This window comes from Scaptodrosophila lebanonensis, unplaced genomic scaffold (assembly GCF_003285725.1).
Source record: "Scaptodrosophila lebanonensis strain 11010-0011.00,11010-0021.00 unplaced genomic scaffold, SlebRS2 tig00000001-arrow-pilon, whole genome shotgun sequence".
Taxonomy (NCBI): Eukaryota; Metazoa; Arthropoda; class Insecta; order Diptera; family Drosophilidae; genus Scaptodrosophila; species Scaptodrosophila lebanonensis.
The window spans coordinates 2,181,236-2,405,164 of record NW_022060529.1 but is presented as its reverse complement, the minus strand read 5'-3'; the positions used below and the strand labels follow the sequence as shown (position 1 = coordinate 2,405,164).

Below are 223,929 nucleotides of genomic sequence, written 5' to 3'. Positions count from 1 at the left end.
CTTGGGCGGAAGTTCCTAGGGCGAAGGCGCCTACGTTGCGAAAAAGTTTTGTGAAAACTTTGCACAGGCTGTGCGGCCGATATTTGCATTTGAATCAAGAACAATAACAGCAACAACAACAACAACAGCAACGGTGTGGAAATGGTAAAAACACCGTTACACAATAAGCACACAATTTTTTGTTGCCTACTCTGAGGCTCCTCAGCTATTCCCGGCACGTACCATTCCTGCTGTCATGAATTTCAAATGCCTAAGCGCTCTCGTGCTTACGTTTCGCACGTTGATTGAACAGTTGGCATGAAATATGGCAAGAACAAACAGAAAACAACAACAAACAAAATCGCTTGCTAACAAGGCATTTAATAATTTGCCAGCTCCTATTGCCGCCATTTCCTTATTCAGACGCAATTAGCAATGGGCTAGCTATGAACGGCACTAAAATTGTTGGCCAGCTTCGAAAACTTTATTGCATGTCCATTCAAATGATTTGTCTGCCTCCTTGCTCACTTTATGGCCAGCCATTAATAACTTAACTCTGGCTGCATTCAGCATAACGTACACCAACACCAACGTACTTACGAGTATGTGTATGTTCTTGTGTGTGTATGTGTGTTTATAACTGTTTGTTTGCCGTGTGTTTTGCATGGCTAGCCAAATGGTCTGGCAACAGTTTTAAAAATACATGCGGCCACATGGCGTATGCGCATTATTTTGACAGCAGCTGCCATAAAGTGCAGGCAGCAGCAGCCACAGCAGCAACAACAAAACCTAAGCTCAAAAACGGACACATGGTTTAATGCATACACTCACTCACTCGCTCAACTCACTTATACAGAAACAAATGGCATTTCATATGCTTTTAAATTATTAATATTTTATAAAGGCACAGCAAAAAAAAAATAAAAATTCATACAAGCGTAAAATGTGCATTACTCATATGCTGCATAGGAAATTTTCTTATGCAGATACACACACACACACACATACACATATACACAAATACGCATGAGCTGACCTATGGCACTTTATTATGCCTTTTACCTGCGCGCAATATACATAAATTACGCATTACGCATACGCCATGCTGTACATTCGCATGCTTGAAATTTATGCGCTTTAACAGTAAATGTTTGCCATATAAATTACAAACACAAAATGAGCCCTTTTGTATGCCAACAATGGCACACAGACACACAGCAACACACACAATTGGGTTACCCAGCCCACCTAAGTGACTCGAAAATTGACTCGCGCTCCTGCTCGCCCAACACCGAACAGCAACGCCAGCGGGTCTGCAGATTGATGGCACGCAGGCAACAACTTCAGCTTCAACTTCATACCGCATCTCATTATGTAGTCGCCAAAAACATATTTTCGCATTCATCACAGCCGGAATGCACGAAGGAATGAAACAAAAACCAAAATAGTAGGTAGCTCTCCAGGGGTCGACTGTGGAATGCTCTGGCGCTTTATTTGCGATACAATTCTAATGGGCACTAGAATAACTAAGCAAAAACATAAAATTACATATTCAAACCCTTCTCAAATGTGAGTTAATGACGCATATGGATACAAATGCAAGTGACAAAGGTTTTCGAATCAAAATGAAATATCAATTATCGTGTAGTTTAATAAAAATTGAGATGTGGTTTTTATAAATTATTTTTGTTTAATTTAAGGCGATAAATGAAATGCAAAATGCAGCGTAATTCACGCATGTTCGTTTTTAAATTTTAACACGAAATTCATGCTTTATCGGTAATCTTTTGCTAGTAATTTCTAAGAAAGTTAATTATAACTAATAATGAAAAGCAGCAAATAGGAATCAGTTCTTTGTTTCAAAACCTGACGTGATGATTACCAGTATACTGCTCTGTGAAAAACATTTCCACTTGCGATAAAAAAATAACTAAATACTGAAAAGTTGAAATATTCAAATGCAACATCAAATGTGTTCAAAAAGTAAAATAGTTTTCCAAAATTTTCAGAAACAAACAGAGTTTAACTATAATAATATAAAATAAAAGCAGTATAGTTTTATAGTCACGTATATAGTATATTTTCCATTTATTTACATATAAAGTTAAATATAATGTGCGTCTCTATATTTTTCCCATTTCATACACAAAGGGTATGGAAACTTTTTAGAGCATATGCACAAGCGCTTGGCACCTACTTCGGCACATAATTGAAGCACATCGCAGACGCATTTGTTACTGGCTCACAAATCTGCATAAGTATATTTCTGACAGCTCGCCGGGCAACATTGCCCTGGGAGTCGCCCTGTTTAAGCCACATTTTACAGCTGACTTGGTTTTTATGGCATTCGCATTTCATGTGCGAAATTCTCAGCAAATGTAATTAGTACATGCGCTCAATTTGACTTCCAGACTATGCCAGAAACTTTCAATTGTATGTTTTTGGGCAAAGTGAACTATGCTGCAATTATAACGCATTCAAAATTTCATACTCGTATGAAAGAAGCTTTTCAAAAAATAAATGTGAGTGAGCTACGCAAATCCAACCCCAGAAAATAACCGGCAATCAGCGAACGCCCCCTTTTGGAAACTTCGCATGCCACACGTTGCTGCAACTAATTTAATTACGTATTCCATTCATCTTAGTTGCTCTTAGAAAATTGCCATGCACAGTACTACAAGTAAATCAGAGTCAGCTGCACTCTTGAGCGTCTTGAGTGCAAAGCTTTTTTGAGCGCATAAATTTAATGAAATTAGTTTCAACTTGCTTGAGTCCCTTGCCTGCAGAAAATAATCATATTTTTCTCGCTATTTATGGGGGCTGTTTGGCAAGTGCCCTATATACGTGAAACAGCCTCATCCTTCCTAATGTCGACGATGACGTTGATGATGACGATGCCGATGAAATTGGCGACTGTTTGACTCGACGCGTTTGGGTTGATGCCACTTTACGATTATTAGAAGATTATGTTTACTTAATTTGCAGCGACGCGCGACTGCGCATCCGAGCGCCGGCATCTTGTGCCTCAACAGAGTCTCACAATGGGGTCGTACTCAAAGACAAGCGAAAAAATGGTTGGCTCTACGGATAATTCCCTAACTTAAACTTTGTTCGTTAATATTAAACAATAATCAAAGCTTTTAAATGAACTCAAATTCTTTGGAGTTCCTAATCCCTGATACCTTAAAACCCTTAGATAGTTATGTTTTTATTTAAATGCTAAATTTAGAGTCAGCAAGTTAATTAAGAAAGTCGTGTGATTTTCTAAAAGCAAATTTCATGCAACATCCTTGTCGAACAAGTAAAAATAAATAAACTACATAAATATATTAAAAGAGAATTTCAAGAACAACAATTTAAATAATTGTATGTGCTTCTTATTAAGTTTCTAAATTAATTGTTTAGTATCAAAGTCAGGTTATAGGTATGTATACCTAATAATATATATAATATATATATGTATTTATTTTGGTTAAGCACACTTCAAGTTTACATCCGTCTTGCACAAGGACCGATCAAACATTAATGTTCTCTTTATTTCTTGTGTACCTCTGAGAGCGGATCTGCTCTCAGTGTGTACACTAATGCTTGTCAAACTATGTATAAAAGTGTGTACCCCCCACTTTCTAGGGTGAGTATAGTAACGACTCACTTCAATTTCAATATCTTTCAATAAAAAGCAGTCTTTTAATTAATTTTAATTAACTTCTTGAATGCAAGTTTAAAAAAAAGCAAAGTTGTTTTATTATTATCATATTATTTAATTAATTATCAATTATAACACCTGAATTTGTAATAATACCGTTAGCGACAGTAAATTATTTTTAAAAAAATAGTAACACTTCGATTAACACATTCTTGATTTCTACAGGGAAATTATTCAATTTGAGACCATTGTTTTAATGTGTTGGGACATAATGACAACTCAATGTGAGCTGTGCGCGTTATGGAAAAGGTCAATGAAATTCAAAAACTAATTAGCGTTAAATGAGGGTAAACTTCCAAACTGGCTTGACACTTTCCGCCCTTTGTGTGCGAGAACAGTGGCTCGTGGCTGGCTAAATGGTTGACAGTGGAAATTATGGCTTGTCACTTTGAAATGGGCCCACATGCAGATCCCCAAGCAGGTGTCTTAGTCCTTAAAGTGCTTTAAAGCTGAACCACTTGCGCGAAGATTTAACTGCCAGTTAGTTGGACGAAAACAGAGCGACTTGAGTATATGACAAAGGCGACATTGAAACAAAACATAACCATAGCTGGGAACACAAGAGGAGGTGAGCATGAAAGGGGTGGCTGAGCTATGCATTAACCAAACAGCTGAGCCTTTGTGTTGACTCATTAACGCAGCCCTGTGGAAAAGAGAAAAGTGAGAGGGAGCGAGTGAGAGAGAGAGAGAGAGGGAGAATGGTAACGGGGAGTGTTGAGAGTGCGAGCGAGTGAAATGGCAAAAATGAAACATCAGCTAGTCTAAAACGCCAACAGAGTTGAGTTCGCTTCTAGTGAAATAAAAACCCCCAAAGTCATAAAAAGCAAACAAACAAAAACAACAAAAACAAGAAAAACAACAGCCATGGCATTCTGGCAACATATCAGTGCTACCCTCAATGGGTGCCACGTCTGGCAAGCGACGTTGTCGTCGCCACCACTCGACTTGACTTGAATGGCACTGAGCTGTGTCGTTGTCGCCGTCCTTCCCGTCGTCTTTGTCGTCCTCGTCGCCATCGTTGCCGAGTAACAATTTTCATTTTCAACGCCAAATGCCGGGCGCAAAAAACGCATAAAATTTTACGAGGCGCACATTGCAGACGAGCCAGCTCCGCCGGAGACTAAGAAAATGACTCCCTCGGCCAAAGTTTAGCTTTCGGTTTGCCCGTAAAATGCCTGGCGGGTGAATCCAGGGAGCATGCTAAAACGTATGCAGTTGATTTGGAGTTCGAAAACTCAACGCTTAAATGGAGTTAACGCACGGGTTCATTTGGGGATTTGCGGCCGGAGCAGTGAAGCAATACCAGAAGGGTTAGGGACGACTTGGGCTTACTTAGTTGCCTTCAATATACTGACGACTTTGGGCAGGTGATATTTGCCATTCAGTTTTTATGTCGCTCCCGTTTATGGCATCGCTTGCTTATTTGTTGTTAAACGCGTTTAAGTTTGCCCAAAGCTTTGGGTTTTGTGGCAATAACCGTAAGTGGCATTAGCTGGCTTGTTATCCAAGTAGATGGAACGCGCATTTGGCAAATTAGCGGTAAGTAAATAAATTGAGGGCAACCCAAGTATTGAAATAAGTTTAAAGGTCTAACAAAAAAAATTTGGAAACTTGAAATAAAAATACTATATTATCAACTTTAAAATGTGTTGGAAAAAGAGATAGAAACAATAATAAAGGAGTATGTAGCTACAAAATTTTAAGCAAAGGAAATATTTATTCCCATGTACATATTTCCCACTAATATTAGTTTTCAGAGAAACTTTTCCACGACAATAGCTTGCCAAATTAACGGATGTCCGAAATCTTGATGTATATAGAAAAAAATATGCAGTAAAAGTAAACCTAGAGTAAAGTAAACCTAGTCAGGTGGGTGGGAACTGCAATTTCATATTCTACCTTAACACTTTTAATAATCAAATAATAGATAGTTGATATCACGCATACGTCCCATACTCCGTACGAAAAAAGAATGGAATGAAGAGGGAATTCCTTGGGCAACATGCCAAATTAATTTAAATATTTAAAGACTTTAATTATTTTCAACTACCCAATGCCCAGACCAGCTAGACACATATGAAGCTGCCACGGTCGGAGGCCACACGTCGGCTCCAACATGGCAACATGCGAGAACAGGCAAACAGCCAAGCGTAAACTTAACTGACAAGTGGAGACTTAACTTCCATAACAAATTGCATTCCAATTGCACGAGCAGTCGTCGTTGACATCACCATTGCAGGCAGGCCACGGGGCATAAGCAAACACAGTCAACACACACTCACTTGTAAACACACACAAAAGCACACACACACCCATTGGCAGGTCGCCATTGCTGTTAATTTAAATTGCTTTAAAAAGACACAACAACGGTGGAAAATAAAGAAGAAAATAAAATGGTAACAGGAGCTGCAGCAGCCACGCACTTGAGCTGCACAGCTCGAGTCATGCACGAAATAATCCTAAAGGGTGTGAAAATATGAATGCAACGAAGACTGTGTGTAGAGCGGGGCAGAGATGTGTTGAAGACGCGAAACTGTTGTGCCACATAACGTTGGGAAAAAAGAAAACAAAATTATTATGCAACTTTAGCAGGCACAGTGCAGACGAATAGACATACACACACACACACACACACAAGTCTGTCATTGCAATTTTGTTGCTATGCGTCCCATATGCAAATGGCAATCTTCTTCTTCACAACACTCCAGTTCGTGACGCCATGTCTGACTTGCTCCTGTTAGCTCTGCAGGTTGTTCGTCTGGTTGCTGTTATGGTGTTTGTTGCTGTTGTTGTTGCTGCAGTTGCTTTTGGTTTGTATAAATAACTTTTGAGATTTAGTGCATATCATTAAAACAGATTTAAGTCTCACACCGGATTTCAATTTAATTCAATTCGAGTTCTGGATTCAACTGAAGCATACTTTTAGGCAAAATACAACTCCTAACATTCTAATTCTCACTGAATAGCTGAACGAGCTAACAAGAATCTGTTTAAAAATTCGGTAAAAACTGTAGCCCGTAGCCTAATAATAATAATTTAAAAATAAAAGAAATCCAATCTAAGCCTGCATTATTTCATCTTTGCCTTGAAATGATTTTTAAGATTTTCCCAATCGAAGCAATACGTTGGAGACATGTATATTTGGATTTTACTTGTAGTCAAAATATTGCTTGTGTAAATGTGGACTGTCGCTGCGAAACTTGTATTAAGAATTTTATTATTATTTGCTATTTTGAGGTTTAGCCCTTCTGATCTCATTGCTAAAAAAAAAAGGAAGAAGATGGGAAGAACAGAAAAATACATGTGCCAAGAAGTTGGTGGACAAAGGAAAAATTTAAATTGTCGCTATACATAACACACGAGGACGTTAAGGTCGAGCCCGTCTCTTGAATTCCCTTTTCTCCTAAATTATCAATCTATTTCAGTTAATTTTTTATAACTTCCAGGCAGTATAGTAGAATAGTGCAGTACTGTCTTTTATTAATCAAACCTATTTTAAAAAAGACAAAATACATTCAATTATGTTAAATTGAAGTGTATGGGACAATAATTCTTTTTTTAGACGTAGTATTAGAACTTAGAGAATTGAATACAGTTTCTTAAATATTGTATTTATAATCAATTTTCGCTGCTTCTTAAAGCAAGAACTTTTCTGTCCTTCTAATGTTTATTGATAAAATTTGTTGCGAAAAGTTTTTGACAAAATCCAAAAAGAAGAACCCTTTTGGCAAAAGCCCCGTCCCATCTCCTCTGACGGCACCTAAAAAGCCCCGCAGCAACTTTATTAAAATTCAGCACAACAAGCAGCCGCAGTCAGTAAAAAAATAAGCGAAAAGAGGGAAGGGAAAAAGAAAGCACAAGAAATTGTATTAAAATATTGAGGGGAGTGATAACACGCTCCGCTCGGGGCGTCACTCACACATACACATACACACCCAAGCAAGCACATGTGGCACTGTTACTGTCTCCAACAGGCAAGACGAACAAAAAATCGATTCAGATTGAATTGAGACAAGCCGTATAGAAATCGAGGAGTCGAGGCGTCGAGGGCCGAGGAATCCGACCACAGCGCACTGCGGTTCAATTCAATGATTTGTGGCTTGAGTGGCAGTTTGGTTGCGTCTTAATTTATCAACATTTTGCTGAGCTCACTGCACACTCTCACACAATCAAGGGGAAAGACAAACGCCGCTATTAAACCGAGGCTGCCGAACTAACTGTTGGTGAGGTTCTAGGGGCCTTCAACATGCCCCAAAAGTTTTTAAAATAGTTTTCCAGCTTGGCCAAAAACTTTTACCGAAATAATTTGTATGCTGCAGCGAACTAACACGAAAAGTTGTTCACTCTTTTTTCAACGGCTCCCATTCCCATCCTGCCATCCTGCCTTTTATACCGCACCCTGCCGTGCCCTACATCTAACATTAGCTGCGGGTGCTAAGTTTCTCCTCCACAAGCTACAATTTTCAAAGCAATGCTTGCAACAAACTTGCAACTTTTTAGGAATGAACTGATATTACCTCACAACCCACTGCCGTGTTGCTCTCCAAGCTGTATACCTATATTTAAGCTAAAATGCAGAAGAAACAAATTCTAAAATACAAATTCATCATTAAATTAAAATTCATTAAATAGTAATTGCAATTTTCCGAAAAGATAATGCTCAGACGGATCCAAATCAGCCCAATATGGGGAGTTTTTTTTGGCAACAAATCGATCACAAGCATCAAAATAAAGCAAGAACACACCTTTCGCAGCCTCAGCTATTCATTTAACTTGCGGTGCATCGTTGATTTGGAGATGTTTCATTCCATGCCCTATAAGTTTACTGAGGCCTCAACGAGGGTAAGCTGTGGTTCGAATACCTGGCACCTACCATCATCGCAAAAGCATTTGAAGTATCGAATTAATTTCATGCATTTGCAAATTTTGGCTGGCTAGCATGTTCATCGACAATAAAGTCATCCCAAACATTTTTGAATCACTTACACCATTCGCGGATTCAACCACTTGATAAAGCGTTATCACCATTAACTTGTTTCATCAATTAAAACGTTACGGAAAAGTTTATCAGAGCTTAAGATAGAGCTGCGTTTTCTTTTGTATCGACAGCGCAAATAGCAGACTTTTGTCGAATTTTTACAATTCATGGAAGTAATCATAAAATTAGGTTGGCTAAATCAAATGTTTATTTACTGCTCCAAATGGTAGATAATTTGGTAGTTGAATAGAATCATTAGATTATCATCATAACCCGAATCAAGAAACTATCAAAGGTATATTGGAGTCGGCGAACCAAAGATAGCATTTATTCCTGTTCTGTAATTCCTTTGGCAGCTACTACACATGACCTTTGAAGCGGCTTACAACTGAACACTTTGTTCCTTTGTGACTTTGTGCAATTGTCCGTTATCCCTGCTCGCCTTCCACTCTGGTCAGCTTACCGTTAGTGGCAGGCACACACACACACACACACACACACACACACACACAAAGCCAGACGAATAAGCGTTGCACATTTGTCCGCTCCCGTTTCTTTAGTTCTACTTTTTTGGGAGTCGCCATTGAAAACGTGAACACAAAGAAAATCTGGACATTGTTTAACTCTCCGCCTGTCTGTCTATCGGCTTTCTGTTGGAATGTGTTGACATAGCGCTAAATTTTTCAGTTACTTTTAGTTTGGCTTCATACTTGCAATTGTAGTTAAAGTTTGGGTTTCCTCTGCTTTTCGTTGTAACAGCCGGTGCCGACTTTGCGCATTTGCGATTGATTGTGATTAAATTGAAGGGCTATAGATTTAAAGCTTTCAAATTACACTTTCTTAGAGGACAGCAACAAATTTAAGCCATCCTCAATAACTCAAAAGAGTGTGGCAATATTTTAATTTCAAGTTCTAGGATTTCAAAATGTATTTATTAAATTTAAGATTTACAAATGATTAGCTGTATTTAAAAAAATATATATTATGAATCCCTGAAGATAATATACAATACTAGACCAATTTTTTTTAAATAAATTGAATTAAATGTTGCGTTACAGAAAATATTTATTTAGTTACGGCAAGAAAAAATATTTTTGATACATTTCAACTGCTGTGTTCCTTCAAAAGGGGCATACTTTACATAAAAACTCAAGACCAAATTTATAATGGCTTAGTACCAGTTTTTGAGTTTTTATGTTGCCATCTAATTCCTATATTGTATGGACTATTCAATTCAATGCGCGCTCAATTGCCAAGAAATGTTGCACTTGTAAGTTTCTCCATTAACGATTGTCACCTTAAGATATTTTATTGTTGAGATTATAAATTTCAGTCTTTAATGTTTTAATTGTTAACTATGTACTTAAATATTATTGTTGACAAAAACTTCAATAGATAGCTTTGTTTCTGCCCTGACTTACAAAATAGTGTGCCAATGCATCGGTTGCACACACAACTTAACAAAATCCCATTAAAGCTCACTTATTCCTATTTTAAAAATTGTTTTAATTGCTCTTCTGAAAGTCGATGTGTATTTCTGTAAGTATTAAAGATTATTATAATCACAAACAAAAATATATACAAGGAATATTTTAGCTTGAGAGTCAAGTAAATATGATTGCTATCAGAAATCTATTATTTGACTTTACTTACTTTAAATACTTTTGGCAAACAAAATCCGTAAATAGGTAGACAGAATAATCAAAACTATAGTTTTCTTAAATGGAATATTAATAATTTCTTTACAAGTATAATTCCTTTCAACGATTGTACACCTTTTCAGACATATTACTTTTTATGATAGCATAACATAACATACTATATTTTATAATATATTATAATATAAATCATAGGTTTTGTGTATGTATCGACAGCACCATTTGTTGATTTGTTAAATAAATAAAAAAAACTATGCTATAACATGTCAAATATGAACTCATTGTTGTATTTCTTCTATATATATTTTATAGCTTTTATTGTTTTTCATTTGTATTTGTGATTATGATGTCGACGCCTGTTAAAATCTACATGTATTCGAATTTCAAGATAGAAGACTCCAAATAGAATATAACAAAATTAAGGAAATATTAATTCACAGCCAACAAACAAAATAATATTTTAAAACAAAGAAACTCGACGTCCAAACTCAATTGGAATTTTCAAAACCTTGAATTATTTATAAAATTTTAAAGAAATACAACGCTAGTTTCGAATTGTTTTAAGGTATTTTGAATGTTTGTTTTTTTCTTTTTTTCTGTTTCATTTCAATTACTATAAAGGTTTCATTTGCGACGATATATCTTTTAATATAATTTAAACCACCGTACTAAGCTCAGCTGACTTAGAAATAGAAGCGTCGGCAACTAATTTCCCCTCTCTCCAACTTTTTCTTCTAAACAAACACATCAAAACACGCAGAAAAACAGAGTACATACATACATACACACGTCCTTACATATACATATCCGTATCGTCAAATTTCACGCACGCAACAACAAGTTTCGGTAGCTGGCGCCAATGCCAGCCGCCACGCTTCTCTACCCCCTCTCCAGCACACACCATTTTAGTAAGTTGCTGCTGACGCTTTATAGCCGTTATTTTGACATATCATATATATATCGCGAGCTTAACCAACTGCGCCTAATGGAGCCAACAAACATAAGTAAGTACACGCACAGCTAAGCGGAGCGGAGCGCCTGAAATTATGCTACACACAGAGAATACTATGTATGGCATATACAAGTGTAGTTGGCTTTCGGCAGCGGATTCGGCTCGAAAAGCAGCCGATTTACATGCAGCAAAATGTTGATTAGAAAATTAATTAAGGTTTTTATGGAGCACTCGCTTGCTTTCATTTTACGAGCTCGCTTCGCGCAGAGTTGAGCCGACTTGGGTCGTCCCTTTGCCAACAAGCTTTCTTGCTTGGCCAAACTTTTGCTCAGCGAATTTACGACTTTTTTATGACAGGCTGCCATGCGAAGCGGCAACAAAAACAATTCCATTCCTTTGCTCGGTATGTCGTAAAATAAAAAGTTCGTCAAAATTTGAAGGCAACTGATAAAGCTCTACACTCCATGCTCCACCATCCATATGCAGATGAGTTTGAGCGCCCCAATGTGTGAAGCCTTTCGTTATACTATAGTTGTGGGCGTTTATGCAATAGGCGTTTGCGTACAATTTGCTACCGATTTTATAGCCGGCTTCAATTGAATGCAGAATATACAGAAAGCCATAAAAGCCACAACAAGTTAGCTCGCTAGCGTCGTGGGTGATGGGTGATGGGTGAGGGTGGTTGTTGCACAATAGCAACTTGACGAAATCATTATTTCGCCCCGACATTTATTGATGCCATAAACTTGAAGATTTATGCGTAGTCGCTGGCACACACCACCCTAGTGCGTTGCATATTGCAAGGGGCGGCACGAGAGACAAGCCGCACTCAGAAACCCACCCGAAACGGAGTAAAGGACATCGACACCCAAAGTCTCTGCTCCGTGGCCATGTCAAATTTTCCCCTTTCTTTCGTTTCGTTATTATTTTTTTTTTTTTTTTGTTTTCTTCGCATATTGCAGCACAGTGGGACGCACTTGTGGCCATTCCATTCGTGCCCGATAAGCAGCATTACGAATCCACCTACAGACACCAACACATGCACATTCTATACTCGTACATATTCCCTCACATCAATTCACAAACACAACAGCGTGTTAATTTATTTAAATTGTCTACGTGCAAAGTTGACTTGGCATCTTGGCAACGGCGCCCTCTCCCACACCAAACTGGTCAGCAGGAGCTATGGAGACTCAATGTTTGCACAAATTTCGCATTTTATTGCGCGTTCTCGTCATCTCACCATCATCGTCATCTTTATCGCCGACATCCTCATCATCGTCGTCGCGTTTTTGTCCTCAAATGCAAACCAATTTGTAGACGTCGCAAATATGCCGAGATTTAACAAACGGATATGCACGATATACCTGTACACTACTGGGCAGTAATCAGTCTATTATGAAAGCCAATAAACTAGTTGGATAATGCAGTAGTAAATAATATATTTTTGCAGTTATAGCACTTTAGCACTATAGTATAGTTTCCGATTTTTTCACATTTATCGACATTCGCTTTCCTATATAGTAAGTATGTATATGTATCTGTAGATATTTTATTGAATTTCATGCCATTGTATGAACGATTTTTAACCAGCATTTGTTTGTATTTAAGTAAAACAGGATATATGATTTCTATCTAAATGAATGTTAGACTATTATATCTGGAATAATGCATTCAATGAGGCTCTCTAGCCAGTCCAAAGTAAGATATCAACATTTTTTTTTCATTACTCAATAAAGTAAATATATAAAGAATATGTACAATATTCCCTTATTCTAGAAATCATTTACAAAGCTAAGGTCTGTAATGTATCTATATAGGAGGACGAAAATAGTTTGCGTTTCAGAAAAGCTTAGGAACCTTACACGACGTTTCGCTTCTGCCTGAAAAACATTTTCGCTTGGGTCTTAAACAACCCAGAATACGTTTTTAACGCAAAACAACTTCATTCAGGGTTATGAAGCGCAGCAGTAGCAGAAAAACTCATTTGAAAAAGTGCCATGGCTGGACGTGCCGCAGCGACAGTGGCTATGGCTGTGGCTGCATCATCAAGCCTTAGTGGGTGGAGTTGAGGCGTCAAGTGCTTCTACGAGTATGCATGAGCACAGCTGCTCCGGCTCCGGCTCCCGCTCCTGCACCTACTCCATCCTCACGCCGCTGCAGCTCGTCCGCAATTCGCGTGTCAACAATAAGCGCAATAACTTAAGTTGCATTCAATGGTAGGCAAGCAAACAGCAGTGGGAATGGGATCAACGCTTCCTGCCACGTTGCAGATGCACCAGCTAATTAACTGGCAAATGAATTTCAACAAGCTGCAGTCAAAAAAAAAAAAGAGAAAGCAAGCAAACATGTTGGAGCATCCACTGGCCACTTGTGTGGGTTGAATTCATGCTATAACTGTTGTTGCAGCTCTTGTTGTATCTTGGGGACTTAAATGAAGTGGCGTGCACGCAACGCCCAAAGCAGCAACGGCAGCAACAGCAGCAGCAACAACAAACATTGCAAGTTTGTCATCTTAAGTTATTCATGACGTTGACAAACAAACAAACGCACAACAGCTTAACGGGATCGCATAGCTAACGAGTTGCACTCACAAGCCCCAAACCCTTAGTCCTTGTCAAGCAATCATCAGACGTTTGCAAAAACCCCCCAGCAACATTTTGTGTGCGTATATGCGGGTGTATGTGTAGTGTTTTACAGTTGCTTGGTGTAAAGTCAACAGTTGGAAGTAAAATTTTTAAATATTTTTGTATTTATACATGTAATAAATAGCTCATTTATGTATATATATATATATACATCGGTTAAAAATTAACAACAGGAAGCATGGTGCCACAAGCCTTAATTCCTTGCAATGCCCAATGCTTCAGCTTACTCGAACACCTTTAACAATTGTCTTTCATTTGGAAATCCGTTCCGTAATAGACTAATTCACTTAAATAAAGTAGTTAATAATAAGATGAAAAACTAAGCATATAAAACAATTCGCAATACCATTCACTATGAGTATATAAGTTAGGCATATATATAAATACATACATATATACTAAACAAATCACAAACATTTGATCTACATATAATTGGCTTGAAACGACGGGAAACCCCCAACTGGCCGAAGAAAAATAAAAGAATTACCGGCTTAACTAAACAATTAATTTTGACTGCGGCTCGACCCAACTTTTCATAACATTTGACTAGACGGTTTTTTGTGCAACACTTGAACGGGAACCTAAAGCCTAGGTCAAGGAATTGTTCTTGAGGAAACTGGCGATAAGCAGCAATGCAAATGAAGTGGTTAGAAAAACGCTGCCAGGTATAGAGCGACGTATATTAATATTGGGATCTCGTTCACGCTGTGCAAAAAGCTCCACATCGGCTTCGTACGTCTCATAATTGTTCCATTGTAAACATTTCCTGACAGCGTAGTCCCAGCGACGATACAGCAGTTCCCGACCTGAAAAATTGAGTATTAATTATAATTAATAATTGTGTAACCAATCGATACAAAAATATGTGTAACAATATGTTTTTATCCGTTCATCTATGTAACTATCTTATACTGCATATAACTACTTACGGTTATGTGTTGTTGTCGGACTAAATGCATCCACAGGTGGCGTATACATGCGCACCGCATATGGCAGTGATACCAAGCGCATGGTTACGCCAGCGGCTATCATGGCACCCAAGCCCGCAGGCGAAGTTGTCTGTGGCCGCTCCAGCATGCACCCCAAAATGTCTGCTATGAACTGCACCAAGTTCGTATTCTCCCCATATTCGCCGCCGAATGTCAACGTATCCTTGATACACGATCGGTCCCAATTGGGGGTATCACGTTTGAAGGCATTCAACACTTCGTATATTTGAAAACCGGTCGCCTCATATGCAGCCTGGGTGATGTTCTCTGCCGTGGTTTGGCTCGTTAGGCCGAGCAATATTCCACGCGCATCGTATCGCCAATATGGCGCATACAGTCCATGAAATGCAGGAACAAAGGTGATCTCCGAACGTTTGGCAGCAAGTCCACACTCCGCATTGAGCATGCTTGAGGAACAGGACGAGGAGATCATGGAGCTCTCGCCCAAAAATGTGTTAAGCGATTCAACCACATTATCATTGGAATTGATTTCGGTATTTATGCGTAGACCCTGCCGTAACCAACTGACAGTGGAACCCGCGTTAGAGATGGCACCCTCGAGTGTGAAATGCGTCGCAGCCGTCGGCCCCAGTTTGTGTGCTATTCCCGTAATTAAACCATTTTCCGAAGCTATCATTTGTTGTGCCGTATTGAGCAGCACAAAGCAACTGTCATCTAATGTGCACACATTCTGACCCGCCTTTATAGATAATTGGCCAAGCAGCGCCGCCGGTTGCTCGCCTATAATACCCGCCACAGGCACGCCGATTAACGGACCATCAGCAATGTTACCAAAGATCTCCGAATTGGAACGAATGCCCGGCAGTATGTGCATGGGAAGTTTAAAAAAACTGCACAGTTTGGCATCCCACTGCTGGGTGGCGATGTTCATGAGTGATGTGTAGTGTGCGTTGGTTACGTCCGTTAAATGTGCGCCTACATCAGTGCCACCAGTGAGGTTCTATTGTGTAAAATGTTAGTATCAATTGATCTCCAAGCAATTATCGATCGATGCTTACCCATAACAACCAAGAGTCTAATGTACCAAATAAACACTGCTCCTCTTCCATGGCTTTGGCCACTGCGGGGACATGATCCTGAAGCCACTTCAACTTGAGGGCGCTGAAACAACCGCTTAGTGGCAGGCCGCTCCTGTAGCGCACGTAGTTCACATTATGCTTGACATTGTGCAACAGCGTTTTGAGCACACCAGTGCAGCGACAATCGTTCCATCCAATAGCGTTATGCAGAGCTTGACCCGTCTGTTTGTTCCAAAGTACTGTGGTGCCCCGCTGATTGGCAATGGCTACGGCTATGATGTCATGTGGATTGATTTCCAGTATGACTAAGTTTTTGTATGCATTCTGCAATTATGTACATCGTGATATAACCGGCAGACACACACATACACGGTGGCACACTTTTCATACGCACCTCAATACATTCCTGCATATGTTTCCAGATTTCGGCAGGATCATATTCTAGCCAGCCAGCATTATGGACTATCTGACGCAACTTCAGCTCATGGAATGTCAATACTTCGGCATTTTTTGTAGAATAAATCTTAAAGTATACGCATATAGAATGGAAATAGATTATTAAGTCATTCGGCCAGCACTGTCCGTGTGTGTTGTGTGTGTGTGTGAGTGCGTCGGCAGCGATTGAAATTGCTTACCATAAAGCGGCAATGCGTATTGCTCACGTATGCCACACCAATGAGTGCTCCAAGTGCGCCATAGCGGTTCTCGTTCATAATTTTCTAATAAAACGACCGAAATTAGCACGTGCAATTCGGATTTGAAGCGCGCCAAGCGCAGTGGCGTAACCGAAGTTCTTCCTGTTGTTGTTAAATCTGCGGCCCTGCAGCAGATAGCGTGGCTTATGAAATGCCACCAGATCCACTTCCCTTGTATGTACAATTAAATTTTATGCATATTTCCACGAAATAAAGCCAACTTTTTGAAATTTTCATTGATTGTTATTTAAGCAGCGCCGTTGTGTGTGTACACTGACAGCTGTGTGCATTCTATCCAAAATTTCCAAAAAAAGACCGAAGTGCGTAGTCAGTGATTAATCAATCTGGCAACACCGGCAGTTAGAGTCTGCGCAGCGCGTAAAACAAAACGGAAAAACAGAGTCACAGCAAGGAAGACGGGACGTCGCGCACGCAATAAATAGTCATAAAAAAAGACGTATCAATAAAAATATCTTTCAAGTGTTTGTGGTTTTATGTGCAATCAATGTAAACATCGTTTCACTACACTCTGACAGAGCAATTGTAGTTTCACGAGTCGCCAATTACAAATCTTCAAATTTTGCGATAACAGTTTTAAGTGTTCTCGCTATTGGTAAAGGCAAAAAAAAACATAAAATGCAGCGCTATTACGCAGAAAGAGAAACGACAGGACCCGAGTTCGGTAAGTCTACGGCATATGGGTTGAGAAAAAAGTACACAGCAACCCCTAGTCCTCACACACAGCTGCAGTCTTCCCTTAATAGTGTAGAAGGCGGTCGCCGAGTATGCGGGGACGCTAAGGGTTGCTGTTGCTGCTGGGAAGAAAGCGATGTATGTAGAAAGCAAGCAAGCAAGCAGCATTGAACGTTAACGATTTTTCCCAATCCTTTAGACGATCGTTTGATACAATTAGTACGTGCTAATCCTGCCATTTACGATGTAAGTCATCCGCACTCCGAAATCCTGTAAGAGTGGATATATGGGATCGCATAGCTACCGAATTGGGCGCTTCATGTAAGTCTATATCCATTAAATTAATTCCTTCGTTAAAAAGTTATAATTTCCACTCTGTCCTCTTATCAGCGCGTTTTCTGCAAACGAAATGGAAAAACATACGCTACAACTATCTGCAAGAGATCAAAGCTTTAGAGACGGGACAAGTCAATCCGAATGTGCGGAAGCGACGCTTCACCGAAGATCTATCCTTTCTGCAGAACACAGCCCAAACGTACAATGTGAAAAAGGCACAGGCTTACATTATTAACCAGAACAGTACAGCTGGAAATGGCAGTAGCGACAATGATAATGATAGCAACAGCTTTCTATATCCTGATCCCGAACACTTACGCGTCGATGCCTCTGACAACTACGACATCATAGAGCTAGATAACAGTGAGGATGGCTCACAACGTGGTGGTGGTGGAGGCGATAGCGACAATGAAATTGTGCCCGAACTGCTTGTCATGGAGACCAAACCTGAGTCCCTAAGTGCAACTGTCAATGGCAACAGCAGCAGCAACAGTAACCACAACAATACACATGCCAGCTCACCAGCCTCGTCTCCACTACTCACGCCAATGGTTGTCATGGGCAATGGCGATGAACTGCCGCATTTGCAGCAGGATAGTAAGCTTATCCAACAACATACCAGCAACAATACGTCACTATCGAATGGCGAAGTTACTATAGAGCCGATCTATAAGCCAGCGCCCACACGCCGATTTACCGGAAGCGACATAATGGCCAATGCAGCCAAGCGCAAAGCAATGGCTGCTCCATTGCCCACACTAGCACCTATTAACGATCCTATTGAACTATATTGCCTCTCACTGGTGGATACGTTACGAAGCATGCCGCGGACGGAGCGGGAACGCGTCAAATTTGAATTCGCTAATATACTTAAGGATGCCAAGTATAAGGATGAGGTTTAGTTGGACTCGTAGCTGCCGCATGCACGCACCCGTACAAGTTTGGAATCTTTTTAAATTCGCTCCCTATTAACTTAGAATTTTTACTGAGACGCTGTTAGTTTAAGTTTACTATTAATCAGTCATGTGACGAATTCCGATTGCACTTTTGAACGAACTTTTTATTGATTTCTTTTTGAAACTCATTGGGATAAACTCCAAATTATTTATGGAATTTGTAACATGCCTGAATGTTTATATATAAATAATATATAGTCCATATCTATTCAGTTGTATCAACACTTACATATAATAAAATACAATGCATAGTAGTACATATATGTATTGTTATCATTTTTAAAGCTTTTGTTAACACGCAAAAAATCTCATCAGTTGAAACCCGATGTTTGTGAATCCTCATTTGCGCATGCCCAGTTCTTTCCTACATCTTTTAGCGATAACTTTAAATTTTATGCAAGTGCCAAAGGATATCCTTTCAGAATTAAATCAGAAATTTCATAAAATAAACATAGCGAATTGAAGAATATTTATTATACCATCAGTTGCAAGACTAAAACATCTCAAAACACCATTCCGATCTACAAGTACATATACCCAGTAAAAAATTGTGGAGTATTTTGCGGCCCAAGGCCTGTCAGTTTTTAATAATATTAATTTTTTATCATAGTACTACATTGTTACATCTGTGGGTAACATTTCAGTGATGTTCTGTATATAAAGAATTTAGCTTGTAATTTAATTTTGTTACAATTTTTTTCGAGGTGATCGACAACTTTGTTTTTTAATAACTGGGTTTTCAAGTCTTTGTCTGAATTACGCTAAGAAACGCCTAAATCTACAATCTAAAATCTTTCACACCTTCAAGTTGTCCACAGTCGTTGGCAAGTCTTATTGATATATATATATATATATATATATATATATATATATATATATATATATATATATATATATATATATATATATATATATATATAAAATTTTGCCATTTTCAGAATATGTAAGTTTTATATATATTTGATACATATATAGTATTGCATAAGGCATATTGAATTTAACCGTATTAGCTATGTATTTTTTCTAAAGAACGATAGTTCTTTGTTTTTGTTGATCCTTATACTCGCAAAACACGCGTCAAATCATGATTCACTTAGAAAGTTCAAACAAACATATAAATCAAAACAAAACATTAGTATTAAATTTATGAAATAATTATAGCATTAAACAAAATCGCTTTCCATAAGATTAAAAAAACAATTATTTATAATTATATATTTTGTTCGCCGCCAAGTTAGAACGAAGATGATTTTTTTTACATTTCATGGCGCGGCGTATTCAGCACTGAACTTTGCGTCTGCAGCTGACGAGATGAAGAATCGTTTACGCTCTGATTTTTATTGCTCTCATCTGACGTGTCCAGTATGTCAGACAAGTCATACATGCTTGGCTGATATGTCATTAGCTCTGAGCCGCTGCCTGTGTTTCAAATATTTTAATTTTAATTTACACAGATTATAAACTACTAAGTGCACAACTTACTTTTCTTATCGTTGTTACTCATGTTGTCACTGGGAAACGTTAGACCATAATTATCCAATAGTTCCGCGTCATTAAAGAGCTGTAAAGAGTAAAAAAAATTTCTTAATTGCAATTAGAAATTTCCACTAAAAAGGATTGCCCTAGGCTACAAAATGTTTAAAGTATTGAGCTTAAGACCCATGCGCTGACCTTTAATAACAGCTCGTCTTCGGTCAGCTGTATTACGGGCATCTTGCTAGAAGCTGAACGATCAGCGGCGTTTTGTACTGCCTGCACACCAGCACATAATAAAGATTTATAAAGAATTGAGAAAGATATAGTAAACCGAGACGGACAGACAGACGGACCAACCCATGCCTAGGCACAGATTCATTATCTTCGCATACTTACACCCATAAGCATGTTCTGATCAATTGAGACTCCTTCGCCTCGCAACATATCCTTTAGCGTGTCGAGCTCATCCTGTATATTCTCTATGTGTCCGCTTACTTCATCTCTGCAATAGAAAGGATAAACCGAATTTATGTTATTGATGGCTTCCATTTCGCAACCGAGTTTTTTCTGCTCAGTTACTGACACGGAACTCAACCGTAGAGGGGCGGCGATTCCGTTGTCACCGCCTGTGTATTTGGCCACTGTCATGTCCTGCTGTTCAGTAGAAGTACCATTGCCCTTTGCAGCTGCGGCCGCTTTGGAAGTAGAGGGCAAATTGGCATCGTTCAGTAGTGGGGAACCATCATCAGCAGATGACACTGATGTTGGAGTTATGTCAAAGCCTAGTGGCGTATTTGAAAATCTGCCGCTGTTCACTGTGGAGCGTCCAAATTGTTGCTGCTCGTTCAACTTATAAGCTGCATCGACACTGCCATCGGATAACAAAGGGACATCCTGTAAAAACTATGTGTTAATTGCTTTTAAAAAAATTGGGATCACGTCACACATACCTCAAAGATATCCGTAGGCATATCGTTGCTTATAAAGTTAACATCATATAAATTAGCATTGTTGGGTTCGATCAGGGAAGGCATGTTCACCATCTCATTGACATTCTGCGATTGTTGCTTTGTTTCATTATTGTATTTGCTGTCAGACGCAAAGAGATTGCTAACGTCCGACTCCAGTTTCACCTGCGTGAGCTGCGGATCACTGGCCTTTGATTGAGCACGAGTGCGTATGGACTTGGTTGTTGCGTCAGCTTGATCTGCAGCACGACGACGCTGCTTATTTTTCTCCTTGAGCTGCTGACGCTTACGCTCTTCTTGTTCACGCACCATGGGGGTAGTCAACTCGTTTAGTTCTTCACTACCATAGGGGCTATTGGGTAACTCAGTTGCATGCGAGTCCGGCGCCTCAGTTACTGTATAGAGCACCTGCTGGCTTGGCGACCTATTTGAATTTGAGGCCAACGGGGATTTGGCTCCAGTTAACATATTTCCAACCGTTGCAACCGCTCCGGAATTTCCACCACTGGCCATATTCAACAAATCCTCACCGCTTTGGTTTGAGTAATCATAATTAATCGAACCGATGCTGACATTTGAGCGCGGACGCTCCATGGCCAATGGAGAGACACTCTCGTTGTCATATTGCGAGGGACTGTGCGGATTCATTACTTCATCCAGTAGCTCTTCGCTAAGCTCGTGAATTACTGGACCGCCACCTCCCTCGCTCTCCGTTTCGCTGATCGTACGAGATCGAGCATTATCCGGAGTATCATTGATCATTAGTTGCATGTGACGCTTAACACCAGACATATTTCTTGACGGTTGTACAATCGAGATTAGAAACTGTATTAGCTTATTGACAATTTGCTGCTGCTTGGCATGCTTTTGACGCAAGGAGGCGATTTCACGCCATAACGCCTCGTTTTCCTGTTTCATCACAGAAAACCGCGAATCCAAATTGTCTTGCCGCCCCCGCATAACCTTGACATCACTCAGCACTTTGGAAACCGTCTCCTGTTTCATAACTGCGTTCTTATCTTCAACATTCTTAGTATTCGATATTTTGCGTTTTATTTGATCCAATAAATAGGGATAATTACGCTTGAAGTAGGGATGCGAGAACTCAATCTCGTCCCGATCGAAACGCAAGCCACCATTATCAATAGAAGTAATCTTGTGGAAACCATCTGATATGGAAAGGGGGAAGTTCAATTAAAAATGGCGGGTTTCTCGCAGAACATTCTTGCGTGATACTTACACATATTCAACTGCCGAATGAAGCTGGCCATGTTGTTGTGTTTATAATTGAGCGGCAACAATTCGCGAGCAAATTGTGCCTGATTTTGTATAATGAAACTGCGACCATCCTAAAAAGAAAGAAATAGTAAACATTTGGTATTTTGTTGTAGATAAAAAGTCATTATGATTATTATAAAAACCACAAATGTACTTGATAAAGCAACAATAATAAGCCACGAAAATACTTGTAAACCGCAGAAGCACAAAAACCCAACTAAAGTATTTACCAAATGCATATCTAAATATGCATATAAATTTATAACTTTAAAAAACACAAAGTAGTTAACTATAAAAATTAAAAATTAATTCCTACAAATGCAGGGACACACAGCCAGACGTAAAATTTCTTGTCATGGTGATGTGTAGTAAAGAAAAAAAAGGGGCAACATGATGCTAAATGTGATAAGTTTATTGTTGGTGATGTTCTGAAATTGTTTGCAGCTACGTATAGTGCCACGCACGTACGCAAAAGACAACAACTACATACGTGCAGCGCATCACAGCAGCAGCAACAACTTTAGCAAGCGTAGTTGATGACGTAGAGAAAGTCAACTCATAGGCGTTACAATAAAAGTAAAACACCTGTCCAACGAACGTCATTGTTATATTTGTTGCCATAACAGTAAATAAACAATATGGCTGCCGCTTACCTTGCTCCAACAAATCAAATTGTTCGTATCTGGATCATCAACCAAGCGCCAGAGTTTAGCCAAAAAGGCTGGAACTCCGCTGCTGCTTCCACTGCTCGATTCCCCAAGTGTAGGCATATTGCGACGTCTTGGTTCTTCCCGTCGATCCTCGTCTTCTTCGTCAGAAGCTTCGTGCTTCAATTGCACGGCTTTTACAGTTAGACGCGGCACTTTGCTGGACATATAAGTCACTACTGGCTACGGACGAATATGAATTGAAAGGAAAAGTTTAATCAATGAATTTAAATGGCACCCACCAAAACACATTCACGATGGGCACAGTCCAAGGCACCTATGTATATATGTGTAAGTGTTGCGTCTGTGTGTGTAGTGGGTAGATTTTATACGTGTGTTTGTGTGGGCGCAATGAACATAATATATGTATGTAAATGTGTATAGAAAATGTGTAGCTAGAGCAATGAAAGTTGCACTTTTCTCGCACTATTTTTTAATGAAGCTAGCCAAATTAACTTGAATGCGTCACGTTAACACACACATACACTGGCAGTTATTGCTGCCTAAAAAAATGTAGCTACCTACCACAACACCTGAACTCTCAAGTTATATTTGTGGCGCAGTTAACGTTGTAGGTTTATTAAAATTTGTTGTTCACTTGATATTCACTTTTTACGTAGTTGTATATTCACTTTGAGGTTGTAAATCTCCCTTTTATTATTTTAAAATTTTTTAATGCACGGCGCAGTTGTTAAGATCACAAAATTCACTTCTTTGCTTTCCACTGACTTTTCATGGTACTCTGTTCGTGTCTGAATCGAAAAAAACCTATCGGTAACAACGCTGCGCGTATTTATACACAAATGACTCGTTGCTTGAACGACTGCGAGTAATTACTCGTATTTTCTGGCGCGAAACACTGTTTTTTTGAATTGAGGTCAATGATTTTTAGAGAATTTAGTCCATCGTTGTTTACAAACAATCTAAGAAAATATAATTAATTACCATGATATGTAACTATCGTAAATTAAGTTTTCTATACCAATTTATTTGTGTGTCTTCCAGGTGCCGACTGTCTTCCATCGCTGTTGAACACTGATCGCGAAATGCACCGCTTTGGTTATTTGCCAACACATATGTTGAAAAATGGCCGACTTAACTTAATTGCCGAATCAACTTTGTCTGTTTTTCGTGTGTTTTTGCTTGATATAATGCTGAACAATGCACAAAACTACTTAAAAATTGCAAATGGACGTATTTTAATACTATACTAATTGAGTACATGTGTTGAAACACACTAAAGGTATGTTAAAACTGTTCTGAAAATTGGCCTTTTTCACTGCCAATTCAACGTCGTCGTGCACGACTGCGTGAAAAAAGTGGAATACAAAAGGGCCCGCGACTTCAGACAGTCGGGCCTCTATACATGTGCCGTGCTGCGCATGTATTGAGTGCACCAACAACAAATCTATTGAAAAAAGGCGCCAGATTGTTGCTGCTCTATTAGGTATCTTAATTACACAAGCAAAATTAAGTATATAATTAAAGCAGCCAGCAGACAAAAAATGCCGGCTTACATTGGGCGAAGAATGAATAATATTATTCAATCATTTTACTTGTTTTATTATTACAGAAAAGACTGCGCACAAAATCTGTACACAACATAGAGGAATATATTAACATATACATACTTAGCTAAAAGGCTGCCTTTCAAATAATGAACAACCATTTTCACTTGCAACATGAACACACGACACAAAATGTCGCGCCCCAATTCCTTCAACAATCCGGAGGTGCGACAACATTCAGCTACATGTCCCAGCCAACATCGGCGCCGGCGCCCACACTGCAAATACCAACGCAATTGAATTCACAGCAACCACAATGGATGACCTATCAGATCTTGCCATCCAGCCAGGCAATGACAATATCCAATGGCGGCGGACCGAAGCGTTATTATGCGACATCAACGCCGACAGCATCCACACATCCCAATACCATACAAATAACTAACAACTATACCCAAACACAGCTACCGGCAGCAAAACAACAGCCGCTTCAAACAACGTCCACTCCATTTAAGGCCAACAACATACGCATCATTTCCACAGGGGCCAATAATATCTATAATATAAATAAGACAGCAGAGCAGCTCTTTACGCCAACAACGACCGTAACCCCAACAGCGGATCTCTATGGGCCAGCGAACAGCAGTACGCTTCAATCTTTCTTCTTGCCCAATGCTGAGGCCACAACTGCAGACAACTTAAGCAGACTGATGGCCAACAGCAACCACAACAACAACAATAATAACACTGCCAAAGTATTGCCAACTCAACCACCGCCACTGGTGCCCGTTAGCAGCTCACATAATGTGCCACCCAATGGTGGGGCCGCCCCCACTGTGCTGCTCGATCGCATTAATATTTGCATTAACAACCACTATGCAGAGTCGGCAACGCCGTCCAATCTCTGTAATACGCTCTCCACATCAACGCTGCAGCCACAACAACAACCGTCACCCATCATACCCGCTATACAGCATAAAGCTCTGATGCCACTCATTGACAGCAGCACAGCCGATAGTAGCTGCAGTAGTAGTAGTAGCTCCATGAGTCTAGGGCGGAGCAGCGTCTCCTCAAATGCTGCAGTAATTGTTATTGATGAGCCAGACTCAACTACAGCAACACCACAAACTCCGCCTACCACACCGGAGGCAATGAGCTCACCGCTCAAAACACCCAGCATTGCAGGCACACCGTCGCCACCGCCCTTGTCGACATCAACAATTTTGCCCAAATCCAGCCCACAGGTTAAGCAGAGCTTCACCTGTGTAGCACAGAGCAGCATTGAGAGGTTGGCGGAAGAAATGGTACCTGCACCATTAACTCCACCAACACCCCCGCCAACGCAGCTGCCAGAGGAGACTGATACCCTGCCCAAAACAACCATAAGTTACCGGCTGCAAGAGGATGTGTTCATAAAATGTAACGATGGTCGCTTATATCTGGGCACCATTATCGATCAGGCCGAGCAGCGGTATCTGGTTCGTTTTGATGACAAGTCGGAGCAGTGGTGTGAGCCGGAGAAGCTGCGCAAGCTGGGCGGCAACAGCGCCCAGGAGAGCAGTTCCGCTCCAAATGGTCCCATGTGTGTAGCCTGTAAACGGGCCCAACACAACGATGTGGTCGAGATATGCGAGCGTTGTGGTCGTGGCTATCATCGTGGCTGTACGACTGAGACTACTACTGGCAGTGGCATCTGGTGCTGCAAGCGATGCGCGAAGCCTATGAAGATGCAACAGCCTCTATCAGGCAATGAAGGCAAACTAAAAGGAATTTGTCGCCAGCTTCCATATCATGTAAGTAACATTTATGATTTAGAGCAAATCTAAGAACTTCAAGAACTTTTATAAATACAAAGATACTCTAATATAACAATTCTATTCATTGTCAAATGAAATTGATAAACTTAATGCTGATCACGATGCACGTGGCTAGTCTTGGTGGTTGTAAAGATCTTAAGATAATAATACGTCTTAGGCAGTTTAATATCATAATATGATAGTCTTTGGGCCCATGTGTCATCACTCACTGTTTGTCATTGACTTCGATTAATTACAGGCTGATAAACTTAGCTGGGATGAGAAACATCGAGTGAATGAGGAGCAAATCTATTGCTATTGCGGTAAGGCTGGCAGGTTCGATCACAATATGTTGCAGTGTTGCAAGTGCCGCAACTGGTTCCACACCCAATGCATGCAGAATTTTAACCGTAAGCTGCTGCGCGGCGACACGTAAGCAAATCAAACACAAACTGTTAACTTCCAGGCTGACAAGTGTTCACATATTTTATTCGCAGTTTCTTTGTTTTCTGCTGCACGGTGTGTAATGATGGCATAGAGTTTATACGCCGATTGCAAATTGATTGGGTGGACGTACTTCACATAACACTCTACAATCTTCGGAAGCAACAACATCAGAAATACTATCATCTGCTCAAGGATATTTGGCCGTTTATACTAAAGCAGCGCCATCAGTTGCCCATCTGTGCCGAATGGCGCGCATTGCCGGAGACTCAGCTGATGGAACGCATCAAGCAGACGCTTAAGGATTACTCTGAGCGTTTTGTGTGCGGGCGCGAGTTTAAGCGAGCGCCGTCATGCTATGCCCTGCGTCACAATGGCCCACCACTCACACCTAAAGTGCTCCTGCAGCCGAACGAGGTGCTTTCCGATGAGTTGCTGGTGGACAAGTTCAAGTTATTGCTGTTGCCGTCAACAGACTGCGTTGCCCGGACCACAAAAGATGTCTATGAATTCCAAACGGACGACGAACAGAAGGAGGATCATGGCTTAGTGGCCACGACTGCAGCAGACACCAGTGAGGATGAAATACCCATTAAAGAGATTATGGAGAAGGCGAAGAAGCAAGCAAAGCAACAGCAACTGCAACCTACACTCCAATTGTTGGTCGATGATGACAACGCCAACGATGGTCAGAACAACAACAATGATAAAAAGTTACCGGTGGCACCGCCGCAACCACCTATCCGGGTACTGCAGCAGCAGACCAGTCGCAAACGTAAAGCATTCCGTTTGTCAAAGTCCTACAAGGATGTTGCTGCCAAACGCTACGACAACAGCAGCAGCGCCCGAAACTGTGATCTTTCATCCGATGAGAATTCAAGCAGCAGTCGTGGAACCTCTTCATTAGACCACATCATACCACCACCGGTCAATTTCCTAGGTCGCAATAATCCCTTTCTGATGACCACACCCAAGAAAAATGCCAACATAACTGCAACGCAACTGCGTCAAGGTAACTCGCCAAACGGTATAACTGCGGGCCTAATCAATAGCATTTTCAATTTGAATGGCGCATTATCGGCGACGGGAGCGGGGCTAGGAGCCGCAACCACTGTAGCAGGCTGCAGCATATTTCCCAAGTTGGGGAGCGCAGAGCTGAGCAGACAACAGCCGCGCATGGTTCGCACCATAAAGCGAAGACTGAGTGCCAAAGATATTACAATTGGACCTAATCAAGAAGTGCGTCGTCGACGCACGAGACGCCTAACCACGGCCGTGGAGGTGAGTTAGGATTGCAATCGTATTACACCGCTAGAAAGTTTAACTAACATTTTGTTATATTTTTTCGGACAGATCATCAATACGACAACCATTAACCCTATACCAAGCCACTACTTTCCCGTATATGCCAAAGATTTGCAACAGCCGGTTGTGACTCCACCAATTAACAATGTGGCCAAACTGCTTCCACCGATTGAGAACAAACCATCTCATGGTCGTCTATTGCGCCAACGACCGAGAAAATCAAACAGCTCGGAGGGAAATAGCCGACGCAGCTCAACTTCGTCGACAGCCACAAATGGAAGCAGCAGTGCTGGTGGCACGTCTATCAATGCCAGCAACGGTAACTCAGTCATGCAGGACCTAAAGCAGTCGGTTAACAAATATTTTGGCGGTGCCATCAATCGCATAGATGCCGGTGAGTCCTTTGCCATAAGGGCTAAAAGGCGTGTGAGCAATGGACAGGTGCAGTATCTGGTAGAATGGGGTGGCGATACAGCGACAACCACTGGTCTTGGATGTGGCAATGGCAACAATAGCGGCAATTAATTATGGACATTCATTCCATATTTGCTTACACTTATGACATTTTTGTTTACGCGTTCATTTTTGTGTTTGGTTAAAGATCGCGGAGCTTGCCGACATATGTTCTTTGTTAGACTTTTTTTTATTTAAAAAAATTGCTAAATGACACCACACACATTAACACTGCCAACATATAGAGAAATATTATAAATTCTTTGAGAAGCAAGAAAAAAATCGCAACTGATTACAGGTTTTAATTGTGCAATGGCAGTTTAATTTATTAAGAAAAAAGTAAATTTTAATATAAAGACCAATTGTAGTTGGAAAATTGTCACTTGAAAAGTATTAAAAATTTCGATACAAAATGTCCCCCCATTAAAATCAAATTATATTCATGCTTAATGAACTGCTGAAAATTACAAATTATTATGTTATATAAAGGGTAAACTGAGTTCGTATTCGTCGCTAGATTAAGTTCAGTTCTATTACTATACTCGGTATATGTATTTTCGAAAAATATATGTATGTACTTTTCTGAAGAAAAAATTTATGTTATGCATACAAAAATTGCTTGAGGTATACTACACACGAACACAAATTAGAAAGTAATTAATATTTAAACATTGATTAGGCATAATTGAAAAAATTAAATACGCCATAGTTTTAGGCGGTACAAAAAATCAAAAACGAGTTGATCACACATGCGAAATCTCATCCATTACAAAATACACACAAGCAAATGCTAATATTTAAACTAAATGAATAAAAAATATATTAATAATCTTCAAATAAAATTGGTCTTAAGTCTATAAATTTGAAAAACATAACTTATTTCCAATATATATTCTTGTATATAGTACATTTAGAAAAACAACTTATTTCCATAACTAAACAAGACAGAAACTTTCGGCGCTGAGTTATATGCACCCCCTCCTGTAGTTTGTGGGCGTCGGTACTGGATTGAAATTGTTTCGGCAATAACTTTTATAATTTATCGACTTGGGTGAAATTTAAAACAATAGTAGATTTAAGTTTAGCTTATGTACCTTTGGAAATATGAACATGGCTTTATCGATTCGACTCTTCATGTTGATTAAAAATATATACGTATGTATACTTTATTGGGTCGGAGATGGCTCCTCCGGCTTGTTACTCTGCACATACTTAATGTACCCCTCTTACCACACGGGTATAAAATTAAAAACTGTTTCTAGAGACTGGAAATAAAAATATAGATAATATATTCTAATATTTTTTATACTCGTTTAGAGTTATTAAAATAGAATCTTTAGACTTTAAAGATTTAGACATATAACTGCAATATCTGAATTGTTATAATAACAAACATAAACGCTATATAAAAACGCTGAAAATTCCTAGTAGGCTAAGCAGCACTAGCGGTTATGACATTTCAGTTTGACTTTAATTAATATTGCAGGTATCATTTGGCACACAAACGCCACACGTTTCGGTACCGGTGTATCCGCCTCAAAAAAAAAAAAAAAACAAACTATACAGAAACCCAAAAAACCACCCAGTAAAAAATTAAAAAAAAATACGGCAAATAGTTGAAACTTTTCCAGCATATTTCTTTGAGTTTTTTATTTCGTAAAAAAAAGAAAAATAAACGATAGATCAAACGTGAGTGAAAATAACTTACAAATTTTTAGGAAGTTTGAGCGCGCCATTTTTAAATCACGTTTTTTTTTTATAACAAAAAAAGGGAACCCAGAAATTTGCATCTTATTGGGTAAATATATCCTATCCCAAAAATAAACAATTCCATTGCATTGAGTGAACAATTATTTTCGCGCATTTGTCATTCGCTATAGTTGCATCGATAATTTATATCGATAACACACGAAATTAAAGTGCAGAGCTGTCAACTCTTACCGACCATATTGGCGAGCTAGCCAGGTTGGGCGAATATTTTTGACACAAGTACTCGTTCTCGTTCACTTGCACGCCGAGTCGAGTAGAGTCCGTTTTCGTGAGCGGTCGTGGATTCGCTTATGCACACGGCTTATCACATATTTTTTGTGAAGAAAAAATCATAAAAAAACCAAAAAAAAATTAAAAATATAAAATTAATAAAAAAAAATTGTAAAAAGTAGCAAAAAATTCGAGCAAGTGTTGAAAACGTAAGTACGAGAAAACGTGCAAGTAGAGAACAAAGGAAAGGCGTACGTTTTTCTTGTGAAATGTGGCTCGACTATGACGTCGATGCAAGATGGCGACGAAGCTATCGCTGCTGAAATAAAACGAACATGCTAAAGAGAATTGAACAAAGGCGATACAAAGTGTAATTTGCATTAAAATGGCATATGCTCTGCTAAAGAATTGTGATGAAATTAAAGTTAATTGCGAGCTTCGCCAATCTGTGTACATTTGGTTAGTCTGTGTGTGTTCCGCACATGTGGAAATTTTCCAACGTGTTTTTTAGTGGTGGTGGTTCGCCTATGCTAGTATTCGCGAAATAAGTAAACCTAGAGGAATCAGCAACAACAAAGCACATGCATGCGGCAGTGTTGCCATGTCGACCAACCGTCCGTCGGTCACATGCGTCAGTATGTTTGCACATAAGGGCACACAGATAAACAGAAGACTGAATTGAACACACAAAATTACTAACTGTACAAAAATAAGAAATCAAGATACTCGTAACTGCGGGCTTACCCCCTACTTTCAAATTCATTGAAAGGCTATCGAATACACATACCAATCTACACGTTTTAACTCGCTCGCATAAAAGCAAATAATTTGTAATATTTATCCATATATACGTAGGAGGACCTAATTATCAAATATGGCTTCTCTATACGTGGGTGATCTACACCAGGATATTAACGAAGCGGGACTTTTTGAAAAGTTTTCAACTGCTGGCCCAGTTCTCTCCATTCGTGTCTGCCGTGACGTGGTAACCCGCCGCTCATTGGGCTATGCCTATGTCAACTTTCAGCAGCCAGCCGACGGTGAGTACTGCCATGTGAACTATGTAAATAGTTATACATACATACATACATGTACATAGATGCTTAAAGAGAAAATTGTTAACTTAATTATTGCGGAAAATCAACTTATTTGAAGATCTTTATAATAATCATTGCAATTGTAAGCTAAAAACACGTGTGCAATTTCGATTCACTCACACAGATATTCATACTAAGAAAAAGGCCAGAGCAGCACCATTGTGTTCGTGTGCCTCTCTCGGTCTCTCTTGACATGTGTGAAATTTCCAGTTATTGCAAAAACTAAAAAAAAAATAAAATGAATAAAAACAAGAGAGAATATTTACCTAAGTAAGCTCGATTTTCAAATACACTATATCAGAAAAAGAAAAAAAAGCTTGCGAGTCTGTTTTGCTCACTGTTATAAGCAGCACTGCTCACTGCACATCAGAAGCAGAAAGAAAATCAAAAAGTACCCAAACAGCATTTTTTTTTTTTTTGTAATTAAATTTTAAACTAGAGATAGCGAATATAATTTATAGCTAAATCGATTTTTTCTTGCTGATAAAAATTATATATATTTTGTTGCATCGGAAATACTTTACATAGCATACTCTACTCTACTTCGAGTACAGGGTATAAAAACAGCTGCTTTTACTGCTGCCCACAATTGTACACATATGTATGTACATTTGCTAGTATAGACTAGAAGTTTCTGTCTTTTGCTACGTCGTCACATAAATTACAATTGAAATGGTTTAATGTTTCATTGTCGCGCTTATCGCTCTCGTAGCCGCGCCACGCCCCGCAGTGTTTTGCAGATTTTGTTGTTTCCATGCACACACACACCCACATACACGCCAGAAACATATTTATTAGTGTGAATGTGTGTGACTTGTAAATAAGTCTTTATTGTTTATGTCCTCTCTCTCTCTCTCGTTATAGCGTAATTTTTTTAGGTTAAGTTTAATTTGAAAAAGTCTGCACGTTTCGCCAAATTTTAATACGTTTATTTATGTATTTATTTGCTAGTCTTCCATAAAAAAAACCTTCATTTTTTCTTTATATTGTTTGCTTTCACTTTTTCACCATGCCGGTCATTGATGCGTCCACTCTCTGCTCATTCATTGAATTAACACTTGTAAATTCTTGGCATACCGTAGCCGCCAAATTAATCAATCGGAATGTGTTGATAGTTATAGTAGTCCCCTCTATTTCCAAAGCCTGTTTCGTCCAACGACAAAAACAAACTTTCACCGCACCTACAGATCCAAAATGCTAGCTACTATTTGCCTCTTTACTTTTATGAAAGATTACGAAAAAGGTCGTTTACATGTTGTTGTGTTTTTTATTGAATTAAGCGTACAATACCATCATCCTCTTTGTTGTTATTGTTGCTGTATGGCTTGTGAAAGTGAAGCACGCGCATACCACAAAGTGCAATGAACCTTGATGTATTACTACTACTTGGGCATTGATTAGCAACCCATTCAGGAAATGCATAACCATGTAAATAAGAACCAAACTATGAACTAAAACGCATATGAATATGTGTTTTTTTGGCAATGTTTGTTATTATTATTGATATATTTTTATTTCTACCACCAGTCTTAAGCCGCAACTTCCTACCCATTGGTTGATCAAAAAATAATTCCATTTTGAATCAACTAAGATTCAAAGTTGCTATATAAATGTACGTAACTTACCATGTAAATTGGCTCCGAATTGCTATTTACAGAAGTAGAAGCGTTACAGAAACCCAAGAATGAACAACGATATGAACTTTTTTCGTAAATACCCTATCAATTGAAAGCAATCCTATTAAGTTAATACTGGCTGCTGTTAATTCTCTGAGTCGCAACTTCAACCCATTGGTTGGTCAAAAATGAATCTATTTTGAATCAACTAAGATTCAAAGTTGCTATAGAAATGTACGTAACTTACCATGTAAATTGGCTCCGAATTGCTGTTTACAGAAGTAGAAGCGTTACAGAAACCCAAGAATGAACAACGATATGAACTTTTTTCGTAAATACCCTATCAATTGAAAGCAATCCTATTAAGTTAATACTGGCTGCAGTTAATTCTGAGTCGCAACTTCAACCCATTGGTTGGTCAAAAAAGAAATCCATTTTGAATCAACTAAGATTTAAAGTTGCTACAGAAATGTACGTAACTTACCATGTAAATTGGCTCCGAATTGCTATTTACAGAAGTAGAAGCGTTACAGAAACCCAAGAATGAACAACGATATGAACTTTTTTCTTAAATACCCTATCAATTGAAAGCAATCCTATTAAGTTAATACTGGCTGCTGTTAATTCTCTGAGTCGCAACTTCAACCCATTGGTTGGTCAAAAATGAATCTATTTTGAATCAACTAAGATTCAAAGTTGCTATAGAAATGTACGTAACTTACCATGTAAATTGGCTCCAAATTGCTTTTTACAGAAGTAGAAGCGTTACAGAAACCCAAGAATGAACAACGATATGAACTTTTTTCGTAAATACCCTATCAATTGAAAACAATTCTATTAAGTTAATACTGGCTGCTGTTAATTCTGAGTCGCAACTTCAACCCATTGGTTGGTCAAAAAATAAATCCATTTTGAATCAACTAAGATTCAAAGTTGCTATAGAAATGTACGTAACTTACCATGTAAATTGGCACCGAATTGCTATTTACAGAAGTAGAAGCGTTACAGAATGCCAAGTATGAACAACGATATGAACTTTTTTCGTAAATACCCTATCAATTGAAAACAATCCTATTAAGTTAATACTGGCTGCCTTTAATTCTCTGAGTCGCAACTTCAACCCATTGGTTGGTCAAAAATGAATCTATTTTGAATCAACTAAGATTCAAAGTTGCTACAGAAATGTACGTAACTTACCATGTAAATTGGCTCCGAATTGCTATTTACAGAAGTAGAAGCGTTACAGAAACCCAAGAATGAACAACGATATGAACTTTTTTCGTAAATACCCTATCAATTGAAAGCAATCCCTATTAAGGTTATACTGTATACTGTTAATTCTGAGTCGCAACTTCAACCCATTGGTTGGTCAAAAATGAATCTATTTTGAATCAACTAAGATTCAAAGTTGCTATAGAAATGTACGTAACTTACCATGTAAATTGGCTCCGAATTGCTATTTACAGAAGTAGAAGCGTTACAGAAACCCAAGAATGAACAACGATATGAACTTTTTTCGTAAATACCCTATCAATTGAAAACAATCCTATTAAGTTAATACTGGCTGCTATTAATTCTCTGAGTCGCAACTTCAACCCATTGGTTGGTCAAAAATGAATCTATTTTGAATCAACTAAGATTCAAAGTTGCTACAGAAATGTACGTAACTTACCATGTAAATTGGCCCCGAATTGCTATTTACAGAAGTAGAAGCGTTACAGAAACCCAAGAATGAACAACGATATGAACTTTTTTCGTAAATACCCTATGAATTGAAAACAATCCTATTAAGTTAATACTGGCTGCTGTTAATTCTCTGAGTCGCAACTTCAACCCATTGGTTGGTCAAAAATGAATCTGTTTTGAATCAACTAAGATTCAAAGTTGCTATAGAAATGTACGTAACTTACCATGTAAATTGGCTCCGAATTGCTATTTACAGAAGTAGAAGCGTTACAGAAACCCAAGAATGAACAACGATATGAACTTTTTTCGTAAATACCCTATCAATTAAAAGCAATCCCTATTAAGGTTATACTGTATACTGTTAATTCTGAGTCGCAACTTCAACCCATTGGTTGGTCAAAAATGAATCTATTTTGAATCAACTAAGATTTAAAGTTGCTACAGAAATGTACGTAACTTACCATGTAAATTGGCTCCGAATTGCTGTTTACAGAAGTAGAAGCGTTATAAAAACCCCCGCCAGAAGTAGATCGGACACAAAAACATTTAAAGAAACAGTTAATACTTTATCCCCTTTTTATTATGGGCGCTGAATTAAAACCCCTTTCGCAATGGCCCTATTAAATGTTATTAGATTTTAGAAATTTACTTGTGTAACTTATAGTGAAATTATTGTCAAACAAAACATACAGAAATAAAAGTACAAATTGTAATATTCGAATAACCAAATTTCCGCCATGCCTGGCCAGCAAATTGTACCGTTAGGTTAGTTGAACTATAATTTGTTTTTGGCAGTGTAAGAACTACGAACTCGTAGACAAGTGCATACCAATGCAATTATATCATAGTTATTCTTATTCCCGTTTCCTAATCTCGTTGCAGCTGAGCGCGCCCTTGACACTATGAACTTCGACTTGATTCGCAATAAGCCCATACGCATTATGTGGTCCCAACGCGATCCCTCTCTTCGGCGCTCTGGTGTTGGCAATGTGTTCATTAAGAATCTGGATAAGGCTATCGACAACAAGGCCATTTACGACACCTTTTCTGCCTTTGGCAACATCTTGAGCTGCAAAGTGGCCACTGATGATAAGGGAAATTCCAAGGGATACGGCTTTGTGCACTTTGAGACCGAGGAGGCTGCCAACATGTCCATTGAAAAGGTAAACAGCATGTTGTTGAACGGCAAGAAGGTCTATGTGGGCAAATTTATACCACGCAAGGAGCGCGAGAAGGAGCTTGGTGAGAAGGCCAAGCTTTTCACCAATGTCTATGTGAAGAACTTTACCGAAGACTTTGATGACGAAAAGCTCAAGGAATTTTTTGAGCCATATGGAAAGATTACTAGCTATAAAGTAAGTGACACAATGGCAAATCTTTTTATAAGATAAGGTTCTAATTGATTGTCTGGATTCGTTCTAGGTTATGTCCAAAGACGATGGCAAGAGTAAGGGCTTTGGCTTCGTTGCCTTTGAGACCACTGAGGCTGCAGAGGCTGCTGTTCAGGCGCTTAATGGCAAAGATATGGGCGATGGAAAATCATTATATGTGGCGCGTGCCCAAAAGAAGGCGGAACGTCAGCAGGAGCTGAAGCGCAAGTTCGAGGAACTGAAGAAGAAACGTCATGACTCCGTGTATGGTGTTAATTTGTACGTAAAGAACCTTGATGATTCCATCGATGATGACCGTCTGCGCAAGGAGTTCTCGCTATACGGCACCATCACGTCGGCCAAGGTAATGACCGATGAGGAGGGACGCTCTAAAGGTTTTGGCTTCGTCTGTTTCATTTCGCCTAATGAAGCCACCTGCGCCGTTACCGAGCTAAACGGACGCGTTGTAGGCAGTAAGCCATTGTATGTGGCATTAGCACAACGTAAGGAGGAGCGTAAAGCACATCTGGCCTCGCAGTATATGCGTCACATGACTGGCATGCGCATGCAACAGTTGGGACAAATATTCCAGCCCAATGCCGCTGGCAGTTTCTTTGTTCCCACCATGGCCCCGGGTCAGCGCTTCTTTGGACCACAGATGGCTACTCAGATGCGCAATACTCCACGCTGGGCTCCACAGGTCCGTCCCGCCGGTGCAGTGCAGAGCGTGCAGGCCGGCGCTGCTGCCGCCGCTGCTGGTGGCTTCCAGGGTGCAACTGGTGCGGTGCCGGCTCAGTTCCGCCCAGCTGCAGCCGGTGCACGTGGTGCCCAGCCCCAGCAAGTGCAAGGCACGCATGCCGCCGCTGCTGCTGCCGCAGCCAACAATATGCGCAACACTGGCGCTCGTGCCATCACCGGCCAACAAACTGTTGCTGCACCAAATATGCAAATCGCTGGCGCTCAGATTGCGGCTGGTGCTCAGCAACGTGCTCCAAACTACAAATACACCGCCAACATGCGTAATCCGCCACAGGCGTTGCAGCCGACCGCTCAGCCCATGCCTCAGCAACTGCAGGGCAAGAGTAAGTTTATGGTATTTCCATTCCCAGGTGATCCCATACTAATTAAAGGTTGTTTCACAGATCCGGAGAAGCTTATTGCGTCACTGTTGGCCAATGCTAATCCTCAGGAGCAGAAACAGATTCTTGGCGAGCGTCTCTATCCAATGATTGAGCGCATGCATGCTACTCTGGCTGGCAAGATCACTGGCATGTTGTTAGAAATCGAAAATTCTGAGCTATTGCATATGATTGAGGATAAGGAGGCTCTCAAGGCCAAGGTGGAGGAGGCCGTGGCCGTACTCCAGGTGCATCGCGTTACCGAACCCGCTAACTAAGCTCGCAACAAGCGGATGATGAAATTTAATCAAGACACTCGACACCCAAAAAAGTTGGTTACAATTCTCTCAAGCTCAGTAGTCCGATAACAATTAATAATTTAACCTTTTTTCTTCTAGTTTTTTCCTATTTGCTTTCAATTTACACACAACAACTATTCACATACTGATGCTCAAGAAAAGAAAAAACGCAGCGTTCAAGAATGATGCGCACTGAACAACAACAACAAACAGGATTATAGAAACACTTAAACAATTTACTGAGTATTGTACATCATCATTTAACAACAACAATTTCAATCATTTATTTTCGAACGCATTTACGCATTACACAGAAAAAGAATTGTCAACACATACACCCACCAGCATAGTGAATGCTGGTTTTTTATATATTTTTACATATTTTGATGTCATCGAACTTGATAGATGAACACCTTTTGTCATTGCTTGAATTGAAATATGTTTATATTGTATGCGTATATATAAAAAAAAAATCATAAATGAATGGTCAATGATTATAATTAAAAATAGATGAAAGCGTTCATGAATTGCAAATATAGCCAGCAAGCTTCTTGTTTCTAAAAACCTTTAAAACACTTCACTAATTTTTAACAACAAACTTAATACCACGAACGCTAAATGATTTTTTCTTTTTAAAGCCACATCATTTGTTTCGAGAATTCGAAAAACAACAAAACAAATACACACTTTTAAAAAAAGGAAAAAGAAAATCATAAAAAAAATTGCAAAATGTTAAAACAAAAAACGAAACAAAAATACAACCAAGCAGAGAAACCGCTAAATTGATTAAAACCGTTTTTGCTACTTTGTTAACAACAAGAACAGGAAAAATGAAAAACACATGTTGAAAAAATACAATTTAAAAAAAAAAATAAATGAAAAAGTAAAAAACTAAAAAAAAATTGCAAAAGGAAAAAGTAAAAAAAAGTATATATATATATTAAAAACATATATGAAAAATACATACACGAAAAGCGCTAAAGCGTGAAAACTTATGAGGGGGAAAATTGAAGAAAAAGCAAGCTAACTAAACGCAGAAGCAAGCAAACAATTTTATGTTTATAATGTATATTGAAACCGTTTCTAAATATTACATTGCAAGAACAGAAAACATGTAAGAGAGAACGCCAGGAATTTTTTAAATTGCGTTCGGCCTATCGTTATTAAAAAAGGAATCATAAATATTGCAAATAAATAATGTTTTTACACAATATATATATATGTACATATATATATTTAAAGCGAAAGAAAAATCCGCGCACGGCACATTTAAATCGTGCCGTGGAAACGTTCATATTTTTTTATTAAACAAGAAGGAAAATCACGCAAAAAAATCTTTAAATAATTGCAAAAATGCGAATGAGTAAGGAAAAGAAACCACAAAACATTATCGAAACAAAATAAAAAACCGAATTGGAAGGAATTGGGGGAACTTGCCGAGCAAACTTTAACTTTTGTCAAATATTAATAACAAACACAACATATAGCAGACATATACTGATATAACAAATAATTTGTATGATTCAAATAGAATTGTTAAAATTGATTGCATGAGTGTTGAAAAATTACAAGAAAAGCACCTCGTTGTGTGAGCGTTCTTAAAAATATTTGAGTAAGTTGTAATAATCGCGGCGCAGTCAAGAACAATAAAGCAAAACATTTGTAACCCAAAATATTTAAATGAAATAAAATTCCACTTCGGCGAAAACAAACAGATGGTGTTTTATTTGAGTCTAGCTGATATCGGATGAGGTCCATGTTTTGAAACCTTTTTTTTTTTAATTGCAACATCCCGGTTTTTGTCCGAACAATTAAGAACGGCACATGTATATTGATACATACATATATAACTTACATATACAAGTATATGTCATATGTAATTAATATGTGTGTTTATGTATTTGTACCAGCGCTTTCCCCATAGACAAAATCTCCTAAATTATATAAATAAATTGTCGTCACAAATATTAACAAATCAATAAGCTATATTTGAGAATATTTTATAATATTGTGTAAGCTTACATAATAAATAAGTCCTTTTTATTAGCAAATATAAGTGGGCAGCCAAATAATTCCACGATACTGAAGGATATCGTGATAACGTAAGTCTCCCATCAAAATAATAAATTTAAATACTCTCCCTGCAATACCAAGGAGGTTAAACAAAGAGGCAATGCAAGAGTATTTTAAATAGGAGAGTGTCGTGATTTACAATGCATCAAAATAAATAAGTATCAGAGAGATTTTAAAAGTTTTCCTGACTTAAGGAGTCATAGTCAACAGATTAGGCCCGTCCTCCACATTTAGTCCTCATCATCGTCGTCGTCTGAGGGCACAAACAAATCGTTTTCCTCCAAAAAGTTTGCCACATTTTTGCTGATAGTAGCGCCCACAAAGAGTCCAGGGATAACTGCACAGAAAATGGCCACCAGACCGAAGGGCATCTCTTCAGGCTTGGGTTTGATGGCCCCACTTCGGTAATATTCGCCCGACATGTGGCGACGTACTAATGCTTGATTGTTGCGCACTGCATGACGTGTAAATTGTTGCCTCGCGGCGTTCAAAGAATTTGCCAAACGCGAAACGATCATTTTAAGGTCGATTATAACTAATTTTTGCTTTAAATAATCCCTTTATCTCAAATTGTGCGTAATTTCTGGAAAATGTTCGATTTAAGCCAGCTGATAATCGTAACAGTGCTGTAAAACGCAAAGTTCTTTCAAGATAGCGGCAACAACTAAAGTTGGCGGCTCGGTGTTATAAAATGTATTTTATCGCGGTTAAACAACAGTTTAAAATTAAATGTCAATTGTGTTAGAAATAAATTGCTTTATTTTTATTGGGGAAGTTTGGTATATAACGTCTGAGAAGCATTTTCAAATGCTCCCAAGAACTTTTACATTTTTGCTTAAGTTTCATCGTTACACATATTAACGTACAAATATATATAAATATATGTATGTCTCTTTGTATGTATGTACTATATGCATTGCTTTCATTTCCATAATTAATATGAAAATACTGTATAGGCAAGCAATTTTTATCTTATTTGCTTCAAAAACCGTGCCAAAATAGTTCAATTTTTATTCATATTTAATTACAAATTCTTGTGTTATATGTCCGAAAATGTACTGATTCCAATGCATTTGATTTTCTGGAGGAAATGTTTAATAAATCAATGGAGATGGCACATTAAGTTAGTAGGGAGGAAGTCAATTATAACAACAAAATTTAATTGAGCCTGAAATCTTTAGTACTTTTACTAAAACAAATAATATATATATAAATAAACATATTAATATTGTTATTCAAAAGCTTTTTATTTTTCGAGAATATTAAAAAAAATTCTCTAGCGTGGTTCTTAAAAATTGTCTATAAAACTGTTTACGGACGTTTGTTGTGACATCTGTTTTTTTCATAGTATTTATGTATGAATATTGGCTTAAAGGCAAAAATTAATTGATTCAGTGCGGGTATTTGTATAACTTACAATTACATTGAATTTATGTTTTTTAATAAATAATAAAAACATACAAATAAGTACATGTGTAAATAAATTAATTTGTAAAAACAAATATATGAATTTTCACAGCTAAACAAGACATGCTATGATAATTTAAAAAAATTATTTGTATAACTTTAATGCAACATAAAATTTTCATCTACCTATTTTATTTTATTTTTTTAATTTTTGAGCTGCACAGTCGTAAGTGGGGCAATGGGGGCTTACAAATGAGTTTTAGTGAACAACTTTAGACGCTGCTGATTCAACAAAATTGCAGCGGTTGTTACGAAAGTATTAGGTACGCCAATAATTACCGATAAGGCAAAATCGTTTTGTTTTTGTTTTTCTGCAGCTTTTAATCTGCGTTAACGGAAAATAAAATGATTGCGGGCCTATGCAGAATGTTATAGTACAATATTAACGCAAATATAACGTTGGTACTAGTCATAAAATACACTAAACGAAAAGGCGATAAATAATACGTAGTCGAGGCGCCCCCTTCTATTTGGCTGGCGTGCAGTAAAGACTAATTCTATTAAATGGTCTACACATATATTGTAACAAATTAAATTTGTTTTTCAAAGCCAAAATTGCAATTCTCAGAGCGTAAATTTTTAATTTAACCTTAATAAATTAAATTTAAAAAAAAAGTACAGTAACACTTTTCATAATTTGGTAGCTTAATGATTGTTGTTGTTGTTATTTTTCACCTGCTATAAAAATTGCAATTTTGTTTCCACTTTATATACGCACATGTACACATAGAGCTATAAACATACGAATACACACACTGTCATGCATGCAAATGGGAGGAGGGTGGCGCGTGGTAATGGACTTTTTAATCGAACTCCGCCAGGGGCATTGTGGCGTTGCGATTTAAGTCAATCAACTTGGAGCCTTTTTCAGTACAAGATGACGGCGTCGTCTTGCTATTGGTCATCTCATCGCTTGGTCATAAGTCCTGAAAACGACGCACGTCCTCCCAATAATGGGCTGGAATTTCGAATAGCTTGGCGGGTATATTATCGCGGAACTCGAATTTCTGGAACGTCACTTTGGCCGTCACCGTGTGTAGAACGGGTATTTCAATTTTGACGGGAAATCCAGTGGGCAGCTTGAGCGTGACAAATTGTCGTAACTTATTGATGTGCTTTAAAGGTGCCACCACCTCGAGAACATCAAGCAGCATATCTACACTTAGTGGAAAGTCCTTGCTCATAGCCACAGTGGCTCGCAGCGTCTTATTGGATTGCTTGTGCACAGGTGGGCGCCCCAATATCGGGCACTTACCAATTGGGGCGCCAATGTATTTTTCCCAAGTAACCATTGTTGGTGGCGGCGCTTGCAAGGAACTCCGACGTGGTAACTCTGGCAACGTCAGTCCATTTGTGGATGTTGTGGGTGTGGTGCTCGTGTCGCTATCTGGTGGCGTTGGCTGCTGTTGACTAGCCAAGCTGGCACGCCTTGCATCGGTAATGCCTCCCTTGGTGATTGTCTCGACAATGGCACGATTCTTTTGTAAATCCTCATTTGACAAGTGCTCTCTTCGCTTGCGTTGCTTCAGCACCAAACCCTGTATGGTATAGATCTCGCATTGATACTGCCCGCCAATAAGTTCCTTCCGGTTGGCACGAAATATCCAGCCACGTTGCGCGCGTGCGAATTGTATGGTCTTCGTGGACATCTGAGTGGCCAGTATGTCCGTGGACATTAAAACATCGACTTCGTCCTCCATGTCAGCCTCCTCGTAGCGCAGTCGCTGATAGCAGTGCTGTTCATTGTCCAACAGAACAAGGGACTCACGGGGCGGCGCCTCACCACGAAAGAGGAACGATATGTCACCGCGCTCCCAGCGCATGTCATTGAAGTCAACCAGTGTGGTGTCTAGGCGTATCGAGGCGCCTGACTTGTACAGTCGACATATGTCCGAAGGCAGTATGCGCGAAACGAGCGGTAGCCAGGACTGGAAGTCCCACTTAAACTCCATATAAAAGTCTTGCATCTGACGTAGCGCATTCACTAATTTTTCACGACGGCTCTCCATATGTTCACGCGACTGAAGTTTCAACATCCGTAGTATCTGCGTGATTGTTGACCGATCACCATAACTAATGGCTTCCGAAAGCGGGGACCAGCCGTCATTATTTTTTATCTTGACGGGCGCTCCATGGGCAAGCAGCAAACGTACGCATTGTTTGCGGCCAAGCATAACAGCCAAATGAAGAGGCGTGTTACCGTGCTTGTCCTTGCGTCCTACCTCCTCGGGAGCAGTGTGTAACAATAACAGCCGCTGCAATGCCTTAATGTCGTCCTCGAAAACGCTTTGATGCAATGGATACATGGATGCCTCATTCCCCGCCTCCACCGATAAATCAACTGCCCTACACGCACTTTCAGGTGCCGTTGGTGTGCGGAGTAGTGCTGAAGTCGATGCCCCAGGCGGGCGCAATTCCGTTTCCGAATCCTCACCCTCTCCAGCTGATTGATACTCATCTGAATCATCGCTAGATGTTGATTTAGCATCTGCCTCTTTGTCGTCCTCTTTTTCGTTGGACATGTTTGCACTTTTCGCCCCCCTCGCGCGAATATCGAATTTTCCACAATGTACACATACGCAGCACAACTGCTGACGACTTTGCCTCTCCCACTACCCTGATATGGCTGGGCTGCCAACCTGCTATATCGGCTCAAATCACATACCAACTATTCATGTGAATAAGTTAGCAGAGCCCTTACACAAGAAAGGCGCGCAAAACAGCATTTCAAACTAAGGAGGCTTTAATGAGCTGTGAGTTGTTCATCGTATATAAACAGAGCTCAGCAATCTAAAATAACTTATATTTTGAAGTTAAGACAAAAATGAATACGTATCGCTTATTTTGAGCCAGCTGGATTCTATTTTGATAAGAACAACAAAAGTTGACGTGTTTAATTGTGATTAGTGTATTAAGTGAAAGCGGTAAGTGATAATTTTTTTATGTGTACATATATTTATAAAGTATGCATATTGCCTTAAATTTTAAGAAGATGAGACCCAGCTAAGTAGGTGGCATTAAGTTGGACTTCTGGCGAAGCTGATTTTATTATTTAATTGGGCACTGCAACTACAACACGGGGTGTTTTTCCAGTTTTTTTTTTTTTTTTTTTTTTTTGCGTATCTTGATAAAAATGTGATCACAGTTTCCTTAAGCCTTGACCGCACTCGAGTGCCTAGACGAGGGCTCTTTGTCATATGATGAAGACAAAAGGTCTAGCCGTTTCAAATCTGTGCTCGCCTCAACTCTATTATTATTTTGATGTCGGCTCCAACATTTTCAAAAGCAACGCCGAAAAATCATCCTTATCTTCGATGCGTATTTATTTTCGGTAGTCGCAATTTTTTTTGAACATCGATGTTTTATTCCCTATGTTCGATGTTCCTTACGACTAGTCCCCCACTGAATTTTTTTTTGTATATTATACTTTTTTTGGTTTTTGGTATATTCTTTGAATGTTTTGTATTTAATAAAAAACCGTAGCTTTAAAAATAAGATGACATATCAAAATGAAGTGCCCTATGTATAGACATCAATAAAATCTTATTGTATCAATAAATCCATGTTCTTCCCTCAAAAACATCGAAATATCGATATTCCTACAGATCTCTTAGAAAAATGACACCAAGCGAATCGTTTACAAAATCAGTACCGGACGATTTGAAGCTTTCAGCGTCAGCTTCGTCTTCGCATCCACTATGAACACTTTCGAGTGAATTTGCTTGTGCACAGTTTTGTATCTTCCGCTTTGTCTTAGCGCAAACTATGTATTTTATGCTATTTTTGCACAGGTAGTAGCTAAAATTCAAATCGAAATGGCCTTTTGTCGACCTTGATGGCGTTGATTTCAGAGTCCGCTCAATTTGCAATACAATTTGTGAGGCCTGCCTACGCAGATAACGGTAAAATAAGGCAAACAATAGTTCTTATTGGCCAGATTTCCTTGGGGTAAAGAGCGGTCTGGCAAGGCTCTCATCGCGGTAAGACAGCTGTTGTACAGCTGTGCCTTGACGATAAAATAACATCAGAAGAAGCCACACATATAGCAGGTGCATCGACGGCATTATTTAGTATTTATGTAGTATTTGTTGTTTTTAGTTGAAATGTCAAACTGCTGCAAACTAAAATACCAAATTTTGTTATTTATTATAGTGATATCAAGATAATGTCGGGTGATGAGGAATCAACGCCACCGCCATGCCGCACGGTATTTTCAAGTTCACGGTATCACTATGGCTGCAATGGGCGTGCACCACTTAACGTGACTTCATTGCAGTGGCATCGTCAACAAGTCGATGTGGAAGATATGGTGCGTCGTCGTTTGTTGGCTTCGCCTTGCTATATTGACCGTTTGGAACAGGAGGCGGTGCTCACCGGACACGATGGCTGTGTCAATTGCATGGAGTGGAGCAATGATGGACTACTGCTGGCTTCAGGCTCCGATGACTACAAAGTTATGATATGGGATCCGTTTCGAAAGCGGCGCGTCCATGTTGTGCACACAAAACACTTGGGCAACATGTTCTCCGTTAAGTTTCTGCCACGCCACAACAACAGCATTGTAGCAACTTGTGCTGCTGATAAATTTATTTATGTCTATGACATCAATCACACAAATGAGACGATTTTTTCGTGCAGTTGTCATACGATGCGCGCCAAGCGTTTGGCTACCGCACCAGATTCGCCGCATGTCTTTTGGTCGGCTGGAGAGGATGGCAATATATTGCAGCTGGACATGCGAGAGCCGCATCGCTGTCGGAATGAGGATAGTCGCGTGCGTCTTATCAGTTTGTGCACGCTTGTTGAGTCCATTACTGAGGCGAAGTGCTTAGCCATTAATCCACGACGTACTGAATACCTGGCTGTGGGTGCCAATGATCCCTATGCTCGCGTGTATGATCGACGTATGCTCCATCTGATGCCGGCAGTTGTACCAAACGAATTCACCGGTAAATATTGTGTTTGAAGTTTACTCAATTTAACATCGCCAATTTGTCCTCATCTTTCATTGTAGGACCTGGCGAAACATTGGCGACGGGTTGCGCAACTTACTTTGCACCTGGACAGATTGTGAAAAAAAGCAGCTGGAATGTGGACCATGATGGCCGTGCCATTACCTACTTGACCTTCAACGAGAACGGCACTGAGTTGTTGGTCAACATGGGATGTGAGCATGTTTATCGGTATGATCTCAACAATGCTGTGGAACCTATATTCTACTCGCTTCCTGCCTACACCCCGCCGCCAGCGCCACCATCATCAACCGGTGAGGATTCTTCAGCATCGTGCGAGTGCAAAGCACCAACCAAAAGCCACACTCTGCCGATAGGCATCGAGCATCACAAGAAACTGGGTAACGAATATCTTGAACATGGCAAGCTTTTGACTGCCATTGATGAGTATTCCGCAGCTCTGGCTAAATACCCAAAAGGTGAGGTGCTATATTTGAATCGGGCGACGGCTCTGATGCGTCGAGGTTGGTTTGGCGACATCTATGCAGCCCTACGCGATTGTCACGAGGCACTGCGATTAGATCCGTCATATGTAAAGGCTCATTTTAGACTATCCCGTGCGCTTCTTGAACTGCATCGCCCTCGAGAGGCGGACAAATGTCTACAGGAACTAATACAACGCTTTCCAAACTTTGCTAACAATCATGGCGTTCTCATGCTACACAAGGATATTCGCGAAGGAGTGCGCCATAAGACGCCCGATCAACCAGCAGCAGGGGAGAATGGTTTCGGGATTCAACGCTTCTCTGAGGTCGAGTATGAGCTTCGTTGCGCTTCCAGGGACTATCGACAGAGGTATGTCGGCCATTGCAATGTCACAACAGATATAAAGGAGGCCAACTATTTGGGAGCACACGGCGAATTCATCGTAGCTGGCTCTGACGATGGAAACTTTTTCATCTGGGAAGGCGAGACTGCCAAGATCCGTGCCGTCTATCGTGCCGATAGTGCCATCGTCAATTGTGTACAGCCCCATCCATCCATTTGTATGTTAGCCACCAGTGGCATTGATCATGATATCAAAATCTGGTCGCCATGTGCATCTTCCGATTCAGAGCGCCCAAATCTTGTATCGGATGTAGCACGCTCTGTCGAAGAGAATCAAAAGAAGATGCACACTGATCCGTTTGATTTGAATACGCGTAATACGTATTGTTTTAATAACTAGTGAACGACCACGACTAAATAGCGTAATATGCCACATATATACCATATATAAACACATAGAAATAGAAAAAATATTTAATTTCAAGCGTCTGTGTATTAATAAATTCACAAATAGCGCTGTACTCCTAGGCCACCAACAATTTTAAAATTAAATAATGTATGTAATACGCAGCGCATTCAAAAATTTGTGTGCTTGTTTTATAAAACCATCGAATTGGGCAATATACATATATCGATATTGATTGATACTAGTGTAATTTATTTAAGGCTCAAACATATTTTGTTGAAAATATAAAAATAAATGAATCAAAACAATGAATATAAGATATTGCGACAGAAACCGTATATAAATAAAAACAATATTCATAGAAAATCTGTATTTTTAATTCTTTATCGCTGTGTTTAGGTACCTATATTAAAAGTTTTTTGAATTTGCTGGTTAATACAAGTTCACCCATGACGAAGCAGTTTAGTTTCAAAGTCATTGAGAAATGAAATTTTTAAAGGGTGTACATTACCTAGATGTAATTTATTTCATCATCTTGAATAGCTCTTTAATCTTTGATGATCTTCTGCCAGAATTTCGCAAATTGCCTTGTTGTTCGACAATTTGCATAAATATAAATAAGTTCTTAACTCTTTATAGCTTATTCCATTCAGCATAAGTCTTAGTAAATTTAAAGTTTCTATTGACATTTCAGCTATGTTTATTTGATTTGCGGTAATTTTTTTTTTTGAAATTATGCGTTTCTTTAGGTATTCCAACTAAAGTAAAGGATATTCTTCTACATACCTACTTTCCAAAGCGGTGCGATTGATCGTTTCAAGAGCCAGTTTACAAAATCCACTCTATTAGGACTATTTTTGTATTTACCATCAGCAAGAACGGAAATTTTGTTCTAAATCTAATAAATACGTTTGTGTTGTTTTAAAGCAATGGTACATGGTATGTATGTACTAGTATATTTTTTCGGGAGTCTGACTGAAGAATTCAAAATGTTAGTTTTTTGGAATTATTCTGTTTATTTACCGTAGTTATTTAAATCTATGCTCACATGTATACATACATATAAATATTTTACTTTTATGTAATGTAATAATATTCCAGTATTTTTTTCAATTTTTTTGTTTTTGTTTTGAAAATTTATCATTTTATGTTTATGTATACATAATTATGAACTAAGTAGAATTGATAGCTTCACATTGAAACGTTCAATTATTCAAACGTTGTTTTTGTTTTTCAATATATTGAATAACTGATAGAATTTATAAGTTTGGAGATAAGAGAAAATTAAAGTACAAATTTCATTTTAAGTATACTAGATGATCGTGTTCTTTTTTGCATATTGGTATAACTGTAACTGCAATTGTGTAGGTGAGTGTATGTATAACTGTGTCTACGGGTTGACCGGTTTGCTGATAAACTTATTTAAGTTTTAGTTAGTCGCTTATAAACTAACTGAATGTGTTGTAATTTCGGCGCCCATGTTGCTTTTATATCAGTTTTTTAACGTTCTACTTGCACATTTCATACTACATTTATAATTATCTTTATATTTGTATATTAATATGAATTCTCTTTTAATTACTTTACAAAAATGTGGTTTTTTTTTGTAAGGTTTGTCAATTGTTAAAGTTAATTGCCTTTTATACAGGTTTTTTGTTTTTGTTTATTATTGTTATGGTTAAGAATATTTTACAAACTATTTTATGCAGAAACTAAAAATAGATTTCAAATCGAGTTCAATGCGTGACAGGGTTCATAATATTGCAAATTGCAAAAAGTTTGCTCTTCTAGGCCAATGTGTGTGTTTTTGTAGTTTTTATGACAACTATAAACTCGTTACTGTTACTTTACAGGTGAATCCGCGTAGCCGTTTCCTTGGTTTATGTTTATTTAATATGTTGTTTATTTGCTTGACGATCTGTGCGTTATTGTTTTCATTTTTTGTTCTTGTGAGAAATCTAATTTGCTTTTAAATGTGAATGAATCATTTTCCATATTTTGCATGTTTTCTTTTCTTACTGGTTTTCCTGCGTGTTAAAATGTTGTTTTATTTTGCTTCTTTGTGTTCATGTTTATCTTGTTATTATATTTTTTTTTGTTTGCATATAGTTTGTTTATAGTTCGGTTATAAATTTTTTGTTTGTTGATATTACTTAATACCATCAACCCTCTCGTTTTATTGAACTGGGTGTCTCTGCTAGGCCTTTCACTTTGAGACGATCGGCGGTTTTGAGAAAGGCCGGCAGCTGCTCTTGAGAGACATTCACTTCACCGGCATACATGAACTCTAGGATAGCCTGCAGGTGGATGTAGGACACATCTTTAAGTATGATGATGGGATGTTTCGAAGGATTTTCCTGCAAAAGCATCAAAAGATAAATAGAATAGTAACATAATAAAATACATTTTTGTTAAATTGCTTACCTCCAAAAGCGCCTTAAAGTAGGGACTGCAAGCAGATAGCACCATTTTATGTGCTTTGCAGGTTTGACCCTCACAGGCGAGCGTTACCTATAATGGAAAATCAAACAATGCAGAAACTATAAATTTTCAAACCAATTGTCAAGTAGAATCTGATACAAAAAGGGCCAACATACTATATGGGAACTGAAGTAGACAAATAAATTAGTGGCCGAAAGAAAATTAAGAATAACAGGTAGAGCAGAAGGCAACAGGCCAGGTAGAGAACGCACGTAAGCCATTATTGGTGGCCATGAGCCGCCTTTGTTGCCTTCATATAAATATGAATGTTCGTGTTCGTGCATTTGTTTATTTGCGGATTGCGTTAACCAATTGGACAAATTGCACCTTTATGTTGGTCTAGACTGTATTTAGTACTTACATCTGTGAAGCTCTTCTCATCGCGTAAGTGACGAAACGAGGTCACCATATTTGTTTGAAAGTCGTTCCATTTTAGAAAGAACTGTTGATCCGACGACATCATGAAGAAGCTTTAGTTGTGCGTTGGAAGAACGCGCACACAGTTCAGTCCGGAAAGAGGGAGTTAGATGGGTTAGGTTAAAATTAACAAATACAGCCGTTAAGTAGCGTATTTTCAATAGCAATAGATTTGAGTCGATCGTCAGAAAATTATTTTATTAGCTGCTTCAATTTTTTCGTGTAGCTGTCTCTGTAAAACAAGCAGAAATTACAGCATTAATACATTAGTTAACAACAAACGTGACATGAAAATGCACAAAAGACGAAACCACAAACTTGGCGAAATTTGTTTTTTTCCCCCCTTGCACAAAGCACAACCAACGTGAGAGCGTGAGCGTGTAGAGCCAAAAACTTGCAAATTGCGAAAGAGACGCGCGTGTTGTGATTGCTCAACCAACAACACTAACAACAACAACCAACAGTCACTAACAGCGAAAACGTTCATTCTAAAATAAAAAGAAAAAGCTAGTCTTGCGCGCAGGCGCAAATTTGGCTCATGAGGTATGGAATTTTGCTGTATGGCTGTTTTTTTTTCTTCTGTAAGTTGAAAATGTCAAATGTGCACGTAGAATTTACTGGCGCAGCAACAACAAAACTATCAAAATAAAAACTACAACGAAAAAAAGAAGCAAAGGTTAAGCGAAATATCAAAGACTCGCTCGGCTGTTCGTTTGCTTGCTCACTCCGTTGAAATGCCTTTCACTTTTCAAGGCAATTTCTGCATTTTTGCCATACATATGTACATATTCACAAACATACATACATATGTATAAAAGGCAACCCTGCTCGCAGTTGCTCTTTAGCTTATTTGAATTGAAGTCGCACAGTGAACGAAAGGGTCCCGTAATGAAACTAGTTTCAATGACCATACATACATATATTCAAATGGAACTACTAAAGTTGATCTATTGGTTTAGTTCTTCTCGAAGTTATTCTAATCATTTAAAAATGGACGAAAAAAGACAAAATCGACGGAATTGATATCTTAGTAAAATTTTTAGAAAGAATTGACGATCGGACAAGATGGCATATCCAAAGTTATATTCCTTAATTTGACTTAAAAATAAAAAACATAAATATGAGCCATATACACGACTGAATGTACTAGAAGAGACCGATTATTTCGCGACTCGTAAATGGAAATATATCTTGAAAGTTAACTTGATTTTCCCGACACAAAATGTATGCAAATAAGTTTACACATTTTTTGCCACACTGTGCCTGTGACTCTCTAAAAACATTACATGTGTATTGCATTTCGTTTAAGATCACATCGAATGCCCTGCACTTGCCGCACTATATGTGCATATGCATGTGTGGGCGTACGTACATACGTGTATTAGGCAATAGTAGAGCGTACAATTTTCATCATTGCCTACATTTACAGTCCAAAACACACACATGCATATGTATAGGCGCTCTCAACTTTCAACTGCCGTTATGATTTTGCAATTACATTACAACAATGGCAGACTGCTGGAAATTTCAATTGCATTTGTGTGTGTCTTGGGTTTTTGTATGTAACGGTGCAACTATCTCACTTCCACTTGTGGTGTAAGACATAACACTGCTATTACACAGTTGCGCGAGGCGGCAGCGTATACAATAAGAAAAGTCGTGAAGATGTTGAAATAGACATTTTTGTTTTTGTATTCATATTATGAGTAACTATTGATTATCCATCGACTTTAAGGCACTGTCTGGCGCACTCACCATAATAAACACAAACACCCACAATTGCATACATATGTTTATTTTATACAGAAATACCAGTTTTAAAGTCACAAACGCGCACGACGACGTCTGTAACGAAGATAACACGACAAAAAAAAGTTGCTAGGGCCGCTAGCAAGCCGAGCAAGCGACAACAACAAATTGAAACGAGTTCGAACGAAAGTTGCAACAACACTGATGTTCGAGCCGCCGCAACTCACAGCCTTACTCACATACACATGTATGTACATACATACATAGACAATGGCGGCTGGCCACTCTTCGTGGCATGCAACAACAAAAACAAATTCACTATGTTTTTATTGCTTTGGCAGCTGAATGCGCATTTGTAATTTTATTTTAGTGAGTGCGCTGTATATTTGTATTTGTTTATGCAAATATTATTGTAATGGTTTAAAATTAGGTCGCGCTTCGCATTACTTTGTTTCATACATTTAAACAGACACATATAAAACGCAGCACGCATACAGATGCACGTACATACATATGTACCTACACTTGTGTCGTTTTTTTTCCACACTTTCCTAATCACTTTTGCATGCTTTGTATTTTAGCATGCGTTTTATATTCTTACAAATGCGTCACATGCACGTATAATGCTTTATAGAAATAAAAGCGGTTTGTGCTTGAAATATGGATTCTTGCACTTATTTGTTTGAATTTAATTCACATTTAGCACGCACTCACACTCACCTTCTGTACACGCTCTGCTTTCGCTATGCTTGCTGCTTTCTTTTTTCTCTTTTCGATTAGTTTCTTTGCTTTCCTGTGGAGTTGTCTAACACTTAATGCCAAATCGATAATAACAAACAACTACGATTACAGCAAAAAGTAGCAGCTGTATTGTGTCGGTGTTTATTTTTGCTACGTTTTTCATCACTGTTTAGTTAGCCCTTTCGCCCGCACTTTATCAAGAATTATGCTTAAAACGTTTCGTTTAACCAAAACAATTAAAAAAAGTATATATGTATGTGCTCGACTACAAACTGCAATGGCAAGCGAATCACAAAGCGCGCGCCAAAAAGCCTTTCAGGCCGCAAAGCATCGTTATGCGAATTATGAACACGTGCATCATAGCTCGTTCCTTGAGGTCCAGGTAGGACCATTAAACGACTTTCGACAGCGTAAAATAGCATATCCCTCGTTGGAAGAGCTCTGTCATGTCCAGCATGATGAAACACTTTCTGATTCAACATATCCAGACAACTGGATGGAGGATTACGAGTTTTACGAAGGCGCCAAAGACGAGTTGGGAAATGTGGACTCAAAACATGGAACCCCAGACCGAACAGTACCACCTTCAAAGGTGCCTTGCAATGGCTGTGGTGCGCACTTGCATTGCGCCAACTCTTCTTTGCCCGGTTATATACCAAGCGAAATCTTCAGAGGTAGAAGTCAGACCGAATTGCAGACTATAACCTGCCAACGTTGTCATTTTTTGAAACACTACAACATAGCACTGGATGTGGAGATAGAGCCGTCCTCGTACGTTGAAACTATATCGCAAATTAAGGATAGGTTTGCTTTGGCTATTGTGATAGTTGATGTGCTAGATATGTTTATATGGCCAAACATGCAGGAGCTTTTGGGGAACAAACGTCCAGTTTTTATTATAGGGAACAAGGTGGACTTGTTGCCACGTGATTCCAATAAATATTTGGAGCACGTGAAGAAATGCTTGCTACAGCAGTTTACAGAGCGTTGTGGATTTGACGCCTTAAACATCAAGAATGTCAGTCTGATCTCTGCTAAGACTGGATACGGAATCGAGGAACTTATCACGCAGCTGCACAAAATTTGGCAATACAAGGGTGATGTTTATTTGCTCGGATGCACTAATGTGGGCAAGAGTACCCTCTTCAACATCCTGTTGAATTCTGACTATTGTCGTCCGGAGGCCAGTGAACTGATCCGTAAAGCCACCGCCTGTCCCTGGCCTGGCACAACGCTTCAGTTGCTGAAATTTCCCATCTTGCGACCCTCAGACTTGCGCGTGTATCAGCGTTACCAGAGACTTTTTGCTGAGCGTACTCAGCGTGCGGCGCTGGACAAACTTCGGCGAGATCAGGTGCGCGAAACGGGCGCAGTCACCGCAGCACAATTAATTGGCCAAGTGGGGCGTACTTTTGAGCAACGCCATGATGTAACAGATGCATTTAGCATGGCAGCAGGTACGCAACCTATAACGACATTAAACGAAAAAAAACGGGAATACAGAGAGGCGCGTTGGGTGTACGATACACCTGGAGTTATGCAGCCCGATCAACTGACGCCTCTACTCACAACCGAGGAGCTATTGCTACTGCATCCCACTAAAATGATACGGCCACGGGCTTATCGATTAAGATCGTCCATGACCCTATTCTTGGCTGGGTTAGCGCGTATCGATTTGTTGTCCTGTCAAAGTAAAAACGCCGATTTGGATTGGCTGAAAGTATTTGTGTTTGCATCGCCCAACTTGCCAGTACTTATTGCAGATACAGAGCAAGCGGACTCAGTGTATCATCGTTACCTGGGTACACCATTGTTGGGTATACCGAGAAATGACAATAATGAGATGCGGCTGGAACGCTGGCCAGGCCTGAAACCAAAAAACGAAGATATTTTCCTGAAGAGCAATCTGGAACACGGGAATATTAAAGGAGGTGAAAGAAAACTAAATTGTGATATAACACTGAGCTCTGCCGGCTGGCTAGGATTGTTGCTACCGGAGAGTGCGGAATGTACCGTGCGAGTGTGGACGCCACATGCAAGAGGAATATATGTGCGGGAGCCGGCGTTGATACCATTGGCGGACCGATTAGTTGGCAAGCATATAAGAAACTCGCTTGCCTACAACACATCCAAGCCATTTGTTTTTAGAAAATAAGATAACTTAATATTTAAATATTTACAAAGTTCTACATAAATCGTTAAAAAGTTTAAAAATGATTCTTTTAAATTGGTCCGCTTTTCAACACTGTTCACAGCTGCTGCTCTTTGATATGGCAATGCTCTCTGCACGCATTTTGCAGCAAGTTGGCACTACCCATAAAGTATCCACTTTTTCACGGATTTTTTTTAAAGGAATTTACCTACAATTACAGCTATTAAAATGCTTATAAAGTAGTGCTACTCAGTGCAGACAAGTGCAATAAATCCTGTATCCATCCTGACCATATTATTAGTGGTCAGACAATCAATTAAGAGCTAAAGACCACACATAAACTACGACGCAGCGTCAGAGATAACCAATTTTATGCTGTAAAGGAAAAGAAACAGGATTATGGAGCAAAACTCCAGTAGCAGCAGCGACTCTTTCGCCGAAGAAAATAACAGCGGCGGCGGCACCGCACGCTTTGTAGGCACTGGCGACGTCGCCGCTAGCTATGGAATGGAAAACTGCGCGACTTCTACATCGGCTGCAGCAGCAGCGGGGGTGGTAGTGCTCGCCACCTCTTGCGGCGAGGCAGTTAGCGCTACACATGAGTTCCAGACGATGAAACCAGGCATTGGACAAAAGCAACTAGGTATTAGTGCCGCTAACAGTGGACGAGCCGAGCTCCCACACAGTGAGCTTGTAAAAATGCTTTACTATTTGGAGGGGGAGCTGCAGGCGCGAGACGTGGTTATTGCTGCCTTGCGCAATGAACGTGTAAAACAGCTTATCACACAATTGCGGACGAAACGTGTGCAACCCAATGATCCGCACGCAGCCATATTTCGTGATAAGATCGCTCTCAACGGCAATCTAATCTCGCGAGAGTCTTCGACTCAGGCAGCACAAGCTGAGATGGAGGTTCGACAGATAATTGAACAGCAAATGGAACAGCAATACCAAATGGTTAGCAAACAGCGGGCCACACATGTACGCATGGTGAATATATTAACCGAGTCGTTAGAGAACAATCAACGTATGTTGCAAGAGTTGGAGGAGGAGAAACGTAAGCACGAACATGACACTGCTCAGGGCGATGATATAACCTATGGCCTGGAGGTGGAGCGGACCAAGCTTCGGCAAGAGCTTGAAGAAGAGCGGGCCCAAGTGGCCAAGATGGAGAAAGACCTCAAGAAACTGCAGGAGACGTTCGAATACGAACGTAACAGACAGAAACAAATAGTTCTATTGTTAATAGCCGAACGTAAAAAGATTTTGATGAAGTATATAGAAGAGGGTAAGATGAAGGCCAAACGTATTGAATAAAACAGGACTATATTTTAATAATTAATTTGAATTGCAGGCAAACGCTCTGAGGACTTAGCTCAAATTCTAGCCGAAGAGAAACAACGTTCGGACACAATTGCCGAGGGTCTCGAAGAGGAGAGCAAAAAGTCATTGCGCATGGAGGAAGAGCTGGAGAAGCAAACACAAGCCATGGAGCTGGAGCGCAAGACGCTGCTGGCAAATTTGGCAAAAGAGGAATTGCGGTGAGCTTAAATTGTTCAAATGAAATTGGTTTTTGATTTATGATGGTAATTTGCTTTCAATGCAATTCGTTACAGTGTCAAGGAACTAGAACAGGAGCTCAATGCATTGCGTGGCGAGAATGAGGCACTCAAGAAACAGCAACATCAGCAGCAACATGCGACTAACAGTGCCAGTGGTTCTGTTGCTGCCGCCAAGGCGCGTCAGTTTAGTGGTAAGTCACGCCGGTCGAAATCATTCCGATGACGATGTTTTACTTAATTTTAATTTCCCTGATTATAATTTAATTTAATATCTCTGTATACTTTCTTTTGTATATAAATACATCTCTCGAAGCCGAAATATTTTGTTAGAAAAAAGTTACGCAATTGCAAGGTGATTTATTTTTTGTTGTTATTCATTATTTTCACTTGTACCGTTTCCTGGTCGTGCACGGCACGACTCACTGTGCATTCTCATGCCGCACACACACACACACTCAAGTCCATTGGATTAGAGACAAGTGCACAACGTTATAAGTCATGAACGCACAAAACTCCACTCACGTATTTCTCAAACTGTCTGAAACCCATTATTTTACGTAAGCTTATTATTTGTCGATAATATGACTTGACTTATATATATTTATAGAAAATTATACCAGAAAATGCATATGAAAGAAACTCTTGTTTTTACTTACACATATACCTTTTTATGTTTTTTATTGGCAAGCAGTAGGTAGTATTTCTCAATTCCAATCATCCTGCTTTTTTGCTTTGTTTTTCTCTTATTTCCGGAGCTCATCATTGTATCTTATTACCAAATATAAAAGTTATAGAAAATTTAATGTGTTTTAGCTAAATAATTCGAAAGTTCTCCGATTAAAATGTTTTATTATCGCTTCTTAAAATCTGTTTGTCATATTACCAATTGAAAATTTATAATAAAAAAGGCATTTTGAATATACATATAAAGTGAGCGAGTTGGTGTTTCAGGCCGCTGTCTAGAAACTAAGCCAGAAACTACCTTTAAAGACAGCCATATAGTAGTTAGTAGTATCAGAACGACTTCTAGTAAACCAACTAAACCATCACACATGCCTACATGCCTCAATAAAAATTCACTAGATTTATTATTTTCTAATCGAATGTATCAACGGCATTTTTGCAGACGAAACGTGTGCCACTCCCATTGTGAACATCGCCAAAATTGTGCAGCCAACAGCAACAGTGACAAGCATGCCAGTCTCGGGCCCCCAAACAGGCATAGCGCGTTCCATAGCGCCAGGACAGAATATACGCAGTAGCGCAGGCATAGCCACAGCGCCTAGCGGCACGGCCACGCCACCCACAGCAGTAGCAGCGCCAAATGCTCCACCAGTCAGTAGCAGTATCAATAGCAGTGGTCCCAACATCACAGATGGCATCAGTGCGCCATACACCACTGTAGTAGCTAGTACAGCAACAACCAGCGGAGCTAGCATTGCTCCGTCTGCTGTAGCGCCACCTTCGCCCTCGCCGGCTAAGATGCAACCGACAGCAACTATTCAACGTGCTCCAGGTGGCAAGTATGCAGCTCTGGCTGCTGCAGCGGCGCTAGATCAGACAGTCACGCCACATCCACACCCACATCCTGTGCCCATCGCTGTGCCACCCGTGACTGTACCGCCGGCCGGCGCACGTGGTGCACCACCACCGATACCCACAAAACCGATTGTACCGCCGAAACGTGAGCCGTCGTTGTCCCGGCTCGGCTCTATTACCAGCGGCAGTGCCGCGGCCACTGCCATTGCAGCAGCTGCTGCTGCTACGGCGGCGGTGGCCTCCACTGCATCCTCCACAAGCGCTGCAGCGGCGACTGCAGTAGCCAAGCATAATTAGACATTTTCCTAGACATTACATCCACAAAATGTATGCGCATAATAAAACATACATATGTATGATTGTTCTGTAGGAGTGTGTGTAAATGTGCTCTAGAATGCATTTAGCGTTTGAAAACACTTACAGGTGTACCTAGAGGCATTTTCGCACTAACAAAAATTGTGCATCCTAAATATGGACCGGTCCAACATTTCAAGAAATTCATTGAATTAATTAAAACGAATCTAGTGGCTCCTCAGTTAGTTTGTTCATTCCTGTCATTTGCACATTTAATTATTGTTCTTAGATAAATGAAACCTTTTCATTTTGAGAAAATATTAAAACTTGAACCCAATTTTAAATACTAAACTATCATCAAATATTAATTTTTCAACAATTTTAGTTGTACTTATTTGTCCGTCGTAAGCTTTCATTCTACATACAATTTTTATAACAAAGTGATAATCATGACTATGGAAGCGAATGCTGTATACATAACATTTATATAAGATTTGGTTGGGTTGCTTCCTGTAAAGCCCCACCCATCGTGCCTCTATATATGCCCTCCAATAATTATATTTCAATTACAAAACAGAGCGACATACTTTTACAAAATACGCGAATTGTTAAATGCCTTCTAAAGCACACATGCACACAATATAATCTATAATACTCAAGAGCGATCGTAGCCCTATAATAATTACCCTATGTATTGGCCGTAAGCATCCTACTTGAAACAAAAAGTTTGTTAAGCATATTAATACGAGTTTATATGTTACAAATAGAGAAAACATGCAGAACACACGGAGCATGTTGCATGTCAGGCCAGACAAGCTCTAATTTAAATATGTATTATTTTTTATCATCCGTTATTATGCTTTTTTATAAAGCCAAATTGATATGCAACACGCCCGAAGTAGTTATCTTGTGACTTTAACTTTATATTTTCCGGCCCAAAATATTTGTAACTAGGCCGTGTGATTCTCATGACAAAAATACCGAAACATAAAACTATATATAAATACATAAACCTATATAAATATGTATTATGCCCGCTCCCCTTGTGCTCTGTGCGTTGTTTGTTAGTCCTTAGGTGCGTATATACTATGCCACAAAAAATTCAATTTCTTAATTTAATTTAGGCTTGTCTTTTAAGTTTTGTCTTAAGCAATTCGCAGGTATAGGGGTAACAAACATCACTTGTTAAGTTACCCGATTGTGCATAGACTTTTCTTTAATTAGGTTTCGTTGTCATAGAATTCCAAAACTACAATTTCAAACCGTTACAGTTTGAGTTCAATTGTAATTGTAGCTGTAAGCAGCATCGGCTCAAAATTGTGCGTGTATTCTAGATTTTGTTAGTCAAAGGAAAGGGTGAGATAGAAAGAGCGCAGCCAGTCAAGTAGCGTTGTTGGTACAATAAATAGCAGACAAAGAGGCACAAAACAAGAAAAAATAAATAAATAATATAAAAAAAAACTATTCATATGAAGAAAAATTAAATATAAAAAGGCAATGCAATAAAAGTTTATATGTAATAAAAAATTACGATGTATTGGAAAGTGAAAATACAAAATAAATCACAATTAAAAATTTCATTTATCATGCGGTGTTTTCCTTTAATATCGTGCGTGAATAGTTGCGTGCGCATGCGTATCGCAACACGCTCACCATCTCGTCCACATTCTCTATTCGGTAGTCTTTCAGCTCGACTGTTGAGGAAAGCTGTAAGAACGAAATAAGAGAAATAATTCAAATTTCTATAGACATTGAATTAAGAACGAAATGTTTTGCCGAATACTGCTCATATTTTACGAACCCTAAGCACATGGTTAAAAAAGTTTAACTGTTTTAAGATCGTCGTTATAATCTACAAGTTTTTAAGAACCTTATTGGACTGCAGGAAAAATTTACGTACATTTGGAAATATGGCAGTCTCCAGCATATTTTGTTCGATGAGCGGCAACAGATTTGTTTCCAAATGATGCAGTATGGTCACCGTTTCCTTAGAGGTAAGCATAGGTTCTTTTGACTCGAGCAGGGGAATGGATTCAATGAAGAGTGTCGGCCAAAAGCTAAAGTTAATCAATTAATGAAGTAATAAGTATTAAAAAATACCTTACTTACTAGCTCGGGGTAATTTTTGAGTCTAATAAATTGACCAGCAACTTTGTTGCAGATGAAAAATCGCGTTTTCGATAGAGTTCATTAAATTCAAAATACTTGCAAAGAAAAACCAAACGCGGGGCGATAAACATGCGTGCACCTATGTTGGTGATGACATCCGGGCAAACGAAAATCCCGGTTTTGGAGTAGTTCTATGGAATGAAATGTTAGATATAAAGCCGGGATATTTTTATTTCTAAACATAAACATACCTTTAAAATAAAGTCCGCCATGGCCGTAACAACGGTTGCATCCTTAGAGCGTATTACCCATTCTAAGGCACTGCCATGTCGCTCCTCATCGTAGGAACGCTTGAACAGTACCTTGCAGATCTCTGGCTCCACTTCAAACAAGTTTCGCTGTCTCGCCATGGCTATCAATTTCAAGGCGAGCCGCTCCGTCTTAAAAGGTATGCGCGGCAGTAGAATATTGATGGCTGCGATTCCTTCCTCCCCACAACAGTCTAAATAGTCAATGCCCAATTGCCAGAGCTTATGTGAAGTCATCAAAAAACTACCAAAATTATAGACCGTGGAATTTCGTAAAGATTTCAAATCACTGTTGAATAAAAGAAAATGTAAGTGGTAAGCAATGAAATGCTTTAGAAGAGAGAACATTATATGTTATGGAATATATGATTTTGTTTCCCCCCTTTTGCTTCACGCATTAAGCTTTGAGAACTTTTAAGATACATCTGGTTAATATTTAATTAAAGCATGATTTATATAAAATGGCATGAGTTAATTTAAGTATACAAGATGGCATGCTTTTAATTTTAACTTATTACATACTTACATTTTTCGCTGCTCGCAATATGAGTTCAGTTGACCCGACTGATAGATAAGATCGATCAGATGCGTGGCAAACCAATTGCTCTCGTTAAGTTGTTGCATTTCAAATAAAAATAACTTAATATCGTGCGCCATTAGATGCTTGATCATGCGGCTCATGGTTTTCATTTGCCATTCCGGCCTCAGTCGTGACCAGCGATTGAGCCATGCAGTGGCAGCTATGCGAAGATCAAAGGGCTTGCAGGTCGGATTAGTGTATAGCAAATAGCCGGGCAGATATTCGTACCACTCTTTCGATTTGCAAAGAGCCTCATCCCATTGCTCATTTTTGCCAACTACTAGTTGCATTAGAAGCTCTAACTCCGGTTCGGCGGCGAAAGCATTGGCATCTAGCTTATGCTCTCCGTTTACATGCCAATATTCCCATTGCGAGCGAAACTTTTGAAGTGCATAGCCATCCTCGAAGACAGGCATAGCCTTTAAAATTGATATTGCTTCTTGAAACTCATCACGTCCTGCTTTGCGATTCTGCGTCAAAATGGCGGCCGTGACACTAACCTCGCCGAGCATTATCAATGTTTTCAAAATTTCCCAATAGTCATCGCGGTCACTGGCATCTTCAGCCATTAAAAGTAAATCGGTGGCATGCGCTTCGGTTTGTGGGAAATGAAAGCGCGTCCATTTCAGCAGTTGTGCCAAAATCATTTGGTTGTGTTGCTCCTGCACATAGAGTATCTCGAACAGATGCCAGAGACACTCGACTGCATAAAAAGTGGTAATTGCTTCGGAAGAACAACGCAGCTCCGCCTCGTCGACTTGCAATTTTGGTGTTGTCTTCATTTGCTCCAGTTTTTCAAGGCATGAGCGTACAATGCTGCGATAGGCTTGAGATACATTAATGTATTCAGTCTTGCTAGCATTTTTGCCCAATTTTCGCAATGTGTTAAATGTTGTGTTGGCCTCGGACAGCAAACTGCGGAGTAGTGGCTCTTCATAGATTGTTGTTTCTTGCGCTATATAAATTAGCACTGGATCCTCGACACCATCTTTGGATGGCTGTTCGCAATTAGCGAATGCATTGGTATTCTTGTGGGTATAGGCGATAAGTGCGATTTTTGAATTGGTCAAAAACTTCCCGGTTAACGTGTTGCCGCATCTAGTAGCTAGTATATCTCCTAGTTCCTGTAAAATCTTTGTGACTGTTTCTGACGAATTCGTAGCTGCATAAACTTACAAAAGTAGGCACAGTTTCGATGTCCATTTTAACTAATTTATCAGTTACAACATTTCCTAGTATGCAATGGTAACACAAAAAAACAACCGCTTGCCGGCACCGAGTTTATTATTATTATCGATAAGTTCTAGAAGTGTTGTGAAATATTTAATTTGCGCGCTGAATCAATTAGCGTAGCCACATTATTGCAGTTACATAGCATGCTGCTGGACTGATCGCGTCTTTGAAATAGCGCCGCGGAAGTGTGGTTATAGAAAGATAGCAAAATGGATTTAGACGATCTCTCAGGAGTGATGGAGCTTTGCAGATTAAATATGCACAAGTTACAAGCTAATTTGACTCAATACCAACGTGATATGGATGCTGTTTTTGGTGCTTTGAAAAGCAATTGGGTCAACGAAAGACCTCTAGATCGACGTCTAATGGTCGTGCATGATCGTCTTTTGCAAAGCGTTAATGAAATTAATGAACATGCAATTAGTTTTAATTTGCGCATGAGTTTGAACAAGCCGATCGGTATTCTTAAGAATTATAACAATGACGGCTCCGTTCAAGAGCAGCAGGAATTGGAGAGACACACAAATGAAGATGGTATATTGGTGGGCGATAACGATCCCCCTATAGACCGCACATCACTGCTGATGATTACTCCGTCGTCTTGCGATAGAGCTACCGCCCTGGGGAAAACGATCAAGAGAAATTATCAAAAAAGACAATGTATGTTAACCCCATTACAAGTTCAACCATCACAAGAATCCATACCAAGAGAACTATTAGCTCCACCGTTAGCGGTTGAATCCGCCTATATGAATCAGGCTATATCTCAGACACTATATAAGGACCAAGAACCGAATGAAGTAACTCTCACTCTAAAGTCATCAATTTCAAAGAATGATCCTATACATGAGCAATGTGAACCAATAGAGAACGCTTTGCCAGTATTGTCACCATCCACGTCCGAAGTAAGACTAATCTTAAAAGGTGATGTATCACTTGAGAAATGTGAACGAAGCGTAACAAAATCACCTGTATCGACCTTGCTAAACTCCGAAAATGCATTTATCCAAAATTTAGAAACAACATCTGAAAAGCTTAAAGTAGGAGAACCGACATTATCCACGCTCCCTAAATCGGAAGACCCTTTAATCCAAAATGCATTAAACCAAACATTACAAACATCATCTAAAAAGCCTGAAGTAGGAGAACCGACATTATCTGCGCTTTCTAAATTGGAAGACCCTTTAACCAATTCTTTAAACCAAACAGTAGAAACATCATTTAAAGAGTCTGAAGTAGACGAACCACCATTACCATCACCAAAACAAACCTGCCCCAAATCATCTTCATTCGCACCTACTAAAACGGATTCCAATGAACCATCAAATGTCGAAGATGCAGTTAAGATCGAACTGCCCATCCCAAGTCGCAGCCGTCTCCTATTGCCTCCCAGCGGCGGCGAGCAACTAACTCACAATGAAATCTATTCCAAATTGACCAAAAATCTAAAGTCATTTAATGTGGAGACAGTTATGAATGTTGTAATCATGCGCATCAACGTTTCCGAAAAATGCCTTTATGTGGCTGAATGGGGAAAGGAAACATTGCCGGTGCAATCCTTGATGCGTGCGGACCTGCCACTGCAGGAACTTTTAAGGTTTCCAGATTTTGGTGAGATGTTCGCTATGTACGACTCTCAGGAGAATATTATTCCACGTGCCGTGATTACTGCCTATATCGGTAATTGCTACGATGGATACTTAGTTGATTATGGGGAGCATATTCGATTCGATGGAAAGGAAATTATATTTGCATTGCCCGAATCGACTCAAATGGTGCCACCGCAGGCAGTTAGATGTTATGTTAAGAACAAAGATGTCGGGGATTTGAGACCATACGTATATAAGGAGGTGCAGATACGAGTACTGGCTAACAATGGTCTGGATGTGGTGGCAGAATTTTTAGGGGGCACTGAAGAAATCCAAAATAATGAAACAAAGGAAACCAAAAATCTGGATTCCAAGAATACGGAAGTTGCTGAGACAATTCCGAAAGAAATTGTCGATATCAAAGAGGATCAAGAAATAGAGCAGCAGCCTAGCATGAAACTAACAGACGAACAGTGGGCCATACTTAATGATATTCCAGAAGGTACAAGTGATGCTGTAAAAGCTGTAATGGGTTTTAACCCTAAAGATGATGAACGGCTTTGTCGACACTACGATCCTAAGATCCAAGGCTGCTTTAAAGGTGAAAACACTCGCACTTTAAAATATAACAATTAGATTACTACTATCTCTTTGTACTACTCATAATACATACTCACAATTATGGTCGTAACTAGCTCATTATATATTGCGATGTCTGTCGGCTTGAATGTCTGTATCTAAGCAAATTAGTCTAGTCCTTCAGTACTAAAGATATCCAAAGAGAAGTTTTTAAAAACATTCAATTTTAATCGTTTTACCCCACCTCCGACTATGATTAATTTATTAAATCTACGTCTTAACATTTATTATTTAGGTTCTAAATGCCGACTAGTGCATGAACCTGTTGCTCCATACGGTGCCACCAAAGATGTAGAGCTGATACCACCCTTGCCCGCAGAGGCTGATTTACCCATTGACGATTCCAAGCCAGTGCGCATGCTAGTAACATACGTAAATTCAGCAACACATTTCTATGCTCAGCTTGTTGACGGATCGCCGCCGTTAGTCTGGAGCAAGAAGGAGGTACGCGAGGTGAACGCTCAGTTTAAGCGCAGTCCTGGACTTTTGGATTTGGTGTTAGCACTCTATCAGGACGGCAACTACTATCGGGCACAGATAGTTGAGGTGCTGGATGCCACTAGCGAGTTCAAGATATTTTACGTGGACTATGGTAACACGGAGTTTGTACTGCTCAGATCATTAAAGCCATGTGATGATGTTGTTGCCCTTAAGCCACCCCGTGCCAGGTCCTGCATCATTGGCGGTATTACGCGGAACCTATTGCTAGCACCAAAAAAGGCAAGTGAGTGCCTGCAGTTCTTGAAAATGCGCATACTTAATGAGGAAGTCAATGTTAAGATTTTGGGCCATATAACAGATGGATATGTCATTCAGTTTATGGGTAACTCCAGCCGGCTCGTATCACAAATGATAGAACGCAGATATGTGATCCCTCACAGTGGTGTCGACATGGAAAACCAAAGCAGCAACAGCAGCAATGAGTCATTTAATGAGGTGGTGCAGTAGTCAGTGCTGATGGCATGACCTGCAATGATAGACTGTAGTCAGTTCATAAATTTCAGTTTTACTTGCTTTTTTTGTCAAGAGAAGGGAAAGAAAAAAATGCGTTCGGAAGAGTACTCAAGGACGAGGGAGAGAGGAGAAGCTCGCCGAATGAAGCTATTTCGGGCTGGCATATTTGCAGTAATCATTCTAATGCTGCTGTTGATCGGCATCTTTGTTTTTTTTCAAATGCGTAAAGTAACCTCGGATCCGCCATCGATTTCGGAATCGGAGAGTAATGACACCAAAAAGTTTCAGCCCATGGATAAGAAAATGAATAATTTTTTCTCAAAGTAAAAGAAAATATTAATTGGTTTACGTATTTTTGCATTATTATTTTGATGTTTTAAGAAAGGGCGCCTATGTCTTCTTAAAACCTAAACTATACTATTCTAAAAGTATTACATGTTTGGTAATAATTACGTTAGAAATTACACATAAATTCGATGCCCTAAATTAGTTTCAAAACAATATTGACATTTTGAATACAAATTCATTTTGTAATAACTATACTTACTATATTTTGTATAACATTTAAGTCATATCGAAAGCTGTGGGACAGCAGAATACTACATCGAGTAACAATAGTTGCCATTTAATATTCTTAAAGGTTTATTCTTTAAGTTATAAAATAAAATCATATCTCGCTTGCTCATACAGACAGGGTTATTAGACACATGTCAACGCTTTGATTAATGTTTCTGCCCACCCACAGGGCTCACAATTATTAGCCATTAAAACATAACAAAGAAAGCAAAATGAAGCACTGTCTAGCACAAACTGTTGTCATAAAACTTGAAAACTAAAACAATAATAATAATTGCTACTAATGTGCAAAAGCAGAAAAGAAATAAATACACATATGAGTAAAGCCTGTCTGTCGTCCAATCGCATAGGTGGGCTCCGTGCTGGGGTCAGGTCGCCGCTGGTGCTAATAGATTATGCCGCAACGATTAGAAAGGCAATAAATAACACCTGGCAAGAATCTCATGCGTGGTGCTCCCATACGACGACAGGTTCTTTTTGTAATTTTTGCCTGTGCCGTCTGGTGTTGACAATTCAAAGGCCAATGCGAGCGCGTGGGAAAGGGGTAAGTGGACACTTAAATGGGCTCATCAGGAACACATATTGGCGTTGTGAAATGTTACAACTGATCGATTTTTTACTTAAAACTCCCGACGCTTAATTATGTAAATGGCCAAAGTACATCTATGCATAAATGGGTCTCTTTTAAAGGGAATTTAAATTCATCTCATTAATCATTAATACCTCACACGGGCTTAGATGAGTCGATATTCATCTTAAAGAATAGAAGAGTGCTTTTATAGACGGGTTTTCAGCAAAATTTAATGCTGTGGCAAAGTAATCAGTATATTTCAGAGTTTATAAATACAAGTATGTCCCCAACTTAGGGAGCTTACAATTGAAAGTGATTTCTAAATTTTCTTTTCCATTTTCTTTTATTTCTCCCCCCCAAGTATTCTTCCTCGCTATTAATTGGAATAAAGCTTTTCTTTTTAGGTAACTCTTTTTAGTTTGTTTGGTCGACTAACGTTCCTGTCTACATTAAGCTGAAATCCCTTTTGATGTATCAGAGGCCTTAATAGACATTATACTTTTGTTAGTTTATTGTTGAGTTTTTCTTATATTTTACGTTGAAGGTCTTTTATGGGTTAAATAGAGTATATATTTCGCTTAGATTTGTTGACTGTTGTTTTTTTTGGACAGTATTTGGCAACTAAAAATATTTTCCTGCAAAGATGTCCAAAAATTGTAAATTACGTTGATGTCTACTAGCTGGACCATCATAAGTGGTGCTTCTAAGTGGTGCTTCAAAGCCAAATGGTCCCTAAGTTTTAGAAATATTTTACTTAATATACCATCAATGAAATGAAATTTTTCTTCCCGCGAAAGCCGACTTTCAGACCCAAAGAAAGGAATGTACTCTCATAGTTATCTTATATTTCGAAAATAAATAAAAATTACGTAAATGATATTTGGTCTAATAGATTGAATCTAAGAAAAATATATATAAATTTTTAAATATACACACATTTGCTTATAAGTAACCAACAAAAAACTTATAAGGTGTGCGTTTTTTTTCTATCAATATTTCAAATCATCTTCTCTCTTGCTTATAGCAAGAATTCTCCCAAAAGTGCTGTTAATTTTTACCGCTTCGACTTAAAATAGCTTGCGCTTTCGCTTGCTAGAGCGAAATAAGTATCTGGGACAAATAACAAAAAATGGTTTTTAATTATTTTTAATATTATTAAATAAAAAACTGGTTATGCATTTTATTAAATCAAGTGCCAAATATTATTTATAACGTTAATTATATGGGATTCTATTGATTTTTTACGTTTTGAGGCACTTTTTGTTAATTTTGACCGATTCCAGGACAATAGATACTTTGATATCCTCTAAAGTATATAGCTTCCTTTCATTGGCAGAAACTTGATTTGAGAGAACACCCAAAGTATTTAGATCTTTTGATTTTAATTTGGTAATTCCTGGAAAACGTTGTGTAAGCTGGAAACAAATTTAGCAACAATTTGTAAATGTGTGGAACAACATTTCTGAGATTTTGAGCTCTACAACAAGACTGGTAAATGTAAGAAGATCGTCAGTATCGAGGTTTCCACTAGGTTTTGTAATGAAAGTTATTTTGGAAACTAAAATTAATAGTGAGTTCCCAAGACTGTTTGGCGTTATTGGGAACATTAGTAATGAATGCCAAATAGGTCACCCACCCTACTGATAATCGAGCTCGTTTACAGATACATGTATGTATATATGTAGCATGGACACATACATGCATATATGGAGTTTCTATTCTCGGCTATTACCCAAAACCTTTTTTACTCGTGCCCCTCAATGCACGAATGCAACAATACCTGTACGAGTATTAGGCCAACCCTGATGGTAATTATACGAAATTAAACACAGGGTTAAGTGCCAAAAGGATGGGAGTGGAGGCGGACCTATGACATATGTTGCAACTGGAGGGCACATAATGATGATGAGCCACCCTCAATCGTAAGCACAAACGAAATATCAATTGCGTGGAAGCTTTGTTATATAGTATTTTTGAGCTGAGTATTTTATGAACATTAATTTTGATTCACAGAATTTGTACATACATATATATATGGCTGTGTGTGTGTGTGCGCTTTAGATTAAAATTTTGGATAATTTCGAATAGCGTCTCCATTGCTACATAGTACTTAATTCAATAAACATAACTAGATAAGCTAAGCGAAAACATATATGAACAAAAGGAACACTTAAACTGGCTAACACTTTGAGCTGCCACGTTGTGAGCAAGTGCTGACCCCGCAGGAGTCCATGTTTGGACAGGTAACCCTGTGCAGCTCGGCAATTCGATCCCAGGTCATATTGAAGTGGCGCACAGAGCGCGCATTGGCCAGCTTGGCGATGGGCCCCAGGGTGCGGTAGCCATTGTTTATGTAACGCACGAATCCCTTTGCCGTCAGGTCCATCAAGGCAGTCTTGACCTGGGCCTCCAGATCTCCGCAGGCGAAGGGTCTGCAAAAAGTGTTGTTTCGAAATATGTTTATTGCCAAAAGGAATGATCCTCTATTTACTCACTCTTTTTCCAGCATTTCGAGTATGTGTTGCTGTTGTATACCACAGGCATATTTTGGATGGTCCTGAAACATGCGCACCACATCCATAATATAGAGCGGCAAATGCATGTGATAGGTGTTGTGGTGTAGGGACGAGGTCGTTGGCTCACAGTCGGATATTGGTTGCTCGTCACACATGTTGCTATTTTCAGATGTTTATTTTTTCCAATATGTTCTTAATAATGTGTATATCTCGGTCGGAATGACTAAGAATATAAATATATGAGGACAACTAAAGCATATACTACTTTTCTACGCTCGACCTCTACGCTCCATCTAACCTCATGTGCATACCGCTAATGTCAATCAATTAGAGGTGTCATTAACAGGTTGTCCACGTTGTTTGCTCCTCCATTATGGCTTTGAGTTGTTCAAATATTGCCACAATTACATGTTGGGTTCTTTTTATTACCTAGTAATTTGCCTAATACATAAATACATAGCCTAAAAAAATAACCTCCCAGTACATTAGTGTCCTACAAGTCCGTAACCACCAAGGGTGAAAAGCCTAAATTTTGATCCTTCAACTTCAGTTTATGTATTTTGTTTACAAGCAGGAAATCAAATTGCAGACACAGGACATAGGTTTAATTTTTTTTCCACGGTGTATAGTAGTGGGGCTTCACTGGGTAAATATTTGGACATCTACTGTTTCTTAGTCAAATTACTAAGTAAGTTTCCGAATCAAATCATTCGAAAGCGCGTAATCAAACCTTGAATTATGTAATGTCATTTTCCTGGGCTTTGTGAATCCAATTTAATAAATTTTGAAACTTTGGATAAATATATTTTCACCTCTACAAAAATGTTAAATTAAATTTTTTAAAGAGATGTTGAGTATTTACAGAATGTTTCTAAATTTACTTTTAACTTTTATATCAAAATATAAGAAGACTGGACAATATGAAAGAGAGAAAATGTACCTGATGTTCCAATATATATTTTTAATGATGATTTCAAATGTTCCCGAGATCTGTTATTGAGAAATTACAGTACTCACGAATGTGGTTTGAAATTTATGCAAAAAATATACAATATTGCGTTACTAAGTATAAATGTAATTTTCTTGATCAGGGTGACAAGCCGAGTCGATTTAGCCATGTCCGTCTGTCCGTCCGTCCGTCTGTATGAGCGCAAGGATCTCAGAAGGTACAAGAGCTAGAATTACAAAACTTGGTATCCAGGTTCCCCTAATCCTTAGGCAGGTCAAGTTTATTTTTTTATTCTGATACACCCCTGTTTTTTGTATAACTTCCGTAATTCTTGGAATTTTGAAATCAGTTTTAGTAGTTACGTCCAGTTAGTGCTTATGTGCTTTCATCATGATAGGTCAATTCTGAAGAAAGTTATAGCCATAAATAAAATCGCTGCTCATGCTCTGCTTGCAGCGCTGCCCGAATCTGTTGTTCTTGCTGCTGTACATAAACATGTCTTCTATGTATTTATTAAATAATTTTTTTTAAATAATTTAATAAATTAATTTAATTTTTTTTAAATAACTTAATTTTTTAATATGTTTTTTTTTTAAATTTTTCTTTTTTGTGGAGAGTACAGGCTATTTTACTATCGGGCTTGCTCGGCTGTAGCGTTCTATCTTGTTTTTATGTATTTTCGTAATGATTTAAAATTCCAACTTTCATTGTTAACTTTAATTACAACATTTTAAGCCCTACAACAAACAAATTTGTAAAATAAATTATTTCCTAGTTAGGCATTCTTAGTAAGCCGCCCTTAATCACTCCCATAACAAGTTCACGAACTTTGTTGGAAACCAAAAAACCCATAGTGTACCCCTTTAGCCAATTGCCGGGCCTATATGTCAAGCAAACATGCAATGGCTTACTGCTCTATTCGGCGTCTTCTTCCCCATTTTCACGTCTTTGTTAGCAGAACACCATAAAAGACAACCATCACAGTCAAAGGGTTAAATAAAACTTTTGCCAACAGATAATAAATTAGCGCATACATTATGAAATTTTGTAAGGATGTCTCTGACTTCCGGTTGCCCAACTGCCAATTTGTTCTGCACTAACAGGTGACACTTTCTCAACGGGTTAGAGTTGAATATACACGTAAATAGTTTTGGTTTTGCTTAGTTAGTGACATGTGGGAAAGTATTTAAAGGACGTTTCTTCTTTTTAGCAAGTCATGATTAACTTTTAACAGGCAGGTATGACATCTGATGGCTCAATAATTACGAGTAGGACATCCGTTTTGGGCTGGTTGACTTGACAGTTATATAGTATTTATAATTGAATCGAGAACTTTTTGCAACTCTCTTTTTTAACGATATTGTAGATTTGCCCTAAAACATATATGTTGGTACATACAAGTACATATATAATGGGATTGCTGAATTGCAAGGTTAACATACTTATATGGATATGGATTGTTTGTTCATATTAAGAAAAAAGTAAATGCTGATGAATAAACCGAAAGTTGAGACAAGCTGTATGCCTACATTTTATAAGCCAGCCCTATAATTTCCAACCGGTTTGGCCACGATTAGGACACAGAAGGGGGCCTCCAATAAACTTGTTCAGTTTTAGTTAACACCTAAAAGAAGGCGCTTTAGTCCCCACAAAAGACGTATGTACTTAATAAGTCGATCTAGACATGTCCGTTTATCTGACTTTCTGTCTGTGTGTATGAGCGCAAGGACCACCGCTAGTATGGAAACTAAAGGAACTAGGAATTGTATTCTTACAGATTGTTTTCGATGGACCCCGCTTACCAACCAGGTCCAGGGTATTGCATTAGGAACGGGCACTCTACTTGTTTGTATTGCTATACAAGTATATATGTTTATCTAGCTGGTTATTATCAAAATCAATTGCATTAAATCTGGTTTATGTTTCAAAATTTGGTAATCTGTGAAACGAATTACAGTTGTTATGGAAAACTCGCGAATCAAGCAACGCAAGCTTGTCCTCCAAAGGGCTTCAATTTAATTATAATATATACTTGTATTTATTTCTCTTAGTTGCACGTACTTTTTTGTGAACGGTGCTTACCCAAAGGCAAGTTTTGTTATTCTAGACACACTCATCTAGTAATACCGATCAATATAAAATAAATTCGAATAAAACTAATAATCCTGTTTACACTATGGGTGCAGGCTATAGAAATTTGTGAATCTGAAACATATGCAATATGTATATAAGTATTTTCAATTTTTAGATACATATTCGGCATTTATGAACGAAAGATAATTAGATAGAAGTGTTGCTCTTTTAAATACAAAAACTTGGTAATCATGATTTAAGGCGGAAATAATGAAAATTCAATGAAACATTCTGCAAACCCAGCCCACAGAATGGGAACCAGACAGCCTTCTGATTGGTTATTTGTAAAGTTTTCAGCCCTAAAAAAGCTGCATAATAGTTGACAAACTCATATAATCGGAGTGGCAACGGAACCCCAACGGGAAACACCCCAAAATCAAAGCTCGACCCGGTCGCCAGCCACAAAGCACGACATGTGGTCAATGTCCCTGACTGTGGGATACTTGCGCATGCCAATACATGGCCCGCAACCCCATTCGAATGTGTGTGTGTGGGGTGGCGTGGTTTGTGTCTGAGAGTGTGTGTAATCTAAGGTATAACCAGTTATATGAGGTCCTTGTAACTGTGCAGCAAAATAAATGTCATTCAACATGGAAAAGTGTCATGTATTTGACGAATAATTATCGTCAACATTGCGTGATTGGTTGAATCAGCCAGTGCTGGGGGTGCGACCTCCCTAGTAGATCTAGTATGGCTTAGATTTAGTTTGTCAGGCGGGAGGTGCTTGTGTGACAACAACCTATAATTACCCAGGCAGCCAGGCCAGTAACTGGCAGTTCGCTACGCGTACGCCTTGGTCTCAGAGACAACGCGGCCTTCGTCGCGGCAATGTGCAAGAATCGGATCGCGGAACTTCTCAAAATTAAGTCGCTGCTCCCAATAATGCCTCACAACGAACATTCTAAGTCATCGCCCATTCTCGATGTGACCGAGACGCTTTCAATGCACAGCGATCTGGATATGGAACTAGAGCCTAATTTCAGCTTTTCCTCGGGCTCTGCGGCTGTGCCTCCAGTTCATAATCTACGCCTACCGATACCCTTTCACGGACTAGGCGTGCTCAGTCCGACTAAGACAAACGGTGCTGCGCCCCAATTGCCCGCCTTCGAGTACATAGCACCTCCGAATCACGCGCTCCAGAGCCTAGAATTTCCACTGATGGAGTTAAATCGAGTGGCCATGTTTCCTGGCTTTATGCAGCGACGTCCGCGTGGCGAGAAACGACCCATACCCGATGCTCAAAAGGATGAGAAATATTATGAGAGACGCAAACGCAATAACGAGGCGGCTAAGAAATCACGGGATGCTCGCAAGATCCGTGAGGATCGCATAGCCTTTCGGGCAGCACTGCTCGAGCAGGAAAACTCTATATTAAGAGCACAGGTGCTTGCCTTGCGAGACGAACTCCAAACAGTAAGACAGCTGCTTGGTGCGACTGGTGGCGGCCTGCTGGGCGTGGCAAGACAAATTTAGGACGGACAATTTGGATTTTGTACATATATACATATACATATATATAGTTGGCTGAGGTGTGAGGATGTATGTACATATATACATACGTACATACATTTCAGCAATTTGTGGTTTTGTTAATAATAAATATTTACAGTATGCTTAACAAAGTGTTAAACTAACTCATTGATAAAATGTTTTCACCTTCTGGAAGTGACCAAAGCTTCGACATTTAGAATAATATTACGAAGTATTAAGATATTGCATCTCGCGAGTGTCTATAATTTCCCATTCTTCTTCGCCTATAAAAGTCCTCTCCCATTGGTGATTCTATTTACCGCAATAAGCAACTCATCCTATTTGTTTTAGGAGTGCTGTGGTTTAAGGCCAGGTCAGGATTTGAAAGCCCACTAACTGCATACCGTTTCACTCCCTTTTGGCGTGGCAGATCCCACAAAGTATATATATTCTTGATCTGCGCGACAAGACGAGTCGATCTAGTCCTGTCTGTCTGTCCGTCTGTATGAGCGCAAGGATCTTAGAAGGTACAAGAACTAGAATCACCAAACTTGGTATCCAGGTTCCCCTGAGGTCAAGTTTGTTTTTTATTCTGATTAAACTTGGATATTGGTGATATGTGCCTCTTGAATCGCTGCAACTTCAGTTCGATATGCACTACAATGATTTGGGAAACGGAAAGTAGATTATTACTGATTTTTAACATTATGTTTTTAAAAGATTGCAGAGGACTGTATTTTATTGGTTGAAAATGAGTTTAACAAAAACATACATATAAATAGAACAAGGAGGTAACAGACTAGTTTAGTTGAGGGTGTGTAGTTGAACTTCACCCTCTCCATCGCCTATAAGTGTAATTAAATGCTGCTCATTAGCCGAAACGTTCGCGACGGCAATGTCCGTGATGCGTGCACCGTTGTTAAGACCTCCAGTCAGCTCCTTGTCCAGATAGAAGTCATAAGTGCGCAGAATGCCATTTGACAGTGCAAATAGGCGCCAACCATCGCTCGACAGAACCAAAGCTTGCACCAAATCCTGGCGCAGAGCATTGCCGCCGAGTAGCAATTGTTGATCATAAACGCGCAATTCATAGGCGCGCTTCGGATGTCTAATCATGTCCACGTAGGCGGCGGTATTAGGGCGTAAATCATAACCATCAGGAGTCTGCTCAAAGGAGCGTCGTTCATTCAGTATTATATTTTGTATGGCACAGGATTTTCCTGTTTCTGGATCTGGACCAACGCTTGACTGCGGAGTCTGTGGCATGGCTGTGGTTGGCTTGGCCGCCCCTCGTTGCCTCTGATTGCAGTTAATTATCATAATCGAACCATTCGAGAGTCCTACGGCAAGAAAGTCTTCATTCGATAGAACGCAAAGTGCCGTCGGAAATAAAAGGCGACTTTCGTTGAGCATAATCCGGGAAAACCGCTCCTGTTTCAGGCTCTTGGTGCAGCAGAGCACAAAATTGCGGTTAGTGCAAACGTAGATACGTTCACAGCCAGTGTCGATGCTGGTGAAGCGGAGACCCTGTAGTTCCCCCGGTGCTGTCTGCGTTTCGTTCAGCTCACGGAGTAGGTCATCGCTGTAAACGTTGCCCTGAAACAGCGACTTGGTCCTGTCGTACTTGCTCTGGGTCCTCAGCAGACGACGCTCAATATAGGCGTGCAAATCACAAATTGCGCTTTGGAGCAGCTTGACACGCGCCCACGGCGAGCTATACTCATGAGCAGTTGTCGGTAAATTGCTTTGCCTGCCACTTGTTTCAATTAGGGTCCAAACAGTCAGCAAGCCCGAGTCATTCAGCGAAACGTACTGTAAGTAAAGGAAGGAATTAATTACAATAAATTACTTATAACCTACAAGTTATTTAAATTAAACACAAACTGAGTAAACAATATTGGGCTCACCTTTAAAATACAAACTAATAAGGAAATTATAATTGTTTAAAAAAAGGATGCATAACGATGGAGAAGAAAAAAAAGAACTGGTTTATATTAAAGCTGAAAAGGTTTCAGTGATCGGGAAGGATTAGCTTTGTACGATAAGTCTTAGATGAAGAAAGTGTAAAGTAAAAATAATATATCTCTTCTTCATATTCTACTGCTCTTCTGATGTACTAACAGGCAATTCAGTAAAGCTTAAAGATATAAGCCGGAGGAAGTAATTAGCATTTCTTAGCTTGTTACCGTCATATTTTCTGTTTTTCTGGTTAAGAAGGGTCGAAAGAGACAGTTCTTTTTCTTATTTAGCAGGAATCCCCATAAAATAAAGAGCAAAGCCCAATTTTGTACGTTTCATGAAATTAACTTACCTGTATGGCTTTGTGGGACACCATCAAGCTATTGCCAGGAGCCGCCGCAGGCAAGGCTCGAAAACTTCGTATATCGACGACGGCTCCCATATCTAAGGAATTCCCCTCTAGACTCGGCAACACAGACTGTGTGGCTGCAAAATGTGTTAAGTGTCCGTCTAGTTTCGAGCAATAAGTGTATGTTTCCCGCAAATCCCACATGGCCACACTGCCATCCCGTAGACCGGCCACAACAATATCAGGGGCATCGCTACAGAACTCGACACGACAAACCTCGGCCCAGGTGGAGAGCAAACGTAGCGGTTTAGTGGTGTCGGTCAGGCACCACACCACTAATAAATTTGCGAATTCTGCACGATAAACATCGCATTGTGGCGCACACTCGTGCACTGTCACCAGCAATGGTTGACCACCTCCTCCAAAAATGCGACGCACGCACAGTGCGTTGAGGCTCAGCTGCAGGGGAATATGACCTCTGCTTAAAAAACCGTGGGCTGCAGGAGTTTGCAGCAGAGGCGTCGGTTGTCGGCGCCGCGAGATCACTTTGCCGATCAGTAACGCTGCATTGTATAGGAATGCATTGAGACGCTCGAAATCAGTGGTCTTGGTCAGACGCTGACGTTGTTGTTGTTGCGCTCGTTCCTGTTCGGCCTGCCGTAATACCTCCAGTTGCACTAAACTCTGATCCCATTCGTCTTGGTGGACTGAAGCACCCTGAACGGCACCCATGCCCGCTTCTCCGCTGCAGTTAAGAACCATTTGTTGGCCATTGCCCATATAATGTGGAGGATGTTGGGTCCAGCTGCTGCGCACTTCCACCTCCATGGTTTGGCACTCGCTGTGCATGTGATGAGCCTGTGTTTGTGTAGCCATCTGACAGGTATTTAGTTTGCCATAGGTCTGCATGTAGCCCTCATAGCTAAGCGGCTTCATATCAAACAGATCGTATTGAAGCTGATAAAAGCGTAGCTTTTTCATGAGCTCTGTACCGCGACGCGTAATAACCGGGCGACGTATAAAGTTTGCATAGCCACCAAAATGAATATCTGTCTGCCCGCTTTTGGATGGCTCCGAAGCGGATATGCCGTAGTTGCTAATGCCTGAGTCCAGCTGCTCTGAATTGGCAATGCTAAGGGTATCGAAACTATCACATTGATGTTGTGTGGACTGAGATGCGAGTTCCGAAAGACGTGGATGGCGACGCGCTTGCATATCGTAATGGCCAGAATCCAATTTGCGTTCGTGCTCCTTATCCCCTGGTATGACAGTTATGGGATTTTGGGTGGGTTCAGATTCATCATCCTCCTCATTGTCATCTACTTGTAATGGCGTCTCGATGAACACGCTTGATTGTTTAGCTGGCTTAACAGGTGCCTCTTCCTCTTTGTGGTTATGGTCATTTTCATTGTCCTCTTCTTCCTCATCATCCTCGTCATCATCGTGATCTTCTTCTTCCTCCTCCTCTTTAGATGTGCTAGAACATGACTCAAAATCCGACTCATACGATTCAAAGTCATCGGAGTAATCGTCATATACAGCTTCAGCAACGGGTTTTGGGGTTTTCTTTGCTGCCCCAAAATTAACTTCAAATGCTATAGGCTCCTTCAATTCTAATGCGGTTTCTTTTTGTATTTCCGCCTCTATGCGTTGCTTTGCTGATTCACGTTTTAGCACTACAACCTCCTCTGGCTGGAGGGTGCGCGTCAAGGTTCGCGCCCTTTGTGGATGTTCCGCAACCTTGTCAGAAACTACATGCTCCTGCTGCTGTTCCGGCTCTCTAGCCGGCACTGTTGTTGCTTGCTTAACTGGAACTTTGCGCTTTTGCGGTGGCGATGCAACCGTAACATTATGATAAGTGTCTAGCACGGCATTCGGCTTGGCTTTGGTTGCATTTACTGCCACTGGCGGTTGCTTACTTGCACGCAATGTTGCTGCGACCTTGGGCTTGGTGGTGGGTGGTGGCGTTGTGCGTTTACTTGCCACAGACTCACGCTCCTTGTTTTTATTTGTGTGCACCGGCGGCGGGGGTGTTGGTTTTTTGCCGGCATTTGCCGCTGGTTTTGTGGTTTTTTTTAACGCACGCTCTTTTTCCAAGCTATCCTGTTTTTTCAACTGGTGTGTGCCGCTTCTTGTTGTCGTTGTTTTTGCAGCACTACTTGTTGCTGGCGACTTTGTAGTTTTCCGTGCAAGCTCATTTGATTTGGGCTATGGAAATTCTAAAATTTAAAATAACTGCGTTTCTCTTAAAAAGTGGCAACGGTGCAATCGTGTTTGTGTATTATTCAATACTGGCAGCAAAACAGTGAATTGTGATATCGAGATCGGAAATTATAATTAATAGCAATTGAAGTAAATTAAATGTGCATACGCACGTAGCATGTATGCACATAAATTTGTATGTAAGTGCTTAGTACATATAAGCATGTGAATACCCGTGCGATTGTGAGTGCCTCCCTATTCTAATAAATAAATTGCAATTGGTACTCAAATTGATTTCGATGACTTTAGTGTAGAAGTGTATGTTGCGCGCAGTGCAAATACATACATACATACGTACATAGATAAGGTCGTATTAATAAACAATAAAAGTTATGCTTCTGTGTGTGTCAGTGCGGAGTTTCCTTCTGAAACTGTTTGGCTAAGCTTACGTTTGTTTTGTTGCTCACTGTTGGACCGCGCGCTGCATTCTTAGACATTTCAGCAAACTTTTACTCGTTTAACTTTAAATAAAATGAAGTGCTAAAAATGGATGTCACGTCTATTTAATCAATGATTTGTTCGCTTTACATATTGCTTGGTAAAGTCGTCTTGGTTGTGACCATTTTTCTGCTCACCTAGGCAACCAATAAATTAAATATCATAGCAACAATAACAAGGCAGCGCAAAATTCACAGCTGATGCGGTCGATGGCTTCAGTGTTTGGAAATACTCAGCTGTTGGCAATTTATACACAAAAGGTGAGTTATCAATTAAATTTGCGTTTTATATCATTTATTTTATGAGTTGTTTAAAACTAATGTCTGGCTAGAATTTTTATTGCAAGCTGCTTATCAGTTTTTTAGTTATTTGGCAAGACTTGCCTTACAACGTTTTAAAACACTGGGTGGTGCTCCTTTTGGGGCATAGCTTGAATTCAAATGATACGCTCATGTAAAGTAATATCACAATAAATATAGTTCATAATCATTCAATTCATAATTGTCTGTGCCGCAGCAATAAAACGAGCTGTAATAGCAGCGGCAAGACAATGTAAATGTTGCCAACCAAATTTTTGGCTCCGCTTGTATCTTCCGTAGCTTTGTAGTATTGCGTTGCATAACGGTCGTAAATATGTTCCATAATACGTTTGGCCTCATCCCGATGAAGCTCCTGCAGTCCCAGCAATCCATCTGTGCTATCGCGGAACATTATGTTGTTGCGCTTATCAAAAATTCCGTACAGCGTGAAAGGGCGAGTTTCGCTCTTATAGTGTTTGCCAAATAGCTGGTCCATATCGCGGAGAGAATTGTAGATCTCATTTCTTCGCGACACTGTCGAGTTGTGCGTCATAAGATGGCCGCGAGTGGTCCAGTGTAGATAGCAGTATTCGAATTTGGAGTGGCGTTCAATGCCCCCATAGGGACAGAGCACGCGATAGGATTTTGGGTTGTTGCGTGCAATCCAATCCGATGTTAAATTTCCACTGACATATTTTTTGTACACATCCGAGCTGAGGAAGGCCACATCTCCGCCTTCTGACAGGCAACGTAAAGCTCCCTCGTCGCCGCGATAGTGGTCTGGACATTTTCGTCCATATTTTGGATGCCAAAGGCACGAATCGCGACTGAAGTAGGTATGCAAAGATTGAATTTTGCCCGTTGTATTCACAATGGTATCCTGCACGGATAAATGGGCCGCACCCTCATATGAGGGCAGACAAGCACTCGCGTCTTTCAAATCCTTGAAACTTTGATATTCGGAATTTTTATGCACCAGCGCTATAGTGACGTAACGTTCGTGCATGTCCTGCGCAAATTCGTACAGCAACGGGACCAAATTATAATCCCGTTGCGCTTGCACTCTTTGCTCCTGATCGACCAAAACCACATCGGCAGTTTTATATCTGGTATCGTCCATGCAATTGTCGAGACTCGTTGTTCGTATGCATTGGATGTTGGGCTGTACTCCATAAACCTGCGATGCTTCCTGCAGCCAGGAGCACTTGATGTGCTGTATGATGGATGTGGTGCAAAAAACTATGGAGCGCGGTGGATTACATTCGGGAAAACTGTAGGCGGATTGAAAACCAATGGCCTGATCCAAATAATCATCGATGGGTATAACATTGTCCAGGGGTACCGTGAAGATGTGATAGGTTTCAAGAAGACTCAGCAGCGCATTTTGCCAGCTGTTCGGTTCGTCATGTGTGAGACCCGTGACTAGGCGTTGCACCTGCGCAGCATGCGAACGACGAGCGGCAACTACAGGCCATGGTTTCGACACCCAGATGCACGGCCGTGTCGTGTTAATTGGTTGCATATGGCCATCCGGGCAAAGGTAGCTATATTCAGAGGGCTCTGCCTGTGCCGCTATGCCCGAGAGCTGTAAAGAATAGAGTACGGCCTTTTGTTACTATACATACATATAAACAGGCTATAAATGGTATAAGTTGAAAATTAATTCAAATAATCTTCACTGTTTGATGTTGGTTCGAATTGATTCTTGAGATACATTTTTTACTTGATATGAGTAGTTTAGTTTTGGGTTCTTATTCGGTTAGTTAACGCTTACCCCAAAATGACTGCGCACATCATCTAATCGCGCCCAGGAGACGCTTCCACCTCCACTAGTCAGGCAATACAAAGCACCGCGCCGGCCCCAATGCTTGTCATTCTCATCACAGCTATATGGATCGTAGCACATTTGACAAAGAGATGGATATCGATCCTTGAGTATGCGATCTTGCTTGGGATCTGGAGACCAGGGACCGGCCTTGCAGCTAGGCCCAAAATATTTTGCTGAAGCGGCGATGCGATCTTCGGTTAGTGTAATATCGGGATTGCATGATTTCGGCACCAAAGCGGACTCGAAATACTAAAAAAAGAATGTTTCTTAATTACAATATATGCATGTATATTTTTTTAATATATTCTAGTACTTACATTAGCTAATACTTCCGTCCAATGATTGTTTAAACCATGGCCGGGATGACAGAGCTTGGCCCCACGCAAATCATGTACAGTATGAATGTTGGCCTCGTTGTCCACAACGGCTACTACTTCGTACTCGAAGTGTGCCTCATGCGAACGCAGCTCGCTGGCTACTAAAATCTCGACGCTTGCCCAGCGGGCCGCCACCAGATCTTCGGAGGTGAGAACTCCAAAGTGCGCAGTCCCTTTGTGTATCCGTCTTACACAATCCAGTCTATCGACTCCAATAACGCACTCTATATTACTGGTGGCTTCCAGCTGTGGACAAAACTTGGCGGTCTTTCGATAAACGCCGCGCGACTCCACAATACAGACGCGCACTGAGAAGTAAGAAAGAAAGAAAGAATGCGATGAAGAAAGCAAACGTCATAGAAATGATGGTCCATAAATTGGCTCCATAAATAAGATCTCAATTCATTTTGAAGAACTCGTTTAATTTCGCAGACATGGGACTTTTGTTCAAGCTGCAGCAGCTCATACAGTTTTCGGAAGCTATTCTGATTATTGGTTCGAAAATTCCCCTAACCTTTTTAAGCATGCGCGACCGGTTCCACGTAACATTTGCATTTTGCATTCGCCCAGTACGCACGTCATTGGGAAATTTTTCATTCGTTTTTTCAGATCGATTATAAAGAATTCTCCAACGGCCGCCAAATAGACGCACAGAGTCAAGGTAGTTCTGGTGTATCGTTAACTTTCAGGGTCGCCGCCACATCTTACCTCTGCTTCGGTTGGCTTATATAGTATATGTTTGAATGTGCCGGCTATCTGATATTTAGTTAAGTGTGTGTGCGCTTTTTATTTTATTTTTTTCGAGGGACAGGTTTTTGCCTTTTATACGCAGCCACCTGGCAGGTTGTAAAAAAAACATCGAGCGGTGTATTTATTTCGGTTAAGGTCAGTAGGGAATTGCATTAATTTCACGAGATTTGGCATTTAATGTGGGAAAAGAGTTAGGTGTGGCACAAGCAACAGTTAATTGATATATGTAACACTTTAAATATTTTGTATTGCAATGAATAATTTTGTATGCATATTTATTTTCAAAGCCGCAGAGATGTTATAAATTGTTCTTTGTTGGAGACGCGCTTACTGTTTATTGTTTGAATTAAAGGCTGATTTTGAGCAGCGTTTGAGCTACTAGGTATACAAAATGGTGTTTATTCCAGCTCTTAACTATTCAGGGTATTAATTTATCACCCCACTTAAATCAAATTTGTCTATGTTTCTGCATTTTTATGACTGGATAAAATTTAGTCGGGTGTTCTGCATTTTAACGCAGATTAGTTATCTCAACCGATGACATCAGATTGTTTAATCGTAAAGCTTTCATGGAAACGGGACGAACGTCTATATGAAAATATTGTTCTGTTATGAAAAACTCTCAATTGAATTAAATAATGTTGTTACAAAAAGGAAAATAATCTATTATGTATGATATATTTTAGTGCCACGTTGTAGGTCCTCATATAGATTTAACATATATTTTAAATTTATTTTTCATCTTGTATTCGAAATTCAAAAGGACTGGTAAGCTAATATGTTATAGCCTTAAAAACAGTCCACAGTCGAGGTTCTGTTTCTGAATATCATTGAACTTACATTTTCCATCATCAGGCGGTTCGATGGCGACGCTTAGTGATAAGAGAAGTGCGCACGGAATAATAAATAATGTAAACAATTTCATTTTTTGTAAAATATCACAATACTCGTAGACAATAAATTTAGTTGCTAAAGTGTTTCGTTTATGGCCTTTAATTTGCACTTTTTTGAGCTTTAATACCAGTTGAATTTTTAATTAGCCGAGCTGTCAACACGATGCACAAAAACGCCTACCAATAGTATGCATACACATATATAGTATGTGTATATATAATATGTATGTATATATTCTATATAAACATACTCGTACGTATACATATATACAATCTGACGAAATGTCAAGAGCTGACCGGCGGCTCAACCACACGCGACGGACGATAAGCGGCAACTGCTCGACAATCCCTGCTCGGGGCTTACATGTGGGCTTCAACGCAACGCAGCGCGGCAAAGCGTACAGCAAAACCCGTTTTAAAAGATTTTAAGAATATGCGGACAACAACAATAATAATAGGAAAAAAGCTACGAAGCCAGCTGATATCGATGAGTCAAGCGTAGCTTTGAAAATCTCAAATTTAAGGTTGATAATTGATAGCTGCGATTTAGTAGTTTCTTCGCACACGAGTGCTTTGGGGAATCCCTGCGTAACCTGCAAACAACTTGTACATAAGTATGTATAGTATAATAAACTTTTATAATACATTTTTATACAGGCGCTACTATTTTATTCAATGTCTTCATAGGTTCAAGAAAAACATACTGACACTTACGGACAAATAAAACCCCAGATGCCTCTTTAACTGTATATTCTTATTTATATACATAATTTATCAGAAATTTCACAACTTAACTCCACAATATGTATTTAATTGTAATTATTTAAAGTAGTATAGTCATCTCTTAATTAATTTTTCAATTTGTTTTAAAAACATTGATAGAGATAGAGGTTTTGAGAGATTTGTCTACATACGACTATATGCTATAAGATTTATAAAAAGACAAACTTTCTTTAGAGGTTATCATATCTGTAGAGGAATGAAGTGTAAGGTCTCGTATATAAAAAAGTTGCAACTAAAGATAACATGGTCGAAGCTATAGACAAATATTTATTTTGAGCATCGATATGTTGGCGCCCGCTCCGAGATCTTTGGAAGCCCTGCTTAATAACGCACGACTATGTAGCTCTTCTATTGTGTATTCAGTTTGAAATTAATTAGTGGCATAGATCTTTATTGGCTGCAATCGTACACCCCCACAGCAAGGGAAGTTTGTTTTTAAATTGTATTTGTTTATCGTCTATTTACAGCTGCTTATCTGCTAGACCTAGTCTTATCAATAAATGCCGGCCTATTCTGTTAAATATATGTATGTGTCGTAAAAAGCATTCTAGAGTCGACCGCGTCGTTACCTTTCAATATCAGTAGTCGCTCGCACTTAGAGTCGTTGAAACGCCTCGGCTTGATCTCAATTGTGTTGTGATTTCGTGTGAGTTTGCGCGCTCTGGGAAATAATATTTAATTACTGACTAATTGCCAATTTAATTACTACAGTGCAAGCTCTACTCCCACCTTGTAAGTCATTTTGCGTTTCAGTTAGTTTGGCAAACGAAAAAGTATTGCTTGTATGCCTTTTTATGCTATTTATAGTATATACGAGTATATATCTGTTTGTTAAATAAATCGAAAGGTTGTTTATACTTTCTATACATTGGTAGTTTACCTTTGTACTAGTAGGTTGTACTTCTTATTGTCGTTTTGTATATCCAACTGCTTAACGTTCACTTGTGATTTACGCATGTGTGGGAATTTCGCGAACTCGCTTCAACTACAAGTATGTACTATGTCGTGTTAAAATTGGGAATTTTGTGTTGTGTGTGGATTTCTTGTTAGCTTTATAATATTGTTGCCTCTGCAAGGCTTGATTAATGATCATTACCTTAGGCCAATCATTTTTTTTGAGCTGTCGGAATATTTTCATTTATGGCCAACAGCTATTTATACATTAGTACAATTAAAGAGGTAGCTGGTCTTTTATTTTTGGTAATCAATTCGGGCTGAAAGCATACGCTTTGTATGTCAAGTTTGTAGTTAATCACTTACCAGCCGGTTAAGCCATAATCAGGCTTAAGCGTATGCCAATGAAAGGCACGTATTTAGCTAAACAAAGTGTGGATTTCAACTAGAAATGTCATTGTCTCATGAGTGATCTAAGTTCATGTCTTAGACAGTTTAGAGTCTAAACTATAGAGCATAGAATAATATTCAGGTCTCTACAAGGTATTCATATTCATTCATTTAAAATGCGGACTATGTTGAGCTAGTCAGTGATTTAGAAATTTATTTCTCTTCTCCACATACTAAGCAGCTATGGTAGGCGAGTGAACAAATATATAAATTACTTTCATACTTTATACTTGTACATATGTATCTTGGTGTAGGTGGAATGGATTGTTTCGATTTATAGCAGTCTACGGCATTCCGGTAAGCTACATGACAGCGAGAACGAGGATCTTATAGCGTAATTAATTTGTAATTTCATTTAATAATCTATCTTATCAAGTTACATGCACACCACATTTGCTTCAATGTTGATTTTTATTTACGTCTCGCTTGGCTAGCAAACCACACAGACATAACCTATAGCAATATAACGTACTATGTACATACATATGTAGTTCAAATAGAGCGAACTGGGTCTACTCCACGTAGCTATAATCTATATAGGCTCACAAAATTTGACTAGTATTGCAGCCATATGCTTAGATAAGATTCGCACGTCTACGAAAGTATGAGCATCAGTATAGTTCCTCCATTGTCAGATTTTATTATCGGGACATAAACCTATGTTGCTTGGCAACGGTTCCCTTTATATGCTTCACGTGTGTTCCATATTACAATTTCTACGGACTGTCTGCTATATATAAGATTACTAAGATTACAATTATCTCGCATTTTTCTATTTACAGACTGCAAACAGATGACCCCGTGGGAGAGCGTATAGTATAGTGCACTATAATGACCCATATTAGCGCATATAAATAGCATGGGCTTATCAAAAGAAACCTTTGTAGAAAAATAAAAATAAAAACAACAGACCGCAATATCGCGAAGGGAGTCGTTCAAGTGAAAACTGTGATATAGTCAATACATATAACTATATATTAATATTAGAGCAACTGTAAATTATTGGGAAATGGCGCGCATTAACAAACGCCTGTTGCCCATCAAGGCGCATTTTTTATTTTTCATGGCGGGTAAGCTTTAATAAATTTCAATTCGTGATCTCTATGTTTTAATTGTGTGGGTATATGTGCAGCTATGGGTCCCATTTTGCCTCAACTATCTGTTTTAGGCAAACAGATTGGTATACCGCCAGATGTCATGGGCTACATAACCGCTGTTCTTCCCATATTATACGTATTAGCTAAGCCGATGATTGGATTTGTTGCTGACTACTTCAGTGTAAGTTATCACGCATTAATAATTCTTAAATTAAACGTTTTTATAAAGAAAGATTTATGATAAGATTTGCTAATAGATCGAGTACTGGGATAAAGTAAAATTAGTAGAACTTCAAACTCGTGGCGGGCCGACTTTTAAAACAAAAACCGAATTCGTTCCTATGGCTGCTAAACTAATCTAAACTAATACTATAAGTTTGGATACCCTTTAATCCTTTGTGTATCCAAATAATATATATTTATGCAGCCCCCAGAAACATTAAAACTGATTTAATCTTGAAAGCTCCTTTACTGGAAAAGTATGATTTTATTTATGGAGCTTGTTTATTTATTTGTAATTTGAAGGTTTTTGTTTACAATTTCGATTTAATGCCACCATAAAGAAAATTGAGAACGATTTTGATTTATGTTGGAAGAAGTTTCTGAGAATTTTTCTTAACTATATTGGTTTTTGGATATTTTTTGCACGGGGTTTTTAAAAGAATTGAATTTTTTCCAGTCTATGCGCAAATATATATTTATGACATTGATTGTGATTATGACTTTGGCCTATGGCGGCTTTTATTTCCTACCAACCAATACTCATTTGATACCTTTGGACAATGGAAGTGAGCGGTGGCAGCTGAAGATGCCAGAAGAGCAGCTGCAGCTCTGCAAATTAGAGGTATGTACTATATGTACATATGTATCATGGCCTGACTGAATCTTTAAATCTTTCGTAATCTTTTGTTTCCTTAAGACCGAGATCATACCCAATTCCTGCCAAACTGCTCGCCCTGCCCAGTGCGAACAGGAAAATTATAGTTTTCCAGCGCTTATCGTGGCTGTGGACGCATCGACTTCTCTCAATCTCAGCCAGAATTTGGTTCACGGAAACAGAAGCTATCACATGTGTTCCTTGCGTTCGCCACTGGCCGGGAATTCGAGCAATAATTTGGCCAACTGTACGCTTTCTCAGTACGATCATTGTATCTATGGGAGCAGTTCATTTTGGCTCTTCGTTGTAATGCTCTTTATCGGTACTATTGGCTTTAATGTGACCAATAGCATATCGGATGCTATATGTTTTGATATGCTGGGCGAGGCGGAGGAGAGTAAATACGGAGCGCAGCGTGTGTGGGGCACCATTGGATTCGGAGCTACGGCACTGCTGGCAGGGATTGTCGTCAATCTTTGGACTGAAGATGCTGTAAAGAGTTTTACGCCAGCCCTGATCATTATGTTTCTGTTTAGTGCTCTAGATTTATTTAGCGTGTCCAAGTTAAAGCTACCAAAGTTGGGCAGTTCCGAGTCCATACTCAAGGATGTGTGGCAGTTGGTGCGACAGCCTCCAATAGTGGTGTTCCTGATTTTTGCCACCATTGCCGGCATCATCGACTCGTTCATAATCTACTTTATGTTCTGGCATGTAGAGCAGGTGGCCGATCAGACGGGCCATATGGATCAGATTAAGCTGATTGAGGGACTAGTTGTGGCTGCCGAATGCCTGGCCGGCGAGGTGCCCTTCTTTTTCTACAGCGGCAAGATAATTAAGAAGCTGGGCTATGTGCATTGCATGAGCATGTGCTTTTTCTTTTATGCCGTGCGCCTAGCTCTGATCTCTTGGATACCAAATCCTTGGTACTTGGTGGGAGTCGAACTATTCTTCCAAGGCATCACCTATGCCCTGTGCTACACGTGCATTGTGGCCTATGCTTCGGCCGTGGCTCCGCCAGGAACGTCTGCCACAGTGCAGGGCCTTATGGCAGGCATGGACGATGGCTTAGGCTTTTCCATAGGCTCTCTAATAGGTGGAATTATGATTAAGCGATTGGGTGGGCGAGCAAGCTTTAGGTATTTCGCTATAGCGGCTATTTTAACATGTATCGCACACATTCTGGTGCGTCCCACATCGAGGAAGAAACAATATTTGCCCAGAAGTGGTTATCAGCCGCCCACGGAGCAGGAGGCCCAGAATCTGCCGATAAAGGAGCAAGAGTTGCAGGAATTGGACGCAAAGCCTTTGTAGAAAAGGATAGTCCTCTAGAAATGTGAAAAATAAAGCTAATATGGCCAAAGAGCAAAGCCAAAATTAAATTTTTTAACCTAATAAAACCTGTAATGCGAATCACAACATTTACGAAAATATTCTGTGAATATTGTACATTCTACTCGTATATTTGTGGGGCGTTGCTATGGCTTGTAATCTTTTTGTTATTGTTTTATATTTTTATAAAAAAAAGAAGAATAAAACTTGCTTACAAGTTGAACGACACTTACAATTGTTTTATCTAAAAGTTGGCACATTTATGAGTTTATTTAAAAGTGGCTGTGCACGCTCTGTCAGCTTTCAAGTGCTTTTGTATTTTGATGAAGCAGCTGCCAGGCAGTCTCTTCGATTCTCAATGGCCACGTTAATGTTAAATAATAGCCATATGGGGCAACAAAGAACCCGCTTCGCTATTGAAAGTGAAACTGACGTTTAGTTTAATGCGTGGATCAGTTGGCCAAAATTGGACTGATCACACAGCACGCGTTAGAATGGAAAGCTTAGCTAAATAATTTATGCTGAAGTGTGGCTCACTTCAGAGCCAAGCTGTCAGTAAATGAATGCTTGTAAACCAATTTAAATAACGGACGATTGCGACTATAAAAGCCTCAACGACAAATTAGATCGGCTCACAGTACGAAAAGATGAGTAGAACGTGTTTGTTCCTAGCATGGCTTACAATACTGTGTTGGGCCGGACTTACCAACGGGCGGCAGGTGGGAAGATGCAGTCTTGTGCGTCAGCTCCATCGCTATGGTGTGCCTTATAACGAGCTGCCCGACTGGATGTGCCTGGTTGAGGGTGAAAGTTCGTTTAACACCAAGGCCATTAATCCCTATAATGTGGATGGGTCTGTGGATTGGGGTCTCTTCCAGATCAACGACAGATACTGGTGCAAGCCAGCCGACGGGCGACCATCAACGGATGGCTGTCGTTTGCCTTGCAGACTCCTGCTCAGCGATGATATACGCTACTCCATAGCCTGTGCCAAGTACATAAGGCGGCAGCAAGGATTTTCCGCATGGGTGGCATGGAATAATCGCTGCCAGGGTGCCAAGCCTAGTGTAGGGCATTGCTTTAAACGGCGCAACAGATATTTTGGCTGATACTACAAAACGACTTGCGATTTGCAAAAAGTACAACGATCTCTTTAAAAATAGTAGGAGTTGTGCTATTTTTCACTTGAATCTTTCACTATCTGTTCTACCACAATGCTCTCTTTGTATGTATTTTTTATTCATTTCGTATCGATTTTATATTAAAACGCTTACAAATAATAATTACGTATGCATGTATTGGAAGTAACTGGCCATTAATTTCAACATAATTGAAAAATGTAATTTTAAATGAAAACTGAATAGCAAAACTCAGTTTTTCCATCAATCTGGCAGCACTCTGCCATATAAGCAGAAAGCTGTCTGCTATAGAACCCGCTAGGGTGCTTTCACCTTGACAGCTGTTTATTGTGGCTTTTGTTTACGAAAGAAAATTTGGTCGTGGATCTTGCGGAAAATCAAATAAAATTGGAAATCAATAATACATTGTAGTAATATAAAAACGACAAATACAGCAACTCATAAAAAGCTCCGACGCAATGGCTTCCGCATCTAGTTCAAGTGCACGACATCTTTTTGATGATTCCAAGAAGCGGCTGTGCGCTCGTGTGGGCGTAAATGTCAATAATTTAGGCTCTGTAGCGAGGCAAATTGTGAGGGGCTCCAAAACCAATGAGGTAAGATACTTCCTTGTAGATTTAATGCAAACACCAAAGCACAACTCCTTATTCCGTTGTTGATAGATAATGCATCAGACACTCAAAAACTTTACCCAGGTCGATGTGGTGTCCGATTATAGTTCATCAAATCTGAATAAAATGACGCTCATACTCCAGCATGTGGGCTATCAGTATGATGTTATGCAGGACAGCGTAAATCATTTGGATTATCTGAAGGAGCAGGTTACGGCCATGGAAAGATGATTGGAAGAGCAAAAACCTAGACATTAGAACACGCACGCTCTCTAAGTTCAAGCTTCCACATGCTTCTTGACGCCTTGTATATTTTTTTTATAAACACCAAATAGTGCAACCTTGCTAAAGCGTAGGGTGAAGAATCTACTAAGACCTGCCATAATCCAGTTGACGGTCAAGTTGGAGAATACTGCTTTAAATAATATGCCAACCAGCGAGGCCAATGGACTGCGTGTGAAAATTTGTGTCATTCGCCAGATAGCAGTGATAAGATAAAAGAACTTACCTATAAATATGCCGGCAGCTGGTGGCAGTCACAGCAATAGTCATCTCAATTTTTACCATGTACAGCATACAATTATTTGTCGTCGCTTTGCTCCTGCTAATCCAACAGCAGCTCTCAAGTGGCGCTGCTTTAAATACAACAGCAGGGGCGATAAGGAACAAGGATGGTCGCATTGTGGGTGGCTCTGAGGCCTCAATCTCTTATTTTCCACACCAAGTGTCTATCCAGATGGGAACGCGTCATGCTTGTGGCGGTTCCATACTCACCAACCGCATTATCCTAACAGCTGCCCATTGCGTGCGAGAGTATAGTAAACCGCAGTTGTACTTCGTACGCGCTGGCAGCGATGAATGGGCCCGTGGAGGCAGCTTTGTAGGCGTCCGTCGCATCATTCCCCATGCCCAGTTTGAAGAGCCTACGCGACTGAACCATGACATTGCTTTGTTGTTGCTGCAACAGCCGCTTGTCTACAGTCCATCCATACAGCCCATAGCTTTGGTCTCGCCCATGGACTTTGTGCATCCTCAAATGCCGCTCTACATAACCGGATGGGGAACTACGGGTACTTCGCTTATAACTGAGACGAGGCTACGTTACACCAGCATCTTCCAGGTAGATCACGCAGAATGCCAGGCCACCTATATGGACGTAGGGGTTGTAACCGATACGATGATCTGCGCGGGTGTGCCATTTGGCGGACGCGACAGCTGTCAGGGCGATTCTGGCGGCCCATTGATTACCAACATAGGTCATCGCTGGAAGCTTCTGGGCATTGTATCTTGGGGAATTGGATGTGGACAAGCACAGTATCCAGGCATTTATACGCGAGTTACAGCCTATAATGATTGGGTCGCACAGACAATGAAATTATTGCAATAATTGGGGTATATCTAACTTTAACTTTTAAGAGTATGTAATTGTAAATATGTAAGTAGTTATGTAGTTTTGCTTTTTACCTTTTAAAAGTCGTTAACATTCTGTTTGTTTATTAATAAAAAAGTGTAAAAAAAATGTGACGCCTCGTCATTCGCCAAAAATGATCACAAATGTAAAATAATATGTATTTTAATTTTAATTACGTTGTTTACGCATATTTATTAGACACTTTCAATATAATTCGCAAGATTATCAGCGAAACAAGAAAAAACAAAACAAGTTTGGCCTCAGCTGCGAGAGCTTTCCATTGCTTATAAAAGCTAATGCGCTGTTCAATACCAGTTTCGACTTACGAAAATTTGCGAGACTTGGGTGCCAAGCTTTAGTTAAAAATCGACGCTACAACATGAAGCACTTGCTCATCTTGGTAAGCTGATTGCGATGCCAAAGCAAACCCACATTAATTTCCTGTTCTCTTCAAGGTTGTCTGTGTGCTGGGGGCGTACGCCGATGTTTCGCATCTGAGCACCACCGAACCGAATCGTGGACCACCCAATCCCTATGTCTTCAGTTACCAGGCAGGACGAGCACCTGGCCACGTGGATCGTCAGCACACTGAAGTATCAGACGGCTCTGGCGTAATTCGCGGCGCATTCTCCTATGTCGATCCGAAAAACCAGGTGCGCACGGTTCAATATGTGGCCGATGAGAATGGCTTTCATCCAAAACTGAGTCATGAGTTGGAAGACAGCGAGGCTGTCAAGGCAGCGAAGCGCAAGCACTTGGCGCTCTATCATCGCATTGCGCAAGAGCATGCCAGTCAGACGCCCGGTCAAGCGGTTAGTATTGGGCAACTACTCGTAAGCTCTATTTTGTAAATCGCTCCCATTGCAGTCTCTGGCAGCGGCTCCCCATGCCAGCGCGGCCGTTGTGCATGCAACCAACAAACATTTGAGCGAATTCGAGCGGATTGCGGCCGAGCATGCGGCCATTGGAGCTGCCCAGGAAGCACAGCGTCTGGCATTGGCTGCTCAGTCTGAGCACAGTGATGTGGATAATGGACAATACCATCCTTAAGGAATTCTGCAAATGGAATCAAATAAATAACAAAAGCTTTATATTGTCCAGTTTACTATCTTGATTTTCAGAGTACATATAGCATATAGTTGAATTAAAGAAAGCCCGAAAACAGCCTTATGTTTGACAGACTCTATGTTTTTCTTAAAATATTGTATGTAGAAAGCAGATGCAGTTCACTATCTTGAATTTCAGAATATATGGTATATGCTTAGTTGAATTAAAGAGAGCACGAAAAGAGCTTAATGTTTGTAAACTAGAGTCTACGTTTTTCTCAACATTTTGTTGAAAGTTGAAATACTGAAATGGAATAAATAAATAACCGATATACAAATTGGTTTAGTTCTCAACGGAAACGCTTTGTTCGATAGTTCTTCCGTTGATCTTTATAACTTAACCTCGCATGAGCTGTTCAGTTTATTTATCTATAATACGTTAACTCTGCACAGATCTAATAAACAAATTGTAGGTGTATATCTAAATATCGAACGAAACAATGAACCGAACTGTAAGTAAGTCGGTGGTCAAGTAAGTAAACCAATTCTTCTGATCCCATGTCAGTAAATAAATCAATAGGAGAATAGTTATTAGTTACAAATATGTATATATTATACTCGTATAGGCGAAATAATTTCCCTAGGCAGGTAGTTATACGTTACTACTTACAAAAACAATGGTGACAAACACATACATATGTGTGTGTAGTACATTTACATATACTTGTACATATGTGATTGTTCCTTTTATTCCATTTTCTTTTCTTCCATGGTGTGATGAGTTTTATTTGCATGTTATAAATATATAAATATTGACAATTTAAGTGATCGTGATACCTCTTTGCACTATCTGATAATATCGGGCATCGACTCTATGGGATGTGTCGTTCAGCATTGACATAGGGTTGATTTAATGTGTCTGTTCTGTTTGTTCTCGGAACTGGACAGTTATAGATAAGCTATGGGGATACATCATTTATTATAAAAGAGTAGGGCACTCGTGCAGAAATTACAGTTGCAACTTAGACATTACGATGGCTTCTTTGAGTTTCGCATTGTTCTGCGGCTATTTTCTGGCCATTATTTTGATCAGTCATGCTTTCGAGGCGCCCAAGGCGCAAATCAAAGTTCTTAAACCTAAAGGGTTCGAAGTATCCATACCAGATCAAAACGGCATTTCCCTATTCGCCTTTCATGGCAAGCTAAACAAAGGATTTAACGGCTTGGAGGCAGGACAGTTTTCGCGAGACATAACGAAAGCTGAAGGAGGTCGTTGGACTTATCGTGATACGGAGACCGAGTTGAAATCGGGCGATACGCTTTACTTCTGGACATATGTTCTATACAACGGCCAGGGCTATCGCGAGGACAATGGAAAGTTTGTGGTCTAAGGGTACAGTAATTAAACAACTAATTATTGTCAATCATTATAATTGAAAAAAAAAAAAAAAAACGATTAAATGTTATCAATCATTACTTTTGAAAATAAATATTCTTGCAAGTAATCCTTGCTACTACTTTCTTGATCGTAATGGGACATCTAATATAGGATTATTTATGAAATATAGGGTTTTGTTTGCCTTTCCAAATGATGCGTCATACAGATAAAACAGATAGACGGATGGCCGGACATATCACGTTATATGTTATCTATGGCTTGTGGTCTTTCATTATTCTTTCTGGGTGTTACAAACTGATACACCCGTACTTTTCAGTGAAGGGTACATTGAGATTTGAAATGAACCTTATCTGCGTATGATTAAGACATCACACATTACTGAACCTACACTAACACATATTGCACGATACCTATGTTGAAATGAAAACTTTTTTCTTGTAATATATACATACATATGTACGAGTATGTACAGAGCTCTTGTGGCTGAATTTACATAGCAAATATGCTTACTTGACCCATAGTGCCATCCATTGATTAGTAAGAACAACGCTTAATGAACAAAGAAAACCTGTTTTTTGATAAGCCTTTGCGTCGCTCTTCAAGTCGACTGGAGATCAGTAAGCATTTGTGTCTCTGTATTTATAGACATGGCGTACGCATTGCGATTTCTTGGAATCGCTACTATTTGCTGGTATTTGACTAGCGTGCTGGCCTATGAGGTGCCAAAGGCAAGGATCCAAGTGTTTTATCCGAAGGGGTTCGAGGTCTCCATACCAGATGAGCCGGGCATCACGTTGTTTGCTTTTCATGGCAAGCTGAACGAAGAGATGGAAGGTCTAGAGGCGGGCACTTGGGCACGTGATATAGTTAAGGCGAAAAATGGACGTTGGACATTTCGAGACCGAATAGCCAGCTTGAAACCGGGTGATACTCTCTACTATTGGACCTATGTCATTTATAATGGCTTGGGCTATCGCGAGGACGATGGTCAGTTTGTTGTCGGAGAGTATAGTGATCTTAGCGAGGCAGCAAAAGCAACTTCATCCCCGCCGGTTCAGGTATATGAGATAGACATAAGGCGTCCAGGAAGTAGTGGAACTACTGGCTGTTCTTCGACTGATACCATTGTGAATGGCGTGCCGCGTCAATGTGCTGGACAGCTGGTCTTTGTCGACGATTTCAATGATGGACAACTGAATGCCGAGAAATGGAAGCTGGAGCGTCGATTCTCTGGCGCACCCGACTACGAGTTTGTCATTTATATGGACGATGCGGCCAACACTTTGAATGTAAATAATGGCCAAGTGACATTGCAGCCACAACCAACCAGGCATCAATTCCGTAAGAAAAACGAACTGCAGTTCAAGTTGGACCTGGGCAGCAGCTGCACGGGCGCCTTGAGTACAATGGAGTGTGTGCGTGATGGCAGCAGGCTCCGAGAGGGACTGGCCCCCTTTATAACGGCACAGTTCTCAAGCAAAGACTATTTCAGCTTCAAATACGGACGCGTGGAGATACGAGCCAAGATGCCACGAGCGGATTGGGTGTTCCCTCAGCTTCTTCTGCAGCCCAAGGTTCATGAATACGGACCCGAGAACTACCAGAGTGGACAATTGCGAATTGCCTATGCACGGAAATCAGATGGCAAACTGGATCTCTATGCTGGCGCCTTGTTAAATGCCATAGAGCCTCTGCGTTCGTTGAAGCTGTGCCACAAAACGGGCGAGGTTGGAAGTCCTAATGCTGACTGGAGTGATAGTTTCCATACGTACACGCTGAACTGGACAAAACATGAGCTCCAGTGGCTTGTTGATGGTGTGGAATTGTGTCATCTTGATAGTCGAAATGGCGCACTTAGTTCATTGACGAGCAATGGCAAGCGTTTGCCCAACGCTTCAGAACTGGAGAAGGGCAGTGGCTTGGCACCCTTCGATCAGGAGTTCTATTTGACTTTCGGTCTGAGTGTTGGTGGCTTCAATGAGTTCCTCTACGATGCCCATAAGCCGTGGGGTGAGCAACAACCGATTGCCATGATCGATTTTTGGGCACATCAGAAATCGAAGCTGGACCAGTGGCTGGAGGATGCATCGTTGCAAATTGATTATGTTAAGGTTTACACATCGTAGTACCATTAAAAACAACATTCGTAAACACCGCTTATGTGTCTCAATTTGTGTAGAGACCCTCAGCGTTATATTTTTAAGTCGCATAATAACAATTTCACGCAGTAACTCAGTTGGTCAAAATTTGTAAAAGTTTTTCAACTTTTTGCTCAATTTTCTAAAACTATTTTGTACTCAAAATTGGTTGAAAACAAAAACAAGAGAGAACGCTACAGTCAAGCAAGCCCATCAGAGTAAAATTAAAAAAAAAAAAAATTCGTCCTTTCTCGGACCTAAGAGAATCTGGATGCCAACTTTGATTATTCTAGCTATTATAGTGTCTGAGATCCTTGCGTTCATCCAGACGGACGGACAGACGGACGGACATGTCTAGATCGATTTCTCTCGTCATGCTGATTCAGAATATATATACTTTATGGAGTTGGAGATGCTTCCTTCTGCATGTTACATACTTTGTTACATACGTTGGCTTTGAGTTACTTATAGCGAAATGGTTGAAGGTAAAATGCGTCGAAATATTAAGAGTATCTACCGATGAGACGCGCATGCGAAGCGTGCAACGAAAAGCTTGTGCATAGCAGTAACAACAACAACAACAACAACAGCTGCGGGCACTGCTTGGTCATACATATATAACTTTGTGTTAAATCGGCCTATCATTATGAAACTTAGCATGCAGACTCACAATCACTAACTGGAGGTATTTGCAAAACTTTATTCCAAGAATTACGGGAGTTATGTCAGATCACTAATTGCGTGGAGAGGGGGGAGGGAGGGAAATTCCAAAGTACACATTTTCTGCGTATTCACATAAGGCATCTGGGACTTGGTGTTCCTTGGTCTTATAGTCTCCGAGATATAGGCTATTATACGAATGGAAAATCGGATAAGCCCCCATAGGGGGGAAGTGGGGGGAGAATCAAAAAAATAAAACAGACTTGCAAAGCGTACACACATAAGGTATCTTTGTGCAAAATTTGGTGTCTCTAGGTCTTAAAGTTTCTGAGATCCAGGTGTTCATACGGACGGATGGACAGACGGACAGACAGGGCTAGATGGACTTGTCTTGTCACGCTCATCAAGAATATATGCCTGTTACAGTTTTCAGCTCGCGCAAACCTACATTTTGTCTTTATTTTTGACTTCTTCAAACACCAATTTTCGGTTTTGGCGCACTAGTCATAATATTGTTAAAGAAGTTCGAATGTCTTTCGATTGTTTAATTCTTACCAACACAATTTAAGTGATCGTGATCGTCATACGTCTTTGCGCTATCTGATAATATCGGGCATCGACTCTATGGGATGTGTCGTTCAGCATTGACATAGGGTTGATGTGATGTGTCGGCCGGATTTAATTTGAAGTGCTTCTCTTGAAGTTTGTTCTCGGAACTGAACAGTCATAGATAAGCTATGTTTGCGTATGTTTACGACATCACACATTACTGAACCTATACTAATACATATTGCACGATACCTAAGTTGAAATGAAACTAAAGTCGAGTGTCCAGGCTTTGAAATACTCTGCACATATGTTTACAATAATTATAGAAATTAAAAAAAAAATTAGGAAAATTAAAAAAAAATGTTGATCGATTTTACCTCTCTCGGTATTCGAACTCACGTAAAGGGTGTATAATTGCACATTTACAAAACAATTGCGTCTAGGTAGATCACGCAGAATGCCAGGCCACCTATATGGACGTAGGGGTTGTAACCGATACGATGATCTGCGCGGGTGTGCCATTTGGCGGACGCGACAGCTGTCAGGGCGATTCTGGCGGCCCATTGATTACCAACATAGGTCATCGCTGGAAGCTTCTGGGCATTGTATCTTGGGGAATTGGATGTGGACAAGCACAGTATCCAGGCATTTATACGCGAGTTACAGCCTATAATGATTGGGTCGCACAGACAATGAAATTATTGCAATAATTGGGGTATATCTAACTTTAACTTTTAAGAGTATGTAATTGTAAATATGTAAGTAGTTATGTAGTTTTGCTTTTTACCTTTTAAAAGTCGTTAACATTCTGTTTGTTTATTAATAAAAAAGTGTAAAAAAAATGTGACGCCTCGTCATTCGCCAAAAATGATCACAAATGTAAAATAATATGTATTTTAATTTTAATTACGTTGTTTACGCATATTTATTAGACACTTTCAATATAATTCGCAAGATTATCAGCGAAACAAGAAAAAACAAAACAAGTTTGGCCTCAGCTGCGAGAGCTTTCCATTGCTTATAAAAGCTAATGCGCTGTTCAATACCAGTTTCGACTTACGAAAATTTGCGAGACTTGGGTGCCAAGCTTTAGTTAAAAATCGACGCTACAACATGAAGCACTTGCTCATCTTGGTAAGCTGATTGCGATGCCAAAGCAAACCCACATTAATTTCCTGTTCTCTTCAAGGTTGTCTGTGTGCTGGGGGCGTACGCCGATGTTTCGCATCTGAGCACCACCGAACCGAATCGTGGACCACCCAATCCCTATGTCTTCAGTTACCAGGCAGGACGAGCACCTGGCCACGTGGATCGTCAGCACACTGAAGTATCAGACGGCTCTGGCGTAATTCGCGGCGCATTCTCCTATGTCGATCCGAAAAACCAGGTGCGCACGGTTCAATATGTGGCCGATGAGAATGGCTTTCATCCAAAACTGAGTCATGAGTTGGAAGACAGCGAGGCTGTCAAGGCAGCGAAGCGCAAGCACTTGGCGCTCTATCATCGCATTGCGCAAGAGCATGCCAGTCAGACGCCCGGTCAAGCGGTTAGTATTGGGCAACTACTCGTAAGCTCTATTTTGTAAATCGCTCCCATTGCAGTCTCTGGCAGCGGCTCCCCATGCCAGCGCGGCCGTTGTGCATGCAACCAACAAACATTTGAGCGAATTCGAGCGGATTGCGGCCGAGCATGCGGCCATTGGAGCTGCCCAGGAAGCACAGCGTCTGGCATTGGCTGCTCAGTCTGAGCACAGTGATGTGGATAATGGACAATACCATCCTTAAGGAATTCTGCAAATGGAATCAAATAAATAACAAAAGCTTTATATTGTCCAGTTTACTATCTTGATTTTCAGAGTACATATAGCATATAGTTGAATTAAAGAAAGCCCGAAAACAGCCTTACTTGCATGTTTGACAGAGTCTATGTTTTTCTTAAAATATTGTATGTAGAAAGCAGATGCAGTTCACTATCTTGAATTTCAGAATATATAGTATATGCTTAGTTGAATTAAAGAGAGCACGAAAAGAGCTTAATGTTTGTAAACTAGAGTCTACGTTTTTCTCAACATTTTGTTGAAAGTTGAAATACTGAAATGGAATAAATAAATAACCGATATACAAATTGGTTTAGTTCTCAACGGAAACGCTTTGTTCGATAGTTCTTCCGTTGATCTTTATAACTTAACCTCGCATGAGCTGTTCAGTTTATTTATCTATAATACGTTAACTCTGCACAGATCTAATAAACAAATTGTAGGTGTATATCTAAATATCGAACGAAACAATGAACCGAACTGTAAGTTGGTGGTCAAGTAAGTAAACCAATTCTTCTGATCCCATGTCAGTAAATAAATCAATAGGAGAATAGTTATTAGTTACAAATATGTATATATTATACTCGTATAGGCGAAATAATTTCCCTAGGCAGGTAGTTATACGTTACTACTTACAAAAACAATCGTGACACACACATATGTATGTGTGTGTAGTACATTTACATATACATATGTGATTGTTCCTTTTATTCCATTTTCTTTTCTTCCATGGTGTGATGAGTTTTATTTGCATGTTATAAATATATAAATATTGACAATTTAAGTGATCGTGATACCTCTTTGCACTATCTGATAATATCGGGCATCGACTCTATGGGATGTGTCGTTCAGCATTGACATAGGGTTGATGTAATGTGTCTGTTCTGTTTGTTCTCGGAACTGGACAGTTATAGATAAGCTATGGGGACACATCATTTATTATAAAAGAGTAGGGCACTCGTGCAGAAATTACAGTTGCAACTTAGACATTACGATGGCTTCTTTGAGTTTCACATTGTTCTGCGGCTATTTTCTGGCCATTATTTTGATCAGTCATGCTTTCGAGGCGCCCAAGGCGCAAATCAAAGTTCTTAAACCTAAAGGGTTCGAAGTATCCATACCAGATCAAAACGGCATTTCCCTTTTCGCCTTTCATGGCAAGCTAAACGAAGGATTTAACGGCTTGGAGGCAGGACAGTTTTCGCGAGACATAACGAAAGCTGAAGGAGGTCGTTGGACTTATCGTGATACGGAGACCGAGTTGAAATCGGGCGATACGCTTTACTTCTGGACATATGTTCTATACAACGGCCAGGGCTATCGCGAGGACAATGGAAAGTTTGTGGTCTAAGGGTACAGTAATTAAACAACTAATTATTGTCAATGATTAAAATTGAAAAAAAAAAAACAAAACGATTAAATGTTATCAATCATTACTTTTGAAAATAAATATGCTTGCAAGTAATCCTTGCTACTACTTTCTTGATCGTAATGGGACATCTAATATAGGATTATTTATGAAATATAGGGTTTTGTTTGCCTTTCCAAATGATGCGTCATACAGATAAAACAGATAGACGGATGGCCGGACATATCACGTTATATGTTATCTATGGCTTGTGGTCTTTCATTATTCTTTCTGGGTGTTACAAACTGATACACCCGTACTTTTCAGTGAAGGGTACATTGAGATTTGAAATGAACCTTATCTGCGTATGATTAAGACATCACACATTACTGAACCTACACTAATACATATTGCACGATACCTATGTTGAAATGAAAACTTTTTTCTTGTATACATATGTACGAGTATGTACAGAGCTCTCGTGGCTGAATTTAGATAGCAAATATGCTTACTTGACCCATAGTGCCATCAATTGATTAGTAAGAACAACGCTTAATGAACAAAGAAAACCTGTTTTTTGATAAGCCTTTGCGTCGCTCTTCAAGTCGACTTGAGATCAGTAAGCATTTGTGTCTCTGTATTTATAGACATGGCGTACGCATTGCGATTTCTTGGAATCGCTACTATTTGCTGGTATTTGACTAGCGTGCTGGCCTATGAGGTGCCAAAGGCAAGGATCCAAGTGTTTTATCCGAAGGGGTTCGAGGTCTCCATACCAGATGAGCCGGGCATCACGTTGTTTGCTTTTCATGGCAAGCTGAACGAAGAGATGGAAGGTCTAGAGGCGGGCACTTGGGCACGTGATATAGTTAAGGCGAAAAATGGACGTTGGACATTTCGAGACCGAATAGCCAGCTTGAAACCGGGTGATACCCTCTACTATTGGACCTATGTCATTTATAATGGCTTGGGCTATCGCGAGGACGATGGTCAGTTTGTTGTCGGAGAGTATAGTGATCTTAGCGAGGCAGCAAAAGCAACTTCATCCCCGCCGGTTCAGGTATATGAGATAGACATAAGGCGTCCAGGAAGTAGTGGAACTACTGGCTGTTCTTCGACTGATACCATTGTGAATGGCGTGCCGCGTCAATGTGCTGGACAGCTGGTCTTTGTCGACGATTTCAATGATGGACAACTGAATGCCGAGAAATGGAAGCTGGAGCGTCGATTCTCTGGCGCACCCGACTACGAGTTTGTCATTTATATGGACGATGCGGCCAACACTTTGAATGTAAATAATGGCCAAGTGACATTGCAGCCACAACCAACCAGGCATCAATTCCGTAAGAAAAACGAACTGCAGTTCAAGTTGGACCTGGGCAGCAGCTGCACGGGCGCCTTGAGTACAATGGAGTGTGTGCGTGATGGCAGCAGGCTCCGAGAGGGACTGGCCCCCTTTATAACGGCACAGTTCTCAAGCAAAGACTATTTCAGCTTCAAATACGGACGCGTGGAGATACGAGCCAAGATGCCACGAGCGGATTGGGTGTTCCCTCAGCTTCTTCTGCAGCCCAAGGTTCATGAATACGGACCCGAGAACTACCAGAGTGGACAATTGCGAATTGCCTATGCACGGAAATCAGATGGCAAACTGGATCTCTATGCTGGCGCCTTGTTAAATGCCATAGAGCCTCTGCGTTCGTTGAAGCTGTGCCACAAAACGGGCGAGGTTGGAAGTCCTAATGCCGACTGGAGTGATAGTTTCCATACGTATACGCTGAACTGGACAAAACATGAGCTCCAGTGGCTTGTTGATGGTGTGGAATTGTGTCATCTTGATAGTCGAAATGGCGCACTTAGTTCATTGACGAGCAATGGCAAGCGTTTGCCCAACGCTTCAGAACTGGAGAAGGGCAGTGGCTTGGCACCCTTCGATCAGGAGTTCTATTTGACTTTCGGTCTGAGTGTTGGTGGCTTCAATGAGTTCCTCTACGATGCCCATAAGCCGTGGGGTGAGCAACAACCGATTGCCATGATTGATTTTTGGGCACATCTGAAATCGAAGCTGGACCAGTGGCTGGAGGATGCATCGTTGCAAATTGATTATGTTAAGGTTTACACATCGTAGTACCATTAAAAACAACATTCGTAAACACCGCTTATGTGTCTCAATTTGTGTAGAGACCCTCAGCGTTATATTTTTAAGTCGCATAATAACAATTTCACGCAGTAACTCAGTTGGTCAAAATTTGTAAAAGTTTTTCAACTTTTTGCTCAATTTTCTAAAACTATTTTGTACTCAAAATTGGTTGAAAACAAAAACAAGAGAGAACGCTACAGTCAAGCAAGCCCATCAGAGTAAAATTAAAAAAAAAAAAAATTCGTCCTTTCTCGGACCTAAGAGAATCTGGATGCCAACTTTGATTATTCTAGCTATTATAGTGTCTGAGATCCTTGCGTTCATCCAGACGGACGGACAGACGGACGGACATGTCTAGATCGATTTCTCTCGTCATGCTGATTCAGAATATATATACTTTATGGAGTTGGAGATGCTTCCTTCTGCATGTTACATACTTTGTTACATACGTTGGCTTTGAGTTACTTATAGCGAAATGGTTGAAGGTAAAATGCGTCGAAATATTAAGAGTATCTACCGATGAGACGCGCATGCGAAGCGTGCAACGAAAAGCTTGTGCATAGCAGTAACAACAACAACAACAACAACAGCTGCGGGCACTGCTTGGTCATACATATATAACTTTGTGTTAAATCGGCCTATCATTATGAAACTTAGCATGCAGACTCACAATCACTAACTGGAGGTATTTGCAAAACTTTATTCCAAGAATTACGGGAGTTATGTCAGATCACTAATTGCGTGGAGAGGGGGGAGGGAGGGAAATTCCAAAGTACACATTTTCTGCGTATTCACATAAGGCATCTGGGACTTGGTGTTCCTTGGTCTTATAGTCTCCGAGATATAGGCTATTATACGAATGGAAAATCGGATAAGCCCCCATAGGGGGGAAGTGGGGGGAGAATCAAAAAAATAAAACAGACTTGCAAAGCGTACACACATAAGGTATCTTTGTGCAAAATTTGGTGTCTCTAGGTCTTAAAGTTTCTGAGATCCAGGTGTTCATACGGACGGATGGACAGACGGACAGACAGGGCTAGATGGACTTGTCTTGTCACGCTCATCAAGAATATATGCCTGTTACAGTTTTCAGCTCGCGCAAACCTACATTTTGTCTTTATTTTTGACTTCTTCAAACACCAATTTTCGGTTTTGGCGCACTAGTCATAATATTGTTAAAGAAGTTCGAATGTCTTTCGATTGTTTAATTCTTACCAACACAATTTAAGTGATCGTGATCGTCATACGTCTTTGCGCTATCTGATAATATCGGGCATCGACTCTATGGGATGTGTCGTTCAGCATTGACATAGGGTTGATGTGATGTGTCGGCCGGATTTAATTTGAAGTGCTTCTCTTGAAGTTTGTTCTCGGAACTGAACAGTCATAGATAAGCTATGTTTGCGTATGTTTACGACATCACACATTACTGAACCTATACTAATACATATTGCACGATACCTAAGTTGAAATGAAACTAAAGTCGAGTGTCCAGGCTTTGAAATACTCTGCACATATGTTTACAATAATTATAGAAATTAAAAAAAAAATTAGGAAAATTAAAAAAAAATGTTGATCGATTTTACCTCTCTCGGTATTCGAACTCACGTAAAGGGTGTATAATTGCACATTTACAAAACAATTGCGTCTATGTGAGTGTATGCATGCCTATGTGTGTCTATTCGTGTCTGTGTGAACATGTTTGCAGTCCACCAAAGCACCAGCATTAACAACTGCTGCTGACAGCGCTCGGGCAGATATATTTATGGCTATAACTGCTTGTTAAATACAGAAGGAGGCGTGGCAGACCCCACAAAGTATATATATTATTGATCAGGATGACAAGTCGAGTCGATATAGCCATGTCCGTTCGTTCGTCTTTATGAACGCAAGGATCTCAGGAAGTACAAGAGCAAGAATAACCAAGTATCCAGATTATCCCCAGTCCGAGAAAGGACGATTTTGTGTTTTTTTCTGATGCACCCCCCACTCCCCCGCAACTCGTGTTTTTCCCATAATTCCCGGAATTTTGTACTCAAACTTCGCATATACATCCATATAGTGATTATGTGTCTGTGTGCCAACTTTCATCACGATAGGTTAGTTATGAAGAAAGTTATAACCTTAAACATATTCATATTCATAAAAACATATTTTTTTACTGCATACAAGCACGCATAAACACGATTCTGATGTAAATGTATGCTGTTGAAAATTGTACATAAACACTTACATATGTCTGTATGCATGTGTTAAAGATTTTATATTTAATTAAATTAATAACAATTACTTTTTTTTTTGTTTTGTGGGGTGGTACAGGGTATTTAAGAGTTGAGCCCGCTCGACTTGAGCATTCCTTTCTTGTTTACGCCTGGCATGAGCTTAGCTGAAAGCAAATTGCAATAGAATCTTTGCCATAATTAAATTGAATTTATTATTTACTTAGGTGGCATTGAGCAGCACAGTCAGCAAGTGGAACAGGTTCCAATACATAAAGCTATAGGTAAAATTTAATGATGATGCTTGATCAACTCGCCGACCGGGAGCGAGCCAGAGACTAGCTTATAAAAAATAAACAGATGGTTAAGACTGGTGATGCCCTATGTGTAGTTTTCCAAAAATACATTTTAATTTTCTATATGCAGATGGCAGTGCGTCAGGCACGTCATGTCTGCACATTAACCGTGTTGCAGACACACCGCCACATGAAACAAGTTGGGAAGGATATACAAGGCGGATTGATGAAGTTTTAGGTGCGGCAACTTTGCTACGTGATGTGCGAACTGCCAGACAGTTGCACACTCACTCTTTATGCCCTATACATGTGGAGCGTGTACCTATTCTCGATGTGCAATTACACTCTTCTGGGCCATTGAGAGCGGGATGGAAAGGGGAAGAATCTCGCCGGCCTTGGAATTTTAAAGGACCGAAAATTCGAAATAGTGCAACTTTTTGGATTATTTAATTACATTAACACATGCAATTTTGAATTTTAATATTTTTAAAATTTAATTTTTAATGTTTAATTATTTTGCGAATTACAACATGGACGGATGGTCCAACATCTGAATTCGAAAAATGAATTCCAATGGCTTTCGATTGTTCGAAATCTCGATCAGGGCAGTCAATTAAATGCTAGAAATTAGTTGTAATATTTGTGTAGTGTGGTAATGTTTTCGCCATTACTTAGACTGCTTTTCATGGTGATCTCAGATAGTATAATCAGAGTATTTTTTTAAGACTTTGTTGCATATTAAAGAACATGTAGAGTTCGGTGTATGAAGAATTTGCCTGCTCCTCTGTTGTATGTTCCTTTATTGTCTGTCAGTCGGCGACGTTCTTTGTGCGTTCATCGTGTAAGCAACAACAAAGCAAATGCAATTACAGAGCACACAACTTTTTTTCTTCGCTTAGAGTCTAAATTGCTTTGGCAAATGCTTTTTGGTCTAGGACTTTTATAATTTTGGTACGTTTCGCAGCCAAAGGCAGAGCAACTAGCGGGGCTTGGTATATGCCATCCGCCATCGTTAAATGCTTCATTGCCACCGACATTTTTTTGGAAATAGGAAAAAGTGCAGCAAACTGTACTACCTATAGGTTACACTTCCATCTTTTTTTCGTATTCGTTGGGCTCCACGTTTGAACGCTTAATGCTCAACACGTTCAAGCTTTTTGGCGTGCCAGTTCCGAGTTGCATGCCCCTCTATATAGTATGTATGTAGTTGCTGGTGCTGTTGTTGTTCGTACTCTTGTTGTTGTTGCTGGTAGTGTCATAAATATTCTTTGCATTGGCTCGTTGCTTTATTTCTGCAACGATGTCGACGACGCCCAACAGTTTATCAATAATGCAAAACGTTCAAAGCAGCCAGAAACAGAGCATGGCTTACACTGTGAGAAAATACATGTACCAAATTATTTAGCGTACCTGAAAAGGCTCCGTGTGTCGAACCTTCTGTACGCCCGATTGATGCAGATATTACTTAGCCAGGGGTCCGCCCATTGCAATCAGCATTTCTCATTTCCCGAATGTATGTCCAATTTCATAAATAAAAGGATGAGGATTGTAAGAAAAAGAAAATCGCTATTTAATGGCTTGTAGAATGAAACCGATTTCGGGCAGAAAACGTTGAAACGAAATGAAAGGCAAAGGTCTTGATCTCCTAACATTTATTATTTTTAAATACAATCACAGGAAATTAAACCACTTTTTTAATTGCAGCAGAAATAAACAGATTATGGTTGAGTATTTTGGTGACCTTCCTCATAGTTATTTTTATTGTTTGGCCGGCTCGAGGTCAGAGTAAGAAAAACCAATTTATTTAATTTTCTTTTCTTTTTCCGATATATTTCGGTTACGCCACGGTAACCGTCTTCAGGGCAACTACAAAACATATAACATAATTAACATATTAAAACTATAACACAAAAATTTTTATATAATTACTTATTTAAGCAAGTCTGCTCTGTTTGACTTGGAGTTACTAACTAACAGGTGTCTGTAAATATGCGCGCAATTTTCGGTGTCTGCTTTGTAGTTAATTCTGTATTTGTTAGGTGTGTTGATAATGTGTAGCGTTTCGAGAGTGAATCGCTTACTGTAGTGTCGTTCTTGTTGAAGTACTTTCGTTTCTTCAAAGTTGGGGGTGTGTCCAGTCTCTATGCAGTGGGTTGTTAGAGCAGTTTTTTGTGTCAATGTTTGATGCCTTAGTTTGTAGTCTGACTTGTGTTGTGATATCCGTGTTTTTAGTTTCGACTTAGTGGTTCCAATGTAAAATCTCCTACATGGGTTGTCGCTGTCTCCGTCACATGGAATTTTATAGACTACGTTATTCAGGTCCATTTCTGCAATTTTTGCCTTAGTCCTATTAAAAATGTTCCTAAGTGTATTCTCCGGTCTGTGCGCAATTTGTATATCCTCTTTTTGATAGCAGTCTGACTGGGTGAAGCGTTCTGAGAACCCAGATACGTATGTCAGAGATTTGTAGATTTTTGGTACTCTTGGTTCTTTTTTCTTTGGGTTCTTATGGTTCTTGATTAGGGAATACGTCAATTTGATAGGGAAGTCGTTTTGTGTCAGTATCCGTTTAATTTCTTCCTCTATTTGTTTATGGTAAAATTTGTCACTTGTCTCGAACATCCGTCTTATACAGTTCTTGGCTGTATTTATTATCATATTTTTCGGATGTTTCGAGTGATAGTTAATCAGCCTACCCGATGCCGTCGGTTTCTGGTACCATTTTGTTTTTAGCGTATTCCCACATCTATTTATAGTCAAATCCAAATAATTAAGTTTCTCGTCATTTTCTGTCTCTAATGTAAATTGGATGTCTTTGTGGTATATGTTGAGGGCGTCTAATGTCTTTTGCACCTGTTCCTTGTCAATAATTGCGAACAAGTCGTCAACATATTTGGTCAGGAGTCTTGGTCTATGGATCAATTTCGATGTTGTGTTTTCCAGAAGCTCCTCCATGACTATGTCCGCTATTACAGGGGACGCCGGGGATCCCATCGGTAGTCCCTTAAGTTGTATATACATTCTGTCCGTATACTTAAAATACCTTGTTTCACGGATGCAGAAATGTACGATGTCCATAAACATTCTCTTTGGGATTTTAGTGAAGCTTTCTATCCTGGTCCAGTTTTTACTGATGACATCCATCGCTAAGTCGATTGGGATGCTCGGGAACAGAGACACCACGTCGAACGAAACTAAAATCTCATCGTCTACTATATAAGTGTTGTTGACCTTGTCTTTAAACTCTGAGGAATTTTTAACGTTATATGGTGAGGTATTGGTCAGGTTCTTTAATATCCCAGCGATGTATCTACTAAGTTCGTGACAAGGGGAACCGACTGACGAACAAATCGGTCTCAGGGGTGTTCCTTTTTTGTGTATTTTCGGTAGTCCATAGATCCTGGGTGGTAGTGCAGTGCTTGTAACTAATTTATTCCTTTCAGTCTTTGTGATTATGTTCAATTGGAGTAGTTTGTCAACGAAGTTGTTGTTTTTATTCTGTAGCCTAAGCGTGGGGTCTTGTCTGAGTGTTCTGTATGTGTTTGCGTCTCCTAGTATATCCGTCATTTTGATATTATATTCCTCCTTGTCCATGGCTACCGTCTTAGTTTAAACTTAGTTTAAACTTTCTATTAAGGGACACATTACACATTCCATAAAATTTTGATAATTGCATGAAACTAGTTCTTAAACCTTGAAATATTGAATAAATTTGATAAATATAAACTAAAGACGAAATCGTTGAAAATTCCTGAGTAGTAACAAAGGTTATACAGCTACTTAAAGCATTTCTATTACTATACTATTTAACTTCTTCGAAGAACTGAATGCGAAAACACTTTTTTTTAGCAGTGTAGTATGTCAGGCGTCACTATTTGCACTCCAGGCGCTTCGATTCTGTTGCCCACAACTCAAGCGGTATAAGCCGCTTGGTCCTTTGCCACTCCATCTATACTTTTAGCTCACCAATGACAGTGGCACAGTTGCAGCAGTTGCATTTTCTATATGTTTGCTTGAGTGTGTATGTGTGTGTGTGTGTGTGTGTGTGTGTGTGGCATGTTTGTCGATTTGACTACGATTGCGGAAACGTATACAGTTCGTTGATCATTATCCGGTTCGTGCCGCACTGGTGGCAATCGGCCGACTAAGACGTGATGCTGCCTTGGGCCGTGGCCACCATTATTGAACTTATTACTGACAGCATTTTGAGTGGTATTTAGTGTAAGTAGCTGGCATCAGAACAGCCGAACTAAATACACACAAATACCTACTTACTTGTATTTAAGCATAAACATACGTATTTATATCTACATAATATGTAGTACATGTGCTGGGTTGTACATCTGTATAGCGGCATGCCGTGCACCAACTTGTGTAAACACATCACTGGGCCGTGCGATTGCCTGGTTTATGTTTTGCATTAGCGCAATGTACTCGTAATGCAGAAATTGCCTGCCACTTTGCCAATTGGCAGCTGGGCATTAATTCCAATGCCTGCTTATGGGGCGCATTAAATGGGCGATGTGTGGAGCTTTAATGTGCAGCTAATGGTGTGGCTGGTAATTGCCATTAGTAAACGCTTTTCTTTAGGTAGCTTCATAATATTTAATGATTTCGGTTAAAGCATATTGTATAAACATGATTGATTTATATAATTTATTTTTTATTTGCGTATAAAAGCGAATTCTTAACCAACTTAACGTTTGGAGCACTAGCTGCCTGGGCTTTCTTAATTATAAAATAAACTATTAAGCATTTCTAATTGCCAGTTTCTTTTATTGTTTATTGCATAATTTATGTATAATCTATATATATACAAATGGAAGTATGTATACAGTTGAGTCATTCAATTGCCACACATATGTATATATAACAATATTTTATAATAATTCTTAATAATATTATTTCCAATTGAGATTTCGATAAAGGTGTGGAGTCGGCTTATGATAACTCTCCAAAGAGATTTATGCCTTCACATATTTTATTTGATTTTATTTATTTATTTAAATCAACAAGTGGATCTCACGATTTATTTAATAACAATATATAAGTATTAACATTTTATATATAATAGATTTAAAATTAAAAATTCAAATATGATTAATATAACATAGTCTCAACTTAAAAGATAAGAAAGCCTACGAAAAAGCTGTACAATAACGTCTATAAATGCCCCCGACATGTTGGGGGAATTTTATTTGCCAGTTTATGTCACCTTATGTGAAGCTCAAATCAGGTTCTAATTTTTGCCAAAATAACAATTAACAATTACATCCAGTTATAAAAAGAGTAGGAACTTGGTGGAGTCTGCCATGCTTCTTTTTGCATGTTCCGCACATCCCCATACCATACCATTCCAAATACCCTTCTCCCTTCTGGGTAAAAGGTGTAAAAAGGCTTTGGAATTGTTATTCCTGAGATTGTAGGATGCAGTGCGGAGTCCACACTGTGGTCATTGAATCAAAAACGATGATGCTTTATGCTATATAGCTACTGCAAGTTCCCCTTATTTCCATATGTATCGTGCAATTTAATGCATCTTCAGAACGATTGCGGCTTTAAGCTGTTGCGTCAGTGGCTAAGTAAAAAGCTTCTCGGAATGAAATTAGGCCAGTACGACAGCACAAACACTTTAGAAAACGCGTTGCAGCACAGCAAACCGAAGGATACAGCGGAAGAAGGCAGGCAGGATGGCAGGCAGGATGGCAGGCAGGCTGGCAGGCAGCCAGTCTGACAGCAAATGAAGGCAGAAAATCAAATAACGCTATCTGATTGAATTGGAACAGAGGTAAGCGCAGATTTATTGATTTCGAACAGAGTCTCCTTTGACTTTGTGGCAAATTTAATAAAAGAAAAAATATATATAGTACACACATATGTATGTATGTATGTGTGTGCGATGTTGCTTCTTTCGCTTCGTCTTTCATCTACAAGTATTGTCGCTGGGGTCCTGCAACAGCACCAAGGCCTGTAAGATATTTTAAATGCAGTTGACAAAGTCAATTCAGCCACTTAGTCACACAACAATTTTATTTACAACACATTTACGAATTTTTGTCTTTTGTCCGCCGCCTGCTTTTATCCGTTTTATTATTTTTATTTTTTTGCGACTTCCGTACTGAGCTGATGTCGCTGTTGCTGTCATACCCGTTCCTGCTGCCGCGCTCGTTGTTTGTTTGTTGTTTGCGTTTGGCGTTGAGTAGCGGAAATAGTAAAAGTTTTCTAATGAGAAAAGTTTGCACACACACAGCGAGAGACGCGGAGCAAGAGAGACAGCTAGAGAGTGAGAGAGAACCGGAGAGCGAGAGAGTGGAAGAAAAAGCGCAAGTAGCTGTGTAGGGTTAAGACATCGTCCACCCTAGAATGCAGAAGCGATCCCCGACATCAGCGTCCAACGTTCAAAACGACGAACTTAATCATTTGCCATGACACTTTTGCCTTTGCTGTGCATTGTTGTTGTTGCTAAAGAAAGTGTGTGTGTGTGTGTATGGGTGTGTGTGAGTGTGTGCGTGTGCGTGTGCACATCAAAAACTAGACACGTCAAAGTAAGCAACGGAAATGAGAAAAAATGTGCTTATTTATTTTTATGCTCTTTTGTGAAAATTGCTGTTCTGTTGTTTTTTTTTTTTTTTTTTTTTTTTGGCGCATGCACTTTTATTTGACTTGCTTGACTCCTTTTGCGCCTTTCCTGGCAACAAGGACGACAATGAGTGCGACGACGGTGACATCAAAGCGTGTTATAATTCCTCGAAATTATGTAAAGCTTGGCAAACATGGACGCACTGTGGCATGACTTGTGACAGAGATGATGATGGAAAAAGTGTTTGCAAATAGCTACTAAATTGAAAAGGGTGAAAGGGAAGGTTCTCGGCATATCGTGTTCGAGGACATAAGGGCAGCAAAGAAAAATTGTGTTTTTTCTTTATATGTATGTATCTTGTGGTGTATTTTTACAAATGAAAACAACAAAATTAAAATTGACTTTACTAGTATAAGAAGTTGGATTGCAGCTTTTTGAATACTTCAAAATAAATTTAATAGTTCTTTACAATGGAAAAGCTTAGATTATTGTATTGGTTGGGAACTATTTTAAAAATAGAATAAACTTAATATAATAATAATATTAAGCAAATCAGAGAATAGGCACATGTGCTTTATGATGCAAGTACTCGTAGTCTGTTCCATATTCAGTTTTTATTTCTTGTTCAAAAAGTTCCACCAATATAATTCTTGTACCCTGCACCCGTCGGGTAAAAAGGGTATATTAGGTTTGTGCAAAGTGTTTAACAGGCAGAAGAAAGCATCTCCACCCCATAAAGTATATATATTCTTGATCAGCATGACGAGATAAATCGATCGATCCGTTCGTCCGTCTGTCCGCCTGTCTGTCTAGATGAACGCAAGGATCTCAGAAACTATAAAAGCTAGAATAACCAAAGTTGGCATCCAGATTCTTCTAGGACTAGTTTATTTTATTTTTAGGAATTCGACTGTAGCGTTCTCTCTTGTTTATACCTATCTCTATTAGAGCAGTCCAAACAAATATGTTCATCCCTCTGTCAGCTATATTCAGTACCAATTTGCCTTGCTAGTATTACAAATTATGTTTTTTTTTTTTTTTTTTTTTTTATTAGGACATATATACAATTTATTAAACTAGTTTTCTACTACCAATATGGCAGCTTAAGCTAGTTGAAAGTTAGGGAATACAAAAGTTGTCTATAGTAAGCATCTATAGGACGCACTTATATCTATGTACATATATACAATATTTGCAATGTTTTACATGAAAAATGATTATATTTTATGATATATACTATGTATTTTATACAAGGGCTCTTGTGGGGAGATCCTTTGGATGGCACTTCTTCAGTCTTCTCTTCTTAGGTTTGGACAGGAGCCGCCTCGCTAGTGCGTTGGGGTGACTGCCGAGTCGCTTCTCGTAATTGCTTGCGTGCATTTGAATGACATCGCCAACCTTGGGGACACATAAGTCTCTTTCGATGTCCCTAGTGCGCATATACCAGGGAGCGTTGCATATTTTTCTGAGTATTTTAGCTTGCGCAACTCTTATTTTGTTTAGGTTTGAAGCAGCGGCAATGCCATAAATTGGTAGCGCATACTTCCATATTGGACTTAATATGGACTTATATACTGTCACCTTACTGTGCAGGGACAGCTTGTTGCATGGTGCAAGCAGCCATGCCATCTTTCCGGCTTTCGCCATGACCGATCGCTTGACCATTGTTGTATGCTTGCTGAAGTTGAGTCTTCTGTCCAGAATTACACCAAGATATTTGTGCGAATTTGTATGACTGAGCGTGGACCCCAACATTGTGATATCTCTGCATGACGACGGCCTTGTTGTAAATGTGACATTCGCACACTTGCTGGCATTGATACCAATGTTCCAATTCAGAGCCCACTTCTCGAAACTACTTACATACTGCTGTAAGGCTTCCGAAGCTACATCGATATCTCTGCATCTGGTAAGCACCGCAGTGTCGTCTGCGTAAGTAGCTATTAGTGCGTCATCCTCGTCTACTCCAAGGATCTCTTGCGGTGCAGGCATATCAGCAGTAAATAATGTATACAGGGTAGGACCGAGAACACTGCCTTGGGGCACTCCTGCACAAATTGAGCGCCTCGTGGATTTCACTCCATCAACAGCAACTCTGAAGCTTCTGTCCCTTAGAAAGCTTTCGATGAGTTGAAACAATTGAGGAGTTAGCATGCCTTTCAATTTGCAGAGGAGACCATCATGCCACACTCTATCAAAAGCTTGTTTAATATCCATAAACACAGCCACTGAGTACATCTTTTGCTCCATGGCTTCCAGGGCGAAGTTGACCACACGGTGGAGCTGTTCCGGTGTTCCGTGACTTCTTCGAAAACCAAATTGCCATTTTGGAATTCTGCGCGTCACGGCTTCGAGCTGGAGAATCCGGTCCAGAATCACGCGTTCCATCATCTTCCCGAGGGCAGGTAGCAGACTAATCGGCCTATATCCATCTACTTCAGTATGCTGTTTCTCTGGCTTTGGAATCATCGTAATTAGCGCCATTTTCCAGCAGTTTGGAAAGTGCCTCAGCCTGAGTATGTTATTCATGAGCAAGACAATATACAGCAGAGCCCTTGTGGGGAGCAGTTTCAGCGTCCTGTTGTCTAAAAGGTCTTCTCCAGGCGCTTTTTTTACCTTTAGATTTTTTATCTGCTGTACCACTTCTTGAAGTGTAACTGGGCTTGCAGGCAAGGCCATTTGGAATGGCATCTCCAGCCTAAGCTCGACTACCCTTCGCCTATCTGCTGTTGTAAAGTCAAAAGGCTTAAATCTTTCCTCTAGGCTGTTTGCAAAGATTTCAGCTTTCTGCTGACTGGAGTAGCTCCATCCACCTGTAGGATCCTTAATTGGAGTCTTAGGGATGACCAGCCTCTTAAATCGCCTCGTAAGCTTCCAGAGCGAGTAATTAAATGATGCATCTGGACCAGCACTTTCCAATATGTCATCAATTCTGCCTTGTCTGATTTTAGCAAGCTCTTTTTGCAGTCGATTGGACAGTCTTTTGTAGATTTGATGAATGCGAGTATCTCCAGTTCTTGCATATTCTTTCCTGACTCTTCTTTTCAGGCTTAAGAGCGCAGCAGCCGTTGGTGGTAGACTAGCTTGACTATGTTGGGTTGGCAAGCGTAAAGTTTTCGGTGCAGCAGAAGACGCAGCCAGTGAAATGTTCTTCATGAGGATTGATATCGCGTCTTCGATATCCTCTGGGCTGTTAATTTCGACGTTCAGGTTAATTCTTCTTTCGAGATCGGCTTTAAAAACATCAATACGGGAGCCAGGTGGTAGAATATATTCCCTCTTGGGATTATATTGCGGTGCATGATGTAGCGTCGCTACTACTGGAAGGTGATCCGATGCGAGCTCATATTTTGTTTCAACGGTGAGTCTGTTTAGGGCAATCCTGTTGACAATAAAGAAGTCTAGTGCAGAGGGGTTAAGCCGTGTGTTGTAAGAGTAGAAAGTTGGCTCTCCAGTAGCAAGAACTTGGCAAGTAGTACTAGCTATGGCCTCTTGCAAACACCTTCCTCGCCTGCAAGATCTGGAATTACCCCACCATTGGTGTTTTGCATTAAAATCACCGCCTACAATAAACTTATCTCCTAAGGTTGCAAGCAATAGATCAAAGTCGGCCCTGCACCAAGCTTCATTGGGAGGAAGATATAGGGAGGAGACTTTGATGCTTCCACCATTCGTCGGTATAGTTACGCTGGCCGCTTGGATGCTTGTTTTTAGAATTGGCTCATTCTGTGAATGAGCGATACTTGATCTAATGATGACTGCAGAACCACTTTTAGCGGTGCCACTAGGATGATTAGCGTAGTACTGGTCGTATCCTGGCAAATATGCGTTCAAGCCAGGACGCATATGCGTTTCGGTTATTAACATGATATCGATCGAGTTTGAACTTAGGAAAAGCCTGAGTTCATCATTGTTTTTGACCAGGCCCCGTGCGTTCCATAATCCGATTTTTAACAGCGGATTTAACATTTGGATATTAGTTTTTGTACCAAGTCACGGAAGGCTCTATTGGAATCCATATTTTCCTGTATGAGCTTATACATTTGATCCATTCTTGCGTTTAGATCTAAAATCGCCTTTTCCAGCATACTAAATTTGTTGTTTAGATGCCAATCTTCGGCGGAACTGTGTGATCGGGGCGAGTTTTGGTTTGTTGGCGCGCTGGTACGTTTTTCTCCAATTGGCCTAGCTGCATCAGCATAAGAGAAGCCACTCTTAACAGTAGAGTTTGAGATAAACTGTACTTTAGTGCCTTGGTTATTTGGGTAACTCCTATTGCTACCGATAACTAGTCCATCTTTCGGCAACCTCACAGCTGGCTTAAGTTTTTTGGCTAGATCAATTCTTACCTTGCAGCCTCTGAAGCTCGACATGTGGTCTTCGCCGCAATTAGCGCATATAAATTCCCCATTATCATTCAGGTTACATGATTTTGAGCCAGTATCATGGTCCCCCGAGCATTTACCGCAAACCGGCTTTTTAAGGCAATAGTTCCTCGTGTGCCCGAAATCTTGGCATCTGAAGCATTGTACCAGCTCTTTACTCTGTTTGGCCTTTGATATTGTAACCCTGTGTCTACCAATTTGAGTTATTTTTAGTGCCTCAGCAACGTTGGGTGCGTTCTGGAGGTTAACGTAAAACATATTTTGTCTTGTTTTAACATTATTTATGTCCTCACCATCCTCCTCATTAATTTGAATGTTACGCCAGTCCGGTTTTCTGGGACAATATATATTCAAAACTGTAAAGCCCTTGTCGGTAAAGGTGCGCTCTATTAATTGCCTGGGTACATTGGGATGAATATCTCTGAGCACCAATCTGCAGGGTTTGTTCTCCTTCAACTGGTGGTGCCAGAATTGACAATTTTGATTGGACAATAATTTGATTATTGCACGAAACGCATTCGAATTCTTCGTATAAATACGCGAGATCCCAGATTTCGATGTGCGTATGTCGTAATCGTTAGGGGAGACAGCAGAATTGAGCGCCACCTCCAGCTTATCCAATTTGTTGACTTGTGGCACACATATAGCAGGAGGCTTAGGAATACTACTTCCCTGCTGGAAACGGCTGGCTTCATTTTGCTGGCTCGATGGATCTTCGGAATCTGGCTCTTCCATTTCCATAATGGAATCAGCTTCTTCCGAAAGGGCTGCAAATCTATTATTTTGAAGCGCTGGCGGAGAGGAGGACGCAGTTCGTTGTCCCTGCGTTGTATTGACAGGAGTTGGCTTATTTTTTTGAGCCGATTTTAGTGACTCGACGGCTCCTTTCCGCTTCCTATTAATACCGGGTACTGGCATTTGAAACGAGCAAAATTTGTCCAGAGTTGGATTTGCAACTAAGTTTGTCATTGAAGCCGGTGTACTCACAACGGCGGGTGTGGAGCACAAACTGCCATTTGATGTCGCTACTGTAGTATACATTGATTGAGAGTTCACCACAGAAAATGTTAGGGTACTTGTAGTCGATGTACAAGTGGTTGAGGCAATCCAGTTACTGGTTGAGATTGACGGCTTTAAGTATGGTTTTCCCATTGACATATGCAAGTCCTTGGTTATTTTTGCTCTCAGCTCCGAAGGTGATTTACCAGAAATTTTTCTCATCTCCACGTACTTCGGCAGCTTATTGACTACTTCCTCAGCTGCTCCGAGAGCGGCCGAGTCTTCATCAGCATTCATTTACGTGAGATAAGATGACTTGCAAAACAAGCAAAGAAGAAAAATTCTGGGCTGTCTCTGCTCCGATGACGTGTATACGTCAGCAGAGCAGCCCCATACAGCAGATTAATTGTTGATTGGAATCCAAGAAAATAAGGATACTAAACGATTGCCAAAAAGCCAAGGTGAAACTAGGTTTCCGGGTGGTTTTTTTTAACGCACTATACGCGAAATAATTGAAAAAGAGGAATTTATTACAATTTTTCACGGAGCGCACAATAAAAAGTCGACTAGTCACTTTGACAGCTACCAGGGTTGTGTGACAAATTATGTTACGTAGATGTTTTAACAGTTTATAATACTTATTTAGCTTAAAAGCAACTAATTCAAATTCTACAATCTAGAGGGTATAGTGGTTTGCTTTTTTTTTCAACAAATTATCTGAACGCGCTCTATTTATATATGGGGCCTGCTACGACTCAAATGCCAAAAATAGTTGATTTTAACCGGGCAAGTTAAGCTAATCATAAGAAGAGTCTAAATAAATATCAGATGAATTACTCTTTGGAAATGTATAAATGTAAAATGTATACAAAATGTTAAAAAGCAAATATCTGGGAAAAACCCGATTTCATAATAAAAACAAGATAGAACGCTACAGTCGAGCAAGCCCGACAGTAAAATAGCCTGTACTCTCCACAAAAAAGAAAAATTAAAAAAAAAAAAATTAAAAATTAAATTATTAAAAAAAATGAATGAATTAATTAATTAAAATAATTAATTAAATTAAATTAGAATACATGTTTATGTTCAGTTTAAACAGCATACATTTACATCACGTATGCAGCACAAAGTTGAACAAAAGCAGCAACAACAACAACAGCTGCGGGCAGCGCTGCCGACAGAGGCAGCGCATGAGCAGCGATTTTACTTATGGCTATAACTTTCTTCAGAATTGACCTATCATGATGAAATTTGGCACACGGACACATTAGTACTAACTGGATGTACCTGGATGTAAATTCAAAATTCCGAGAATTACGGAAGTTATAAGAAAAAATACGAATTGCGGGGGAGTGGGGGGGTGTATCAGAAAAAATAAACAAACTCGTTCTGCCTAGGGCTTATAGGAAGCTTGATACCAATTTTGGTTATCCTAGCTCTTGTACTTACTGAGATCCTTGCGCTCATACAGACAGATGGACAGACGGACAGACGGTCAGACGGACAGACGGACATGGCTATATCGACTCGTCTTCTCATCCTGATCAAGAATATATATACTTTGTGGGGTCTGCCACGCCTCCTTCTGTGTGTTACATACATGCGCACAAAACTAGTATAGCCTTTCACCCTTTGGGTATAATTATATTATGGGAACACCAATGATCAGATTACATTTGGATCGTATATTACTTAATTATCTTTTAATTTTTTTTTTCGTTAAACACTTTGAAATGTAAATGCTATAAGTTGGATGTAATTAATTAAACAGAGGAGGAGCTGGGTGTCTACGTGCACTCAATGGGGAAGTTAGCAGCTGATTTATAAATCGCCACTATGAGGGTTGCTAATGCGACACTTTCCCACACACTCCACGCTCGATGATTCTAAATGTCATGTTGGTATCAGATTTGATCAAAAATTATGCAATTATTAGTTAAGAGTTCGTATTTAACTAATAATTAATATGTACTTCCCTGCTTTATACCAGTATCATCTGCAATTATTGAAATAAACATTGCACTTTGCAAGATTTTGGATAGCAGGCCAATTAAGTGCAGGCACATTCGACGGCTATAAATGTACAAGTTGCTCATCGAGAGCAGCCATAAAAAAACCTCGAGCACTCGTGCAAATTTCTTGCTGGGCCGGAACGTGACAGCTAGAGAATGAGGCTATTTTGCGCTGTTTTGGTTATTTACGTTGTGGCTTTGACGCTTTTCGGTGTTGATGGACGTGGTGGTGGAACCACAAAGGGCCTCGAGGTGAGTGTTGAATTTTTCTGTCTTGAATAAGATGTTTAATTGAAATTTGTACTCGCAGGCGCCGCACCATTCGTTGCATAGAGTAAGTTGTTAAGTTAATTTAAACATTTAAATTTGAGGTGGATGCTCTTTAAGCCAAGCCGCCAGGCACCTTCGCCGGCGCCGGCGCTAGTCTATCAACAGCGCGTAATTGATGCACAAACGAGGAGGCGGCTGGCCAATTACGCGCTGTTGGTTAAACGATTTTGCATATGCCTACTTCTAGGCGCCTCGCCATGCCACCCCAATGCGTAATGAGCCGCCAAAGGAACTGTCGCAGCTATCAAATGAGCCACCACCACCACCAGCGCATTTTAGAGTAAGTTAGCTTCTGCCGGCGACTCAGAACTGTTTCTAAAAATTTACTTTTGAATCAGTCCCGTCGTCATGTTACGGACATGAGCAATGAACATCCTGAGGACGCACCAAAAGTAGCAAACGAGGCACCGCCACCACCACCAAAATTCAGAGTAATTTAAAGGAAACCTGTTAACACAAATTGCAGGCTTAAAATATCTTTACTTTTTTTTAAATTTTACCTTGGACATAATTCTGAAGCAATGTAATAATTTTTCAGTCCCGTCGTCATGCTAACCGAATGAGCAATGCACCACCTGAGGACGCACCAAAAGTAGCAAACGAGGCACCGCCACCACCACCAAAATTCAGAGTAAGTTAAAGGATACCTCCTACCTCGAATTGTAGGCCATAAATATCGAGTTATTTTTTAAATGTACCTTTGAACAATATTACAATATTTCAGTCCCGTCGTCATGTTATGGAAATGAGCAATGAACCACCAGAGGATGCACCAAAAGTAGCAAACGAGGCACCGCCACCACCACCAAAACTCCGAGTAAGTTAAAAGGAACCAGCTGGCAGTTTGTTTTAAATATAGTATTACATTATTTTTATAAAATTTTAATTTATTTTTGATTCATTATTAGCAACGTCGTGATATGCCGGCCCCACCAGGAATGCCGCCGCCACCACCGCCTGAAATGCCACACCCTCCGATGCTATCATTCCTGTAAGCAGTTTCAAATGGGCAGATAAAAATCGTTGGATATACCTATATACATTTAATCATTTGTTGGGCGTTTGTGCAAGTTGAGGAACCACATAAAAAAAATACACGATTAAGAGCATTGAAAACGTTTTTTTTAATCCACAACTTAGCCTTAAAGCAAGCCATTCTGAGTTTTTTTAAATCAAACTTTCATGAAGAAACCAATTTTTATTTCGTAAACATTTCTTTGTGGGCTTTAAACTAAATGTTATTCTTTATATATGAAAAACTGATCAGATCTAAGCTACATTTTCATCCTTGTCCTCAGTATTTTCCCCATAACGTTCGTGTTCAACGGGTTCTGCCTTCAAGTTTTTCCATTTCTAGTCCAAAAGAGATTTTTTTAATATTATATAATTTAATATTATTAAGAAATTGAGAGCACTACGAATTGCTGACTGTCGCAAAACGAGGCATAAATTATTCTTCGATTATAATTCGTTTACGAATTGCTAAGAAAGTGGATTGGAAATATGGCTAAAGATTAAACTGAGCGTTACAATAAACAGTGTTAAGGATGAATTATTTCGAATCTTCTACTTGCTTTCAAGTTTTTCCATTTCTAGTTCAAACGAGATTTTTTTAATATTATATAATTTAATATTATTAAGAAATTGAGAGCACTACGAATTGCTGACTGTCGCAAAACGAGGCATAAATTATTCTTCGATTATTATTCGTCTACGAATTGCTAAGAAAGTGGATTGGAATCATGGAATTAAGATTAAACTGAGCGTTACAATAAACAGTGTTAAGGATGAATTATTTCGAATCTTCTACTAAACCACTACCTACTACTATAAGCTACTAAAAATATTTCTGAAAATTCTTTCTGGAAGTAAGTTGGACGGGAACGTGGAGCAATAACTTGTAGTTGCCTTCCATTCTTAACCGATTCGCGTACTATACCCTCTCACTTCACGAGAAGGCTATAACATGTAGCGATTTAAAAATACGAAGAAAAGTGGGAAATGCGCATTAAAGTTTTCGCAGTGGCCATAAATGACTGACAGTTTCATACCTGACCACTAATCCCTAGCAGCTGTTATGAGAGCCTCGGATCAGGTATACGTGGTTCGTAATATACATGTATGTACCTGTGCCAGGCTATATAAAGGCTTCTTGAAGCTATATGTAGTTTAGTTCGCACTATTCACTTCGTCATTGCATATCGCGCCATGAAATTCGTTGCCTTCATTATGCTAGCCAGCCTGACATTTGTTTTGGTTTTGGCATTTCCTGATCTCGACCGCGCAGCTGTTGGTCTGTCAACTGTTGGCCAGCATTCTAATGACAATGGAGCCACCAATGGCGGCGCAGCCCCGCCGTCTGGAGATGCTGAAGTGCGTGAGCCACGCCATCTGCTGAAGAAGCAGAAGCACAAGTACAACCGTCCGGTCTATGGTGTTCCTCGTTCGCCATGTTGCCAAGGCCACGGTGGTCGTCGTGGTGGCTATGGTTACAAGAAATGGTAGCGCGCTAACATCGAATAAAATGTACTCTGCTTTAAACAACTGTTTTGTTTTATTTAATGTTAATTCGACAAGTTACAAATGGGCATTGCGCTAATCTCCTAAAATATGCATGCAGGTCACGTAATTTTCGTTTGCAGACGCACTTGGCGAAGGTCGCACGTTCTTGTTGACAGGACATTAGGCGAGCAGTCGTCCCATGGCGTCCCAAATAGGCAGTTCAGTGCTGTTCTGTGCTTGCAAGACATTCAGCACGCTCGAAGGCACAAAGCGCGAGTCCACCACAATTTCAAAGCCGTATTCACGGAACCAGTTGGCGGAGAGCGAGATGGCTTTGCTTCCAGATGCACCACGGCCTACCTCGTCCGTTTCAAGCGTCCCCTCAACCCTATCATCCATCAAGGCAGTCGCCGAATTCTCTTTGCTGTCGCTAGATAATGCTGTTCCAACGGTCCGAAATATCAGTGGCTTCAGCTGCTCATCCAATGTGACTGCGGTTAGCAACAACGCTGTGTTAGGTCGCGAGTCATGGTAGAGGAGGCGTTCCGCTCTACTGAGGCCGAGACCCAATGGAGTGCCAAAAAGTAACTCAAAGTTATGCGATGTGAGGCTGAGTAGATGGGACTGCGTGTAGAAACGAGGCTGGAGATCACATGCTATCCAAACGGCAGACCCGGCACGCAGGGAATCCACCACACTCTGTAGCAGCACATCCATGGGCTGATTATTGTAGCTTTGGCGCAGGCCCCCAACCATATTGGAGCTATAGGCTACATGATAATTGTGTTGATAGGTGTGCTCAACACGTGGATCATGACCGAGGCAAACGTGAGATTCCAAATCACAACAAGGCTTGACTAGTAGCTCATAAAAATCCAAGGCAGTGAGATTTTCCAGATTTTGATAGCGCTTGTTTAGATCGTAATATGTCCAGTTAAATTCCACTGGTGGCGTCCCCAGGCAGATGCTAATCACTTTGTACAGCTCCTCCCGCATCGTTTCAATCTTGGCGGGTAATTGTGAAGTGTCGCCATCGAAGGTGTACTGAGCATGCAGCTGGCTGCTGTACTCGTGCAGCTGCAGAATGGAAAGGACATTTAGTTACACAAGTCGCACTAATGAGGACCACAAACGGCACCTTGGATCTTAGAATTTTGTTGAGCTGCAGCGTGCGTGTGGCCGAAACACTAACCAAGTAACACTTTTTGGGCATCAGACCATGTTTGCGGACCAGATTGACAAACATTTGCCAGTTGCCTGCATCAGGTATGGCATGCTTCATCAGGTAGGAGAAGGTGCGTCCGTCTATGGGCTCGCAACGATCCAAAAGCTCAACCACCGAGTGCAAAAAATAATTGCAGCGCTCCATTTTGTGCCAGTAGAGCAGATACGCTGTTGAGAACTCAAAGTCCGGCATTCGATGTTTGGCAACAAAAGGCAGACGCAGCAGATCCAAGCCGGCGCATATCCAGCTGGCGCCCATCGTGGTCGCCTTTCCCACAGTGGGCACTCGCAGTATCTCATGAAATCCCGCAATCTCCTGTGCGACGTGTTGCACGCAAGCGTTGTACGGATCGCTGGTGGTGCACACATTTTGGGCCAAACGGTTGATGGGCGATTCATAGAACTGATCCCGCCATCTTGAGAGCTGGGAAGAGGTGAGAACAAAGGCTGGCGACTCTTCGCTCATCACCTTCAGTGGAATTCTCTGCCTAGCCGTTAAGGGAGGAATTCTTTCGGGCTCGTATTCTTCTTCTTATTGGTCCGATGGAAATATATACAAATGTGATAAGTGTTACCCGTTTATAGGAATTTGTCATTATTTAGGATGATTTAGTTAACACATAAAAAATACTAAAACCATAAAAATGTCAACCCAATTGGTGTTCGTTTGTCAATTTAACGGTATACTCTTGACACCAGTCAAATTTAGAGTTAATACATAAAAACGCTAGGACTGTAGCAAAATTTTTAATAAAACAACATTTTTGTATTTTTATGTAGGCACTACACACAATATAATTCAAGTATAAGTCGCATCAACAAAAAAAAAAAAAAATGAAATAGTATGTATGGCAATTTTTATGTTGGCCAGTTGCATAAGTCGAACAAAAATCGTAAGGTTTCTGCAGAGTGTTTGTTAATAAGTATACATAATTTACTGGTTTTAATCCTGTTTTAATGTACATCTAAATGCATTTTTTATCGGCTTCCTGAAGAAAAAGCATGATTGGCTTGCTTTTTAAATATATTTGTAAGAATAAAAGTAAAATTTGTAATAGAGATATTCAAGGGCGTACGCATGGGGGCCGGGGGCCATGGCCCCTATAAAAAATTTTTGCAATATAATTATTAATTATTATGACGCACAATTTCGCCTTAAAATGGAATTGAGTTGGATTTGTTGAAGTTATTTTTATTGATCATATGCAGAAATTATTATTGAAACTCATCGTACATCATTTAATGAAAATGTTAAGTTTTGTGACCTCTATTAAGCATTTTCTTTCATTTGCAAATAACTTAATTGATATAGTCTATTTTTGTATACAATTTTTACCCAAGGCCTTACCATTAATCATTATAACTAAACATTTTCTTTCATTTGCAAATAACTTAATTGATTTAGACTATTTTTGTATACAATTGTTACCCAAGGCCTTACCATTAATCATTATAACTTATATCGTCAAAGTGCAGTTTCTAAGCTGTAATTACACTGGTCGGCACAATTATTTTGACGAACTGTACTCACGACTATCGGTGCTGGTTGCTTTTAGTTTCAAGGAATAACGGTACAATTTTCATACGGGATATTGAGTTCATAGCAACAACAATATGTAGGCAAAATATTTTGTCTATTACTCTTCACACCTTTTTTCTACAAATGACAATGTGAGTTGACTGCGGATTCAGGCACGGCATAAGTATTTTGACCAAACCTTGTCGCCGTTTTCGCGTACGTTTTATCAAGTGATACTAAAATAACTTTGGTGTAACAATTTTTGTTGACCTTTTTACATTATTTTCATTAAAATTTGATTCAAAAGTAATCGATACAATGGTAAAAAAGACAGAATTAAGTTATGTTGTTAGAGCCTCAATAGTGGCGAAGTTTAATGCCGGCGTAGCACCAAAAGACATTGCAAATGAATATAATTTGTCGCGGCAAACAGTCCACTATCAAATTAACAAATATAAGACCCACAATGACGTCAAAAACTTGCCTAGATCAGGTGCTAACCGCAAAACAACACCCATTGAAGATCGAGTCCTATTGCGGGAATTTAAAAAAAATATTCATTTAAAGCCGCAAGCTGCTGCAGATCAATGGAATAAGTCGACCAAGACTCCAATCAGTGAGCGTACTGTTCGGCGACGCCTAAAAGAAGAAGATTTTAAGACATACAAAGCGAAGGACATACCTTACATATCAAAGGTGAACAAGCTCAAAAGATTGGCTTTTGCAAAGGAGCATCTGCATAAGCCAAAAGAGTTTTGGAGAAGCGTTCTATGGACAGATGAAAGCTCCTTTGAATATAATTCATCAAAAACAAAGATTTTTGTAAGGCTCCCACAGTTTCAAAGACAAAAAAATATCCCCGTATGTCAAAAAGTGAGCCATGGCGGAGGCTCAGTCATGTTCTGGGGATGCATTGCGTACAATGGGTTAGGTGATTTCGTTCCCATCACCGGCTCAATGAACCAGCAACAATATTTGAGTACCCTTAACGAAAACGCATTCCCTTCCGGTGACAGGCTGATTGGAGAATCATTTATCCTGCAACAGGATAACGCCCCATGCCACAAAAGCAAAATGATAAGAGCATTTTTAAGCGATGTTGGTGTTACTACTCTGGATTGGCCACCACAAAGTCCGGACTTAAACGTTATTGAGAATGTGTGGTCTCTTGTAAAACGTAAAAGAAATGCGTCTTTGCATAAAACCGAAGAAGAAACTATTTCCGAGGTCACTTCTCTTTGGAAAGAGATACCATTAGAGGTCCTTCAAAATTTAGTGGACTCAGTTCCAAGACGTCTTCAAAAAGTTATCGAAGCCAAAGGCGGGTATACATTTTATTAATCTACCATCAATTTCTTATGTTTTGTTTAGTATTAAGCTTTGTTTTTTTTGTTAATATCCATTGTCAAAATACTTATGCCAACCCATGAAAATTACCTTGATTTATAATTTTAAAAGTTCTTATAAAAATATATCCTTTGAATTATTTTTAAGTTTGTAATACCAATATGGAATTGAGAAAAAAAGTTTCCTTTGATATCTTAAACCAATAACCAGTTATTGACAAAAATGTATGATTTTCTTCTCGTCAAAATAATTGTGCCGACCAGTGTAGTAACAATTACTTGTAGACAACACACTCTTCTTGCTGAAAATTAAAATAGAATGCTATATACTTAGTATCACTTGCATAATTGGTACCCCTTTTCGTAAGTCTTTTCAGAGGGACTTCGGCGGACTCGGTCGGATCTTGGTTAACCATAAAACATTCTTTTTCCAACGAAACATCAGAATAATTGTATGGGGATTTCCTGGTTGAGAGCGTGACAATCGTAAGCTTTTAAAGTGAAACAAGAGAGAACGCTACAGTCGAGCAAGCCCGACAGTGTAATACCCTGTACCCAGGTAACTTCCGTCACTGAGTTATATGCGCCCATAGCAGAAGCAAGAAGAGGAAGAAGAGCGAACTTGTTACTGCAGTTTGTGGGGGTTGTACTGGAGAGAATTTGTTTCGCTAATAAATTTTCTTAGATTTGACCGAATTGAATAAAATTTTGAACAACAGTAGACAAATATATATTAATCATGTGTGCAAAGTTTGGTTTAAGTAGCATTTGAAATGTGGACGCTATTGACGAAATTCTGCAGCGGGGGAAGGGGGGGAAAATTAAAAAAAAAGAATAAACTCGTCCTCACTCGGATCTAGGAGAATCTGGATGCCAACTTTGGTTATTCTAGCTTTTATAGTTTCTGAGATCCTCGCGTTCATCCAGGCGGACGGACAGACGGACGGACAGACGGATGGACATGTCTAGATCGATTTCTCTCGTCATGCTGATCAAGAATATATATACTTTATGGGGTCGGAGATGCTTCCTTCTGTATGTTACATACTTTGCACAAACCTAATTTACCCTTTTTACCCTACGGGTACAGGGTATAAAAAGTCGGTGTCAAACATATTTGCTTTTTTTGTTTTACCTACAGCTTTTTGGTTGCACTATTTTTAGTGGAAAGGTTGATTTCATACGTAATCCTGGTTCCAAAGTATATGCATTGGTGAAACTGTTTTTTGTGTTATGATTTCGATTGTCTATTCTTCGTTGAAAATCAATTTCAAAATTAAAAAAAAAACAAGAAATAATTAACTCAAAACCACAACACAAGAGGTCTAACACAAATGACACGAAGTTGTTGTTTTTTAACCTCATAGTGCCTACTAAAAAAAATTATATATAAGTATTTTTTATTGTCTTTTCTGGGTATATAGAAAAATGTAAGTATGCAAATAAAATCATATGATCTTAATATGAAAAGTGCTTACTTCGATTCCTATAACTTTTCTGGGTATATATAAAAATGTAAGTATGCAAATAAAATCATATGATCTTAATATGAAAAGTGCTTACTTCGATTCCTATAACTTTTCTGGACATATAGAAAAATGTAAGTATGCAAATAAAATCATATGATCTTAATATGAAAACTGCTTAATTCGATTCCTATAACTTTTCTGGGCATATAGAAAAATGTAAGTATGCAAATAAAATCATATGATCTTAATATGAAAAGTGCTTAATTCGATTCCTACAAGTATAACCTAATAATTTTGCCCCATCTTATTTGCCCATCGAAGTTTTCTGTTTCATTGGAATTTCCCGTCAGTAAACAAACAAGCGCGGGGCAAATCCAATCCACATATGTATAGTATATGTATACTTTGCATACCATATACTATACGAGTATGCTTACTTATATGGCAAGTCGGAAGAATTCATCAAATTCAGTAAGCGAGCTGAAGTGAATGAAATTTGCGTATTAGAGAGCCCACTTTTATTTTATTCACACGATCACAACAAGTTCAATTGTCTGAGTGAAGCCATTAGAACGAATTGCGCGTTATCAGCATTCCCTAGCACCATCGGTAGTCATGATAGGTAGGAATTTAAAGTTCGGACACCATCTATTGATGACGAATAAGCCGTGTTTATTTATATATATATAGATACATACATATGTATGTAACTAAGTAGATTTAAGTCGCCGCACTCTTTCTTTAAACAAAACTTCTATAATTGTATTGGCATGTGCTTTATTCGATTCTGTACTATGCACATGCTTACATAGATATCGTTGGGTTCTTAGAACCATGGTCCTAGACGTATATTGCCCAAGGACTGCTGCAATTCGGCTTGAAGCTTTTCCATCGAGCGGCGCACCTCCTCCCCTATCTGAGCGGTCTGGCGCGGTATGTCGGCTAAGATTTCCTTGCGTTTGGCGTAAGCCTGTTTGTCGCCCATAAACAGACCCTCGCCATTAATGCCGTAGGCCAGAACAGTACCATCCTGTCGTTCCACACGTACACCGCCCTGTTCATAGAACACTGTAGCAGGGTGTCCATTGATTTCCACCTGTTCCTGCTCTGTGACGCCGGGCGCACGTGGCTTAAAGACGTAATCGCGTCCACCTTCGGTCAACTGCAGACCACCATTCACCACACGCACTGTTTGGCCGCCATTTATGAATACACCATTTTGACCCCCGATAAGGACATTGCCCCCTGAGCCAGATCCATAGCTTTGACCATTGATGATTACATTCTGGTTGTCGCCACTGTCGCTAATCCATTTGTCATATTCGCCACTGTCAGATGAGTCCTCATCGCTGTCTGGTCTGGTCACAAGAGTTTGGCCATTGGAACCCACCAGAACGCGTCGTCCATCGGGACGGGTATAAATGCTGCCGGCTCCATTCTGCAATATAGTTCCTCCAGCGCTATTGTGTAAAATAGTGCCCCCAGGGCCTTGAAGATAGGTGCCACCTTTGCCATTTTGGATAATTGTGCCGTCAGCTCCAGTTTGCACAACTGTGTTCGGGACAGCCCCAGCTTGGCCCTCCAATGCTACAATAAGAATTTCATTTCATTTCGATATCTGTAAATTGTTCAATGTCAATTTATTTACCTCTAGTAAAGCATAGGACGCCGGCGAGCAGTGTAATAATTGCAAATATTTTTCCCATATTGTTGTGTGCTTGCAGTTCGATTTCGAACTATACGTTTACAGAATTGTGGGGCCACCTTATATATTGCTATCTTCTGGTTGAATTTGCGGGCGGGTAGATGTGCATATAGGCAGATAATGTGCCGGGAAATACCAGTGCCGTTTAAATGCGTCTTAACTGAGTACGCTCTGTGGTCGTAGCAGCGGCGGCGATTGTAGTACGGCTGGGCGTAGAGCTTAGACTGCCTGACGACTGACTCACGACTCGGACTCGGTCTTCAACTCGAACGTGCCGAATACTTGGCGTAGGTAAAAAGCTTTGCAGTTTGTAGGGTGTCGGATGGCAGCGGGAACAGCCGTTCAGAAAACTCATGCATAGTGTTAATTGACTCTGGGGTTAAGCAATGCAAAAACTTCTATAAAAATAAAATGTATATTATAAGAAAGTTGAAAGGCTATCGCCATTCTGGGGAAAATGCCAAAACCACACACAAAAACGCTTATCAGCAGCTTGTACTTGATAACAATGAAATGGCTATGGTAACAGAAATAGAGGCAGAGCTAATTAAGTCAAGACATATTTATGTCTGTACTGCACGTATGTACAGACCAGACTTACGATTTAGCGACAATTCAGTTAAAATATTCTTTAAAAAATTACTAAAGCCGTCCAAAATGACGAGGTATTTCTCTCATTCACAATATGAATAAGAATTAGTTTATAATGTGTTTACTGTACTTACTTCCCATTGGATAAACAATGTTTCCCTCGAACGATAGAGATGGCAAAACTTATAATAATAAAAGAAGCTCCTACACACGCGTTGTTTGCATCGCGATCTGCGTTATCAGCGATGGTTTTCTAGTATCACGTACTCATAGGGACAAAATAATAAGTATACGCTCGTAAATTTTCTTAAAGATGGCGTAATAAAAAAGCCAATGTTAATTGGCTCTTTCCTTAGATTGATAGATTGAAATACCATTTAACTTTAGAATAACTCAATTCAACTAATAAGTCTGGGAGCAATAAATGAATAAATTATAAAAAACATTCTTCTAATAAAAGAATAGTGAAATACGCTGCAACCTGAAATCCGACAAACTTAGAGGACGAGGTTCTGGAAACTGACATTAAAAATTAACAAATAACCCCGTATCCAAAGAGTGAAAGGGAGGCGTGGAAGACCCCTAAGATATAGTTATTATTGATCAGGGCGACAAGCCGAGTCGATATAGCCGTGTCCGTCTGTCAACATGAACGCAAGGATATCGGAAAGCATAAGAGCTAGAATAACCAAACTTGGCATCCAGATTCTCTGAAGCCTGAGAAAGGACAAGTTTGTTCCGTTTCCACGCTATTAGTGAATTTCCATTACTTCCGTATTTGGTGTTTACATCCAGTTAGTGATTATGTGTCCGTATGTTAAGTTTCATAACGATTGGTTAAATCTGAAGAAAGTTATAGCCATACATGTAATATCTGAACGCAGCTTTTTTTGTTGTTGCTACTTTCAATTAATACTGTACTCTGTAGACACGATTATGATGTAAAAAATGTTCTTAAAACTGTTCATAATCAGTTATGTATTTTTGTACAATTTTTAAAAAATTAATGAAACATTTTTTAAAATTTGTTTATTTTTGTGAAAAATTTTTCGCTAGAAATCGTTTCTTGTTTATAATTTAAGTTGGTGTAACCGAAGTTCCAATACCTAGGGTTACAGCAGCTAGGATGTGTTGGTGAAGCACAAAATTGAACTAGCATATAGGAAACAGATAGTTTCTTAAAAAAAAAATTTCTAAAAACCCAAGATAATTAAAAATTAAATTGCACATATCTGCATAGTTATTTACTATATTAATTTGCTTTATTATGCATGCTTTGAATTACGAATCAGGTAAGAAATATCAAAATTCAATATACAATTCAATTCAATTTATTCATTATAGTTCCCAAACACTGTATTGGCTTTCAAATTGAACTAAGATAATTGAATTATTGTATTTGAGTTGGTACAGATATTTTAAAAATAATTTTTGTTATAGTTTTTTGGCTTCAAATTGTTTTGGAATTGTTTTTTTTTTATTATTAGATAAGTGCACTTTAAGTTATATTGGACCAACTAATTGACCATATTCAACATCTACTGTGAATATGGACGTACATATTTAGGCACTTATGGAATAACATTTATGCAATAACAAGTGGAAAAGCTTTAGTCGAATGCCCCGACTTTGAAGTACTCTGTACCCATGTCTATCTGGTCTGTGTGTGAACATAGGCGCAGTAAAGAGTTAAGCTAAAGCAGTAATAACAACAAAACCTGAGGGGGTGCATCAAAAAATAAAACAAACTCGAACTGCGTACAAAAACTTTGATGTCTCTATCTCTCATAGTCCCTGAGATTCAGCTGTTCATACTGACGGACAGACAGACAGGGCTAGACCGACTCGTCTTGTCACGCTGATCAAGAATATACATATGTATATATACTTTGTGGGGTCTGCCACGCCTCCTTCTCCCTGTTACATTTTTCACTTTCAATATACTCTTGCACCTTCTTGCACAGAGTATAAAAAGCTTTGGCTTTGGCAAAATAAACTGGTTAGTTGAAGAAGCTTTTTAGAGAGAAAAACAATCAATAAATTTAATGGTGTCGGTTAAATATAATTTTATTTGTTCAACTCGTGACACACACATACTTAACAAATCAATTAGTAATGCCATTTTCCGCCCTTAGAGTGCAAAATAATATTATCAGTCGTTTCAGCATCACCTCCATTCCAGGCTGGTCCCCCAATGGGGCCACGATTGGCTGAGGGCCCCCATGAAAGCGGTAGGGCGCAGCATACTGTAAGCAAAATTTCCCAGATATACAAAAGTATACGTGCATATATATATAGATGTATGTAAATGTAAATATATAAGCCATCAGTTCAATGACTTACCGCTTAAGAGGGCTGCGAGTAGCAGCACAAACAGAACAAAGATACGATGGCACATGGTCAAGGCGAAAAGCTCAACTGATTCAATTCTTAATCGTGATGTGCGTTTATATAGCTTTGGCTGCGTGCCCGACTTGACAATGTACCCATAGCCATATGCGTATGCTACTTCGCTGACTTTCTGCCAATGCAGTCATGAGTGCTCCAACGAACGGAACAGAGCCATTCAGTCTCTATCTTACAGCACTCTGACACTTACGCTTCCAATTATATTCAACTGAATTGCTGCGGTAAAAGTTTTTCAACAAACCGTACATATGTACATACATACATGCTTATGCATATTATAAGCTTTGGGGCCGGACTGCAGCTAATTTCTCGTGGGTGTGAGCTTTAGCGACTCAATAGCTGGAGGTAAGCCGCTGAGCATTATGCTCTTTGGCTGCCTGCCTTAGGCGTGTTTGGGAGAAATTCAAGAGTAAACAACAAACAGGTATTTTCGATGACGTTTGGCTCATTGAATGGATGTATCTGACAAAGCTCACTGCACAATTGCCACTTAAGCTCACTTTCCACCAAAATTATCGCCACAAAATACATTCGTACCTACATGTATGTACATACAACATACATATGTATATTCCGCCGCACAATTTTGTTTATCAGTTCGCATATCAACTAAATTTTGTGGCAATTATTTTGATTGTGCGCTGTGTGACCAGTTTATGCGAAATCTATATAGCTGCTGGCCGCTATGCTCTGTGCTCTTTGCTAAGTTTATATTTTATCTATACTAATATTAATTTATTTTTTAGAATTGAAAAGGCTCCGAATTTAGTGGACCGATTTAATGGATTGTTTCACTGTTGAGAAGCGACACTATCGCCGGTGAACATGGGCTATATTATATTTGCAAAAAAGAATGGAATCCTTATTAAAACTCCGATAATGTAACCAAAGGTGTAAAAAAATTACCTTAAAAAACTCCTGAATAGCATGCTGTTAGTTCATAATCATCCCCGAAACATTGCCACTTTAAATATTAAGGCAATATTATTCAAAAGCCCCCAGCCAAATAAAAGATTACAAATCGATCGATCAAGATACTTAAATTCACTAAGCCCTTCTGGACTGCCGCCACATGAATTGATGGTAAAATTCGGAATTGCTTAAAAGGAAATGTAGGACAATTTAATTCAACAACTATTATCAACGGCCCAGCAACGAATTAGTAGGGATTGGCATACGAAAGCAATGTTTTGCGGTATGTTGACCCATCACGGGTCGGAGCTCCTGAAAATCAATTTATTTTGCTACCACAAAATAAAACATTAAATATCTTTTACAGAGAACCTCTGACCTAATAAAAAATTACAAAAAAAACCTAAAAACAAAAAATGATTAGAATAATAATATCCAAAATAAATTTTACTCCTTAGTAACTTATAGCAAAAAGAAGGGTTTATGTGTGTTAAGTGTGTGTGTGTGTTATAAAAAGAATAATTTGTAAAATTTTTGTAAAAATACCCGTGCGAAGCATGGAAACCATGTTCATTTGATTACCACCTACACCTATTGTTGAAGTAAGTTTCGTACATAAGACCAACTGAACCAAGAACATCAGAAAAATCACATACGTACCAGACCATATGATGTATGTACTCTACTACCGTCAGAAATAAGAAAAGGAGTGCTATTCCTCAAAATAGTATTCACCCCGTTTCGGTTCCTCATCGATGGATATCAAATTAGTTACCAAATTCCATAAATTTCATAAATAAATTTCATTGGTGATTAAATTAAATATTTATTCCTTAACCTGCTCCAGCTGTAGGTGAACCGTTTGAGAAATAATACATTAATTATTAATACATTATATAATTAAATAACGTGAATCCATTGTATGAGAAGCATAGAGGCGGGTTAAGATTTTAACAAAAGCGTACAAAAAGTTTATGTAATTAATATGATTTAACCAGCTAAGAGAAGGCTAAAACTTTAGTTATAGGTGTTGCTCGTTTTCTCACATCGTTTTCACAACTCCATGATAGAGGAATACATGTTAAAAAATATGAAATCTGGAAAATAAATGAAACGACAGTGCCTGACCCACAACTGAATATTTGTTTGTTTGTGTTCCAAGTTCAAAGCTCCCATAAAGAGTGTCAAAATTACATCAAAATGTGGAAGTGAAAATTAATTATAAAACATTCCTCCAGGCTAAATATTTTAAACAAGTTAAGCTCAATGTTGCTAGCATAGTATAGACAGAGCAGGCAAAGTAATGGCTGGAATATAAGCAGTGGGCATTGTTTTTAAAATTAAGTTGCCAGTAATTTGACCCACATTGATCATTGACGCTCCCTTGTCCCGGGCTTCAGATGGGAAAGGCCGTAGCTAAGTAACGATAAATTGTATGGGTATATGGTGGTATATGGTATATTTGGCTAAATTTAACATTTACTGCCAACATTTATAAACATATAGAATTGTTTTTCTTATTGTGACGAATCTGGTGGTGATAATTTCTTCGCATTCATTTACCTAGCTCATAATATTTATATAAATAATGCAGTCATCCACAGGATCTGCCTAAGAGGGTCCTCACATAGAATATATATATTTGTGATATTGCATATACTCGTACAATAAATTCACTCATTCATTCAAATTCAAGGTCATATTAGTTTTTTTTTTTTCATTTAGAACTAGAAAAAGCCGCCCGAAGGTAGCACAACAATAATAATAAAATTGCAAAAATTCAAATATATGCAAGTTTGTTCGTTTGAAAGTTTCTGATTAGTAACTTAAAATTTTTGACACGAGCCTGCTTCCGAATATATTCTTCTATTTCGTTTATTTAGATGTGTATAGTATGTGAAACGCCACCAAATAATATTTTAAATTCCGAATAAAAAGTATTCTCTTTAAACATCAAAGGATATATAGTATTGATCCTTTAGTTTCAACACTAAAACAGGCCCTGAATATTTACAATTAGCTTTGTTCACATACTCGCACAGTGTAGTGTTGCCTTTGCGCTAATGTCCTGAGCCACTCGCAGGCGCAAATGCGTCAAATGCATTTACAATGATGTGTCTGCCACTGCACATCGCAAGTCAACTCCAGCAGTGGCAGCGGGAACACCAACACCAACAGCAACATCAACAGCAACATCATCAGAAACAAGAGCAGAGGCGATGTCGTCTGCATTTCAAAATCTCACAAAACATTTGCCAAATGCGAGAATGCAGTCAAAGTCGTGCAATATGCACAATCCGTGGTGGCGCAACAGAGGCTACATTTTTGTGCTTGTGCAGTCAGCCGTTTATAGAGACATTGGCGAGGGCTGTGAGGGAATACGATAGTCTGGATAACTCTAAGGGACGTGCCCGCGCAAAACGCTTTTGTTGTTGCCTATGCCAAACATTTCTTGCTGTGTTTTGCAGTCGTTGCTGCTCTGCTTGTTGTTATATTTAGCAGCGCAGACGCAATTTATATAAAGTTTAATTGATTGGAAAATCAAATTGATTCCATTCGAAACGGCTTTCTTGAGCACGGAGGCGGGCTAGCCGGCGGGCAGTCGGGCAGTCTGGCTGGAGCTCGTGTGGCAGCCACATTTATAACTGCTAATGCATTTCGGTGGCTTCTAATGCGTCTATGCATTAATGTACGTATTAGGATCATTACTTTGAGCGGCACAAATACCAAATACCAAATTCTAAGTTCATTTTGTTTTGTAGGCCTTGTGGCTATGACATACAACAAGAACTATCTCTCACAAGTGATTAGGACTTAAATGAATGCACATTACTCCTAGTATTCCTCCGAGCGATTAGTAAGCAAATTCCTTTTCTTGAATATGTTTTCATTGCAGAAAAATGATTATATTTGTTTAAGTTAACATTTAAAGTTTAAGCCAATTGAAAGTTTTGTGTTATATAATCGTATCTAATCATAAGTACTTCAAATTAAAAACAAAGTTTGATTTGATCGTTTTGAGCTTAAAACACTTTTATGTAAAAAAACATATACTTCTTTCCCTGAAGTAATTTGAAGATTTTTCAAAATTAGGTCAACTCAACAGGTAACATAATAATCTTATAAGGGTTGTTTACTTTACTAGAAAGTTTCTTTTTTTTGATAATAATACTTTTCATTTAAATACAAAATATATACAATATTTATATATCAGCATGTATTGTGAACCGATCAACTGAGATAGCTTGAATTAATTAGATAGGAATGCTCGGAAACACCAATGGAATAAAGATATTTGACCGGATTGTGAATTCAAACCACAAGCATTTTAATAGCTATCTCAGAGTTAACACTACAACTTGATATGAAAAAACTACATATCATGGCTACAAGGGCCTTAACTTGTACTTATAGAAATGTTTTCATTCAAAAACCTTTTCGTAAATTTTGATCCAGTTTAAATTAAAAAATGTTGCTTTAGTCCAGCGCTGGTAGTTCAATAATATTTAGGATATTGGTTTCGTTCAGATTGATTGTCTTGTGCCAAATATAACAAAAGCTGTAGATTTGAAAAGCCGATACAGGTTCTTATTGTCATTTGCATTGTAGTTGTTTCTGATGATTTAGAGGAATTTGTAATTTTATATTAAGTATAATGTGTTTTTATTGAAATCGTTTAAATACTTGTAATAATAAATAAATTGATCTGATTTGAATTACTTTTTTCCCCAAAAAGCAATTATCCACTGCTTTACTGACGAAAGACAACCCCAAACAAAAATAGCTCTCTTGATGTATTAGTCAAAGTTAATTTTTCGCGTTATTTTGCTCTTTATAGCTGCAGGATATATGTTTAAAAGTGCAAGGAAGATGAAAGACGCACATAAAGTTGTCACAAGTTATTTTAGCACCTCGCTATGTACAAAATGGCGAGTATACATGTATGTGTGTGTGCGTGTACATGTGTGCATTAGTTCACAGGCCAAGTGCACCAACACAGCAGCATCAAAGTGGTTTTTAAAAGCAATTGCACTAGTCTGTGTTTTATATGTTGCGACTAGTTCCGTTCAACGAATTTGTGATAGCATTTCCTTATTTAACATTAAATTAAATTATTATTTTAACTAATGATTCGCAATGCGTAAGCAAAATAAATAATTATAAATTACTATTATTTGTTTGAAATCGTATGGTTTCCTGATTAGATAAATAATGCTAGCTTCAAATTTAAATAAATGAAACACTAAATTGGGAACAAAATCTGAGATAACGTTGATCAAGACATATCTACAAGTATGTATTTGTTTAAAGAGTACATTAATGTGGTGCCCTTTACAGAAATTATGCAAATTTTCCCATTTAAGTTATGGATATTTGGTTTCAATTGTGTAACTATAGTAATAAGAAATTACACAAAAGGTGGATTATTTTTCATATTTTCATTCTAAAACATTATCGATTGATTTTTATAGAAAGTAAAGGTACTGTCGTTCTTAGTCCCCCGCACAAAACTAGTTCAGTTTGCCGCAGGGCAGTTGCAACTGCCACAAACTTGTCGCTAGCTGGAATTTTGCAATTTCCAAACACACATACGCATATATACCATACATATGTACATACACATGCACAGACTAAAACGCGAAATGAGAAAATGAGCGCACGACAAATGAACAGCTCGCAAATGTTGCTGACAGGCGGTGCTTAGCTGGCCCTTTCATAGAAATGAGCAAAAAACGAGTCGAAATATAAAGTCATGCAGACTTGACTTTTGTATACCCTGAACGCCTTCTCTCCCCTCTCCTCATTCGACTAAAAAAACTTTGTTGCACCACTCTTTCTGAAGACAGCTTTATAAAATAGTGCACCGATTGATAGGATCCTTAGGAATATGGATAGAAAACCTATAAAGATTTAGACTTATAAAGAAGATCATTCAGATGGAATATAAACAAAATAATGATGAATATTGTATATTTATTCACACAACATTCCTCTGTCTGTTACATGTATAAGAGGACTTTTGAGTGTACTCTTTCACCACTTCGGTAGAGGGTATACAGATTTTTGTGCTGAGGTAGAAATGTATTTGTTACCTTTTGGCATAAATGCTTAATTTGCTGACACAAATGGGTTTTGACAAATGTGCATAGGTATAATGCGAAAATGTGAGTATACTTTCTACTATACTTTACTACTATGAATAGTACGGATTCAAATATCCTTCAGCCATTGTAATCTCTCTTCAAAGTTAAATTTGTTCCTAATATTAAACAACAAAATGTATTTCGCTTATTTTTTTAATGCATTTCGTAAAATTTTAAGATTATGTTGTTCGTTTTTGGTAGGCACTGTACGAGTATGTGGGTTGAACTAGGTTTGTGATTTGTGCTTTCATATAAATAATGTAAAATTTGTGCCTGGCTGTTGCAGCATTAGCAGCAGCTGCGTTATGTTGTGCCACAAAGCTTTGCTGCTCCTAAAAGCGGTCAGTCATGCAGGTCATAAAATATATATGTATGTACATACATACAGACATGGTCCTAGCAGTTGAAATAGAGCAGGCAACTGAAAATGGCATAAGAGGAGCTGAACTGGACAGTAAGTAAAACCTGTTCATTATTATTTATTAACACATTTAGCTTCCTTTTTGCTTGGCCAAATTGTCAACTTTTGCCGAAAGATAAAACTAAAAGTGCGAGTGCGTTTCATTTGTTCGAATCGGCCAGCATGGCGAAAGTTGTTATCTGTTTTTTGTTTGTCTTCTAAGTGAGAGTTAAATGGACCAAAAGCTGGCTTTGTTTATGGATAGTCGAGCACTTTACCTGTTCACTATAAGCGCGTCGTGAATTGGCCAATTCGAAGCAGCCATCATGTACTCGTATACTCGTATGTAGTACACAGTTTTCACAAGCATGCTGAAAACTTTTCATCATGATTTATATTACTCGGATGCTTACTTGCATATCTGTGACAAAGTGCTTTCATGATTTACGGCCATTGAAAAACAATGAAACAAGCAACGACTTTTGACATGTGAAGGGAAAAATATTCACCCGGTATTTGTGTTTCCGCAAATTGTCAAGATTGAGCAGAAAATGGTGGAGAGAGAGACAAGACAAAGACAAATTCCAAGGAATGATTTGGTTAGTACCTTCAAACGGAAATGGACAGATATCGATAAAAAAAACTACTTTTTAATATTATCGTACATTTGGCTAAACTATATGGCTAATTCGAGCAAGATCGAGTTGGAAACATCATTTTCTACTGGGAAAAGTTTTCAGCATTAACACAAACATATCTCATCAATTAAATTAAAAAGCATTTTCTGAACGGTTGGCGCATTAATTTGGCACAAATTCTTCTTAAGAAACATTAGACCTTGATTCTTTAATATTATTTTAAGTTATGTAGTTAATTTACACAAAGAAGAAAAAAATCTCTAGGATTTTCTGCAGCTCCTTGCATAGGTATATTAATTCAATAGTTTCAAATAAAACATGTTAAGTCAATTGTTGATTGTTTTTTTGTTTGAGTGCAGGTTTAATGCTAATTAGAGAAACATACTCGTACATCAAGAGAATCGTCTAAAAATGTGAGTGTGAATAACATGCCTAATTTGGTTTTTTTATTGAATACTCGTACTTTTATTCCACATGTATATTAATTGTTGGGTTGCCATTTACAACAACACTTTGCGATTCTCCGCCCTTGCCTTTAAGGTCGATTCGATGCGATGTGCGCTCCCCGCTTCTGCCCACCTGAAAGCGCTGATTGTAGTTGTGATAGTCAATCCCGTTGTAACGCGCTGTAGTCCAGTAGTAGAGCACATCACCCGGATTTAGCTTGGTATTGCGATTGCGATAAGTCCAGCGTCCATTGCGTGCACTCAATATATCGGCAGCCCATGTTTGATCGCTGAGGTCGTCCATTTCTTCATTGACTTTGCCGTGAAATGCAAACAGCGATATGCCGGGTACATCGGGTATTGAAACCTCAAAACCTTGCGGTGAGTTTACTTGAACACGGGCCTGGGGCACGTTAAAGCCCCAGCACAGTGCCAGGCAACAGCTCAGAACCGTTGCGAGTTGGAGAAACGCGTGGGACATCTTGAAAGCACAATTGTTTACTATATTTGCGAAATTAGCGGCCTCGGCACCGCTTTATATTCATAATGTGAGCTTACCGCCTGGAATTTCCAATGAGATGATAAAAAAAGCTGTGAGACAATATTCTAGTAGATTACTATCAGCTCTGATTTTATTGGAGAGTGATTTAAACTATTTATTGCATGCACTCATTGCGCTCATGCGTGCATTAATAAAATATAATAATAAAATACAATTTGTGCAGAATCTAAGCGCTTAACAATAAAGCACTTACACGTAGTAACTGTTAAACGGGTAAAATATTTCGTCGCGTTTCGAGTTTCAACTTATTATTAATGCCATTTGGGTTCTTAAAATAGGGAAAACTGCATCAATGGACATCATCATCATTTAATTTAATAGCTCATAGTGTTTTTTGTTGTTGTTTGCTTAGTGAAATCAAATTTAACAATATCATAGTTTTTCATAGTTAATCAGAGAGCTTTAGTAAAAATTGAAAAATCAATAACAAAATTAAATGTAAAATAAATATTTCTTAAAAAGTAAGTAACTTAAGTTTATTAATTTTAATCTAAAACTTTGCTAGCGTATTTTAAAAACACCGGAAAAACGACCAATGTTTTTAATGCAAATAAGTTTCATGAACATCTGGGATTCCTACGTTATTTGCCTAAACTATGCTACTACTTTTTGGTTCCATTTACGTTTCATAAATTATATACATAAGTAATAATCATGTTAAAAATATTAAATACTTAAACAACGCATGCTTAATAAAACGGTTCAAGTATTACATTTTTTAAATGTTAATCTGTGATAAATTAACTTAATTTAATTCGAAAGTTACAAAATGTATTTTAACAGTTTGGGTATAAAATCTAGAACTTTCTTCCACGTCTGGAAAGAACTGAAGAACATCAATAGTTTTAGTGACATTCTGCTTCAATGCCAAAAAATATAAGATGCAGTAGTGCCGTGTTATATTTTAATTTTTGTTGTTGTTAGTTTTGAAGTAGCTTTGAATTTTACTTTTGCTGCCTTGTGGCTTTGGAACGTGGGGTCGAGACAGTGACGCCTAATTGGGTTCATTGCTTAGGGTTAATGTGGCAGCTCCGAAAAGTATGCAGCACATATTTATCGAAAGCTATTTAATTAAGTTGCAAAAATTTTTGCGTTGCACTGTACTGTACTGATATTTAAAGAACTACATGTCGGCGCCGCCTATCGCTTTCAGTTACACACTGACTGAAATTTGTGCCCACATTTTGTGGTATGCGGTTGCAACCAACGCCACTTGCAGCCTCCTTTGCAAGCTGCACCCGCAGCAATCAATCAATGCATTGATGCAGCTTTCAAATGGAATATGGAGGGTTAGAAATGCATTTGAATTGCAGTAGAATGCTGCTGCCTAGCTATAATCGATAATTGTACTGGTCTCATAATGTGTTTTAAGCAAACATTTGGTTAAAAATCGTAAAGTTTAATAAAGCAATTAATTGTAAACTATTATATAAATAGTATACAAGTAGCTAGGGAAACCTCAAACTAAAGTTTATTCTTCTGTGGATAAAATGAACAATTTAAAAATGACACTAAATTGTTACGTACATTTATTTTATTTTATTTTATTTATTATATTGTCAACAAACATTGGTTGTCGACTTAACAAAACAATATAAAAATCTAGATGAGGTAATTAAATTTATTCTAGAGACTTGTATAAAAACTATAAATAGTTAATTGATATTTGTCAATATTTATCGATGTTATTATTTTAGAAAGCTGCAGTTTAGATTGACGTTTTCTGGTTAACAATATTTAATATTTCTTGTGGTAAAATATCTGTTGCAGTTGGCATGACTTGTTTTGGCACACATTTAAACTTTATTTTATTTTATCGACAAACAAGGAGAAAAATCATAACAACAAATTACAAATATATCTCATGAAGAATCCAAATACTTTAAATTGGAGCAATATTTTGCTTTTGTTAAGTTTCTAATTGTTACACAAAAAGTTAAAAAAAAAAAAAACAAGCCAAGTGACGATTGCCCCGAAAATCTAACCCCAGCTCTCTCCAGTGACCCACACGAAGAACACTGTCAAACCGCAGCAAACCGAAACTAAATAGCAAACCATTTATACAAGCAATCTATTCAGCTGGCTATCCATGCGGCCATCTATACACAGATCCATCCATCCATCCAACCGTCATTCTCATTCCAGCAGCCAAAACAAACCGCTCGTTCCACATACTCGTCCATCTATCTATCTATCTAGCAGTGCCCTTTCCTGCGCCCAAAAGACTTTCACGTTTTGCGCTTTGCGCTGATTTATAAGCTGCATGCCACTGACCACTCGATTGTCGCTCTTTGCGTGTGAGTGTGTTTGTGTGGGTGTAATTTATTTACGTTAACACGCACTGGCCAGTGCCTAAAACTATGCCATACACCCATATAAGGGCAATTTTCATTTATTTTAAATGGAATAGAAAATTGCAAGCTGACAATTTTTTGCTCCATTTTAGCCATGTGTCCAATGGCGGACGACTCGGTTGCTATACAAGGTCTACTCGTATATACGTAACTTCCTTTTGGTATCGGCTTTGTGCGCACAACCGGAAATTTGTGTAGTTAGTTTGACGCTCCAGTTGGAGTTTCATTAAATCCTAACCCAGTCGACTGATTACCATGAAATTACATTGTTTCGCACTTAAAATCCTGCCGGACATCATTTGGTTCTGTGTGGCAAATATGTCTGGCTTGCCCGCTCCCTTTCGAATATACTTTTTTCTGTTTGGGATTTGTTGAGCCTAATTAAGTGGTGGTTTTTTAAATTTTATTTTTGACCCACTGTGCATTGAATTTAATTGTGCGCATTTATTGTTAATTGATTTCATTTTGCATTTTATCTAGCTGGGTATTTTTATGCATTGTTTTTGGCATTTGCAGGTGTTGTCGGGGATTTTAAAACGTTTCTGGCATTTGCCTATTGAATGGAAATCGAATTTAATTTAATCAACTTCCTATCTAACTGCCCATTAGCAATGCAATGCATCAGTGCATTTTTCGAGGAATGCCTTTTTATTGAATGCTTTGGAAATTGAGAAATGTATTTCTGTTTATTGATATCACTTCAGCACAACTCAATTGCATTGCAATGAACTGTGTATATTCAGCTGGAATGCAGAAGAGTACAAAATTTAAAATGAAAGTAAGTTGATGGATCACACGGAGACAGAGAGCGGTAGAAGGAAGGAGAACAATTATAAGAAATTCCATTGAACGGAAATATTTTGATGAATCCTTTTATTAGACTCTTTAACTTGCGAGTGAGTAATACAAGTATAGTAAATTACATATAATTCAGTTGCATTTCAAACTGACACATCACATAGTTCGATTTTATGGTCCGATTTTTGTCTTTAAGCTAACTTTCCCACCAACAATAAATAATTTACGACCACACCATTTTTTTGGTAGTAATAATAACAGAAATAAACTACTGTTTTCTTTATAGTAAACAAAATCGTTGCCGTGCGGATATCAAACGTGTTTACTAGTTTTTGGTAATCAATATTCAATAAATCTCATTTTGTTTCATCAAAATCATTATAAAATCAAGCGAAGATGATAGGTTGTTACAATTTTAATTTTGTGTTTTGTAACAATCATTCAATCTCTATTCAATGTTGCCTCATTAGGCTCTTTTAAAGATCAAATAAACAATTCAAGGCAATAGGAAATTTCTTCCCAGCATTGATTACAGCGATGGAGTCATTTTAAGTGGTTTTCGAAAACCTGAGTATAGAGGACCTGATATATCTGCAGTCGGACGTTTTGAAAGTGCAAATTAGGTGGATGAGCTTGTATTTGAACATTCAGATGGTTTGGGCTAAAAGAGTTAATTTTGAAGAAGGGCTAGGTGAATTTGATATGTTTGATTAATTTTCTATGCCCGCTATGTTTCGTCGACCGTCCGTGCATTTTGCTTGCGTGCCAGAATTAACTAAGTTTTATGTAAAGTTAAATTTTCAATTTCTGTATATGTATGTTAAATTTAAATCTTATATCGCTTTTTTCAACCACCACCACGCCCAACAGCAACGAAATATTTATTCAGCTATAGCGAAGCTTATCGTCTCAACCGCAAGGAACTATACAAGATATCTGGGAAAGCAACCACTCGTATGTACCTTGATGTGCCTGCTGTTTGGATCGACATTGTAAGTACAGTTGCTCAAACATGTCATGGCAGTAGCAGCAGTACTGCTCAATAACGGTACATATAGTACATGCACGGTACACGATACACATATTTAAATAGCAAACGTTTATCTAAGTTGTACCGTTGCGGTTTCCGTTGACATTCAAATGCGGAAGCACCTGTCGCCAGGCGAGACCATGGCAAGCACTCTGAATACTACGACTAAGTCAGCAGCCAGCTACTTCCGATTTCACACGCAATGCACAGCAAATACTTACAGAGTTCGGGTGGGAGTGTGAATTTAAGCTTCTGTGTTTGTGGAATGTTCTGGGGTGCCTGTGCGTTCCACAGTGGGATGAACTGGAGATAGGCTGCACGAATAAGTAACAATAAGTAAGTCATAAATGCCGCACACAATAATTACGTTATGCAAAATTAAAAAACCTGAAAAATTACAAATAATGATCGCCTGTTTGTTAGAACAACAATATACGTTTCTGTAGAAATACATATTTAAATTTGATTTTGAAACATGTGCTTAGCAATTAAATATCTCATTATTAACAATTTAATACTTTGCGAACCGGGATTCGGGGGAAAGTTCAGAAAGCTGATGCCTAGAATTAAATTGTTTTATTTTTACTCGTATTTATTATTATTACTATTCTTTTTTAATATTATTACATTGCGAATCAGCCTGCCGATTAGAGCAAAACACGACGGTTGGACACTTTTTATATAAGAGACCACTCTTACAGATTTGTAATACTGTCATATACTTAGAAAAGAACACACAATGTGGGATTCCTGTTAGCTATGCCAGAATTAAATTGTTATAGGTCTATATACATATGTCAAAATTTTTTTAAATATTTATTTGTTTTGCATTTTCTGCGAATTAAAAATAATCCCATTGTGCATGGCTTGGGTAGGTGGGTGTTCGTTGGAAACGATGGATGTGTGCGTGTAGTATGTGCCTGCGATTTGTCCTCTGTCGCTCGCCGGATACACACTTCGTCAGGCAGACACGACAAGTTGGTGCTTGGCAGTCACGGCATCAACACGTCGCCAAGCCGTCGCCCCGCCCCCGCGAATATTCAACTGCTTTGCCACTTTGTAGTTACTTTTGAATTTTCAAGTGTCTGCCTCGTCGTCGTTATCGTCGCCAACTTTAACTGGTTTCACTTACAACTCGAGCATGCCATTGAACAAATTAATTACTTGACAATATTAGAATGGGTAACGCCCTCTACTCAGGACCCATCTACCTTCAGTAGAAGTTGTTGCTCATTAGAGCGTCGCATATTGTTGTCATCGTTCGTGAACATTGCCAGAATGTCCCCACTCTAAGCACGCATATTACATTTTCGATTGCTGAGCGCATTATTAATGCGCTTCTGATGCTTTCCTGGAGTTGATTATGGGTATGTGGGTGTATCAGTGATGCCGCTTTGGCCATTTGGAGATCAAATATTATCGAAAGGGCTCAAACTTAAAATATTAAGAAAATGATGACGAGCCTAATGCATGTCCGAAAAAGAAAGATTCCTGTCTACTGTGGCTTATATAACCATATTTTTATGTTCTATTTCAAGTATATTCAATTAATCGGCCAACTATTATTATTATTTTTAAGTAAAAATTTGTTAGATATATTTTGTGGAGTCATTGCTATATTATCGAAAGGGCTCAAACTTAAAATATTAAGAAAATGATAACGAGCCTAATGCATGTCCGAAAAAGAAAGATTCCTGTCTACTGTGGCTTATATAACCATATTTTAATGTTCTATTTCAAGTATATTCAATTAATCGGCCAACTATTATTATTATTTTTAAGTAAAAATTGGTTAGATATATTTTGTGGAGTCATTGCTTTTCACTAAAAATTGCAGCAGAAATCATAAAACGATAATTTGGTATTTTAGCTTTTTTTTTTTAGAAGAAGGCCTCTATCTATCCGAAGAAGTGGCACAACTGGTGAGTGCGTTTGTAACTGAGCATCGGTCTGGGCTCGTGCGTACATGAGTTATGTTTGAGGCAAGCACACAAATACAATGGCACACTAAATGGCGATACGTTGCATTTGTATTTGGAAGCAGTTGGGCCACATTCAGTTGGTTTTTTGTCGGAAATTGGAAAAGCGTTAGTTTGTGATGGGGTACTGAATTGTTCTGAACGTTTTTGGCAGGCAACATTGCACTCTTTATGCATAAGCCCGGTCATAAAGTGTGAAGGCGACGAGACGTAGAAGAAGTGCCTTTGTTGTAACTGTGATTGCGTTCTGGGGGTGTGCATTGTCATGGAGCAGGATTGCCAATAGGTTTTAGGTAGGCTGTCCATTGCATCGACGTTGTTGCTAATGGCAACCGTTTGGCAACCTGAAAACTAGGTGCCACGAACTAAGAGTGCATAATCCCATACATTATGCGCAAGGCTTGCATGAATTTGCAGTATGGCTGCTCTTAATGAGGTAGGCCTATCATCGTATTAGATACTTTGCACACACTTCCATTTATTCGATTTGTCTTCCAGTTTTCATCTCTCTCTGAATTTGTCGAAACATTTGTTACATACTTTGCAAACACTTCCATTTATTCGATTTGTCTTCCAGTTTTCACCTCTGATTATATTTTACTAATAATAGATAACCTAAATGCTAAATAAATGTTAATGCTGCAGACTAAATATTTGTTATTAGCTATCTTTAGTTTTATTCCAAAGCATTCAATTTATGTTGCTCTGATTATTTTACTACAAGTACGTTTTTCAATAAAACTAGAACTAAATGAAAAATTGTAAAATGTACATCGCTATTACTCTAGTATATATTGTATATTCTATATTCTTATTTATTGTTCTGAATTGTAATAAATGTTTGATTGTAATAAATGTTTGACTACAAAGCAATGCTTTGAAATATTTGGCGTTTGCTCGAGTAATAAGAATGCAGCAAAATAATTTGCTCTTGCTTTTGTAAATTTGCTAAATGACTTAAATTTTTGCAATTAGCTAAAATTACTAAATTTTACTATACTACATAATTATAGTAGTTAAAAAATGCACTTTAATTCACTAATTGGTGCACTTTTTTGAAATTTTTGGCGCTTGTTCGAGTAATTTTTTTTCGCGCAGCACAAAAGTATGCAACAAAATTAATTTGCTTTTGTAAATCAGCTTGTAGAGAGAGTTTTTGTGCGATTTGCGGGAAATTTTGCCGCCCAATTCGGATTAAATTGGCAAATACGAATATGCGGTGGTTGCAGTTAAATGAATACACATATTTGTGTATGCGCATATTTGCTGTGTACTCAACTACAGACACACATATGCATACAAGTATATTCGTACGGATACGAGGGGGGAGCTGATGGAGGTGCTCTTCATTTGGTATTTTACAAATACGTAATTTTGTTTAGCGTAATTGCGGCTGCAATTGAAACCGGCACTTGATTGGAGACCGCAATACACACAACACCCACATACTATCGTTCATTTAATATGTAGCGCAGTCGGCCTGCTGATCGTAAGCCCGCGCATACAACTGCGAATATTTGCGTTTTAATGAAGGCTTTTTGTTGCCAGGCCAATGTTGATAGGCATTTTTTTTACCCGTACACGTATATAAAATGCGGTGCTCGGTGGCAGGCAATATGAGATGTTTGGCTTTGAAATTGTATGGCCTGAACATGTGGGCGTCGGCTTAATGAGCCTTCGCTACAGCAACTCACGTCAGCAGTTGCCTTAACACGCTGCACTTTTTTAATAAAGTGCTAAAGTAAGCAAAGGACAGCGCACAGTCGACCGAAGAACAACAGAAAAGGCAGAAGTTAACAAAGGAAGCAACGAGATGAGTCTGGCTCGAGGCAGCAGCAGTTGCACGAGTCACGTTTAAGGAAGAAGGGAGTTGGTAACATGCAATTTATTTCAGCATTAATTTGCTGTGAAATCGAATACTGCATTCAGTTTGATGGCATTGCCGACATCTTGGAAAAGTTGCATCTGCATTTGAAAGCCTTCACAGGTCTTAGGAGGTGGCGGTGCATATTCATAATTCAAATGCTCGCGCATTTGCTCAAAAAGTTGACTCATATATCTGCAGCCAGTAAATTTGAAACGGAAGGTCGTTTTTGTCTTCTTATCACTTGTGGCCATGTTGTGGTCGTAGCTATAGACAATGGGGGCAGTGCCGGAATACACGTAGAATCCTCTACAAAAAGAGAATGAACAAAAATTCAAATGCATTTTTTTAATGTGTAGCGAACGTCATTTACCTGAAATTCTTCTTAAGCTGGTGTGCCATAAGAAGTTCTGCAAAAATGACCAGTAAGGCAGCACGTTGCTCTCGTGTGCAACGAATAACATTTCCTAGCTGATAAGCTTCCAGAAGGGCAAATAAAACGCCGGGTAGCTCGAAGCTAATGCTCATCTGTTCGCCAGGTGTCTGAGATCGAGTCAGTTGGCTGTTTCCGCTGTAGCTCTACAGAACACATGTGAAGAAAGCGATTTTAAAAACACACCTATAATTCGCTTACCAGAAATACAGCATAAAGAGATATTGTGTACACGAACTTGGCCAAAATAGCATCGTGCTGCAGCACCAGTTGATCGGATGAGCCCAAAAATTCAATCAGCACATGACGTAATGTTGGCAAATCAGGCGCGTAGGGATGCGCTGGATCAAGATGATCCAACAATCGCAAACTTTCAGCCAACAATGAGCTGCAACCGGCCGCCTCATAATAGAGCGAGCAATGGTGCAGCATCTGGGCACAGATGCCAGTATTTTGACATTGATTAAATGAGAGTCACTGTCAATACTCACTCGAAGCGTCATGTGTCTGTAGAGATCCAGACTCTGTGCCCGAAGCAAATGACAACGATACTGATGCAGCACAAGCAACTCATCGGCCTCACGAAAGCTCTGGGAGACTTGTCTCAGACGTTCGTGTGAACTTGGAGTGAGAATCGCACGAATATCCTGTATCAGATTTAGAGGAATATGCCAAATTGAAGCTGGCCCGACATTTCTGCCCGCAGTTTTGTCGAATTCCGGATTAAGGTTGGAGCATAGCCGCTTGTTTGAAACGTTATTTGTGTCACCACCTCTTTGTCGTTTCATTATAACCACGTAAAATTTCGAGCAGTCGTTGATATAGAGTATGATGTAAAATACTTTGATAATTTGATGATTTATGACATAAGAGGCGTCACTATCCTTTGAATCTCTAAATACTCGTATGCTTTAGCACATTAATGTAAGTTATTCTAATAATAACAATAAAACTAATAGAAAAGAATAAAAACTATCTTACACAACGCTTGAAAAAAAAGAGGATGCTTTAACTTGCACATCTGTTGACATATTTTCTTCTTTTCAGTACGTTTTCCTCCTTAATATGTGTCTTAATTGAACTTTTTGCTAGGTTACAAAATCATTGCATTCCTTGCTTCCTAATTTTTAACTTTTCGGCACTTTTCCAATGCTACTTAACTTTTAATGCTTATCGCATTCCTTTCTGTGTTCTCTCTCTCTCTTTCTCTATTCTTGGCCTGAGTAATTTTTTTTCAACCACATTTCTAGCAAACTCCTTCCACTGATTTACGCTTCAAATGACCAAAGTGTGATAAAAATTGGTATTTACGCACCCTTCTCAAAGGGTAATATGCTATTATGGGAGAGGTTTGTAACGCCTAATAGAAAGAGTCACGCATAAATAATAATAAATATACAAGTATATTAATGGTGAAATGGGGAAACAGTTTAGTTTAAACAAATTGGAGTGAGTTATTTCAAATATTGATTCTTATACTTAGTAGACGTGGTTCATTAATGAAATAATTCAATAGAAGTTGTGCAAGTGTGAGGAGATAGTTGTCGTCAAATATTGTAAGAAGAAAACATTATACTTAATAAAACATCAACTAGCTGCTGATAATTAATTTCAAAACAGTAGGGTAGTAGAGTCCTTAATATTCGGAAATTGTAGCGTACTAGAAAAGTCAGAGCATTTAATTTGTGTCTTTTTTTTGGAAATAGCTACATAGGAGTATTTAAAATGGGTATTTGAAAGCCGACCGTGCTCGCCTCTGTCTACATTTTTTGTTTTTGTTATTATTTTAGCTACGTTTTACCCGCTTTTCCTTGACATTTTTTCATTTAGGCGGACCGCCTTCCACATACATACATAGGTGGCACTAGAAGCAGCGTGTTAAGCTAAGCCGCTTAGTCAATGTGTATGTGTCCTTGTTCGTGTTTGTAGCATCCACCTGACTCCTTTATGTGTTTGTATGTGGTTTGGGGTTTTTCCATTGACATTGATTGGTGCTTATGTCAGGGATTTATTTATCTTTAAAAAGTATTTATAGCTTTCTCTTGCAGCTAAAGCAATTCGTACATTTTCCAACTCTTAAAGCCGCGGCTGTTCAAATCTCATATACGAGTATGTCAATGTTTTTAAAGAGTTTCATTTTCAGGCTAATGCAAAATTTATCACTGTTCTTAGCCTAATATCATACATCTTCACTTTTCATTTGCTGGGCCTAGACAATAGCAATAGCTTTTCATGTTCTCCCTACTCTGCCATATCCTGGTCATTTGACACTCTCACTTTACGAGCCATATAATTTATTTCACTTTTATCAAACATCAAGACATATTGATTTTTGTCAGCCTCTGTGCCTAGATTAGCTCCACGGCATGTGGGTTATACTATATGTCCATTTACATGAGTCTGAGTGTGATTTTCTGCATGTGCCTCACAAATACTAATCAAAGTTGATTGATTACGTGAGCTCATCAGAGGCGGTAGCAGCAGCAGCAACAGAAGCCGTAGCCAGCAACCTAAGAAAATGACAATTTGTGCCTGCTGATAAAATTTTCAATGATTTTTTATTCGATCACATATTTTGCTCTTAATTAATTTATGTAGTCCGGGCTGAGCTCTTTAAAACGCTTGTAGAGGCAATGGTTAATCAAGAGGGTATACAATTTTTTTCGGAAATGATGTGGTCAACATGGCGTATGTGAGACGTTTTAGAAATTAAAAAGAACTAAACTAAATGGTATTTTCCTTAAAGAATTTAAGTTGATATATGTGTGACCTTTCAGAAATATTTGGCTATAAAAAGAAGTTTCCTTAAAATTTTGGCGATAAATATATTTAATAATATTTGGAACATGTAATGCATACCTGGTGCCATTATAGGCGTGGCAGATACTAGTAGACTTATAGTTCAATTTTGTATTTAATTTGTATAGATAGCCATGCCCGTCTGTCTGAATGAACGCCTGGATTTTGATTACGATTATTATTATTTAATTTTTTAAATATTTTTATTCTTATTTTTTAATTTTTATTTTTTTCAACTTCTTAGAACTTTTTACCCAAATTTGAGAATTACATCCAATTAGTACATACTTATGTTTTCCCATGGCCATGGGAAGTGCTCCATCATGATGGGTCAACTGTAGATGTGGTTTTAATAAATTAAGATTAAAATTGTCGTCTTATTCTCCTTCAAACAACTCATACAGAAACGTAATAAGAGGTTGATGGTGCAAGCACAATTCGAAATGCTCACCATTTGTCAACAACACGAATATCAACTTACACGGCAACTTAGCATTATTCATCGTGTATATATACTAATTATGCACTATAAATTTTTGGCCAAAGCTATAAATGGCTCAACTGTGTGGGGCTATTGATCATAAAAAAAATGCATGCAACAGCATCCCACATGATCTGATTATAGCTCAGATTCCTGGCCATTCTTCCTCTATTATTAGCCGAGCTTTCAAGGTGCCATGAACACTGCGCGAGACAGCTGCCGTTGCGCCAAAACTATAGACCGACAATTTCCTTATGAAATGAAAATAAACATGACATTTCTAGGTTTATGTACTTTTATGCTGCAGCTGCGCCTTTGACATGCTACCCGGGACTCGGAACTCGAGACTCTCGCCAAAGTCAAGCCAAACGCAAACCCAAACCTAAACCCAAACCCATAACCAAGTCAAGTGAAGGCATCGCTATTGCTGCTTAGCCTAAAGTTCCCAGATGCCGAGCACGTCCCTTTGCTTGCCTGCTATAAAATGTCATCTTTTGTTATGGCAAGGCGGGCATGTGTGTGTGTATGTGTGTGTGTGTGTCGAGACTGCGCCTAGACTACACGGCATCGGCATCGCTGCTGTCTCTGCTGCGATAGTGGCAAACAATGCCTGGCAGCTCTCCTCTCGATTTTCCCTCGCCCGCCGCAATGTCTTTTATATCCAGTTTATACGCTTGGCTACACATTCGGCTACAGTTCTTTGCTGACAGTGCGCTGACGATTGTGCTGGCAGCTAGCTCTGCGCTGCTCGGCTCGGCTCCTCTCCACTGTCATGGCTCTGGCCGGTGCGTCTGTGCTTCATGCTGTGAGTTTCATTTCCGGTGCGACATTTCGTTACAAAACTTTATTTTCAATTTGTGCACATATTACACACAGCTTGGCATGTTCCATCCATCCCCTGCCCTGCGCCCGGTTCGCTGGCTCTGCCCTACTTATCTAGCTTTTGTTTTTATTTTTAGTGTAATTGTTCTATTTTTGCAATGGCAATTGCTTCTACTTATGTCCATGTCCAGCTCTCGCCTGCCTGCCTGCCTGCCTGCTTATCATTGCTGCGACTAGGAGTCGCTGCTGCTCGTCACAGTTGCCTGGCTCTCGGGCTGTTGATTATTATTACAAGCATTATGACCGGATTTCACCCGAACTGCTGTAGCGACTGTGGCAAGTGTGGCGACTCGGGCAGCGGCAGCGGCAGCTGTTGGTAATGAAATTAGTTTGTCACTCATGCTGTCCATGCTGCTGCATGGTCCGGCAACAAAACTGTGAGTTTATGTTGCACACAGCCTGCCTGTTTGCCATTTGGCCTATCTTCATCAGGCGAGACGCCTTTCCATGTCTCCAAATGTGTTTCGCACTCCTCATCATCATCATCCCCGTCACCAACATCATCATCATAATGACGTTGCCTGCTTCCTGTTTTGATTGCAATGAGTTTTCAGGTCAAGTGCGCCAAGCCGCCAGCTGCGCCAGATGTGCTGCTGCTCCATCTACAGAAGCTACTATTGTTGTTCTTGTTTTATTGAATATCATTTTAATGTGGTTTTTATTGTTTAGACATGCACTTCAACTTGATTTACTTGCCGGACCACACTGACTTGCCTATTTGCATGTAAATTGCCAGCATTTAGTTGACTTTGAAATATTCGTAATGGCTTTAAGGGCATCGGGGTGTGTAATTCAAATAATTGTTTCTGACGGAAATCAAAATTATATTAAACGAGCAATTTGGATACAGTCTACCTTCTACAATGAGGCAGGCTCTAGTTGAAATAAATCTATATTTGAAATTTAACAATTGTAGGAAAGAAATGTCGAGCAATAATGTATATCTGCTAATTATACCCTGTACCCGTAGGGTAAAAAGGGTATATTAGGTTTGTGCAAAGTATGTAACATGCAGAAGGAAGCATCTCCGACCCCATAAAGTATATATATTCTGAATCAGCATGACGAGAGAAATCGATCTAGACATGTCCGTCCGTCTGTCCGTCCGTCTGTCCGTCCGTCTGTCCGTCTGTCCGTCTGGATGAACGCGAGGATCTCAGAAACTATAAAAGCTAGAATAACCAAAGTTGGCATCCAGATTCTCCTAGGTCCGAGTAAGGACGAGTTTATTTTATTTTTTTTAATTTTCCCCCCCTTCCCCCGCTACAGAATTTCGTCAATAGCGTCCACATTTCAAATGCTACCTCAACCAAACTTTGCACACATAGTTTATATATAATTGTCTACTGTTGTTCAAATTTCAAAATTTTATCCAATTCGGTCAATTCTGAGAAAAGTTATTAGCGAAACAAATTCTCTACAGTACAACCCCCACAAACTGCAGCAACAAGTTCGCTCTTCTTCTTCCTCTTTTTGCTGCTGCTATGGGAGCATATAACTCAGTGACGGAAGTTTACCTGGGTACAGGGTATTACACTGTCGGGCTTGCTCGACTGTAGCGTTCTCTCTTGTTTTAATATAAATCCAGCCAGAAACAGAAGCTTCACCTTGAGCTTTTAGTAACCATAAAGGAGCTGGAAATATTTGCATCATTACCAAAAATGCCGAAATTATACAAATATATTCATTTAACAATTTCAGTACTACAAGTATGTGAGAATATTGTGTACTTAATAATACAAGTAGCGCTGCACAACTTTTTATCGAGAATTCTGTGATTTTGTGTTTTTTCGAGCTTGTTTCAAAAATGCGAAGAAATCTTGTCCTCAACATCTGCCTCTCTGACCGTAGCTTTAAGTGTTATTTAATGGAAGCTCAACAAGGTGATCTTACTTTATGTTAATATACACATTGTGGGTAATACAACAGCACTCTTTCTATTATACTTTGTCCTTTTATCCAAAACCAAATGCAGTTTCTATTTCATGCTTTAACCGAAATTGTACGATATTACTTGTATAATCATAAGCTTTTTTATGATTCCAAATATGCGAAATTATGTTGGCGAAATATTTGCAAAATAAGCGAAACGAAATTGTTCAATTTAAAAGAGGTGCACAAATGTTTATTTTGCATAGGTAGCGATCGCCGAGATTTACAAAGTTTATGCTGGTAGACGGAAAGCTAAGCTTCTCCGTACCAGATGCGATAACGAAAAACGAACTTGACTTGCAGAGTTAGCGACAATAACTAGTACATATGTGGCGGCTGCGCAGCAGCCTATGCAAATTTATGGCAACAAAAGGAAACGTTAAGTGCTCGGCTTGCTATGCAAAGCAAGCGACAAGAAAACGAGCACTTTGCATTGAGTTATTTACGTTACTTATTAACTATGATGTGCTGCTGGTTTTGGCTGTTTTTGGCCGGATGACCAAACATACTCCCCCTGTTGAAGAACCAGGGTCTTCAACAACATCTTGTTTCGGCAGCGGGCATAATTTGCGAACGGCTCGCCGAATGGTTCCAGTGGAAGTCCTCAATTCTGCAACTCTCGACACGCCATCTGCGCCGCTGATGAGGATGACCACCCTTGCTAATGGCCATTTGAGGGGCGGCAAATTCTCGTCCTTGACCAGAACGACATCATCAATGGAGAGTCCAGGCTGCGACACTCGCCATTTTGAGCGCTGTTGAAGAAGCGTCAAGTATTCTTCACGCCAGCGAGCCCAAAATATCTGCTGGTAGTACGTCACGCGCTGCCATCGATCCAGCCGATTGAAATTGAGCTTCGTCAGATCAGGCTCAACGTACGTTGACAGCGGAGCAGCACCAAGAAAATGAGCTGGAGTCAAGACATCGAGATCTGCTGGATGTTCTGAAAGGGATAACGATGGGCGAGAATTAATAATTGCCCCGATATGGCATACAAGCGTGCGCAGTTCATCAAATTCGAGCAGCGATAGTCCAACGGATCTGTAGAAATGATGCTTGGCAGTCTTTACAGCCGCTTCCCATAGACCACCAAAGTGAGGCGAGCGCGGCGGAATGAAACGCCAATCAATACAGTCAGCAAGGCAAAATTCTTGCACAGCCTGCAGGTGCTCGCTGGATTCAAAAAGACGCTTTAGCTCAGCCATCTCGTTCCGTGCGCCAACGAAATTTGTAGCGTTGTTAGACCAGATCCTCGTAGGTCGACAGCGCGTCAAAATAAAGCGTTTAAGTGCATTTAAGAATGCTCCGGTGGTTAAATCCTTCACCAACTCCAAATGCACAGCTTTGGTGGCGAAGCAAATGAAAATGCAAATATAGCATTTTATTGGTGCCTTATTGCGGACCTCGCTTTTGTAGAAAAACGGCCCACAAAAATCCACACCAGTGACCATAAAGGTATGTGAAGCATCAACTCGATCCTTTGGCAGGTCAGCCATAACATGCTCCACAAGACGAGGCTTGGCTCGAAAACAAATGGTGCATTTGCTGACTACGCTGCACACTGTTTTCCGACCGCCAATTGGCCAATACTGCAACCGAATTGAGGCCAGCAATGCACGAGGTCCAGAATGCAGATTACGGACATGGTAGTGCATAATGACTGAACGCGTGACTGGATGACGCCTTGGAAGTATAATTGGATGCTGGGCTTCAAAGTCGAGCGCAGAGTTACTTAGACGGCCACCAACGCGCATCAATCCAGAGCTGTCGAGAAACGGAGATAAAGAAAGACAGGAGCTAGACGATTTCAAAATGTGTCCGGCCTGCAAGGTCTTGTATTCGTCCCGAAGCGTAGACATTTGAATTGAGCGCATCAACAGCAGTGTACCATGACGGATGCAGTCCACCGATAGCCCAGGAATTCGTACACGGTGCAGGAACTTGTATACATATGCAAACACGCGCTGCAGCTTTCCAAATGTGTTAACATATTTGCATTGCTGTGCAATGTCTTCGCACAGTGTGGTGCTTACAAACACTTTAGAGCGCTGCTCAGGAAGCGACGAGGCGGAAATGCAAGACTCTGGCCAAGAAGATTTGTCCTTCGTCAGAAATGCGGGACCATGTAGCCACAAGTTGGACTGGACTAATTCGCTGGGCAAAGCTCCACGTGAAAGTATGTCCGCAGGATTCAAATCGGTTGGAATATATCGCCATTCCATGCCAGAGGTCAACTCTTGAATAGTTGCGATGCGATTGGAAACGAAAATTTGAAACCTGGATGGCTCGCTGCGAATCCAAGATAGCGCTACTGCAGAATCAGACCAACAATAAAACTTGCAGTCGAATAACTCCATACGAGATATTTCGTTTATGAGTTGTGCCAGCAAAACGGCTCCGCACAACTCTAGTCGGGGCACGGTCAACGATTTGAGCGGCGCCACACGAGATCTGGAACACAGCAGCTCCGCACGAGATTGGCCTTGCGTGGTCGAAATGATGTAGACGCAAGCTCCATAGGCATCTATGCTGGCATCACTAAAACCATGCACTTCAATGGAAACACCAGCAGAAAGTGCAAGCCTTGGAAATTTCAGCTGCTTTGTGCGCTCAAAATCTGCAATAAGATTATGCCAAGATGTTGTCAATGATGCTGAAAGGCTTTCATCCCAATCAAGCCTTTCTCTCCAAAGCGCCTGCAGGAATATCTTAGCCTTTGCGATTACTGGTCCAATAAGGCCAAGCGGATCATAAAATCTGGCAATAGTTGACAAAACAGTGCGCTTGCAAATTCGACCAGATGTCAATGCTGGCAGAAACGTGAAAATGAATAAATCCGTCGCAGGATCCCACGACAGTCCTAGAGTTTTTGTTATGTCGCTGCCATCATCAAACTTAACTAGAGTTTCTTTGTCTTCTTCCGGAACTTGTTTGAGCACATCAGGATTGCTGGAGCACCACTTCCTTAGCTTGAAATTAGCCTTGGCAAGTAGCCCTGTGGTTTGTCTCATAATTTCTATGACTTCGTTTGTAGAAGCACCACCAGTGATTAAATCATCAACATAAAAATCGCGGCGCAAGATATCGGAGCCAATAGGAAATAGCTCATGCTCATCTTCAGCCAGCTGATGCATAGTGCGAACGGAGAGAAACGAGGCAGGCTTTGTACCGTAAGTGACGGTATCAAGACGGAAAACTTGAATAGGCTTTTGAGGCGAGTCACGCCATAGAATGCATTGAAAATAGCTATCCGGATTTGATACTCGCACGCAGCGGTACATCTTGCAGATGTCTCCTGTTAAAGCGATAGGAAACGTGCGAAATCGAACAAGCGTGTTTGCGAGCTTTGACTGAATGGAAGGACCAGCCATTAGGATGTCATTTAAAGAATGACCAGAGGATGTGGATGCGGAACCGTCAAACACGACTCTCAACTTTGTCGTTGTGCTGTCCTCCTTCAGAACGCAATGGTGCGGCAGGAAATACTTGCACAAATTTAGCGAAACTGGCGATACAAGCGACATATGACCCAACTCTAAATACTCCTTAATGAATGCAGAGTACTGTGCTTTGAGAAGTGGATTGCGTTCTAACTTTCGCTCCAAGTTTATGAACCGACGATAGGCTTGCGTATAGGAATCGCCAAGCAGATCTGTACTGAGCTTTACAGGCAATCGGACGGAATACTCGCCAGTACGCAGGCGCCTGTAATTAGCCTTGAAATGCTCCTCGCAGTCGAACTCTTCTTTGGTGAGTTTTACAGCCGGATCGACACCACTTTCGAGTTCCCAAAAAGAGCGAACCATCTGCTCGATTCGTGTATTGCAATCCTGTGTAGACGGAGAATTGGATGCAACCAAAGCAGATTTCTGACGCTGCGACCCACCTCCAGTAACTATCCAGCCCAAACGAGTCTGTTGCAGAAGTGGCAGGCCATCAGCCAGTTTAATCTGACCTACGCACAACAACTCGTAGAATAAATTGGCACCGATAAGCATATCAATTTGCTGTGGCTTGAAGAACGCCGGATCAGCTAAGCGGACATTGCTTGGTATATCCCAATGAGATATGTCAACCGTGAAAGTTGGTTGGTTCTCAGTAATGGAAGGAGCGACCAAAGCAGTAATATTTGCGGAATAGTCAGTGACCAATGATTGCAAGCATAAGTGCACAGTGCAACCATCAGACTTGAAACTGACGTCACCAAGACCAGACACAGAGGCCGACGACTTGGTCTTTCGAAGTTGGAGCCGGTGAGCGAATCGCGAAGTTATAATGTGCAACTGTGATCCGGAATCGAGCAGTGCACGGCAAGGTACCCAAGTCCCGGCGCGATTTTGAATGCTGATGACAGCGGTGGCCAAGAGCACAACATCTGAGCCGAGATTTTGGGCAGGCAATGAAGCAAGCGATGATGGCGAAACAGCTGCGAGAGCGCTACGTGGCAGTAACAATGAAGACGGCCGCGAGTGTAAGTCAGAAGCGGACGATTGCTCAGGCATCAAATTTACGGCAGCTGAATTATTAAAATGCAATAAACTGTGATGTTTGGCACCACAGGTTCTGCACGATCCAGAATTGCAAGTTCTCATTCTGTGTCCCTTTCTAAGACAATTTATACACAGAGAGAGGCGTTTCGCTTCCTTTAAACGAAGTACAGGCGACAAATTACCAAAAAGTGGGCAACTGTATATTTCGTGTGCATTATTGTCACAAAACAGACAACCATTTGCGGATGGGTTAGTGGCGACAAACGAGCGTTTGGTGTTAGTGTTTTTATTCTTTCCCACCTGATAATTCGACGAATATGATGCCATTGCATGCTCGATGTTTTCCAATTTTTGACACCTGCTATCCAAGAACGTCGCAAATTGCTCCCACGACGGTATAACGTTCAATGGGGCGGCTTCCTCCCACTTTGCCTGCGTCGCAGCATCCACCTTGCCCAAAATTGTCTGAACGACGATGCTGCCAGCTACATCTTGCATATTGCCCAAACTCAACAGTGCACGCATATTTGCGTTGACTTTGTCGGACAACTCTCGCAGCTTGCTTGTAGTTTCAGCCCTTTTAATGCCCAAAATCTCGGAGATGTGTGCCTGGAAAATAAGACGCTTATTGTTAAACCGCTTGTCGAGTAGGTCTAACGCCACTGAATAATTTGCACCACTTATCTCAAGCGCACGAATCGTGTCCAACGCAGATCCTCTTAAGCTTGACCTCAAATGCTGCAACTTTTCCACATCGGAGAGATCTGGATCCTTGGCGATCACTGATGTGAACATCGAAGAGAAATCTGCATATTCAGTATATCCACCACTGAATGTAGGCAACTTAAGCTCAGGCAAACGAGACCGATTTATCACAATGGTAGACTGATCATCTTGCCGAAGCGTCGAACACGGCGGCGCGCCAGATTGCATCCTTTGTATTGTATTTAGCAGGCGGCCCTCCAAGCAGACCACCAGCTCAGCAAAGTTGCAGCGCAAACTGCTGCCAATCTCGTCAAAGTCCAGCTCCTCTAATTTGTCATGCACCAAATTAAAAGAGGCCTGAATACTTTGCAGCATTTCCACACGTTTTCGCAGCTCACTTTCTGAAATATTGTCAATTTCACAATCATTTATTTTATTTTGAATAGAAAGCGCCCACGCATATAATGATTGCGCCTTGCGCTTATAAAACTCAACACTATTGCTCGTAGCCTGCACTGCATTGCCCACAGCTGTTGACGTCGAAGCTGTTGGCGCAAGCGTCGCTGCATCAGCTACGTCAGCAGCAGCTGATGCGACAGCTTGGAAGGCGCGCATTTGACCGTCGCTCTCAGACATTATGAACGCGAGAGAGAACCGAAAACCGAAAATAGCAGAGATAAATGACGCGCGCGAATAACTGTTTTATCTGCTGATGTTCGTTGCCCTCAAAAACGTCGCTTCACACGGCTGCTTATTGGCGGTACAGTAGGCACTATGAACTTATACTTTTGCACTTATGTACTTGAATATTTTTTGTGTACAATGAACTCAATTATGTACGCTTTTGTTTTTTAACGCGATTAAGCAAGGTTTTGTGGAATTATTAATCACGTCGGGGTCACCAAAATGTATAATCATAAGCTTTTTTATGATTCCAAATATGCGAAATTATGTTGGCGAAATATTTGCAAAATAAGCGAAACGAAATTGTTCAATTTAAAAGAGGTGCACAAATGTTTATTTTGCATAGGTAGCGATCGCCGAGATTTACAAAGTTTATGCTGGTAGACGGAAAGCTAAGCTTCTCCGTACCAGATGCGATAACGAAAAACGAACTTGACTTGCAGAGTTAGCGACAATAACTAGTACATATGTGGCGGCTGCGCAGCAGCCTATGCAAATTTATGGCAACAAAAGGAAACGTTAAGTGCTCGGCTTGCTATGCAAAGCAAGCGACAAGAAAACGAGCACTTTGCATTGAGTTATTTACGTTACTTATTAACTATGATGTGCTGCTGGTTTTGGCTGTTTTTGGCCGGATGACCAAACATACTCCCCCTGTTGAAGAACCAGGGTCTTCAACAACATCTTGTTTCGGCAGCGGGCATAATTTGCGAACGGCTCGCCGAATGGTTCCAGTGGAAGTCCTCAATTCTGCAACTCTCGACACGCCATCTGCGCCGCTGATGAGGATGACCACCCTTGCTAATGGCCATTTGAGGGGCGGCAAATTCTCGTCCTTGACCAGAACGACATCATCAATGGAGAGTCCAGGCTGCGACACTCGCCATTTTGAGCGCTGTTGAAGAAGCGTCAAGTATTCTTCACGCCAGCGAGCCCAAAATATCTGCTGGTAGTACGTCACGCGCTGCCATCGATCCAGCCGATTGAAATTGAGCTTCGTCAGATCAGGCTCAACGTACGTTGACAGCGGAGCAGCACCAAGAAAATGAGCTGGAGTCAAGACATCGAGATCTGCTGGATGTTCTGAAAGGGATAACGATGGGCGAGAATTAATAATTGCCCCGATATGGCATACAAGCGTGCGCAGTTCATCAAATTCGAGCAGCGATAGTCCAACGGATCTGTAGAAATGATGCTTGGCAGTCTTTACAGCCGCTTCCCATAGACCACCAAAGTGAGGCGAGCGCGGCGGAATGAAACGCCAATCAATACAGTCAGCAAGGCAAAATTCTTGCACAGCCTGCAGGTGCTCGCTGGATTCAAAAAGACGCTTTAGCTCAGCCATCTCGTTCCGTGCGCCAACGAAATTTGTAGCGTTGTTAGACCAGATCCTCGTAGGTCGACAGCGCGTCAAAATAAAGCGTTTAAGTGCATTTAAGAATGCTCCGGTGGTTAAATCCTTCACCAACTCCAAATGCACAGCTTTGGTGGCGAAGCAAATGAAAATGCAAATATAGCATTTTATTGGTGCCTTATTGCGGACCTCGCTTTTGTAGAAAAACGGCCCACAAAAATCCACACCAGTGACCATAAAGGTATGTGAAGCATCAACTCGATCCTTTGGCAGGTCAGCCATAACATGCTCCACAAGACGAGGCTTGGCTCGAAAACAAATGGTGCATTTGCTGACTACGCTGCACACTGTTTTCCGACCGCCAATTGGCCAATACTGCAACCGAATTGAGGCCAGCAATGCACGAGGTCCAGAATGCAGATTACGGACATGGTAGTGCATAATGACTGAACGCGTGACTGGATGACGCCTTGGAAGTATAATTGGATGCTGGGCTTCAAAGTCGAGCGCAGAGTTACTTAGACGGCCACCAACGCGCATCAATCCAGAGCTGTCGAGAAACGGAGATAAAGAAAGACAGGAGCTAGACGATTTCAAAATGTGTCCGGCCTGCAAGGTCTTGTATTCGTCCCGAAGCGTAGACATTTGAATTGAGCGCATCAACAGCAGTGTACCATGACGGATGCAGTCCACCGATAGCCCAGGAATTCGTACACGGTGCAGGAACTTGTATACATATGCAAACACGCGCTGCAGCTTTCCAAATGTGTTAACATATTTGCATTGCTGTGCAATGTCTTCGCACAGTGTGGTGCTTACAAACACTTTAGAGCGCTGCTCAGGAAGCGACGAGGCGGAAATGCAAGACTCTGGCCAAGAAGATTTGTCCTTCGTCAGAAATGCGGGACCATGTAGCCACAAGTTGGACTGGACTAATTCGCTGGGCAAAGCTCCACGTGAAAGTATGTCCGCAGGATTCAAATCGGTTGGAATATATCGCCATTCCATGCCAGAGGTCAACTCTTGAATAGTTGCGATGCGATTGGAAACGAAAATTTGAAACCTGGATGGCTCGCTGCGAATCCAAGATAGCGCTACTGCAGAATCAGACCAACAATAAAACTTGCAGTCGAATAACTCCATACGAGATATTTCGTTTATGAGTTGTGCCAGCAAAACGGCTCCGCACAACTCTAGTCGGGGCACGGTCAACGATTTGAGCGGCGCCACACGAGATCTGGAACACAGCAGCTCCGCACGAGATTGGCCTTGCGTGGTCGAAATGATGTAGACGCAAGCTCCATAGGCATCTATGCTGGCATCACTAAAACCATGCACTTCAATGGAAACACCAGCAGAAAGTGCAAGCCTTGGAAATTTCAGCTGCTTTGTGCGCTCAAAATCTGCAATAAGATTATGCCAAGATGTTGTCAATGATGCTGAAAGGCTTTCATCCCAATCAAGCCTTTCTCTCCAAAGCGCCTGCAGGAATATCTTAGCCTTTGCGATTACTGGTCCAATAAGGCCAAGCGGATCATAAAATCTGGCAATAGTTGACAAAACAGTGCGCTTGCAAATTCGACCAGATGTCAATGCTGGCAGAAACGTGAAAATGAATAAATCCGTCGCAGGATCCCACGACAGTCCTAGAGTTTTTGTTATGTCGCTGCCATCATCAAACTTAACTAGAGTTTCTTTGTCTTCTTCCGGAACTTGTTTGAGCACATCAGGATTGCTGGAGCACCACTTCCTTAGCTTGAAATTAGCCTTGGCAAGTAGCCCTGTGGTTTGTCTCATAATTTCTATGACTTCGTTTGTAGAAGCACCACCAGTGATTAAATCATCAACATAAAAATCGCGGCGCAAGATATCGGAGCCAATAGGAAATAGCTCATGCTCATCTTCAGCCAGCTGATGCATAGTGCGAACGGAGAGAAACGAGGCAGGCTTTGTACCGTAAGTGACGGTATCAAGACGGAAAACTTGAATAGGCTTTTGAGGCGAGTCACGCCATAGAATGCATTGAAAATAGCTATCCGGATTTGATACTCGCACGCAGCGGTACATCTTGCAGATGTCTCCTGTTAAAGCGATAGGAAACGTGCGAAATCGAACAAGCGTGTTTGCGAGCTTTGACTGAATGGAAGGACCAGCCATTAGGATGTCATTTAAAGAATGACCAGAGGATGTGGATGCGGAACCGTCAAACACGACTCTCAACTTTGTCGTTGTGCTGTCCTCCTTCAGAACGCAATGGTGCGGCAGGAAATACTTGCACAAATTTAGCGAAACTGGCGATACAAGCGACATATGACCCAACTCTAAATACTCCTTAATGAATGCAGAGTACTGTGCTTTGAGAAGTGGATTGCGTTCTAACTTTCGCTCCAAGTTTATGAACCGACGATAGGCTTGCGTATAGGAATCGCCAAGCAGATCTGTACTGAGCTTTACAGGCAATCGGACGGAATACTCGCCAGTACGCAGGCGCCTGTAATTAGCCTTGAAATGCTCCTCGCAGTCGAACTCTTCTTTGGTGAGTTTTACAGCCGGATCGACACCACTTTCGAGTTCCCAAAAAGAGCGAACCATCTGCTCGATTCGTGTATTGCAATCCTGTGTAGACGGAGAATTGGATGCAACCAAAGCAGATTTCTGACGCTGCGACCCACCTCCAGTAACTATCCAGCCCAAACGAGTCTGTTGCAGAAGTGGCAGGCCATCAGCCAGTTTAATCTGACCTACGCACAACAACTCGTAGAATAAATTGGCACCGATAAGCATATCAATTTGCTGTGGCTTGAAGAACGCCGGATCAGCTAAGCGGACATTGCTTGGTATATCCCAATGAGATATGTCAACCGTGAAAGTTGGTTGGTTCTCAGTAATGGAAGGAGCGACCAAAGCAGTAATATTTGCGGAATAGTCAGTGACCAATGATTGCAAGCATAAGTGCACAGTGCAACCATCAGACTTGAAACTGACGTCACCAAGACCAGACACAGAGGCCGACGACTTGGTCTTTCGAAGTTGGAGCCGGTGAGCGAATCGCGAAGTTATAATGTGCAACTGTGATCCGGAATCGAGCAGTGCACGGCAAGGTACCCAAGTCCCGGCGCGATTTTGAATGCTGATGACAGCGGTGGCCAAGAGCACAACATCTGAGCCGAGATTTTGGGCAGGCAATGAAGCAAGCGATGATGGCGAAACAGCTGCGAGAGCGCTACGTGGCAGTAACAATGAAGACGGCCGCGAGTGTAAGTCAGAAGCGGACGATTGCTCAGGCATCAAATTTACGGCAGCTGAATTATTAAAATGCAATAAACTGTGATGTTTGGCACCACAGGTTCTGCACGATCCAGAATTGCAAGTTCTCATTCTGTGTCCCTTTCTAAGACAATTTATACACAGAGAGAGGCGTTTCGCTTCCTTTAAACGAAGTACAGGCGACAAATTACCAAAAAGTGGGCAACTGTATATTTCGTGTGCATTATTGTCACAAAACAGACAACCATTTGCGGATGGGTTAGTGGCGACAAACGAGCGTTTGGTGTTAGTGTTTTTATTCTTTCCCACCTGATAATTCGACGAATATGATGCCATTGCATGCTCGATGTTTTCCAATTTTTGACACCTGCTATCCAAGAACGTCGCAAATTGCTCCCACGACGGTATAACGTTCAATGGGGCGGCTTCCTCCCACTTTGCCTGCGTCGCAGCATCCACCTTGCCCAAAATTGTCTGAACGACGATGCTGCCAGCTACATCTTGCATATTGCCCAAACTCAACAGTGCACGCATATTTGCGTTGACTTTGTCGGACAACTCTCGCAGCTTGCTTGTAGTTTCAGCCCTTTTAATGCCCAAAATCTCGGAGATGTGTGCCTGGAAAATAAGACGCTTATTGTTAAACCGCTTGTCGAGTAGGTCTAACGCCACTGAATAATTTGCACCACTTATCTCAAGCGCACGAATCGTGTCCAACGCAGATCCTCTTAAGCTTGACCTCAAATGCTGCAACTTTTCCACATCGGAGAGATCTGGATCCTTGGCGATCACTGATGTGAACATCGAAGAGAAATCTGCATATTCAGTATATCCACCACTGAATGTAGGCAACTTAAGCTCAGGCAAACGAGACCGATTTATCACAATGGTAGACTGATCATCTTGCCGAAGCGTCGAACACGGCGGCGCGCCAGATTGCATCCTTTGTATTGTATTTAGCAGGCGGCCCTCCAAGCAGACCACCAGCTCAGCAAAGTTGCAGCGCAAACTGCTGCCAATCTCGTCAAAGTCCAGCTCCTCTAATTTGTCATGCACCAAATTAAAAGAGGCCTGAATACTTTGCAGCATTTCCACACGTTTTCGCAGCTCACTTTCTGAAATATTGTCAATTTCACAATCATTTATTTTATTTTGAATAGAAAGCGCCCACGCATATAATGATTGCGCCTTGCGCTTATAAAACTCAACACTATTGCTCGTAGCCTGCACTGCATTGCCCACAGCTGTTGACGTCGAAGCTGTTGGCGCAAGCGTCGCTGCATCAGCTACGTCAGCAGCAGCTGATGCGACAGCTTGGAAGGCGCGCATTTGACCGTCGCTCTCAGACATTATGAACGCGAGAGAGAACCGAAAACCGAAAATAGCAGAGATAAATGACGCGCGCGAATAACTGTTTTATCTGCTGATGTTCGTTGCCCTCAAAAACGTCGCTTCACACGGCTGCTTATTGGCGGTACAGTAGGCACTATGAACTTATACTTTTGCACTTATGTACTTGAATATTTTTTGTGTACAATGAACTCAATTATGTACGCTTTTGTTTTTTAACGCGATTAAGCAAGGTTTTGTGGAATTATTAATCACGTCGGGGTCACCAAAATGTATAATCATAAGCTTTTTTATGATTCCAAATATGCGAAATTATGTTGGCGAAATATTTGCAAAATAAGCGAAACGAAATTGTTCAATTTAAAAGAGGTGCACAAATGTTTATTTTGCATAGGTAGCGATCGCCGAGATTTACAAAGTTTATGCTGGTAGACGGAAAGCTAAGCTTCTCCGTACCAGATGCGATAACGAAAAACGAACTTGACTTGCAGAGTTAGCGACAATAACTAGTACATATGTGGCGGCTGCGCAGCAGCCTATGCAAATTTATGGCAACAAAAGGAAACGTTAAGTGCTCGGCTTGCTATGCAAAGTAAGCGACAAGAAAACGAGCACTTTGCATTGAGTTATTTACGTTACTTATTAACTATGATGTGCTGCTGGTTTTGGCTGTTTTTGGCCGGATGACCAAACATTACTGATGGATCCAATGTAGCCCATATTCAAATATATAGATTGAGGAGGTGTTCTTTAAATGAGATTTAAATATATACTAACGGACCCGGCAGACGTTGTCCTGCATTATATTTCAAACGCTTTGAATATTAAACCATGTATGAAATGGAATACAAATAATATAAGAATTTCATTATTCTTTTTTGGAAATAACAGCAATTTTTCTAAAAACAATTCTTTATAATCAATAATGTTTGTTTAATTTTATCTTAATGCGAGTTGATGATCAATATTTTAGTTCAAATTTAATTCGTGCTTTCAAATGACATCATCAGAAAATCAAAAGGCACAGTACAAAAAAAATTAAACAATAAGAAACATATTCGTTTTTTGAGATGTAAAATGATGAATTTATAATTGGAAAGGTAAACTCATGCCTGCCGGGCTAATTTGTGAATCTAAACCATCCACGGTGCCACCCAAACGCATACAAAAAATTCATTCAATTCTGTCAAGCCGTTTAGGAGGAGTTCATTTACATACGCACGTACAGTAGAATTATATATATAAAGAAGATAAATATAAATTGAACAAGAATTGTGGTTGGAAACTAACAATAAATTGATCGCCTACAGCTTGGGTCCTAGAGATTTTCACATAGTAAGTGCTTTACTGAAATGCTAACAATTACTTGTGTTTGTAGTCGGATGGTTACTGAAGCGGAAGGAGGCCTTTTCTTTTTAAATGAAAGTCGGCTGTAGCTGATATATGTAGTGCTTATTTTTGAGGTGGATGAAAAGTATAGTTATGCATGTATGTACTAAATATGTATGTAGGTATGGTGGAGAACAAACTAATTCCCATGCACTGAGAAGGGTGTGCTGGATTTGAGACCAGCTTAGCCCTTTACTTCTCGTGCAAACAACTTTAATTCCTTTGAATGTATTCGCCTATTAAATATCATTATTAAAACCATCAGCAAAATTATGCTTTATAGATGTGTTCAAAAAATATTGACATTTTATCCACTCCAAAACGTTGAATGTGCTACTTAGTAGCTATACTTGAGCATCAGCCGCCAATCTAACACTCACACTCGCCTATATAACCACTCATCTAATCATCGTTATCATCATGAACAATTTTGCGCTGTCATTGCCAAACAATGGTGCGGGCTCTCGTCCGTTGTCTGTTGTCTGTCGTCTGTTGCCTGTCTATGGTCGACTGTTGTCGTGTGGCCTTCTATTCGCGTCATCGGGCAGCGTTGTATGGCTGCCCGGTTTCCCGGTTCCCCAGTTGCCTGGTTGCCTGGTTGCCTGGTTTTTGGTTCTAGCTAACCGTTTAATCATTTAGTCACGCGCTGGCTAAACAAAAACACGACCCCAAATGCCGGCATCTGTCGCACAAAAGGTGACGAAAATGGGATGTTGTAGGTTTGGGGAGAGCATACATATACATATATGTACGATATGTATGTATGAGAGTATGTGAGTCTGGGCATTGCTAGATTTTAGCATATGCCATAAAGGCTTAACAGTCAACGCTTTTACCATGATTTATATGCAGGCAGACAGGCGCATCAAATGTCAGGCCAGAGGCTTTGTAATAAAACGAATTAAGTTCATAAAAGTCGAGGCACAAACGAACGCGTGAGTAAACGGCTTGCGAAGTACTCGTACATGCGAACAAAGTGCCCCAGAAAGATGCATTACCGAGGTAGCTCGACATAGTTGTGGCTCAGTACTGCATTCTCCAACAACTTCCTATAAATTCATTTTTATACCCTGTATTCGAAAAGTGGTTTAAGGAAATTGTTGCGCTGTGTAACAAAGAAAGGCTTTTAATAAAATTATCTGTTAACTCAATGACTTAGATTTCCCATATATGATTATTTTCATTTAATATTTAAAAATTGGTATTAACTTCGATTCACGTAGCTTTCATTTCCTGAAACTAAGTTTCCAAAATGTTATTTCATTTAATTATAACGTGCCTCAAAACACTTGAGTAACTTTTTAAGAGTGAAAAACATTTTGGAGCTAGTAGTATTAGTATTAGAGCTAATTTTGAGAATTTTTTTTACAGACTTTCGAAAATGATTGAAAATTAATAATTGATTCTAAGTTATTGATATGGATTTTGAAATTTGATAAGAAAGAGTTTCTTTTATTAAATTTCTCGTGAAAAACGTAGACACATCAAAAGCAGATAAAAAAGAAATTGTTCTAAAACTGTTATCGTTATGCAAGGATATGGCCAGGGAATCAGCAGCTAAAACGACAGTCGATCTCTAAGACGTATCCGATTCGCGCTATATGCATCGAAGGAACTGCCTTTAGCCACGCTTTTTAATAAGTGTAAATTTTATTTTATTTAGTATATGTTATATCGATTTGAATTAAAAGTCATATTTGAATTTTTTTTTTAATAATTTGTCTTCCTGAGCAACAAGTCGATTTGGTGTTTTGTGAATATTGTGAATATTTAAAATGAAATGTTTAACTACATATTTTTTCATAGTAAAAAAATTAAATAGACTCCAAAAAATATTGAATTGCAGTCTTATTTTTGCTGTCTAAGTTTTCTACATATTTACAAAAATGTGTTTGTTTTTTTATATCTTAACAGTTATAAATCGTAGGTGTATAGGGCATATACATGTAGGTTTAATGCGACCATTAAATTTTTATTTTGGAAATGTGCCGCGATGACGCGACGTTGACGGTGTCTCTCGCTCTGCTGAGACGCTCAGCTGTGCACAAATTTACTTGTGTATAAATATTTATATATTGAAATGCAATGCGAATCGATGAGCAGCCATCCTTGACAGCCTTCGTCTTCCCCTCCATCAAACATTTGAGCGCAGGATGGCAAGCAATGTGCCGCAATGCAATCGAGCTGCACGAAATTGAATTTGCCAGGAGTCGCTGTCGAAGTCTGGTAGCCAAACTGCCGTTTCCTTAGCCACTCTCTCAACAGTAGTTGCTGTTGCTGTTAATGTTGTTGTTGTTGTTGCATTAGCTGATGCTGCTGCTGCTGCTGTTGTTTGTCGAAATGCAACATGCGAAAATGCGATTTGAGTTGTGCTCGTCGCAGCTTGAAGCTTGGTGCACGGTAGGATGTATTCGTGTGTATGTTTGTGTGTTTGGGGCTGACTCTGCAGCTATACGAGTATGTATAGCGCTGCCAGTTGTTGTCTAGCATTCTGGAGCTTTAGCGGTGACAAATCTTTATGCAATGTTGCATGTCGTCTGATTTTGCCATGATGACATGATGATGGCATAAGCAGAGACAGAGCCAGAGCCAGGCCAGTGGGTATGTGTGTGTGTGTGTGTGTGTGTGTGTGTGTGTGTGTGTGTGTGTGTGTGTGTGTGTGTGTGTGTGTGAGTGCTCGGAGTATTCGCTGATGCGTTAAGCGAAAAAATTGGTAATGACAGTCGATGAAATTTTTGGCACTGGTTGTGCACGTTTCTCGTAGTTTAATTTCGTTACAATCCAAAAGAAGCTTATACTGTATACTAGAAAACCCGTTACTTTGAACTTCCAATTACGAGTTATGCTTTGAACAACCTAAGGAATAAAACAGCAGATTTCTGTGAGTGCTGTCGTCATGAAGACATGCCTTATTTACATTACGGGCAAACATTAAGGAATAGGCATTGATTTAGTGAAAAACGTATTGTCCAAAAAAGAGGCTTTGTATAGCTTAGGAATCTGGTTTCTTGTGTTCTGAATATATATGTAATCATTTTTTAATTGCTTTCCGTCCACAGAGCATATATTTTTTTGAAAGTCAGCGGACTTATGCCTACTTTATTACTTGCAGTGATGTCCTTCAAATTGGTTTAATTTTCATAAATTACATGCCTAACTAGCTCTGCTCAACTGGACTTGGCCACCTTAGTAAAAACTTGCCTAAGTGTCCAGCTATTTTATTGTCATTCGTGCTGCCATTTGTCGCTGCCATTTGTCTCCAAAGGACCTTCTATGCTTTTAGGCTGGGCTAATTGTAACACGACTGCGCAGGCACGTCGACTGCAACTTTTTGTGGCACTTGAACAATTTTCCATGTGCTCGAAACTTTGGCAATAAAATTTGTTTCAAATTGCTTTTAGAAAGCGCTGTGGCTAAAGACACGGAGTGAAAGACAGAGAGGGGGGGAATATGGGTAGGGGCAGAGCGCTATGGGGAAACACTCAATAGTTTTAAAGTTGTCGACACACAGACCAAAATCAAAGTGCACCCAGGGGGCATTATCGACAATTCGCATTCAAGGCGCTGTGGGGAGGAGTGCCAGAGGTAGTAAATAAATATCGAATATATGTAGTATGTATGTACGGACAACGGCGTAAAGTTAATTACATTGTGTTAACGGGCCGCCTAATTTTGTAATTCTGTTTCTGAATCATTTAACCATGAAATTGGCTGGCCACCGCCCACGCCGCCCACACCGCCCTACTACGCACCAGACAGTCGACTGATAACACGACACGCATTAGGCACGCATTTGCAACTCGGCCGCGACCGCGACGCAGGCAGCATGGTCGAGTTTACAGTTCCAATGCGAAAATTAGCCTTTCAACTGGTTTTTTGCTTATAGCCGCCGGGGCCGGGGCTCCATTTGCACGCCCCCAATTCCCGTTGACAGCTGGCGCACAATTTATATTACAAACTTTTGTCCGGCGTTGGTTTGATATTTTAATTATTTGTATTATTTTTAATTTCTGGCTTTTGTACATAAATTAATGCAATTATACGTGCCGCCGGCTGCATGAGGCGGCACCTGATTAATTTTCCTCTCTTTTGATGTTAGCTCTTTACCAGGGGCTGGCCCGACCATCTACAAGTAGACCGGGAGGGTTGAGTAAAAATATAACAATTTGTCTCACTGCAATTGTTTATAGGTCTTGTTTTTATGTGGCATCGAGTTATAAGGTATAATTAGAAAGATTAATATTTATTTATAAATATCACATGTGGAAGATGCCACATACTAGTTTACTATGCAACTCCTACCACTGTTAATTTCCTGCTAGAAAACGTGACCGAAGCGAACAGTTAGGTTAGCTTTAATCCTAATTACGTCCAGATGTCAAGGAGCTCCTTAAACATCTTAATAATTTATTAATCAACAGTTGATGAAAATATGTATTTTGAAATTAAATAATGATTGTCTTAAAATTTTGCAAGTACTGTGAATTTGTTGTTGTATTGGTAATTTAATTATAGTTCATTTTTGGTTAGGTTATTCTGGCGTCATAATATATATAATTTGCTCCCTAATATGAGCAGCGTATGCAAACAAAGGGCATATTGACATACGCTCTTTGATACTTTCTGAAATGCAGCATTTCAGATGAATGGACAAGGCTATATCGAGTCGTTTGCCTCGTACAGATCATATTTTGTGCCAAACTCATTTCCCCATCGGGCGATTGGCTCACATGCTAAAAGCCTTAACGATTGCCCTGCTGCCATCACAATTCAGTTCGTTGCAGCATCGACACACAGTGCGTATGCTTAATAAACCAAACAACTGCAACTACAATTGTTGCCCTCCAATGCTTTGTGCTACATTCATTCAAACAGTATGTATGTATGCACATACATACAGAAAAATCGAACAAAACATCAAAATCTCCTTCATTTCTGAAATTTCAAATTAGGGCAAAAATTGCAGATAATTCCAAATAATACAAATATGAATTTGTTCTTTGCTATGAAATAATGTGTGAGAATAAAAGGGAATGGATTTTCGAGTTTTATAAGTATGAATAGCAAACACAAAAGGTCTAGATTCTAGAGAGTACTTCTGAAGCATTGGATTAAAAATGTTTGGCTTAATTCAAATCCTATTACTTACCACGAGGTAAAAAATAACGTATTTAAAAAAATGTCCTTTGTGGTATTCTGAGACCTATAAATGGAAATATTTTTGGATAAATATATGGGAACTATTTAGTTATGTGTACTAGGATTTTTTATGAGTGTATGCATTGTGTGTGTGTGTGTTAGTGTGCGTGTGTGTATGTGGGCTTTATTTAAATTTACAGCTAGCCGCACTGTTGAGCTTTGTTTGCTACGCACTGGCCACTGTGCCACACAGAGTCATGGCTGCCGCTGCCGCTGCCTGCCCCCCTCTCCCCCTACTGAGCCAGTGGCCGCTGTTCTCCACAAGCTGTTGCTGGAATATTGTGTCAGTGTTTGGCGTTTGCCTCTGTTGAATAATAAATTGTATTTTGCGGCATTTAAAAGCAATTTTTTAACATTTTTCAATCTCAATGGTAACGTCGAAACGCACAGACACGCACACAATCATAAATACTCATGGAACCATGGAACGATGGAACACATGGAGCATTGGCTCGCCTCGAGTCTCTGGTCGAGTCGAGTCGAGTCGACTCTACTCGACTTTACTCGGCTTGGTTTGGTTCGCTTTATTGTCATCGTTGTTGTTGCTGTTGTTATTTTGCTGCCTTGTTTGCCACAGTTTTGTCTACCAATTTCGCAGTGAATTGTCCAGGGAGCACAAGCGAGTAAGCAAAGCTGTCAAAAAGCAGCAGGGAGGGGAGCAGAAGGGGTAGCTGCTGCTGAGACTCGACACAGAAATTTTGTTGCTTAGGCTCTGCATTGGATTGTGGATCAGAGTATACAGAGGGCAGTGTTGCATGATTCCATTGCTGTGTGCGTTTAGTTAAGCTTCAAGTGAGGACAGCAACGATTCGGACGTAAAACAAATTGCTGCATTTAAGTACGCCATGTATCTGTTGGACTCTGTATTTGATTTTATGTATATGCTCGTCTGTACGTATATATATATATATATATATATATATATATATATATATCTGTGTATGTGTGTGTGTGTGTGTTTGTATTTGCATCCTGCCTGCAAATTTGCAACGCAGCAAATTGTTGAAAATTTGTGGGTGGCAAGTTGTTTGCATAACGTTTGATTAAGCCCACAGTTCGTTTGATTTAAGTACACGTCTCGGCTTTAATTGCAACTGTTAATGAAGAAAGTGTCTTAACTCTTAACTTCTTTAAACACTGCAGGCTGACACACTTTGAAATAATTTTTAATCTACAGCGTAACTTTAAAATGTGATATCGTTAAAGTAGTAGGATGATATTTATATAACTCTTACCAGTGGTTCAATGCTTTATATCATATATATATATATATATCGGCTGTAAAATCTTGGGTACAACAAGTCTTGCAAATGCTTAACACATTTAGTTTAATGGCTCATTAAAATCGCGTACAAATATTTATAAAAGAACGAAAGAAACTATTAACTATCGTCTACAAATACTGATAAATGATAAAAAAAAATAATTGATAAACAATAATTGATTTTAAAATCTCTTTGATTTGATTTTAAGAAGTACTTCGTCCATTCGATAATTGTTAGATAGAAGAAGCCAATTATATTTATTTATTATTGCAAATTATTATTTTTAGTACGTGTTAGATATTGTTGAAATATTACAGCGCGAAAGCAAATAGCTTCTGAATGGAATTCTTCTCATTTCGAAATTAATTATGACTTACTTTTTACTTTGCTATTATTATTGAGTTGGGCCCAAAATTTTCTATATGAGTAAGCTGTGGAATGTTTGCAGAAAAGTGCATATTTTCTCGATACACTCGAAAATATGTACACACACACAAAAAAAAAAAAGAATTTGCTTTCGTGGTAGTTTGTGATTTGATTACATTTACACACATCCGACAGTTGGTTTGGCAACGGCAATGTTTTCCCCATTGGCAGCGAAATTTTCTTGTCAACACTTGCAATGTGTCGGCTACGACCCGCCATGACCCGTCATGGCAGCTTGTAACTTGGCTTTGTTATGGCCTTTGTTGGCATTGTTGAGCCCAGCGGCCCTTAAAACCAAAACCATCCGGCTTTGCTTTTGGCAGCAGCAGCCAAGTTACCTACGGTGGCGTATTTATTGCACATGGCTGTGCGCCAATTTGTGGAGTTGCCTTTTCTTGTTAGTGATTTTGCAATTGAATTTAAAGTTTATTTGGCATTAAACAGTTGCACCACACCATCTGGAAACTACTTGTACTAGTACTCGTATGTATAATGTCTTAGCCTATAATGATATTCGTGACAGGAATGTGCAGCAGCTTCACAAAGAAGCCAATGAAGCCCATGATGAGGAAGCCCACAGCGGTGGCCAAGGCGGCTTGTCTGAACTCCTGGCGGTTCGGCTTTGTGCAACGCTTGACCAAGCGAATGGAGTTCTTGACGAAAGCGCCTGTCGGCAACAGCGCTTTGAACAGTGCGGCAGCCAGATATAGGTAGCTAACAGGATTGCTTAGATCCGGCATCAATGTATTCAAACTTGGCATGATCGCAGATTGGTATCAGATTATTACAAGGATCCATTTATGTATCGCCGATACTTACACATTTTCATCTATGTTTTTTTGTTTCCTATTCCTTTGTCTGCGGCGTCGTGCTGCCAAATTTTGCTCCATGTTTGTTCCAGTTATAGGTTTTAAGGTTTTAGGTTCGTTCTGTTTGTCTACGAACTCAAAAGCAACGCCTGCTCGAATTTCAGTTCTAATGTTATCATAACAGAAAATACGAGAAGGCTCCCATAATGTTGTCCTTGCCATCTCATTGCAACTTTTCTCATTACGAAAGTTTTACCATCTCCGTTGCATTGTGACACGGAAAAAAAAAACAGCTTGCCATGCACAGGCTGCAAATGGAGCTGTCTTTACAAAGAGTACTACAAGTATCCTCGTATACACAGTTTCCACAAAGTACAAGCCTTTTGTTTCGCCTCCCTGGTACAAGTATAAGCAGTGACGTCGTTTAAATTTAAAGCAACGGATATTTGTGTCACCCGTTTCGAATTTCAAAGCTCGTAATAGATTCTCCTACGATGAAATTTTATATTCTAACCTTAACGATGGAATTATCTGATTAATAATGCTATAATAATGTTGAACTGAACAAAATTCCCATTTTGGTGTTAAGCTTTTGAACATTTAAGTTTGTCTGCAAAATATTAGAATATTTAAATGGGAAATGCAGCGAGCCCTGAATATATGGACATCTATTGATCGGGAAAATGCCAACTGGTTGATTTTAAACCTATTTTAGCCGATTATTTTTTATTACTCAGGAAAAATGAGCAATGTTCAGATTTTATGTTGTTTTCAATAGTCTCTCAAATGTCTTCAAACAAAGCTGTTCCCTTCTGCTTTTGTCTCTGTATGCAAATTTATAAATACATTCATACATTCATATAGGAAAAATTATAAATATTATTAATAAATTAATAATAAGTTTTTCTTTTTTTAAGTCCTATGAGTGTCAGTTTTTGTATCTTTCTTATTTATGTTGTGCGTTAAAAAAGCGCTGTTTTTAATTTTTCAATCATTGCATACAGTTTATAAATAAAAATTGCTTTAAAGCCAAGTTTTGAATAAATTGAAGTCGTTCTTAATACGACAGGCTACAGAATTCTCTCATTGGCAATGCAAAACACACACACACACACACACACACACATTGAATGGCATATGGAAGATTCGCCTGCTATCGACATCGACATCGAGAACATCTGCTGGAGCAGTAGCAGCCAACTTCGAGGATGCATCATCAATTTTGGTTTGAGAGACTCATCAATAAAACATAACAGAAGCAAATGGAGACACATGCGACAATGCGCATGCAACTGGCTAAAAGATACGTCAAGGGCCATCGCCGACATCGGTGGATGGGTAGATAAGCTTTGCACAAAAGCTGCGCCAGCTAATTTAGTGCTAAAGTTGCGGGAGCAGAAGGAAAAACTTTAACGCTGACAGTTGAAAAACGAGTTGAGGGAGTAGCAAATGGCTGGCATTCATGGCTGGGGAGGACCGGGGGGCGAGTTAGCTTAGTTATGGCTTGCCAATTTTAAAAATATTTAGCAGAATTTTACTTATGCAGGAAACGCATCTGCAGAGTGATAAACGGAAATTGGTGAAGCAATAACGAAACCATTATATGACACTGAATGTTGGACTTGCATGTAAGGATCCTTAATAAAGTATGGGTTTCTGATTTTTCCCAGTTACACAAGTTGTTGTAACAACTGATTATTGTACTTTCGCATTGAGATCTCCCAAAGGCATCATGTAAGTCATATGATAACCGAATGACTTATTCTAGTTAAAGGCTGGCGAAATGGCAAATTGCGGATCCTGAGAACGTTCTGAAAGCAAACGGAGAATTAAATATGCGCAAAGAATATCGTCATTTTCGGATAACTGAAAATCAACGTCTGGTTTTGTTTTGTCCTATACTTTCAAATTCAAAGTTTAAAGTGACGTTATATTATAAAAAAAAAAAAATTTGTGGGTCTTTATGGATATTCAGAAATGAATTTTTGTAACCATTTTATCATCAGTTGGATGTTGTTTTTAGAGGAGTTCGTTAAGACTTAAATGGGGCCTGGGGTAGGGAAATCCTTTTTTAATGATAATTTTATTTTTAAATATACGTTCACAAACTGGTTTACATCATCACGCATACTCGCAAATCCAAGCACTTGTCACGTTTTGCAATATTCACGAATTTCAAAAGAAGATGATATTTAAGTAGAATCGTGTGTGTGGTCTGCAATTATTCTTGTTTCTCCTTTTTAATGCAATTCTTCATACAGTCGTTTTATTTTTATGAATAGTCATGATAGTTATGTCAGAGCGTACATTCACGAAATTCAACACCCTTTCAGTAACTTGCGATCACGCTCCTTTATGCTTTAAATGATGCTCAGCTCTACCTCAGGGCACCTGAACTGCTTTGTGGATATCAACAGGCACTATATAGTAGTATATCTTGAATGCGCCGGGGGTACTGGCACATGCAGAACATAGTGCAGTAAAAACGCAAGCCTCTTTTGAGGTTATAAAGTCACTTAAGCAGAGACAGAGCGTGCCAGCCCCACAGCCATACTATGCAAAGGCGAGACACAGAAAGAGATGAGTAAAAAATGCTGCAAAGTAAACTAAAAGTTGATGCAGACGCAGTCGCACACACACACACACACCACCCATTCCTAATACTTACGCTCTATAAACAGAAACACCCACATACCCAGACAGACGGCAATTGAGTTACTTGACTTGTCTGCGTTAAAAGTTTCCCAAGACTACACTGGCGCACCAAATTGAGTGCCCAGTTGCAATTTGGCAGAAAGTTGGTTTAGTGCAGGTCTTTTTTGTGCATTTTAATTAAAAACTGAAGTGTGGGTATTAATTTGCAACTACAAATTAAACTCAATAAAACATGGCACACTGATTTTTCGACATACTATACAGGCAGACAAATTGTCTCTGTACTACAAGCACACACATACGAGTAGTCCTATACGTTGGTAGGTGTAAGAGTACTTGCATGTGTGGGTGCGGATGTGTGTTTCCGACTGGCAATCAATTTACGCTTTGACTACAATTACTGATTTTCGACACTTCAAAGGATTTTATAAATTGCCATTTGTCAAGCCCCACGGTCTACCGACGCCCGTCTGCACTCTGGTACGCCTTGCTATATGCTTTGACTTTGGCAATTTGTTTTGCACTTTCTTTTGCAGTCGTTTTTTTTTTTCTTTTACACAACTACCTACACACGGGTACTCTGGTTTTGTGTTTAGGTTTTTCCTGTTGCTTTTGAGCTGCTATTTCTCAGTTGCACTGCGATTTTAATTAAGTCAACAGGGCTGGGCTCTCATCTGTTGGGCGTGTGATAGCTGTGGCTGGTCATTGCCAATGTCGCTTAATAGAAACCTACGTCCGGACGGGATATATACATTGTTAGCAAGCGGTCGTAGCTGTGATTGTGATTTTAAATTTGGATTAAAAATCAAGGAGAAGAAAACATTCTCTTCAGCAATGTGCTTTCAATAAATTATTGTGGTTTCAGATACAAGTTTAAATTTTGAAATCATGAATAAACGATTAGCATGTTAGAGTTGCACGCGTCCAATTGCTTAATATTCTATACCCTTTGTCTTCACCCAATTAGAACCTTGTGAAGTTAAAAACGCTCTTGATTTTTCTACCCAAATATATAGAGACGTATCACATTGCTTGAATATTCATCAGTGGTCTTTGCTATTTGGTAATTTATTTACCCTTCACCTTTACTGCAAGACTTAAAAATAAACTTCTATCGATGTGAAGTTTTGCAGTTGTTTGCATCTGAATTTTGAAATATTCCCAAAACAACTAAATCTTCCATTCAGGCGAATTATCCCCATTCTTTGTCCGGAGTGCAGGCAATCTTTAGAAAGCACTTTCTTGAGTCCATCTTAAAACGAGAAACAACATAAGTCGAGACATTAACAATATTCAGCTCGAATAAGTTGACCTACAGTAATTAATTAAATTCATGAATTTCATTTCCTGAATTTAATTGAATAATTTAATAGAGAGAGCGGTTACCGATTGGCCTTCATGGTCTGAGTGCTTATCAGTTTGCATTCGTGCTCTATACCAAATCCTCTTGTCATCAAAAAAAAACAACAAAAGAATGTGTTCTACTAAATCTAAAATTGAACTGGTATATGGTGAGGGAGTCGTCAACGAAGCCAACAGAAAGCTAGCCATAGCCGCAGCATTTCTGGAACGAATGCCACAGAGCAATTTTCATGCAAAGCTCTTTGCACGCCTCAGTATTGCAATACATGCTCATGCATATATAGTATAGGGATACATATACATACTATACATACATATGCATGTGTGTGTGAGTGTCCTGGAGCACACACCGCACGCATAAGGCGGAAAACATTTTTACACATGTGACTGACGCTGATTGCGTTTGTCACGTCTCCGAAATAAAAACGGTGCCTCTGTCAGCTCCTCTTGGCTGGACAAGCGGCTAAGCGCTGCGGCACCTTCCACAGCGATCCACATGCGTCAAAATGCGAGCCGGCATGTGTACAAAATGAAGCGACGGCGACCCCAAAAAGGTGCTGCACAGTAAAGCCGCAAAAAGGAGGCTTCGGAAAAGAAAACAAGACGAGGAAAGGGGAACACGTAAGCGAGCCTCTTCCTGGCAGTTGGCGTAATGTTTTTTTGTGCGCTTGGCGCCCGAAACTAGGCAACGGGTGTGCCAAAAATTTGCGCAGCGAAATTGCAGCAAAATCGGCATCGATGAACTGTACACCGGCAATGGCAATGGCGGCAGCGACAACAACATCGCCGACCTCTTTACACACGCACGCACGAGCACACACACACACACGCTTGTACGCTTGGCATTAGGTGTATGTACACTAAAAAAAACCATGTGTAACTTTGCTCGAATTGGAGCATGGTTGATTGATGTAATGATGACGATTTGACTCGGATTATGTGTGAAGTTTCAGGGAGTGAGAGGAAGCGGCTGTAGATACTAAGCCAAATTGATGGAAAGGAGGGCTTATAAGTATGTGGAATTGGAATTTCTAGCCAAAGTAATGCTCCAACTTTTCAATTTCCTACACTAAATGAATGGTTAAATATGTCAGGAGAGAACACAAAGTTAGTGCAGTTCTATTGTTTAAATGATTTAATTCCAAAAAAAAAAAAAAAAACTTTTATTCAATAAAATATATTTGAAAAATTCAATAGACCACTTTAACTGCTAAAATAAACATAGACTGTCGACACAGGTAAAGTAAAAGTTATGTAAAGTAATTATAAGCTAGGAAAGCGTTTATTGAAAAAAATTACTCAAATTACGATAATATCCAATTAACACCTGCAGCTGGATGGGTGGATTTTATTTGCCCAAACAAAAATATAAAACATACAATTTTGAAATACAAGAAAAACACAAGAAAACGGAATCATAGAATTATTTAAGAGCTCATTCATTAAATTTTAAAGATGAAAAATGAAAAAATAGTAGTGGAAGATTTCGATTCCGAGAATTCAGAGAAAGGAAAGAGAGAGTTCGCTTGAGATCAGATGGAAATAAATATTAAACAAAAAGTTTAGAAGGGAATTATATATCTATTAAGAATAAGAGGAGGATATTAAAAGAAAGGACTTATCGACATTACCGAAAATAAATTTATCGAGGAACACAACTACAAGGATAGTCCTCCAAATGAGCAGAAGTCTGCTTGAGTAGGGGGGCAATCGAAGATTGGCAACCCAATTAAAGCCACGAAAAGTAAATGAAGGAATATAAATTCATATAGAACTGTTGAAAAAGGTAAAATCAATATTTTGATCTGCAAAACGGAACGAGTGTTGATCACAACGTAAAGGGTTTTTTTCTGTGTACGTAACGCTATGCATATTGGGTCGGCATCACAGATTGTCGCAGTTGCGGCATATTTGCATAATTTAGCGATTGAATTTTATGCTCAAAAGCAAAATAGCGCAGATGCTGCTGTTGCTGCCATCGGCGGCTTCACTGGGCGCTCAATTCTTAACGCTTATCGGTCGCTATGGTGGCCATATATCAGGCGAATGTGGCGTTCGGCTGGCGGTTCATTTGCTTTTTACTTATTAATAAAAATAATTTCTGTTGCATTTGTCGCCAGCCACTCCCGCCCCGCCAACAATAATTGCATGCAACATAATTAAACCCATTAAAGCACTTAAGCTGCCGGAAAGCGACCGCCCCCCCCTCCCGCACTTCTTCATCCAGAGTTGCAGCTGCCACTGCCACTGCCACTACCATCGCTGGTGCCAATGGCCGAGTCATGTTTGCATATGCATAATTATGACGAAAACACATTTAAATGCATTTAATCGGGCGCACAGGATACGAGGCAGTTAGGGGCGACAGGATAGGATGGCCATGGGCCATCTGACAGGTGGCTTATGCCGGCGGTTGCATTGCCCACTCTAAAGGCTTTTAACGTTTATTGGTTTTTATTAAATTTGAGCGAGCCTTATTATACTTATAATATGCCTGGTTGGTCAATTGGTCGCAGCGCACAAACAGCATATTTTGTTAGATGGGGCACGTTTGCGGGCAAAATATTTACGTTTTCATTGGTCAAAGTAAAATGTACGGGCTTTTTCGGTTTGATAATAAATTTTGAAAGGAAGCTCTTGTTCGGATAAAACTTAATGTAAGCAGTTTTTTGATACGATCCATTTGCCGCTAAATTGCGTTGTGTACGTCTCGACGAGTCATAACTTTTATAAACCAAGTTGATTGCAATTAAAACCTAAATAATTATATTCCTGTACTCGGCGCTAAACGCATTTTAGTAATTAAATTATATAATTAATGAAATATGGCAAGCGAGCAACGAGTTTAAAACCCAATGAAGATGCAAACAAACAACAACTTTAATGAAACTTCTTGCCAAATTTATAAAACAACAATTCCACAAAAATCGTGCAGCATATGTGGGAAAAGCATTTGGATGAAAATAATTTGGCTTAAGCTCATGCATAATTCGAATGAAACGAGTTGTTATATCCTTGTATTAAATATTTTTATTCAGCTTACAAATCAGTCCATTGATCGCGCAAGCATTTGAAAAGTTTCTATCTTATTTCGAAATTAATGAAGTAATTTATAAGTTGTTAGCATTCTTGAGAAATCAACTGAATATAAAGAATACAATACATTTTTAAACATATTAGAGTTAAAATTAAATCAAATGCGATTTTCAGAGATAAACTTGCTGTTTTAGAAAAGAGAGCTGGAAAAAGGAAGTCGTTAAATGGCAATAAGAAGAATATTTACACAAACTCTTATTGTGGCCAAAAAAAAAAATCAACTGGCTATTATCAGATGGCAGAAAATTTGGCGTTTCTTTAAAATGATTTAATCTAAAGCTCATTGAAGAATATAATATTTTCGATATTTTAATTCCACACACTCTGCCGAACACTGAAATTGTGTCTATACGCTTCCAGTCAACTGCATTCATCGCAATTTCAAATCCACAAAAATTCAATGAAAGACCAAGGATGTGAAGCAGTTAGATAGAAAGCAAATATTTTCGATTTTTGCTTGAACGTCGCATTCACATGGATGTGCGTTTGTTGTTTGTTTTTTGATACAAAATTTACGATAAAATGTTGAGTGATATTTTCAAACATCCAATATTAAATTATCAGCTTTCTTCGAAGTGTAAATGGGATTCAATGCAAATTCAATACGTAGATGAATTTATCTGAATTAATGCATAAATTTAAAGAAGATTTTTCAATTATTTATGCTCAATCCCACACATTCTGTGCACATTTGTGTCAAATAGTTGGAATGTTTGCTGAACGATGGAATGGAGCGAGCGAACAACAATTTTTAATTAAATTCAGGAAACTTTTAAATAGAGCATTGATATTTTTTGGATTTGATGACAATTTACGCATCAACTTTCTTGCGCATTGACGCCTTTATGGCGTTGTGTGCCACTTTTTTGATTTTTCATAAATGTGGCACGAAGCGTACTTCCGTTTGCCACCGCTTGCCGCAAAGTGTTTGTGTTTGGTTTTTGTTTGCATGAATCGCTTGCAGCGAGTTTCGCTTTCATGCTGGACGAAGATAAACGGAAGCAAAGAATTTCGGGTGGCTAAACAGGAAGTTGCAGGCAGCACACTTTGAAGTTTCTTGTGCACGATGCCGGAAGTTGGCAAGGGACTGCTTGCTGACCTGGCACGGTTGCCAGAATGCCGCAGTCCTAACAATTTTTGCCTACGTTTACAGCCACTTTTGACTGCCGCAATTGGTTGCTACACAGCCAGATACTGAGATCAATAGAACCCCGCCACAAAAATGCCACCTGAAAAAATTGAAGAACATTTCGCTCCTGATCCGATTTTTTGAGGTACTTACCCGAAAAGAAATCTTTATAGGTATTTCTCAAAAACAGGAGAAGAATCTACTAGAAATAAGATATTTGTATGTACAAATAAGGGTCACTTATTTCGTATATTCAAGATTTATATGTATATAAACATTAATTTCTTCATTTCCATTGACTTTTTTTGAAGATAAGAGAGCCTCAAAAATAACTTACAATAGTGTATATTAATGCCTCAGCCATATTTTCAAGTGATGTACTTATGCAAGTACTTGCTATTGAACAATGTTTGAAAATATTGTGTGACAATGTTTAGTTCTTAAAGGGGGTCTTGAAGTACTTGACATCAGTGCTTGGGCTAATTAACATACTCGTATGTATTTACAAAATGTATAACTAAACACTTGAATGTGATAAGACAACCGCCGGATATTGTACTTACTCAGCTATTTCTCTTGCCTTGGGTCTGTATGACAATATCCTTACCTCTTTCCTGTATGGACCAATCGATGCCCAACTTGTCATCTTGAGAGCTTTGGGGGCTTAGGCAATTTGCCTTTTGAGCGTTATATTTAATTTTGAAAACTTCTTCAGTTTGCGTTTTCTCAAGGTTAAATCTTAAAAAAAAATATAGTTTTTGTTTTGTAAGTTATTTAGCAAGATTTACCCATATATTGGAAATATTGAATAATCGTAACAATTTGAAAATAATCAAGATAAATAGGGGACCGCAAAATATGAGTTATATCAGCTCCATGAAACGCCCTATATAAATGAGGATTTAACGAAATATCCTAGGGGACTGCGCTCCTTTAAATCTATAAGTAAAAAATTCAAATTATGCTGAGCTGTTTTCTGCTCTTTTCAAAAATCACTGTTAGACCAAGAAAAAAATATATACTTGTAGTAAAAATTCTAACAAGAAGAAAAGTTTAAACAGGGTGACCGGTTAGCAAACAATTATTTATTCAATTATATGTTAAGCAATACGTTCTTGCTGCTTATTTGAGAAAGCCGCCTTCAAACAATCGCAAACAAATCCAATATGATAACATACTTATACATACATATACGTATGTACAAAAATGTAAAAATGTTTACTACACCCAACAGCGATTGTCAATCGCCTCATGGGCTGATTCTTGCTCTGGCCTGGGCGCTACTTCACAGCGGATTTCCTTTGGCACTTTCAATTACCCGCATTTCCATTAACTGTCACCTCAGCTCTGCAATTTTTCACACAACTTAAATATTTATGCAGTTTATTAATGTGCATTGGGGCAGCCATCGTTATTGAATAGATTATATATTCGCTGAAAAGGGAAGGGCTCAGTAGGAGTAAAGTAAAAGACAATAGTCGCGGACCGCCGTGCGTCTGTTCGCTTTAGAGTTTTATTGGAGACTGACACTTTTGCTATACATATTCTTTATGCTTACATTCGTATGCAACAGTGACAGATAACTTGTAGATAACATAAGATTATTATCTGCTTATATTAACATGCGTGCATTGGTACTTATGTTTGTATTGATTTTCAACACCCTTCCTCAATGCAAACATGTTTTACAAAAATTTTCAAATCAAATTTAACAGCTTTGTAAAATGAACATGCTTCGCTTTAGGGAGATTTTTCGTTAAAATATCAGCTATCATTTCATTGGTTGATGTATACTGTAAAACAATTTGTTCTTCGTTTACAACCTGTCTTGCAAAATGATATCTAATATCAATATGCTTTGTTCTTTCATGGTGTACAGGATTCTTAGCTAATTGTTGAGCACTTAAATTATCGCCATGAAGAATAGTTGGAGTACTCGAGTCACCGCAGCCAATCTCCACTATAAGACGCCGTAGGTATATGGCCTCCTTACACGCAGTTGAAAGAGCCATATACTCCGCCTCCGTGCTGCTAAGTGCCACGCTGCGTTGCTTTTCAGATCGCCAGGATATGGGTCCTCCAGCCAAGTAGTATACATAGCCAGTATACGACTTGCGATCGATGCGGTCGCCACCCCAGTCTGCATCCACATAGCCGGTAAGGGGTTGTCCACACTCTTTGTAGTGCAACTTCAGGTCCACAGTTGACGCCAGGTATCGAAGCACATGTTTTACACCCACTAGGTGCTCTGCATGCGGATCTTGATTCCGTTGAGCTAACTTGGCAACGGAATGCAATATGTCTGGCCTTGTTGTAAGCGCCAGCCACATTAACTCGCCAATTGAAGACTGGTAGGATGCAATGTCAACCTTTTGACAATGCTCGCTGGTACATATCACTTGGAAACCAGCATCCAGTGGGGTCGCTGTAGGTCTACAGGTCTCGCATCCATGTTCACGCAATATGTCTTTGATGTATTGCGAATTGCTTAGCGAAATTTCGCCAAGCTCACCGTCGCGCTGCACTTCCATGCCAAGGAACAAATGCAGCTCTCCCTTGTCAACACATTCAAACGATGTTGTAATGGCTGACTTGATGTTGGCCAAGTCCTCTTTTGATCGGCATGCTATAATTATATCATCAACATAAACAAGGATTAATGATAAGTCACCTCTTCCGTTCCTTTTGTAAAGACACGGTTCATTTTCACATGCTACAAAATCTATGCCTTGTAGTACACAATCGAGCTTGGAGTTCCACTCGCGCCCCGACTGCTTCAATCCATATATTGCCCTTTTAAGCAATAAAGCCTTACTTGGATTATTGGGATCTGTGTATCCCTGTGGCTGCTTCATATAAACAGTTTCATGCAGGTCGCTATTCAAATAGGCGGTACACACATCTATCTGGTGAAGGTACAGCTTCAATTCCGCTGCTAACGCCAAAATAAACCGCACGGTTTCCAATCTGCAAACGGGTGAGAACGTCTCTACATAGTTCACGCCATACTTCTGGGAGCACCCTTTAGCAACGAGTCGTGCCTTGAAACGTTCGACTTTTCCATCAGAGTCACGTTTCAGGCTGTATACCCACTTGCAACCAACTGCTCGCTGATCTTTTGGTAAATCAGCCATCTGCCAGGTTTCGTTTGATTGTAGTGCCTGATATTCCTTTTGCATCGCCTCTTGCCAGAATACTGCATGTGTGCTACCAACGGCCTGATCATAGGATGTCGGAACCATTACGTCACTAGCAACCAATGCTCCAAGCACATTGTATTGCTTTCTTGGACGACCAGGTTTACCATTTCGAACAATTTTAGGCCGGCCTGGCCCAATCTTCACAGTATCCTCGTCAGAGTCTTCTTTTTCGACTGCACTCTCATATGCGTTGGAGCTGCTGTCGTCAGAACTGTGCTCACTGTCATCGTCGTCGATGCTTCTGTCACCATCCGTGTGAGTGACATGCTCTTGAACCTCGCATGCAGGAAAATCTACCGTAACGGTATCTTCATTGGTATGACCACCACAACGCTCATCAAATAGAATGTCTCGTTTTTCGACAATCGTCCTCGTCTCTGGGTCGTATAACCGATAGCCTTTGGCTGCTACCGAATACCCAACCATACGGTACTCATGCCCTTTGGGTTTGAATTTGCCTTTACGGGGACCCTTTGCAAGTGCAACTGCAATGGAACCAAAAACTTTTAGATGGCTAACACAGGGTTTCTTACCTGTCCACGCTTCCATTGGAGTCAGGTTGTTCAGTGCACTGGTAGGTGATCTGTTTCTTATGTATACTGCTGTGTTGACTGCTTCGGCCCACAAAGACTCGCCTAGGCCCGACTGCACCAATAAGCATCTGGACATCTCCGTTAATGTCCGGTTTGCTCTTTCCGCCACGCCGTTCTGCTGCGGAGTATAAGCCACGGTCAATTGCCTTGCAATACCATGGTGTTTCAGGAAACCGTTGAATGTTGTGTTGACAAACTCGCCTCCATTGTCGGTTCGAATACATTTGAGCTTTTTATCTGTTTGCCGTTCAACCAAGTTTTTAAATTCGACGAACTTACTGAACACTTCATCTTTCTTCCGCAAAAAATAAACAAATATACGCCTGGACTTGTCATCGATGAAGGTCAGAAAGTATTTGGATCCAGCAAGTGACTTCGTGTCGAATGGGCCGCATACATCAGCATGAACCAGTTCCAACAGCTCTTCGGCACGGTTAGTGCTTACCTTTGGGAATGGCTGTACATGTATTTTGCTTAGCATACACGTTTTGCAATTCAAGTTGTCTGGGAAAACAACCTTTCCAATACCACGCACTAGCTCTTTGCTGATCACTTCCTTCAGACTGGTAAAATTTAAATGGCCATAACGCTTATGCCACAATGTACCATCTGATTCAGTTGCGGAATAACACCTATTTTGTTTGCCTTGAAACATATAAAGGTTCCCAACTTTATTCGCTTTCAGTATACACTCGCCGTTTTGTATAACTTTAGCAAAATGTGGCCCAAAATGTATAACATTGTTCTTTTGCACTGACCGGCTGACGGACATAAAGTTGCCATTCATTTTCGGTACATACAGTACATCTGACAACACCAAGGTACAAAGTTCTGTCTGTAACTTCACCTCTCCTCTGCCTTCGGCCTTCAGGAAACCAGCGTCAGCTAAACCGATCATTTCAGTGTGCGCAATAAATTTTGAAAATAACGTCTTATCGCAACACATATGGCTTGTTGCTCCGCTGTCCAGACACCACATGTTGTTCTCTATCTTTCCAACGTCCAACGCATTTAACAAGCTGCTCTGCTTTTCCATCTCTTTCTTTGTCGATTGCTTTTTCCCTTCACCGCGAATTTTCTCACGCTTGCACTGTGCCTTGTAGTGCCCTTTTTCGCCGCAGTTGTAGCAAACGACGATTTTTGAATTCCTTTTTGAATTCGCTTTGGAATGCGCGACGATCTGCTGCGTAGCTATAAATGCTCTTGCATTCTCGCTCTCTCCATCTGCATTGCCTCTGCGCTCTCCCTCTTCCATCAGCTTGATACATAACACATCAAATGACGGTAAATTGTCACGCGTCTCAATGGCGACGACAAAATTTTCGTATGGTTCGGGCAAGCTTGACAACAACACGATTGTTTTTAACTCATCATTTAATTCGATGCCAACTGTACACAAACCATCCAGAATTTCGTTAAATTCGTGTATGTAACTTGAAATGCTTTGGCCTTGAAACATGCGTTTGCCTAGCAATTTCTTGTACAGCGACACTTTCCGTACAGGTCCACTCGGCTGATGAACGTCCTTTAACTTTTTCCATGCCTCGTACGAAGTGTTGCAATTTTTAATGAAGCCCAATTGTGAAGCTTTTACACTTAGCGTTATAATTGCTAATGCCTTTTCATCTTTTGGCCTTGAACTCTCAGTATTACTAGGTTCAGCACCTGATGCCACACTCCACAATTCCGCGTGCACTAAGACAGATCGCATCTGTATGCTCCATGAGTCATAGTTATGCTCTTCCAATTTGTCTATTTGATATAGCGCACTCATTTTTTAAATGTTATATTTCTTGAGTCACCAAACGATTACTATTTCACAATACTTTGAACTTCTCCTATGAGCCTATATGCCCTGGGCCCATAACCTATTGAATAGATTATATATTCGCTGAAAAGGGAAGGGCTCAGTAGGAGTAAAGTAAAAGACAATAGTCGCGGACCGCCGTGCGTCTGTTCGCTTTAGAGTTTTATTGGAGACTGACACTTTTGCTATACATATTCTTTATGCTTACATTCGTATGCAACAGTGACAGATAACTTGTAGATAACATAAGATTATTATCTGCTTATATTAACATGCGTGCATTGGTACTTATGTTTGTATTGATTTTCAACAATCGTACGGAATCCACAAAAGAAAAAAAGCAGAGAGGTAGAAAACAATTATAATTATTTATTATGGCAAAAGTGCGACAGTGTCTACTTTGACTATATAGTATACATGTGTGCATATATGTGGGTGCGTGTGTGTGTGTGCCAGTTGTTGCCTCTGCCTGGCGTAGGTTGGTTGCAAAGCGAAAGCGAAACGAAACGAAAAGTGGTGCAGGAGTAGCAATAAATCATTTGTGCAGCAGCAGCAGCAGCGGCAGCAGCATCTCACACGCACACATGCCCACAAAGTCTTACAGCGACACTGTGTGTACAAAGTGGCATAAATCAACTTGCTCACGAACTCACGCACACACACACACACGCACGCACAGTTACACCCATAGACGTGCCTGCAGTCATATGCAGAACTTGCTCGTCCTTTTTTCCTCAAGGGAAAAATGCAACAGAAAAACTGCAAACTTACCCGGCGCTTACGCTTCTCCACCTCGCTGAGTGCATGTCAGTGCCTCGTGTGTCTTTTGATAAGCGCACTTGAAGTACAGCGGCAGCACCAGCAGCTCCAGCTGAAACACCGGCAGCAGCAGCAACAGTAATAGCAACAGTAACAGCAACAGTAACAGCAGCAGCAGAGGCGCCTCCCTCGTAAAAACGTGCGCTTGGCGCACAGTTGACGGCAATGTGGGGGCAAGTTTTGAGCATTTTGCGCCAATGTAAGCACTTTATTGGCAGTTGCTGTTCAGATGTGCAACAAATAGGGGAATAATATTTTTGAAATTCCTTTAACAAATACGCGAAAGGTGTGGTTTGCTCCCATTAGGCACCACTCTCGATAAATAAATAATAAAATAAGAATTTCTATTCCACCATTCGATGGTTTCTTCGCCTGTCTGTTGGTCTCTCCTCTTCTTTTGCCTTCTATTTTTTGCATCCTTATTCCAGAGATTTATCAATTATGCAAATGTGTTAGATGCTTGTGTTTGTGTTTTTGTTGTTGTTGTCGCTGATGATAATGCAACCTCTTAAGTAAACGCAATAAAATGCAATTACTTTTCGCAATGTCGCCGCGGGCATTTTGTTGCTTTTCGTCTCGTGTTTACCCAACATCCGTCGATTTACAAAATTATAATTGTGCCGTCCCAAATGCTGCCGGCTTCGGGCTTCAAGCTTCAGGCCGCACCGTGTTATGTTTACAATGCGCTTCCGCCCCATTGTTGTTTTGCATGTTGACATGTTTCGCGCACACGGCACGGACTCCTACAGGCGCAGGAAAGGTGGGGCGTGGGGTAAAGGGACACTCTGCATGAACAGACGCGGCCACATTACTCATACGCCACATGGGCGTGCATGCGTGTTGACAATGCCTGCGTCACATATTTTTTTGCTGCTAATGTGCCCGTTGAACGCCAGAACGTATGCAAAGCGCGTAAAAGTTGAAATGACAATCGAAAGCCAACAAGCACCCGACTGCGACTGCGACTGCTACTGCTACTGCAACAATAACAACAACAGCAGCAATAACAATGCACAGTCAGTCAAGTGTGTGGGTGTTGCGCGCTCGCCTTTTCTTGTTCTCCAACAACTGCGACGGCAACAATAACAACAATAGCAACAACATCAGCACAAACAACGTGACAACTTCCGTTGCATTTGCTAGCTGCTGCTGCTGCTGCTGCTTCTGCTGCTGTTGGCATAAAGAAAAACAGCGCAAAACTGTAACGGAATTGCATTGTGTGCGGCGCAAAATGTTTTTTCCTGCACGACACACACAGACAAAAGGCCTCAAGGCGCCCCCTCTCTCAAACAATATAGTACCAATATAATGCATACATATCATATACATAGGTATATGTATTGTACATATGATTAAAATATCTTTAACGACTTGTTTGATTTTTGCCAAGCTTAGGTAACTGCTGTGTTTTTGTTTTCCATACCGCGTTTTCCATTTATCGCGAAATCAATTAAAGCTGTTTGCACGACCGATTCAATTAATTTGATTCAAACACCCCCCACTGTGAATTGCCGTTTCATTTAATTATGCAAATCAGCTGCGGTGAAGTTATTAATTAATTGTGTTGGTCGTTTGTTTTTTGTTCAACCTATTTCCATTTAAATTTATTAGTTTGAAATGGAAAAACCTTTTAACACTAAATAGGAGAAACAGCAATAAATTCAGAGTCAGCGTCGTATTCAACCCGAAGTAAACGATGCTATACATATAGTACATATTCAATTTTAAATTATTACGCAGAAGAAACAACATTTTTGTACTAAACTATAGTGTTATTGCATATTTAGAATTATCAGGGGCTGTAATCATTATAAGTGTTATCATAAAAATGACAAAACAATAATGGTTTTTTTTTTAATTCATTCTCTCATTAAAAAGGCAAAATTACAACCAGAGTTTTATTTCTGATAAAAAAATAAAACTTGAAGAATAATCATTATTTTGTTTTATTTTTTTTTTGCTCAAAAATAATGATAACTCAAAACTAATCTTAAAATTGTTACAGAATGAATAAAAATTAAAAATTTTAAATCATGTTAAATAATCCCAAAAGAAGGATATTGGTATAATCCTTGCTCCTTCAAAGTTCAAAGATGGGAATGATTTTTTCGCTTTAAAAAAGGAAATAATCAATATTTAGAGTCCCCGACAATTTTTTGTCTTTCTTCAATCATCAACTTCTATAGCTAGTCACTAGAGAAAACTACAATTTGTTCACAAGTTTCTATTGCAGTGTAAGAACGTGACGATGTTTTAGAAAATTGCACAACCCAAGTAGGGTAAATTTCTTAAGGGAATCATGTTTGGGGATCTGAGTTCTTATGCTCCCAATGTCCTTGAGTTCATAGGGAATGCCAAACAGATAAAAAACATATACTTTGTGGGGTCTTTATTATTCCTTTGAGTGCAGGGTATACAACTATACTTAGACTGATGGTCTAAGCTTGGCTTGATTGACAGCGCTGTAGAATTTCTATGTTTTTGTTATCCCTCCGATATTGGCATTAGAAGGACTGGATAATGCCATATTTGTTGATTTATAATATTTATATTATATAATACTATATATTATTATATATTTTCTTGTCGAAACGTTGTGTTTGTGGGTTCTTGAATGGGCAAACAAACGCCATGCTGATCAGTGTTATATTTATATACGTATCCCTGCGCCTTATTGATTTGACATTTCAGATGTTAAAAATTTGTAAAGTGAATGAGAAATTTTCTTTGCAGCGTAATATATCTGATAAAAAATTGCTTCTACAGAATAGTTGAGCAGCAGCTAGAGAAATGTAGAATGTAGAAACTGTAGGCACATTGCTCTTTAGATGCCTGGGACATGCATTTAGTAATAAGTTCCCTTGCCGTTTCCGTTGGATTCATCAGCTTGAAGTCCATACGACTATCAGTGTATGCTGCATTTAAATCTGTATTTCATTCCTTAAATTATTTAAACCCACAAATTCGTCATATTCGTCCACAGTTATGTTGTTTTTTAGAATACAGCTCTCATACTCTTCATGGCTTTCATTGAGCACGTCAAATGGATGCCGGCACTGCACTGAAAGTACCCTGAAGTGATCGTACAAATATAGCTATATAACTTGAGATCTGAAAGTCATCACTAAAAAAACCCCAGCAATTACTCTGCTTATACAAGTATAGGCATTGATATAGAACTAACTGATGAACCGAAACTCGTCATACCTGTTTGCTTCGCTTTGTTTATATTTAATGAATCAATTAATCAAAACATTAAGTGTTTGCTTTAAGTATTAGAATGTTGGTTCTATCTACTCTGTATCTTCGTCGGCCTCATCACTATCCATATCGATATTGTCATACAAACACTGCGCAATATTGAAGGCATACACACACTTGTCCAGATCGGCCACATCATGTACCCGCTTGCAGTCGTACAGAACCACTCGATTGGAATCGCCCATTTCCTCAAAATCTTCTATTTTCGAAGCATTCAGGAATCCCTTGTCATCTAGTAATCCTAAATCATTTAGCATGCAATGAATGAAGCATTTGTATTTCATATCAAGCTCGTCCATATCCTCCTCAGAGCTGGTCTGATTGGATAAAAACTCTAGTTCCTCTCTGGTAACATGGTTTGATTCGAGACAACTGTCCAATACCGTGCTATTTTCAATGTCGGGAAAGCACTGAGAATGTAATTGTCCATGATTTACAAGTATATAACGAATGGGTCAAATCAGCCTTTTTTTACCTGCACAGTAGCAAAGAACGCTGGCAATAGCGCAAACAGTAATGCAGATTTCAACATTTTCGCCAAGTTTTCTGAATCTGACACTATTGCTTTATAGCTTTTACTGGTGAAGCAGCTGCTGCTGCACTGCTCGATTGAAAATGTACGCTCCACTTTATATGCCTCGTTCTATTCCACTAAAATGAAATATAAATTCATACTTATAAATATAAGCTTCACAATAGTATTTATACAATAGTATTTATTACTACTACTACTATCCACTCCGTTGCCCACGTTATTTATTTATTTTTTCCCACTTTTTGCAATAGTTTTAATTAATTGACGAAGTCAATTTGACTTTATCAGATGCACTCGTTCTATTTACGAGCTAGCGATATATTTTATCCATATGTGTACTGTACATTGCACGTAAAGTAATCGTATGTTTTATAAAATAGATTGCATTTTCATTGCTATTGCAATTAAGAATTGTTGCTCATTGCAAAACAACATTGTTGGGCAGCCCGTCGATGCAACACGTGACTTGATTTGAATAAGTAGTGCGGGAAATCTCAGCACATGTATTATACATACATATGCATAGAGACAATGTAATAAGAATGCTAAAATTAAATGTGAAAAGCCCAGAAAAAAGTATCTTTTAATGTCTGTACGCTTTAAAAAGTGAGATCTAGAGAGCTTCCAAAAATATACGTATATCAATGGAGAACATTTTAAGAAAAGGGTATGCGGTCAACTGCCATCTCACGTCTCCACAAGGTACAAATATCAGATAACGCGATAGCCCAGGAGTTAAGTTTAAAACTGATATACGTATTGGCAACACTGAAGGGAACTTCATGGCAAACAAATGGACAAGACGACAGAGATCGTAAAAATCATGAAACTAAGTAGCTCAACTCATTAGCTGAACACTAGCAGCAACGGCTTCACAATGGGCCCCCTTCTCTCTTTATAAGCTGAGCTTCAGAATACAATGAATTGGAATTGCAATTTTCCTCAATCAATAATATGCTCTTTTTAAAAAATAATTGTCATGGATAATTTTTGTGAAGGTTTTATTCGAGGCAACAATGGCTTTATGAATAATTAAATTAAATTGGAATAAAATATGGAATGTCTTAGGCGGCTTTTGGATGAGAATACCCACTTGAAGCTGGCAAAGTTATTTTAAATATACATATTAATAATATAACATATTAAAAATATTAATAATAATAATTAATATTATTAATTTATTCTCTCTAAATTATACAGATAGAGCAGTCCTTGTGTACTCGTATTTGTAATTGTTGTTAGCAGTTTTTTTTGTAAGTTGCGAAATTTGACTTTTAATATGCTAAAATGCAGTTTCTTTCAATTTTCCAGTTTCTTTTGGCAGACCCGCGCCAAAAATTCACACAAATTTCATTTTACGCAGTGAAATTCGCATAACATTTCCTGTCAACATATTTCGCAGCACTTTGGTGCAAAAATGAAGCGACAACTGCAGGAGTTTCTGGAGAAACTCAAACACACACACACACACACACACACACACACACACACTCACGTACATGCATACTAGTATAGTAATACAAGTATGTATGCAAGTGTATATAGAGTCGACTGCAACAAATATACGAGAATGTATACGGGTACGAGTATGCTGGGAGTTTGGTGGCATTTCTAACCATGCCAGCAAATGAAATTTCAAGAATTTTCGCGCTCCCTGCTTGTGTGTTTGCCATTGTGGCTGCATTCGCAGCTCTGCTCTGTTTATTTACGAGCTGCAAATTTTAAGTTTCTTTTATTTTTTGGTACATTTTTTGTTGGCGGTCTGCCAAAAGGGAAATATGTGTTAGGAAATTGTAAATTTTTATGGCGTTAGGTGTTAAACTGCGGCCGCATTCCCCGCTCGCCTTCTCGCCTGTTTAATTGTGGCACAAATTTATGTATTTATACTTGCGAGTATATCTTTGGAAAACCTATACACCTATACATTCTTGATTATTGATGAAATTTAGAGAATTTTCATGGCGCTTCGTATTTAAAATTTGATTGGGCCAGCCCTGCGTTTGGCCAGGCTCGCTAATTAGGCCTATAAAGCTGGCGCCCGCCTCGTTGGCGTGTTGCATAATTCATTTGTTGCGTAATTTGCAAATATTTTGCAACATGTAAACAAAACAATAAATTGAATTTGCACAGCCATGAAGTTGCCGCTATGTTAACAATATTTGCCTGTGAGATACTCTTAAATTTCTTCCAACAAACATGTACATAAGTACATTATATTTGAAAGTTGATCAAAGCAGTTTCAAGTTGAAAGTATTTATTTAAGAAACTCAAGTAGACATACAAAGCATTGATTTAAACAATTAGAGGAAGAAGGATTGAAAAATAATTTGTAAATTATTTTGCGCTGCGTTCCAGTAGATGTGTTTTTCGAAACTCCAGGGTGGAGACGCACTATCCTTGCATGCCATTTAAATAAGTCCCATCATGTAGAGACCCCTCTTAGCCTTAAGGCAATCTTGGTAGGTAATTCTCCTCCGATTATATCGAGGGGGAAAAAAAGTAAGCGCAACCGCACTATGAACCGCTAGATTAAAATGAGACGAATGATGGCCTTAAAAATCCAGCACACCACACTAGATGTTAATAGCCCTCTTACAGGAGTAAAGACAATTTTCTTCACTTGCTCCAAAATGTTACCTTCCTGTCTAGGATGACTGCAAAGTACAAGTATGGAACCATACACTTAATCATACATTTTCAAATTGACATGGACTTGATTGAAATAAATAGTTGGCAAATATTTTCCTGTTACATACGGCTCCTTAAAATGGCACATCCCTGTCATTTAGTGAATTATTAGACTGCAGAATGCAACAATGAATCGTTTGGGCTATGCAAACATGAATAGATGAATGAATAAATCCATGTTTTCAAATTTCAATTTATCAATAAGCAAATTATGGCAACAGAAAATTGATGTAAACAACCATAAATAAATTTAAATGCAAATTAATGTCATACATTGGTTTGCCTTACAGTGTATGGAAAATAAAGTTTCCAAAAATATGGAGATCAGCCTAAACATTTTAAAATGTTATTTTATTTGTTAAAGAAACTAGAATACTAAAATAAAAGCGCATCCAAATACTTTTCTTTTAATAACCTTTTAAATAACTATAGAAGGTGCAACATCCAATTTAAGAAGTTCTCCACATTAAATGTATGGGAAAATTCAAAGCTAATAACCTTTGCCAGTTAGCCAACATTTAAGCCATAGTTGATTAAATAATATTAACTTCTTGTAATTAGATGATAAGGTAGCTGTAGCTTTAGTTTCAATATCTTTTAAGATAGTTTTTAGAATTTGTACATAACAATTGAGAACAGTGCTATTGAACCGATATTTGTGGAATATGTATTATGCAAAATCTGGCAAATTTTTCGGTTACTTTAAAATTAACTCTCCTACTAGTATTTAGTATGTTTTTTGTCTGCTAAAAGTTTTAGCTCTATATAAACTTTGTTGTTGTTGTGCGTAATAAAAATAAATTGCAATCAGCTTCTTCTTGAATTCATGGCACGTATTTTGCATGCACTTTGCTGCCACGCCCATTCGCCTCAACGCACTGCTACACATGCACTTACACTGTTGGCACGTGAACGCACATAAACACACGTTCCTACATTTCTGTGCATACTTGTATATACATACATACATACATACATACATATAACGACGCACACAAAGGAATTTGGCAGGACGTTTTGGCAATGCCAAAGGCATGGGTTGGTGTATGCACATATTGTATGTATATATATATGTGCATATATATATATACAATAAGTATAGATATGTAAGTGTAGCTGTTGTTGTTACGACAGAGGATTTAAGGCGCATTCCTACTCAGATCATTGTTAAGCACCAAGCAGGCAGATACCCAGCCAGGAAGGCAGCCAGCCGGTCGAACACAATGGAACTAATTAATTGGCAAAATGTGAAACAATGCCGCTCTGAGGAGGACTACAATGGGAATAACGAAAGGATTCTCGTGGCGCCCGATGTCGGCGATGTCGGCGATGTCGGCTTAGTCTCTAAGCAGTTTACATTTACCAATTAGCGTAGTGTCTGCCAGCCATCGCCATCGCTATCGCTACTGGCCGAAGCGTGCCAAGTTCATTGAAATAACAGTTAAGGCGAAGACATCGAGCGTACTAGTAGTTGCAACGTCTGGTCGTCAAAATGAACAGTTGGCAACAATGTGACACTGGCACACATGCACAGTTTTATACTTGTATGCTATATATGCACGGATATTTATATACTTATGCACACACACATAGATACGCCTCAATGCACTTGACAGCAATGACGCAGTCAAGTCTCGGAGCAACTTGGCTCTCCCTATTGAGCAAACGGCAGACCGCACGAACGAACGAGCGCACGAGCGAACGAATCTTGTTGTCGGTAATTACAAAATTTTAATTAAATGTTAAGTGTCGGGGTTGCGCTTTAAGTGGCCCATAACTGTGAATGCATGCAGACATCTACGAGTATGAGAGGCGCGAGCTTGCTTCAGGAATGTTGTTGTTGTTGTTGTTATTGTTGTAGTACCTCACTACTTAAACAGTACAAACTAGGGTTTGAACATAAAATAAGCGTGCGGAGACTATAAAAATGGTAAATATTGTAATAATGGACACCATTTCTATTCCAAACAACTACACCCACAGATGAATATTACTTGAGCAGTGCGCACTCGAGTTTCTTACAACTGGTATGAATCTATATAATCTGAATAATAGAGACAAAAGTTGTAGAAAATTACCAGCGGCTGTATATTTTAAGTACAAAGTGTTAGCATCTGAGGTGTACCTATAAAAATATGTGTGTTAAGAAGCTGGAATAAATTGGTTATTCATTATAAAAAGTAGCTGGAAAAATGAGGTTCTAGAAAAAACACAAATGTAAATAGAATATATATGCTCCATCATGTATATACTTATCATGATGAATGAATGTCAGCCTCATTGCATACCGAATAAGAAGCATTTACTGCCTTTTACATCAGAGGGTGACGCACACATATGAGTATGTATATATATCCAAGTATATATCGGTATCCTTGGACTCGCTGAAAACGATGGAGAACATGCTTTGCAGGACTTCTTTTATTATTATATGCTCTTTTTAAGTTGTGTTATTATGATCTATCAATTGAACTGAAAAATAAGTTATTTAGTGATTGAAGTAATCGTTTCTTTAATGACTGTTGTTGTCAACATTCACTCACAGACTATTTTGTAACATACCAAAAGCTCAACAAAAAATATCATTGTGCTTTACATAATACATAAGACTTAATAGTTTTTCTGTCAACAATAAAAAGTAAGTGATGCTGACGGCTCATCGAAGACGAACATCGCTAATGGAATGTCCAGAGAAATTAGAAATAAATTTTCCAGTTCTCGTTTGATATGATGTTAATAAATTTTAAATATTCCAATAATTTAACCCTTTTAGGTAGACAAGTACGGCTAAATTTCTTCAAACGATTTTGTTCTACTACGAAGCCAAGCCAGTCGAACCTTTCACAGACGGTATTTGTACGAGTATGTAGTTTATTTTATAGTCGGCAAGTCCATATCAGATTATTGCCTGCCCACAAGCTTGACACAGCAAATCTCGGCCCTACCTATCTGCCAGCCCTTTGGGTTGCGCCACCAACTCATCTTCTAACTGCTCCCAGTCCCACTGGGCGTTGGTCGTTCTTAACTTTCCGTGTGATATTTAAGCGATTTGCACGCATCGCTGCATTTTGTGACAATTTTTTCGTTGGCTTGCAATTTAGTTGGTTGGTTTTTTTCTGATGCTTTTTGCAACTGGCTTAAAGTTGGAGCTTAGTGTTCGTGTGCAAGTTATTTTGTTTTGACCGTTAACTAAAAATAAAGCAAGTATTAAACGTGGCTTACACGTTTGGTCATTTTTATTGCAAGGGAACGCTGTCAGGCGTAAATAATCGCATTAGCTGCGAAATTAAAAATTACAAAATAGAATAGATAAATCCGCCTACGGTCCAAGCAGAGGTAAACCCTTTGTTAGAGCAAAACTATTAACTGAACGGGGCAGCTGGGGATTCTGGGTATTCATATAATTTATATTAAATAGTGTGCGTATGTGTGTGTGTGTGTGTGTTTCTACTTGCTTATTTATACTGATTTACTGCTAATTGAATTGTTAAGAAGGGTTGTGCCTAAAAAATTTGCCATGGTTGGGTAGGAGAGTTTTCGGTGTGGAAATTAGTTAAGCTGCTTGTCAAAGTTAATGTCTTGGAAGTAAATTAAATGGGTAAATGCTCCTTCTGTGTGTAAATAATTTTCTGAATAGTTGAAAAAAGGTAAATCAAATCAAATTTACCGAAGCACGAATGCATAACATAAAATACTAGGTGCATGTAATGGCATCAATTTTTTTAAATTTATTGCCTGACTTGTTTGTGTTATTTTTCTACGAATTGAAATGCAAATAATAATTATAAAGTCAATCAATTGATAAGTACGGAAATTTACTGAAGCGTCTCTTTTCCTAACTCTGTGCTTTGTGCCAAAGAAATTAACAAGAAAATAAAACAGAATAGCCTGCATTGCCATGCCATGCCTAAAACAATGGTTCAGAAATAGCTTCCTTATATTTTCAAACCAATAATATTATCTCGTACTAGGCAGCAGAAACCGCAGCTGATGGCTTTGTCGCCTGCAATATTGTTGCTTATATTGTCGCTGCTACTTCTTAACATGCTCTTTGTCCTTGTCGTTGGCTGAGAATGAGCTTTGTTGCATGTAATTAGTAAGGGATTTTCATGGACAGGACAATGACTTTGGAGTTCAGGTGTAGAGTACTAATTTGAAGAACGATGCAATTCACTCTGCGAATGCTTCTGCTGCTTGCTGATACACATGCCATTGTGAACAAATTTATCCGATTTGCCAGCTTATGGTCAGTAGGCTCATCGTGTGGCCGTTTCCATGGTCTCTCTTCGACGTCACTTTTGACAATTTGTAAATGAAAATTGCTTAAGTAGCTTGGCAGTGCATGCCATTTCTCGCTTTTATGCAAGTGCCTACTGACTGTGAAAATCCCGATTAGTTGGAAATTGTAAATTAGTCAATTTTGAAATTAAAAAGAAAATGCTTATCGATTATACGTCCTTTGGTATTCGAACTTATGTAAAATATGTTCGAAATATGTAAGCAGTAAAGGATTGAGCCATAAGTTACTTTAAAATTGGCTTTTCAGAATGAATCTTTACCTACGGCCACTCAAGTTATTTAAAACCAGTAACAGGGGAAGATTGTCTAGGAAAATTCAGAAAAACACTTGAAACAATTTATATTTGTAATGTTCAATAAAACAAAATACAATTTGTAATTAATTAGAAATAACTATGCAATGACTACTTGTAACGCTAGGATAAAGTTTATAAATAAATAAATACAGATTGAACTTCTTATATTAACTTAATGTATTCTACATGGACTAAGCAATATTTCAACTTTAACTGAAACTTTTAATTTGATTTGCGATGAACAGTTCCCTTTTTGCATACTCTATTAATGATAATTTCCTGCCTTCTTCTCTTTAAGTTCTCATTTCGAATCTATCACAAACTATCGGGCGCTGCACCTCCACTCTCGATCCCTACACACTCGCCACCCAGAAAAGCCCTGCACCAACTCTGTCCTGCAACGACTGTCCGCCATAACGCGACAGCATTACTGTCGTCTCCAACTCCGCGCACGCACAGCAAAGAAAAGCAAGAAAAAAAAAAACAAAATTGAAATCAATTTCTTTTGTGTGACATTTGAAAGGTTTCAAATGATTTCAATTGTCGCCTGTTGCCTCTTGCTCTCGTTCTCTCCCGCTTCTTGTTAAAGCCACACAATTGCTCTGGCACTGACAACTTCCTTGGCGTCAGCGCCATCTTCCGATTCATCTTCCTCGTGTTGTGCGCCGTGCCGAGGTTTCCCTGGTGTTTTGTATTGACTTGGCATATGAGCTTCATAATCCGATCTTGGTGTTAAATGATTTTTCGCGTATTGTGTCGGCAAGTGAGTTTTCTGTTGTGCCACAATTTGATGCGAGCTTGTGTAAAAGTTTTCATGCAGCACCTTTAACCCCAACAACTTGAGTTCAATAGACATTGTACTTGTAGTGTGTATACATTTTAAACGCTTGCGCTTAACCCTTTTGACTGCACTTTGACTGCACTTTGACTGGACTTCTAAGTTGGGCGACTCATTACTTGAGTGCCAAAACGATGGCAGCAATGGCAACTCAGCCAAAGATATGGAAGCAAGGGGGATTGCGGGGGCGGGTGCGCTGCTGTTGCCTTTTGTGGCAATTTGGAGTGCGTGCTTGAGTTTTTAACTAAAACAAAAACAACAACTGCTTGTTGCAGGAGCACCTGCAGAGCTAGCTAGCTGCCTTGTTTTGTTTGTTGCAAAGTGCAAGCTAAGCGTCATTGAGGCTGACGCTGACGTCGTTGTTAACGTTTTAGACGACACAGTCGTCTACGTCAAGCCGCCACTTGTCACATAGCAACAGCTTAGTTTTCTAACCACTTGCCCGTCGACACACACACACACACACACTTGAGTACTCCTCAAGTTGCACTTTAACATACGGCAACGGAAATCAACGCAGAGCAAAAAGTGCGCCATGATGTCGCCATCACCAGCGTCCTCGTCACCATCCGTGCCACATGCCGGCAAATGAATAAAAGGAGCAAGCTCCTCCCTGCTGCGCAAGCCATGTATAGTATGTTTGTCGTTTATTCAGTTAAGTTGTTGTCGTTTTGGTGTTGTTGCTTTTTTCTTTTTGCTGTTGTTGCCCTGGCTATTCAGTCTGTCCTATGGCACTGGCGTGTCAAAAGGTCATTGGTTTAGTTAACTGCCAGTTGACTGACAAGCTCCTTTATCCTCATTTCTATTTTTACTTTGCATATGCTCTGCGTTCGGCCAATTTTATACTCAATATATATATACATAAATATAGTACGTACATACATATATAGTACTTATATGGAAGGAACACATTTTTGGCATACATTTGCGCAAGCTGCAGTTTTGCGACCAAGCTGCCCGTCAGGACACTCATTTGCCAGTTTCTCACTCACTTCCTTCCTTTGTTGCATTCACTTGCTAAATTTTTAGTTGGCTTGTTTTTCTTGGCAACAGCTGCAAGAAAATTGTGTAATTTAGCAAAATATTAGAAAAATACTAATACATACATATACACTCTCTTAGTAAAATATTCAGTTCGCTGTTGTCATGACTTCGACAGAGCTTTGTTTTGTGGTTTCAGTTTTGTCCACAAACTTGCTTCGGTTTTATTTATTTTTGTTTTTCCTAAGATGTGTCTTCTGTTTCTTTTGTTTTCTTGGCAAGCCACTTTTAAAGGCACACAGTGTTGTTTTGGCTTTTGGGCATATGCGCTTTAACTTTTGGCAGAAAATATGCAATAGTAGTTCGAAACACTTAAGTAAATAAATTGTTGGATCTGTGTGCCCTACGATATCGATTCAGGCAAATAATTGTGGATTTGAAAACATGTTCGTATTTCCAATATAGGACATACTTATATATTAATAATAAAATACATAATTCGAAAACATACGACAAGTATATCTAATTAAGTAGATAAGGTCTTATAACCTGAACTCTTTGTAGTTAACAAATAATAGAAACACACAAGTTTTCTGTGAATAAATGAAGGGAAATTTACATAATTCTTATAATTATGAATACTCTTGAAGTGTGTTTTCATTAGTATTATTATAAGTTGGATTATATGTATTAATACGATTCGTAATATGTTCGACTTGACATCTAGACCACCATGTTCATCGGCGTAACAGTAATCAGTAAAGTAATAGGTATGTATTTCAAAGAAACTTCGATATTAAACTAAATTTCTCTCTCAATTATATAGAAAAATTATACAATTATCAATTGAATTGAGCTTTTAGCATCAGCTCACTAATTCTTTATGGAAAACTTGCAGTGTAACTAACTTAAACATGCTTTAATGAGCTTACAAGCGATCTTCGTCTGTTCCAGAGATATACTTGTATGTATACTCTCCACATTGTTTCTCCATGATCATAGACCGCAAAACGTATACATTCAACTGCTTGCCCATTATCTTTTCTTTCATTAAAAAGTGTTTAGCTCTAAAAACAATTAAATAACATGTTATTAAAAGCTTTGCTATACATTTTTGGCAATTCATGGTAACATTTTATAACGTTCAGCAATATTAATAAAAAACCGCATAGACATAGCAAAATTATTTCTGAAATTAGGCCAAAGAAAATGACACTTAACTACAATTCATTCTTCAAAGGAATTCTGTAAAAATAGATCTTTAAATTTCCGCAGCTATCGATTAAATATTTGAAACTATCGGCCAGGAGTACATCTCCAAGTTTCAGAGAAAACCGTTGCATGCTCGCCCGCACAGCTTTTAACACTTATTTGTGTGTGTGTGTTTTTCTTTGCACAATATTTGTGTACATGTGTGCAGTGTTGCATAAGTTGTAAAAATAAGCTTGCAGCCTTAGTCGCCCGCCTTACTGTCGCACACATGGCAAATATTTAGTTTCGATACCGTGGCCCTCAAGCTAAACTCATTTATATGCAAATTTGTAGTCAAAGCTGGTGCACATTTGTTGTTAAATTGTTTTTGGGATGGTGGCTTTGGTGCTGGGGTGCTGAAGAAGGGTAGGCGTAGGCGAATTACTTGCAGAAAATGCATAAAATTTAATAACAGATGCTAAGTATTTAGCCATTAGCCTTATAGAGCCGAGCAACATACGCGTACGTACATAAGAGTATTCCACTTCATTGCCCAGAACTTGCAGCACATTGCACATTTGAATACCGCCCTAGGGTTCCTTGAAGGCATATCATATGCGCACATAGACACACATATGCACTTTGTGAAATTATGCATAAATACTTGATGAAAAATGCCCGTGTGTTGACCCCAAACTTCAATTTCAAAGAGCAGCCGAGCTGCAGGCAGACAATGCCGAAACTCGAGATACTCGGGCTACCATAAAGTGTGAAAAGAATTCTAAATGTGTGCAATTACTCAAAAAGTCTACAACAGTGTGTTCCACACACACACACACACATGCACTAGTATATACAGAGTCTCATACAAATATAAGCACACCTTGGTTACAGCGCCGTGTCTTTCGTTGGCTCAGATTTATGTGCTTTGGTTTTTATGTGAAGCTAAACTTTTGACCAGCCAGTTGACAGCATCCATTGTAGAAGCAGGAGCAGCTTTTCAAGCTAATGTCCTCAATCCGTTGGCACCTGAAGCAGCTCCCCCTTCTCCCTCTGCCACTCCCTTGCTGTTTCTATTCTTGTTGTCTGCTGTGCGTCTCCCGCTCATTCATGACAAATGTTTTTGTTTACCCCAACATAATTCTTTTGTGATTGATGTCCTTTCTTCTGCGTATATGTCTCTCTGTGTGTGCTGTTTTTTTCTCTACTTAGTTGTTGCGCCTAGTAGCAGGCATCACTATATTTTCCACCATGACATACGTAATAATTTTCGTCCAGTGTGTCCGGCAATTCTGCCTTTTGGTCGCCTCCTGTCAACGCGCCCGCTCCGGCCTTATCTCGAGTGTCGTCTGCTCCTGAAGTATTTATGCTAAGGTAGGCTTGTCCCTCATTTGTGTGCGTGTGTGTGTGTGTGTGTATGAACTTGTAGTTTTATGCAATTTTAGCATTATTTATACTGGTAATATATTCCCACTATCTTTGGACAAATTTAGTTTAACAAAATGGTTTCCGTTTATTAATATTTTAAGCCAAGGCACCATGGGGTCCCATAGACGAAGCTGAAGCAAATTCCGGCAACAGCGCAAATAATCTCATGACAACATTTTAAAGTCATTAAAAGCTTTATTATATATTAATTATGATTATTTTCAAAATTCAAATAATAGTATCTTACACCTTAAGGTGCAACTGAAATCACAGCGCTACAAATAATAAAAGGTGATATCTTCAATTCCTCTATCTGCACATTTTTGATAATCATTAAAATGATGTTAAAAGTATTGTCTATTAGAAAAACAGATGAATAGAGCCAGGAATTTGGTGATCTCTGCCTACTTGGGAAAGTCGCATGGCCAGTTAAATAGGAACTGCAACAAAAATAACTGAAAGGCTTTAAATACTACCATATAAAGAGTTTCTTTAGAAACTTATATTAATAATATTTTTTGTAATACTACAGTGGGAGAACAACGCTTTTTCCATTCATCACGAACATTATTACGTTCAAGTTTTATATTATTATTGTAATGTCATACTCATCAATGGTCAATCAGAGAAATGTTGAGCCACTTTTGCAAAAACAGTGGAATTTAATTTCTACAATTGTCAACGATGTTATGCAATTCATATCAAAAAGTGTCATCCGCAAAAGTTTTAGCTGTGCACTGTTAAATAAAATAAAGTGGTGGATTGCAAAAACTTTGCAAATGCTGATCGAAGTAGTTGTATAGAAAGAGCAAAAATTGTGACAAATTGGCTTAAGATTAATTGGTCAAAGTCTGTATAACAAATATTGTGTGAAGAGAATTATACTTTATGTTAAAATTTCCTGCCTTTAGTCTACTCAACAGAAACAAATGTAGCAAATGAAGTTGAATTTTTTACACTCGAATTAAATAAATACTTTGCAATTACTAGCCTTTTTCAATTTTTGCCTTTTGCCTTTCAAAGACACAAAGGTAAAATATTTCAACAAACATTTAGCTTCGTTTTTTTTTTCTTTCAGTGTAAACAAAAAGTTAGTCTCGAACCCGACATGCGCATTTTTTCGTTATAAAAGAGCATGCCCTGGCAATAAAACTAATAAAATGATGAGCGTGCGTGCAAGTTGTCGACAGTTGCTGTCAGTACTTAAAGTTTGTGCCGTTCATTTTTTTAAACAATGGGAACAATAAAATCAAAAAAAAAAGAAAGAAGAACGGTGGAACGTGTAAGCTTGTCTGCCGAACATTTTAATAACCTTGAATAAATTTGTTGTAACATACCATGACAAACCTGAACCACAATTGAGCAACAGCTTATGGGCAAGTCTGTTCACCTCAGTGTAGCGCAGTTTTCGAACGATGTTATTGTTCGTTCGCTACCAGAGCTTAAAGCACATTTCCAACTGGGGGCGAAACTCTTAAAAGTGGGCGCTGTAGCCTTCGCGTAAATTGACAGCACATTTCCGTGGCAGCTACGCCTTGCAGCTTGCAGCGTGTAGCATGCTCCAGCACCAGAAGCAACACCAACAACTAAGCTAAGCTGTTAAAACAACTGACAACCGCAGAAGTAGTGCGACTTTTACTGCGTTGCTGTTTCCGACTGTCTGCCTCTCTGCCTCTCTGTCCCTCTGCCTGCCTCCCTGCCTGCCTGCCTTTTACCTTGTGTTGCCTGGAACTTTGCACTTCCGGCGACAGCCGCCAGTCGACAGTTGTTGAAAAGTCAGCAGCAGCAGCAGCAGCAGCAGCAGAGGCAGTGCGACGTCGCCGTCAGCGCATTCTTCAGTGGTGTTGTTGATGTGCATTTGGCACTTGTTGTAATTGTTCCACTTTACTCGTCTAGCGCTGTGGACAAATAAAAAGCGTAGCATACTTTCCCGCGCCCCCTTGCAATGAGCTGTTAAAGTATGTTTAACCAACTCGTTGCGAAATTTATTACGAAACTCCATTAACTTGGCTTGGACATTGTGCGCAACCACAAAACTATGCAAATAAGCTGAGAATTTATTATGTAATGTAATGCTTGCTGCACTTAGGCGCAGTTTGCAGTCAGTTCGAGCTACTCCTTGGAGCGAGCTCAGCGAGCTCTGTGCGGTTACATGGGTTCGCGTTGGTCATGCTGATGTGACCGCACATCAGCGCCCTCCTAGCCTAGTTCCTGACATTTTTGGGGCTTGTTAAAAGCTTTTGTGGTGCTGCAGCAACTTGTTAGCTCAATGAATGTAAATGGGCTGTCGTGACAGTAGCTCGTACGCAGATCACCTTTCAGCCTACAGGTACTGCTTTTAGTAGAAAAATTATAATTTAATTTCTTTTCAATTTATTTATTTATTTCAAAAACAAACAAAGCTGTCGGGGTAAAAAAAAACATTACTTGAGAAAGATAAAATTAAAGAGTAACAAGAGTAAACGAGAACAGTCGAGCAAGCCCGACAGTAAAATAGCCTGTATTCTCCACAAAAAAGGAAAATTAAAAAAAAATTAAATTATTAAAAAAAATTGAATTAATTAATTAATTAAATTCGAAGACATGTTTATGTTCAGTTTTAACAGCATACACTTACATCACGTGCCTATGCGTGTTTATATGCGTGTATCTATACAACACAAAGTTTAATCAAACAATCGGTCTATCATGATGAAACTTGGCATACGGACAAATAAATAAAATAAAAATAAAATAAAATTACTAACTGTGGGTATTTCCCAAATTTGAGTTCGAAATTCCAAGAATTACGGGAGTTAGAGAAAATCGCAATTTGCATGGGAGAGGGGGGTGGGAGGGAAATTCTAAAATACACATTTTCTGCGTATTCACATAAGGCATCTGGAACTAAAATTTGGTGTCCGTAGGTCTTATAGTCTTTGAGATATAGGCGATTGTACGAATGGAAAATCGGGAAAACCCCCATAGGGGGGAAGTGGGGGGAAAATCAAAAAAATAAAACAAACTTGCACAGCGTACACACATAAGGCATCTTTGCGCAAAATTTGGTGTCTCTAGCTCTTATAGTCTCTGAGATCCAGGTGTTCATACGGACAGATGGACAGACGGACAGACAGACAGGCAGGGCTAGATCGACTCGTCTCGTCATGCTGATCAAGAATATATATGTATACTTTGTGGTGTGTGCCACGCCTCCTTCTGCCTGTTACATTTTCAGCTCCCGCAAACCTAATATACTCTTGTACATTTTATGTACAGAATATAAAAACATTTTGGCTTCAAATATATACTAGTTTATTGCGAAAATATATATCACACAGAAGAAAGCATGTCAGATCCCAAAAAGTAATATTTTCTTCACCATTAAGACAAGACGAGTCGACGAAGGACTAATATTAATATACAAAATACATAAAATGGAATACGCTATATAAACGTCCTATTCACACAAAAGAATTCAACATTTCTATATCATGTTGGCTAATGAATAAATTTCTCGATTTCTGAAAGTGTCGCTCGTTTTTGGAGTCAAGAAGAAGACCCAAAACGTCCAGTATAATACCATGTTACTTAATAGATTAATAAATAGTGTTTTCTAATTTAACATAGATTGCAATAATAATACTTGTAGAAAGAAATGTTTAAAAGAGGAAGTCTGCACATGGATGAATGCGACAAGGCTATAACCTTTTAATCTTAAGTATTTAAGTGATAAAGATGAAAAGATTAAATTAAAGAAGGCTTTATTAACGCAATGAAAGAGCATATTTTATAAGCAAGCGGTAGATATTAAATTAAAAGAATTGAAACTCTTTTGAACTCTTTAACTGTACAATTGAAAGTGACTGGAGGATCATTTACGGCAGCCATATGCTAGGACTTTCAAGGCTGATGGAAGATAGAAAAAAACGGCGTCACTAAGTGCGTGTGAATTGTGTGACAGACTAGCAGCACCCGATGAAGGGACTGTCTGTTTACGAATAGCTATGGAGAGCGGCTGCGTCTAAGCGCCCGGGCATATGATAGACAATAGACGCAGGCAATGGGCACTCAATGGCAACAAGAGCTGAACAGAGAGGCGCTGGAAAAAACTGCTGCTCTTCAATGCATTCCCCACAGCAATGTCAGGACAAAAATGGTACAAAATGGCGTCACAGACTGTTGACACTGGCGGTGGCAGCGACCGTTGCAGTTGTCGCATAATCCACGACATTTTTTTTTTTTTTTTTTGCTACTACTGGTACCACTGCAGTGGTGTGCAGTTGGGTATCAACATGGATCAAAGCGGCCATCTTTCTTGCACCAACACAATGAGCGTTTTCCGTTGCTTTTGTTGCTGTACGACAGCGAGCAGCGAACGCATAAAGCTTATCATCAACACATGGGCAGCCATTGGTCAGGGGTCAGCAGACTGAAGCAACAAACAACAACAGCAACAACACTTTGTGCTGTTGACACTTTGGATTCGAGAATTTATGCAACTTAAAAGCGGTCAAGTTACGAATTTATGCATGGCAACATGAACAAATGCACACAGACAGAAGCACACACACACACGCACACAGTCGACCAGACATACATTTATGCACATAAATATATGTGTGTTTGTATTCATGCAGTTTTTGTTGCTGACGCATAAATTGAGCAAAGGACCCTCCGACACTTGCCTCTTACAGGCATTTAACTCGCCGCGCACTCACCAGCGAATCGTTATTATTTTTTGTTTAATTTTTATTTGTATGTTGAAATAAGCGCTCGTGCATTTATTTAAAAAGGCCCGTCCAAATTATTTGCATTTTGTTCGTTCGCATAAATTACAACAGCGGCTAAAAGAAGCGAGCAAACGTGGTGTTCAAAATGGCGGAAGTGGTGTAAAAATCATGATGTTAATTCCCCCAACAGTAAAATGGCGCAATACACCAAAGAGTTAAATATTTATAAAATATACAATTTTTTTCTCAATTGTGAAAATATTATCATGCATGATTAAAAGAAGTAAATGTGTGTAATTACTGCAAGAGAGTTGTAAGTTAAATGTAAAATGTGTAGGATTTTTTAATGAATTTTCCAACTACTGAGCTGGCCTTAATAACGTTAAATAATTTCTCAAATGATCATTTTGAAGCCAATTTAATAGTAAGACTAATGGAGCTAAGCACAATTTTTGCCTCCAGGATAGTTCTTTCGCTGATATTTTGTGTACGCTGCGTTAAATACAAGTAGAATGTTGATATGGCAGCCAAATTGTCAAGCAATCGAACAAGCTTTTAGAATATTTATATAAACACTTATATATAAATAAAAGAGTATGAAATTAAGGAGCTTATAAATTGGTGTTGTGGTAGAAAATAATGCTTAGGACGTGGTATTGAATTGTTGCATTCTTGACATAAATAATGTCTAACAATTTTTTTTTTTAAATATATCACTTTTATGGTGATTTATTTAATTGTACTTTTTAATTACAACATTAGTATAGATATTATTTTTTTTTTTCTGACTCTTTGTTGTAGAAATTAGTACTCTGTCTAAACGATTACTGTTCAGATAGTGCAGGGTGCGCCATCTTTTATGTCGGTATGTAAACATTGAATATCTTTGAAAATAAACAACCGATTTTCAAGTATGAGATATTTTTATTTAATTTGGTACTGTACAATTTCTTGAACTGAGGTTTTCAACACTGGTCTGGTCAAGTCAATCGGTTCACTAATGACAAAGGTATTCAATATTGACATGCCGACATAAAAGATGGCGCACCCTGTATATATGTATATAAAATCATTACAATTAAGATTTTTTTGCAATTTTTTTTAATATTTAAAATATGTATATATTTATATCTCAGATGAAAGATATTGTTAAAAACTTTGATTTTTTACTGTTTTTTTTGCACATAAAGCAAAGTAAATAAATAAACATAAAAAATGTACAAGCATATTGCATTCCAGTTAATTTTTTCGTAATTTTTAATGCCAAACTAAGTACTCAGGCTGTACGTTTAAGTTTTTGAAGATTTTTCAAAATGCATACTCAAGTTTATTATTGTCATGACAACAGAAATTGCAATCTTTAGAATGTGTGTGAATTATGAAAATATGTTATTTAGTTCAAAGAAATGAATGGCATAATTTGAATGCAAAAAAGCTGTAAAGTTTTGTGCATTCGCTTAGCAGATTTGCTCGGCGTTGGCAAACAAATAAAATTAATCTCAAGCCAGTGCACAGAGTTGTCAAGTCGCTGGGCAAAATGCTAGTTCAGAGTCAATCTGTTGAGAAGAGAAGCAGGAAGTTTATGCCAAATTTTGTCTTGTCAGTTGTTTGTCTTTAGATAGAATCGGAGCTAGGAAGCTGGAGAAAAAGCTACAATGAGGATTATGATGCAGACAGTCTTCACGTTTTTGTACACTCTGCAGCAGCATTTAGCCTAGACACATACCTTTGGGAGTGTTTCTTGGCTGCTTTGTCTGCGCAGCTGCTTAGCGCATTTTAATTTGATACCTTCATTTATTTCTTTGCTCTAAACTCAAACAAAAGAAATGTAGCTTGACTGAGTTCGCTTGATATCCGAGAAGCGCCCGAAAAACTCCTTTTTTAAGTTGCTTAAAAAGTTGTTATAGTGCTTAAAAGCCAAGCTGCTTAGTCAAACTTTGCATGCCACGCCAACGCCGACACCGACGCGTCGCACCGACTCTACCAAGCAGATGTATGTCGTCTGTTGCAGGTGAGAGCAAATGAGTCCAAGGCATCAAGTTTTCTAGCAACCAACAAAAACAAAATTAAATTTCCTCACAACTGACTTGCAGCTGCTTTTTATTGTTGCACAAATGCTGCTGCTGCTGCTGCTATTGTTATATGTTGCATTTACTTGTTTTTTAGTGCGCGCAAATTCTCACTCTCTCAGTCGTCGTTCAGCTTTTTTTTAATCGCAACTTTGTCCGTTTTGTTTATGTATAATTGTTGATAACCGGCAAAAGTTTTTCGCAGCGTTTTCATTTCTGTTTCTCACTTTTTGTTTGACTTTAGAGCAGGTTGCTTGCTTGCTTGCCATTGTTTGTCTCAACGCTGTCAAAGTTTTGTAATTTTATTACAAGCACAAGTAGGGCAGCTGTCATTGCAGCAGTGCTCGTACTAGTATAGTACAATGCCAATTGTTGCAACAATTCGACGCTCCTCAAAGATTAGTAAATGGAGCATCTGTCCGCTGGCATTTATGGCTGTTGGCCATTGCCTACTGGTTATTCGTACTCTCTGCACGGTCAAAATGCAATCATCTGTGTTCGTCCAAAATGAAAATGAAGACGAAAAAACCATTGCCTACTCACAGGCGTTTGCCTGTGGTTTGCTTTTGTTGATTGCGCGCCATCATGCATTTGGCTTTGGCTGCTTTCTGAGTATAAGCTTGATTTCGCTTTTACTTGCTTGTAATGGGCAAGCGTTCGGTCTCTGTGTATACTTATGTATGGGTGTGTGTGTGTGTCTGTATGTGTGTGGGTGAATGTGGGTTCGTGTGCAAAGTGCTCCTTTGGCGCAATTTCATCACAATTTGGGTCAATTACACGCACTTGTCCAATTGAATATGCGTGTGTATGTGCAGCTCATGCCTTTTCAGTCTCTGGCCTTTTCTGTGAGTGTGTGTGAATGTGTGTGTGTTCGTGATTGTGTGTAAGGGGGTATAGTGTGGCAAGGCGAGGCTTAGTGGCATGCAGAAATGGAACACCAAGCCAAAGGCTGTCACGGTCCTGCATTAGGGGCTAGGAGGTAGAGCCGTCTCTTTGTTACAAGTGCCTTTTATTTAAAAAGTATGTGTGTGTGTGCACACATAACATGGGTGTGAGCCTTGCTTATAATGTTTCTATACCCTTAACCTCAAAGGAATGGGAATACTATGGCTTGACACAATAGTTTGAAACACTAAAAAATAGCAAAAGAGTGTATTTTATGCCATTAACCGGTTTTGAACTAAAATTGTTACTTTATACTTGTTTCCATTGATGATGATTCGTTAACATATTCTCTTATTTTTGCAATTTTGTGTCTTTTACGACAACAAATTTTTAAGAGGTTAGATATCTAATATTGCGGGCAAAACAACTGCCCTCTTAATATGCAATTCTGATTGTAGTTTGTCTAAGTGGAACAAGCATTCACTTGAAAAGACATACAACATTTTTCTTTGAAGTGTTTAAAACACGTATGTTTATGTATATCTGTTTGTATGTTCCAGATTTTATTTTACTGATAATTTTATAAATTGATGAAGTTCGATAAAAAAAAAAAATTATATTTGATTCATTCAAAAAAATAATATGATGTTGTACATTGAGAAGCTTACAAGTATTCTAATCGACTGGATACGTTTGCTTCAAGTGAGAAAGAAATACGAAAAAAAAAAAAAACATTTTGAGCAGCCTGAGTGAAAAATTGTGTTAATCAGACATTGAAGGATAACAATTTCTTTTTTAGATTATGCTGTTTTTGAAAAGGCAGCAGATTTCGCAGAAGTTAGTGAAACGCTTATTGGTTAAGACTGAACGTAAAGTAAACCACATTTTTAAATCAGCATATGGAGCATATTATTTCGCGATCAATCAAGTTAATGAGCCGCAACATTGACCAGTTCCTGGCCGCTGGCATTATTTGAACATCAATTATTACAAATTGACGCATATTTGCAGAAAAATGAAGCTCAAAGGCATGTGTAGGTGGTAGATGGGAGGGCTGTTTGAAATAGCTATCAATTATTTGGAAAATTGAAAGTAACAGAATCATGATAATAATATAAATGTAATGAGTTTAAATTTTGTATAAAGATTAACTTTAACGACTATTCGAAAGTATGCAAAATTTAAAAAAACATCGATTATTGTGAAATTCTTACTAAATAAGTTTAACACTAGCTTAAACGTATGTATAAACTAGTATACCCTGTTAGCCTTTGGGTACAGGTTATAAAAATTGGAAATAATTTTGAAATATTTCAATTGAATTGCTATTAATATTGGAATTATTTTATCTGTTTTAAGCAGTAGTATTATGGCCTTATCAACAGGTACAGGGATTGCCTGCGAACTCATTGAAATAGAGTCGTCCAGCTGTTGACAGACGTCCAGGGCGTCCAATAACCTGCTTGGGAAGACCACAGCTGTCAGATCTCCCATGATTGCTTCTCATGTCTTGACTGACTTGTAACCGATTGCCAAGAAGCTAAAGCTTGCTATCTCAATATTATATTTGTTATTTTTTTTAGTATCATTATTTTATTATTATTTTTATTTTTTAATATACTTGTAGTATACAGTATATGTATATATAGTATATAGTAAAGCCTACTTGTAAATAGTCAGCAGCTAAATTGTGGCCAACTTAATAAAAACATTTAATAGTTTACGATTTTTATTCTCTAATTATATAAAAACTTGCAGCGGCTAATTACAGTACATTTCCCAAGATTGCTGGACGATAAGCGTGCTGTGATGTTTTTGTTTCTAAATAATTCTTCTCAGTTTCAAGACTCACTGCTCACTAACGGAGAATGCATCAGTCCATGGTTTAAAGTATAGTATATTTACTGACAGCGAGAGGAAATTAATTTGCTTTTGTCTTGCATTTTATATATCGGTGGACATTAAATGCAGTGGCGCCACCCACAAAACGACAGACAACTGCGGCTGGCCATGGCAGGCGAGTGCGAATAATTACTGGCTGTATGTATGTGTGTATAGGTGTCTATACATACATACACGGTTTCTATACGTATGCACTCGTAGATGTGTGCGTTTATAGGAGCTGCAGCTGCGCAAGCAAGTGACCGAAAAAACAATAACAAATGCCCTGCATGCTGCGGTGGATGTTGACAGCGTTGCAAGCGTTCGACGAGGCATTCAAGGAGGCGGAAGAGCAGGCAGCAGTGGTGGGAGGGGGCGTAGAAGGGCGCACAGCCGCGTGCTGTGAAGTCCCAATGATCGATGTCGTATTGTCAGTTTCATAAAAATTCAAGCATGCGGCGTTCGAAGCCAGCATCGGAACGCCCCACAGCATAAAATGCTTTTGTCAAAAGGCTTAAACTGCCAGGCCAACCGGGCGAGCAAACACACACACACACATACACACACAGCGCATCACACTGCTCCTTTAGTTTTATTGTCGGCCATTGATGACAACAGTCGCAGCAGCAACAACAACAAGAATAACAACAACAGACGCGGCAGAAATGAAAATAACAACAACAGCAGAAACAACAGGATCTCAAAAACCATTGCGCACATTGTGGCGCAAAAAAGGCCAAATACGCAACGGACGCTGTAAAATGCAATAAATTAAACAATATCTGCACCAAATTGCCGCTCCACTCGGTTTTTCACTGGTTGGCGTTTGGCATTTAACAATTTTTATGCAGCCCGGTAGATATTTCTTTATTTACATTGTTTTTTATGCGCCGGCCATCTTTTTGTGCAAATTTTGTGCCCTTTGTGGTTTTAATTTTTCCTGGACAAATTATTATAATAGCTTGTTGCCAGTGAAATGGTGAGGCGACATATATAAGGATTAGCTATATTAATTGAGCACAATAGTGAAGAAACAAGTTTGCAGAGAAGTTTTTATATATAGAAGCCTGCTAAAAAAGAATGTTCATCAACGCTCAAGATATACTTGTATGTAAGTGTATTCTTCTAACAATAAATCTTTATTCTTCCTTACTATATACTCTACTCGACCTTACTATACTTCCTTTTGATTTAATTTGTATGCGAGTATATACCGAAAAGTCTACTAAAAAGTATGTTCATCTATGCTGAAGATAGTATTTATATACAAGTATATATTATTTTCACAACAATTCTTTATTCTTCCTAGCTCATGGAATATATGGGTCTGGCAACGTAGTGCCAACAGCCCACCATGCATATGGTGAATGCAAGAAGAATAGATGAAGTCCAACGATGAGACGAGCAGTCGAAAAGAAGATGTGAAACCAGACGGTTGCATATAAAAGACGAAAGACGAAACGACGCTGTTATTCAACTAATTACAAATTCATAATTATATTCATTAAAACTAATAAAACATATGAAATTGGAGACTTGGATCTTTATGCCACTAAATGAATTTTGATTTTATTTTATTTCTCTTTTTACATTTGAAAACTTTTACCATTTGAATAAACCTTTTTATGTTTTTAAAAATTATAAATTTAAACAATATAAATTATAAATTTAAACAATAAAAAATTTTTGTATGCATTCTTCGAAGTCTAGGAACGTAACCCCTCATTTGGCCGTCAGCCAATGGGTATCACAAGGGGATCACGTGTAACCACCAAGCCAGGTGGTACGCGCCGTAATTGTGATACACCATGGGAAGTGCGACCATACTCTCCTCGCGAGGGCGGCTGGAAGCAGGCCCTTGGCACGGTCATGTCTCTGCCTTGTGGTGCTGACTAATGGTGGTCGGGCGAGAGCTGAAAACTCTATAAAATTTTCCCCAATCCAAAGCGGAACAGCTTAGGCCGATGGATGCGTGGCTGAGGGGGTGCTCAGTCTCTACTATGCGAACTCTGGATACCTGCCGACCTCCAGTTTAAATCAGGCTTCCCGTGGTACTCGGGCTATGCCACGGGTGACCCAACCCTTCCCGACTACTCGTGGGACCAATAATGAAACCAAGCACCAAAAAACAAAACAAATTAACAAAACAAAACAATGAGACCGGAACTCGCCATAAGCCGGACGGGACCTCAAATCCCTCTAACCAGATGGTCATAGATTTGACTGTCGCCAGAATGGGAACTCCTAGCAGCTCCCATTCCATTGCTGCCAGTACAGGTGGAGACAATCCGACAAGCCAATCGGTTGTCTCAGAATCTGGGGAGCATCAGACCCCCTCCACTTCGAAGGCGAAGCAGCTAAGCCAAGCTGCCAAGCCAGCAGTAGAATTGGAGGAGGCTGGTAACTCTGCAGAGCCAGAAACTTCGGCAATGCTACCACCCAAAACAAAAACGTCGTTTCAAGACAAGAGACGCGCAGCAGTCATTCTGCAAAAAAACCACTCCGCCCCCGAGATGTCACCAGACGGTCAAAGGATGGTGGAATGGGCGAAGAAAATCCTACCGGATTTCAAGCCAGCTCCGGTAAGAAGAAACAAAAATGCCCCGAAAAGGCAGAGGTCGGCAGAAGATACGCCGCCACAACCAGCGAAAAGAACACGACCTCCGCAGCCTCTGCATCGAACCTTCGCAGAAGTGGCGAAGGATAAGATCCTCATTGGTGTCCTTGACAAGGGCAGCAAAGATGGTCTTATCCCGAGACACCGATGGGCAGGAGTCGAAAACGAGCTGCAAGGTCGGTTTCTGACGGACCTGGCAACGAGTGGAGGACCACCACCTATATGCGACGATGCAGGATGGCATCAAGGCAGGGTCAAGGCCATCGCTTGTCATGACAAGCGGTCAGCCGAGGCCTACAAGAAATCCATTGCAGCACTCGGAGAAGTGTATCCAGGTGCAAAATTGGTTGCGGTGGACTGGTGCGACATACCCAGCAGACCACGTGCCAGGGTCAGGGTATCGGCGAAACCAGAGAAGCCAGAAGAGATCCTGAAGGTGTTTCAGATCTGCAACCCGAGCATGAAAACGGACGACTGGAGCGTGGTCAAGGTAGAGGAGGCGGAAGGGACCACGCACCAGATCGTACTCGTTATAAACAAGGAATCGGTGGACGAGCTGGCAAGATGTGGAAATCTGGCCAGGTATGGCTACAAATCGGTAGCCATACGTGTCTACCGAGGTGACACAGCGAGTGGTAAGCCCACCACACAAAACGCGGAACCAGCAGACGCAGAACCAGTCGTTCCAGGCAGTCCTGAAACAGAGGTCGCGTCGGATGATGAGGATATCCTTGAAGGATATTCCTCCGAAACCTCCGAACTGGCGAAAGGGTTCGCGACTTTAGGCCACGAGGATGAGGACTTCATCCTAGACGACGACGAGGCCGATAGGACAGTGGTGGAGATGGAGGTAGATGCCCTTGAGGTTTCTACAGATTAACCTCCACCACTGCAAAGCAGCAACAGCTGCCCTAATACATCGTCTGAGCAAAGACGACATCGACGTAGTCCTCATTCAGGAACCTTGGGTCCGTAGGGACAAGGTTTCTGGACTGGGGACGAAGGAGTATAAGCTGATCACAGCGAAGAGCTCAGGCAAGACCAGAACCTGCATTTTAATCAAGAAAAACATAAACATTTTTCTGCTATCCAATTTCAGTAATGAAGATAACACAGCCGCATGCATTGAGGCTAAGCCAAAGCCTCTAAGAATATGCTCAGCCTATATGGCTTACGAGGAAGCTAACCCTCCACCTCTGTTGACAAGACAAATAATAGAGGACAGCAGGCAGAACAACATTGATCTGCTCATAGGATGCGATGCCAACGCTCATCACACTCAGTGGGGTAGCACTGATACCAATGTACGGGGTGAGTCCATTTTTAACTACATCCTGTCTACTAACATACTTTTATGTAATGCTGGATCAGATCCAACTTTCGTGGTAAGGAACCGTAGCCAGGTTCTTGACCTTACTTTGGCGTCAGACGCACTTTACAATCGTATCTCCAAATGGAGAGTTCTATTAGAACACTCCTTCTCAGATCACAGATACATCCAATTCGAAGTATCTCTAAAGAATGAAAGACCAATCGCGATTAGAAATCCTAGACGCACAAATTGGTCTTTGTACTCTAATCACTTAAGTAACTTACTTCCATACTACCCTCCCGAGGGCCCAGACACAGTCGAATTCACCTCGTCGCTAATAAAACAATTCACCACAGCGTGCAACACCGCGCTGCAGAAATCATGCCCCACTGGGAAACCAAGAGGCAAACTCAAGCCTCCCTGGTGGACTCCACAGGTCAGTGAGGCAAGAAAAAAGGCTAGGAAACTCTTCAATGCAGCCAGATCCCAAGGGGGAGACCAACACTGGTATGCATACAAACAAAGCCTGTCAGAGTACAAGAAAATACTCAGACAGGCCAAACGATCTTCATGGCAGAACTTCTGCTCAGATATTGAGAACACCTCCGATGCCGCAAGGTTAAGGAAGGTCCTCTCTAAAACTCCCTCAACGCTAGGGTACCTTCAGAAGCCAGATAAGACTTGGACGACCTCGAGTCAAGAGTCTTTAGAGCTGCTTCTAGGCACCCATTTTCCCAGCTCTACAAGCATCAAACCAACCGGCCGTTCAGCAAGCGCTGGTCCATCTCAAACGCCACCCTATCTTCTATCTGAAAATAATATCAGATGGGCAATAAAAAGCTTCAAGCCCTATAAGTCTGCAGGGCCGGATAATATCATTCCGGCGCAGCTTATTCACGCAGGAAATACTGCCATCAGATGGCTGGCAGATATTTTTCACAAGATCTTCCTGACAAGGAATATTCCAGAAGCTTGGTTGAGATCAAGAGTGGTCTTCATACCCAAAGCAGGTAAAGCCTCGCACACTACCCCGAAAGATTTTAGGCCGATAAGTCTTTCATCTTTTCTATTAAAGACTTTCGAGAGATTAATGGGTCTCTATTTGAGAAGTAGGATCCCCCTCTCAGAGCTTTCAAGCTCTCAACACGCATACTGCAAAGGCAGATCTACAGAAACGGCACTCCATGCTGTCACTTCGGGCGTCGAAAAAGCTCTAAAAATCAAACATTATACTCTAATCGCCTTCCTAGACATAGAGGGTGCTTTCAACAATGTGTCTCCAAGCGCCATCACAGGCTCACTCACCGATCTAGGGATGGACAACTCCATTGTGGAACTGATAAGACAGCTCCTTACTAGGCGGTCCATTAAGTCTACACTGGGGATGTCCACGGTATCTAGATATGTGAGTGGCGGAACGCCTCAGGGTGGGGTGCTCTCACCCTTCTTATGGAACGTGGCAGTTAACTCACTCCTACGATCCTTAGAAGGGATAGGGGGATGCCGCGCGATAGCCTACGCAGATGACGTGACCATTTCCTTCTCGGGTAAATTTCCCCAAACCTTGTGCGAACGCATGACTGACGCATTAAGCACACTTTCAACTTGGGCAACGTCAAGTGGCCTAAGTGTAAACCCCAGCAAAACTGAGCTGGTACTATTCACGAGGAAATACAAAATCCCATCTCTTCGTCCCCCATTACTAAATGGGGTACCATTAGCTTTCAACAGCTCAGCCAAATATCTAGGCTAGATACTAGATAGGAAGCTGGACTGGAACTTGAACATTGAAGACAGAGTGCGGAAAGCCACAATCGCACTCTATACCTGCAGAAAATCCATTGGACTGAAATGGGGCATGGCCCCCCATGTGGTCCACTGGCTATATACTGCAATAATCAGACCCATACTTTTATATGGTGTCTCCATATGGTGGCCATCCCTTTCGAAAAACTCATCTCTTCAGAGACTTAACAAAGTTCAGCGACAGGCTGAACTAACGATCTCGGGCGCTTTACGCACTACTCCAAATGATGCACTTGATGCAATTCTGGGAATACTCCCAATACATCTCATGGGAAAAATGAACGCCACGCTGGCGGCTCTTCGCATGAGAGAAACAAACCAGTGGTCAGAGGAATGCTTTGGTCATGCCAAAATTCTGAGGGGAAATGACAACATCCCATCAGTCACTGACCACTGCATCGCAGAAGAGTATCCACATACTCCTTTCCACACCATCATTCCCTCTAGGGAAGATTGGAACTTCGGCCCGCCAGGCCCAACCAATTCCATCAAAATATATACAGACGGTTCTAAGCTGGACAACCGCGTAGGCGGGGGTGTCTTCTGCGAAGAACTCGGAATCAGAAAAGCCTTCAGGCTACCGGATCACTGCAGTGTGTTCCAGGCGGAAGTAATAGCCATTCAAGAAGCTCTTCTTATACTGCCAAGCCCAGCCACACATACCAGAGAAATCTGCATTTACTCGGATAGCCAAGCGGCTATAAAATCCCTTAACGCCATCACGTCGAACTCGACGTCAGTACAGAACTGTCGCAAATCTCTTCACGAGATGGCAACACAGCTCTCTATATACCTCATTTGGGTCCCAGGCCATAGGGATATCGAGGGAAACTGCATAGCCGATGAGCTGGCAAGACACGGTACTACCGCCTCCCTCCTCCCAGACAAGGAGAGCGTCGGTACACCGATGGCCAGCTGTAAACTGTCAGTCCGAAACCACTTTGACTTGGTCGCCAATCAAATGTGGACCACCGACACAGACTCCTGTAAAATCACACGCCAAACATGGCCAATCCTCAACAAGAGACGATCTTCTGAACTCTGCAAACTGAGCAGAAGCCAATGCTCAGTCGTAATCAGAGCCATCACAGGGCACTGGCTGGTGGGCACCCATGCCGCCAGACTAGGGCTCCACCATAACGATTTCTGCAGAAGCTGCAGAGACGTGGAAGAGGAGGAAACGGTAACACACCTCTTCTGCGACTGCCCGGCCTTGTCAAGAACAAGACATCGATTCTTAGGAGACAGTCTCCTACCAAATCTATCGGCACTAGCAAACAAGAAGCCGATAGACATCTTCAAGTTCATCCAGGCAGCTGGATGGACGTAATACTCGCGCAGACATGCAGCCAAACACGGGTATTTTGGGAAGTGGACTTGTCCATGCGGTATCACAACGGGCCAATCTACAAGGCCTAAGTGAGTCGGGGTGCATACCCTGGCTGCCGCTCCGACCTACCTACCTAACCCCTCATTTTGTATGGAAATATATGGCTCGTTTAACGCAATTTCGCTTAACACGACGTTTTCAAGGAACGTAGCCCCCGCGTTAAGCGAGGGCTAGGTGTATTTATCTTTTATATTTCCAAGCACGAACCCGATTTTTCACAGGAGAATAGCATATTCATTAAATATATATGAAACCCTTTAAGTTAACAACTAAATGCATAAACATTCCATCAAAGTCAGCCACTGAAGATTTAGTCTTGAAGTTTAGCGATGCGCGAATAATTGAGGAATGTTTTGCCGTTTTGGCGTTTTGCTGTAGAACAGAGCATGGTATACCTTGGCAAGAGAAAGCTTAGTCTATTAATGAGAATCTAGAGAATAAGGATCAGAAACATTAATTGAAACGGGAGGGCAGATTTTATGTCTACCTACACAGACGGATATTGTGTGCACTATACATTAAATATATTTAAGTTAATACTTATCTAAATGAATAAACATTCCGTCCGAGTCAGCCAGTAACGATTTACAGTCTTGAAGATTAGCGATGTGCGAATAATTGAGGAATGTTTTGCCATTTATTAAAATATAATATTCATTTTTGTTATATAGCTGCTATTGGCTGCCAATTTTAAGGATCTATTACTGGGGTTACTCAATATTTTCGTTTGGCGAAATTATCAATTGCAAATATTATCTTGTCCATTTTGTTGACACCGCTCGCAGTTAAGGCAATCAGTTTAAGGCGCATGTCATGTCTTGGTCGAAGCATAAATCGTCGTCTCAACGTTGTCTCAAATTACAGCCAATAACTTTAGCTTACTGTATGCTGTTGTTATTGTAATAGCGCTCGTTGTTGTTGTTGTTGTCATGGTTGGTGTTGCTGCTGCCAAATGGGAAACCTTCAAATCCTCGCACGTTCGTTGCAATGGCAACTGTCAGCTCACGGAAATGAATGAATGCGTACATTGGTCGACATGA

The 223,929-nt window shown here is 39.6% G+C and overlaps 36 protein-coding genes and 1 long non-coding RNA gene across 50 annotated transcripts; 20 read left to right on the top strand and 17 right to left on the bottom strand.

The window, feature by feature from the left end:
* Positions 1–14,002: 14,002 nt before the first annotated feature.
* Positions 14,003–16,911, bottom strand: LOC115627947 (glycerol kinase). The gene is made up of 5 exons (XM_030523844.1): positions 16,586–16,911; positions 16,345–16,473; positions 15,930–16,274; positions 14,851–15,871; positions 14,003–14,727 (listed from the first exon to the last, which is right to left on the bottom strand). Exons 1-5 carry the CDS (start codon positions 16,661–16,663, stop codon positions 14,510–14,512), a joined length of 1,791 nt encoding a protein of 596 aa, XP_030379704.1. The 5' UTR covers positions 16,664–16,911; the 3' UTR covers positions 14,003–14,509.
* Positions 16,912–17,052: 141 nt separating this feature from the next.
* Positions 17,053–18,885, top strand: LOC115633692. The gene is given in 4 exon segments (XM_030531148.1): positions 17,053–17,327; positions 17,538–17,597; positions 17,600–17,659; positions 17,729–18,885. Coding segments are annotated over 4 exon segments (1,014 nt in total). The 5' UTR covers positions 17,053–17,281; the 3' UTR covers positions 18,577–18,885.
* A 680-nt stretch (positions 18,886–19,565) lies between these two features.
* Positions 19,566–23,800, bottom strand: LOC115634412 (heat shock factor protein). 6 transcript variants are annotated; one of them, XM_030532324.1, is made up of 9 exons: positions 23,585–23,799; positions 23,006–23,242; positions 22,315–22,423; positions 21,057–22,243; positions 20,690–21,000; positions 20,503–20,608; positions 20,302–20,382; positions 20,113–20,191; positions 19,566–20,049 (listed from the first exon to the last, which is right to left on the bottom strand). In XM_030532324.1, the coding sequence occupies exons 2-9, from the start codon at positions 23,225–23,227 to the stop codon at positions 19,886–19,888; spliced, it is 2,259 nt and encodes a 752-aa protein (XP_030388184.1). In that variant the 5' UTR covers positions 23,228–23,242; positions 23,585–23,799; the 3' UTR covers positions 19,566–19,885. The 6 variants fall into 6 exon arrangements, with proteins under 6 accessions (XP_030388184.1, XP_030388265.1, XP_030388007.1 ...); XM_030532405.1 differs by having other exon boundaries at positions 20,702–21,000; XM_030532147.1 differs by having other exon boundaries at positions 20,503–21,000; positions 23,585–23,800.
* Positions 23,801–24,142: 342 nt separating this feature from the next.
* On the top strand, positions 24,143–28,997 carry LOC115633658 (polycomb protein Pcl). Its single transcript, XM_030531104.1, has 5 exons — positions 24,143–24,302; positions 24,633–26,360; positions 26,623–26,795; positions 26,861–28,088; positions 28,161–28,997. The coding sequence occupies exons 2-5, from the start codon at positions 24,717–24,719 to the stop codon at positions 28,635–28,637; spliced, it is 3,522 nt and encodes a 1,173-aa protein (XP_030386964.1). The 5' UTR covers positions 24,143–24,302; positions 24,633–24,716; the 3' UTR covers positions 28,638–28,997.
* A 1,595-nt stretch (positions 28,998–30,592) lies between these two features.
* LOC115620547 (polyadenylate-binding protein) lies at positions 30,593–39,443 on the top strand. 2 transcript variants are annotated; one of them, XM_030513833.1, is made up of 6 exons: positions 30,593–30,754; positions 31,401–31,585; positions 35,827–36,299; positions 36,367–37,396; positions 37,457–37,763; positions 37,831–39,443. In XM_030513833.1, exons 2-5 carry the CDS (start codon positions 31,420–31,422, stop codon positions 37,708–37,710), a joined length of 1,923 nt encoding a protein of 640 aa, XP_030369693.1. In that variant the 5' UTR covers positions 30,593–30,754; positions 31,401–31,419; the 3' UTR covers positions 37,711–37,763; positions 37,831–39,443. The 2 variants fall into 2 exon arrangements, with proteins under 2 accessions (XP_030369693.1, XP_030369701.1); XM_030513841.1 differs by lacking the exons at positions 30,593–30,754; positions 31,401–31,585 and adding an exon at positions 35,667–35,709.
* A 284-nt stretch (positions 39,444–39,727) lies between these two features.
* Positions 39,728–40,395, bottom strand: LOC115633944 (essential MCU regulator, mitochondrial). Its single transcript, XM_030531461.1, has one exon. The coding sequence runs from the start codon at positions 40,320–40,322 to the stop codon at positions 40,035–40,037; it is 288 nt and encodes a 95-aa protein (XP_030387321.1). The 5' UTR covers positions 40,323–40,395; the 3' UTR covers positions 39,728–40,034.
* Positions 40,396–41,030: 635 nt separating this feature from the next.
* On the bottom strand, positions 41,031–43,849 carry LOC115625876 (ankyrin repeat domain-containing protein 13C). Its single transcript, XM_030521095.1, has one exon. It carries the CDS (start codon positions 43,791–43,793, stop codon positions 42,189–42,191), a length of 1,605 nt encoding a protein of 534 aa, XP_030376955.1. The 5' UTR covers positions 43,794–43,849; the 3' UTR covers positions 41,031–42,188.
* A 309-nt stretch (positions 43,850–44,158) lies between these two features.
* On the top strand, positions 44,159–47,703 carry LOC115626312 (WD and tetratricopeptide repeats protein 1). 3 transcript variants are annotated; one of them, XM_030521650.1, is made up of 3 exons: positions 44,159–44,195; positions 45,424–46,220; positions 46,286–47,703. In XM_030521650.1, the coding sequence occupies exons 2-3, from the start codon at positions 45,437–45,439 to the stop codon at positions 47,449–47,451; spliced, it is 1,950 nt and encodes a 649-aa protein (XP_030377510.1). In that variant the 5' UTR covers positions 44,159–44,195; positions 45,424–45,436; the 3' UTR covers positions 47,452–47,703. The 3 variants fall into 3 exon arrangements, with proteins under 3 accessions (XP_030377510.1, XP_030377526.1, XP_030377519.1); XM_030521666.1 differs by lacking the exon at positions 44,159–44,195 and having other exon boundaries at positions 45,372–46,220; positions 46,286–46,702; positions 46,833–47,049; XM_030521659.1 differs by lacking the exon at positions 44,159–44,195 and having other exon boundaries at positions 45,374–46,220; positions 46,286–46,624; positions 46,682–47,703.
* Positions 47,704–49,555: 1,852 nt separating this feature from the next.
* LOC115626625 (longitudinals lacking protein-like) lies at positions 49,556–52,908 on the bottom strand. Of its 2 annotated transcripts, none has more exons than XM_030522031.1 (4): positions 52,825–52,908; positions 50,300–50,587; positions 49,882–49,968; positions 49,556–49,814 (listed from the first exon to the last, which is right to left on the bottom strand). In XM_030522031.1, exons 2-4 carry the CDS (start codon positions 50,399–50,401, stop codon positions 49,620–49,622), a joined length of 384 nt encoding a protein of 127 aa, XP_030377891.1. In that variant the 5' UTR covers positions 50,402–50,587; positions 52,825–52,908; the 3' UTR covers positions 49,556–49,619. The 2 variants fall into 2 exon arrangements, with proteins under 2 accessions (XP_030377891.1, XP_030377899.1); XM_030522039.1 differs by lacking the exon at positions 52,825–52,908 and adding an exon at positions 52,111–52,128.
* A 125-nt stretch (positions 52,909–53,033) lies between these two features.
* On the top strand, positions 53,034–55,029 carry LOC115631734 (nitric oxide-associated protein 1). The gene has a single exon (XM_030528576.1). The coding sequence runs from the start codon at positions 53,051–53,053 to the stop codon at positions 54,998–55,000; it is 1,950 nt and encodes a 649-aa protein (XP_030384436.1). The 5' UTR covers positions 53,034–53,050; the 3' UTR covers positions 55,001–55,029.
* Positions 55,030–55,181: 152 nt separating this feature from the next.
* LOC115622976 (uncharacterized protein CG10915) lies at positions 55,182–59,421 on the top strand. Of its 2 annotated transcripts, XM_030517140.1 has the most exons (5): positions 55,183–56,285; positions 56,352–56,538; positions 56,614–56,750; positions 56,873–56,911; positions 57,686–57,769. In XM_030517140.1, exons 1-4 carry the CDS (start codon positions 55,397–55,399, stop codon positions 56,887–56,889), a joined length of 1,230 nt encoding a protein of 409 aa, XP_030373000.1. In that variant the 5' UTR covers positions 55,183–55,396; the 3' UTR covers positions 56,890–56,911; positions 57,686–57,769. The 2 variants fall into 2 exon arrangements, with proteins under 2 accessions (XP_030372991.1, XP_030373000.1); XM_030517131.1 differs by lacking the exon at positions 56,873–56,911 and having other exon boundaries at positions 55,182–56,285; positions 57,686–59,421.
* A 555-nt stretch (positions 59,422–59,976) lies between these two features.
* LOC115634554 (nuclear pore complex protein Nup75) lies at positions 59,977–62,655 on the bottom strand. The gene is made up of 6 exons (XM_030532370.1): positions 62,566–62,655; positions 61,336–62,513; positions 60,753–61,098; positions 60,502–60,692; positions 60,293–60,449; positions 59,977–60,099 (listed from the first exon to the last, which is right to left on the bottom strand). Exons 1-6 carry the CDS (start codon positions 62,590–62,592, stop codon positions 59,977–59,979), a joined length of 2,022 nt encoding a protein of 673 aa, XP_030388230.1. The 5' UTR covers positions 62,593–62,655.
* Positions 62,656–62,678: 23 nt separating this feature from the next.
* On the top strand, positions 62,679–66,022 carry LOC115629928. The gene is made up of 2 exons (XM_030526536.1): positions 62,679–64,812; positions 65,086–66,022. The coding sequence occupies exons 1-2, from the start codon at positions 62,832–62,834 to the stop codon at positions 65,796–65,798; spliced, it is 2,694 nt and encodes an 897-aa protein (XP_030382396.1). The 5' UTR covers positions 62,679–62,831; the 3' UTR covers positions 65,799–66,022.
* Positions 66,023–68,932: 2,910 nt separating this feature from the next.
* On the bottom strand, positions 68,933–69,678 carry LOC115634317. Its single transcript, XM_030531977.1, has 2 exons — positions 69,447–69,678; positions 68,933–69,383 (listed from the first exon to the last, which is right to left on the bottom strand). Exons 1-2 carry the CDS (start codon positions 69,620–69,622, stop codon positions 69,131–69,133), a joined length of 429 nt encoding a protein of 142 aa, XP_030387837.1. The 5' UTR covers positions 69,623–69,678; the 3' UTR covers positions 68,933–69,130.
* Positions 69,679–73,431: 3,753 nt separating this feature from the next.
* Positions 73,432–74,022, top strand: LOC115634548 (D site-binding protein). The gene has a single exon (XM_030532364.1). The coding sequence runs from the start codon at positions 73,432–73,434 to the stop codon at positions 74,020–74,022; it is 591 nt and encodes a 196-aa protein (XP_030388224.1).
* Positions 74,023–74,823: 801 nt separating this feature from the next.
* LOC115634545 lies at positions 74,824–79,026 on the bottom strand. Its single transcript, XM_030532355.1, has 4 exons — positions 78,979–79,026; positions 77,705–78,535; positions 76,331–77,635; positions 74,824–75,831 (listed from the first exon to the last, which is right to left on the bottom strand). Exons 1-4 carry the CDS (start codon positions 79,024–79,026, stop codon positions 74,824–74,826), a joined length of 3,192 nt encoding a protein of 1,063 aa, XP_030388215.1.
* Positions 78,665–88,832, top strand: LOC115634392 (major facilitator superfamily domain-containing protein 6). Of its 3 annotated transcripts, XM_030532084.1 has the most exons (6): positions 78,665–78,772; positions 79,134–79,287; positions 86,084–86,371; positions 86,434–86,579; positions 87,078–87,242; positions 87,318–88,832. In XM_030532084.1, exons 3-6 carry the CDS (start codon positions 86,311–86,313, stop codon positions 88,584–88,586), a joined length of 1,641 nt encoding a protein of 546 aa, XP_030387944.1. In that variant the 5' UTR covers positions 78,665–78,772; positions 79,134–79,287; positions 86,084–86,310; the 3' UTR covers positions 88,587–88,832. The 3 variants fall into 3 exon arrangements, with proteins under 3 accessions (XP_030387944.1, XP_030387943.1, XP_030387942.1); XM_030532083.1 differs by lacking the exon at positions 78,665–78,772 and having other exon boundaries at positions 79,012–79,287; XM_030532082.1 differs by lacking the exons at positions 78,665–78,772; positions 79,134–79,287 and adding an exon at positions 84,561–84,689.
* LOC115634391 (transferrin) lies at positions 79,300–83,451 on the bottom strand. Its single transcript, XM_030532081.1, has 4 exons — positions 83,122–83,451; positions 81,472–81,839; positions 81,101–81,403; positions 79,300–80,911 (listed from the first exon to the last, which is right to left on the bottom strand). Exons 1-4 carry the CDS (start codon positions 83,204–83,206, stop codon positions 79,523–79,525), a joined length of 2,145 nt encoding a protein of 714 aa, XP_030387941.1. The 5' UTR covers positions 83,207–83,451; the 3' UTR covers positions 79,300–79,522.
* A 419-nt stretch (positions 88,833–89,251) lies between the features above and the next one.
* On the top strand, positions 89,252–89,713 carry LOC115634544 (lysozyme P). The gene has a single exon (XM_030532354.1). It carries the CDS (start codon positions 89,252–89,254, stop codon positions 89,711–89,713), a length of 462 nt encoding a protein of 153 aa, XP_030388214.1.
* A 462-nt stretch (positions 89,714–90,175) lies between these two features.
* Positions 90,176–90,615, top strand: LOC115634396. Its single transcript, XM_030532088.1, has 2 exons — positions 90,176–90,339; positions 90,406–90,615. Exons 1-2 carry the CDS (start codon positions 90,202–90,204, stop codon positions 90,583–90,585), a joined length of 318 nt encoding a protein of 105 aa, XP_030387948.1. The 5' UTR covers positions 90,176–90,201; the 3' UTR covers positions 90,586–90,615.
* A 280-nt stretch (positions 90,616–90,895) lies between these two features.
* On the top strand, positions 90,896–91,788 carry LOC115634394 (trypsin 3A1). The gene has a single exon (XM_030532086.1). The coding sequence runs from the start codon at positions 90,920–90,922 to the stop codon at positions 91,739–91,741; it is 822 nt and encodes a 273-aa protein (XP_030387946.1). The 5' UTR covers positions 90,896–90,919; the 3' UTR covers positions 91,742–91,788.
* Positions 91,789–92,084: 296 nt separating this feature from the next.
* Positions 92,085–92,942, top strand: LOC115634395 (cuticle protein 8). The gene is made up of 3 exons (XM_030532087.1): positions 92,085–92,165; positions 92,221–92,577; positions 92,633–92,942. Exons 1-3 carry the CDS (start codon positions 92,145–92,147, stop codon positions 92,813–92,815), a joined length of 561 nt encoding a protein of 186 aa, XP_030387947.1. The 5' UTR covers positions 92,085–92,144; the 3' UTR covers positions 92,816–92,942.
* A 903-nt stretch (positions 92,943–93,845) lies between these two features.
* Positions 93,846–94,210, top strand: LOC115634543 (gram-negative bacteria-binding protein 3-like). Its single transcript, XM_030532353.1, has one exon. It carries the CDS (start codon positions 93,846–93,848, stop codon positions 94,200–94,202), a length of 357 nt encoding a protein of 118 aa, XP_030388213.1. The 3' UTR covers positions 94,203–94,210.
* Positions 94,211–94,852: 642 nt separating this feature from the next.
* LOC115634393 (gram-negative bacteria-binding protein 3-like) lies at positions 94,853–96,406 on the top strand. The gene has a single exon (XM_030532085.1). The coding sequence runs from the start codon at positions 94,858–94,860 to the stop codon at positions 96,334–96,336; it is 1,479 nt and encodes a 492-aa protein (XP_030387945.1). The 5' UTR covers positions 94,853–94,857; the 3' UTR covers positions 96,337–96,406.
* A 2,204-nt stretch (positions 96,407–98,610) lies between these two features.
* Positions 98,611–99,467, top strand: LOC115633977 (cuticle protein 8-like). Its single transcript, XM_030531498.1, has 3 exons — positions 98,611–98,691; positions 98,747–99,103; positions 99,159–99,467. Exons 1-3 carry the CDS (start codon positions 98,671–98,673, stop codon positions 99,339–99,341), a joined length of 561 nt encoding a protein of 186 aa, XP_030387358.1. The 5' UTR covers positions 98,611–98,670; the 3' UTR covers positions 99,342–99,467.
* Positions 99,468–100,367: 900 nt separating this feature from the next.
* Positions 100,368–100,838, top strand: LOC115634542 (gram-negative bacteria-binding protein 3). The gene has a single exon (XM_030532352.1). The coding sequence runs from the start codon at positions 100,368–100,370 to the stop codon at positions 100,722–100,724; it is 357 nt and encodes a 118-aa protein (XP_030388212.1). The 3' UTR covers positions 100,725–100,838.
* Positions 100,839–101,365: 527 nt separating this feature from the next.
* LOC115623579 (gram-negative bacteria-binding protein 3-like) lies at positions 101,366–102,919 on the top strand. The gene has a single exon (XM_030517982.1). It carries the CDS (start codon positions 101,371–101,373, stop codon positions 102,847–102,849), a length of 1,479 nt encoding a protein of 492 aa, XP_030373842.1. The 5' UTR covers positions 101,366–101,370; the 3' UTR covers positions 102,850–102,919.
* A 16,538-nt stretch (positions 102,920–119,457) lies between these two features.
* Positions 119,458–120,798, top strand: LOC115634137 (formin-like protein 20). 2 transcript variants are annotated; one of them, XM_030531703.1, is made up of 7 exons: positions 119,458–119,604; positions 119,663–119,686; positions 119,870–119,962; positions 120,021–120,113; positions 120,221–120,313; positions 120,407–120,499; positions 120,591–120,798. In XM_030531703.1, the coding sequence occupies exons 1-7, from the start codon at positions 119,509–119,511 to the stop codon at positions 120,675–120,677; spliced, it is 579 nt and encodes a 192-aa protein (XP_030387563.1). In that variant the 5' UTR covers positions 119,458–119,508; the 3' UTR covers positions 120,678–120,798. The 2 variants fall into 2 exon arrangements, with proteins under 2 accessions (XP_030387563.1, XP_030387564.1); XM_030531704.1 differs by lacking the exon at positions 120,221–120,313 and having other exon boundaries at positions 120,591–120,726.
* A 1,414-nt stretch (positions 120,799–122,212) lies between these two features.
* On the bottom strand, positions 122,213–123,926 carry LOC115634017 (bleomycin hydrolase). Its single transcript, XM_030531543.1, has 2 exons — positions 123,323–123,926; positions 122,213–123,261 (listed from the first exon to the last, which is right to left on the bottom strand). Exons 1-2 carry the CDS (start codon positions 123,872–123,874, stop codon positions 122,365–122,367), a joined length of 1,449 nt encoding a protein of 482 aa, XP_030387403.1. The 5' UTR covers positions 123,875–123,926; the 3' UTR covers positions 122,213–122,364.
* Positions 123,927–128,497: 4,571 nt separating this feature from the next.
* Positions 128,498–129,635, bottom strand: LOC115624981. The gene is made up of 2 exons (XM_030519841.1): positions 129,391–129,635; positions 128,498–129,329 (listed from the first exon to the last, which is right to left on the bottom strand). Exons 1-2 carry the CDS (start codon positions 129,446–129,448, stop codon positions 128,569–128,571), a joined length of 819 nt encoding a protein of 272 aa, XP_030375701.1. The 5' UTR covers positions 129,449–129,635; the 3' UTR covers positions 128,498–128,568.
* Positions 129,636–132,079: 2,444 nt separating this feature from the next.
* LOC115634249 lies at positions 132,080–132,571 on the bottom strand. The gene is made up of 2 exons (XM_030531844.1): positions 132,382–132,571; positions 132,080–132,284 (listed from the first exon to the last, which is right to left on the bottom strand). Exons 1-2 carry the CDS (start codon positions 132,434–132,436, stop codon positions 132,148–132,150), a joined length of 192 nt encoding a protein of 63 aa, XP_030387704.1. The 5' UTR covers positions 132,437–132,571; the 3' UTR covers positions 132,080–132,147.
* LOC115634250 lies at positions 132,211–133,776 on the top strand. The gene is made up of 2 exons (XR_003996421.1): positions 132,211–132,286; positions 133,194–133,776. It is a non-coding gene; the product is annotated as an uncharacterized LOC115634250 (long non-coding RNA).
* Positions 133,777–139,867: 6,091 nt separating this feature from the next.
* LOC115633684 (gram-negative bacteria-binding protein 3) lies at positions 139,868–140,482 on the bottom strand. Its single transcript, XM_030531141.1, has one exon. It carries the CDS (start codon positions 140,466–140,468, stop codon positions 140,007–140,009), a length of 462 nt encoding a protein of 153 aa, XP_030387001.1. The 5' UTR covers positions 140,469–140,482; the 3' UTR covers positions 139,868–140,006.
* An 8,097-nt stretch (positions 140,483–148,579) lies between these two features.
* Positions 148,580–149,805, bottom strand: LOC115634312. Its single transcript, XM_030531969.1, has 4 exons — positions 149,499–149,805; positions 149,209–149,439; positions 148,948–149,153; positions 148,580–148,883 (listed from the first exon to the last, which is right to left on the bottom strand). Exons 1-4 carry the CDS (start codon positions 149,793–149,795, stop codon positions 148,607–148,609), a joined length of 1,011 nt encoding a protein of 336 aa, XP_030387829.1. The 5' UTR covers positions 149,796–149,805; the 3' UTR covers positions 148,580–148,606.
* A 25,830-nt stretch (positions 149,806–175,635) lies between these two features.
* On the bottom strand, positions 175,636–176,169 carry LOC115633755 (protein transport protein Sec61 subunit gamma). The gene is made up of 2 exons (XM_030531229.1): positions 176,050–176,169; positions 175,636–175,983 (listed from the first exon to the last, which is right to left on the bottom strand). The coding sequence occupies exons 1-2, from the start codon at positions 176,118–176,120 to the stop codon at positions 175,728–175,730; spliced, it is 327 nt and encodes a 108-aa protein (XP_030387089.1). The 5' UTR covers positions 176,121–176,169; the 3' UTR covers positions 175,636–175,727.
* Positions 176,170–193,460: 17,291 nt separating this feature from the next.
* Positions 193,461–193,905, bottom strand: LOC115634534 (general odorant-binding protein 57b-like). Its single transcript, XM_030532343.1, is given in 4 exon segments — positions 193,461–193,611; positions 193,613–193,633; positions 193,635–193,756; positions 193,885–193,905. Coding segments are annotated over 4 exon segments (315 nt in total).
* Positions 193,906–193,910: 5 nt separating this feature from the next.
* LOC115634074 (general odorant-binding protein 57c) lies at positions 193,911–194,597 on the bottom strand. Its single transcript, XM_030531621.1, has 2 exons — positions 194,437–194,597; positions 193,911–194,371 (listed from the first exon to the last, which is right to left on the bottom strand). Exons 1-2 carry the CDS (start codon positions 194,491–194,493, stop codon positions 193,994–193,996), a joined length of 435 nt encoding a protein of 144 aa, XP_030387481.1. The 5' UTR covers positions 194,494–194,597; the 3' UTR covers positions 193,911–193,993.
* Between the last annotated feature and the right edge of the window lie 29,332 nt (positions 194,598–223,929).

Bases quoted from the DNA above. Each gene is read 5' to 3' on its own strand.
- LOC115627947 (XM_030523844.1), bottom strand. From the start codon at position 16,663: ATGAACGAGAACCGCTATGGCGCACTTGGAGCACTCATTGGTGTGGCA. The intron at 16,275-16,344 runs GTGCGTATGAAA...ACATAATTGCAG, and splicing joins ATATGCAGGAATGTATTGAG to AATGCATACAAAAACTTAGT. The intron at 14,728-14,850 runs GTAAGTAGTTAT...TCAATTTTTCAG, and splicing joins TCCGACAACAACACATAACC to GTCGGGAACTGCTGTATCGT.
- LOC115634412 (XM_030532147.1), bottom strand. From the start codon at position 23,227: ATGTCCAGCAAAGTGCCGCGTCTAACTGTAAAAGCCGTGCAATTGAAG. The intron at 21,001-21,056 runs GTATGTGTGACG...TAGTTTTTACAG, and splicing joins TGCCTACGGATATCTTTGAG to GATGTCCCTTTGTTATCCGA. The intron at 20,192-20,301 runs GTCAGCGCATGG...TACTCTTTACAG, and splicing joins AAGACGAGCTGTTATTAAAG to CTCTTTAATGACGCGGAACT.
- LOC115633658 (XM_030531104.1), top strand. From the start codon at position 24,717: ATGAACAACCATTTTCACTTGCAACATGAACACACGACACAAAATGTC. The intron at 26,361-26,622 runs GTAAGTAACATT...GATTAATTACAG, and splicing joins GTCGCCAGCTTCCATATCAT to GCTGATAAACTTAGCTGGGA. The intron at 26,796-26,860 runs GTAAGCAAATCA...TTTTATTCGCAG, and splicing joins AAGCTGCTGCGCGGCGACAC to TTTCTTTGTTTTCTGCTGCA.
- LOC115620547 (XM_030513833.1), top strand. From the start codon at position 31,420: ATGGCTTCTCTATACGTGGGTGATCTACACCAGGATATTAACGAAGCG. The intron at 31,586-35,826 runs GTGAGTACTGCC...ATCTCGTTGCAG, and splicing joins CTTTCAGCAGCCAGCCGACG to CTGAGCGCGCCCTTGACACT. The intron at 37,397-37,456 runs GTAAGTTTATGG...GTTGTTTCACAG, and splicing joins TCAGCAACTGCAGGGCAAGA to ATCCGGAGAAGCTTATTGCG.
- LOC115633944 (XM_030531461.1), bottom strand. From the start codon at position 40,322: ATGATCGTTTCGCGTTTGGCAAATTCTTTGAACGCCGCGAGGCAACAA.
- LOC115625876 (XM_030521095.1), bottom strand. From the start codon at position 43,793: ATGTCCAACGAAAAAGAGGACGACAAAGAGGCAGATGCTAAATCAACA.
- LOC115626312 (XM_030521650.1), top strand. From the start codon at position 45,437: ATGTCGGGTGATGAGGAATCAACGCCACCGCCATGCCGCACGGTATTT. The intron at 46,221-46,285 runs GTAAATATTGTG...CTTTCATTGTAG, and splicing joins TGTACCAAACGAATTCACCG to GACCTGGCGAAACATTGGCG.
- LOC115626625 (XM_030522031.1), bottom strand. From the start codon at position 50,401: ATGATGTCGTCGGATCAACAGTTCTTTCTAAAATGGAACGACTTTCAA. The intron at 49,969-50,299 runs GTAAGTACTAAA...TTTCCATTATAG, and splicing joins ATGAGAAGAGCTTCACAGAT to GTAACGCTCGCCTGTGAGGG. The intron at 49,815-49,881 runs GTAAGCAATTTA...ATGCTTTTGCAG, and splicing joins ACTTTAAGGCGCTTTTGGAG to GAAAATCCTTCGAAACATCC.
- LOC115631734 (XM_030528576.1), top strand. From the start codon at position 53,051: ATGCTTAAAACGTTTCGTTTAACCAAAACAATTAAAAAAAGTATATAT.
- LOC115622976 (XM_030517131.1), top strand. From the start codon at position 55,397: ATGGAGCAAAACTCCAGTAGCAGCAGCGACTCTTTCGCCGAAGAAAAT. The intron at 56,286-56,351 runs GTAAGATGAAGG...TTTGAATTGCAG, and splicing joins GATGAAGTATATAGAAGAGG to GCAAACGCTCTGAGGACTTA. The intron at 56,539-56,613 runs GTGAGCTTAAAT...AATTCGTTACAG, and splicing joins TTGGCAAAAGAGGAATTGCG to TGTCAAGGAACTAGAACAGG.
- LOC115634554 (XM_030532370.1), bottom strand. From the start codon at position 62,592: ATGGACATCGAAACTGTGCCTACTTTT. The intron at 61,099-61,335 runs GTAAGTATGTAA...TTTATTCAACAG, and splicing joins TATTGCGAGCAGCGAAAAAT to TGATTTGAAATCTTTACGAA. The intron at 60,450-60,501 runs GTAAGTAAGGTA...GATTAACTTTAG, and splicing joins TCAAAAATTACCCCGAGCTA to CTTTTGGCCGACACTCTTCA.
- LOC115629928 (XM_030526536.1), top strand. From the start codon at position 62,832: ATGGATTTAGACGATCTCTCAGGAGTGATGGAGCTTTGCAGATTAAAT. The intron at 64,813-65,085 runs GTGAAAACACTC...TTTATTATTTAG, and splicing joins GATCCAAGGCTGCTTTAAAG to GTTCTAAATGCCGACTAGTG.
- LOC115634317 (XM_030531977.1), bottom strand. From the start codon at position 69,622: ATGTGTGACGAGCAACCAATATCCGACTGTGAGCCAACGACCTCGTCC. The intron at 69,384-69,446 runs GTGAGTAAATAG...CACTTTTTGCAG, and splicing joins CTCGAAATGCTGGAAAAAGA to ACCCTTCGCCTGCGGAGATC.
- LOC115634548 (XM_030532364.1), top strand. From the start codon at position 73,432: ATGCCTCACAACGAACATTCTAAGTCATCGCCCATTCTCGATGTGACC.
- LOC115634545 (XM_030532355.1), bottom strand. From the start codon at position 79,026: ATGTCTAAGAATGCAGCGCGCGGTCCAACAGTGAGCAACAAAACAAAC. The intron at 78,536-78,978 runs GTAAGCTTAGCC...GAATTTCCATAG, and splicing joins CAGTGAGCAACAAAACAAAC to CCCAAATCAAATGAGCTTGC. The intron at 77,636-77,704 runs GCACCTGTTAAG...GATGACAATGAG, and splicing joins ATAACCACAAAGAGGAAGAG to GAGGATGATGAATCTGAACC.
- LOC115634391 (XM_030532081.1), bottom strand. From the start codon at position 83,206: ATGAAATTGTTTACATTATTTATTATTCCGTGCGCACTTCTCTTATCA. The intron at 81,404-81,471 runs GTAAGTACTAGA...TTCTTTTTTTAG, and splicing joins GGACGGAAGTATTAGCTAAT to TATTTCGAGTCCGCTTTGGT. The intron at 80,912-81,100 runs GTAAGCGTTAAC...TATTCTTTACAG, and splicing joins ATGTGCGCAGTCATTTTGGG to CTCTCGGGCATAGCGGCACA.
- LOC115634392 (XM_030532084.1), top strand. From the start codon at position 86,311: ATGGCGCGCATTAACAAACGCCTGTTGCCCATCAAGGCGCATTTTTTA. The intron at 86,372-86,433 runs GTAAGCTTTAAT...GTATATGTGCAG, and splicing joins TTTTTTATTTTTCATGGCGG to CTATGGGTCCCATTTTGCCT. The intron at 86,580-87,077 runs GTAAGTTATCAC...AATTTTTTCCAG, and splicing joins TTGTTGCTGACTACTTCAGT to TCTATGCGCAAATATATATT.
- LOC115634544 (XM_030532354.1), top strand. From the start codon at position 89,252: ATGAGTAGAACGTGTTTGTTCCTAGCATGGCTTACAATACTGTGTTGG.
- LOC115634396 (XM_030532088.1), top strand. From the start codon at position 90,202: ATGGCTTCCGCATCTAGTTCAAGTGCACGACATCTTTTTGATGATTCC. The intron at 90,340-90,405 runs GTAAGATACTTC...CGTTGTTGATAG, and splicing joins GGGGCTCCAAAACCAATGAG to ATAATGCATCAGACACTCAA.
- LOC115634394 (XM_030532086.1), top strand. From the start codon at position 90,920: ATGTACAGCATACAATTATTTGTCGTCGCTTTGCTCCTGCTAATCCAA.
- LOC115634395 (XM_030532087.1), top strand. From the start codon at position 92,145: ATGAAGCACTTGCTCATCTTG. The intron at 92,166-92,220 runs GTAAGCTGATTG...GTTCTCTTCAAG, and splicing joins TGAAGCACTTGCTCATCTTG to GTTGTCTGTGTGCTGGGGGC. The intron at 92,578-92,632 runs GTTAGTATTGGG...CTCCCATTGCAG, and splicing joins GTCAGACGCCCGGTCAAGCG to TCTCTGGCAGCGGCTCCCCA.
- LOC115634543 (XM_030532353.1), top strand. From the start codon at position 93,846: ATGGCTTCTTTGAGTTTCGCATTGTTCTGCGGCTATTTTCTGGCCATT.
- LOC115634393 (XM_030532085.1), top strand. From the start codon at position 94,858: ATGGCGTACGCATTGCGATTTCTTGGAATCGCTACTATTTGCTGGTAT.
- LOC115633977 (XM_030531498.1), top strand. From the start codon at position 98,671: ATGAAGCACTTGCTCATCTTG. The intron at 98,692-98,746 runs GTAAGCTGATTG...GTTCTCTTCAAG, and splicing joins TGAAGCACTTGCTCATCTTG to GTTGTCTGTGTGCTGGGGGC. The intron at 99,104-99,158 runs GTTAGTATTGGG...CTCCCATTGCAG, and splicing joins GTCAGACGCCCGGTCAAGCG to TCTCTGGCAGCGGCTCCCCA.
- LOC115634542 (XM_030532352.1), top strand. From the start codon at position 100,368: ATGGCTTCTTTGAGTTTCACATTGTTCTGCGGCTATTTTCTGGCCATT.
- LOC115623579 (XM_030517982.1), top strand. From the start codon at position 101,371: ATGGCGTACGCATTGCGATTTCTTGGAATCGCTACTATTTGCTGGTAT.
- LOC115634137 (XM_030531703.1), top strand. From the start codon at position 119,509: ATGAGGCTATTTTGCGCTGTTTTGGTTATTTACGTTGTGGCTTTGACG. The intron at 120,114-120,220 runs GTAATTTAAAGG...ATAATTTTTCAG, and splicing joins CACCACCACCAAAATTCAGA to TCCCGTCGTCATGCTAACCG. The intron at 120,500-120,590 runs GTAAGTTAAAAG...ATTCATTATTAG, and splicing joins CACCACCACCAAAACTCCGA to CAACGTCGTGATATGCCGGC.
- LOC115634017 (XM_030531543.1), bottom strand. From the start codon at position 123,874: ATGAGCGAAGAGTCGCCAGCCTTTGTTCTCACCTCTTCCCAGCTCTCA. The intron at 123,262-123,322 runs GTGCCGTTTGTG...TCCATTCTGCAG, and splicing joins ACAAAATTCTAAGATCCAAG to CTGCACGAGTACAGCAGCCA.
- LOC115624981 (XM_030519841.1), bottom strand. From the start codon at position 129,448: ATGGGAAAAATATTTGCAATTATTACACTGCTCGCCGGCGTCCTATGC. The intron at 129,330-129,390 runs GTAAATAAATTG...TTCTTATTGTAG, and splicing joins CGTCCTATGCTTTACTAGAG to CATTGGAGGGCCAAGCTGGG.
- LOC115634249 (XM_030531844.1), bottom strand. From the start codon at position 132,436: ATGTGCCATCGTATCTTTGTTCTGTTTGTGCTGCTACTCGCAGCCCTC. The intron at 132,285-132,381 runs GTAAGTCATTGA...TTTTGCTTACAG, and splicing joins ACTCGCAGCCCTCTTAAGCG to TATGCTGCGCCCTACCGCTT.
- LOC115633684 (XM_030531141.1), bottom strand. From the start codon at position 140,468: ATGTCCCACGCGTTTCTCCAACTCGCAACGGTTCTGAGCTGTTGCCTG.
- LOC115634312 (XM_030531969.1), bottom strand. From the start codon at position 149,795: ATGAAACGACAAAGAGGTGGTGACACAAATAACGTTTCAAACAAGCGG. The intron at 149,154-149,208 runs GTAAGCGAATTA...TGTGTTCTGTAG, and splicing joins CTCTTTATGCTGTATTTCTG to AGCTACAGCGGAAACAGCCA. The intron at 148,884-148,947 runs GTAAATGACGTT...CTCTTTTTGTAG, and splicing joins CAGCTTAAGAAGAATTTCAG to AGGATTCTACGTGTATTCCG.
- LOC115633755 (XM_030531229.1), bottom strand. From the start codon at position 176,120: ATGGAGCAAAATTTGGCAGCACGACGCCGCAGACAAAGGAATAGGAAA. The intron at 175,984-176,049 runs GTAAGTATCGGC...GATCATGCCAAG, and splicing joins AAAAACATAGATGAAAATGT to TTTGAATACATTGATGCCGG.
- LOC115634074 (XM_030531621.1), bottom strand. From the start codon at position 194,493: ATGTTGAAATCTGCATTACTGTTTGCGCTATTGCCAGCGTTCTTTGCT. The intron at 194,372-194,436 runs GTAAAAAAAGGC...TTACATTCTCAG, and splicing joins CGTTCTTTGCTACTGTGCAG to TGCTTTCCCGACATTGAAAA.